Source organism: Taudactylus pleione, unplaced genomic scaffold (genome assembly GCF_031769625.1).
Source record: "Taudactylus pleione unplaced genomic scaffold, aTauple2 ptg000129l, whole genome shotgun sequence".
NCBI classification, from domain to species: domain Eukaryota; kingdom Metazoa; phylum Chordata; class Amphibia; order Anura; family Myobatrachidae; genus Taudactylus; species Taudactylus pleione.
Genome location: NW_028284531.1, coordinates 14,325,001 through 14,590,000, shown reverse-complemented (window position 1 = coordinate 14,590,000; position 265,000 = coordinate 14,325,001). Strand labels below are relative to the sequence as shown.

Here is a 265,000-nt window from a genome sequence, read left to right as displayed (position 1 = left end):
ATGTACTAACCATTGGGTTATCGTACATCTCTGAATTAGGCCCACAGCCAGCAATGATTCAGCCCCATTATTATCAGTTACATCCATATTTGCTTTTTGCAGCACGCATCTAGTTCAGGCTGCAGAGGAGGGGTCCAAAGAGCCCTCTCTGGCAATACTGTTAGTAACCTATAGACTACAGCACAGCTGCTAACTCTTTTAGAAGATGGCGCAACAGTAGTTATCGTTGTAAAGCTCTGAAATGTTAATGCTTTTTGGAGCTTAATAAATTGGTAAATACTGCAGTTCTAATTTAAATGTGTGAGATATCTCCTGCGTTCAGCTTTTAGTAAATTGCTACAATATTGCTACTAAAAAAAGTTACCTAAACAGTTGTTTCCACAATTGTAGATTGATAAATACTCCCCCAAGTATCCTTTTTCTAAATTATAGCCCCTGCCTAACTTGTTTCATTTGTTGTGAACATTTCTTTAGCAGCAGTGTAAAAAGTTATATAATTATTCCATGTGTATACATGTAACCACTGCAAGGAAGTCTGCCATTATCAATGGATTTGATATCCACTCAGGCACAGCAGTAGCTAGCACCTACTACTAGTCCCATGGTGCTAAGGTGACTGCAATAACTCCAGTATACACCAGGTCTTATTATCATACCGCCCATATCACCACACACTTTGATATGCACCTTAAACTTACTGATGACCCAGAAATAATGGTCCCGTATAATTGAAACATAAAAACCAGGAAACACATTTTTGCTCTGTCCACAATAGCTATATACTTCCTTTAAGGTATCACTTACTCAGTGGGGCACTTAGATTGGGTTTCTGAGTACCCAGGACCCCCACTTCTTGCCAGAGACATCAAGGATCAGGCGTGAAAGATGATGCTTTGCCTTGTTCTGAGATCTGAACTTGGTGGGAAGATCAGAGGCAAAACCGAACCGCTCATCTTTAATATTAATTAGGTCATCATGTGCACACCCATGCCCCCTCCTGAGATTCAGTAATCGCTGATTAATACATTTACTAGGAAGAGGGCAGGATGTGGGAGATATGCCTACTCTTCCGGGGGTGCGGGGGGTTACCCGAATAATCGGGAGCCTCCCGCAACTTTTGGGAGAGTGGGCATGCATGTATGTGTTACACTGTTTCTATGTCTATTGCTTGTACTCACTGCAGACACTTTATGGCGCCTTAAAAATAAAATATAACAATATACAGCAGAGCTCATAGGCCCTCATTCAGAGCCACTCGCAAACAGCAGTACGCTCGTTGCGTTCCGATGTTGAATAACCGCGCATGCGTCGGTGTAACAGTGCGCATGTGCGTACGGCAGATTGCGAGCTTTTATGGTCTCGTTCGTCAAATAGCGTACAGGAAGTGACCTGTCAAATGTGATTGACAGAACAGGGCGTTTTTGGGTGTTGACGGGGGTGGAGATGGAAAAACGCAGGCGTGGCGAGGCGTTTTTGGGGCGTACATACATTAGCAAATGCGAGCGTAAAATGTGTTCGGACCGACTCATACGTCACTGGATGATCCTCTTTCCCTTCAAAATGCTCGCACAGCTTAGGGTCTGGATTACTCGACCACATTGGCGATGGCCTTCTCCTCCGTCCCGGGACTCCACGATGTTGTTGCGATTAATAGCGGGAGGGCTGAAAAGCAATTAGTGTTTTATTGAAAACCGGCTTGGTATGTGTTTTGAAATCAGTTTTTTGGGATAGCACAAAACCGTACGCAGGTGGAAATCAGAGCTGCTAATGTCAGGATGACACAATCAATTTGCGTACATTTGTGGGGGTTTATTTTGCCCTCAATTTGGTGGTTAGGGCCTATTGTAACAATAATGTCAACATGTTTTAATTTTCGCACCATTTTATTTTTGCCTCTTGAATTTGCCTTGTTATATGATTTTTTAAACGTTCCTTAAAGAGCCCATTTTTTTTTTTTTTTTTTTTTCCCAGTTTTTGCCCTTTGGTCCAGGATTAAATTTAACCCATTTGTACAATAATTTCACAATCCAATGTCAGATTTTTTTTTTCAATTTATTGCTCCAACAAAATTAAAACAAATCAAAAATTTGGGAACATCTTTTTTTGCCAAAGATATGTCCCAAAATCAAACAAATTGGCCCAACATAACTGTTGACATAAACATACAAAAAAAATTTAAAAACATTTCACAAGAAAGGAGAGGGAAGTTTTGACCAGAAAGGAATATGAGCCAAGCACAGAAGGATTGTGGGAAAAGTCACCATTGCTGTCATCGTTTTTTCACCTGTTTGGATGGGGGAGGGAGGGCGCCAGACCGGGTCCGGGATGTCATCGGGCTGGCCTGTCCAGAGGCAGATGTTGTGGCCTCTGGACTAGGCACAGGGCTAGGCACATTTGGAGGATTGGCTGATGTTGTGCCAGAGGTGGAGGATCCTGATGTTCCGGCAGGAAGGGAGTGCGGCTCCACCATGTGCTGGCGAATGAGCTGCTCCAGGGCATTGGTGATGCGGATGTTGGCCCTGGTATTTTCCGCCAGGGCCTGACCAATGGTCACGTTGGCCGCAGCATTTTGCTCCAGGGCCTCAGCCACCCGTACCAGACTGGCGTCCATCCTCTGCAGAATCTCCGTATGGAAATCCGATTTGAAATTGAGTTCTGTGAGGAGGGACACTGCCTGCGAGGGGGATTGCCCTGGACTGGCTTCTGCAGGGTCCTCAGCCGGATGTACTGGTTCCTCCCCTGCCGAGCCAGCAGAAATTCGGCGGCCAAGGCTCCCCTCTGGAGCAGACTCATCCGCCTGTGTCTCTGTTAGGAAAAAAGAGAAAAGCCTCACATTAGAATCTACATATTGGCACAATAACATTTCATAGTTGATGACATCCAAAGATTTACCTGGGACAACATGAGGAGCCGCAAAGTCTGGCATGTCCGTATCCATGTTGGACACGCCAAACACCTCCACAGGCTGCACACACCCCTGTGCCAGCTCTTCTAAATCGGTCAACTCCAATGACACAGGGGTGGGACCCCCACCTGTCCCCCTTGCATGCCTAGCCCTGTCCACGAGTTTTTGCTTTAGGCGATATTTGAAGTCGCCCCATCTGTGGGAAAAAATGGAAGCCATTATCCTTTTGTTTAAAATGGTGTTTGTTTTTAGGGGGGGCAAGTGTTTACTTACCGCCGTTTGACATCCCGGGCTAGACGGACATAATCACCCACCCTATTGACAGCAACGGCTACCTCTTCCCACATTCTCCCCTTCTGGCTTAGACTCATATTCCTGTCTGCCTGTTGCAGGATGTCCACACACTTCTGTATCAAAACCTCCATCTCCTTTCTTGTGAAATGTGGCTGCCTTTTTTTTTTGGCAGCTTTGGCCGGAATACTGGGCCCGGCAGCCTCTTCCATGTCATCCTCCTCACCTATTTGTGTAAATATTCAGATTTCACAAAATCACCACTTGCCCAATCTTATGTTTCAAATTAATCATTGATACAAAATGCATGAAAGACTTACCGCCTGACTCTTGGGCATTGTTTCCCTGGTCTGTCGCCATGTCTGAGGTCCAATCAAGAAATACCCCAGAATTTTAATGTGTTTTCGTGACGTATTTATACATGCGTCCTTATTTTGCGGCCGCATCATTGATTGTGCGTTCCTATGATCCCTCCTTAATTTGTGCGGGAAACGAAACACTATTTATGGCTTGGTGTGTCTCGAGTCGAGGTGGCGTTTTTGGATTGTTGGAGGTTACCTTGGCTGGAGTTTATTGTTTGCGTATAAAGGAGTTGGCGGTTGGAGATTATTTTGTTTGGTAGATTGGCGTTTTTATTTTCCGTTCTCTTTTTTTTTTTTTTTTACCTCGTTTCTTGATTTGGTAAGTTTTGTGAAGTCTAACTTTTGATCAATTGTTGTTTCATTGTGTTTCTTCATTTTTGTAAATTTTGGATCCATAATTTCATATATTTTAGCTTTTGATTAATTTCGGACCCAAAGACCTTTTGATTTGGACTCATATATTTGCTCTTGGTAAGTCCATTTTTTATCTTGTATTTGTGAACTAATTAGCGCATTTTTCACAGTTTGTATAGTGACTTGTATTTGCGAACTAATTAGCGCATTTTTACTACTTACTATTGTGACTTGTATTTGCAAACTAATTTGCGCATTTTTACTACTTACTATTGTGACTTGTATTTGCGAATTAATTTGCGCATTTTTAATACTTACTATTGTGACTTGTATTTGCAAACTAATTTGCGCATTTTTAAATGCTTATTAATCATTTTAATTTTTTTGAGGTTGCCCTTTCGCTTTTTGGGCAAACATTTCAACCCATTTTGATGTACTGTGTGCAATGTCGTTTTGCTCTTTTGCCAAATGTGTGTTTCGCATATTTTAAGTTTGGTCTAGCACAAAATTTAAAAAAAAAAATGCACAGAGTGAAATTTTTCAAATATTTTTTGTGATTAATTTCAGTTTGGACGTATCATGACAATACCCCGGCATGTAAGCAGCAATGGATGGTATCATCAAGCTAAGTTGTTTTGAATTTTCTTTTGGGGTGGGTCCAAAGCCTTACATTACAATCTTGCCATTTCAGGTTGATCTAGGGCGGATTGTTCTGGCCATGCTCCCGGAAGCCGACCAACCTCAATCTCGTCCCAGGCGTAGGCATCGTAGGTGTGCAAGGCCCCAGATATTTCGAACACGTGTCACCCTTTTTGGAATGCCCGATGATGAGGTTTTAAGACGCTACCGTCTTCCTCCCAAAATCATCATAGACACTCTCTCATTAATAGAGAGTGATCTTGAGCGGCAAATTGACAGTCCTACAGCAATACCACCACTTACGCAATTTATGGCGGTGTTACATTTCTGTGCCTCAGGATCATTTCAAACAACGGTGGGAATAGTGGCAGGCATCTCACAATCCTCCTTTTCCCGGATCCTGAGGGCAGTGATGGAGGCACTTTTCAAGCACCTCCATCATTTTATTCAAATGCCTTTGGATATGGGTGCCCTTAGTGTGGCCAAGGCCAATTTTTGCCAAATAGCTGGCTTCCCACACATCATAGGGGTTGTGGATGGTAGTCACATACCACTTCAGCCTCCAGCACGGCTGGAGGCCATATTTCGAAACAGGAAACACTATCACTCCCTGAATGTAATGGTGGTATGTGATGCCTCCCTCCAGATCCTGTCCCTGAATGCAAAATTACCAGGAAGTGCACATGACTCCTTCGTCATCCGGCAATCAGGGATATGGCACAAATTAAACAACCTACAAGCTGGTGATGCGTGGCTTCTGGGTAAGTGTAGACCTTTAGTACATAACAATGTTAAGCTTGATACACAGTGATCCTGATGTTGTCTATTCTTTTTCACAGGAGACAGTGGATACCCTTGCATGCCCTGGCTGCTCACTCCTTACTTGGCTCCCACACCAGGTCCACAAAGTGAGTTTAATACCGCACTTACAGCCACCAGGCAAGTGGTGGAGCGCTGTATCGGCCTTTTAAAAGGCCGATTCAGATGCCTCCACCGCTCTGGTGGCGAGCTCATGTATTTGTATATGGTTTCGAAAATTGTGGTCCTGTGTGGGATCTTTCACAACATCGCCATAAGGAGTGGTGTTCCAATGCAGCCAGAGGATGCCTTACCTGAGGATGGCCCCCCCAAGGTTGGTCGGAGGTCAGTATGTGGGGGGGCCATACGCGATGATGTGGTGGCCCGATATTTTAGGTAATTATTGATCAAACAACAGTGTGTATACCCAATGTGTTACGGTTTTTTAACGTTCATCTTTTTTTATATTAATTCTTGCACCATCTTCTGTTTGTTTGCATAATCTTTGGCACTCCCACGATGACTACTTCCTGCTACCCTTCAAAAACCTTTCTGTGGAAACTTCGGGAATATATTCTGACACCAATATTGCAACGCCATATTTGTGAAATCATGTGGGCATGGACCTTCGTCAACCAGTTCTTGATTTGTTGTGTGTTTGTTTAGTGTTTTTGGTATGTGGAGTTTTTCTGATTATCACTGTGTGTTTTGTTTGTGAGTGACCACTTTGTATTTTGATTTCTGTTGTGAATAAATATTTGGAGAGTGTAATTTGTTTCCTTTTTGGGCACGTTAGAAGCAAGTGTAAACAAAATCCCAAACGTTAATTTTACCTAAGGGGTAACCCAGTAATGAAGCAAGTGGAGCTAAAATGTAATATGTTTTCGGGGTACTAACCAACACAACAAGGAATCGTGTACAATCAGTTGCCTTCGTAAGATTGTCCTAAGCAGTTTGGCCACCAAATAGGAACCTGAAAAACGGTGTAAACTATCATGTTGACCACCACAAAAAAGGAAAATGACATTGGTACTGGGAGGTTTTTCTTGTGCCTGTTTGCATTCAAAATACAACACACAATCTGTAGTGAGTTTCTGGGGCAAACCTTGCTTGAAGAGTCTACTTATGTCAGTGTAAAGAATCTTGGATTTACTCCAAACGCATGAGACAGAGCTTGATTTTAAACAGATTTATTAAGAAACAATTTAAAAAAAAAAAAAAATTAATTCCGAAGGAGGACCAACAGATGGTCAAGGCACTGCATTAGCCCGGTGACCTGCTCCCGCATACGGCCCACACAATTCTCAATCTGTTCCCGACGACTCTGTTCCTCTGTGGGTGACAAAAGTTAGGGGATTAATAAATCGATAATGAAGCAACATTGTAAAAAAACAAAAAACAAGCAAACACAAACTTACGAGCTTGTGGGCCAAAAATAAATTACACGGATAAAACCCAGAACCCCAAAATGTCGTATGCCAAAAATACAAGGGCCCTAAAAAAAGGCACACAGGTGTGATATGTGTATGGTGACATCAGCAGGAACAGGTAAAGACAACCCCCAAAAATACCCTAAGGCGAAAAAAAGAAAAAAAAAATGGGGACGACACATGATTACATACAAACAGTTTGTGGTGTCCAAAATAAACTTTAAAAACATACCGTTCTCCAAAACGAGAGAGCCAGAAGCCACTCCCTGGACCACCTCGGAGGTGGCTACATTCCCCAACCCGAGGGGCAAGGTGTTTTCGCCATCCTGGGAGGGGGTATTTGGAGGAGGGACGGATGGAGGAGAGGGGGAATTGGGCTGGAGGGGAAGTAGGCCAGAAATTTCGGCCACAGGGTCTGGGGAGGAGGGGGGAATAGAGGAATTGGGGGTTGGAGAGAGGGGCCGGGACCGGCGTCTTGTGTGGCGATGCCGCCGTAGTGTTTGCTGTGCCCCTAAAAAATGACCAAAAAATTGTTGTTAGTTTCAACAGGAAACAAACAAACAAAAAAATAGGACAGACATGAAAACATGCACATGCAGATATGACTACAATGACTCAATAGGACAGACATGAAAACATGCACATGCAGATATGACTACAATGGCTCAATAGGACAGACATGAAAACATGCACATGCAGATATGACTACAATGACTCAATAGGACAGACATGAAAACATGCACACGCAGTTAGGGCCCACAAGATAAACTTGAAAACCACAGTCCAGAACACTTACTTTCCGCAATCTGCATGCGAAAGCATGCCAGCAAGCGGGGCGTCCGCCGGTGCAGGTCCGACCACCTGCGCTCCAGCTGGCCAATATGTCGGCGTGAGCCGAAGGAGCGCAGGCGTCGACGTACCTCCGCATATGCGGAACGCTTGCGCCTGTTGGAGATGGGTGGAGGCTGACTGGTGATCCGCCTGTCCATCACCTCCGTCAGCACCAGCAGTTCGCGCCTGGTGAATGCGGTGGATCTCATGATGGCAATGGTGTTTTTTTTACAAAATATTTTTAATAAAGCACCACAAAAAAATTTGATTGGCTAATGTATTTGGGAAATTAACAGGACAAATTCTATTGGTTAGTGTATGAGTCATGTGTTCGACAGGGCCACAAATCTCTTGAGAGTTATGATTGGCTTGATGCAGTGACATGCGTAAGCAAATTTAAATAAAGAAATGAACCACAGAAAAATTGTGGGGAGACAAACAAATAGAACAATTGTTTAATTGGGGCTAACATGTCTTTGGAACAATAAAAGCGAAGGTTTCAGCCGTACGTATTCTGCGAGCAAATACAAACACGGACAAGATTAAAGTTTATTGCATTATGTTGAAAAAAAACAACAATTAAGCTAATTGATACATTGATTGGCATGATACGATTGAGGGAGGTAGGCCGAAAAAATGAGCAGGTAATCGGAATCTGACAGTCCCACTTCCGGTTTGTACTTGTGCGTGCGTTCCCTTCAAGCCATTTCGGGGATGTACGCTCGCTATTTGGCACGCTCGTTATTCAGAGGAGGAGTCGCCTGAGTTTGGGGCGGATTTTTAGCTGCGTAGGAAAAAACGAGCGAGTGCTTGAATTTAAATATTTTTTTACGTACGGCGAACGTGCGTACGCCCACTTGCGAGTGGGTCTGAATGAGGGCCATAGTTTTTAGTGACACTAAGCTATGTAGAGGTATTAACATAGAGGAGGATAGCAACTTGCAACAGGAAGACTTAGAAAAAATGGCAAACTGGGCAGTGAATTTGAATTAATTGAATGTAAATATTTGTAGGGTTATGCTCTAATGTGGCGGTAAGAACTATGCAACAGTACTTCACAGTAAATGGAATACAATTGGGGAAGTCTTAAATGGAAAAGGGATTAGGAATGCTCGTTGACAGAAAGCACGGTGCCAGACAAAATTCTGGAATGAATAAAATTGTCTATAAATGCAAACATAGTATAACCCATGCATAGGTCACAGGTAACACCACAGCTTCAATGTGGGGTACAGTTTTGTTCACATCACTGTTGAAAGACTTACAGTAGTAGAGCTTGGAAGGAACCAGAAATAGGTAACCTTATTTATAAAGGGAATGGAAGGGCTAAGTTATAAAGAGGTTAGAAATGCCAAGTTTGATAACTATGAGAAAAAAGGCACTTGTGACCTAAATACATTTAGAGGCCTATTCATCATGATAATAAAATCAAGAGTGATATCTTAGTTTTGAACTCGCCACGAGTTCATTGTTAAATTTAATCCATCTATCATTCCTCTATGACAAAAGTATCACTTCCGAAAAGATGTTATTTCTGTGAAGACATCTTTTCGGAAATGTGATACTTTTCCTCTGTCAGTGTCCCCTCTCTGCCTGCATCCTCTCCACACACCGTGCCCCCATAGCTCCTCTCTACGGTGTCCCATCACCCCTGTTGTAATGTGTCCCCGGTGTCATTAACCCCCTCCTCCATGGCTGCTGGTGTCAGTGCCCCCCACTGCCCCCGGTGTTGGTGCAGCCCCCCTTCCCCTGTGGCCCCCAGTATCAGCGTCAGCGTCAGCTCCTCTCCCCCGCTGCCGCTGGTGTCAGTGCTGACCGATGATGAATAGGCCTATTATGTTAATACAAAAAAGAATGTCTAATGAACTTTCTGTGAAGAGCATCAGTGTCAGGGTGTTTTTTCTCTGTGGTTTCTCATATGTGGCTACTTTTTGTTATAGAGATACTGCAGTCTGCCATATGTCCAGTAGGTGGAGACAGACTGTTTGCATTTCAGTATATTTCAGAACAAGGTAATGTCTGGTTCCTTGCACTATTTACTGGTGTATTCCACCCAACTGGAAGCTCAAGGCTCTACTCCAGCTTATACTACTTGGCAGATTCCTTTATATCTCAAGTCATCACTCCTTCTTACCCCATATACTGTTTAGTATCTTGTATCTGTTTCTAGCACTCCGTTCCCCAGATTCAGCCTGTTGTTCCCTGCAGTCCTGCTGCCTGTCAGAAGGGGTATTTTGTGAATTTAGTGGGACTGTATGCAAGATTAGTGCTCGCCGTCCTCATATGTGACAAGATGGGGGCACCATTATGACAAGGGGAGAGTGCAGAAGGTATATCTCTGCAGTCAGGACAAACGCCTGACTGTAGAGTACAGATGGTAGATTGTCCTGTTCTACCTGTTCTTGCAGCTTTGACTACCTGTTATTGGCTGTGTCTTTAGCTCGGTTGCTGCTTTGCTGGATCCTGGAATGTGGTGGCCATATGCAGCTTGTTTACTCACTGAGGATAGTAAGGTCAGATCTGCTGTAATTCTGGGTGAGGGGCCGATGTTACCTGATGTTCCCGATGTATACGTAGGACTGCAAGGTATTACGGATGTGAGATAGCGGTAGTGGGCAGCAGTGGGCGTCTCTATGCTGGCTGTGCGACAGCTTTGCGATTGCATTCATTAGCATATTTTCTCAGCAGACCTGTGTGCATAATCACAGCTGTGCTTTCAATAGCAATATGTAATGAACTGGGCCCAGAGTTTAAGAACCACTGATCTAGTTTGTTGTATCTCCAATATTACACTTTCTGTTGTTCCATGGGGTTGCTTGCACTACAGATAAGAAACTACAGTATTACTATGAGCTGGGGTAGTGGAGTACCTGTGAGCATATATATATATGTTCTCTGGGAAAATGGCTTCCTATGATTATCTTTGTTCTATTATCTTTGCTAAAGTAAAGACCACCCCGGGATTTACATTATAACAAGCAAAACCAGCAGCGTAACTAGGGTATTTGGAGCCCAGGGCAGGTAAAAAAAATAGAGCCCCCCCCCCCCCCCAAAGTAGATCCGTGCCAAAAAAGTGGGCATGGTCACATGGCACAAGGGCAGACCCTCCAACATGACCCATTCCATTAGGTACAACATGCTCTGCTCCTGGACTTCCCTCTTAATTTATGATTGCAGCCACCTGTGCTGAAACACCTGTCTCATTAATTACCTAGTTCAACACAGGTGTCTGCAATCATTAATTAGGTGGGAAGTCCAGGAGCAGAGCATTTTGTACCTAATGGAACGGATCATGTTGGAGGGCAGGCAAGGGGTGTGGTCACTTGAAAATGACACACCACCCTTTCTCGTCACTCTGGGAACAGTCCTTTCCATTTGCCCCAAGTAGTAGTGCCCCTATTGCAATGCCCACTGTAGTAGTGCCCCTTATGCAATGTCCCCAGTACCAGTGCCCCCAGTAGTGCACCCTTATATAGTGTCCCTTATGTAGTGCCACCAGTAGTACCACTTATACAGTGCCCCCAGTAATGCCTCTTATACAGTGCCACTAGTAGTGGTCCACCTATGCAGTGCCCCCAGTAGTGGTCCACCCTATGCAGTGCTCCCAGTAGTGCCCCTTATACAGTGCCCCCAGTAGTGGTTCCCCCTATGCAGTGCCCCAGTAGTAGTCCCACCCATGCAGTGCCCCCAGTAGTGGTCCCCCCTATGCAGTGCCCCCAGTCCCCCCTATGCAGTGCCCCAAGTAGTGGTCCCCCCTATTCAGTGCCCCCAGTAGTGCCCCTTATATTTTGCCCTAGTATTAGTCCTCCCTATACAATGCCACTTATATAGTGCCCCCAGTAGTAGTCCCCCCTATGCAGTGTCCCCAGTAGTGGTCCCCCCTATGCAGTGCCTCCAGTAGTGCCTCTTATATAGTACCCAGTAGTAGTCCCCCCCATGAGTGCCCAGTAGTAGTCCCCCATATGCAGTAGTGCCACCCCAGCAGTGCCAGACAGTTCCAGACAAAGACAGAAACAAAAAAAAAAGTACCTGAGTCCCAGCTCCTGGGCCCGCCACCATCCACTCCTCCGTCCTCCCAGGCCAGCCCGCTCTTCACTATTGGAGAGACCTCTCCCATCACCCACTATGGGAGCCGGAAGATGGAGCTCATGAGTGAAGCGGGCAGGAAGGCTGAAGCTTCCGGTATGCACTCTAGACTGGAACGCAAATTCCGGAAGCACAGCCGCGAGCCTGGGCCGGCAGGCAGAGTGAGCCGGGCCCGGCCTGTAAGGTAATGTGTACTGGCCCTGCAGGGGGAGTATGGGACCGGCCCGGCGGGAACCTTGCCGCTGTACTGGCGGCCCAATCCGCCCCTGTTACTAGCCGACGCCGGTGTTTGTTACTGTGTAGTGTGGACCATACTCCATGCAGTCCGTACTACACTGACAAGTGTCCCGGACTGGAGCCATCGGTCAAATGGCTCCCAGGGCACAAGCCCTGCTTGACACCCCTCCCCCCCTATGTAGACTAATCTATCGCAATTGGTACAAGATCTTTCTGTTAAATTATCTGGCCAGGAGGAATCCACTGCTTTTACCATGTACCATGCATTGGTTCTAAGGAACTTGAAATTAATCTTCCAGACCAATGCTCTGGGCCCTATAGACTTCAAAACCCTGCTCTGTATTGTGTTGATACCTTTTTTGAGGCCTTAGGAGTACTTTAAGATAATCATGATAAAACATCTTTGCCAAACTGGTAGTTCCATGGAAGAATATAGTTCTGAATTCAGGTGCTAGGCAACTGATTGTGCGAAAAATAATTCAGCTTTATGAAGCCACTACCACTTTCAGTTTACTGAACAGATCAAGGACTACCTAGTGCAGTATGCATGTGGCTTCAAACAGTTAAGAGAGCTGCTGGAGTCAGCCAATCAGCTCAGAAAGCACTGGGCAGGCCCCCAGTGTGATGTGTAACTACGTCAAGACACACAGCCACATCCCCTTTTGTGCGCACACCTTTGACACACTCGCTAAGCCCCGTTCCCTCTAACTTGTTGGGAGGTATGCTTTCACCACTACTAGTTTTTCTAAGTTTAAAGCAGTTGAACCAGTGGATATTGGCATGTCCCCACTGTCAACTGAAGAAAAAGCTAGACAATTGTCTGCTGGCTTATGCCGCTATTGTGCATCTGTCTGGAGACATATTGCTTGCAACAGCTAGAGGGCTAGCAGAAAGATATGCATGATGATGAGCATTAGCTGGATCAGGGCCAGATTATAGCCACATGGACCTGGGGCTGAAAATGTTCAATGGCCTATTCTGAGAAGGGGAGGAGCTGTGACCAGTGCTGTGTGGGTGTAGCCAGAGTCACATGCGCCCTACAGTTCAGCCCCACTATCTCCCTAGATCAGTGTTTTTCAACCGATGTGCTGTGGCACACTAGTGAGTGGTTAAGTGTGCCACATGGTCAGATCCGCCGGTCAGATCTGCCGTACTGCGGACCGGACAGCGCTGAGCTCTTCTGGGAGTCTCAGGCGTGCCCAGGCTGACACCTATGCAGATGCGGCATGAAGGCCACCAGCACCCTGAGTCAGCAAGCCTGCCTGTCTGCCTGCCTCACCAGCCAGCCAGCCCCATGGTCACCAGCTTTACCAGCACCACTAGCCAGCCAGCCAGCCCTGCGGCCACCAGCACCACCAGCCAGCCGGCCTGCCTGCATGCTGCACTCTGCTGACAGCCCTACTGATGAGGGACAGGTAGGGGCAGAAAAATGTATATTTTATGTGGGAGCCAGTGTACTTTGTTTTTTGGGGGGGAGCAATGTGGGGTTTTTTTTTCTTTGGGGGCCAGCAATGTCTTTTTTTTGTTTCTGTGGGGGCCAGCTAATGTTATTTTTTTCTGTGGGGGCCAATGTATTACGTTTTATTTTTGTGAGGGCTAATGTATGTGTGGTTTATTCCTGTGGGGGCCAATCTATGTATGTTTTATTTATCTGGGGCCAATGTATGTGTGTTTTATTCCTGTGGAGGGAGGCCAATGTACAGTATGTGTTTTATTTCTCTAGGGCCAATGTATGTGTGTTTTATTATTCTGGGGCCAATGTATGTGTGTTTTATTCCTGTGGGGGCCAATGTATGTGTGTTTTATTCCTGTGGGGGCCAATGTATGTGTGTTTTATTCCTGTGGGGGCCAATGTATGTGTGTTTTATTTCTCTGGGGCCAATGTTTGTGTGTTTTATTTCTCTGGGGCCAATGTATGTGTGTATGTGTGTTTTATTCCTGTGGGTGGCAATGTATGTGTGTTTTATTTCTCTGGGGCCAATGTATGTGTGTATGTGTGTTTTATTCCTGTGGGTGGCAATGTATGTGTGTTTTATTCCTGTGGAGGCCAATGTATGTGTGTTTTATTCCTGTGGGGGCCAATGTATGTGTGTTTTATTCCTGTGGGGGCCAATGTATGTGTGTTTTATTCCTGTGGGGGCCAATGTATGTGTGTTTTATTCCTGTGGGGGCCAATGTATGTGTGTTTTATTCCTGTGGGGGCCAATGTATGTGTGTTTTATTCCTGTGGGGGCCAATGTATGTGTGTTTTATTCCTGTGGGGGCCAATGTATGTGTGTTTTATTTCTCTGGGGCCAATGTTTGTGTGTTTTATTTCTCTGGGGCCAATGTATGTGTGTATGTGTGTTTTATTCCTGTGGGTGGCAATGTATGTGTGTATGTGTGTTTTATTCCTGTGGGTGGCAATGTATGTGTGTTTTATTCCTGTGGAGGCCAATGTATGTGTGTTTTATTCCTGTGGGGGCCAATGTATGCCTGTTTTATTCCTGTGGGGGCCAATGTATGTGTGTTTTATTCCTGTGGGGGCCAATGTATGTGTGTTTTATTTCTCTGGGGCCAATGTTTGTGTGTTTTATTTCTCTGGGGCCAATGTATGTGTGTAAGTGTGTTTTATTCCTGTGGGTGGCAATGTATGTGTGTTTTATTTCTCTGGGGCCAATGTATGTGTGTATGTGTGTTTTATTCCTGTGGGTGGCAATGTATGCCTGTTTTATTCCTGTGGGGGCCAATGTATGTGTGTTTTATTCCTGTGGGGGCCAATGTATGTGTGTTTTATTTCTCTGGGGCCAATGTATGTGTGTTTTATTCCTGTGGGGGCCAATGTATGTGTGTTTTATTCCTGTGGGGGCCAATGTATGTGTGTTTTATTCCTGTGGAGGGAGGCCAATGTACAGTATGTGTTTTATTTCTCTAGGGCCAATGTATGTGTGTTTTATTATTCTGGGGCCAATGTATGTGTGTTTTATTCCTGTGGGGGCCAATGTATGTGTGTTTTATTTCTCTGGGGCCAATGTTTGTGTGTTTTATTTCTCTGGGGCCAATGTATGTGTGTATGTGTGTTTTATTCCTGTGGGTGGCAATGTATGTGTGTTTTATTTCTCTGGGGCCAATGTATGTGTGTATGTGTGTTTTATTCCTGTGGGTGGCAATGTATGTGTGTTTTATTCCTGTGGAGGCCAATGTATGTGTGTTTTATTCCTGTGGGGGCCAATGTATGCCTGTTTTATTCCTGTGGGGGCCAATGTATGTGTGTTTTATTTCTCTGGGACCAATGTATGTGTGTTTTATTCCTGTGGGGGCAATGTATGTGTGTTTTATTCCTGTGGGGGCCAATGTATGTGTGTTTTATTTCTCTGAGGCCAATGTATGTGTGTTTTATTCCTGTGGGGGCCAATGTATGTGTGTTTTATTCCTGTGGGGGCCAATGTATCTGTGTTTTATTCCTGTGGGGGCCAATTTATGTGTGTTTTATTCCTGTGGGGGCCAATGTATGTGTGTTTTATTTCTCTGGGGCCAATGTATTTGTGTATGTATGTTTTATTCCTGTGGGTGGCAATGTAGGGTGTTTTGTTCCTGTGGAGGCCAATGTATGTGTGTTTTATTTCTCTGGGGCCAATGTATGTGTGTTTTATTCCTGTGGGGGCCAATGTATGTGTGTTTTATTCCTGTGGGGGCCAATGTATGTGTGTTTTATTCCTGTGGGGACCAATGTATGTGTGTTTTATTTCTCTGTAGCCAATGTATGTGTGTTTTATTCCTGTGGGGGCCAATGTATGTGTGTTTTATTTCTCTGGGGCCAATGTATGTGTGTTTTATTCCTGTGGGTGGCAATGTATGTGTGTTTTATTCCTGTGGAGGCCAATGTATGTGTGTTTTATTCCTGTGGGGGCCAATGTATGCGTGTTTTATTCCTGTGGGGGCCAATGTATGTGTGTTTTATTTCTCTGGGACCAATGTATGTGTGTTTTATTCCTGTGGGGGCCAATGTATGTATGTTTTATTCCTGTGGGGGCCAAAGTGTGTGTTTTTTATGTGGGAGCCAATATGTATGTTTTTTCATAGGTCAAGCATGCCATATCACCGGATGGTGTGCCTTGGCAATTTTAAGATCTGGCGTAGTGTGCCTCAAGTTAAAAAAGGTTGAAAATCACTTCCCTAAATACATAAAAATAGAAAAACTGCATAATTTTGTGATGGAAAATAGAAAACTATACTTTATGGCAGACTCTATGGTGTGAGAGCTAGGCAGCTGGTCATCATCATGATGATGATGGGCCCTTTTTTATGTGGAGGTCTGGAGGTGGAGCTCCATATGCCCCATTGCTAATATGGCCCTGAGCTGGATGCTTCTCAGTGGTCGGCATAATTGCCTAATCCTTGCCCTTTGTACTTCATTCATAAGTGTTAGTGGCTAAGGTAATAGACCTCTGTTTATTGTTGTTTACACGCAACTGGGGAATTTGACTAATACATTTTAGTCCTGTTTACTATTAGTTAAATGCACAAGCTGGATTTTAGAAAAAATAATTGGCTCTGGTGTTGATCCATATTTAGAATATACAAATCTTTGAAACAAAAGCTATAACAGTTAAATTGTTCATATGAAGAAAGTTGAGAAGAACTTTGCTTGAACCAAGGTAACCCCCAAACTTTTCAAACATGTCAATAAAATAATGTTAAAAAAACTACAGAAAAACTCGGGATGTTTCTATAACCATGGTGTCAAAGATTTGCCTAACTGTCATCCAGAAGATAGAGTATCGATGGTCACTAACAGTGGATGTCAGCAAGCTGTATCTGTAGGACCTACAGCAGAGTCATGGTTATACAAAGGTAGTAACACAAAGTATGGGTTTGTACCAGAGGAACATACATCATTTGAGAGGCACTATTAATATTACAGCTAATGTGGCCGAGGAACATCATGTACCAGAAAATACAAACAAGTGCATCAAGCCTGAATCCTGTGGAAACAGCCATAATACTACCTGGGTCTGATGTCATCCAATTCCCAAGTCTGGTCCACCGGCACAATAGTGACACTCACAGATGAAGAACTGCGATAACACCTAATATGTTTTGAGTTAAACATTCTCAAAGTCTTTGTAATGCAGTCATGTTATAGACATAGTTGAGTCTCAGGTTAGTTTGTCTTCTTGGGAGGTTTATTTAAAAGGTGTTGTCACATTAAATGTTAGACATCATCTCAGTATATGAAGTTGTTACTTTCGTTGTATAGGGAGAGCTCTAATTTTTGTATTACTTAGCATTTTACTTGTTATGCCTTAAGTAAAATGTTTTCTTTACAACCTATGACCACACTCTGGTGTCTATCCTTCCTCTAGTTGACTTTTTCCCGCAAACTGCATAGTGTATTTCAAAAGCTTAAGGAAGGACAGCAAGTAGTCTATAAGCAATACAAGACAGATCAGTGATGTAAAAAGTGAAGTGGGGCTTTGTGTTAGGTTATATATATTAAGCTATGTTTGTAATCAGGGGTGCCGAAAGGGGGGAGAGCGGGTACTAATTAACCAGGTCTGGGCTTCCTGGAGGGGCCTGACAGGGGCCCGGGTCTGACGCTGCCCCCTCCTCCCTGTCAGCTGAGCAGCCCAGCGCATACTGCTGTGTGCTAGGCTGCAAAGGGAGACAGCTTGCTGCTGCAGCACCAGTCTCCTCTGCCTGTGGCAGGGCCGGCTCTAGGGGTGTTCGACCAGTGCGGTCGCACAAGGGCACCACCCCTAGAGGGCGGCACCCTTCCCCAGCATCCCGATATCAGCGGGACAGTACTGTCCTGCTGCTCCATCCGCGGGCCGAAGTGGCCCGCGGGTGGTCTAATTGGGAGGTTGGGGACCCCCACCGCCGCAGCTGTGCGGCAGTGCTGGACCCCCGGAGTGTGAATGGATGCCGCGCGCCATTCACTGACAGAAGAGGGCTGGGGGAAGCCCAGCCAGTGACGGATAGCTGGGCTTTACCCCCAGCCTGACGTTATTTGGAGGCACGCCTATCTGTTAATTGTCTGAGAATATATATATAGTATCTTTTTCCTTGAATAACTGTGGTGCACTGGTTTTACAGACATACAAGCTGTACTAGTTGTAGAATACGTACACCAAGAGAGTATCTCAGATGAGAAGCTGACCAGGAACCAGGTACTTCCAAGTTGTATGCCCTGCAGTCACTCAGGGCCGGATTATAGGCGGGGCGGACCGAGCGGTCGTCCAGATGCCCCCACACTTTGGGGTCCCCACAATGCTGCAAATACTGGCCGGAACCTGGCCACTCTAGAATCTCCCTGACTGGCTCCCGCGTCCCGCAGCATCTTGAACACAGCACAGCAGTGCAGCAGCACCCTAAGTGATGGACATGATGACCGTGGCTGACTGTGGAAGCCCCCACCCCTTTGATGAAATATTGCTGCGATTCATGGGCGAGTAGGGGGCAGGGCCTAATGCCTCGAAGTGCCTGTCCCCTTTAGAAAAGCTGGTACTATAACAGGTAAGTGTGCTACTAAGAGAGCGTGCACACACTCCTTTCCTCTCTCTCAATCTCTCTGTCTTCCTCACTCCCTCTCTCCCTCCACTTCTCTCTCTGTCTCCTACTCCTGTCCCCCTCCCTCTCTCTTCCTTTATCTCACTCTCTGTCTCTCTCTCCAACTCTCTCACTTTCTCCCCCCTCTCCCTGTACCTTTCTCCCTCTCTCTCGCTCTCTCTCTCCCTCTCTTCTCCTCCCTGTCTCTCTCTCCCTCCCCCTTCTCCCTCTCTCTCCCTCTCTTAGGGGTCTATTCATGATGTTAATTATCGGGGTCTGAACAGACTCCGATAATTAACATTCTAACTCTACGTGAGCGCCAGAGCAATTCATCATTGCTCCAGCATGGAGACAGCTGATCTGAAAATTGGAGCAGTGAGACAAGTGCGCATGCGTGACCTACGGGTCATGCATGCGCACAAGAGCCCCGACGTCCGACGGAAGGAGCCGGACAGAGGCCTCTTCGCAATCTGGGACTCCTCTCATAGGGAAGGAGTGGGTTGCGAGCCCCAAGCGGGAGCAATAGCCATCTGAAGACAGTGAATGCTCCCGCGCTCAAGCTCCAAAAATATCGGAGCTAGTGTATGGGGACAGCGGGCCATTCCGCTAGAGGAAGGTAAGCAGGAGATATCTGTGATATCCTGCATTCACTCTTCCTTTTTTTTTACATTTCTTTTATTCATGAGAGCAATACTATATTACACATATATCATAAAACAAAATAAATAATAAATAGAACAAAGACCCATTAAGGGTATCAATATATAAATAATACAATATAAGTACATAAAAATATTTCCATCAAAAGGCAAAAACAAAAAATTGCACATAATATCCAAAACAGTCTAAACATGACAAGCCACTACACTCTCACAACCCCGGGGTACTGCATACGTTTTTCCCAACTGATAGCAGATGCTGATCTTACCTTTTACACTTGTTGGTGGGTGCTCATTATCCTTCTTGTCTGTCATTCACTGCCACAGGCACACGGCAGGAGCCTAGTGCATGTGACACAAATCTTTTTTTCTTCTTATGTACTTCATACTAGGAAGGATACCAGTTCTTAATCACTATAAGGATTATGGGGGAGATGTATCAAGCTGTCTAGCAAGTGAAGAAGTTGCCCAAAGAAACCAATCTACATCTACCTATCATTTTATGGAATGTACTTGATAAATGCTACCTCTAAGACAGGGCCGGATTGGCCATCTGGCAGTTCTGGCATTTGCCAGAAGGGCCGATGGTCTCTGGGCCGGTTCGAGGAGTGTTGAAGTACCCCCGCCCTCTACCCAATGCAGCTGGATACAGGCCATTAGCTCCGGGGGAGGGGAGGGGTGGTGGCAGTGGGTGGGGAAGAGAGGGTGGCATGCTGTGAGGCCAGGCCCCCGTGACTCGTGGCATGCCCCCCTTGAAACAAAACCACACCCCCTTCACGAGCACGCTCGCACAGGGTGGACAGCCAGGGCTGATGTACAGCCCCAGTCCATCCCTGCTCTAAGCTGATTGGTTTCTATGGGTAACGTCTCCACCTGTCCACTTCTTCACTCTTTAGAAAGCTTTATACATCTCCTCCAAACCGTTAAGTGTTAGGGAGTATAGCAGTGCTTACTTACCATGAGGAAAATATTTGTGCTATATTACAGTTTATCAAGCCATTGCTGGACCATGGTTTCTAGTGGCGTGCAAGCCGTAAAATCGCATGGGGCGCCTAACTCCAACCCCTGCTGGCTGCTGTTGCCTCTAGTCATGCAGTGTGTTGTAATGTGATGACGTCACGTCGCACGCGCGCTCTCCCTGAGAGCAAAGGACCACCGCACTGCACAGCAGAACTATTCACCTGGCTCGTACCTGCCTGAGAAGAAATGCAGAGGAGAAGACTGGGAGCTCATGAAGCAGCACTGTAGGAGGAGAAGCCGAGCAGCAAGAAAGCAAGCAGGAGGAGGTAAGTGTGCGCTGCGCTGGGTTGGTGGTTGGGGAGACAGAGGATGATGCTAAGAGACATGGGGAGCATGGCTGGTTGGCACAAAAGGGGGAGGCTGGCTGATTGACAAACGGGAGGCTGGCTGAGTTGCACAAAAGGGGGAGGCTGGCTCATTGGCACAAAAGGAGGAGGCTGGCTCATTGGCACAAAAGGGGAAGGCTGGCTGATTGCCACACAGGGGGACCCTGGCTGATTGACACACAGGGGGTGGCTGGCTTATTGACACACAGGGGGACCCTGGATGGTTGACACACAGGGGGTGGCTGGCTGATTGTCATACAGGGGAGGCTGATTGACACAGAGGGGGAGGCTGAGGGACACATCGGAGGGATTGAAGCTGAGAGACACAGGGTGCAGATGGCTTGACTGACGGGGCAGGGGGCAGGAAGGTGGAGAGACAGGGCAGGAGGCTGTAAAGAAAGAAGTCTGAAGAGACAAGGGCAGGAGGATAGAGGGGAAACAGGGGTTAGTAGGTGACAGGACACGAGTCTGGTTGAACCTCTGTTTTATGATGATGACATTGGTTATATTCCTACACAAGCAGGCATTTTATGGACCATGTGATCTCCTACAGGAATAGTGAATACCAACTGAATACACCGTATGAAAGTCGCAGCCAGATGAGGTCTATTATTTAATAATAACTGGGGGCTGGCTGGAGGTACACTGTGGGCTGGCTCTGGGGACAGATTTTCTGCAAGCCCACGGCCCTTGCTCTGGAGCCACACCCCCTATTTTGTTACGTGCGCCTTAGACACTCGCAAGAATATTATTGGTCTGGTAAATCCCGTGGGGGTGGTGGGGGTACATTTTGACTGTTTGCACTGGGAGCAAGATTGTCTACAAACAGCCCTGCCCTCAGTATATACCATTAAATGGACACACCCTCACATTTGATGTTGAGAATGTTGCCTTTTTGATACATTATTAGGCTTACCATACTATTGCTTTAAATCGGGACACTCATGAATTACACAGGATCATGAGTTTATGAGTGTCCCAGTTTAAAGGGATAGTATGGTAAGCCAGTACATTATGATATATGTTGTATGTCCTATTGTCATTAATGTAGCGATGCTCTATTTTACAAATAAAAATTAAAAGTAAGGTTTTAATATTAGCTATAAAGAGTGCCCCACTACAGAGCTTCTTCTTGTCCCCTGAATTTATAGTATAATGTACAAAGTAAGGTGGCAATGGTAGAAAGTGCTTGTTAATGCTATGGGGATATACATTCCACCATGTTTGCCTTGGCTGCAAGAACATTTGGCCAGAATCGGTATGTAATGCCAGCTGTCGGGATGCCTCCTGTCAAAATAACGACAGCGGCATCCCGATGGATGGTATCCCGACAGGGGTTGGGTAAGTATACTTACCTTTTCCCCTTCTCCCCCTAACCCTCCCTTCTAGTGGCCTAACCCTCCCCGCACCCTAACCCTCCCTGTTAGTGCCTAAACCTAAGTCTCCCCCCTTCGTACCTAAGCCTAACCCTCCCCCCTAGGGGTGCCTAATCCCAAACCTTCCCCCCAAAAAAACCTAACCATAACCCAGCTACCCTAGATTAACCTAGCACTCTCCAAATGGCGCCTTTCCCCCTGTCTAACACTAAGGGCGCCCCAGACTTACCTGATTCGGGCTGCTGTCCTTCTGGATTCCGGCGTCGGGCTTAAGATAGGCATCGGGATTAAGATAGGTGTCAGTATTTCGGCGCCTATCTTAAGTCCCATTTCGGACTTTCAGCGTTGGGATTAGACTGGCGACATGCCGTCCGCCAGTCTGATAAATACATCCCATTTGGCCCACCAATGTAGAAATGATCCCTGGTAAGCTGGCTGTTATAAATGGTCATGATTATACTTCACAGTATCAGCATCTTGTTGTTGAATTTTGGTTTGCAGCCGCCTCTAAACATTTATATTAATGTCTCTTCTGAGTGAAGTGGGGATGTTACTAGGGTCGAGTTTCCATAACCCCCACGCTCATCAAACTAATTGGAAAGCTAATTAATCCTGTTGCTCTGCATAGGACATCTATATGGAAAAGTCATTAAAGATATCCAGCTATATTATCCAATTGTGCTTTGTTTGTTTAAAAATTCTATTTGATTTGTTAGTCCAATCTTCCAGAACCTGCATAACAAGGATATTGACAGAACAGCACAATATTGCCAAGTCACAATAATAGAACACAGTGAGAAATAACTACCACAAGCCCTGAGTGGGAGAGATAAAGCTCAGGCTCCTGATATAAAATACTGAGCAGAAAGCCAGGCTAGTGTCACTAATCTGACTAGTGGGGTACCTCAGTGAGAGAGATGGAGCCCGTGCTCTCTGGGGAGGAGGAGTCCAGTGATTGCAGCGAGGAGCAGTACACGGGAGGCGGCTGTATTAGATGAGGAGAAGTGGTGAGCGGAGGAAGCGGAGTAGGGGGTGCGGAGCATGGTCCTGCTCCGCTTGCAGTAGAATAGATACAGTATTATATGAGGTGAGCGCTGAGGGGAGAGAGAGCCCTGCACTATTGCATTCAGACTGCTGGCTGAGGCAAGTTGACCAGCAGGGGGAGTGCTTAACCTGACAGCATGTCAGTAGTGCCCGTAGCAGAATCGCTGCTGATTAAAAACAGCTGAAGCACGGTGGGAGTGCAGCACAGGAGCTGAAGGTTGGATCATGGCCGAGGCAGAGCCCAAAAGCAGCGCTGCCCAGGGCTGCAGCCACCCCCCAGTTAAATTTGCCCCCTCAGTGAGCCAGTTGCAGTCCTCGACTGCACTGGCTACACTCTGTGACTGGTAGTGACTTCCCATTGGAAGTGCTACATGTAAGTCACACACAAGAATGACACCTAGGCAGCGAGCTTGTGGGGTGGGTTTGATTGTTGAGTTCTCAACAGTGATAGAGAGATCTGGTTGCTAACTACTATTGGCTGGTGGAAATAGTATTAATTCTGTTTTGGAAATGTTAAGTTAGAGGTGGTGAGGTGACATCTAAGATGAAATGGCAGAGAGACATTCAGTAATGCGGACCAATACAAATGGTGACATATGTAGATCTGAGCATCATCAGCATACAGATGGTACTGAGATTCGAAGAGGCTGATATGTTTTCCAAGAGATGTGGTATAAATTGAGAAAAGCAGAGGACCTAAACTTGCGGTACTCCAACTGATAGAGGTAGCGAAGAGGAGGCGGATACAGAGAAGTGAACAGTGAAAGAGCGATTAGATAAGTATGATGAGAACCAGAATAGGGATGTGTCCTGAAGACCTAGGGATTGTAGTGTTTGTATGAGAAGAGAGTGGTCAACAGTGTCAGTTGCAGCACAAAGATCTGTAATAATAAAAATTGACTTATGGCCTTTAGACTTAGCAGTTATCAGATCATTCACTACCTTCTCAGGGGAGTGCTAGGAACGAAAGCATGACTGAAGAGGATCTAACAAGTTGTGTGAGTGAGGAAAGCGTGAGGCGGGTGTAGGTGAGACTTTCAAGTAGCTTGGGTGGACATGGGAGCTGAAAGATGGGACGGTAATTTGAGAAAGAGTTAGGGTCAGAATTTTCTTTTTTCAGAATAGGAGTAATCACTGCATACCTGAACAGTGATGGAAATATACCAGTAGAGAGAGAGATTAAAGAGAGATTACAAATTTTAGTTAAGGTTGGGATGTGCACAGGAGACAGAGCTCTAATGATTTGTGAGGGTATAGGATCAAGAGAAGAGGTAGTAGAGAAGGAAAATGAAAAGAGTGTAGAGACGTCATCTTCATTTGTGAGATCAAATAAAGAGAAGGTACCAGAGGGTTGAGGGAAGGAACAGAGCAGGTCGCTGGCTGAGGAAGAGCATACCATTTCATTTTGGATCTTATCAATCTTGTTGTGATAGTAGCTGGCGCGTTAGGTGTGGGAGGGGTAAAAAGTGATTTAAATGTATTAAAAAGTTGCTTGGGATTAGAAGCTTGAGCAGAGATAAGAGTTTGGAAATATGTTTGTTTGGCAGTGTCTAGAGCCTTACGATAAGAGTGGTAGATAGTCTTGTATGTGAGGAAGTAACTTGGAGTATGAAATTTTACGCCGCTGACGTTCTGCTTTATGTGATAGTTTTTGTAGGTGTCTTTTTAATTTAGTAGGCCACAGTTGACATCTAGGTCTCAAAAATGTGTGAAATTTAGCTGGAGCTAAACATCAAAGGCTATTCTAGAGTTTGGTTAAGGTGTGATACAGCAATCTCAGGAGAAATAAATATAGAAGAAATCAGTGCGAGTAGTTGTTGCAGAGAGGTGGAAAGTTTTTTGAAGATTAATAGGGGCATATTCAATTGAGCATGAAGTTTAGCGAGGAAAAACCCTTGCACCTCTCGCGCCCAATTTTGGATTACCATGGGTATCCACACTCCCGATACCTGCGGTATCCAATTAAAAAGCTCAAAATCCTGCGCCACATAAAAAAAAGGAAAGAAAAAAAATTACACTTACCCGCCCGGGGGTCTCCGGTGGTCTCTGAGGTTGCCTGTGGCTTCCCCTCCATCTTCTCCCTGGGGAGGGGGCTGCTGGGAGTCCCGGGGGCTGCTAGGAGGCTCCGGGGAGGCACAAGGGCTGCTGGGAGATGTAGTTCTCCCAGCACCCATTACATGGGGGCATACTCACACTGGACACACACACCAGGGGTCACACACTCATGCACACACACACTCATTAAACACACACAAGCACACACACACTGACATATTCGCCACTGCTGCAGGAGACTGGGTTCCGACACTGGATGCAGAAGACAGCACTTCGGAAGGTGAGTATTACTGAGTAACTAAGCTAATTGGAAACTTCCAATAGCTTAATTAGTCATTAGGAGGAGTGCCGCCGGGGTCCCAGAGAATTTCCCGACCTTTTTTCCTAAAATTGTGGATTTGAGGAAAAATTGGTCGCGCTCAACATAGCAAAAACCCGCACCTAATTAAATAGCAAAAATCCTGCACCTGCAGGAAAAACCTCGCACATGCAGGATTTTTGCTATTCTCGCCCCCAATAGAATATGCCCCATAGTGTTAATTTTTCTGCAGGTTTTAAGAGGCTTGGTAGACTTCAGTGACACTGAGCTTGAAGTAATGGGAGAGAGCATGCAGGTGATAAGGTTGTGATCTGAGAGAGAGGGAAAGGAGTGTTAGTGAATTCAGAGACTGAGAATAGTCTGGCGAAAACAAGATCAAGGCAGTGGCCATCCTAATGAGTAGAGGCGTCTGTCCACTGGGAAAGGCTGAGAGAGGAGATTAGAGAGTGAAGTTTGGAGGAACAAGGAGATCGTGGACTATCAATATGGATATTGAAATCATCCATGATGATGATTGGGATGTCAAAGGATAAGAAGTGAGCCAGCAGAAAAGTGTTCAAGAAAATGTTAATATAGCCCAGGCGGTGGATAGCAGCAACACGCAAAGAGAAAGGGATGAAAATTCTTAGAATGTACTTCAAAAGATGTAAATGTGAGTGAGGGAACCTGTGGTAGAACTGTTTATTTGAAAAGTTGGGACAGTAATATTCCAACCCAATCTCCTTTACTGTTACCAGGATTGGAGGTATATGTGCAATGAAGCCCACCATGTGAAAGTGCTGCAGGGGAGACAGTGTCTAATTGTGTAAGCCATATTTCTGTTATTGCCAGAAGGTTGAGGTTGTTTGAGATAAAGTGCTCATGGATGAATATTTGTTACAAACAGAGTGTGGATTCCATAAGGCACATTTTATTGATTTGGAGGATGATGGGAGATCTGTGATGTTTATGAGGCTAGCTGTTTATGAGATTTTTGCTATAAATCGGCTATATGTAAGTGGACCAGTTGAGGGGGAGGGGGGGGGGCATGGATTTGGTGATATGTCATAAAATAATAGAAGCAGAAGGAGAGATAAATATAGTTCAATGAGATCATATTTTCCTGTGATATTATATGATTATTGTCAGGAATCGCATTACTGCACTACTGATCTCACCTTCACGCTGGTGTAGTGGCCTGTGCAGGTTATCTATTCAGGTTAGCTCTGGTTCCTACTCTGCACTGCTGTCCGCCGTTTACCCCATATTCCCGTGGCTGCTATAACCCCACTAGCATGCTCGCCATCTCCGGGCCTGAGCGGTCAGCTGACCGCTGATCCTTCTGTTCCTGGGTCAGCGGTGATCATGTGATTCCAAGCTCCACTCAGTGTGGAGTATCCTTTGGGCACACCTGATCCTCTCAGCCAATCAGAGCAGACCAGGGGGGATGAAAGGATCTTACTGACTAGCAGTCAGTGCCTTGGACTGCATGTTGCACTTCTGTGCGTTAATACACTCCAGACTTCTCCTCGTTGCTGTTGCATAAGTATTCACATTATTGGTTCCTATCTGATACCAGTAGCATTGGTTCTTATCTGATACAAGCACCATCGATCCCTATCCGATATTAGCATAATCGGTTCCGATACGATATTCAGGTACCCACTCGAATCCATCTTCATCGGTACCTATCTGATTACTAGTTTTTCGCCTCCACATTCATCAGCTATATCCAGAACCATCGGCTCCAACATCAGCAACTGTAACCAGAATCATTAGATCTTTATCAGTGGCTGTTGCTATAATTCCCTATTATTTTTGTCCGTAGTTCTGGGGCTTAGGCCTCAGTATCTTCGGAGAGTTCTAAATAGAGTCTTTACCAGGGGGTCACGACCTGCACATCAGACACAGCGAAATCCCTATCTCCTTGCAGAGTTCCCTGGAGAAGACTGCTTATGTGTTTAGACTCCGCGCCCCTGTCTAGGGTATTAGTCACCTCCCTAAACCTATCTAGTTCTCAGTTCCCCGAGTCCAGTCTACTTGTGCTACTTCCAGAGTTCAGTCTACCGGTGCTGCCTCCTGAGTCCTGTCAGTCTGTGTTGTCTCCTGGATACAGAATTCCTTTGTTCCTCCTCCTAATATCTGGTAATTGCAGGGCTCCAGTGCCCAAGTTTGTTCCGTTTTGCTCGGCTGCTGTCTCATCATCTGCTTCTGTGTCTGCACATGCGCAGAAACTATATCAAGCCCGCTAATCTCCAGATCCCAAGTTCCACCACTGAGCCACCAGCATCACGGTCAGGAACACAAACACCATAGTCCTGACCATAATTGGAGAATCCCTGACAGCTGAAACCCCTGTATCCCCTTCAGCCTCCTGCCACTTGTCTCTCCAGCCTCCTTTCTTTACAGCCTCCTGCCCCATCTCTCCACCTTCCTGCCCTGTCACACATGCCTCCTGCCTTTCTAGCCTCCTGCACCATGTGTCTCTCAGCCTCAATCCTTCCCGTGTCCCTCAGCCTCCTCCCCTGTGTCAATCAGCCTCCCCCTGTATGTCGATCATCCAGCATCTTTCTGTGTGTCAATCAGACAGGGTCTCCCTGTTTGGCACAAAAGGGGAGGTTGGCTGATTAACAATCAGCCAGCCTCCTAGCACCCCTTTCCCCTCACAGCACATCACCCCATTTCCCTAAAAATAATAGCACAGCTCCCCTTTCCTATCATAGCACTGGTTACCTCTCCCTACCTCAAAGCACTTACCTAACTATGGGCTGGTACAGAGAGCCTGGCTTGCAGAGGGGTGCCCTCACCCGTTGCAGTGATCTCCTTGGAGTCATCAGGTCTGGACTCTGGGTCTCCTCAGCAATTGGTGGCCTCAGTGATGTCATGATGTCACATCGCCAAGACCAGCAGCCCTGGCACGGACTAGCTCCTAAGCAACGGACTTTGCTTAGGAGGCGAGGTTCCGGCAGCTGTGTCACAGTGACACAGTCTGCCACCCGTGGCCAAACTAATCTGCAGCGGAACTCAGGAGGTTATTGTGGTCCTCCCGGTCCTTGCCAGCAGTGGGCGGGGCTTACCTCTAGAAACGGCCCTGAGGTTACCTCCTAAAATTCCTACCAGTGGATATTGGGGTAATAAATATATTTATTGGAAAATACTGCAGGTCCAGAACAAAATTAAAACCATTATGGCTGATTATTTCTCTCTCCTCTGGTTCGGGAAGCTCATAAGTTTGTTATCACATTATCAATTATGCTACCCATAGAAACAAGGATTATAAACTTTGACAGAGGAAGTTCAGCGTTTGTAAACCGTCCACAAATGCAGCCCTACTCAGTCTCTTTATGAACAACTTACAGCTTGGAGTGACCTGAATGCTCTCCTCTCTGAAAAAAACTGAGAACCTTTACTGGCTTAACCAGTCTTATTATGAGAAAAGCAATAAAGCGGACACTATGATAGCCAATAGACTAAAAGCCTATATGGCTGCTTCCGCTATCCCGGCTCTTCAGGATAGGAATGGTGCCCTTTAACCCAGTTAAAATATATTGCAAAAATGTATATAATATTCCTGGCCAACCCTTAGTGGAATCTTCTCGTCTCTCTAAGGGTTATATTTAATAAAGGTCGATTTTAATTGATTTTGATCAATTTAAAATCGATCAACATCAATGTTGTGTTTTTGGGGCTAAACTACACATTTACTAATACTTGAAAAAAAAAATTGTCTGTTAGTAACAAGGAGTCCGCCCCCCTCTTGGTGCCCATGAACATGCGTTGGAAATGGATTTGGGCCGCTCATTGCGTCACGATTCCTGGGAAGTGATATGAACCTTCATATCCAAATACAAGTTCAATTAGTGTGGCAAAAAATTTGTACAAGGTCTTTATCAGGTGGTACTTGGTTCCGGATCACAGAGGAGTAGCATGTAGCCATGGTGCCTGGATCACATGCATTCTATGCCCTCAGTTCTGAAGTGTGCCAGGGAGCGGGGATGGCCAGCATGTGGGGGGAAGTTCAAAGGAAATAAAATTAAGCATAAGGGCAGTAACAGATTATGATCCCTTTAGGACCCTAGGCATTATACTTGTTTATGCTGCTCAAAGGACAAAGCAGAAAGGAGAAGTGACGAAGCCAGAGGGAGGTGGGACAGAACAAGAGGGACGAAGCCAGGGGGATGTGGGATAGAGCAGAGCCATGAAATCCGGACTTCAATGGGGATGTCTCTGCTATGTACTGCCAGGGATTGGGAAACGATCCCCTGTGGTCAGAAGAAAAAAACATGCACCCCAGTGCAGGCGTCCGGAGCACAAGCTCCAATGGCTATGCCCTTGCTGTGTCCCTGTCACACCATATGTATCCTACTATCTCTGACCTGTGTTGGGGACACTGTGGCCAAACTGTTACCTTTATCCACATTTGTTGGACCTGCCCAAAAGTTGTTCCATTCTGGAATATGGTCCGTTCCCTCATATCTTCTGTAGCAGCCCTTACCTCTCCTGTATCTCCAGCCAATTTACTTCTATGTGCCCCAGTCAGTCAGATATCTAAACACATTAATAAACTAATTCTTCATATATCATTTGCTGCTAAATATTCACTGTCCCGTAATTGGAAGAAGCCCGATACTCCTGCTCACCAAGAACTCCTAAACCGAGTTTGGTTTATGTCCAAAATGGAGTAGCTAACTAGTCTTCACAACAATACAGTGGACAAGTTTCATTACATCTGGTCATGTTACTCTTGTCACGATGTGACTCTCCCTGGTCTCGCGTGAAGGCAAGACACTAGGCTATATATCTGTACTTCTCTGTGTACATGGCTTGCTTACCTTCTTGATCCTGCTTCTCCTATCCCCACCTCACTTCACTTCCTTCTCCTCTCCCTCTGCCCTGGCACTATAATGATTCACCCACAAACCTTCACTTATTAACCCTCGCTGCCAAGAATGACCAATAGGCCCTCGGTCCAACCCATTCTTTTGAGCTTTTTGCATTGATTGCCACTGTTATCTCACTCATTCTGTTCCATTTCCATTTCTATTTATCGACTGTTGATAATCAATTTGCAACTTTACTAGCAGAATTAAATTGCTTGAAATAAACAAAAAAAAGAAAAGCTCTTCCAAACCGGAGACTTTACCTCCACCTATTCCCCTCATTCACCCTCTTTCCCCTTACTTTACCCGGTATTTGCTTTTTTTTCCATATTCGTATATTTTGTATGACTCAAATGGACTTGCTACCTCTAATTTTAATCTACAGGCACTACTAATCTACAGGCCCATTTAATAATGAGTGATATGCTTGTTATCACTCGTTACTACACTTAAATGGTGCTCCAACCAATCAGATCCTGTCATTTTAAATGCTGTGTTTGAAAAATGTCAGTTAGGAGCTGATTGGTTGGAGCACCATTTAAGATTAGTAATGAGTGATAACAAGCATATCATTATCATTATTAAACGGGGCCCAATATTTTGGGATAATTGCTACTTTGTTAACTGTTATTGATACTCACCGATCATTTGCCCACAGTACCAATGTCCATGTTTGCTCTTTATATGCTCTTTCATATGTTATAAACTTATTTTTTTTTTTTTAAAGATTTGTTCTACCTTTTGTTATTGTACACCTTATCTTCTAAATAAAAACCAAAGATTACAGAAAAAAAATGTATTGTATTTTTTTATTGCTATCTGTAAGCTGTAGTAGCCCTATGCTGGTGTTTTGTAGAACTACCAACCACTTTCTATAATGATTAGGCATATATTGAATAGTAAATGTGACTTCTTTATTAGGTACATCTGTACATTTGCTAGTTAACGCAAAAATCTTATCAGTCAACATTGTGGCAGCAAATTAATGCATAAAAACATGCAGACATATGTGGTACCCCCAGGCCTGGGAGTACCCCTTTATTAGTATTCTTTCTGTTAATATACCCCTGCATTGCTGGGAGATAGTCATATTTTTACTTTATTGTATAGGTGTTAAACTAGATAATGTCATGTATGCTATACTATGCCTTGGTTGTTATATATTGGATTTACTTCATGTAAAAGACTGTACCCCATTATCATGGAGTGTAATGGTATTCCCCACTTGGTCTGAACTGCTTCTAAAAGGGGGGTGCGAGGCAAGGACTCTTCCACTGGACATTATGGGGGAGCCCTGTCTGAACTGGAGTTAATGGCCAACTGTCTTTGTGGAACAGCAGTACAGAATGTGACCCAGAAGCCTGGACCTGCGTTGGGACCTTTACCTGACAGGAAGACACTGAAGGAAGCAGTAACATCGCTGACAGGCTTCTCATATGATCAGATCTGGTACTACAGGAGAGGTCTGTAAATGAGAGCAACAGCACCAATCATCACTACATCACTCTGCAGCAGTCAGCTTTAATAGAACATTTAGTTTTCACTACAAGAGACAGAAATTTATTTCAGCATTATATTTATCAACGCCACAGTACCATTAGCCCTCATTAAGGAACGTAAAGGATAGGGGCAGTCCCCTGATCATAATAGAGGATTGGAGACAGCTTTTGCCCTCACTCTCACTGACCCACTACTTTCATCAGTTAATAACTGTCTCTCCCAGCAGCTCGTCCCATATAGTAACTGCCAACAGGCCGCCCGATTGGCAACACCTACTGTTGGCATAGAAAGAGCAGCACATTTGGACTCCAAGTCAGCGTTAATGGTATCGCAGTTGGAGCGAAAATATTGTAATTATAACGCAAAGTTAGTGAGACTGCATGCTACATTAGTATTGCCTCAGGTACAAAAGAGAGAGACTAAATACTAGGGGTAATTAGCAACTTTGTTATCAGCACAGAGCAGGAGTAATCCGTGCTAACTGAATAGGACACATTTGTGAGGAGAAATAGGAGAGCACATTGGGGAAAACAGCAGGATTTGAGAAACTTATTTCAATACTGTTATTTACCAAGCTAAATACTGTGCACCACCTTTAAAGAATTCACTGTCCAGCAACTGATAAACTGTTGTGAATTGAATAGGTATACTGTACTTCATTGCAAACTTTATGTAGGATATATGATAAGATTAACAGCATCTTTTGTAAATAGTGGTGATCTTTACCGCATGTTTTATTAATCCGTTTAGTTTCACAGCCCGGAAGCGAGATTATTCCAGTACAATAAAACATCCTCTTATTGTCTGTATAGTACATGTATGTAACTGTGTCAACTTCGATCCACTGAGGCTATGTATATTCAGAAAAGTATCAGTATTTCTGTTTCAAATATGCACTGTCATTGAAGTTGTGAATAAATCACTACATGTTTAATTACCAATTGGTTTGATACATTGTAAGAAGAACGAGAGACTGCATACTTCATTGTAAGGTAACTCCTGGAAATATTGTCCTTGAGTGTGGCTGAGAGAATTGTTAAACTATCAGAACCTTCATAATACTCCACAGTTTAGGGGTATCACACATGGTCAAGAGGTTGAGCTGTTATTCAAACAGGATGTAGTTAATAGACCGGCAGTCTATATCCCAACTGCTAAATCCCGACGGGGGACTTAAGATAGGCTTAGAAATACTGACGCCTAACTTAATCCCGACGCCGGAAGACAGACAGATGCCAGACCGAAAAAGGTGTCTTAGCACTTGGCCGCAGGGGGGGTTAGGGTTAGGGACTCCCAGGGGAACTTAGGGTTAAGCACGCTCCGGGGAGGGTTAGGCTAGGGGAAGGGTGGTTAGGGTTAGGCACCACTGGGGGGAGGTTAGGGTTAGGCACCCCACCAGGAGGGTTAAGTTTAGGGTGCGGGAAGGGGGGGTTAGGTTTAGGCATCCCCAGGGGGGACTTAGGGTTAGGCACCGCCTCGGGAGTTTTAGGGTTAGGCACCAGTAAAGGAGGGTTAGGGGGGAGAGAGGAGGGTTAGGGTACTTAACAGTGCTAGTCAGCATCTTGTCCTGTCGGGCTCCTCCTGTCGAGTATTTCATACCCATACCCAAAAACACTACTGTAGAAGGGGAAAAAATGTAGTGTAAGTGACTGACTGTAGAATGATTGTTGGTGCCAGATGGTGTGGGTTCAGTAAATCAGAAGCAGCTGATTTCCTAGGGGTATATATATCAAAGTTTGATTTTGTGTTTTGGGTGATTTTGCATTCGATTTACATTTAATATTGAGCATCAGAGATTTACTAAAGTCAGCACTGAATGTGAAATCAAATACAAAACCGAATCCCTTTCAAAATTGGATATCATCTAAACATTGGTACTTTTACATAGACCAATATTGAAATCAAACACCAAATCAAACACAAAATCCCCAAAATAAAAGACCGGCTTTAAGCTGGTGATTTTAGCATGAGCAGGTGCTAGTTACACAGTAACATGCACAGATCAGTTCGATCCATGCATGCTACTGTGTGAAAAAAAATTAAGTGTAAAATAAGAAAACGACGTGGGGTCCAACCCCAAAATGTACAACCAGCACCGGGCTTTTCTGACCCGATCCTGGTTGTGAAAATATGGAGGGGGGGAGTCATAGGGTCGTGGATCATGCTAGCACTCCAGGTGGTGCTGCATGTTGACCTCCCACCACACCACTTCAGCTACTAAGATACAGGAGCCGCCTGCCTCGCAGTATTCCCTCTGCAGTTCACCTACTTTCTTCCATGCTCAGACCGCTACCACTCTGCGGCAGTGACAGTGTGAAGTCAGGAGTCTTCTATCATCGGCGCTGATACTGGTAAGCACAATCGTTCAATTCTCCTCCACACTCTGGCGGGCGGCTAGGCACAGGAGCCATCTGTCACATATGCCTTATTGCATTTCAGCATCTTCTGCACTTCATTTAGACTATCAATATATGTCTACAGAGACTGTTTTTCTTAAATACACCAGCCAAAAACTTGTGTGTCCATCTACATCTCTGTAGGATTTATTTAGAAATAGGCTCCAGGACTGTCGAATCACTTAATCAGCTCTTCTATATATACATTGACTGAGTGGTTATTAAATCTGTTGTCAGGCTATTCCCTATTTGTAGGGATCCATACCCTAAGGAAAGCCAGTGTGCACTATGGGCCTGATTCAGACCCGCTCGCAAGCGGGTCGATGTTGGCCCAGTGCGCATGCGCACGACGGAGCCGGCTAGCGACGGGCAAGCCGTCGCTTGGGGTCTCGCACCAAAGGGGGCGAGCTGTTGATGGTGAGTGACAGCACGCCCCCTTTGGTGGGCGTGCCGGGGGCGTGGCAGCCCAGACGGAGACGTTCCCATGAGAACGCCTACCGTCTGGGGCCGGCCCCACTGACATCACAAGTGATGTCAGTGGGAGTGCTTCCGGCTCTAATAGAGCCGAAAGCACTCCAGGGCTTGCGGCAACGAGACCCTACCGCAAGGGTCTCGTCGCAAGCCCGATGGTCTTGACTCGCTATGAGGTAGAACATGTTATGTCAAATCAAACCTATTCCCAATTAATTGCATTCTATTTGCAGTACAAAGACTGGAAACCTTTGTGGATTCTTTGAATTCTTTACCTGGTTCTATTAGATTTACTTTTTCAAGCAGGCCACTCAGCATCTCATTTTTGGATGTTCTAGTTTCAATTGAGGTTGGTGCATTTACAACAGAAATTTTCAAAAAGTCCACGGATAAGAAGACACTCCTCTTGGCCAGCAGCTTCCATCCCCAACCTCTAAAGAAGGGTTTGCCGTATTCGCAATTGGTGCGAGTAGTGAGAACCACTAGTAACCCTGAGAAAGTTCCTGAGGCCTTACAGATGATGGGTCGAAATTTTATTAACAGGGGCTATGAAACGAAAGAGATACAGGAAGCTATCCACAAGTGTTTATAGTTGAAAGGAGAGGATCTTTTGAAATCTGACAGAAAAGTGGATAAAATCGATAGGATAATTTCCAGTACGTATTCAAACGAGGAAAGTCATCCTAAAGTACTGACATATTTTACGAACTTTTCTGTTACAAATGCAGTGCAAATCTGAAAGAACGCATAACCTTTTCAGATGTGAGTCCAAGGGTCTGTGCAAATACCGGTTGGCTTAAATCTAAGGCAGGTGCCTTCTAATGCGGCGGATGTATTAATTGCCGTTATTTACAAATGGGAGAAACATTATAATTTGTGACCATGCACCCTACAATTGAATATAATGTGTGTGTTTTTTTATGGACTGACATATATATATATATATATATATATATATATATATATACACTGTACACACAAAAAAAATCCTAAGTGCAATCAAATTAAGACAGTTTGCTTGAATGCGAAAGTCCGTACTCTATATGTTTAAATAAGATGTTCTCCTTTTGAACTGTGTGACATTAGACCATGAGGGATTCTGTGGATATACCTTCCACCAGAAAATCATTCAACAGAAGGCCAAAAAGGCCAATTAGGAAAGATACCAAGGGCCAAATGTAATAGGGTGAGAGTTTAGCAGCAAACTCTCACACATTTTAAACTTGGCTAATGTAATGTAATATGAGTCTGAGAACATACAAACTCACATGTTTTTAGACTAAAAAAACTCACAATTTAAACTCTTATCCAGATGTTTTCCCATTTTGAAAAGAAACTCAACCAACTCGACATTTTCTAAACTCTCACCCTATTACATTTGGCCCCAAATGGTTATTTTTTATAAAAACATAGATTCAACATTTAAAAGTTCCGGTTCACATAAACATAGTAAAAACATAACATACTGTGGATCCAATAAATCAGTGAGCCAAGGCCAGTTTAGAGGAGATGTTTTTTTGAGACCCACCCTCACTTTTAAACAGGTGTGAGCTCAATAGGGCGGGAATCTTCACACAACTGGTCAATGGAACCGTAACTGGTAAATCCTACGCGTTTCGTCTTTCGACTTCATTAAGGGTAGGTATCAAAAAATTTATTGATAATCCATAAGGGTATGATTTACAGGTAATAATCGAGAGTTGGTGGGTAACGCTGTACTTCAGCTGATTAATCATGACCCAATCAGACCCAAATATGATCCAAGTCTGATAATAAAATACCTACTCCTAATGGGTTCATAGTAAGGAACATAGTTAAGCTCAAATAGATTTACAACATTTAGTGAGTAACTGTCCAAAGCTCCTCAAAAATATAAAAAATCCACAAAGGACCTGAGTATTCCCTTCTGTGAGAGCAAACAGATGTGAACCAGTCTCAAGCTTCCAGGATATATATATATGCAGAGTATAAGCACTGACTGACCTGGGGTATACTTACCTACCCTGGCAGAAGTGTCGGGAGGCTCCCGAATTGTCAGGGAGCCTCCCACACCCGGAAGAGTATATACATCTCCCACATCCCGCCCACTTCCTAGTGACGTGGGTAGGACGGGGAGATAAATGCTGTGACTCACAGCTCTGTATGGAGTGGGTGGAGGTAAATGATGCCAAAACGCATTAGGCGGGACCTAATGATGTAGTAAGCCGGCCCCGTCCCCCTAAGCGGTCATCAGTGTCTACTCCCTTGGCATCTCCCGGTGAGTAGATAAATAAATTAGGTAAGTATGACCTGGGGTGTCTCTAAAGTGACCGGTATTCAACACAAGCAGAAAGTACTATATTCACTCACATGGACACAGAACCACTGAAAGCACAGAAAAAAGTTTGCAAAATACGGCTCAACAAACCGACTGAAGTGGGCGGCCGGGAAATTGGATGACGCATTATTATTATTATTATTATTATTATTATTATTACCAGTTATTTATGCAGCGCACACATATTCCGCAGCGCTGTACAGATAATATTTGGCCATTCACATCCGTCCCTTCCCAGTGGAGCTTACAGTCTATATTCCCTATCACGTGCTCACACACATACACACTATGGTTAATTTTGTTGAAAGTCAATTAACCTACCAGTATATTTTTGGAGTGTGGGAGGAAACCGTAGCACCCAGAGGAAACCCACGCAAGCACAGGGAGAATATACAAACTCCACACAGTTGGGGCTGTATCACATTGAATCACAACATTCTAGCCCCAACCCCACTGTAAAATACAGTGAATCGTGGCTTTGAATAACATGGGATGGGACCAAATAAAGTGTAGTTCCATCCCCAATGTCAAAGGGGACTGGGGTGCAAAATGATGAAAATTTGGTGCAAACCCCCCCCCCATCCCATTGGAGCGAAGGGCTGAAATTAAGTTGGCAAGCATGTGATTAATACATGTCAAATACTGAAAACATAAACTAACCATGGATCAGATGCTTGATTTGGTGACATTAAATTACACATAATGCTCTTGATTGAATATGTTTCTGAATAACTCCGGAATATTAATTGTCATCAGCTGCATTTAGAGGGGGCGGGTGGCTACAGTTTACCCTGGGGGAAGGTGGTGAGCGCCTGAGCCAGAAAGGGAGGTGGCACAGTGCACAATCTTCACGAGGCCTAGTTTTTTAAGCATGACATTGCCACACCTTCTTGGTCATGCTCCCTCTCTAGCACCAGGACCCATGAGATGTCTCAAATAGCCCTGATTACTGCACTTTAGTAACATGACATTTTGGGTCGCTTGACTTTAAATAAGTAGGAGTATTCAGTATGAATGCAGACTGTATTGTGTAGTTATAATTTGTAATAATATCTAACATGAACATTTTAAAATATATAATTGTTGTATTATATATAGCATATATCATATATAGCTTTGACTTTAGTATAATTATAAGTACAGTAAGTCAGTATTTAGTTTTCTTGTAATATGTCTAATTTAATACTTTTCCTCCTTGTACTTCAATGAACCCATGTGAGTTTGATCGTTGCTAATTAGAATTATTTACTGTCAATAGCTATCTATTACAGTGTATTTCTAATTTCATGGTATACAATGCATCTGGCAATTAAACTAAAACCAGGAACGATCATTACACAGAAAAATTAGATTATCAATGTGAATTTCAGGTCATCTTCCAGGAGGTGGCAGAAAATCACACATCTCTTGTCCTAACACGTCACTGTTGCCATAGGAATCCAAGCAACACTTTGCAAACATAGAAGCAAGTTTCCTGCTTACTGAAATCATTTAACTCCTACGTAGCTTTCATATGTATGTCTAACATTGTTCATCCTCTCTCCTAGCAACCTGTCTAATCAAAGTCCTTGCATACGACTCCCTTTGGAAAATGGCTCAAGCAAGTATTTGCCAACATGAGATCTACTTATACTTGAATTGTATACACAAATAAGCAGGGGCGTAACTAGAACTTTTTGGGCCCCATAGCAAAATTTTTAAGGGCCCCCCTAACTTAGGTCTTACACAATAACCACAGTAGTTCCCCTAAAACATTAAATGCCCACTGTAATGGTGCCCCTTATGCAATGCCCACTGTAATGGTGCCCCTTACGCAGTGCCCCCAGTAGTGAGCCCCCTGTAGTTGCCCCCAGTAATGAGCCCCCTGTAATGCCCCCAGTAGTGAGCCCCCTGTAATGCCCCCAGTAGAGAGCCCCTTGTAATTGCCCCCAGTAGTGAGCCCCTTGTAGCTGCCCCCAGTAGTGAGCCCTGTGTAGCTGCCCCCAGTAGTGAGCCCTGTGTAGCTGCCCCCAGTAGTGAGCCCCCTGTAGCTGCCCCCAGTAGTGACCTCCTGTAGCTGCCCCCAGTAGTGACCCGCTGTAGCTGCCCCCAGTAGTGACCCCCTGTAGCTGCCCCCAGTAGTGAGACCCCAGTAACTGCCCCAGTAGTGAGCCCCCTGTAGTGACCCCCTGTAGCTGCCCCCAGTAATGAGCCCCCAGGAGTGACCCCCTGTAGCTTCCCCCAGTAGTGAGCCCCCTGTAATGCCCCCAGTAGTGAGCCCCCTGTAGTGAGCCCCCAGTAGCGACCCCCTGTAGCTGCCCCCAGTAGTGACCCCCTGTAGCTGCCCCCAGTAGTGAGACCCCAGTAGCTGCCCCAGTAGTGAAGCCCTGTAGCTGCCCCCAGTAGTGAACCCCTGTAGCTTCCCCCAATAGTGAGCCCCCTGTAATGCCCCCAGTAGCTGCCCCCTGTAGTGAGATCCCAGTAACTTCCCCCCACGCGCGCGGGCGCGTGCGCACACACAAAACAAACAAAAAAAAACTTACCTTATCCCCGCTCCTGTGAAGCCGCCGACCCCGTCGCCCGCTCCTCGGCACTATGAGAGTGACGTCATGACGTCACTCCCATAGTGCACTGCGGGACCCGGAAGACGGAGCTCTTTCCTGAGCTCCGTCCCCGGCGTCTGCTCCTCGGCACTATGAGAGTGACGTCATGACGTCACTCCCATAGTGCATTGCGGGACCCGGAAGACGGAGTGAGCTCCGTCTTCCGGCTGCCGCCGGGGGTTTGAGTAGGAGTCGGGCGTCCGCTGGTAACACAATCTCAGCGGGCGCCCGGCATATGGAAAGTGCAGGGGGTGCGATCGCTGGGCCGGCGGGCCCCTTAAGCCGCCGGGCCCCTTAAGCCGCCGGGCCCCATAGCAACCGCACCCCCTGCACCCTCCATAGTTACGCCACTGCAAATAAGCAATCAGTGATTAAGAAAAAGGAATATAAAGGTGCACACTTAAGGTGAATATCCACTAGATGAGAGTGGAACAACTGTACGATTACAACATTGTAATCGTGCAATCGTTCTTCATCTTGTGGATAATGGGCCCACACTGAACGATATGTCGTACAGTGCAGGCACCTTCCCTCATCTCCGAACATGCCCAACCTATCGTTATCGGCAGATTAGCCTGCATGTTCAGGTGATGATAGATGTCAAAAACGACCAGCGGGAGCACAAATCGCTGGTCGTTTTCTACATTTTAATGCATGATTAATGAGCGATTGAACGATAACAATGTCATAATTGTTCAGGCGCCTTTACAATATCAATGATAAAAGGAAGTAGCTAAAGATGCAATGATGCTTCTCAAACATATTTTGTTTATCTATGGGCCTGATTCAGAGGTAGACCGGACGCGGTGGAGCAGTGGTGGCGGTCGCAGAGAGGATTTATTCGCAAAGTGAGTGACAGGTAGTCAGCGTTTGGGGGGGTAATGGGGGGAAGGTTAGAAAAGTCATGCTTGTCGGGACCATTTTCTGGGCGTGCCGTAGTGAGTCCCTGCAAATTCTATATGCGACCAATGTTTCCAATGTTCCCGCTTTTGTGTGTGAGAGGCGGATGCGAGACGCTGGAGCTGGGCACAAGACATCAGTTAAGTCGTTAGCATATTTTTGCAAGTCTGCTGCTTATGGAATCGCAGTCGTGATGGGATTTGTGTCCATCTCTGAAATAGGCCCTATGTGTTAAGAAGTAATGCTTTCTACCAGAGAGCTTCCAATGATTTTTTGTATTTGTTTAACCATATAAGCTGCTTTACACAACATTGAAGAGGAATTCCTTATTGTGACATAAAACATTCATGTTTCAGGAGAATATTATTGAACTATGGGCCTGATTCAGAGCCGGACGCTATTTGCGCTCGCTCGTTCAGAAAAAGGGGCTGGATATTTAAATAGAGCGCTCGCTCTTTGCGGTCTGTTGACGCCTCTATGTCTGAACGAGCAAACGAAACATGCGCTCGCTATTTTTTAAAAAACGCCCCCTGGGCGCTCGCATCCTACGTCATCTCTGCTATTTATTAGATTAATCAAGTACATCGAAAGGCGTATGAACTGCTCGCAGTGCTTGTGGTAGCATTTTCCTACCGCAATCACGCGAGCAGTTCAGGCTAAAAGACAACCAAGTGACGTGGTCGATGACGCTGCTTTGTTAATTATGCACACCCTTAAAACGCCCGTTTTGACCGTTTGGCACGCCTGCGTTCGGATCACCACTCCCCGTTTTCAAGCACCTTCCCCTGTTACCACCCACAAACGCCTCATTCTGTCACTCAAAGTAGCAGGCATTCGCTATTTTGCGAGCACACAATTTCCGACCGCAATGACTGGTTCGCGCATGCGTATTACAAACCATATGCATGCGCAGTTGTGCAAACATCGCTCGGAGCGAACGAGCGGCCGCTTACGAGCGGCTCTGAATCAGGCCCTATTTTCCATGGTGATACTGTAGTAACATCTTCAAAAAAGCTTTTATGAAAATATACATTTATTTTATAACTATAATTCTGCATAGTCTGTATTTTGCTATTTAAATATTAAGGGTTTTATTCATCATTAGTGGCCAGTGGACACAGTAACTATCATTAGGTGTTATTGCATTTCACAATGATACATAATAAAGTACCGCTGCTATTTATTATAGGCTGCAGTGGGAATCCTGGCCAAATCCTCAGCGAGAATTTTTACCCTTTCCCCAACAGGGTAACGCTGCTGATGACAGTGAGAATAGTCATTGTGTGTATTATTTGACCTGGCAGGGAATCCGGGGGAAGCATCTCTAGCTCTGAAGGATCTCACTGAACAACACTGATAGAAGTTAGCATAGCTGTTTACCGCTATTGAATTGCTCACAATCTATGGGGTGGTGGTATACTCCTGTATATAGGGTCATGTCACAGAAATCTCAGACTTGTCTGACATTAACCCCTTGTTAAATAGGAAACAACAGAAATGGAGCATTTTGCCTGTGTTTATGCCGGTATTTTGCTCTTCGCCCCTTATACTGTATAAATATATCCCTAAGTCTAAAAAGAATTCCAAAACATGTTCCAGTGACACAAAATGTTTGTTGAATTTTCATCCTTGCCCTGTTACATTCTGTTACTGAGACTGGAAGCAAAAAGAGTAATTGTTTAAGATTACAGGTCCATGGAAATGTTTTCTCTATTCAGTCATGTTTGGGCAGATGTATTAGTGTTTATTGTTCTTAGATACAACAGATGAGCTAAGGTCTGTGTGCAAAAAACTACACAGCAGATCTGTTACTGTATATCAGGGAGCAGATGTGTTCCTGTATATCAGGGAGCAGATCTGTTACTGTATATCAGGGAGCAGATCTGTTACTGTATATCAGGGAGCAGATCTGTTACTGTATATCAGGGAGCAGATCTGTTCCTGTATATCAGGGAGCAGATCTGTTACTGTATATCAGGGAGCAGATCTGTTACTGTATCTCTGGGTGATGAACATAAATAAATCTGCAATTGTCTATTGAAATGGAGTAAAGCTGGGTACACACTTTTTTGATCTTTTTTGAACAATTTGACGTTTTCCATCCATTGTACTATGGGCCTGATTCAGCAAGGAACGCAGTTGCTTATACGCACGCAATTGGCGAATTGTTGCATTCTGCGCATGCTTATGCATTGCAGTGCGTGTGTGTGAACTAGCTATTGCGAATAGGACTGCGATTGCAGAACTACACAGACTCATGGCAGAGTGATTGACAGGAAGTGCCGTTTGTTGGTGGTAATGAGGGGATGGTCGGGCGAACGTAGGCATGCCAGTGCGTTGGGACGGCATTGCAGGGACGTGCTTAAATTAGTCCCTGCGAAGCCAAACGTAGCCTGAGGCCTCATAGCGTGCGCTGAACTAAGCAACTCCTGAGTGAGGTCTGACCTGCCTTAACTGTGTGTATGGCTCCGATGTTACTCGATGTTACAGATTGTTTTGCTATGTTGCACAAGTATGCAGATGTGAGTAAGGGGAAGGGGGCGTCCTAATGGTAGGCTGAGATCGCAATGCGAAGGCAAACATTTACATAGCACCGCTGATATTAGCAACTGCGTTGCGTGCATATAAGCAGAATAGCGATCCATAGTGAATCAGGCCCTATGAGCGCTCTTGCAGTGTCGTCCGTCGCATCCTCAGATCGCCTGTACACATGCTGTAGGGACCCGATGGCGATTGACAGCTCAACAGTTGAGCCGTCAAGCCCGGCACATCAGACAGACGATTGGTAAGTGTCAGATAGGTCGACGGGACCTAGGACCTCATTCAGAGTCGGTCGCAAGCGCCAATGCGCTCTTAACCAACTCGATGGTTAGTACTGTGCACGCGCAGCTGCCGCACTGCGTGTGCGCAAGCCCCGGAGCGAGAGATAAACTCTCTCGCTCTGGAGCTCATTACCAGAGGGGTGGCTGTCGATGTTGATTGACAGCTCGCCCCGTTTGGTAGGCAGGCCAGGGGGGGGGGGTGGCAGCAGAAACGGAGGCGTTCCCATGCCAACGCCTACCGTTTTGTGGGCGGCCACACTGGCATCATCAATGATATCAGTGGGGAGCTTCCTGCTCAAACAGAGCAGGAAGCTCCCTGGGGCATACGAGTGCCGAGACCCAACCTTAGGGTCTCCTCGTAAGCCCCGATGGTCGCAATGGTGATCACCATCGCGACCATCAACCTGGTCGGTCGTTAAGCTGTGGGTGGTAACAGCTTAACTAATGACCAGGAGGCCGCACTTCAAAAATGAAGCAGCCGCCCTCATTCAGAGAGAGCGATCGCTTCTTGTGACCGCCTCTGAATGAGGGCCCTAGTGTGTACCGGGCTTAATACAGTTCTTTCGGGAAGTTGAGTAAGAAAGCTCTCTCTGGAAGTGGAGTAAGATATTCTCTGGAAGTGGAATAAGACAATACTCTCTGCAAGTGTAGTAAGACAATACTCTCTGCAAGTGTAGTAAGACAGTTCTCTCTGCAAGTGGAGTAAGATAGCTCTCTCTGTGAGTAGAGTAAGATAATTCTCCATGGAAGTGTAGAAAGACAATTAGTGGAGTAAGACAGCTGTCTCTGCAAGTAGATTCAAACAATCTCTCTAGAAGTACAGTAAAACAATTCTCTCTGGAAGTGTAGTAAAACAATTCTCTCTGGAAGTGGAATAAACATTTAATTCACCATTCTAATCAGATTTGTACTTGTTAGAAAATAAAAGTTGCTTGTTTTTGATGTGTCTCTACATACCAAAGTGCCAAAAGTCATGGGAAAGGTGCCTAGTATCTTGTAGGACCTCCTCTGACCTGGCGATGTGCAGCAACTCGACAAGGCATCGATTACACAAGTGGATGGAAGAGATGTTGACCTATACCAACCGGATAGCTTCCCACAGCTCCTTGATATTTGTAGGTGCAGAATCTTGGGTGCGAATGGACCTATCCACCACTTTCCATAAATGTTTGATTGGGTTCATGTCTGGCGAATGTGGTGGCCTCACCATTTGTCAGAACTCTCCAGATTGCTTCTCGAACCAATTCTAGACAACTTGACACCAATGACATTATCCTACTGGAATATTCGTTGTGGGGCACATGAAGTCTATGAGGGGCTGCAAATAGACATTAAGCAATGCAATGTAGTGGTTACCAGTCAATAACGCGTTAAGGCTGACCCAACCCATGCCACGTGAACACCAATCTGTGAACACCCAACCCCACACAATAATGGAACCACCACCAGCCTGCAAGGTGCATTTGTTGACATCAACTGGATCATGCCACATGTTGCTAGTACTCCAGGGTCCCATTAACGACGTCACGAGCCCAGGGGAGGTGCTGTGTCAGGTGTCGTAGTGCCCCCAGTAGTGTCAGGTGCCAGAAGTGTTAACAGGGGCAATGGTGGATCTTTTGCTCCCATATCCCATGGAAGCTAAAGAACACTGCACTGACCTGCTGGATATGCGTCTGGTACCTCCTGCATATAATGTGAATTTGATGTGTTTGTTACCACGGACAATTTTGGCCAGACTTCGCTGGTCCTGATCATTAAGCACCCGTGGTCAGTCACTGCGCTGTCCAGTGGGTGGTAATGCCTTCCATGAGGTATTCCCGGCACACCCGTGACACCATAGATCAAGGTGTGTTGAATGACCGCACAACTTTGGTAATTAAATGTACAATCTGTCAGGTACCCACTATCATGCCCCATTTGAAATCTGATAATTCACATTACCTTGCCATAAGCAGCCTAGCTGGTGTTCACTCTGACTCACGAGATGTCAGATTACAACTGATGCAGGTCTGGGCATTTCCAAGACATCACAGTATGGTGATACCACCTACATACTGCTATTCTATGACTTGGCACTTAAATGCATATAAGTACAGCTAGAAAAAACAATAGGAAAAAGGGGACTGCTTGAGTTACCAATAATAGCATTATCTGCTCATTTATTTAGATATTATGGAACAACAGTACAAAATAACCTCCAATGTATATGAAATTATCATTATTATATTTTTTTGTTAGAAATACAGGTAGTTAAAATAATTTGAATTGGAGCCAACAAGCATGTTTGAGACAATTTCCCAAATGAAATACACTTTTCTGGATAACAGCACATTTGTTATTTAGAGGTTTCTAGTGGTGTAGCATAAACCGTGTCTTATACATACTTGCCTACACTTTTCATCTTCTATCCGGGAGAAACGAAGAGAGGAGATGCATCTTGCTACTTTGGGGGGAAGGGCTGAGCTCTCACCACATTAGGCCCCGCCCTGAGTCATTTACCCCACCCCCTCCAAACTGACTGCAATTCCTGCTTTTATCTAACCCATTCTGCCCGCTTTACTAGGAAGTAGGGATGTGCAGGCTCGGATAGGTTCGAGTTTGCACGTTGAGTTCGGATTTTTCCCTCCAAAAAAACGGAACTCAGAAAGAGGCTAAACGTCATCTTACATGGACGAACATCATCATTCCTGGACAAAAGTCCAGGAATGATGATGTTCGTCCATGTAAGATGACGTTTAGCCTCTTTCTGAGTTCCGTTTTTTTGGAGGGAAAAATCCGAACTCAACGTGCAAACTCGAACCTACCCGAGCCTGCACATCCCTACTAGGAAGTGATGCGAGAGCGGGAGATCCAGCGACTCTTCCGTGGGTATGGTTGTATGATAATTTGTATAACAACAAAAAAGGTTTAGTTTTTCTGGGAGTTTGTGCTGAGATTGAGACATGTACTGGATAAGAAACCAAATGTCACGCCTGAAGGTTGGTTTGGGTTGGAACAGGTATGGAAGGCTGAAGAGGAGGTGTGAAAGAACTTAGGGCTGGATTCAGACCTGCTCGCTAGTTACCTTCGCTCGCTACATGCGTATGCAAATTCGGCAAGGCAGGCGATCGCACGGCAAGGCATTAGCACGCCCACTATGTATTAGCGGCAATTGCTTTGTGTATGCAGACACCCACCAGTCTGTCTTAAGATGCCCACTAGTGCACGTCATCTCCAGGAAGTGTATGCAACCATCAGTAATATCGAGTGCCAACGGATGCGATCGCAGCACTTGTGGTTGACCATACCCTGCCGCAAGCACTGCGAGTGCTTCAGTGTGAAGTACAACAAAGTGATATGTCCCATGATGCTGCCTCTTAATTATGCACGCATCTGAAATGGCGTTAAGACGCTCAGGCACGCCTGCATTCGCACCTCCACTCCCCCATTTCTAGTGGCCAGCCCCTGTCACCACCTACAAAAGGCTTCTCCTGTCACTCATTCAGCCAGGCTGTCTATGCGCAGCGAGCGAACGCTTCCCAATCGCTCGCACTGGTTTGCGTACGCGCACTGCGATGTGTACACATGCGCAGAATGCAAACAATCGGCCGGCTGCATGCGAACGCATCCTAGCAAGCGGGTCTAAATCAGGCCCTTAGGTTGCTTGAGCCAGGACTTCCTCATGTATTGATGTGAGGATGTAGAAATACGGCAGTGGGTGATGGGCCCTCAGGCAAGGACAGGAATAGAATGTCTTTATTGAACAGCAGGTTGGAATGGAACTGCATATATCATACTGAATGAATGAGCAGGATCGGCAAAGTTGATGAATTGAAGAACTTGATGGATTTGAATCCGATGTGGAAGAATTGATGAACTTGATCAGTTTGAGGCCGATGTTGAAGAATTGAAGAACTTAATTGATGCGAGTCCGATATTAATGAATTGATTAACTTGATCGGTTGGGACCGATGTTGACGAATTGAAGAACTTAATTGATAAGAGTTCAATGTTGATGAATTGATGAACTTGCTCGGTTGTAACCGATGTTGATGAATTGAAGAACTTTGATTTGAGTCCAATGTTGATGAATTGATGAACTCGATCGGTTGGGACCGATGTTGAAGAACTGAAGGACTTAATAGATGAGTCCAATGTTGATGAATTGATGAACTTTATCGGTTGGGACAGATGTTGATGAATTGAAGAACTTAATCGATATGCGTCCCATGTTGAAAGTATTGGATGAGACCGATGGTTGGAGGTATCGTCTGGAACCGATGGTGGCTTTAAGAACAAGTCTCTATTGTAAAATTAGACTGGTGTGCAAGATGGTATAGGAGACTTGTTTACCAGATATAGGAAATGGATATAATGGACTGGGACCTTACAGATACAGAGTACCGGGGAGCTCAGCACAAAGCTGTAACTTCAGCAAGAAGCGACGTTGGCAACAGAGGCCAGTCAGGAAATGGAATTTATAGGGGAGGATCCCCAGGGATTGGATGCTGCAAACAGCTGGTCTGGGAGAAGCGCTCGGAGTGGAGTCCAACATGGTAGTGCCCATACTGGTGTTTAGGAGGGAACTCTGGCATGCAGCCTGTGTGCCATCATGCTGGGAAGACATACTGTGAGCAAGGGGCTGTGGAGAGCCATCTCCATGCTCAGTGACAGGACACAGGCCGACCTCAGCACCAGCCATGAGCGATGTGCAGCATGAGCGGACCTCTGTACTATCCGGGAGTGATGCACAGTGCGAGTGGACCACAGCGCTAGCCTGGACAGGCACTGGGGAGGTAAGAAAGTGGTTTTTAAGAGCCGGAACATGACACCAAGAAAGACCGTAACAGAGACTGCACGAGTGTAGCCACATCTGGCTGCCTACAGGTTGGTAGAGGATGTTCCTCAGTTGTTCCTAGGAGGTCCGCACACTCTGACTGGTGAATATCCAGATTTATTGACCAGTTAGAATGGGAACTCACTACTGGATATGATGATAGCCCAGCACAGCCAAACTTTCTGTCCACCATGCAGAGAGATGGTGTAGGATCACATGAGTATAGAGTAATTAATTTGGGTCCTCTAAATGTCTTCGGTATGTATCTTTTTTCCACCACATATTTGAGGGTATAGGTCGGAGACACCTGCAATATAAAGCTGTCATAGATATGGAGCATGTATAGTTAAGACACCATTATTTGTTGTCTGTAATATAAAGCAACCAAAAAGTAGTGGGGTGGGGTGGGGTGTCTGAATTAAAAGGTCACCAGAGATCTGGAGTTTGTGTAATAAAGTAGGGATCAGGTAGGTCTGCATTATAAAGGCACCAGAAATGTGGGATTTTTGTTGTGGAAATATAATTGATCTGGTGTCTCTAGAGAAAACTCAAAACAGGTCAGGGATAGCCTATATTACAAAAACATCAGCAAACATTTTAAACAAAAGCTATAACAAATAAATATGAAAAAAGTATGAATGAGTTGGGGGCTGCAACTGAAAGCTTGGAGGGCAGCCTATTCTCATCACTGGTATAGAGGTCACTAGAATGCTGTCTGTATTGTTTAGGTCAGTGATTCCCAACCTCGGTCCTCAAGGCACACTAACAGTCCTGGTTTTAGTGATATCCATGCTTAAGCATAGATGGTCAAATCAAAATAACTGAAGTACTAATTAAGTCACCTGTGCTCAATTATGGCTATCCTTAAAACCTGGACTGTTAGTGTGCCTTGAGGACCATGGTTGGGAACCCCTGGTTTAGGTCCTTTAGTAGAACAGTTTCTGTATTCTGTCTTATGTATATTACACTTGATTATAGCTCTTTGACTTAACAAATGTTTATATGTTTAATTTGTTATATAAAACCACACCCATTTTTTAAGAGATGAGTGAGAAGGGCACTTAGCTAAATTGTGAATGTGATCACAATGCCAAAGTCTAAATAAATACACAAAGTTAAAATATAAATAAACAACATAAATAGAGTAATATAAATAATAAAAGTCCCGGTGTCATTACCAGGTGGCAGCAGTCCTTATGAGGCCTGTTAAAAACAGGTAATGCTGGATCTGCATAAATTAAAAGGAGCAGGGGGCGGGGCTACAATGACGCAATTCGCTTCTTCGCACCCCCCTGGACCACCCACTTTTGCTAGATAACTGAACTGGGTGCGATGGGGTGGGGGGAGCGGGGGGCAGCAGCCAGCCTGGGAGAGATGCCTTCCCCTTGTGTGGGTCCGGGAGCCGAATCGGGAGAGTAGGCAACCCTGACGTTGGGTCTGTGCTATTGGACATGATGATTACTCCTTATTCAGATCTCCTTACTATTCCTAGTACTCCAGGAGGCACTATACAACTTTGGAGGATGAGTCCTAACCTATAAACTGTACAGAGATCTCCCAAATAATTAGTATTAAATATTATTTTAAGTATGTGTATTTTAATATTTCATATTAAAGTTTTTCATATCTTTAATATCATCTCCCATCACACTCCCGCCCGCCCACTTCACTCCACAAATGTATGCCACCTCTCCTCCCAACTGACTACTTCTGACCCCTACCACCTCAAAGATTTTTCATCTGCTACTTTCTCCCTCTGGAACTTTCTCCCTCTCCCCATAAGACTCTCCCCATCTCTATAAAATTTCAAACGACTTTTAAGACCCACTTCTTTTAAGTCGTCCATCTCTCATCCTAACCCACTGCTCCATGCTCCATGCGTCTCCCCCCTATGTGTCTGTCTCCCACTCTTCTTTACATTGTAAGCTCTCATGAGCAGGGCCCTCTTCTCTTCCCTCACTTATTCCATCATCTGCTTCCCACTGCCAACAATGGGACCAAACCTTTGGGATCGGCAGACCCACTGCCCATTTGGGTATTATGGGCCTGATTTAGAGATTGACGCAAAGGTGATAACGCCAGCAATTGAGCAATTGTTTGCCATCGTGCTTGCGTGTAAGCTGCACTGTGCATGCCCTGCAATCACGGACGCACATAGGATCCACCACAGAGTGACAGGTTGTCACCATTTGGGGGTGGTGACGGGGGTGGTAAGTGAAAAGCAGGCGTATCTGTCCATTTAAACACCGTTACATGGGCGTGCATGAATTAGCCACTGCGAGTACATATGCTGCTCTGCGTGTCAAAAGAGCCCCCAAGGCTGCAGCAGGTCAGAGCTGCCATAAGGCCAAGATGGCCACCGATGTCTGGCATCTTTATGTTCAGGTTATGTTTGCAGACATTACCATATTTTCGCAGCTGTGATTGCATTAGCGTCCGTCTCTGAATCGGGCCCTATGACCGCTGACGCAGCAAAGTTTATAGCCCTGTCCGTGTTCTGCAATGTTCTGTACTGTAAGTCACTTTTTTTTTTGTTCTGTTCATACGGTTTTTGTACTCTGGGCCTGATTCAGAGCCGGACGCTATTTGCGCTCACTCGTTCAGAAAAAAGGGGCGGCTATTTAAATTGAGCGCTCGCTCTTTGCGGTCTGTTGACGCCTCTATGTCTGAGCGAGCGAACGAAACATGCGCTCGCTGTTTTGTAAAGACGCCCCCTGGCCGCTCGCATCCTATGTCATCTCCGCTATTTATTAGATTAATCGAGTACATCGAAAGGCGTCTGAACTGCTCACAGTGCTTGTGGTTGGATTTTCCTACCGCAATCATGCGAACAGTTCAGGCTAAGAAACAACCAAGTGACGTGGTCGATGACGCTGCTTTGTTAATTATGCATACCCTTAAAACGCCCGTTTTGACCGTTTGGCACTCCTGCATTCGTATCACCACTCCCCGTTTTCAAGCACCTTCCCCTGTTACCACCCACAAACGCCTCATCCTGTCATTCAAATTAGCAGGCACTCTGTATTTTGCGAGCGCTCGATTTCCGACCGCAATGACTGGTTGGTGCATGCGCATTACGACCCATACGCATGCGCAGATGTGCGAACATCGCTCGGAGCGAACGAGCGGCTGCTTACGAACGGCTCTGAATCAGGCCCTCTGTAAGGTGCTGCGGACCCCTTGTGGCACCATATATATATAAAGAATAATAATATTACACAAGGTAGTTCTTTGTCTTTTCCCATATTTATTATTACATATAAGCCTCAGCTAGTTTTTATTTGGCTTTTAGGGCACAATATATATTTTTTTACTTCTTATATACTACACATATATTAAGCAAACCAAACCTCCACAGTTTTCATCATGTACATTTTTCCCCCGAGGTGCAATGCCTGGGACATTGGCTTATGTTGCCCCAGGACATAAGTCCTTCCCTGTGTAGTTACCAGTGGAGAATATGGACCTGACTCTGAGTCAGATTCTTATGTCCACAGCCGTCATCATTAGTGTATCAGGACTTACGTCAGCCCCATGCTGGGTGTAAAAGATTTAGCTGAAAAAGACGTCCCTTCTCTGCCCGTACACGTTCACGCCAGGAAGTCCTCTTACACGCCCACCACACAGAAAAGTTCCATGCACTCTAATTGTTGCCACTCAGAAACACCCATTGCATGAATAGTATGGTCCCCACTGACAGAATGCTCAATCCGTACACACCTGTAATCTCTGCCAAGCCTCTGATTGGCAAGTAGAAGAGTTTGGGGGGTGGTGCAGGGATGGCGTGCGTTCCTGGAAATGGAGGCGTGTCGCCCCATTTTCTGGAAGTGCTGAGGTCAGGGTCTGTGTTCATGGATGCAGACTTCCTGGCCTCGCAAGCTGCCAGGACCCGGTCAGGCTGCGGTAAGCTTCAGCTACCGCCGCCTGGCCAAAGGGACATCAATCACAATTGATGGTGATCTCAGGCTGCGACCTTGGTTGCAGCGCTGGGATCATGCAGATGCAGCAAGGAGGTGTCTGATTACTAAAGACACCTCCTGCTGCATTTGCATCTGAGATGGACAGAATTGTGCAGACGCTCTGCAATTACGTCCATCTCTAAATCAGGCCCTCTGTCCGTGTCTATGCACAAAGGCGGATTTAAAAAAAAAAACAACATTTAAGAATGAAAACATTATTTAATCAAAGAATAATTATTGAAAAATTATTTTCAGATATGATTGTGGTTCTAGCGCTGCCATGTTACATATTAAATAGACTCCCCCAAATTAGTGCAGTCTTACCGCGAGGGGTGTGTTAGGATCTGAGTTTGTTGTGGACCCGGGTTATTACCAGGAGCAGACACCTGAACAGACTTAGACTGAAAAGTGGGTTTTTTAATGAGTGAACTTGAAGACATGTACACTGATAATATAAAGTCCAGAATATAGATGGGGAGGTGATGACTTGAAACTGAAGCGAAGCAAGAGTGGGTAATGTCCAGGTAGTGACAGAAATAATAAAAAGTATTTGTAATCCAAGTGGTCACTGCGAGGCTGCAGACAGGATATCAGGTTCCAAATTGATACTGGTGTGATAAAATCCAGAGAGGTTATGGAGTAGTTGAATAACTGATGAGTAGCACTGAGATGGCTCAGTGTAGATACAGGATAGCTGCAGAGAGCTAGGCGCTGTTTGGGCCTGTGAAGTTTCTGTTTATTATCATTCTCACTTGTACCTTCCTCTTATATCATCCCCAGCATCTCCTGGCCTCCCCTATCTCTTCCCTGGCCCTTCCCCATGAGGCCATTCCCCTTTTTTGGGTGCATTATGTCCCTTTGAAAAATGAGGGGTGCGCCAATGCTCTTTCTGGCACAGGGCACCAAAAAATCTAGTTACGGCTCTGGGACCAGGGTTAACTGCACACTCAGGTCTTTAGGCAGGGAGAGGGTTAATGGAAGGTGCAGGGTGGTTCCAGCAGGAGACTGGAAGCAGGCAGAGCAATGCAGGCTGCTTGGAAGCTGGGATCCAGCAAGAGCACGGTGAGCACGGACCAGACAGGTCTCAGGAGTACAGGAACTCTCTCACAGCATACACTGTGAAACACGTTGCACTGGCAACTATGGGGAGCTCTGAACTCCCTTAAGTACTCAGAGCAGGATCGTTAATGGTCAGAGAGAGCATGTGACACACCAGGATTGGATCAACTAAGTCACATGACCAGGACCAAGATGGCGGCGACCATACCAGAATGGAAACACCACAGGCTTACTCCAGCCAGAATGACACAGTGCCTGCGGAACACCTCGCACAGCCAGGGCCGGATTAACAGGGGGGGCGACCATCCCTGGGCCCCCACACGTTAAGGGCCCCCACACCCATCGGGGTTAAAGTGGACCGGAGGAGACGGAACCAGTTCCGCCTCCTCCGGCCAACCTAACCCCGGCGCCGCAGGGAGGCTCCATTTACCAGGCCGGGCGCCCAGCTCCCTCCCCGCAGCTGGAGTCGGAGGCTGTGAGCTCCAGCTTCTGGCTCACGCAGTGCACCATAGTGCAGAGGAGCAGCCGAGCGTACTGTAGCGGACGCGGGGCTTAGCTTAAGGTAAGTATGAGCTTTAATTTATTTTTTTTAGTGCAAGAGGCCTACTGGGGCCATTACTTTCGGGGGGCATTACTCGGGGGGGAGCATTACTACTGGGGCATTACGCGGGGGGGGAACAGTATTACTGGGGCATTATGCGTGGAGGCATTACTACTGGGGGCATTACTCAGGGGGGAAAACTACTTCTGGGGCATTACTCGGGGAAGGGGGAGGCATTACTACTGGGGGCATTACTGGGGGGGAATTACAACTGGGGGCATTACTCAGGGGGGAGGCATTACTCGGAGGGGGAGGCATTACTACTGGGGGCATTAATCAGGGGGCATCACTATTGGGGGCTCTACTAGAGAGGGAGCATTAGTATTGGGGGCACTAATAGAGGGGCATTTCTACAGAGGGCTATACTAAAGGGGGAATGACTACTGGGGACATTACTATTGGGGGCACAACTACATGGGTATTACTACTGGGGGATTTATACAGGGGGCATTACTACTAGGGCATTACTATTGGGCACACACCCAATTACTACTGGGGGCATTACTATTTGGGACACAACTACAGGGGTATTACTACTGGAGGCATTTATACAGAGGGCATTACTACAGTGGGCACTACTAATGGGAGTATTGCATAGGGGGCAGTACTACTGGGTGCACTGCATACGGGGCACTGACACTACTGGGGGCTCTGCATAAGGTCCCCATTGCGCATACCCCCAGTTTGTCACATTTAATAGGGGCTCCCGCATGTTTGTTGCCCAGGGGCCCCCACAGACCTTAATACGGCCCTGCGCACAGCCAACGCCTGCCGCCAGACACCAGCTCCTCCGCCGGAAGGACCACGCCACAGCGCCCTCACAGGTAATACCCTTCATCCCCTATGCCGGGAAACCCTGGTCGTGACAGGGTGTTTACTGCAGGCGTTAGTGAAAAAAAGAACTAATGATTTATTAAAGAAAAAAATTGTTTCCTTGCCATCCTTAAGTTCCATTATGTGGCATTGAATGCAGTTATTACTCCATTCATCCATGCTACTTCTGTGATCTCCAGTAACCAGCCATGGTTCTACCTATCACCTACAGCAGGTATCTCCGATACCTGCTGTGATCCCTCCATTACCGCGGACAGCCGCCTCCCCCATAGGTTTCTAAGGGGGATGCAAGGCTGCCAAATTTACCAATATCCGGCATATGATGCATTCCAGATATTGGCCCCCGCAGCTAAAGCTATCTGAAAATGGCTTTCGCCTCTGTAGCCTATGGGCTACACTGCGCACTATTAGCTGGCGGAGGGATCCGCCAGAACCCTCCCTGGCTATGGCGGATGTGCATGTGCAGTCCCTTTCTGAGCCCATGTCCCTGCAGTTACTGGCATGCCTTGATCGCATTGCAAAAGCGATCATTGATAAATGGGCCCCCAAGTCTCCTACTAAAGTTTTTATGATTATTGTTTGTTTCCTTTGTAATGATCTGATTCAGTCTGGCAAGTCTGCACTGAATACAGACCTCTACATTGATTAACTTAGGGCCTAAATCAGACGTGCTCGCAAGCGGGTCGATGTTAGGCCAGTGCGCATGTGCACGACAGAGGCGGCTCCGTCGTGCGCATGCGCGAGACCCGGATAGCGACGGGCAAGCCGTCGCTATGGGTCTCGCTACAAAGGGAGCGAGCTGTCGATGGTGAGTGACAGCACGCCCCCTTTGGTGGGCGTGCTGGGGGCGTGGCTGGCCAGACGGAGGCGTTCCCATGGGAACACCTACCGTCTGGGGCTGGCCCCACTGACATCACAAGTGATGTCAGTGGGAGTGCTTTCGGCTCTGATAGAGCCGAAAGCACTCCAGGGCTTGCGGCAACAAGACCCTACCACAAGGGTCTTGTCGCAAGCCCGATGGTCGCGATGGTCTTGACCATTGCGACCATCTTTTTGGCCGCTCGCTATAGCTGTGGGTGGTTACCCACAGCTATGCGAGCGGCCAGGAGGCCGCTCTAAAATTCAGAGGGACGGCCCTGATTCAGAGCGAGCGCTCTGTGATTCCTGTTCTTTATGAGGCCTTACATATCTGTACACCCAACTATGAAATTTGACCCTGTCCCTTTATTGCAAAAGCCACCCAAAACTAATTGTATACACATAATGAACACTATAGTGTAGTTTTGGTACACACACACACATTTTTATATATATATATATATATATATACACAGAAAACCCAGCACTCACCATGTTTAAACACTCACAATGATGTATAAATAAGTAAATAAATAATGGGGATTTAGTTCATGGATTGATCAATGCATTTAAGCCCGCAGCCCACATCACGGGACCCCACTTTCTGCAGGTCCTACACTATCCGTCACACTGATGGAAACCTGTTAGCTGCTATCACATAGTTTAGACTGAAATTTTTTTACCTGGTTTAAAGCTCACCTGCCAGCTAATGGCTTTTAAAAGGTAAGGCAGTCACCTGACATAGCTTCTATCACACTACCAAAAAGACAGCTGACACAGGTTAATATAAACGAGTTTGCACATAGGGTGCATGGGAAAGCTATGATCACAAAAGGTTAATAAAAATTAACCGCATAAACAAAGTCAGAAATCCACTGCACTCACCACTCCTAGATTTGGGGTGCAGACCTGCACTCGCCATTCCCAGGACTGGGGTGCAAGTGGCCTGTGACCACATTGCTTAAATAAATAAAAACAGAAAACCCAGCACTCACCATGTTTAAACACTCACAATGATGTATAAATAAGTAAATAAATAATGGGGATTTAGTTCATGGATTGATCAATATATATATATAATCAGATGTCCTGACTCGCTGACTGACTGACTCATCAGCGCCGAGCCCAAACCCGTGGACCTAGAAACATGAAAATCGGTGAATATGGGCCTCATTTATCAACGAGTTTTATCACTTAGAACCAGTGATAAAAAAAATTGCGTATGATGATGGTGCTCCAGCCAATCAGATCCCAACTGTCATCTGTTTGAAAAATGACAGTTGGGAGCTGAATGGCTTGAGCACCATTTATCAAACTCAACGAGTTTGATCACTAGTTGTGAATCATAAAACTCGTTGATAAATGAGGCACTGTACTCTTTCCATGGCATAGACACCTACTAAGAAGGGATTTTTTTTAATTCGACTCTAAGGGGGGTGAAAAGGGCTAAAATGTGTCCTACCTCTGTGCAATGTCTTGACTGTCTCATTGTGGCTGTAGGACAGTAACACCAACTGTCATCCCAAGTGCAGCCACACATCACTGGCAGTTGGTGTGGCTGCCCTATTTGAATAGTGAGGGAGGGGAATGTGTTACTGGAGAGGTGGGAGAGGAAAATGTGAGGGAGAGGAATGTCAAATGTGTTACTACTGGGTGAAGGAAAGGAATGTGTTACAACACGGGCAAGGACTGAGGAATGTGTTACTGTAGGGGTGAATGGGGTGTGTTACTCCAGAGGTGAGGGAGGGGAATAAGTTACTACAGGTGTGAGGGCAATGTGTTACTACAGGTGTGAGGGCGGGATTGTATTTCTACACAGGAGAGGGAGGGGAATGTCGAATGTGCTAAAACACAGGAGTGGGAGGGAAAGGTGTTATTACCGAGGTGAGGGAGTGGCATGTGTTAGTACACTGGTGAAGGAATGTAATGTCTTACTATAGCAGTGATGCATTACTATAGGTGAAGGATTAATGTGTTATTGGAGTGGTGAGATGGAAATGTAAACAGTAAATATCTAAGGTCTACCCGGATGAAACCACGTACAACAGCTAAATATATGGGATGCAGTCAATATCCTGACCGCAGAGATTCCGGCGCTCAGAATGTCGTCGCCGGAATCCCAACACTTGTCAGAATCCCGGCACTGGCATCCCGAAGGTAAGTAGCGGGGTTGGGGGGAGGGTTAGAGTTAGGCACGAGGGGGAGGGTTAGGCACTAAGGGGAGAGGGTTAGGTTTAGGGTGCGGGGAGGGGAAGGTTGGGTTTAGGTACTAGGGGGGAGGTTAGGGTCAGGCAGCGAGAAGGGAGTGTTAAGGTAGGGAGATGGGGAGGGTTGGAATGCCAGCATCGGGATTCTGACCACCGGCATTCCGTTCCCATCCCAGATATATAGTTTCTCTAGAAACCTAAAAACAGGGTCAAACCTATTGCAGGCGAAGGGTGCAAGTTGCCGTTTCAAGTATTAAAAAGCTGGCAACAGACCGGCAACTCGCACTTTTCACGGGATGCTCCGAGCACCCCATACGCAGAATTTTGCTCCAAGCTCTATGGGGCTGCGAGCAATTTTAAGCGAATCCGGGCTGCCGTAAAGTGCGGCCACTGCTATGATGGCTCACACCCGCAAGATCTTCGCAGCTAATAGGATTGACCCCAAAAAAGCTATTAGCCACTAATAATAACCAATGACCACTATCCAAAAATTGTTCAACATAACTAATGTTTTATCTAATTGTTTTATATACATCTTGATTATCTTCCCTAATTTCCATAAAAGTGAATCAAGTAGACATAGCTCTTGCAACAACTTCCACTGCTGCATAAATGGAGCTGGTCTAGGTTTCCAGTCTGTGCACTATATCTGATACATCCATGATATAGCAATGTGAGTTGGGTCACCAGCAGACCCTCCAGCAGCAGCGTGCAGCAGACAGACAACGTGTGATATTTTGGAAGGAGACTGTGAGGCTGCTCTCTCTCTCTTATAGGGTGAGTGGGGAAGAGGCGGGCTGCTGACACACCCTGTGCTCTCTCTCAGGCATAGAGGAGTCTCCTTCACCTCTTCCGAAGTTGTCTCAGCAGCAGCGTGTTCGCGTCCTCATTGCCCCCACTCTCACTTTCCCTCCCCTCCCTTCCACCGGCGGCCACCGAACCGCTTCACATCGGATCCTTAAGCCATCTGAAGCACCATGTCCACTTCGGATGATGTGGACGGACTGCAGCGCCCTCACTATGGCTGTAAGTTACTATGATTGTAAATTATGGTCTGCATGTTCAGGCAGATTGCATGTAACCCGTGCAGTGCTGGCAGCTCTCTGCATGCACCCTATAGGTGACATTGAGAACATATGTGCAGGGTGTGATCCTGGATGTGGGGAGTAGAAACTGTTACAGCAGACGCTTCCTGCCACGGAGGAGATATGTCAGTGTGCGTGGTGCTGGGAGGGAGCCTGTTCACTGCTGTGCATTCTGACTGTAGACTTGTCTACTGCTGCTAACTTCCACACAACTATATGTATACATTACTATGTATCTCTTGGGACTGGGAGTCTTATACATCTGCAGATCATGCTGAATGACTTTACTGGGGGTAAATTAAGGCAGCATCCATCCAACCTAAGGATTCAAGCACTTGTGGAACTATAAGTCCCATCATGCTCTGCTAGCTAGGGGCAGCCAGGTCATCCTGAGATTTGCAGTTCCACAAAAGGTGAAGAAACACAGGTTGGCAACTCAGATGTCTTGCGCCCATGATACAAATAATTTCTAATTCACTGCTTTATTAAAAATAAAAAAGTCATCCTTGTCCCCTGTGCTGTGCATGGTGGCATACTATGTGTAAGCTCCCTTGCTTGTGTCCTAGTACTGACATTTAGGGGTCTATTTACTAAGCAGTGTTAGGAGAAGTGATAAGGTGCCAACCAATCAGCTCCCAACTGTCATTTTTCAAACACAGCCTGTGAGATGGCAGTTAGGAGCTGATTGGCTGGCACCTTATCACTTTTCAGTCTACAATTTTCACTTCTCCTAACACTGCTTAGTAAATAGACCCCTTATTCTTAAATCCAGCAGATGAAAGTTTCTCTGGACTCGTTTTGTGAATATTGGGCAGAGTTTATGAAGTGTGTGTATGTATATATAGAGAATGTTTCAAGTCAAACATTACCAGCTCTGTTATAAGTAAAGAAAAATATCAACATTTGTGACAACTATATCCAGTTTGCACAAAAAATATAACCATTATAAACAGTGTTTGAGTGTAACAAACTGTGTAAAGGAAATTTCATATTCCTAGCCCCACAGTCACACTTCTCAGTCATTAAATGAGTTCAACGCCTATAGTTTGGGATGATTTTGAGATGAATATGTGGATAAAGAAAAAAAATTTGTGTCCTGCTTCAAGAATTCCTCTGGAATCCACTCAGCCTTGGGGCCCAGCTGTCATTCCATCTGTAATATGAACTGGCCGTCCAAGTCGGTGATAAACAGCCCTTGTTTGTACCTGTGGTTGGTAAAATCTATCATGTTGGGCAATAGTGAGCTGCTGAAGTTTTTAAGATTGCAAGTGTGATGATGAAACCTAAAAGTATGGGCACACCCAGACTGAGCAGACAGGCTTGGTGAATATGGCTGTTGCTCTGAGTCTATACTGTCCTGCTGCTGACAGTTGCAAAATGCAGTAGTTTTCCAGTAGTCACCAGTGTTTGGAAAGTGTGAGATATGGACGGCTTTGTAGACTGGCCATCTTTCTCAGTGTGATCAGTCTATTGAAGTATCAGGGAAATAAATTGGTCACAAAATAGGCCACATGCCATCAGTCCTTCTGTAAAACATAGGTATTATGGGCATTCTCTCAGTTAATATGTGATTCACCTATCTTTTAATGTACTGTACCTCTTATCAGCCCCTTTTCCTTTTCATGCCATTTTTCTATCTCTGTAGCACACAAAGGCAGCGTTTCAATTGTTTTATCGCGCCTGATCCCCCTATATAAATAGTGACAGGAGATCGCGGTGCGATATTCAATTGTTTTTGGGCGCCCATGTCTTCTTGCACCCAAATAGACCGGGTTTAACTGTGTAAATCTGCTAAACCTGTCCTAGTTTGCACTCCTAAACCATGGACTTATTGCACTATTCTGCTTGCCACCCCAGGAGGGTGCGAGCAGAAACGTGTGCTCCCTCAGCTATTCACGCCTTAACGGATCAACAATTAATCACAGCTGCGGGCAAAAACAATTGAATTGTTGAAAGTCTAAAAATATGGATATAATGTAGTTGAGGATAGGACCCATCATTTCAAAATTTTTAGATGCCAGAGTAGATAATATTTGGTAGCAATATTTGATGGAGGTAGCCATTTTGTGCCCTGAACCCAATAATCCCAATGCGGACCAGTGTTCTAATCAGATACTATGTGGAGGTAGTTTCCACAGAACCCTAGCAGGCAGTGTTGTTTGTGTGCTGGTCCTCAGGATATCCAGTGATTAAAAATGCAGCAAGTTTGTTCTTATGATGAACATGTTGTTCTGTATATACTATCTATTCAGCTATTATAGTTTTTTCGTTTTGTTTCAATACTGAATATACAAAGTACTTTATATCCTGTAGCAATGTTTTTCGTCCTGCGTCATGATGGATTGTTTTGGCTATATAAATAAATCTAATTCTTAAGTTACTAATACCACTTTCAGATATAAATTCCATAGTCAACCCTGCTCGGACACGGGACATCCAGCACTGGTTGAAGCTGAGCTACCCCTATCACACTTAAAGGAACGACCCATGTTATTCCCAGGTCAACACCCTTCACACCTGACTCGTGTCTTGCAATGACCCAGGTCTTCCGGCATTCAGTGGGCGCTTGGAGATTCTCATCTCCAAGCACCACTGACCCACGCCAATCAAGACCTGGGTTGCACTTTTCACACTTGAGCCAGGTCGTTGACCGAAGTTGCAAGTCCCGGGACTGTCAACGTGGGTCGCACATTTCAGACCTGGCTTAATGTGTGTTCACACACAAAAACCCGGGCTTTAGGCTTCAATCTGAAAGGGGTATTAGAGGCTTTATGCTGTAAGTATACAGCTTTTTAGGGCATACAGTACTGTACTTTGATACCATCTGGAAAATAGGTGGGTATAGTGATATGATGAGCCACTAACCATCCCAGCTATGTTTGTATCCTGAAATCTAATTTTGTAGCACTACCTGACTTCAGATAAAAAAAATCTTTTTTAAAAAGCCCTACAGAATATATACAGAAAGTAAACCTATACATTATACAACATTGCAAGAGAACACTGTATCCAGCATACTATAGATGTCTTAATTTTTAGGGACGATCACTGACTGTTCCGTAACATTGTTTGCTGGCAGGAGCAAAATTTTCAAAAGTTTAGTTCTAATATCCAAATGTTCATCTCACAGTGAACAATTTTTAAAATGAAGATCACTACTTCTTATATGAAGCAAACAGGAAACCGCCCTCAAAGTGGAACTAAACACAATTAAAGGAAAAAAAAAAAATCTTATTTTGAAATGTCATGTAAGAGGCATCTATTGGTTCATTGTTGTTTTATAGACACTGGTCTAGGTTTGCCAAGTCAGACTTTTGAGTAGACACATAGGAATTGCACATGCTGTCTTGTGATCAGTTACCATTTTGCTTTGCAAAATGCATTTGAATCATTTTCAGTGATACTATTTAAATGAAAAATAGGTAAGAAATGATACAGTACACGGCAGTATGTATATGCTGTTGGTTGATTATGTCAAATCTAGTGGATTCTTTGGCCTTAATAACCAAAGAAGTAGTGTGCCAGATTGTAGAGTACACTCCCGCCTTCCACTGCAGGCTCCAGCTAATATACTCATGCTGGGTACACAATAGACTATGGGCCGTATTCAATTAGGTGCGGTAAGCCGTGATCGGCGAAAAAGTATCGTCTTTTCGCCAGGCGGAAACTATTCGCCGTATTCAATTGCAAATACTTTTCACGTACGCGGAAAGTCAATGCAATGTAATAGGCGAAAAAGTTTTGCCCATGAATACCTGGCGGAAAAAAGTGCAGAATTGCGGTTTTGGGGTGCAAAGGTGCGGAAACCACTCTGCACCCTTTGGACAGCCCCCCAAAGGATAACTGCGTAAAAAAAATAAAAAGAGGTACTCCCCAAAAAAGCGCTTTGAAAATGGGGGCAATAAGGTACAAAGTGGGGGTACAAACGCAAAAACTAGTGAACCAGAGTTTTGGGGGGGGGGTCTGACAGCACTTAAGTACCCCAAATAGCTTCAGTAGGGCTAATCGGGGACATCTAGATTGATCCCCAATGTTAGTGCATCTATTGGGGGGTGTCAGGCTGATTTCCCCAAGTCTGCCAACACTTTTTGTCTGTTAGTTTCGCAGAGATGCGTTTTCGCATCCTTTGGAATTGAATACGGCGAATACCGGGAGCGTGCGTGATACTTTTGTGCATGCAAAACTGGCGATGTCGGCGAAAAGTCCGGCATGCGAAATAGTATCGCGGGTGCGAAAAGAACTGAATATGGCCCTATATGTCTGATCATGCGGATCGGAGCAACATATTGGGTACATCGTCTAGTGTGTACCCATAATATGCGCGGTTCCGCAGGTCGCTAGCGACAGCCTCCATTAGCCCTGCTGCAGGGCCAACATGGGGAGTCAATAAGGATGCCATGCTGCGAAATTCAACATGACACATCCCTCCCCCCTGACTGACCCAGCATCGGCAAGTGTGTATGCACTTGCCGCATGTCAGGTTCTGTCGCCAGCGATGTCGTGCTGGGTGTACATCGTCTAATGTTATTTCCAGCTTTAGACCCATTAAAGATTCGGAAAATATAAGACCCGTCACTTATTTGAGATCAGGGATTTGGAACTGTGGGGTCTATGTACTAAGCCTCGAAGACAGAGAAAAAGTACTAACCAATCAGCTCCTGTCACTTTACAGGCTGTGTTTGAAAAATGACAGGAGCTGATTGGTTGGTACTTTATCTCCATCCACTTTCTCTCAAAGGCTTAAGCTGGCCACACACTAGACCAGGGGTCTTCAAACTTGGCCCTCCAGCTGCTGTGGAACTACACATCCCAGCATGCACTGCCATAGTTTTAGCATGCTGTTATATCAAGAAGGTGGTAGTGCATGCTGGGATGTGTAGTTCCACAGCAGCTGGAGGGCCAAGTTTGAAGACCTATGCACTAGACCAACTTACATCCAACTAGTTGATTGGTTGGAATGAAAATCTGGTAAATTATGAAAGCAAATGACAATCAATGCCGGAAAATGGACAAAAACTGTTTGAACAAATTGTTTAGATCAAACATTTAACAAACTTGTCTGAACGACCATTTTCATCTGTTTTCTGGCATTTAGGAGCAAGTTGCTGATCATCATTTACTCCGATGTTACCAGATTTTCATTCCAACCAATCAACTAGTTGGATGAAAGTTGGTCTAGTGTGTGGCCAGCTTTAGTACATAGACCCTTATGTCTGCTAAATTGGGACAGTTGGGAGGGCTGAGTAAAGTAGATAAAAGTGGGAGAGGTGTAAGGGGCGTGTCTGGGAGGTTGATGAGCATGTAAGTTGCATGTGGGAATGTCTAATGTGGGAACTGAGGTCTGATAGTCCTATAAGAAGCATATTGGGAGATCTGAGGGGCATGTTAAGAAATTTCAGAGTACATGTGGGATCTGAGTGCTTGCTTGTGTTTGAGTGAACGTGGTGGCATTTTGTGTCAAGTGTGGGTCTCAGGACATGTGGGGCTATTTTGGAGCAAGTGAGGAAGTCTGAGATGAATTTTGGAGTAAGGTAGGGAGATGTCATTATAGTTTCCACGCTCCCCTGTGGAGATGTCGTTATAGTTTCCACGCTCCCCTTCTTTCTTTTTTTTTTTTTTCTCATTTGTTTGATTCATTCTTGAAATTCTAAAGGTAATTGGGGGAGATTTGCTAAAGATGCACTAAGCCTTGGAGAGTCATAAAGTACCAGACAATTTAGCTCTTATCAATGTGCATGCTTTGTTTGAAATATGACAAGAGCTGGTTGGTTGGTACTTTTCAACGCTTAGTGCACCTCCCTCATATGTGTGCAGACGTTGAAGTATACATCAGGTTATCCATGACTGGACTGAATTGATCAGTGGTTACAGCTTATTTAGTTTTCAGCAAGTAATTTCACATGGTATATCACATTAAATTATTTCTGCAATTGAATGTTGTGGAATTTAACTCAGATTGTGGAATGTGTAAAGGTTTGGCTGAAGGAGCCGTTACGGAGTATTATCAATGGAATAGCTCAGCAGAAGATCTGGGAGGTACCTTAGGAATCATTCTTGGATTCCGCTTTGTTTTAATGTGTTCATTGATGGTATTACTTGTGGTCTATAGCTGTAGGAATGCCTTTTTACTGATGATACAAAAAATATGTAACAGGTTTAATGACCTAGATACACAATGAATAAAGGAATGGACTAAAGTGTGGAATCTAAAAGTAGTATACAGAAAGATCAGTGTGATCTTTCAGAGCAGAAGTAATGAACCTTAGAATAAAGCTGGCCATACACTAGACCAACTCTCATCAAACTAGGTTGGTTAGAATGACAATCTGGTAATGTATGGGAACGAAGGACAATCAGCAATTTACTCTCAAATGCCGTAAAGTGGCTGTTCAGACAAGCTGATTAAGGGGCCTATGTATCAAAGCTTGATGAGAGAGAACTTATTAAACAATCAGCTCCTACCTGTCATTTTTCAAACACAGCCGATAAAATGTAAGTTAGAAGCTGATTGGTTGGTGATTTATATATCACAATTTTATCTCTCATCAAGCTTTGATACATAGGCCCCTAAATCTGTTTGCGTTAAATAACTTGAGTTGGATATGTTAACACTGAAATGCATTCCCCGTATGTATATAGCTCCGGAAAGAAAAACTGTCCTGAGCTTGTACCTGATAGGCAACATCATTCCTGAGAGGGATCCGATAGGATCCCTCCCATTGTTCCCCCGTGGCTTGCATGTGTACAGTAGGACTCCTGGTTCATAAACCCGAAAGTCCTTACAACGCAAAGAACTCCTCTTATTGGAAGAGCTCTCCTTTGCATTTTTAATTGCAATTGTACACACATACAGTGGTAATAAACTCTGCTATGCATGCAATAAATGGTGGGTTGTATCGCATGCAATATGTGGGATGCCCCTTGTCTGAACAACAGTTTTTTGCGTTTTCGGGGCTTTGGGAGTAAATGACTGGTTGTCATTTGCTTCCATTCGTTACCAGATTTTCATTCCAACCAACTAGATTTATGGTTGAATGAAAGTAGGTCTAGTGTATGGTCAGCTTTATAGATTCAGATTATATGGAGATAAGCAATGTAAAAAGCAGCAGAATGGTTGTATAATAATTGGTACTTCAGCCATGGCCAAAAGTTTTGAGAATGACACAAGTATTGGTTTACACAAAGTCTGCTGCTTCAGTGTTTTTAGAACTTTTTGTCAGATGTTTCTATGGTATACTGAAGTAAAATTACAAGCATTTCATAAGTGTCAAAGGCTTTTATTGACAATTACATTAAGTTTATGCAAAGAATCAATATTTGCAGTGTTGACCCCTCTTTTTTAAGACCTCAGCATTTCTCCCTGGCATGCTGTCAATCAACTTCTGAGCCACATACTGACTGATGGCCGCCCATGCTTGCCTAATTAATGCTAGGAGTTTGTCATGCCAACAGTAAAGCATCCTGAGACCATTCATGTGTGGGGTTGCTTCTCAGCCGAGGGAGTGGGATCACGCACAATTTTGCCTAAGAACACAGCCATGAATAAAGTATTGCACCAAAACATCCTCCAAAAGCAACTTCTCCCAACCATCCAAGAATAGTCTGGTGATGAATAATGCCTTTTCCAGCATGATGGAGCACCTTGCCATAAGGCAAAAGTGACAACTAAAGGCGCACATCCACTAGCAGATAAGGCAATGACAGTACGATTGCGACATCGTAATCGTACCATCGTTCCCCATTCCCTACAGTGCCTACACTGAACGATTAGTCGTTCAGTGTAGGCACCCTCCATCATGGCTGAACATGGCCTATCTGTCGTTATCAACAGATTGCCCGGCATGTTCAGCCGATGATTGATGTCGGAAACGACCAGCGGGAACACGCATCGCTTGTCGTTTCCGACATTATAGTGCACGATTAATGAGCGATTGCACGATTTACGATGTCCTAATCGTGCAATCTCTCGTTAATGTTTGCTAGTGGATACGCAGCTTTAGTGGCTTGGGGAACAAAACATCAAAATGTTGAGTCCATGGCAGGAAACTGCCCAGACCTTAATCCCATTGAGAACTTGTGGTCAATCCTCAAGAGGCGGGTGGACAAACGAAAACCCACAAATTCTGACAAACTCCAAGCATTGATTAGGCAAGAATGGGCGGCCATCAGTCAGTATGTGGCCCAGAAGTTAATTGACAGCATGCCAGGGAGAATTGCAGAGGTCTTGAAAAAGAAGGGTCAGCACTGCAAATATTGATTCTTGCATAAACTTAATGTAATTGTCAATAAAAGCCTTCGACACTTATGAAATGCTTGTAATTTACTTCAGTATACCATAGTAACATCTGATAAAAAGGTCTAAAAACACAAGCAGCAGACTGTGACACAAGTATTGGTTTTCATTCTCAAAACTTTTGGCCATGGCTGTAGCAGTAGAAAGAGTGAAGCTATGTTGTCATAATTATTTATACAGTAGTACAAGTATTTCAGACCTTACATTCTCTGGGTTGCTAACTGTTGTGGCCAGTATTGTAGGTTTCCGTTTCTCTGTTTCTCTGTTTCTCTGTTTCTCTGTTTCTCTGTTTCTCTGTTTCTCTGTTTCTCTGTTCTCTGTTTCTCTGTTTCTCTGTTTCTCTGTTTCTCTGTTTCTCTGTTTCTCTGTTTCTCTGTTTCTCTGTCTCTCTGTCTCTCTGTCTCTCTGTCTCTCTGTCTCTCTGTCTCTCTGTGTCTCTCTCTCTCTCTCTCTCTCTCTCTGTGTCTCTCTCTCTCTCTCTCTGTGTCTCTCTCTCTCTCTCTCTCTCTCTCTCTGTGTCTCTCTCTCTCTCTCTCTCTCTCTCTCTGTGTCTCTCTCTCTCTCTCTGTGTGTCTCTCTCTCTCTCTCTCTCTCTCTCTCTGTGTGTCTCTCTCTCTCTCTCTCTCTGTGTGTCTCTCTCTCTCTCTCTGTGTCTCTGTGTGTCTCTCTCTCTCTCTCTCTCTCTCTGTGTCTCTCTCTCTCTCTCTCTCTCTCTGTGTCTCTCTCTCTCTCTCTCTCTGTGTCACTCTCTCTCTCTCTCTCTCTCTCTCTCTGTCACTCTCTCTCTCTCTCTCTCTCTCTGTGTCACTCTCTCTCTCTCTCTGTGTGTCTCTCTCTCTCTCTCTCTCTCTCTCTCTCTCTGTGTGTCTCTCTCTCTCTCTCTCTCTCTCTCTCTGTGTGTCTCTCTCTCTCTCTCTGTGTCTCTGTGTGTCTCTCTCTCTCTCTCCCTCTCCCTCCCTTTGTCTGTGCCTTTCTCTTCCCCCATCTGTCTGCCTCCCTTTGTCACTGTCTCTCCCCTATCTCTATGTGCCTCTCCCTCTCCATTCCTATCCCTTTTCATAGGTAGCTTTGTGATGTTGCTTAATACAATTTTTTTTCCCAGTGACAGCTATGGAAAAAAGTCTTCTAGCGCTGTCCAGGTACTTTGTATGGTTAACTAATTAAGGGCAGGTGTGCGAGAGCCCCTAGGAATGTAAGTTTCCTAACAGCATCTCCCTGGTACCAGTGGGAGCTGCATGCGAGGGGCTTCGGCTCTTGCTGTGTATGGGTTAGATATTTAGCAGTATTATATAATTATCCAAATTCAATATGTAGAAATATTAATAAAGTTTAAGAAGGCAGTATTTTTTCTAAAACATAGGAACACACCCTGACTTCAAGTGGGGAAGGCAGGCTGTAAGATTATAAGGAAAAATGTTTTTACAGATTGGGTGTTGGCTATATGGAATAGTCTCCCAGCAGTTGTGGCGGGTACTCATTTAGTAAAAGAATTCAAGAATACATGGGACAAACATATGGATATTGTTAAGACTTAGAAAATATTATACTGAAAGGAAAACAAAACCTCCTTCTTCCTCCAAAAATAAAATAAAAAATAAAAAAATGGGCCGGCTAGACTATGTATACCAGACTTAGGTTTCTATGAAAGAAATTGTAACATCTATAAGCAGTTGATTCCTTAGGGATAAGCTACCCATAAAACTTTTAGACTGTGTAACTCGCCTCATAGGGATCCATTAATCACAGGCTACGCAATTAGTTATCAGCAATTAATTGCACAATTGCGTGACGGAAAAGTCGCTTGTGCTGCTATAGCCTCTAAGTGGGTGGACTTTCTATACCAGGTTTCAAGAAATGTTTGGTCTGTGTCTTTTTTTTTTTTTAATGCTATTGGATAATAAAGTTTGCTTTAACATACAATACTTCCTGCTAAACTCTGTTGCTACAAGTAACTAAATAATAGGATTATTGTACAATATGTTAGCAAAATATACTTAATTATATAAGATGGCAACACAGTAAATCATGTACTCACAAGCAGAATAATGAAAACAATAATTTAACATACTCTGTAATTTAGATTGAATCTCCCTAGTAATATAAATGAATCACTGTCTGATTTATCATTGGCCCTTTGTGTCGTGTTGCTAACGGAAGTTTTCTCTTCATTAAGGCAAATAATTTACTTTAATTTCATATAGGTCATTGTTGAAGTGTACCTTTGCCTACACACTCTGGAAGCAGACCTTTTTATATTGTATTATTTCGCGTATTCAGTCATTTCACTAGAACTAGTGACCTCACTAAGGCATAGGGCACAGGCTATATCATCTATATGTGACCAGTACATTAAATGGTGTATTGTATAAATACCATTTTATATATAGCTATTAGCTTCGGACTATGAAGCAAATTAACAAATATTTCTATATATGAATGAGCAAACCAATAGGCCTTGGAGAGATGCTGCAAACATTTCTGAGAGAAACACAATTGTTGCTTGAAGCAATTATATATAAAAATAAATAAGACTTGGGGGGCCTATTTATCAAGCAGGGTTTTCATCATATTATGCAGGAACTGCAGTTTCTGCATCTTTATGTATCGCCGCTATGTAAGAACAGCCAAATGCAGGAGATTAGCAGAAATCTGCAAAAGGCTAACTACCGCTGCAGACCGCAATCTCCAATATTATCAATGGAGATTGCAGGCTGACTCCTATGTTTGGCCCCGTTGGTTTATACCATCCTCAGATGGTGTAAATCGCATTATGCCTATGGAGACATGTTCACTGGAGAGGCATGTGTAGTGTCAGTTTCACAGGAAGAGTCTTTCAAAACTGTGAGATTCCACTGATACCCTTAGGATGTAACTCACAGAAGCAGCGGTAACATTTAGTACAGTGCAGGGATAAACATTTAATAAAAATTACCATCCCCGCTGTGATGTACATTGAAAAAAATTTGCATCATTCTTTGTACATAGGCCCCTTAATTTTCAATTAGTCCAGAAATATTATTATAACTTGCAAAATCTGTTTTAGTGAAAAAAAACTTAATTTGCAGCCACAATAAAAATTTTTCTTTCACACATCCTGATGCTTTATAAGGAAATGACTGACTTGTATATCCATATTATGCTTGACTTTTCAAGAAAACCACCTTAGGGGTGTGAAAGCTCTGCATTGCACAGGGCTCTGTACGAATTGCAAGCAGCATGTGGTCTGAATGTTGGAAGGAGTTATGGTTACTGGAGGTTTGTGCTCTTATAATGTCTTTTGGCACAGTAAATTCAGGTTCTCGGGCTTGGGTAACCAAATGTAATACCATTCAGCCCAGCAGTTATAGTTTGACATATCTGTAATTACGTATAATATAGGTAGGCTTCGGCATGCATTCCACATAGTTCATTTGATTGAACTGGGTGCACTTTTATGTGTTTTCCTGAGTATCCCCAAATTTTGATTAACTTCCAGCTGTCGGTTGATGCATTTATACTCACTCACGCCAGGCATATCGGGGCTAGATGAGAAAGCACACCTATGCATGTACTCATTTAAACAGCTAACCATATACTTATCACTGTTCAATCTATTTAAAATCTTATTGGTATACTCTACTACTAGAGAATGATCATTGATGAAGTTTATGCTGCTCACGCCACTTCTGGTATCATTTTTAGTGATTGATTTTGGAACTAAATTAGTCTTTTCACAACTTATGATGGGGCTTATTATGACCAATATTGTATCCTTTATTACCTGTCACAATAATATCTGCCCGCCATCTACCGGCACAATACACTTCTAAAATATCTGTCCCAATTTCCCACGTACTGAATGCTAATATGTGATCCTTCACCTATGAAGGACGTGAATACATTCAGTTTAAAGCTGGGTACACAGTAGACTATATGTTGTCTGATCCGGCGGCTCGGACGACATATCGTCCACATCTGGCAGTGTGTACCCGCTATGTCGCTGACCATGCTTGCTCCATCCAGATCCGACGGGAAATATTGTTAGCGGGGGCCATGCTGCCGAATGCAGCATGGCCCCCGCTGTTGCGCCAGTGCTCCCGTCATTGGCAAGTGTGTACACACTTGCCGATTCCTGGACCCGCTGCATGTCTGGGTGCGCATGAGAGAGATGTTTCATAACTATCATGACTTGAAAAGTGTGTATGGTTAATGCACTGTAATGGAAGACCTGGGATGGCTGGTCTCTCAGTAAATATGTTAATGAAAGTGAGCTCTTAGTAAACTAGCACGTGTCTGTATATTTGACATAACTTAAAGTTCACTTCTCTCCTAGTTAAAACAATAAGACCCTCATCCACTCACTGATCATCTCTAGGCTGGACTACCGTAACCTTATCTCATTTAGCCTCCCTGTCTCTCACCTCTCTGTCCTCAATGATGCTCCCAACTCCTCTTATCTCCAATTGTACTATATTTGCCTCCCTTCTCCTACAAGCGCTACGTTGGCTCACCTTCCCCTTCAGTACCAAAGTCAAACTCTTCACATGCTTGGAAAGCCCTCATCCAATCCTCTCCTATTTACATCTGACCTGATCTCCCTTCTTTCGCCTGCCCGCCTGCCCACTTTGCTTCACAAATGAACGCTGCCTCTTCTCCCAACTGATTACTTCCTCCCACTCCCGCCTGCCAAAACTTTGTGTCTGCTGCTCCCTACCACTGGAACTCTCTCCCTAACAGACTTTTCACTTCTCTACAAAATTTCAAATGGGCCCTCAAGACCCACTTCTTTATCATAGCTTTCCAACTCTCATCCTAACCCACTGCACCAAGCTCCTTCCTCCATTGTTTGTCCCTTTTTAGATTATAAGATCCCTCTTGTGTTTTTTCCTTCCTTCACTTATACCATCTCCTCACTCAACAACACCACCAAACCTTTGGGTATGGCCGCCCAGCTGAGTATTTTGGTCTGATGACTGCTGATGCAACAATGTTTTGTAATGTAAATCATGTTGTGGGGGTTTTTTTTGTGTGTGTGTGTTCATACTGTTCCTCTTTATGCATGCTGTAAGGCACTGTGGACACCTTGTGGTGTCCTATAAGGGATGATGATACTACTACTACCTGTACTAATATTAATAGTCTTGTATATAAAATTAATTGGCTTGTTTTGATTATTTGTTTCTCTGTCCGGTTATGCATTCGGACACTCCTGCACCGATTGGGATGAAACCAATGTGAGGTGTTCCAGTTGGATCCTGACCAGGTTTTAGAGAGGTTAGGATCCCGGTCAGACCTCCCATTGATGTACGCCGGGCAGAACTTTGACCTGAGGAGCCTGTTTTGAGCCTTCCAATGGATGGATTTGGATGAAAACTTTACAGAATGGTAACATTGGATCCCAGAAGACATACTAGGGGGTTGCGGTCCCGGTCGGACCTTCCGTTGGTGTACGCTGACCCGGGGAGCCTATTCTGACCTTTCACTGGATGGATTGTTCTGGGATGCCTAACTTGAAGATTTGAACCCGGGCAATGCCGGGTACTTCAGCTAGTAATAATAATTAATAACTTTATTTTTATTACAATTATAGTTTCTGATAGTTTGATACACAGACAGTTACTTATTATCCACTTTCCAGGGGTGTGCTTATAATGAGGCAGCAGTCTCAGGTGGCAGAATGAAAGGAGTTTAATTGGAAATTTTTTATTTTTTTTTGTACAAAAACTTTTAATGCTATTTAGGCTATACTTTTTTCAATTCTGAAAATACTTAAACAGTGTGATTTTAATCTGTTAAAATGTGCATAGGGGCCGATTCTGTTCTCTTTGATGAAGGCACTCTGCGGTGATGTATTGTCACTCGTTTTTCCTCGCACCCCATAGAGATGTGCAGGAAAATTAGCAAATGTTCATTACTGTAAGGTGCATAACCAGACATTGTGGCAGTACATTGTGGAGGATTAAATACGCCCCATTGCACCCAAATACAATGATATTATGCAAATTTGTATTAGAGAAGAGTGGAGTACTATTTTTTTTTTTTTGCTGTCTGAAACAAGATCTACCCCACTAACCTTGCTTGAGATCTTGGATCCTCTGACCCACAACCCTTCATTCGAGGAATTAAATTTAGTTAAATACATTTATTTATTTTGTTAATGCTCCCCGAAAATTTTTAACACAGGAACTTGCCGATGTTGTCATCATCCGGTTTTAGTTCTCCTTTTATTAAGATATGGTAGTGTGTTAAAAAAAAAAGTCATTTTAATTTCTTGCTTAAAAAGTTATACAGTACAAAGGGGGGGGGGGGGGCTTTCTTTTTTCTCTACCACTACTACTACACTAGAATACACTGTGGGACCCACTTCTCCCTATCATTAACATTTGCAGCAAGTGGCTAAGTTGAAAAATAAACCAATAAAATAATTTCAGTATTTTCTTGACCTATTATGAGAGCATTTTGAAATTTAATTTTTTTTTTTTTTTTTTTAATTTTTGAAGAAGAAGAAGAATCGGGCAGATGACAGGGACGTGACTGCTGCTAAACGTTTAGGGGTATTCAGTAATTAAAGGAACATAGCTAGGAAAAGAATCACACATTTCTAGAATATATGGAACCCCCATCCCATCTAATATCCTACGTTTTCACCTGGCTTTGTAGTACAGTATATGCCATTGATGATCTCGGGTTTTGTAAGTTACCTCATACAATACCTTTTACAATTAGTGGGTTTAAAATCAAATTTTTGTTTTGGTTAAACTTACTGATGTATTTTTTCTTTTTAAATCTTTATATTTTCTCTGAGTTATGTAGCTGCAGTAGTGTTTTTCTTTTTTAATAAGAAATGAAAGGTTCCCTGAAAGGTAAGTTATGAAAGTTTACTCTCTAATTCAGCTGAGGAGCCACTTTTTTGTCAGTTATTTTTCTATTGGCGGTGCGGTACCCAGGGCAGAGTTCTATTTATCTTATGGAGGTAGGGAACCCAGGACAGATTTATATTGCTTTTAGAGGTGGGTTTCCAGGGTACGGATACCCTGCCTCCAGGTCAGCTGAAATGACTTTTCCAAAATTTCTATGTATAACAGTAAAATTCTGTTCTAAAATTGTTGAACCTTAAAAATAGTTCTGTTACTAGTGACTTCAATCAGCAAAATTTTATGTTTCTTGAGCAATGGGGCTTGGTTCTATTCCATAGGAAGACTCAGCTGCTCGGTTCAGGTTGTACTACCAGGCACCACCTATTTACTAACTTCAGTAGGACTCACTGGTCAGATTCTAGTAATAGACTGTCAAAATGATAACAGTGGAGATATATATATATATATATGGACAAGGACATGTGCATAACCTCGCTACTTGCAGGGACAGTAACATAATGGATATCATGCTTTCAGCACCGCATCTGTGAAAAATTATTTCACTGGTAACAGAAACTTCTGTTGTAAACGAACTTGTTTCATGGATGACTAGGCAGCTATGTAAGGTCATGTTTACTTACGTAAGCTTGTTAAAGAAAAGTTTCACATACGTGAAAAATATGCAGAATGCATACATGTACTTGACATTTTTCTATATCTGTATTAGTGTTATAGCATTTGGCTTCAATGATTTGGCTATATGGCGTTTTATTTAAAAATGACAATTATTTTAGTCTAAATCACTGCATGAAATTCAGTTTTAATCATTATAAGCTTTTATCATCAAAGTGGCTTTTTGGCATCAGAATCAGTTTGTGGACATTATGAGGATTTTCATAAAATCTGGTGATAAAAAGTGCTGTTGTGCATAGCAATTAGATATCTACTTTTATTTTGGAAACTGCACTAGAAGAATCTGGACAGGAAACTTTCTAACTGTCTCGAGTTTAGCAGAACATTCCAATTTGTCGGCTCTGTCCTCCCATCCTGATCAGTGTCTCGTGGGCTGGAAGTTTCCGGGATATGACCTAGTCACCAGTGTGTACATATGTACTGTATGTATATACTAAACTAAATAAGTGACCACTCATTCAGTGCCTAATTTAAAGGCGGACAATACTGTAAGTTCATCTTTGAGTATAAAATGCAGCTCTGAAGGGAATCTGAGGTATACAATTGATTTAACGTAAGGATGTGCAAGGCCTCCCAACTGCTTAATACCGGCGAGGGTTAAATGACAGGCGTCTAAATCTAGACGCCTGTCATTTTACCGACGCCGGGAGACTGGCGTCCGGCATCCCGATCGAAGGGACGCCGAGCGCGGATAGCTGTAGGGGGGGGGGTTAGGTTTAAGGTTCCCGGGGGGGACTTGGTGTTAGGCAACCCCCCCTGGAGGTTAGGTTTAGGCTAGGGGAAGGGGGAGTTAGGGTTAGGCACCCCCCCCGGGGGACTTAGGGCCTGATTCAGACCCGCTCGCAAGCGGGTCGATGGTGCCCTAGTGCGCATGACTGAGGGAGCTCCGTCGTGCGCATGCGCGAGACCCTAATAGCGACAGCCAAGCCGTCGCTATGGGTCTCGCACCAAAGGGGGTGTGCTGTCGATGGTGAGTGACAGCACGCCTCCTTTGGTGGGCGTGCCAGGGGCGTGACTGCCCAGACGGAGGCGTTCCCATAGGAACGCCTACCGTCTGGGTCCGGCCCCACTGACATCACGTGATGTCAGTGGGAGTGCTTTTGGCTCCGATAGAGCCAAAAGCACTCCTGGGCTTGCGGCAGCGAGACCCTACCGCAGGGTCTCGTTGCAAGCCCGATGGTCGCGATGGTCTTGACCATCGCGACCATCTTTTTGGCCGCTCGTATAAGCTGTGGGTGGTCACCCACAGCTATGCGAGTGGCCAGGAGGCCGCTCCAATAATAGGTAGGAGGGCCCTGATTCAGAGCGAGCGCTCTTGTCAGAGCGTCCGGCTCTGAATCAGGCCCTCAGGTTTAGGCGGCAGGGAAGGGGGGAGTTGGGTTTAGGCACTGGGGGGAGGGAAGATTAGGGTTAGGATTCCCTAAGGGAGGGAATTGGGTTAGCCAATACTTACCTTAGGGACGATCGGGATTTTCACCCATGTCGGGAAGCTGTTGTCGGGATTCTAACAGCAGGACATGCGTCTGGCGGTAAATCATACCGATTCCCCGTGTGCTGTGGAGATAGGCATAACAAATGAAAAGTAATAAACAAAGACTTTAGTTTACTGGGTTAGACTGCAAGCCACACCAACTATTGATGCCTTGGTTATGCATATTCATGGCTACCACAATCGCCAGCATGCTCTGACAGCGAGGGCCTATTGGGATCTGTAGGCCCACATATTAAAATAACCACAAATGCTGTACAAAAATACTTTAAAATAAAACTCTCTTTACCTTTCAGGATCTTCTTTTCTTCTAGAAGAAATCCATGAGTAAAATAACCCAAAACAACAAAACCTTGTAAGATGAAGCTCCAGGTAGAGCCGCAGCATCTGGGAATAGTCAGCCAGGGCAGCATCCCTCTGATTAGCTGGTACTTGAGAAAACTGCTGTGATTGGCTGTCCCCACATAGTCTTTGATCAAACTTGATTATATCACTTAAGTTTAATGATACAATGTAGTTAATGCTAAGTGTACAAAAGTACTATATGTGATTAGCCACTAAAGTAGCCGAATGCTTAAATAAGTTTGAGGATATATAAGCACCCTGGTTTATTGTGGAATGAATTGTTAGGTGGGTTAGGGGGATAAAAGGGGATTGGTTTGCTTTAGATTTACAGTGTTGAATGATGAGGTTATGGTGCGTACTCACAGTACGATGAAAATGCACAATATGAACGATAACTATATCGTTCAGATCGTTCATTTTTTGTTGCCCAGCGATGCGCGGTTACGTATGGTCGATAACTATATCGACCATCACCCGTGCATGCAGGCTAACCTGGTCGATCTTGAACAGGTTACATAGGGACCCGCAAACGTTGATCGCAGGTCGTTGGTGGTGTGCTAGATGAAAGATAACTATCATCCAGCGCATCGGGAAGGTGCAGGACAATGTCAGCGATATCGTTATTGCTGACCGTACCGTGTGTACGCACCATTAGTTAGCCTATTAGGTGTTGGTGCGAGGGGTTTGTAGGCCGTCTATAAACAGGATGAAGAGCTTCCATCTTCCTCTTTTCCAGTTGTGATCTCCACCCACCTGACTAACTTAATTTATGTTTTTCTATTAATTTTGTTGGAATGCAATTTTCTTGAGGTCCTTCCTTCCCACAGGTGAGGCGCAGCTTGGCAGAAAGCAGTGCTCCTCAGCGGACTTTTCTAGTGCACGGACGGTTGGAAGGCACTCCTGTTTGAGAGAGGTCCATTTTTCCTGGTGAGACTTTGTTTCCCTCAAAGGGAATATAACTCCATAATGACCAGGCTGAGGCCTTGTGACCTCTGTGGTAGACCATTATGCAGTTAGTGTGACTCGCCCAGTCTGGTGCTGCTTGCTGGCATTAGCGATGGGCCTTCTAAGGCTTATCTGAATGAATGTAGCCACATTCTTGGTGTTTTAGCAGCATGTATCTTCTTTTATGTTTAAGTTCATGTAGCAAAGTTGTGGCATACTCTGAATGAGGCCCTCAATTGTTTAGGTGTTACCAAAGCCTTGATATTCTATTTGACTGTCTTAGGCAGGGTACACATTATGCAATATGTCGTTTAATTAGCTAAAGAACATCATATTGTATTGTGCATCGGCGGGTGTGTACAGACATATTGCGTTTGACCTGCAGTAAATTTGATGCCGATATATCTTGCAGATGTATCCGCACGTCTGGCTGTTTGTAGGGGCGACCCGCCGACTGCCCGTACACTTGCTGCAGTGACTGACATCTCAACTGGGTGGGGCAAGATTGGTAAGTGTCTTACCAATTGGCCGCTCGGTCTGCACATACCTGGGTCAGCGGATATGTTGCCCAGGTGTGTACCCAGCTTTTGTTCAATTACTGGTTTCTCCAGACTTGAATATCATGTAGCGTTTTTTCAGACAGTAATTTTTCCGCCAGCAGAAAAATACTCCAAAATATTATGGCACTTATTTCTCTTGTGAGTGGAAAGCTGCTGTTTGCTAATGTCACACATGGCTACAAATGCTAGTTATGCAGTTTGTTTTTCTGTGTACACTACATCATCCAAACCCACCAGTGGTATGGGGCTGCCTAAAACTCAGAGGACCTGATTCAGAGGTGCATAAAGCTGTGGCGGCATCTTTATGCTAATGCTGCAACCGATTCTATTCCTAATGAGACCCTCACAGGCAGCAGTGCTTATACGTCTCATTGAGTACTTAGATGCCCCATCGGTTGCAACATGAAAGCCTACAGCAACCCTATGGGAGCTGCAATTTCTCCAGCTGAACATGGCGTCCTGTGCCAGCGCTACTACACAGTCGCTGTCAACGGCACGTCCGCAACTACACTGCATCTGGCCACCCTCATGTTACCTCCCAGTAACTACCATTGAAATCCTTGGCTCTTGCATCCAATTCTGCGTGTAAATCAGCGTTGTGTGTAGTTAGCATGCACCTCTGAATCAGGAGTGACATAATGTCACTCATCCTGTGCTTTAAGCTTCAACTGCACCCCCACAGGAGAGCCGGACGCTGACATATAAGGGAAGCGGCATTTCTTACACTTGAAACTGCTAGCTGCTGCTCCTCCATGTCTCTGGTGGGTAAGAAGGGGTTAAGGCACACTGCTTGGTGAATTAGGTGTGTGTGTGTGGTGCTTTCCTAGGTTACCCCCACTGATAGCGCTGGTTCTGCATGTATAGTTGCGTAGCCCATTTAGAAAATAACGCTTACATGTACTGTGCTGAAACCCAGAAACCCCTAATGTGTACACACAGACACCATATGGCAGAATGGCAGACACAGAATATGATCAACATAAACTAGGTATAGGGAGATTAAAACATAGTTCAGTGCACACAAATGTAATTGGCTATATGACAAATTGCTTGGCTCAAACAATACACCAGTGTAACCGGATTATGTGAATAACAGTGTATGCGGTATAATCAAGCACAATATCTGTCTCTCTAATATATACTCCATGGTTGTAAGATCACTATCCATCCCTTCGTTATACATGAGATAACTGTTTTGGCTGCATTGTTGCCCTTTTTTTTACATTTTTTTAATTGTTGCACTCTATGGGGGAGATGTACTAAGCCCTAGAGAGAGATAAAGTACCAACCAATCGGCTCCTGTCACTTTACAGTCTGTTTGAAAATGAGTCAGGAGCTGATTGGCTGGTACTTCATCTCTCTCCCAGGCTTAGTACATCTCCCCCTGGGTCTTTAATGTTTAATATTCAATTGCTAGAACTTAGAAGTATTCCTGTGAATCCATTTGAAACCGTTTCCCTTACACTTAAGATTTGTGTAGGGAGTCTATGAAGATCACAGCAGTCCTCTCTGTATTCTGCTAGTATGTTCTCCTTAAGAGTCTTTTCTACTTTTAATTGTTCTTATTTATATAAGCCATAAATCAGCAGGCAGTAGAAGCCAGGGCTCGACGAAACCCGGGGGCCAGGTCGCCATGGCGACCAAATTTGGCTGCCTGGCGACCAGATTTTCAGCAATCCCCGGGCCCTGTAGTGCAGACCGCGAGCGTGGTCCACACTACAGAGTAACAAACGCACAGCCGCCGGCTGTATGTTTGTTATAGCAGCCGATGAGTCAGACAGACTCTTAATTGGCTGCTGCGTCGTTCACGGAGTGAGCCGGTTGGAGCTCACTCATGAGCTCCACCTTTCGGCTCACCCCGCAGCAGGTGATGACGTCTCTCCCATAGTGCAGAGCGGACCTGGAGGAGTGGACTGTGGCGGTCGTCGGCAGGAGCGTGGATCAGGTAAGTTGTGTTTTTTTTTTTTTTAAGGGGCACTGCATGGGGGGGGGGGTGGAGGTAGGGTGGCCACTACTGGGGGCACTGCATAGGGGGAGGGATGGCCATTAGTAGGGACACTGTGGGGGCTCTGCATAGCTTGGGTGGCTGCAACTGTGGGGGCACTGCATAGGTGGGGGTGGCCGCTACTGGGGACACTGTATGGGGGGCCAATACTGTGGCACTGTACAGGGTGGGGCCGCTGCTAGGGAACATGCATAGTGGTGACTACTACTGGTGTCACTGCATAGGGTGGACTACTACTGGGGGCACTGTATAGGGGGAACTACTACTGGGGGGACAGCTACTGGGGGCACTACATAGGAGGACCACTACTGGGGGCACTGTATATGGGGACCACTACTGGGGGCACTGTATATGGGGACCACTACTGGGGGCACTGTATAAGGGGGGGATGTTACTGGGGCACTGTATAAGGGGGGGATGTTACTAGGGCACTGTATGGGGGGGAGCTACTAAGGGCAATGCTTAGTGGGGACTACTACTGGGGGCACTGCATAGGGGGACATGGGGACTGCTACTGGGGGCACTGCATAGGGGGAGGGATGGCCATTACTAGGGACACTGTGGGGGTTCTGCATAGTTTGGGTGGCTGCAACTGTGGGGGCACTGCATAGGTGGGGGTGGCCGCTACTGGGGACACTGTATGGGGGGGGGGCACTGTACAGGGTGGGGCCGCTGTTAGGGAAAATGCATAGTGGGGACTACTACTGGGGTCACTGCATAGGGTGGGCTACTACTGGGGGCACTGTATAAGGGGAACTACTCGGGGGACAGCTACTGGGGGCACTACATAGGAGGGGGTGACCGCTACTGGGGGCACTGTATGGGGGGGTGCTACTAAGGGCAATGCTTAGTGGGGGACTGCTACTGGGAGGACTACTACTGGGGGCACTGCAGAGGGGGGACTACTACTGGAGGCACTGCATAGGGGGGACTACTACTGGGGGCATTGCATAGGGGGACCTCTCCTGGGGGCACTGCATAGGGGTGCCCAAAGCATATTCTTGCATCTGGGCCCACCACTCTCTGGTTCGGCGACTGCCGTCGGTGGCTTTGCTTGCCTGTTTTTTATATTTTGCGGAGGGGTGGTCTTTCTGGGGGTTGGTTGCCTGGAGAGGGGGGTTAGCTGCTCACTAATGTGGGTGTGGGAGGGTGGTTTTCCTAGGGTACCCCGTTAGTGGTGTTGCCATCGGGGTTGGTTGTCAGGGGCGTAGGTGCTCAGTAATGCTGCCCCGGGGGAAAGGGGGGGGGGGTGTCTGGCTCCTACACTTTCATCCTGGGTCCTAGGTTATCGAAAAATTTGTCAAGCCCTGGTATATGTGTAATGTAGCGGTGAGGGTAGATGAGCGCGCACTTTACAGTCCAACTCTTTCAAAATTCCCAAAACATAATAATCCGGAATTGTCACTCCACACTCATTGCAATGTTGATATGAGAAGGCAGACTGACCTATTCATAGCATTTGCCATGTGTACCGGTTGCACGATCATTAGACTTTAATTGTCCAGACGCTTCATTCCATTCCGATGGGTCAGCGATAATGTGCCATCTATATTTGATTCATTTATAGTTCCAACTCCAACAAATATCCATTTATTTACCAATTTCATGTTTTGGCAAGCTGGAGTGATCATCACGGAATTCCTCAGTCCTCAAATGCTTATAGTGAAACACTGCTTTGTTATATACTTATTACACTGGGTAAGAAAAACCAGAATACCCCCAAAACGTGTGTTTATTATATACACAGATATATAGGGTAATGCAGAGGTTCCCAAACTTCGTCATTACAGTCCAGATTTTAAGGATATCCATGCTTGAGTCCAAGATGGTTAATCAAATTGACTGAGGTATCATGTCACCTGTGGTCAAGCATGGATATACTTAAAACGTGGAGTTTGGGAACTTCTGGGGTAATGTATACATGCTTTTTTTAGCCCACAACTCTAACATTTTTAACAATCAAGATAATACAACTTAAATATCAAACACACAGGGGGCGATCCAGTTGTTTTACTAGGCATGCTAATGAAGCCCAATGTAGCAATTCAATTGTTAGGGCGCACATTAATTATCAAACTTGTTGCGCCCAAATAGACCGGTTTTAAGCGCATTGCATGACTAAACCCATTTAAAGTCCTGGTTAGGGTGCCCATCCCACGGACTTATCGCTCATTTCTAATCGCCACTTCAGAGGGATGCGAGCAGAAACGTGCAAATGGAGTAACGTTTCAATTGCTCCTTTGGGCGCCCATAAGTCAGTGCCGACGACGAAAACGATTGAATCGCCGCCATAATGTTCTTCTGAGCTGAGCATGCCTGAAAATGGTGCAAAGGCTAAAAATGCCAAAATGCTTGATCCACTTTTGACTAAGAAAAATGCCAGTCTGAAGGTGCCCACGCACATAGCGATCTGCACACGATCCCACGATGTGTGCGATTTCCCATGAACTCTCCCCCGGCAGTCCTACACACGATTTGGAGTAATAAAAAATGTCCAATCTGACTTAAGATCTATCGTGCATCCAGTGCATTGTGTCCCAGAATGGCAAATCTGCCCTACAGCACAGCAGATCTGAAGATGCGATGTACGACAAGCGGTGGACGCGCATTGGCATCTTGATCGAGAGTGGATACTCAACGATTTGCCCATATTTTGCATGATTTGTCGTCACGATTTGTCGATATCAGCCAAATCGTGTAAAATAACGCTATGTGCTACGTGTGGGGGCAGCTTGCATGATCCTGACCGAACTTACTCAGGAGGCCTGACAGACGCGGGCCCCATCCCTAGGTCTCTGCTAAATGTCGCTGTGGTTCTCAGCAGCACACTGTTTTACCCGTGTTTGACATTTAGCAGCTGAGGGATGTGAATTCTCTGGAAGTACAAATAAAAAATAGCTTCAGCTCCACACTCCCGGCTAGCTTGTCAGACTACTTATATTAAGGAGAACTGTGAATGGAGTACATTGCTCCAGGCTGGGGAGTTCACCATTCAATGCAATGGGTCCTGGCAACTATTTCCAGGCCTCTCCCAGCACCATTATGCATGACATCATTTTCCCTAGTCACCCACTTGTCAATGCAGAATGGCAATACCTAGTTGTAACTCCTTGTTCCATATTTATTTCAGGTTTTAGGGGCAGCTCAAATGAACATCTTATGCTGGCCATACACGGCAAGATAAAATGTCTGTCAGACCGACAGACATTTTATCTGGCCGGCTGCCAGCCGCAGATGTCCGCGGCATACACTGTGAGAGAAATCTCAGTGTATAGCCCGACATCCGCGCTCCGCCCACGGGGGAGGAGACATTTCCCTGTTCCTTCCGTAGGAAGGAACACAGGAAATGTCTGTCTGTCGGATGCGCTGGGCATACACTGCCCGATGCGGCCGACAGTTACCGGGTAAATATCGCATCGGACGGGCATGCTGGACAATCCAGCATGCCCGACCAAGCAATATTTAACCCTCGGTCGCCCCCCCCCACGCTACAATTATCGCGGCGATCCGCCGATATCGGGCGGATCGTCCCGATAATTGCAGCGTGTATGGCCAGCATTAGTAAGAATAAGAGTAGTATGTTTCATTTCTGAGCTCACAGGATTTCTTGTCAGTAGTAAGGCAGTAACCTCAGATTTTTCTACTAGGCTAGGACAAAGGTTTAGAACAGGCATGTCAAACTCAAAATACCAACTGGACCGAATATTCAAGGTCTACGAGTGTGGGGGCCGCAACAAAAAGTGTCTTTTATATGCAATTTTGAAAGGTTTATTACTAAAAAAACGAAAAAACAAAGACAATGCAGTGCCCCTTATGCAATGCCCCCCTGTATTATATCCCCTTTTGCAATGCCCACAGAATTTGTGCCCCTTATGCAGAGCCCCCCAGTAGTGCCCCTTATGCAGAGCCCCCCAGTAGTGCCCCTTATGCAGAGCCCCCCAGTAGTGCCCCTTATGCAGAGCCCCCCAGTAGTGCCCCTTATGCAAAGCGCCCCAGTAATGCCTTTAGTAGTGCCCCAGTAATGCCCCTTCTGTTGTGCCCTCCAGTAATGCCCCTGATTCTGTGCCCCCTCCCAGGATAAAACAGATCCCACTCACCTGTCGTACTTACCTTTTTTCACGACGGCCGCTGGGCACCGCTCCAGTCTACGCCGTCATCACCTCCGCCGTCCCGCGCAGACGCTGCCGCTGACCGGATCTAATTAGATCCAGAGCAGCAGGCGAAGGCTCCGCTCGTCGCGGATGACATCATCTGCGCACTGCGTCACTGGGAACGCTGGCCTCTGAAGCGATCAGAGGCTTCTGATCGCTTCAGAGACCCAGCGTTGCCAGCCTGGCAAGTAAACACTGCCCGATCGGATATGTGGGCCGCATATTATATATATGTGAGCCACACTCTGGGGCCGCAGAAAATGTCTATGTGGGCCGCATGTTTGACATGCGTGGTTTAGAACATAATATACTTTTCTGTAATTAGCTTCAATAGCAAATAAATTGTGTAGTCCTCCCATGGCAGGTTGTGTTTTTGCTAAAGGTATTGGATTTAAATTTAAAGTTATGTTGTGTTAACGTAATACACTTGCTTCCCTTAAGAGTTTATGTATCAAGCAGTGAAAAGAGTAGGGATGGCCATTGACCATCGATAGTTAGCAATTATCGATGGTTAACTGTCGATGGTTTTGCCATCAATCACTGAGAACCATTGGCTCTCTGAGATCGTTGGACAAGTGTGTGTGTATGTTTGGTTTTTTTTTTGTTTTTTTTTTTCCGGCCGGAGCTTAGTCCCGCCCCAGCACCCGCCAAGCCCTACCCCCATTTTTGATTGGTCTGCAGCCCTCTGTGCCCCCAGCAGTGGTGGCCATCAAGGGGTGCAAATAATAAGTGGTTCACCATAGATGGTTTTTGTGACATCAATTGTAAACGCCAATGGACACATCGACTGTATCCATCGATGGACACCCCACCGATGGCCATCCCTAGAAAAGAGAGAACCTGTGGATAAGTTCCCCATATCAACCAATTGGCTTGTACCTATCCTTTTTTAGAATGTCCAGTACTTCATAAATGTTACAACAGCTGATTGACTGCTATGGTTCACTTCTCCACTTTTTTCACTGCTTGATGCATTAAACCCTTTAGTTGAGGAGGATGATTTGTCTGCAGGGAGGTGTCTCTAATTCTGAACTTGTTGTCTGTGTTATATTTTTATGCCTCAGGTAGTAGCATCTCCAAAGATTTATGGTACCAAAGTCTCTGCCAATCTTTATGCCTAAGGCCGGCCATACACGGGGCAATTTGAAAACTTACAACACCTCTGTTTGTTTTCAAATTCAGCCCGATGCATCGCATGCTGCTGTGAATGGTAAACGATGCATCTTAAAAGATGCTTCGGTTACCTATTCAACAGCATGACAGATCGCAGATCTTATGGTTTTTCCATAAGATCTACGATGCCGATGTACGACGGCGGGGACGCGCATCGCCGTCTTACAGCATGTCAAACCACACACGATGTACACGATTGATCGTTGCAATCGATCGAAATCGTGCACATCGTATAAAAAAAATCTTACCAGGTATGGGCTGCATAACCACGGAGATATGTTACATAGAAATAAATAACAGCAATAATTAATCTGGAGTCACATTTTGAGCACTTACTCTGTTGCAAGATAAAGTAATATCTATGTTAATAGGTCTCACAAAGTACTGTTGCATATTACCATAAGCCTGAGGCGACTCCAGATCCATATAGTAGGGCTTTACCATTACCATTCATTAATGCATATCCGTTATTTATCACCAAGCCAAATAAAATCTTTTATGTATGCACGGAACACAGTGGCATTTAAATGGTGTATGGCAGGACTTCCCATATATAGATGTGCCCGCATACACTCTTGCTGCAGTTGTGCCAAACAGCCCCTCTTGGCGCGCCAGATCCCATGCGACTCTGCTATATCCGTGCTGATTCATTTTATATGCGACACTTGTGTGCGGGGATTAACATGTAAATTAATCCCCAACTCACTGATTCCGACCATTTTTGGGCCAGGATTGGGGAATCGAGATTTTTCAACATGTTGAATATTCCCGTTAACAGAATTGCCGCGATAGCGGGTAGATATGTGCCCCTTTACATTATTCTGCTGATTTCAAAAGGTGTTTAAGATACAGGTGTTTCATTATATCATCATCCAATGATCCTTTGCTGCTTTATTGATCAAGATCTTTTGTTGCAAGAATGTCTCTTCATTTCAGCACAGAGGCTGGCACAATCATAAATGTTTTACGTGCAGGTTAATAACATACTGCAGTATTACAGGCTTGTTCGTGCATGGTGTTATCGCATGTAGAGCTGGGAGAGTTGGCATGTAAATGTACAGTAGAAATAATACATTTAGAGTTAATTTATACTTCTATAAAGGCTACCCCATCAGTACAAAAAAAAATCTTGTAATGTTAAAGCACATACCACAGTGTTACCCTTAACTCTGCCCTGAAAGCACACGAACCGTTCAGGTTTTAAGGATATCCATGCCTGAGCACAGGTGACTTAATTAGTACATCAGTCATTTTGAGTTACCTGTGCTCATGCATGGATATTCTTACAATGTGGACTGTAAGGATGCCTTGAGGACTGAGGGCCTGATTCAGAGGCGCTCGCTCTGAATCAGGGCGGGCGCTGTTTTTTTTAGGAGCGGCCTCCCACAGCTATAGCGAGCGGCAATGATGGTGGTCGCAATGGTCAAGACCATCGCAACCATCGGGCTTGCGACGAGACCCTTGTGGTAGGGTCTCGTGGCCACAAGCCCCAGAGAGCTTCTGGCTCAAATAGAGCCGGAAGCTTTCTCATTGAGATCACTGGTGATGTCAGTGAGGCCGCCCACAAACGGCAGGCGTTCACTTGGGAACGCCTCCGTTTTGGAAGCCACGCCTGCAAAACAGGGCGAGCTGTCAATAAACATTGACAGCCGCCCCTTTTGTAGTGAGTCCCGGAGCGAGCGCTTTTTGCGCTCGTTCCGGGGCTTGCGCACATCGCGCGTGCGCACTGGGCCACCATCGACCTGCTTGCGAGAGGGTCTGAATCGGGCCCTGAGTTTGGGAACCACTGACATAGCACACTAAATGGACACTTTATCAGGTACACTTGATTGGCTGATTGTTAATGCAAATATCTAATCATGTAGCAGAAACTCCATTCATAAAAACATAGACATGGTCAAGAAGTTCAGTTGATGTCTAGATCAGAGGTTCCCAAACACTGTTCTCAAGGCACCCCAACAGTTCAGGTTTTGGAGACATCAGGTGGTTAAATCAAATTGACTGAGGTACTAATTAAGCCACCTGTGGTCAAGCATGGATATCCTTAAAACCTGGACTGATAGGGTGCCTTGAGTACTGAGTTTAGGAACCTCTGGTCTAGACCAAACATCAGAATGGGGAAGAAAGGGGAACTACTTGACTTTGACCATGGAATGAATATTTGTGCCAAATGGGATGATCTCAGTTTATCAGAAACTACTGGTTTCCTTGGATTTTCATACACAAAAGGCTGTAGAGTTTACAGAGAATGGTGTTCAAAACAGAAAACATCCATTCAGTTCTGTGGGTAAAAATACCTAGTTAATGAGAGAGGTCAGATGAGAATGGCCAGACTGGTTTAAGCTGACAGGAAGGAGCCAGTAACTCAAATAATTATATGTTACAAGAGTGCTATACAGATCCTTGAAGTGTCTGGGCTACAGCAGCATAAGTCCACAGCAGAACCCGTACCTGTCATCTAAGGACAGGAAATGGAGATTACAGTGAACACAGGCTCACCGAAACTGGAGCTTTGAAGACTGGAAAAACGTTGCCTGGTCTGAGCAATGCATATAGGGTCAGAATTGGGTGTAAACAAAATTAATCCATAGGTCCAATCGGGTCTTGTGTCAATGGTTCAGGCTGGTGGTGGTGTAATGGTGTGGGTCTACCAAACTTGTAATGGCTACTTCCAGCAGGATAATGCACCATGTTGTAAAGTACACGTTAAATAAAGCTGGTTCCAGAAACATGACAATGAGTCCAGTGTACTCCAATGGCCCCCACAGTCACCAGATTTCAGTCCAATAGAGCACCTTTTAGAGGTGGTGGAACGGGAGATTTGCAGCATGAATGTGTAGCCAGCAAACCTGCAGCAACTGTGTGATGCTATCATGTCAGCATGGGTCAGAATCTCTGATTGTGTACAACACTTCGTTAAATCTATACTATGACGTGTTCAGTATGGTAAAGCATGTCCTGTCTGGTACTAGAAAGCTGTACCAATTAAAGTGGCTGGTAAGAGTGTAGCAGCTTTTCCTCCCACTTTTTTTTTTTTTTTCCCCCTCATTTCACCCCAAGCTTATTTATTTTTTTTGTTTTTCTGTTATCTTTTTTTTCTTTTTTTTTTTTCTTTTCTTGCGCTCTCTCTTTTGATAATGAAGCTGAAGCCTTTAAATACATTTTTAATGTATTGGTAAATCAGATTGTGCCTGCTTTCTATTAATTTGTTCTTGGAATTGTCTCGGGTTCTATTCTGACTCTGTTCTTCTTTTAAAGTATCTGTGAATGTCTTTGTGGATATTGCTAATAAACACTAATCCCTTTTGTCTATTGTAGTCCATTGTCAAAGAATTGAGTTTGCCAATATCATTAGGCAACGCCTAGATCCTATTTTCATTAGTGACACACGGAAACATACTTTGAATGTAACATTATACTAACTGATTCATGTTAAGGCACGAACTAAACCCGCAATATTCAATTATGGGCTGTAAACAATCTGCTGCTTTTAAAAATCCTTTTACTATCCATAAATAAAAAGGGTGTGGGGGTGTCACACAGGCATTTACTGCCCCACTACCTGTCCAGGTTTGTGTCACATGCTTCCAAACTAAGTGCAGTCATTCTGAAGGGGGAAATCTATTAGGCCCCACCAGACAATGAGCAGAGCATTCTATGGCTGCTTATTGGCTACAATGGTTGGTTCAATCATACCTTTGGTTTATGGTAATTACTCTCTGAAAAGTGTATAGAAATATAAAAGTATTGTGATTACAGAACAGTTCCAAATAATTGTGCTATAATATTGGTTATGGGGTTCTCAGGAGAGACTAGAGAAAGACAATTATGAATGAAGTTGTTGCAGGATAGTTAGTAAATGATGCTTGCTCATTTCTATAGAGCTACAGATGTGCCCACATACATCTAGCCTCCTTGCGTGCTAAACAGCCCTTCTAGTCTCGCCTTGCCGTGGCGTGACTCAGTACCGCCAAGTGTCTTTTTTTGTGCGACTTTATATATGTATCTGCATGTGAAATGCTACGTTAGTGTTACAGCCGCTGACACTGTAATGTAGCGTTTCACATAGTTACACCCACAATCGCTCACAGAACATAATCTTGACGGATATCATTTTAATCAACAGAAGCTGCTTGTGCTAAATATTCGTGTCACTATGCGAGTATCTGTAACTCTGTATTGTAGCATTTCACATGCAGTTACACCCGCAGTTACACACAGAATATAGGCATGATGCATATCATTATAATCCGCAGAAGCTGCTTGTGCTAAATATGTGAATAAGACTCATTTGAAGGTAAAAAGCTGCACGAAAAGATGCTCTGCACTACCGAGTCACTCAGAGCTCTCGCGTTTTGTGGCGCAACTTGTAACTAGAGATGAGCGGTTCGGATTCTGTGGAATCCGAACCGCTCCGAAAAGAGGGGATCCGAGTCCACCCGAACCCCGTTCGGGTGTTCCATGTCTGACTCGGATCCCCGTTCGGGGCCGAACGGCGGCCGCCTGATGTCGGATTCTCTAGCGAGAATCCGACATCAGGGCTCCTCGAGTGTAGGGCAGACCGATGTAGAGCGGCCTGCTCTACACAGAACAAACACAGCTGCCAGCGTCAGCTGTGTGTTTGTTACCGCAGCCAATGAGAGTCACACAGAACTTCATTGGCTGCTGCACGGAGGGAGCCGGCTGGAGCTCACTCAGGAGCTCCATCTTCCGGCTCCCTCCTCGTCGCGTGGCAGCAGAGAGAACGGCGGCTGGAGCGGGGATACAGGTAAGTGTTTTTTTTTTGTTTTTTTTGTGTGTGTGTGTGTATGGGGACCTGCTACTGGGGGGGGCTACTACTGGGGGCCTGCTTATGGGGGCATACTACTGGGGGGCACTACTGTGTGTCGTAACATAAATAAGAGACACTACTTTATGGTGTAATGTGAATCAGGGGCACACTGTGTGTGGTGTAATGTGAATAAGATTGTGCACTGTGACTCCTTGGGCCGTTGCCCACTTTGTAAACAAGTACTGTGACTCTGCTGGCCGTACCCCACTGGGTGGGTGCACTACTTTTCATTTCTGCCACTGCTGTGTGGCAATGTGTCATAGATGTGCTTTAAATTGTGGTGTCTGCGCCGCTGCTTTGTCGCTTGGTAACCAGTCAGCTCACTGCAACCTTTGGCCAATAATGTTGAAAACAATATTATAAGCTGTGAGGTGTTCTAAATTGACTGGAAATTAATTGTTATTGAGGTTAATAATACTCTAGGAAGAAAAAAAAAAAAAAGACCAATTTATGTGATTTTAGCTTTTTTTTTGTCAGTTTTTGTAAAAAAAATCCAAATCCAAAGCCAGTCACCGCAGTTTGGCAAATCCAAAGCCGGACGACGAATTAGAACCAAATCCAAATCCGGCAAAAATGGTCCGGCGCACATCCCTACGCATGGACGATAGATGTATGTGGCACATCTGTATGTGCAAATGTCATTCAGCTTTTCTCAGCCTGTGTTGTGAGCTCTCCGGCAGATCTTTTATTGGGCGGGATGCATCAAAGCAGATTTTCTGGTCAAACCTCTGAAAATTAAGTTTTCTGAGGTTTGGCTGCTTACCGCTTATGCACCAAGGTCTGGGATGGGATACATTCTGGAGCTTGGATGTGGTGGGCAAAGACCTCTTTAGGTGGCATTACCCAATAGAAGCGACCTTTTTCAGAAACAAAACTTTCTTACAGCATAAATGTAGTATTATAGGCAGGGGAGCTGAGGGGGAGTGGGAACTACTTGTCTGGGCTGGTAGGGGGGCCAGACGGGGTTCCGGATCTGAACAGATATTACTCACCCTTGGCATTGCCTCTGGTTGTATTATTCATAGCAGGGTCATAACTAGGACTGTACGAGAAAGGCAGCACTCAGGGAGTAAATCTTAATGGTAGTATAGGGGATTAATACTTTAGGTTAATTTAATTACAGTATAGGGCTTGAGGCTAAAACTTCCATCTTGCCTAGGTATTAATATGTCTAGTAACAGGTCAGAGTCACATTTGGAGTTCCTTAAACTTGGGTGAACTGCTATGGACTGCTGACTTTGCACTTAATTAGGTTTTTATATTCTCTTGTTTTATTGATCACATTCAGATTTAATTTTGAAAAGTTTTGTGCTGTTTGGAATGGTGGATTAATACCAAAGAAGAGTCACGAAGTACTTGTTGGTGTTTAGAAGAAAAAATACAAGCACTTTTTAGGCCCATTTTGGGTAGGTTGAAGTTGCCATTTGACTAATGGAAATTCAAAGTCTTTGGATAAAAGCAAGATATAATTTGTGTGGGTACTGCATTAGTAATTACTGATATAGATGTAGGAAAGTTGTGACCAGTTACTCAAAAATGTCAACATAATCTCAGCCGTGAAATCTTTGTAGAAGAGACCTTTAATACACAAACCCATTTGTGTTCACAGCAAAAACTCACAGTACGCCCATTGGTTGCTGCCGATATTAATTGCTTTTGCTTTTCCTCTTTATAGTTTCCTCATTAGTGTATACCCGGCAGCTACAGAAAGAAGCAAGGCCCTGATGATCAATGTTCTGATAATTCACCCGTTGATAATTAAAAGATCGATATTAATGTCTCCTGATTTCTCCTCAGGAGGGTACAGGAATAATTCGTTAGTCTGATGAAGCAGCGCACTGAATTGAATAGCTCCGGGAGCTCCCTCAGTGCACTGAATTGAATTCCCCCCCCCCCCCCCCCCCATAGCCATTTAAGGGGTTAACATAGTGGAGAGGTTGTCATATCTTATTGCACTAATATTCACTTTTACTTGCTACTAAATTTGCTACAGATCTCTAATCCGTAGGTTAATGCTGATCACTTTTCCCTCTTTGTCCTGAAAATCCAGTGGGCTCAATCTTATTAGGTGTGAGTTGGGTCATTCGAGTCGTTCTCACAGCGAACTCTCATTATGAATTACATTTGCAATCCAATTCCAAACTCACATTCATGGGGTTTTTTTTTTTTTTTTTTTTTGTGCATACCCCTCTGAGCAGGTGAAAAGGTCAATTTAAGGTAAAAATGTCAGGACACTGAGCAGAACCTCTGGTACAATGATCATGCATTTGGAGGAGGTTAGCATAATTTGGCTAATAAAGACTTGTCAGTTTTTAGGAGAATTTCTCTAAAAAGCTCAATAATGGGTTCAATAATCGGGGACAGGTATGTGGAGGTGTATTGATGGGTGAGGGGTTTTAGAACTCTGAGATGAGAACTAAAAAGTGTTTCCGACTTTTTACAAAGTTATATTAAAAAACTGAAAAATGACTATACAGACATTTTTCTGTATCCCAAAATGCCGGAAAGACCTTTATTTGCTTAATAACACTTGGAGGTATTCATTTCCAATCATTAATAAAAAGTGAAAAAAAAATCAGCCATTTGACACATTCTGTACTTTCCTTATGGCCACTGACAGCCTTCTTTATGATCCTAAAATCTCAGATGCCAATTGTTTGGGGTCCAGGATGGGTACCCCACTTTTTAATGCACTTCTCCCAGGTGGCATTTTGTAGAAAAGTATCGCAGCCTCTCCGCAAATACTGCAAATTGCCATTTCTAATATGAATCTCGCATTGTTCATGTGTATGGGAGTTTCATGAAACAAACTCTCTCCTTATTGAATTGACCCCAGTTAAAGGTGCGTATCCATTAGGCGATGGGGTAACGGCAGTACGATTACGACATCGTGATCGTTCAGACGTTTCTCATCCTGTAGGTGCCCATGCTGAATCTCCACAGGGCTGCTGTGCATGCGCATGTGACATTAGACTGCCGCTGGCAGCACCAGCTGGGCTGCCGGCAATATAGGAGAGGACACCGACAGAGGGAGATCCCACTGGACCTCGCCAGGCAGGTAAGAAATGGTAAATACCGAAGGTATAATACTAAGTATCAGTGCGAGATGCATTGATACTAAATTAAATCTAGAACTGGCATAAATGTTAATAATAGAGCCCTAGGTATGATCTGTTGCTTTGGATTTTCTAGTAACCTTATAGCAGAGAAAAGTACCCCCAAAAATTTGCTCTCTCTAGCAGATTCAGCAGATATGGGTAACTGCATTGGAAGCGGTGTAACTCTCATTCGGATTTTGAAGGTGAAGGGTAAACTAATAAGTCCTTTTAACATTTACATAGAATGAATAGGTCACCTTGTTATTGTAAATAACAGTTCCTTTGTATTGATCTAATATCTTGGCTTCATTACTGTTGGAGGACTGAACATGCAGTGTTCTCACCGATAACCTGTATTTACACTAACACAGTCTACATTCCTATGAAATCCTTTTATTGGTATGGTCCATTCACACTGTAATGAAACGTTTTAAAATGTTCCTTCCATCTTGATGTAAGATGCTTGTGTGCAGAGGTTTCCCAGTATATTGAAAGGCTGGGGACTCTAGCAATTAAAGGATGATGCCTCCTTTTCAAGTAATGTATTTGACAGCTAATACGACTATTTGTACCAGAAATGTGTCCTGTGATTTTTGCTGTATTATTGTAACCTCAGGCTTCCCTTGTTGGAGACTTGGTGTGTTTAATATAGTTTTTAATCAGAGGACACCAAGGGCCTTATTTATCAACGAGTTTTACCATTCACAACGAGTGATAAAACTTGTTGCATATGATAAATGGTGTTCCAGCCAATCAGCTTCCCACCGTCCTTTTTCAAATAGATGACAGTGGGGAGCTGATTGGCTGGACACCATTATCATACACAACGAGTTTTATCACGCGTTGTGAATGATAAAACTCATTGATAAATAAGGCCCCATGGGGGAGATGTACTAACTATCGCTTCCGCAATGCAGTACATTCCCCCCCCCCTGACTTTGCGTACATTCCGTGGTTCATTACCGCAGTATGTACTAAGGATTTCGCAAAGGACAGCTCTCCCGATCAGAGCTATCCTTTGCGATGCTGCCGGGCAGAGGAACTTCTGGGTTGAGCAGAAGGACGTGGGCCGCGGGGACTCATGGGAGGATCCAATCGGATTTCCCCTACTATGTACGCGAGTGACTAGCAGAGAATTTAGGCAATAGCTCCACTGGGGCTGGGGCTGATATGGATGAATAAAAGCTCTTTATAAAGTGGGTTATATCATGGCGCACAATAAAAAAAGGTTAATTGATATCTATAATGTATTATAATAGATGTGTTCAAAAGATAATCACATTTGCTGTTTCAGCGGCTAAGAGGGACGTTTACAGTTGAATTTGTATGTGTCTAATACGCAGATGTAAAATGCATTTCACAACAAGATTATGTATGTTTATTTTATTTTGAGTTGCATGCATCTTAATATGCATCTTAAGATAAACGCGTAAATGCATCTGCATAAAGATATGGCCACCATTTATTAACAAAGCATAACCCCTTTATCGCTCGCTGGGGGAGATGTACTAATGGGGAAAATGCTGTAAAACCCCTGAAAATGCATTTTTCAGGGGTTTTACCGCATTCCCCCTATGTACTAAGCAGCAGAATGCTTTGCGTCGCTAGGTGGCGTTACCCAATAGGAGCCTATGGGCTTCTTAACGCTACGCTCCTGGCTACCTCCCTTGAGCCCCCGCAGCCCACGTCCTTCTGCGCATGCGCAAAAGGACTTCTGGGTGTTCAACCTGGAAGTCCCTCTGCCCGGCAGCATCGCAAAGGACTGCTCTTATCGGGAGAGCTGTCCTTTTCGAAATCCTTAGTACATACCATGGTAATGAACCGGGGGATGTACCGCATTGTGGAAGGCGATGCTTAGTACATCTCCCCCTATGTCCTCCTTTCTGGATTTAACAAACGGCAGTAGTCTAAGATTAACGCTGTTTGTCACAGCATAGTTCTAGCCGTCTTTAGATGACAAGAACAATGCGGTCCCCATTAATGGCAATGGGGACCCGGCGCTGCCTTTCCGGCTTCAGTGAAGCCTTTCAGGCACTGCCAGAGGGGTAAGAATGGGTAAATAACAGTGTTTTTTTTCGTTTGTATCACAGTAATACTAAACGAAAAATGCAGCTGGTGTTTGCCTTCGTTGATAAATGGGGCCCTATGTTTGAAAAGCGTCAAGATAAGCTATATATAAACTCCGTTCTACAACCATGGGTATGCAGGAACTTGTAGCCAGCATGCCCAGGCAGTATATGCTGCCTTGACCTGCTGGGACCAGTAGTGCCACATATAAAAATGCAATTTTCTGACTTAGAACTACAGATGTGTCCTCATACACTATTGTCCCAGTTGCGCTAAACAGCCTTACTCCGCACACCCGCTCTGCTAGTGCTGAGCATTTTTCTCGCTCGAATGTGCATCTTAGGTGCACAAGTTAAACAATCGGATGGGACAAATACCGCTTAATGCGACTGCACTGATTAATTTGATGAAGCACTTCTACATCTTTGTGCGAATCAGTCTGAATCTGTATACGAAGTGCTACAATGCAGCAGCCATGGTTTTTTCTTTTTTTCACACCAAGTTCCATTGTGCTCCATGTGCGACTTTGTACAGAAACAAATTCCTGTGCAATTAAAGTTGCAACCTGGTGTCTCTGGTACAGACTGGGCGGTGTTTTTCTGTGTCTGCTGTGCAAATAAGATCTAAAGAGAGTCTCTACACTACGATACTCAGTGCGGCTCACTCACGTCTGGTGTCTTGTGGCGCATAGAGTACTGAACTTGGTGTATGAGGACACATGCATATCCCAGCACCCACTGCACAGCATTGTTTCTCTTATGGGGTTTGTTGTTTCTCTCATGTGGTTGCTGATTTCGCTAGGGATTTGATCTCTGAGCTGACCAAGGTTTGTCTCGCTGTAGAGGTGGAACACCATTCTGCGGTTACAGTGCAACCAGCCAGGCTGTCACTGGTAGAAGCATTTGTGGGGGACCACACCTGTTGAGCCATCTCCAATCCAGCACAGCATGCTATGAGTACTGGTGCTTAGTGCACTTAATATGGATGGATGGATTTGTTTTACTTTTTTACACTGCAAATGTCTGTACTACCATCAGCATGGATCTTTTCTCCAGTTGTAGAATACACCAACAACAGATTCATCTCCTAAATATATAGCCATTTTCTATTTTGCTTGCACTACCATTCCATTCCACTTTCTAACTACAAATGCAGTGAGGCACAAGTTAGTTACACACAAAATCTTACTACAAATGTACATTCATATTTTACATAAAGAAAATGGGCTTGCATCGAACTCTAAGCCTAAGGGCCCTATTTATCAATATTAAATTTACTAAAAAAAAATGTAGAGGGTGTTTTCACCCCCTTTTCACATTTATTTTAGGAGTGCATGCGTAGTAACACTGATAGGTATTGGTTACCTCTGTGAAATCTGGTACTGTAGGCATGTTAATTATATGCACTGTATGGACCAATTTCTGGCATTTTAACTTCTTAAACTGTGATGCAAGTAACCAGTGGTTCCTTGTCATTGATGAGCTTGATGTATTGAAATGTATAGGTGTCCTAGGGACTGCTACAGTAGTTACATGATTTGTCTTTCAGTATAAGTAAGATCATTCTGCGTGACTCAGTGGTTAGCACTGCTGTTCACTGCTGGGGCCTTGAGTTTAACTAAACAGGGTTCTGTCCATATGTTTCCTGCCAATGTACTAAACTTGTGTTGTAGAACTGAGATGTAGTCCCCTATCCCGGCGATCAGAATACAGACGCCGGAATCGCATCTCCAGAATCCTGACTGCCAGTATCCTGATAAGATTTTGGTTTAGGGGAGAGTTAGGGTTAGGCTGCAGAGGGCGCGGTAAGGTTAGGCTGTGGGAGGGAATGGTTAGGGTTAGGCTGCGTGAAATGCGGGTTAGGGGAAGGGTTAGGGCACTAACCTACTTGTATCGGGATACTGTCTGTTGGTATTCTGACTGCTGGTGTCCCGACCACCGGGATCCTGTACCTAACCCGTAGAACTTTTATACTATTTGAATATGCTGAGAATTTATCCTGCAACAAAGTACAAAGTGCTAATCACCTAGGTGTAATTTTTGCAATTTTCTTTCTACAGCTGTGCTGGACGATGAAAGGCTTACAGCAGAGGAGATGGATGAAAGGAGGCGGCAAAATGTGGCTTATGAATACTTGTGTCATTTGGAGGAAGCAAAGAGGTAAAGTGCTAATATTCAAATACCAGCATACCTGGCAGTTTTCATGTGTCCTTCTATCCGTGTCAGGTGATAGTACAGATAAGTACTCTATGCAGACATGATTTATTTTTGTGTCAACTTTTCTTCAAATAAGAGACATCCAATTAAAAAGGGTGCAGAAATAAACCCCTTACATCATATTTATTGGTTAATTTTTATTAATCTACCGAAGAATGTTTTTTAGTTAACGGCCTAAAGCCAGTAAAATGGATCTAGTCCATATAGAAAATGATTTCACCTGTTAATGTTCTCAAAAACACACGAGAGTAACCAGGTCCAAATATTGAAAACCTGAACTGTTATTGAGAATGAGCAGTATTGACGTCGGCTATATGTCTGAAAAGGAGATCCTCATGGATTAATCAGAGCACTCAGTTTGTACTTGGATCACTATGTAATCTTCTGTATTGCGTCCATGGTGAGAGAGACTATATATAAGAGCCAATTGAGGAAAGTCAGGTCATAGCCCTCTAAATTTTCTCACATCTTGTACTGGGAGTTAACATTAAACTGTGTCACACCTATGTATTCCCCTGTGCTTAACTATTTGAAGCAATTCATGTTTTTCTTTTTTTTCATGTAAGTTTAGATAGGCCTCATCGTTCTAAATCCCTCCCACCTCCCCCCCCCCCCCCCCCCCAACTACATGCCCACCTCTAGCTCTCTTTTCAACCTGTCTGTCTCCACTAGCACATTTCCAGTCTCCATTAAGCAAGAGCTTATCTCACCAATCGTAAAGAAACCAAGTCTCTACTCTGACACTCTCCAACTACATCCGTATTTCTCTCCTCGCTTATGCCCACAAACTACTTGAGTGACTTGTGTACAACCTCCTTTCTCACTTTAGGGCAAGTATACAAACCTGAGAGAGGAATAAAAACTTTTCCATGACAACCAATCAGCTGCTAGCTATCATTTCTCTACAACAATCTATAAAATTACAGTTAGAGGCTGATTGGTTACTTTGGACAACTTCTCCACTTTATCTCTCCCCAAGGCTTAATACATCTCCCCTTTTCTCTTCTCTCACTCTGTTCTTTACCCTGTGATCCGTGCCACTGATCCTGCAGTCACAGAACTATAGCCTAAGGATCACTTCTCAATACTCCTCCTCCTCTTGGTTTCAACACTGTTGATCACTCTTACAGTGTCTTGCACACCCTTCACTCTATTGCCCTTCATGACACAATTGGTTCACTAGCTACCTATATGTGCCAGAGGCGGTGTATCTACCTCTGGCACATCTTTCCCTCATCTTCAACTATCACTTGGGTTAATTTTTGTTGGGAACCAATTAACCTACCAGTATATTTTTGAAGTGTGGGAGGAAACTGGAGTGCCCAGAGGAAAACCACAGAAGCACAAAAAGAAAACACAAGCAATTAGGGCTGCGGTGGGAATCAAACCCAAGACCTTAGTGCTGTGAGGCAGTAACGCTAATCATGATTCCGATCATGCATCCTTCTCCTATCTGGCAGTTCCCTTACCCATCTATTCCTGCTTCAATACATTTTAAATGCTGCAGCAAAACTGTTCTTCCTCAGCTATTTGAGCCAGTGTAGGGTTTGCAGACTGCTCTATCTTTCTTCCAGAATGTAATATAAATTTCTTACTCCAAATACTCTCCCTTATCCCTCAGGTAAATCGCTCTAAGATTTACCTCTGACCAGCACCTTGCCTGGTCTCTGGTAACTACCTTTCACTCTCATTTATAAGACTTCTTGTGTTCCGCTACACACTATGGAGTTCCCTGCCAACATCTGGTCAGGCTTTCCCACAGCCTTCATGTCTTTTAAAAACTTTTCTAAAACCTTTAAATTTATTAGATCTTACCCTACTCATTCTATACACCCTCATAACTGGTTCAGTCTTCCACTATGAGCTACCACTGCTCCTCTTGTTTTAGCTGTGCTCTCTCCCATGTCTGTCTTTACTTTGTCTACCTTGTACAACCCTTTATGTAGATCCTTATTTCTTCACTGTCCCGCACTGAGACGCACTGTGGTGTTTTACAAATCGACAATTATATCATTTTTAGCTACCTAGGCAATACAGGTAATCTGCAGTGCTGCTATAATACACCATCGCAGCACATTCTGCTTCATGATGTATATATGACTTATTGGACCAAGATGGCCTCGTCTGATTTGTATAGACCTATTTGAGGCTAATGGGCCTGATTCAGAGATTTATACAATGCCGGTATTTACGCAGATCAAGCGATTGTTAGCCATTGCACATGCATGAAAGCCGTACTGCGTATGTGCAGTGATTGGTTTGCTCGCACAGGGGCATTATTTGTAAATTGAGTGACAGTCAGCATTTGTGAGAGAGGGTGATGGTAGGGCAAATGCAGTTGTGTCTGATCTAGTAAACTCAGTTTCATGGGCGTGTATAAATTAGCCATTGCGGTCTCCTTTGCAGCATGAGAGCTCTCAGCATGTCAGGAGAGACAAAGTGTTTGAGACAGGTCAGACTTCACTCAGAAGCTGCATGGCTGCCCGTTCTGTGTCGATGTTCTCCATGTTTACACTGTTGTCTGTTGTCGGACGGATATGAGAAAGCAGCAGTGGACGTGCCTATGCTCGGGGATGCTTTGGAGACATTAGCATATTTTGCAACAGTTGTATATAATCTGCATGTATTGTGTTCGTAAACATTTATGTACTCTTATAATACAGTACTCATTGTTTGCATAACTCGCTCGCAGTATGGAATGCAAAATAGCATTGCATTGTGCCTGCCATTTCTGCATATTAATGATACCTAGTGAGGTTATACAATGTTACTATTCTAAATGTTCTAAATCCACTTACACATTACACGATGTGTTTACCCGGCTGACCCACGATGCGACGAATGACATGTTGTGCAGTCGTTTGATACCGCACGATCTGGTGAAACTGTGTACAATATGTCGTTCACTAGCTGCGTCAACAACCATGGGGTCGTTCATCAAATTGACAGATTGAGCAGCATGTGTGCTTGATCTGTCAATGCGATGAACGACCCAGCGGGGGCGAGCTTGGATGTTCATAATGGGTACACACTTGCCAATGTGGACAATATGTCTGCCCGGTCTTCCAGCTCTTATCTGAAGAGCTTTCCTTTGCTTAAATATACATGCATACTGCGTTACTAAACCTCAATATGCATGTGATCTTTGGCGAAATGCGATGCTTGATGCATCCCACCCATTGAGTGGAACAGAGCTTGTACACACTATAAAGCCATATGAAAGATCCCTAATCCTGGTTAAAAATAATTGAGATTACATGTGTCCCTTCGCAAACAGCACACCATTAACTTGTCATGCACTGGATGACTTTATTTTTTTGTACCAATAATTGCATTGGAAAGGCTGAATGGGGAGAGAAGGGATGATATAATGTAGTCCAAATACAGCAAGGGTGTATTCACGTACCTGTGGCTCATGCAGACCTGTTGAAACGCACATATAAGTCTGTTTATAGGGCAGGTTCAAATTAGAGATGAGCGGTTCGGTTTTGACTCAGATCTGAAAACCTCATCTTATTGGCTATCTGGCTTTGCCGTGTCTTGGATAGGCAATACGTCACATCCGAACTTGCGATAAGTTGAAGAAAAGAACAAAGAGTCAAAACCGAACCGCTCATCTCAAGTTCAAATACATGATGATAAACCAGGCACAAATTCTGCTGATGCGGAACCAGACGCCTCTTGATATGTGAACAGCTCTGCATAGGGGCAACATTTATTTTTGTCTCCTGCATCATATAAATGTGACGGGTAAGTGTGGTATTTTGGGGTCAGCATTCTCCTGAGACCCCCTCACAGCACCTATACGCCACACATGCTGACACTTTCGGTTGGCAATCCACTTGGCCAGAGCAGTGTAAATTAAATACCCCAAAATGAAGAGTGGCTGCAGTTATATATCTACTCTCTAATTATAGAGCTAATCCCCTTGGTGCAGGCCTGTCTTTGATGACATATAAAGGGTGATGTTCCATGTGATGATGGGACAGTCATGTGAACAGTTACTGAGATGCTGTGTCTGTAAAAACATGATTCATCACAGTGTTACTGTTAATGTTAGAGATTAATTCATATTGCAGGGAGCTGCTTTGTACATATCATGAATGTTCCGTTAGAGAAAGGGGAAAGTATTGCATACCCCTCCCTGCCAGCAAAACCTCACATGACCAGTGTTTAATAGGATTTGGGATCACGTTTCTACCCTCTGGGCAAATGAGTCTTATTTATTGTGTAGGGTAGAGAGCAGATGATGATTCGTGCCTAATGTTTTTTTTATACAGCAGAATGTACTAGTCAACATTAATAAATACTTCATCCAAAATATTGGGCATGCGATTCTTCTCCTTTCAAGAGAAAATTGGAGTTTTTACCCAATTGGATGAACTGTAAACTGTGAGAGTCCCTCAAATTGTACAGTTGGGAGATCTCTCTCTATAACGTGATATATGCTGTATTTGGTTAAAGTAATGAAAACGTATCCTAAATAGGCCATAGGTATAGTTCCCATTTACATATAAACCATCTCTATCTAAGGGCTTATAACTCAGATGTCAGCTGTAGCCTGCCCTGGCATATCTGCACCATTCTCTTATAGAATGTCACACACTCTGGTGCAGAAGATGAAGAAAGCAGGAGTTTTATTTTCTGTCAGATAGAATCCTGCTAAGAGGAAGTCTTTAGCATTGTGATGCTGGGGCAAAGACATTGTCAGGATGTGACTCACCTCCCCCAGCTGCTGCTGCTGCTCTCCTGCTGTTTCTGTTATTTGTTGCTTAGAAACAAACCTGGAGGACAGTGTGCTTGTATGAAACACTTAATATTAAAATTGAAGTACATCAACCATGAACCATGCAGGAAGCCCCGTGGACCACTGGAGTACAGCCCAGGGGTTTCCTATAGAAGTATAGTTGCTCTGTAGTTTATGAAAATTGTGGCCTAAACTGTGAAATAGGTGTAATAACGTGCAGAAACCAGATGCTGCCATTTTTCTAACACAGCTTAGAAAATGACAGCCAGTATCTGGGCGGATACTGTGGGTTACAGATCTGTTGATCACTGCTGTATACGAACCATTATTCGTTAACATCCCCTATAGTACTATCTTTCTATATCGGGCTCCATAGGGTTCCACAGGATACCTTGGGTGTAGGCGATGACTTCAGACATCGGGCACCACAGCCTCCCAGGACGCACTGGGGTCCCCCTCCTATACCCCACCCCCGAGCCAAGGCAAGTCTTTTTCGTAGGTGCCCGGCTCGGAGTCAGAGCACCTGTAACAGAGGGGGGGCTGTTAGGCCCCTGAAGTTTCTTTAAGGCAGCTGTGGCTGCACAAAATGAGCTGCACAGCATAGAGAGTCAGTACTGCTACTGACGTCTATGCTGTCGCTCCTCCACCCTGCCGGACCAGAGCGCCGGTACCGATCCGGGGATGCTGGTGTGTGTCCAGGGTCACAGCTAGCGGTGACCCTAGATGCCTGGACTGTAGCCAGATCCAAGGGGGCAGGTAAGCGGCGGGGCCCCGCGGTGGGTACCCGTCGAGCAACACAGTCCTAAGTTCACAGGCAGGGGGCTCTCTGGGGACTAGCTGCAGCGTGGAGCCAGGTACTAACCTGCGCTTCCACTATACCCTGGGGACAGTGGGCCACGGCTGAGCGGCAAAGTCCAGCGTCCTAGGGGTCAATTGCATACCATTGGAGCACTCCTTCCCTGTATACAGCCGGCGCCTCCCCCGCTGCACACTGCCTCTTTATTGCGGTCTGGCTGCCTGTGTAAGCGCTACTTCCCCAGGCCTGCCTCCTCTATGCTTTTCGGCGGCCATCTTCATATGACTTGGCAAACGCTGCTGGAAGCTGATGACTGTGACATCGTGGTCCGGGTCCCCCCCGCATACCTCTCCTTCGATTAAGGTCAGCGTATTTCCTACCAGGCTCTGGTCTGTGTAGTTGAGCTCAGCGCTGATAGTGCAGGGTTTACTTCTGCATTGTATGTGACTACTGCTAGCGCTGCTGCCTGTACTTTCACTTCTGACTATCAGCCATTTTACTATTCCTCTGCTAAAGCCCTTGTGATGCGATGTTGCAGGGTGTTTATTGCCTCACTGTACAAGTATTTGTCTGTGAGGTGTGTCACATACATTCCGCATTTCATAGAGTGAACGTGATTTTCCTCTTCAGCTAAAGTTTACCTCATGTAATGTACCATTAGCGGAGGGTGATGGAAACGCTGAGGGGCTATTTAGGGAGTGTTATCTGATATCACGCCCGATTTCTGTCACTGCGCCTGTGCAGGGTCCGCCCTGGGCTTGTTTTGCTAAGGCACTTGCGGGCCCTTGTGGGCCAGCTAGCGACGCCCCCTGCGTTCCCCCAGATAGGGTTATCACAGCAGTCAGTGGTGTTGTCACTCATGCAGTGGTTCCTCAGACAGTTGATGGTACCCCAGTGTCTCCCGCTTTCGCCCCCCCCCCCAGGTCTCACAAGAGCCTGCGTGGGATAATTCCTTGACCACTATGGTGCAACACCTATCGGACGTTTTACAGGGGGAGTCACCATTGCGACCGCATAAGCAGCCTTTATCGTCTCCGACGGCTCAGTATCATGAGGATGAGGTGTCGTCTGATGACGGTGAGATTTTTGACCTTTCTGATCAGGAGCCCCTCTGTACTAAAGAGACTGAGTCTAAATCTAAGGTCTATGTACCTGGCCTTATACGTGCGGCCTTGGTTATTGAGGATGACGATCCCCCTGTGGCCAAATCCAAATACGCCTTCTTTAAGGATATTAAGGGTGATGCCACTGTATTTCCTCTCTGGTCAGCTAGTGAATCTTTTAGAGGGTCGTGGAAGAATCCATGTAAACTGTACCAGCCTAAAAAACGTTTTGGCTTTTGCATACCCCTTTGCGGATAATTATTTCTCTAAGTGGGAATCTCCTCCGCAAGTGGATTCTCATGTAACACGCCTAGTGAGGAGTTCTACATTGCCCATGTCCTCCTTAAAGGATGCTACGGATCGCAAGGTTGAAATATGCCTTAAGTCCATTTATTCCCTTGCTGGAGGGGTGTCCAGACCGGTTATAGCCGTGTGTTGGGTGGCCAGAGCCATGGAGCGCTGGGCTGATAGTTTTTAGGCTGAGTTAGTGGGCAATCTCAGAGACTCAGCCACTTATATTAATGAGGCAGCCTTGGATATAGGTCTCCTCACCTCTAGAATCTCCTCAGCAGCTGTGGCGCTTGTCGCACCCTATGGTTGCGCTCTTGGAAAGCGGATGCAGATTCCAAGAAGGGCTTAGAATGCTTGCCTTTTAATGGACAGGTCCTGTTTTGGCCTGTTCTGGTCAAAATAGTGGCCACTCTGGCAGCAGCTAAGTCTGCGTGTCTGCCATCGGCTACAGTCCCGTCAGGGTCTGGTACTTCGTCCATTCGGCCATACAGGGCCCAGGGTAGGTCCAAAGTACAGTCTTTTCCTAGACAGGCTGGGCCCAAAAAGTCTGCCAAGCCCTAGAAACAGGCTTGGAGTACAAGACGCCCCCAAATCGGATGATAAGCCTTCGGCCTGATGGACCGGGCCTCCCTTTGGGGGATCCCAGAGTGGTAGGCCGCCTGCTTCGGTTCGCCCACTGTTTGTGTCTGACTACCAAGGACACTTGGGTACACGAGGTGGTCTCATCTGGAGTATGCCCTCTCCTTCCGGAGCAGGCCCCCCCAGCAGGTTTTTCACCACAGGCCTTCCTTCGGATCAGAACAAAGCCCTGGAACTACAGAAAGTGTTGCACTCTATGCTCCAGGCTGGAGTTATAGTGCCTGTTCCGTTCTCCCAGAGGGGCATGGGTTTCTATTCCAATCTCTTTCTGGTGCAGAAACCCAATGGGTCTTACCGACCAATCCTAAACCTCAAATCCCTCAACAAGTCCTTGAGGGTGCCTCTGTTCAGGATGGAGACCCTGCGTTCCATTATCCTGGCGATGGAGCCTGGGGATTTCATGGTGTCGTTGGACATTCAGGACGCTTACCTGCATGTCCCCATTATCTTAACACATCAGCAATTCCTCAGGTTTGCAGTGCTCGACAAACAGTTTCAGTTCCAGGCACTGCCCTTTGGTCTGGCAACAGCGCCTCGTGTCTTTACCAAAGTCATGGCGGTAATGGCAGCCCACCTGCGGTTGCAGGGGGTCCGCATGTTGCCTTATCTGGACAACCTTCTGTTAGCAGGGTCTCCAGAGATCCTCCAGCTTCATCTGCAACTGACAATCTCAGTGTTGCAGAATCACTTCTGGTTAATAAACTGGAAGAAATCCACCCTGGTCCCTCACAGAGGATGCTCCATCTCGGGGCCCTGTTGGACTCAACAACAGAGGATCTTTGTGACGGAGGAAAAGATCTCTGCATTAGACAAGGGTACGTAGTTGCCTTCAGAGCGCTGAGTGTCTATTCACTCAGCGATGAGGTTACTGGGCTCCATGGTGTCAGTCTTCGACATGATGGAATATGCCCAGTTTCACTCCAGACCTCTGCAGCAGTTGATCCTCTCCAGATGGAATGGATTGCCTCAGCAGACCATGGTGCTTTCTCCGGAGGTTCGTCTGTCTCTGGCCTGGTTGCAAAAGTCTCACCTGAACAGGGGACGTCCCTTTTGGGTAGCAAACTGGGTCCTTTTGACAACGGACGCCAGTCTCTGAGGCTGGGGACCTGTCACGGGTCCACACTTGTTCCAGGGCAGGTGGACCCCGGCAGAAGCTGCGCTTCCAATAAACATCTTGGAACTTTGCGTGGTATTCAAGGCTCTCCAGCAAGCAAAACATGTTCTCCTCGGAAAACCCGTGCAGGTACAATCGGACAACGCCTCCACGGTGGCCTACATAAACCGCCAAGGAGTAAACCCAAAGTCTGGCAGAGGTGTCCCGCATCCTGACTTGGGTAGAAGGCCATCTCCCTGCCATCTCGGCAGTGTTCATCCCGGGAGTCCAACTGGGAAGCGGACTTTCTCAGCCGTCAGGACGTACATCCGGGGGAATGGTCTCTTCACCAGGAGGTGTTTCAACTCCTGGTGGACAAGTGGGGCCTTCAGGAGATAGACCTCATGGCCTCCCGACACAACAACAAACTGCCTGTGTACGGGTCAAGAGCAAGAGACGCGTAGGCTCTTCTGGTAGATGCTCTGTTGGTCCGGTGGACCTTTTCAGCTTGCATACCTCTTCCCTCCGTTCTCCCGTCTTCATCGAGTATTCCACAGATTCAACCAAGAAGGCGGCACGCTCCTGTTGGTAGCTCAAGCGTGGCCCAGACGTCACTGGTACTCAGACCTTCGGAGTCTGTCCGTAGACACTCCGATGCTGTTGCCTCTACATCCGGACCTGTTGCCTCAGGGTCCTTGCCATTACCCGGACTTGAGTCATCTGTCTTTGACGGCGTGGCTGTTGAGACAGCCCTCTTAAGGTCCAGGGGTTTTTCCAGCTCTGTAGTTAACACCATGCTCAGAGCTCGGAAGCCTACCTCTGTAAAAATTTACCATCGAGTATGGCATACTTTCTTTGAGTGGTGTCGCCCTAGAGGCTATGATCCTCAGGTGTTCAGGATATCCAGAGTGTTGACTTTCCTACAGGCGGGCTTAGATCACGGTCTTCGCCTTGCTTCTCTAGAGGTGCAGGTTTCTACCCTGTCCGTCTGGTTTCAGCGTAGGATTGCTACTCTTCCTGACGTCCTCACCTTTATGCAGAGTGTACTTCGTATTCAGCCTCCCTTTGTTCCACCAGTGGCTCCTTTGGATCTGGCTGTGGTCCTGAGGGCTCTACAAGGACCGCCGTTTGAGCCACTGGGCTCAGTGGATTTAAAATGGCTTAGAGCTAAGACTGTGGACCTTATTCAGAGGCGGTCGTTAGTTGCAAGCGGTCGCACTGAATCATGGCGGCCGCTTGCATCCTGAACGACTGCCTCCTTGTCGATCGCTAAGCTGTGGGTTAACCATCGGGGCTTATGACCAGACCCTAAGGTTGGGTCTGGGCACTCGTAAGTCCCAGGGAGCTTCCTGCTCTGATCGAGCAGGAAGCTCCCCACTGACATTAGCAATAATGTCAGAGGGGCAGCCCCCAAACGGCAAGTGTTCCGGCGGGAACGCCTCCGTTTGGGCAGGCACGCCCCCTGCCCGTCTCTCAAACGGGGCGAGCTGTCACTCACCATGGACAGCTCGCCCCGTCTGCTGCGAGACCCCTAGCAACAGAGCGTCCGTCGCTAGCCGGGTCTCGCACACGAGCACGACGGAGCCGGCTCCGTCGTGCGCATGCCCAGTGGGGCAACATCGAGTCGATTGTCAGCGCACAGCGCTTGCGACCGACTCTGAATGACCCCCTGTATTCCTTCTGGCAATTGCTTCTATTCTGGGTCTCAGAATTGGAGGCTCTCTCATGTAGACTTCCCTTTCTCATTTTTCATAGGGACAGGGCAGTGCTTCGCACTCGCCCTAGTGTCCTCCCAAAGGTGGTATCTAGTGTCCACATCAACGAGGAAATCATAGTGCCGGCCTTTAATTCTCCAGACCTCTCTGTTGGTGAGGCCATCTTGGATGTTGTGCGGGCACTAAGAATTTATGTTGACCGCACCAATTCTTTTAGGAAGTCGGACTCATTGTTTGTCCTCTATGGCTTCACTAAGAATTGTTGGCCTGCTACTAAGCAAACTTTGGCAGGATGGATTCGCATGGCGATTTCTGAGGCTTACATTCATGAAGGCCTTCCTGTTCCATCCTCTGTTAGGGCTCATTCCACTAGGTCTGTGGGTCCTTCGTGGGCAGATCGACGTGGTGCCTCAGTTGTTCAGCTGTGTAAGGCTGCCACATGGTCTTCTGTCCATACTTTTGTGAAGTATTATGCATTTGACACCTTTGCCTTTCAGGATGCTTACTTTGGGCGGCGGATTCTCCTTTCAGCACAGGAACGTCCCCACCCTTGAAGGATACTGCTTTGGGACATCCCCAAGGTATCCTGTGGATACCCAATGGACCCTGATGTAGAAAATATGAGAGATGGTAAGAACTTACCCTTGTTATCTCTATTTGTATGAAGTCCATAGGGTTCCACAGGACTCCCGCCCTGTCGCACCTGTACTGCAGATGGGCTTTCATCTGGTCAACGCTTTTTCCGTCTCCTTCTGGTGAGAATGTGATTCTTGTGTGTTCTAGATCTTTTTTCTCTCTTTCCTCTCCTCCTCTGGCCTGGGGCTTGTTACGTAACTGATTTGCCTTGGCTCGGGGGCGGGGTATAGGAGGGGGACCCCAGTGCATCCTGGGAGGCTGAAAACTTAACTCTGTGGTGTCAGATGTCTGACGTCATCGCCTATACCTAAGGTATCCTGTGGAACCCTATGAACTTTGTAGAAATAGAGATAACAAGGGTAAGTTCTTACCATCTCATATTTTTCTAAAGGTTGCAGTACTGCAGAGTGCAGTTGTGGTTCCAAATCATTTTCAAAATCTGATAAGAGTTGTGGGAGCATTACCTTTATGTGCTTATGAATAAAGTTGTAAGATGTCTATCAACCTGTGTGTGCAGTCACCTACTTACCGCTGTAAAGGTGCCCACACACATAGCGACATTTTAAACGATTTGGCCGATTTCGACGAATCGTGACGACGAATCGGGTAAAAAAAGTTCAAATCGTGAGTTTATACTCACGAGCATGATGCCGATGCGAGTCCCCGCTCGTCGTACATTACATCTTCTGATCTGCCGTGGTGTAGGGCAGATTAGCCAATCTGGGTTACAATGCATTGGCTGCAAGATAGATCTTTAGTCAGATTGGACATTTTTAACTCCAAATCGTGATCCCGACGGCAAGGGAGCTCCCGTGAAAGTTCATGAGGAAATTGGCCATAAAATCGTATCGTGAGGACATCGGTATGTGTGTGGGCACCTTAACAGTGATGCCGGACTGGTTGCTTCTATACTGCTTAATAGATATAATTTGTGCTTCTCCCTGGGCAGAGTTATTGTGTTTATATCAAGAAATGCAGATTATATCAATGTGCAAATGCTCCCGAGATCTCCCTCAGCATGTGCAGAAGAAAACACAAGCAGAAGACAGGGATCCTACAGAAAAGCACTGAAGAGGCATTCTGTGGTTTCTTTATTGCTGCAATTCTGTGTTGGGAAAACCGTACTATAGATTATAAAGTCTTATTGAAACATGACCGTTACAAAGAGGGAAGTGAGTAAAATGGATGGGAGCGGCTAAGAAAATGGTTTCAGTACAACACGTATGCAAATAGCTGACAAAGGCCATTTTGACATTACCTTAATTTGGCTAGTTCTAAACGGTGAAAGCAGAATTGTGTATTTGGTTTGGTAATTAAATGTGTTATAGTTTCTAAAAAAAAGGATCACTAACTGCAGCTACATAATTATTTTTTTAGTATACTGTATCATACTTACCCCGACATTTGGCCAGTCTCTTTCAAGAGAGTGCTGCCAGGTCGGCGCAACAGGGCGGGTGGGGGTGGTTTAGGCAGTCAGGACTGCCAAAGCGTTCGCCTCATCGCGGCCCTGCCCTCTGCTTTATAATGCTGATGTTACCGCCGAAGGGGCCACGATGACACAATTCATCGCGAATCGCATAATCAAACCCCCCGCGGACCGCCCGCTATCGTGCCGATAGCGCAGGGGGGGGAACGACCACCATTCAGGGGATTTGTTTACTCATGTGGAGTGCCGGGAGCGGCACACGATTTTCGGGAGGCTCTTGGCAGTCCCGGGAGAGAAGGCTAGTTTGTACTGTATCTGTCTGGGTGGTCCTGCGTGACCTCAGTATGATGTGATATTATATGTATTAACTTTTTAAAGAAGTCATATATTCTTATTACCCAAATAAAAAATGTATCCTTTTCAAACCAGCAGCTGTGTATGAGCACCCCTATTACTTTATTATATTTTATTTGGGGCTTCATATCTCATAAATAAATCACAGACTTAAAATATCTTATATCGCCCACTATATGTTTTCATAGTTGTTTGTTTTATGGACTCTGCCCATCACTGATTAACACCAACATATTTAGAAATAAAAAGAAAAATGAGAAAATGAGAGCCGTTAGATATAATGTAAAAATAGCAATATGGTCCCTCTGCAATTGTAGATACAAAATTGCACTACCTAGGGCTGCTTACATTCCTATAAGGGCATTGATGTCCTACATGCTGATGGTTTTAAGGAGAACAAACATCAAGGTACTATGGGGGGGAATTCAATTAGACCCCATCATTTTTCTGGCAAATAAAACGAGCGAATACACATAGGATCCGTGATAAGTTCACAGATCCTGTACGGGATGCATGACGCATCGCATTTTGCATGCAATGCATTTTGCCGCTTATCGCATGCATGCTGGCATAAATGATGCTGGTATGCATGAATAAAAGCACAGATGATAGCTCTCCAGGTAAGTGCTGTCTTTTTAGATAGAAGGACTTCTGGGTTTATCACCCAGAAGTCCTTTTGCGCATGCATTAGCACTTTGCGAATAGAAGCTCATAGGCTTCTATTGGGCAACTCAATCTGAAGATGGCGCTGCTCAGAGAGATTTTTATATGCGAAACGCTACTTTACAGTCTCAGCCGCTGTAACATTGTAACGTAGAGTTTCGTATGCGAATACACCCGCAGACGCACACAGGCATGCTGCATATCGTTTTAATCAGCAGAAGCTGCTTGTGCTATCTATTCGCATCACTGTGCGAACAAGATGCATTTGAAGGTAAAAGTTCACAAAAAAGACGCTCAGCGCTACCAAGTCATGCCACAGCTTGGCGCGACTAGAAGGGCTGCTTAGTGTGTGTGTGTGTGTGTGTGTGTATGTATATGTATAATATATATATATATATATATATGTGTGTGTGTGTGTGTATCTATCCCAAAGGATGCACTCACCAGTTAGATGTAGCCAAAAGTAGTTTATTCCAATCTTGTATCGGTGGCCGAAATGGCAACGTTTCGATCATATCCAGACGTTTCTCAAGCCAACAGCCTATTTCAACAATAGCAGCAAACAAAGGTATGCACAATGTACAGCCACAGCTCCAAGAACTGTCTTACCTTACCATTAGGGCACCATAAATACCCGCAGTAATCGCATCCACCTGTGTTCCTACTGGCGTCCTTCTCCACGTGCGGACCGCAAGACCTGGAACTGATGTCACTTCCTATGGGCCATACTGTATCCCCACCTGCTTAAACTTGGGTTCCACATGCTGGAACGCACAGTACAAACCACCTTCGTTCCACTGTAAGAGCGCTAGCCAGGTACATCACAGGGCATCCTTGCCCGCGTACAGACCGCCGAACCCTGAAGCGACATCACCACCTCAGGGCCATGCTGTATCCCCGGCAGCATTAGCTTGCGTTTCACAAGCTGGAACGCACAATATAAACAATGTTAATTATCTAGCCGGGTACATCACAAGGACAACCCGCATGTTATACATTAACTCAACAAGGAACCACCATAGAACTACATATATTATAGTACACCCCACTAAATAATTGAGCCATACCCATTGGCTATGCAACTATATTTATAACCGCTGGTATATTAGAGGGTGCTCCAATGGTGTACAAGTGACCAACTATAATATAGTTGGTAGTCTAATGTGGGATTGTATATAGTTGGTCACTTGTACACCATTGGAGCACTCTCTGATATACCAGATGGCTACATCTAACTGGTGAGTGCATCCTTTGGGATTGATATTCTTGCCTACTGTCTGGAACTGGATTGGTGTAGCTGGAGTGCACCCCCACGCTGGAGGCTATTACAGATGTGAGTGCTGGACTTAAAGAGATTTGTTTACTGGGAAGGGAATTTGCTTTCACGGTTTTACATGCACCCATCGCTACTTAAAATCAGCATAATCCGCTCTATTGTGGACACTGTTACATTACTGGCAAGTTTGCTTTTAGATGCTATGATTCTTTGGAGAGATTTTTCTAGCATTAATTGACCATTTTTTGATGGACTGAGCATACTCTGTTAAGTGTATACTATTCCAATTAGTTTAATTGGTTTTGGTTAAGGACAAGGTGAATAACACCGGTTGTAGAATAACTCATTTCTGTGAGTATTGGATGACCTATAACCCTTAATATGTCACAATTTAGACCTTTGGCATTGGATGAGGATTTATTATCAGAGGTTGAAAATACGGTGTGTTCATTAACTGACTGATGCTGAAAAAACATTGTTTGATAAAGCTGAATTTAATAGTTTACAAACTGAGAAACCGAATGATTTGTTTCATAAACTCCTAAGGTTAAAACGTGAGAAGTAGACCTTGTTCTTCATGGACAGTTCTTGTCTGAATATTTTAGATCAAAGAAAATACTTAGGGGTTTTAGAGTGAACAATGTCCCTGCTATTGGACAAAATAATCCAATTAGATCTTATGCTACTTGTAATTGAAGAGGTGGGGATGGAATTAAAACAAGTTAAGGAGGACATTGTAAATTTTGAACATTTGAATTTACAATTTATTTCTAGTGATAGGACTGAGAATTGGTGTACTAAGTTGCAGACCCAAATTGAAATATATAAAAATTACCTAATTTCCTTTAAAATGAAGAAGTTAAATACGGTCAATAATGACTATAAAGATCATCAAGTTTATAGGTAGCTCACTGGGGATGTAACCGAAAAAAGATTTCCTAGGTCATACAGATCAACACGTATGAGGGCGTTCAAAACTGGTGACACTAATTCATCTGCAACAGCTTCTGATAGCGAGCACTCTGAGGTTTTTCCACCTAGTGGTTTTTTAGGCAATATGGAAGCAGAGGGCATAAGCCAGCCACACCAAGGCGCAGAAAAAATACAAGGCGGGGTGGCTTCAAGGCAAAGAAATCGCAGGAGGCGGATATAGGTTTGATCTTTAACCTCTCGGACCATTCATTACCTCCAGCTGAAACCTCATTGTTGTCATGGGACTCAGTTTTGTACCTACATTAAAACATGATCCATTTGAGTTTCATGTAGATCAATTCAAATTTGGAAGGAAATTATGCGTTAGAGAGTTTTTTTCTGAGTCTGATAACAGTGAGTGTAATAAACAACTAGGCCTGAAAAAACAGGGACATTTTAGCCTCAATCTAGTAATCCTAAAATCAAGAAATTTTTGCGTATGTCTGAGTTGGAAGTTCACTCTGAGCCTAATCACCATCAATATGATAATTTGAATAGTGAACAGAGGAAGGCTCTAAAATCATTGAGAGATAATTCTGTTCTGGTGATCCTGGTGATCAGAATCTAGCTGATTAGAAGGAAGTCAATTGGCGGACTCAAGTATTTATTTGCAATGTCCTACTAATCCTATGTTTAAAATTAAGACACTGGTGGATGCATGCATTAGGAGAGGTGTCCAGAGTGGTTGGCTAGATGAGGATATAGGCAATTTTTTGTCAGTTGATTACTCAATCTGCCCATTCTGTACATCCTCCCTAAGGTACACAAAACCCTTATTGACCCTCCGGGTCGGCCGATAATTTCGACAAGGGGCTCATTACTCCAGCCATTAGCCCAATTTATTGACAGTTTTTTACAATCTATAGTGAAGAACTTACCAAGCTATTTAAAGGATACCAGTGATTTTTTTGAACAAAATTCGTGATGATCAGGTGTGTAGCGAGGAGACTCTATTGGCAACAATGGATGTCAACTCATTATACATGGTTATTCCTCACGAGGCAGGTATTGCGGCCACCCGTTAGGTACTGAGTACATTAGATTATGTGGGACCACCTATTGAGTTTCTCCTTGAGAATGTACTATGGGTTCTAACCTTGCGCCAGCATACGCTAATATTTACATGCATATTTATGAGAGTACACACATTATTCCTTTTTTTTGGTGATAAAATGAGACATAGCTATCGTTTTACTGATGACATTTTCCTCATTTGGAATAATACTGAAAGGGATTTTTGGAATATGGTTGATCACTTGAATGAGTTGCCCAGTCCGATTTAGGTTTACCGCCAAGATTAGTAAGACTTCAATGGAAATTTTGGATGTCTTTATATATAAAAAAGACCAAATGCTCCAAACAACTTTATTCCGCAAGGAAACTGACCAGAATACATTACTATACGCAACCAGCCAACATCCACCAAGGTTAAAAGAAAGCCTCCCGATCTCCCAATTTTTACGGGTATTACGGATCAATACAGATCCTGAATTGGCTGAAAACCAAATCCATGAGATGAAAGAACGCTTTAAACAACTGGGATATGAGAAGAAAACAATTGAAAGATGCCTGACTTAAAGCAAGACAGAGGATGTTTAATCACTCTCCCAAGAAAGATGTATGACAATAAGTCTCATGACATTGTTAAAGCTTATAAACATTATTGGCCTATTATAGCAACAGATCCAGTACTAAACAACAAGCGATTATGGCTTATAGACGTGGGCCAAATCTAAAACGGCTCCTAATGAGACCATTGATTAATCTATCCATAACATCAAGTGAGACGTGGCTCCCACGAACTAAAATGGGATGTTTCAAATGTACAAATTGTATGACCTGTAGGTCTATGGTGTCGTGAACTACTTTTCCTCACCCACATAGTGGGGTTGCTATACCAATTCGACACCGATTACAATGTACATTGGACTTTGTTATATACTTATTAACATAACAACCAATACAGACAAAATTCAGGCGCATATATTAAAATATTAAATTAATAAAAACTTATTAATAATACACACTTAATATCCAGTCAAAACCTTTTGCTGCTCCTACAGAGTATATCTGTAATACTCTAAAGGTACATACATAGACTTGTTATTCAACAATAAGGAGCGCATAAAGATAGAAATGTATCACCTAGTTTTTAATATATAAAACATGTCAATAAACATTAATAAAACTTGATTAATTAAACAATTTGCACAGTAAAAAGATTGTTCTACTTCCAATAATAGTCACAAGGAAAAAACCTGTATGGATTAAGAAGTAGCTTTGTCTTATTTAACCTGATGTCCTTAGAGAACGCAAGTTTATGCAGCCGGGGATACAGCATGGCCCGTAGGATGTGACATCACTTCCGGGTCTTGCGGTCTGCACGTGGGGAAGGACACCAGTAGGAACACGGGTGGATGTGATTACTGCGGGTATTTATGGTGCCCTAATGGTATTGTTGAAATATGCTGTTGGCTTGAGAAAGGTCTGGATATGACCAAAACGTCGCCATTTCGGCCTCTGATATAAGATTGGAATAGGGATACAGGACAGCACAGGCACTTCAACTGCAAGGTAAGTAATAAACGTTTCAGAGCTATACTCTTTTGTCAAGACGCATTATACAAAAGCATATTAATAATATAACTTTTTTTTTTTTTTTTTAAACCCATGTCATGCTGCATTATACTTGCATGACTAGTGACACAGAATATTAGCACACTTTGGGTTGTGGAGATAAAGCAGTTCTCAGTTGGTTTGCACCACAAATGGGAAGTGACCATTCCACGATCATGTAATTCCTAAAGGTGCGACTCTAGAGAGTGGACACTTTTTCAGTAGCTGTTTAGATTTGAAGATATTGGTATTTGTTTGCATTGTGTTGTTGGAAACAGCCTGGCAGATTGGGGTGGGCTGCCGTTTGACAGGGCTATCTCTAGTAACTACCGTATATACTCGAGTAGAAGTCGACCCGAATATAAGCCGAGGTACCTAATTTTACCCAAAAAACTGGGAAAACTTATTGACTCGAGTGTAAGCCTAGGGTGGGAAATGCAGCAGCTGATAGTGCCCCCAGTAGTAATCCCCCCTGGTAGTGCCCCCAGTAGTAATCCCCCCTGGTAGTGCCCCCAGTAGTAATCCCCCCTGGTAGTGCCCCCAGTAGTAATCCCCCCCTGGTAGTGCCCCCAGTAGTAATCCCCCCTGGTAGTGCCCCCAGTAGTAATCCCCCCTGGTAGTGCCCCCAGTAGTAATCCCCCCTGGTAGTGCCCCCAGTAGTAATCCCCCCTGGTAGTGCCCCCAGTAGTAATCCCCCCCTGGTAGTGCCCCCAGTAGTAATCCCCCCCTGGTAGTGCCCCCAGTAGTAATCCCCCCCTGGTAGTGCCCCCAGTAGTAATCCCCCCCGGTAGTGCCCCCAGTAGTAATCCCCCCCCTGGTAGTGCCCCCAGTAGTAAACCCCCCCTGGTAGTGCCCCCAGTAGTAAACCCCCCCTGGTAGTGCCCCCAGTAGTAAACCCCCCCTGGTAGTGCCCCCAGTAGTAATCCCCCCCCTGGTAGTGCCCCCAGTAGTAATCCCCCCCCTGGTAGTGCCCCCAGTAGTAATTCCCCTCCCTCGTAGTGCCCCCAGTAGTAATTCCCCTCCCTCGTAGTGCCCCCAGTAGTAATTCCCCTCCCTCTGGTAGTGCCCCCAGTAGTAATTCCCCTCCCTCTGGTAGTGCCCCCAGTAGTCCTAATAAAAAAAGACAAAAACACTTACCTGAAACCCTGCTCCTGGTCCCGCCGCTGTTATCAGCTCCTCCGGCCGCTTTGCATTATGGGAGAGACGTCGTCATGACGTCTCTCCCATTACCCACTACAGGAGCCGGAAGATGGCTCCCGCAGTGGGAGCAGCAGCAGCCGATGAGAGTCTGACAGACTCTCGTCGGCTGCTGATTACAACAAACACACAGCTGCCGGTTCCGGCGGCTGTGTGTTCGGCAGTGTGTAGTGCTGACCGAACTCCGTCCAGTCAGTGCTACACACGCGGTGCAGCTGTGTCACAGAGACACAGTCTGCACCGCGGCCCGCATGGTAGGCTACTCAGTTGCGTACCATGCGGGCATGACTCGAGTATAAGCCGAGGGGGTGCTTTTTCTGCACAAAATGTGCTGGAAAACTCTGCTTATACTCGACTATATACGGTAATCCTCCAAGTACAAACAGTATTAAGAAATCAAACCATTGCAAAGAGTTGGGACTTGCTGGGTAATTTGATTATTATAATATTTGCCTTTCGGAAGTTTCTAGTTGGACAACTTGCATTTCTGAAACTCGTAAATGGATATTACGCTACAAAATAAAAAATATTGAATTGAGGTGCTTCAATCAGACTTGTTGCCACTGGTCTTGAAAATCAAGCACCTAGCCATGCAGTCTCCAATTGCAAACATTTGTGATACAAAATGGGTCAAGCGTGGTACTGTGATAGGATGCCACCATTGCAATAAGGTGGTACATGAAATTTCATCCCTGCTGGATATTCCACTGTCAACTGTAAGTGATATTGTTATAAAGTGGAAGCTTTTAAGAACAGCAGTGCAGCCACAAGGCAGAAGACCACATAAAAGAGAGAGAGAGGTATGTGGATGGTTGGTTTATGGATGACTCAAAATCATTGACGATTTATGACTGCTGTTGAATGTTTTTGACATTGATGGGGGGAGAATCAGAGGGTTTCCCTCAATCGATGTAAAAGCATAACCGAATGATGTTGGTAAAAACGAAACGTGCCGGAACACAGCATTACTCCACCCCCTGGCACCCACAAAGCCACTCCCCCATGTTCGTTCTGATTGGCCTATGGGCCAGTCAATCAAAAGACGGGGATGACCATTGATTGGTGAAACCATCGATGCTCATCCAGTGAAACCATTGATGGTTACTTGCTATTTTACGCCACTGATGGCCATCCCTAGGTTGGTTAGCTATAGCATGTTTGTCCATGTGGGAACTTTATAGCGGGAAATGAAAAGCACTCCTACTCTGACACTGGGAGATTCAGACTGGTGTTACAAAGCACCCCTTTCAAGCACAGCATACCTGACTACAAGTACAAAGCACCCCTGTCACACAGCATACTTGCCTACAATTTTGTGTATATGCCCTAAGGCACAAAAATGTGCATAGCGTAATAATGTCACAGAGTACTTAATCTTTCACTATGTAGCTACTGTATATGTGGCACATTGATGACCCAGAATAATTGTAAAGGTTGCACTTGTGCATATCCTATGCTTGGTACATAAGGTACATTTCCAAACAGACACATTTTCCCTTACCACCAACTCAGCATAGCTGTCTATTGTATTGACATGCCCTTCTTGAACTCCCCATTACAGCCCAGTTACACATAACATATGCTCCAGAATGGAGATGTGGATGACTGGCATCAGGTCCCTTTTGAGGGGCAAAGATCAAGAAAAAGATATGCAACCAGGAACTGAAGGAGCCTTTCAATGGGGCCGCTCAGTAGTTTATGGAGTAGGGGAAATGTTTTGGAGCTCTCTTTGGTCTATGGGTAGTGGATTACTCTGATTAATTCTTCCAATAGTATTCTCAAATTCCCAGAAATATGTGGATGACAAAAGTGCAATAATAGTGTAACATACTAGTATCTTTGTGCACAAGAAAGTACATGTAAACCTACCCTTTTTAAAAAGAATCGTTGGCGTTGGACAAACTCTCACCGTTGTCCTACGGTGGATGCCTAAGCAACGCAGATGTTTCCTGGGCTGCTGTCGGTAACACACAGATATTTGTTTGGAATCCGTATGATTTACTGCCGGCCGCATGGAAGCACGGCAGGGGTGAAGATCCGGACTGCTAATTTAGGTAAGTACTGCTAACCTAATTCCCTACCCTAACCCTCCTTTAGGAGAGTCTAACCCTAACCTCCCCCCCAAGTGTCTAAACCTAACCCCCCCTTCCCCGCAGCCTAAACCCAAGTTTCTCGGGGGGGGGGTGCCTAACCTTAACCTCCACCCGGGGGTGCCTAACCCTCCCGAGGGGCTGGCTAAACCTAAGAGCCCCCCGGGAGCCCCTAACCTAACCCTCATCCCACACTGTTGTCCGCACCCGGGTTACCTTCGGTCGGGATGCCGGGCGTCGGGCTCCCGGCATAGGTATAATGACATTGATCTGGATTTTGACGCCTGTCATTAGACCTTTGCCGGGATTAGACAGTTGGGATGCTGACGGTCGGCATTTAGACCGTCGGCATCCCTACTGCATACCATTTCTTTTTGCAGTTCTGGCTGCGATATCGGGCTTGGTTATTGGGCATTATGTGGGTGGTAATGGGACTGGTTATTGGGCATTTTTGGGCATTCTTTTTTTTTCCCCCTACCTCAGGCAGGTGGAAAAAAATGCCCAATAAGTGCTGGCTTCTTGTCAGCAGCCCAGCACATGTTGCTTTTGTGGTCGGGTGCAGTGTGAGCAGGGAGACTGCAGCCTCTGAGCAGCATCAGCATTCTCCTCTCCTCTGCAGGGTTTGGGCGGGGGAGGGGGTGCGATCACACTGATCGCAGCCCCCCTGGATTTGTCCCTGACTGAGGGACTCCCAGTGCCCTTCCCCCCGCTCCCCCCCACCTCCCACCTGCTCAACTCATTGCCAGTTTTTCTTTTAATTGGGTGTGTGGCCACACCTCCCGTATTTAGGCCATGCCCCACATAAATTCCAGGGCTTATTGAATTAGCCGGGGGATTAATTAGCCGGCGGTAAAGGTAAAGTAGCACACCTAATTGAATCCCCCATCCTAGTGTGTTCAGACCCGTTTATTATTTTCATCAACAATCTTCCCCTTTTATGTGTGTTTTCACAATGTCCAACATTAACATGGCCTGCTACATTGGACAGGTACATTGGACTGACAATGTACCGGAGATAGAGGCAAAATTGAATGTTGTAAATGATGCTAGACATTCTCCCCATGGGCTTTGCAAACTAATCTGTTCAAACCTACATGTCATATCAGACTACTGTAGTTTTTTTTTTTTTTTTTAAATGTATAGCCAGGACCTGGAAAGCAATACTTCCCATTTTAATAGATGTTGTAGCCTGCATCACCAATGCTGAAAATGTAAATGTGATTTAAGTATCATATACAAATAAAACCAACATGATTGAGTAACCGAGGATGGTGCTAGCTGTGCTGATCCAGATTTACTTAGTACAGAGCAGGGAGATGTTACAATTATTTTCCAATTTGAATGTTAAAATCTCATAAATGACAGCAAAAAGCTGCACAAACATGACCCCTTTTAGATAAACTTGCAGTGTTTAAAGCTCGCCACAAATGATCACTCTCTCCGGGGACACATGCTGAATTGCTTGTGACGAGGCAGGCACTCAGTAAACTCAGCTTAGACAAATCTAAATTGGCCCTCCGTAAATGTAAACGCGAATATTTTCAATGGGGCCACAAACCTGGTAAATTATTAGCCAATGCGCTCAGCCAACAGAGGAGGTCAACTTTTATTTCTAAGCTTAAAGACTGTACTGGCTCACTTCACCATATTTCAACTGATATATAGCCAATATTTTTCGTACCTATTATTCCCATTTGTATAATTTAAATTCTGTCCTGTCCGCTCCCGAAACACAGACACGGACTAAACTAATAGACGACTATTTACAATCTGTAGAATTTCCCAGTCTACTGGAGGATATAGAGGCCTTCCTTGGGAACCGTTCACCCTACTAGAGCTTGAGGCCGCTATTCAAGTCTCCCCATCGGGTAGGAGTCCTGGGCCTGACGGCTTCACTATTGCGTATTACAAAGCATTTCAATACAAAATGGCCCAGCTCTTATTACAGTCCTTGAATCAAATATATGACCCACACCCCTGGTCCCGATAATCTCTTGAAGCGCATGTTGCGGTCATCCCTAAAGAAGGCAAAGATCCTACACAATGTTCTAGCTACCGCCCGATATCCTTGTTGAATGTTAATGTAAAATTGATGGCAAAGATGATTGCTTCTCGTCTCCAACCTCTTCTGCCTGATATTTTCCACCAGGACCAAGTGGGATTTGTCCTGGGCCGTGAGGCTAGAGACAATACCAGCAAGGTTATCAATCATTCATCATGCTAACAACTTCTCTACCCCCATGATTCTTGCCTCATGTTTTATATGTGATACTAGCGCCATTCCACCTATTCAGTCTTTAGATAAGGGTATACTGTCTTTCTCTTTTATTTGGGTACAATATTTTATGCTTAATAGTTTATATAAACGGGCTAACCGATTCGACCTCTTTACTATTCCGCTCTTCTGGCCCTTTTTTACCTTAATGTTTTCCCACATCCCTTCTTTCCCTTCCCCTTCTTCATATTTTTATTTTCGAAAAATGTATTCACTATGTATTTGAATTTATATTTTCTGTATAATTATCTGATTACCTTTTGTGATTATTAATAAACATTGAATATACAAAAAAAAAATCTCAAATGTTCTCTAATTTTGTATCTGTGGAGGAAATGTGACCTTACAGTTTACAAATATATGAATGTTTATCATATGATAAAGCATACAGTATATTTAATATATGTAAAGTACAAGCCGTGGCTTTCAGCTGTGGTCACTGACAGGTGTGTCAAGTGTTTTGCGTTACCCTAATGCTTAGAGATCGCTGGAAATACAAATGCCATGAAGTACTACTTAGTACATTGCAAACCTTTTTGTTTTTGGGCGTCAAGGGCTGTAAAAAAAAAAAAATTATATCTGGGCAGTCACAATGACCTGTCATTGTAGGTGCCAGCCTCTTGGTGATTATGACTGTATGCTAAAGAGCATTTGGATACATCATTATATGCCTCTGAGATTGTATTTCCATGTTCTAGCTCCTTAGTCATACCCCAATATGTAATACATTTTCTTGATTTCTGTATGGCATTGCAATCCCATCCTGCTGTGTGATCTCAGATTGCAGTGTGCAAAGGTGCAATAATTAGCTGATAGCACTGCTCTCCAACACGTATGGCTCTCCTCCTTCTATTTCCCCATGTGTACTGTCAGAATGACTCTAGGCTGTAAGCTGTTACGAGCAGGGCCCTCTTTGTTTCATGCCTATGCCACCTCCGTCAGCCTTGTCTGTAATTATTCTCTTTTATGTTCAATTGTATGATGTAGCTCTGTAAGGAGCTGCAGAGTATGGTGGCGCCTTACAAATACATGATGATGATCACAACAGCAAATGAGGACAAGTGGGGAGGCATGTGCATGCTTAAAGCTACACACACATTGGTGTTTGAGATGCGTATTTTAACGTTAATAAAAACGTGCATCCTAAACAAGTATGTTTGATACATATATATTTTTACTAGCGTTTTGTTTAATTTCAAATGCATTCAATTCTGAAACCACTAATGCAATGCAAGTAGGCATGCATATTTATGTTGACGCAGGGACATAAGCATTATGATTGTTACATGTACCGACGTGTCCACATACATCTTACTTCCTTGCGCACTAAACAGCCTATGCCGTGGCGTGACTCTGTAGTGCAGAGCGTCTTTTTTTTTTTTTATGCAACTTTTTGCTTTCAAATGTGTCTTAATCGCAAAGCGAACAGGACGCACAAGCAGCTTCTGCTGTATAAAATGTGTGCGACCTCGGCTGTATCTGCATGCAAAATGCTACATTAGTGTCACAGCTGCCGACACTAACGTAGCAGCAGTTATGTACCCTTAGGGCTATATTTACTAAAGTGCTGGTTTTTAGAAGTGAAAATGTTGCACATAGCAACCAATCAGATTCTGCATATATCTAGCACATTCTAGAAGATAATAGCTAGACTCTGGTTGCTATGGTTCCTCCACTTCTAAAAACCTGCACTTTAGTTAATCTACCCCTTAAGCTGCATACACACACAACGATTGAGTTAATGAACGATTTTAATAAACGATTTTCTACCTTGAAATAAAATCGTTTACTAAAGTTGTTCATTTACTATGTTCATTTGAAAGGATTAACTACAAACGATTTTTGCATATTAACTTAATGAAAATCGTTGAGTTGACAAGTCTGACTGAACTACAAACGTGAACGCGCATGAACGAAAATCGTTCATCGTTTGACTCAGAAAGTGAACGATTTTTTCAAACGAATATCGTTTAACGATAATCGTTCAAAAAATCGTTGTGTGTATGCACCTAAAGACTGGTATTTCTGCCTTACAGTGATAATTACCAAGCCTAGCACATTACTGCTGTCCCATCTATGGATGCAGCTGCTGTACGAAAATATGAGACTACAACAGGAAGCATCTGTAGTAGAAAGACGCCCACAGCAGAAATCTGTGATCCGCTGCTGCACCCAAAGACACAACATTGGATCATCTGCGTGAACATATGTCATCTGAGTAACTCTCAGATTATTCTGGATGTTGAGTTTTTTTTGTGCTGTCGGGGCCAGTGAAGCTGCATCCAAGGATGCTGCCACTAGCCTCGGCATGCTCAGAAAATGGGGCAGACGTCCCTGTTTTCTGGGACACTGGCCATTGCTGCCCTTTCCTCACCCCCAATTGGATGCAACATGTCAATCATTTTGCGGCTTAGGGGGCACTGCGATCGTCGTTGCTGACAGAGATCTGCACATGTGCAGTACAGATCCTGTGCATGCGCCGATAGAAAAACATCATAGATGTCCATAAACCATCAAGTTTGCGTATATATCTCTGAATTAGGTCCCTAGTTCCTAAAGATGAGCAAGTCTGTTTAAATCTACTTGCAGAGTATAATTTCCATACAGAAACATGCCATAATTACCTTGTCTCTTCCCAAAACCCTCAATTAAACCGTTTTGGAGGTATAGCTTAGTGACAGGGCATCCATAATAGTGTGATCCCAAAATGACAGATCTACTTAATATATGGCTGCACACACATTTTGGAATTACGGTACCATTTACATCACTGATTTTTCCTGAGCACCTCTATGGGGCGTAAGGAAAAAGATGCAATGTACTGCACATGGACGTAATGTGCTGTTCTGGAACGGCACACGGACGCAATGTGCTGTTCTTGAAGGAATGCGGTCAATCGACCGACAGCCGGGGTGCCGACTGATGGAATCCCGACATGGCTGGAGATGCTGACGCCGGAATCCCGACAGCCGGTATCCCAATCGTGAGTACAGCGGATGGGGGGGGGGGGTGGGTGGGTTAGGTTTAGGCGTCCCGGGGGGGACTTAGGCTTAGGTTGCGGGAGGGAGGTTGTTAGGGTTAGGCACCAACGGGGAGAGGGTTAGGCTTAGGCACTAGGGGGGAGGGTTAGGGTTAGGCACTAAGGGCGGAGGGTTAGGTATAAGCACTTATCGGGAGGGTTAGTGTTAGGGTGCAGGAAAGGAGGGTTAGGGGGTAAATAGGACAGGGGAACACGACTTACCATTCCCCTGTCGAGATTGTAGTCATAGGGATGCCGCTGTCAGTGTATTGACAGCTGGCATTCTACATGTTGGTCTATCATACCCAACCTGTTCTGGAACAGCACACCAATGCTAACTGAATCGACTCCTATATGTAGCATATATTTTCTTTCTTCTAGGCATAATTAAGCAAAGGAAATTTCCTTTTTAACGTGGTGATTCATATTATGATTGTGTATCCTTATTTTTAAAATATTGTAGTTAAATCTCTGGATGATCTCCAATCTAAATATTTCCTTTAGATAAAACATTTATTTGGTCACATTTACTTTAGATAATCTAACTATTTGCTGATTAGATTGAATTGCTCTAGTTAATTGCTGCATTGATATGGGAATCATAAAAGTTTAATTTAATTTATGTTCCTTATTTCTGATCTTCAAATATCGCTAAAAGCATAGACTTGGAACATAAAAGTTAATTGTTGCTAAGAAACCACATAAACATCTGTGATACTTATCTGTACAACCAAATCATGGAAAAACTGAAAAAGGGAAAGTTGTCGGGTTGCCTTTAAGTGTGTCTAAACTATGATTTTTTTTTTTGTGATCTTGGCTCACCCATTCATTTATTGTCCTGTTCAGCAGAATAAGTTCACACTTTGTAAATAAAGGATAATATTAAACTACATTGTATTCATTTAGAAGTATGTTGCTTTAAAGTTGCATTACCACATTAGTTGCTGAACGGTTACAATCAACACTTTAATATAGCTTCAGATGGGGACTGTCAGCAGGTGGACCAGTAAGAACCTTCTTTGCTATAGCGGCTCTGTAAGAAGCCACCTTCTTTGCTATAGCGGCTCTGTAAGAAGCCACCTTCTCTGCGATAGCGGCTTTTGGTTGGTCCTTTCGCTCACAACCCTTTCCTCCTCCTTGACTGCAGAGTCACACAGCCCCGGTTTTCCACAAGGGTTAGGAGTTGAACTGCTAAGACCCAGGGAAAATGGCTGCCTGGATAAGGTCACTAAGGAGGTGAGGGAGAAAGTGGACTGCTCATGTTAATGCCGCTTTAATGATGCTGCTTTTATAACATGCTGACCCCAGCTCCACATTTGTACTCCTGTGGTCAATGTTGATATATGCACTGAATTATTTGCTGCTTCTTTCTGTTTTCCTATAAATCTAGGAGGTAACTTCTCTCCTGGACATTTCAGTAGTGTACTACTTGGAGAAAAGAGATTATGCTTACATTATTTATACCTGGTGCTACAAGAGTTTTTGTTAATCCCCACTCCTGTTCCGCAAGTGCCTAAATATACAGGTTGCAAATTTCCACCTATAAAACTAATTATACTATAAGTTCATCAGGTCATAGAGCCTCTTCCCTTTGCCTTTAGTTTATTTCCCAGTAGTGTAGCTTGTTAACTGTGCTGTATTTCTTCTCCAGTTTATATTGTGTATTTGGAAGTTTATTATACCCCTTTCAGACAGAAAACCAAATTACCGGATCACATTTCTACCAGGTAATTTGCTGATTAACATGGGTCTTTTTTCTGACTGAAAGGGTCAACCTGGGTCGAAATTCTTGGGACTTCGACCTAGGTTTTTACCAGGGTCGGAGACCCGGGGTGACCCTTTCAGACAGAAAAAAATACCTGTGTTAATCAGCAAATTACCGGGTAAAAAAAAGATTAACCCGGTAATTTGCTCTTCTGTCTGAAGGAGGGTTCAGGCTGGGACCGGCAAAAAACGACCCAGCACGTAAAAGCCGGGATTTTGGCTTTTTTCTGTCTGAAAGTGGTATTATGGTCTCTAGTCTGTTGCACAATTGTGGTCACCTATTCGTATTTGCTAAGCTGTGCTGACAATGCATATTGGACAACATAATAGAGTAATCATCATTTAAGGGTTTTAAAAAAAATAAAATAAATAAATATATATATATATATATATATATATATATATATATATATATATATCTACTATGCACTGGCTGGATACTGCACTCCACATTGAGGAAGGTGGGGGCGAGTGAAAAAGCGGGTGCAGTTTTAATTAGAGAACCCCATTTAGTACAGTGGTAAAGAGATTTAAAACAATTCATGTTTTTGAAGTAGAAATGTTAAGTTTACATTTTTATTGGCCATTGTAAAAGGTTTTTTGTCGAACTCTATTTATAAACAGTCTAATATTTATACTGGCACATCTTTTATTCATTCATCAGCAAGAACTAGCTAATGAGGTTCCATCCCTCAATCGCTCTGATAGGGGATAGGAATTGATTATCAATATATCAAAAAGATCATTATTTTGGCTCTGACCTTAGTCGAGTTTATAATCTAAGCAGCCAGTGTTATATACTGTATAACATACTTGCCAACTCTCCCTAATTGTCAGGGAGACTCCGTGAAATAGTAGCAATTTCCCTGACTCGCTGAAGAGTCTAGAATCTCCCTGATTGCACCTTACCCCCATTATAAAGTTGTTATAGTAAATCTATACAATCAAATGGGATCATTATTATCATTTCCCTGCATTGGTTATAAGGCACAATGATCCCTATGGCTACATGCATCTGAAAAAGTATCAGTGTGCTTCATCAACAAGTAGATCTTACTAACTGCTTTGGGGCTCATTTACATTTGGATGTAAATCAATTTTATGGTACGCCCCTCAGATGTAGCAGTACACGCTCACTTTACTCCCGCACTCATAGGTGGTGTTTTTACAATCTCCCTGAAATGGTTTGGCAAAAGTAGACAAGTATGCTGTATAAGCCGGATTGACATTTGCCCCGTTTGAACTATTGAAGTATTCTGCTGCATTCTGTCAATGACGAAGGTCTTCCGTGTGCATGCTTGAATTAGCGATTCTCTTGTTCTAGGTGATGCAGGTGCCAGCATGTACATTATTGTTCAGATAAGAGTTCTCCCATAAACTATTATATCCTATAAATAAATTATCTATATACTGTATAAGAAACAGGCTTTTTGGGGAGTTAAGGAGTTAAACAGCTGGTGCTGTACTGATTAGAATTAATTATACTGACAATCTGCAGCCTCTATAGGGTAATTACTAACCCCCAGATAAAAACAGGTAAATATAAAAATAGAAGTAGTGTTTGTCAGAACAAATTTTTTAATTAAAAAAGAAATAAAATAATTTTAGTACACATACCGGCCGGCAAAATTAAATATGTAATATTAAATAATGAATCATTATTCCACTAATAAAATCATCCAATATTCAGCACAGGAATGTGATCATACTCGCAGTGCTCCGAATAATATGCAAGTTCAAAAAAATTTAACATGGACACAATGTTGATGGGATATTTGGAGCACATATGGAACGCACAATGCTCCAGTGCGCATGCCCATGCTGGCCAGACGAAAGTGAGGCTTGGAATGCAACTCTAGTGAGCATGCGCATCTGCCGCACAAGGAGTGTATAAGGGCGGTTCAGAAAGAGGGCTGGTACCTTCTGATGAAGCTGCTGATGTCAAAGTAGGTGGGGAAACGCTTTACTCCAACAATATAGTTACCAGCCTGAGACTTGTTTTACACCGTGGTGATCTGTGCGATACACCCTCTGGATAAAGCTGCATTATAGGAACTTTGGGCCTGATTCAGCAAGGATCTCAGTTGCTAATACGCACGTAATATGCTGATTGTTGCGTTCTAGTGATTGTGATCGGGACTGCGATCACAGAGGTTACGCAGGAAGCACCGTTTGTGGGTGATGATGGGAGGGTGGTCGGGGAACCGCGGGTGTGCCAGTGCGTTCACACGCCATTGCAGGGGCGTGCATAAATTATCCACTGCAATGCCATATGCAGTGGGAGGTCTCATAGCATGCGTGGATGTTCGCAATTTCTGAGTAAGGTCAGAGCTTGTGCAAGTGTGCGCGAGGCTGCGATGGTACTCTATTGTACCGATGGTTTTGCTATTCTGCTGAACATTACGGATGTGTGTAAGGTAAAGTGAGCGTCCTTATGTTGTGCTGAGTTTGCATTGCGATTGCAATGGACTAGCTTGCTATCGCAGTTGAGCTGCGTGCATACGCAATATTGCGATCTGTAGTGAATCAGGTCCTTTATTCTCTGTCGAGAGCATTTATAAAATCCCATTTTTAATGTTACATTATATTTTGCCAGTTGGCATGTGTACTAAATTATGATTTTTTTTTTTTTGTGCTTTGCAACTCTATGTAATGTCTATGCTGCAGAGTATTTGTGCATATACTGCAAAAGGCAGTATGTAGTGTATTCTATAGAGAGTGATGGTAACAGTTAATTCTGCTCTGTGGTGTGGTTGGATTATAATAAGGGGAATGCCGGGATAGAACTAAAATGATAGGGGGATTCTGTGCAGAACACTTCAGGACAAGTCGCCAGGCTGAGTGAGGATAATATTTTGCCTGATGAGATGGAACAAATGTTCCAAACCTATTCTCATCACGATCTGTGAAAACGGACCTGTATTTGCCTGCGCCTAGCATTTTGCAAAGAGAAGGCTGTCCATATCATTTTTTTATTTTTTTTATTTTTTTTTAAAGGATGTATTTATCAAAGAAACACTACTTTATATAGTGATGTATTTGTCAGTCGTAAACCTAGTTTTAGGAACTGATAGTTCCAAGTACACTAGACCACCTGTTAAGTATTATGTCCCATATAAAGTTCCTTACTTTTGCCTTAAGGCCCCCATACATCAGAGATTGATTGCAGCAATCGTGCAATTTGCAATCGATTGTGTATAAAAAATCTTTCGCTTTTTCAATCGATTGCAGAATTGCCACAATCGATTCAAAAAGGGAAAGATTTTTATACACAGTCGATTGCAAATTGCACGATTGCTGCAATCAATCTCTGATGTATGGGGGCCTTTAGTTTCCTAAATATCGGACCATCAGTTGCACAGTGAAGATCTAAAAAACGGGTGATGGCACAAGTTGGCGTTTAATTCCCAGCCATTTACTCTTGTTTCGTAACACATGGGTAGCTGTTGGGACCTAATAATCTACTCCAGTGATAGTCACCGTATACATATTTTATAGGCTATTGAATTACAGCAAGTCATCCTTATCATGCATTCTTTAAAGAATTGCAATTTATTTAACTAATAATTTTTTTTTTTTTTTAATGGAATATAGGATTTAGAAAATGTTACTTTAAATGCAAAGCAATATCCAATTAAAATGTTGCTGTGGCACAAACTGTCACTTTAAGGGGGAGTTGGCCTTTATTCATGGCTTCTTCAATGTTATGAGCTTTTAGAATGCAATCATTAAAAGTACTAATTATACTTTGCATGTTTTCATTGACAATTATGTTTTGCTTCATTGTGTAAATCAGAGGTGAACAGAATCAAGAGGCTCTGTTGCAGGGTATGTGTTGTATAATAGGGATCTTATACTGAATCAGAAAGGGTTTATGCTGTCCTGAAAATGAACTCTAACACAGGTCTTATTTTTCTTTCTGAAAATAAAAGCCTTGCCATGTTTTCCAGTGAATGCTCTGTGCACAGAAGGTCAGTTTCACACAGCTTGGTCCCTTTAGATACAGAACACTGCCTAATTATTTGCATTAGCCAGACACGGCTCAGTAATGATTCATATGTGCCAGTTCCTATGATCGTGCCGTCGGCTTCACTGACACTTTACCCTTTCCAATATAGCACTGATTGAGCAGGAAGGAAAAATACAAAGCTCTGGACTTCTTTTTTTTTTAAAATTTTTATTTATTTGATTTATTTTTTTTTGGTGCTACTGGAATACAAACTAGTTTGTGATTTAACCTGACATAACCAAATTCAGTGATATGTACTAATTGAAAAAGATACAACAGGAAATAGTTAAATGCAAAAGAAATAACTTTTATATATTGGGGTTTTTTTTATTTCACTTCATCTTATTGTAAATATAGAATTTAATGAGACCTTATATTTTGTCATGTTACATTAATATGACCCTGTCCCTGGGGAGAATCAGCTATAACCTGTTTGTGCCCCTCACTCTCTGGGGGGGGGGGGATTCAGTTCAGCGGCACGGCCATGTGTAATGGCATTTCTTGGGTACAAATTTTGCACGTTTTGCCTTGCACCCAATAGAGGCACGCAGAAAACTTGTGAAGCCTACCGTATGACTGATGTGTGCACTGCTGAGCATTGCGGTGGTATTCATCGGCACATGGTATTGTATTGACCCCTCTGTTATAAATTTAATGGCACGAGCTGATCACTAATTAAATATTCAGGAATATTTAGAGCTCTCTGGCACATGTCTAACATCATTGAGACAGGTACAAAATGGGATTATTAAAGAAATTATACATTTGAAATACTCAGTTAATACATTTTTTAGCTACTTTTAATTTCCGGTGGGATGGTCCAAAGGGCAAGTACAGCATGACAACAGTACCTACAAGTGTACAGGTTCTGGGGGATTGTCCCGACAGTTAGTACTGGGAGGTATGTTCTTCTCGCCACTCTACTGTACAGCCGATGTGTGCAGCTGATCAAGTGGTGTCTTGGGTGATGGGAGGTGGTTTGTGACCTTTTACGGCTTCAGGGGCATTAGGCATGCAACCATTGTAACATGGTCACTGTCCACACAAGATGGCCATGCCCCTGTCCCTATTCCAAAGATTAGAATATTGGGAGATGTGCAGTACAATTTTTGTCATTAATTTGTAAATTAGTGAATCATTATCCGATGTGACACAAAATGAGGGAGGGGATAACATCATAGATATTTGTACAGGACTGACTGTATGAAATGTACATGAGAAACCTATGTACTTTGAATGTGTTGTGAAATGAAGTCTTGTGTAAGAGGTTTGGATTACTGGCTGATACCTGGCACAGAATATGCTCTTTCTTGTGCTGTATAATTTATGTAGTGTGCTGTAGGGAGAGCAGTGTGTAGCTGAAAAAAGGCGGAGCAGCAATTAGAGAGGGCACCTGTACTGCGCCCTCTGAGGGTTTCTCTACCACTCGCTTCTGTCTAGACTGGGAGCACAGAGGTTGGATCTGTGGGATTGAAGGGAACACAAGGGAGAATGTATTTTTTTGTGACTATGTATGTATGTATGTATGTATATTATATATATATATATATATATATATATATATATATATATATATTATAATATTTTTCTACTTCAGGGTCCATAGGGTATCCACAGGATACCTTGGGGTATAGGTGTGACGTCAGTCGCAGGGCACCAAAGAGTTAAGCTTTCAGCCTCCCAGGATGCACTAGGTCCCCTTCCTATACCCCGCCCCCGGGCCAAGGCACCTCAGTTTAGTTTGGTGCCCGGCCGGCGTCGGGTGCACCTGTCGGAGTGGGGGCTAGAAGAGCCCCTGAAGCTTTCTTCAGTGCAGCTGTGGCTGCACATCTGGATGTACAGCATGGACAGTCAGTCCTGACGTCCATGCTGTCTTCCCTACACCCCCGCCGGTACCAGAACGCCGGTACCGATCCGGGGATGCTGGTGAGCATCTGGGGTCACAGCTAGCGGTGACCCCAGATGTTCCGGACCATGGCCGGATCCAAGGGGGACAAAGGTAAGCAGCAGGGTCCCGCGGTGGGTCCCCTCTGGTCACATGGTCCTAAGTCCCCAGGCAGGGGGCTCCCTGGGGACTGGCTGCAGCGTGGAGCCAGGTACTGAACCTGCGCTTTCCACTACCCCCTGGGACAGCGGACCGCAGCAGAGCGGTAGCGCTGCGGCGTCCCAGGGGTTAAATGCATGCCAGGGGAGCGCGCCTTCCCTGTCTCACAGCCGGCGCCTCCCCCGCTGCACACAGCCCTCTCTGCACTGTGCTGACTGGTCCTGTGTCAGCGCTCCTCCCCCAGGCCAGCTTCTCTGCAACGCATGGTGAACGCTGCTGGAAGCCTGGAAGGAAGCATCGTGGTCTGGGTCCCCCCGCATACCTCTCCTCCGCTGTGGCTCAGGTCTGTGTATGCAGCGCTGTGTCCTACCAGGCCCTGTGTCTGTGTAGTTGAGTGATCAGCGCTGTTAGTGCAGGAATTGTTATTTCTCTGCATTGTATGTGACTGTGCTAGCGCTGCTGCCTGTAACTTTATCTTCTCAAAACTGTCAGCTTTATTACTGTCCCTGTTCTTTCTGCTAAAGCCCTTGCAGTGCGGTGCTGCAGGGTGATCTCTCGCCTATTTAATACTTAATTGGTGAGAGAGGTCACATACGTGGTGCCATCATGTCTGAAAGTGATTTTCCCCTCCGGCTACAGTGTACCACGTGCAAAGTACCGTTAGCGGAGGGGGAGGGTAGCGCGGAGGGCCTTTGCCGGCAGTGTTTGTCCATAGCGCGGCCTATTACGGTTACAGCACCGGTACAGGAGCCGCCCTGGGCTTGTTTCGCTCAGGCGTTAACAGCTTTAGTGGGCCAGTTAGCTCCGCAGCCCGCGTTTACTCCGATGGGTTTGTCCCAGCAGTCTGTGGTGTCGTCACCCATGCAGGGGTTCCCACGACAATTGGTGGTACCCCACAGTCTCCCTATTTCCCCGCTCCCGGGTTCTCAGGAGCCAGCGTGGGTTAACTCCCTGACGAGTTCTGTACAGCACTTGTAGGATGTGTTGCTAGGGTAGTCTGTGATGCGGCCTCATAAAAGGCCGGTGGCGTCTCTGTCCGCTCCTTATGAGGATGACGAAGGGACGTCTGATGATGGGGAGATTCTGGATCCTTACGATCAGGAACCTCTCCATACTAAGGACACTGATGCTAAGTCCAAAGTATATATTCCTGGAATATTCCTGGACTTATTCGGGCGGTCCGCACAGCCTTGGTGATTGAGGACGAAGTTCCCCCAGCGGCTAAATCTAAGTATGCCTTTTTCAAAGATGTGAAGGGCGATGCCACAGTCTTTCCTCTTTCGGGTCAGTTGGTGGACCATTTAGAGGAGGCGTGGAAACAACCTGGCAAAAGATACCAGCCGCAGAGACGCCTGGCGGTGGCTTATCCGTTCGCGGATAATTATTTTGCTAAGTGGGAATCCCCTCCACAGGTGGATTCTCACGTGACCCGTCTTGTCCGTAGTGCCACATTGCCGATGCCATCCATGTCCTCCCTTAAGGATGCTACGGACCGCAAGGTAGAAATCTGCCTGAAGTCCGCTTATTCCCTTGCAGGGGGGGCAGCACGGCCGGCTATGGCCATTTGCTGGGTTGCCAGAGCGATGGAGCGCTGGGCGGATTCATTAGAGGCTTCTTTTGAATCCGACTGTCCGGCCGAACAGGCGGAGTTGATTGGCAATCTCCGTGATTCGGCCACCTACATCAACGAGGCGGCTCTAGACATTAGTACTCTGGTGTCTAGAATTTCTTCAGCAGCGGTAGCTGCTCGTCGCACCTTGTGGCTGCGATCCTGGAAGGCGGACGCAGATTCCAAGAAAGGTCTGGAAGCGTTGCCGTTTACCGGAGAAGTTCTCTTCGGTCCGGATCTGGATAAGATTGTGGCCACGCTGGCGGCAGCCAAATCTGCTTGTCTCCCGTCGGCCGCTGCTCCTTCTGGTTCTGGACCATCGTCCTTTCGGTCATCTAGGGCCCAGGGCAGGCCCAAACCACAGTCGTTTCCTCGACAGGCTGGCCCTAAGAAATCGGTAAAGCCCCGGAAACAGGCATGGAGTACCAGACGTCCGGCCCCCAAGCCAGATGACAAGCCTGCGGCCTGACGGTCCGGGCCTCCCTTTGGGGGATCCCAGGGTGGGAGGCCGCCTGCTGCAGTTCTCCCGGTGTTGGTCGTTCACTACGACAGACACTTGGGTTCTGGAGGTGGTCTCCCACGGGTACGCCCTCTCCTTCCGGCACAGACCCCCGGCTCGATTCTTCACCACGGGTCTACCATCAGACCGGAACAAGGCTACGGAGCTGCGGAAGGTATTGCACACTATGCTCCAGGCTGGAGTTATAGTGCCTGTTCCATTCTCCCAGAGGGGCCAGGGTTTCTATTCAAATCTATTTTTGGTGCAGAAACCCAATGGGTCATATCGTCCGATTCTCAACCTCAAAGCACTCAACAAGTCTTTGCGGGTCCCGAAGTTTCGGATGGAGACCCTACGGTCTGGAACCTGGGGACTACATGGTGTCATTGGACATACAGGACGCTTACCTGCATGTCCCTATTCTTTTGCGCCATCAAGAGTTCCTTCGGTTTGCAATCTGCAGCGACCACTTCCAGTTTCGGGCGTTACCTTTTGGCCTGGCGACAGTACCACGTGTTTTCACCAAGGTGATGGCGGTCATGGCTGCTTCTCTGCGGCTGCAAGGAGTCCGCATGTTGCCGTACTTGGACGACCTGTTATTGGTGGCAGGATCTCCAGAGCTCCTGTTACACCACTTGGACCTGACCATTGCACTGCTGGCACGGCTGGCTAATCAACTGGCAGAAGTCCACTCTAATCCCGTCTCGGAGGATTCTGCATCTTGGAGCCTTATTGGACTCGGGACAGCAAAGGATCTTCGTGACGGAGGACAAGATCTCTGCTTTACAGTCAAGGGTGCGCAGTTGTCTGCACAGCCGCCGGGTGTCCTTACACTCGGCGATGAGGTTACTGGGCTCCATGGTGTCGGTGTTCGACATGGTGGAATACGCCCAGTTTCACTCCAGACCTCTGCAGCACCTGATCCTGTCCAAGTGGAACGGGCTGCCTCAGTCTCTGAAGTTCCAGACGATTGTGCTCACCCCGGAGGTTCGCCTGTCCTTTACGTGGTGGTTAAAGACGACCCACCTCAACAAGGGACGTCCGTTCTGGGTTCCAAATTGGGTCCTGTTGACAACGGACGCCAGTCTTCGGGGCTGGGGAGCAGTTTCGGGTCCACACTTGTTCCAGGGCAGGTGGACGCCGACAGAAGCGGAGCTTCCAATAAATATCTTGGAACTCCGTGCGGTCTTCAATGCTCTCCTGCAGGCACAGCGGTTTCTCCAGGGTCACCCGGTGCAGGTCCAGTCGGACAACGCTACCACCGTGGCCTACATAAACAGGCAAGGAGGAACTCGCAGTCGGGCGGCTCTCGTAGAGGTCTCTCGGATCCTGGTTTGGGCGGAGCGCAATCTTCCGGCCATATCAGCGGTCTTCATCCCGGGAGTGCTAAATTGGGAGGCGGACTTTCTAAGTCGCCAGGAAGTTCATCCAGCGGAATGGTCCCTGCACCCGGACGTTTTTCAACTACTGGTGGACAGGTGGGGTCTTCCAGAAATCGACCTCATGGCGTCCCGGCACAACAACAAGTTGCCGGTGTACGGGTCTCGCACAAGAGACGAAGGGGCGTCTCTGGTGGATGCTCTGTCCGTCCGGTGGACGTTCCTGTTCGCATACCTGTTCCCTCCGGTCTCCCTTCTTCCACGGGTAATCCGGAAATTCAAACAGGAAGGAGGGACGCTCCTGTTGATAGCTCCCGCGTGGCCCAGACGGCACTGGTTCTCAGACCTTCAGGGTCTGTCCGTGGACAGTCCTCTGCGGTTGCCGCTACGACCGGACCTTCTGTCTCAGGGTCCTTGTCTTCACCCGGACCTGACTCGGCTGTCTTTGGCGGCGTGGCTGTTGAGACGGCCATACTGAGGTCCCGGGGGTTTTCCAGCTCTGTGGTGCGTACCATGTTACGAGCTCGGAAACCGTCTTCCGCGAGGATATACCATCGCGTGTGGCATACGTTCTTCCAGTGGTGTCGACCGAGAGGTTATGCACCGCAGGAGTTTCGTCTGTCTCGGATTCTCGCCTTCCTGCAAGCGGGACTAGATCATGGGCTTCGCCTTGCTTCTTTGAAGGTACAGGTTTCGGCCCTATCTGTCTGGTTTCACCGTAGGATTGCTACAATCCCGGATGTGCGCACCTTTATGCAAGGTGTTCTCCGTATTCAGCCGCCCTTTGTTCCACCTGTGGCGCCTTGGGATTTGGCTGTGGTCCTGAGGGCTCTCCAAGGACCGCCGTTTGAACCACTGGGCTCAGTGGATATTAAATGGCTAACAGCTAAGACTGTTTTCCTTCTGGCCATTGCTTCGGCCAGACGTGTTTCTGAGTTAGGGGCTCTTTCTTGTAGACCCCCTTTCTTGGTTTTTCATGGGAACAGGGCAGTGCTCCGCACTCGGCCCGAGTTTCTTCCCAAAGTTGTTTCCCAGTTTCATGTTAACGAGGATATAGTTGTTCCGGCCTTTAACTCACCGGGTCTTTCCGTGGGTGAGGCCTCTTTGGATGTTGTGCGGGTCTTAAGGACTTATGTTGACCGCACTTCTTCGTTTAGGAAGTCGGACGCTTTGTTTGTCCTCTATGGCTTCCGTAAAAAGGGTTGGCCTGCTTCAAAGCAAACTTTGGCAGCCTGGATCCGTATGGCTATTTCTGAAGCTTATCTTCATGAAGGCCTACCGGTCCCTCCTTCTCTGAAGGCTCATTCCACTAGGTCTGTGGGTCCTTCGTGGGCAGCTCGACGTGGTGCCTCGGCAGTTCAGATCTGCAAGGCTGCTACGTGGTCTTCTGTCCATACCTTCGTGAGGTATTACAGGTTTGACACCTTCGCCTCTCAGGATGCTTCCTTCGGGCAGCGGATTCTCCTTTCTGCACAGGAGCGTCCCCACCCTTAAAGGATACTGCTTTGGGACATCCCCAAGGTATCCTGTGGATACCCTATGGACCCTGAAGTAGAAAATATGAGATATGGTAAGAACTTACCCTTGTTATCTCTATTTCTACGAAGTCCATAGGGTTCCACAGGACTCCCGCCCTGTCGCACCTGTGCTGCCGATGGGCTTTGCTCTGGTCACCGGTTTTCCGTCTCCCTCTGGTGAGAATGTGATTCTTGTATGTGTCCAGATCTTTGTTCTCTCTCTTCCTTCTCCTCCTCCGGCCTATGGCTTGGTAACTAACTGAGGTGCCTTGGCCCGTGGGCAGGGTATAGGAGGGGGACCTAGTGCATCCTGGGAGGCTGAAAGCTTAACTCTTTGGTGCCCTGCGACTGACGTCACACCTATACCACAAGGTATCCTGTGGAACCCTATGGACTTCGTAGAAATAGAGATAACAAGGGTAAGTTCTTACCATATCGCATATTATATATATATATATATACACACACACACACACACACACACACACACACACACACACACACACACACACACACACACACACAGTCCTCATCGAGTGATGATTCTTGATGTTGTGACGCTCAATGCGAATCTTAAAAATGTCTAATATCCCTTTATCCATATTGACTACTTCAGTCTACCCTCTTTTTCTCAGAAATGGAACCTGAAAGATTTTCTATATCATTTGATCATAATGACTAGTACAGTGCCTCTTCCCATGAGTTAGGTTGGGGGTCAATGGAACAGTGGGCAAAGACCATTTGAGAAGTCATCCTGTAACTATGGTTACCAAACATCAGTACCTTTTACTTAGTCCGTAAATATTTGTGGCCATAATGAACATTGATCCTGTTGCTCGCTTGATTTTTGAGCAGCAGATTCTGTTGTCTGTGGTTCTTAATACAGCTATAACACTGAAAATACAAACCATTTTAATTAGTATAAACTCACAGTAAAATATACAGGCAGAAGTCATTATGTATAGAGAACATATATATCTGCATATATGAAATTGGACAGTACTACTAAATGATTGATTTTGGTAAATGTTATACTACTTTTGTTTACTGTTGCTTCCAAATAATGCATTTATCTGAGAGGATTATCTTTCACATCATTAATATATTATGTACACACTCATCATGTGCTAGTGTGGCAAGGAGTTAAGTACTTCAGCAAATTCATGTACACTAGGAAGTGGGTTGATTGCTTAAGGTTGTCATTGTTTTCTGTGTGTCCTTGATACAAGCATTATATATTTATATATTTATTGAGGTGTTGCAAAAATTAGAGTTGCAACAGGACCAATATTTTACAGGACTGCCAATTAAAAATTGGTCTCTATCAATGATATTAATAGGATTAGAACACAAGTATACATATGAAAGGCAACCTTTTTTTTTTTTCTTTAGAAAAAGAAAGTGGCAATCATCGCTGTAAAGAGACTCACACATGTCCTAATCTTAATTTTCATGTAGGGTGAGATGGACAGAGCCTTTGCATGAGATAAAGTGGAGAAAGATAAAGTACCAATCAGCTCCTGTCACTTTTAAAACAGCCTGTTATGACCGGAACTGATTTCCTGGTAATTTGTCTCTTTCCAAGGCTTAGTACATCTCCCTGTAGCATGTTAAGTTACAAACCTGCCTTTATAACTGTGGTATATCAATCACTTTGCTCCTGTATACCTGAACAGGGAGGGGTTCGTGGTCCAGGACAGTGGTTTCAAGTCGGTGTCCGCACTACACAGTAACAAATGCACCAGCGCCCGGTAGTGCACTCGTACTCGTGGCTGCTGCACCCACGGCCGGAGCCGGGCTGGAGCTCACTCATGAGCTCCGCCTTCCGGCTCCCGCAGTGGGTGATGGGAGAGACTTAATTCAGGTAAGTGTTTTTTTTTTTTTTTGCTCTGTTCTGTATATGTAAGGGGCACTGCATAGGGGAACCACTACTGGAGGAGTACTGCATAGTGGGAACACTACTGGGGGCACTGCATAGGCGGAACCACTACTGGGGGTACTGCATAGGGGAGACCACTACTTGGGGGCACTGCATAGGGGAGACCACTACTTGGGGGCACTGCATAGGGGGGGGCACTGTAAGTGGTGCTGCTAAAGGGCACTGTATAAGGGGCACTACTGTGGACATTGCATGAGGGGGGCACTGCATATGGGGTACTACTGCAGTGGGCATTGCAAGAGGGGCACTACTACTGGGGGCATTAAGGTGCTCCCGTCCGTAGTGGGTGATGGGAGAGATGTCATTCAGGTCAGTGTTTTTTTTTTTTTTTGTTCTGTATATGTAAGGGGCACTGCATAGGGGGGAACACTACTGGGGGCACTGCATAGGGGGAACCACTACTGGGTGCACTGTATAGGGGGAACCACTACTGGGTGCACTGTATAGGGGGGGGCACTGCATAGGGGGAACCACTACTGGGTGCACTGTATAGGGGGGAACACTACTGGGGGCACTGCATAGGGGGAACCACTACTGGGTGCACTGTATAGGGGGGGGCACTGCATAGGGGGAACCACTACTGGGTGCACTGTATAGGGGGGACCACTACTGGGGGCACTGCATAGGGGGAACCACTACTGGGTGCTCTGTATAGGGGGGGGCACTGCATAGGGGGAACCACTACTGGGTGCACTGTATAGGGAGGGGCACTGCATAGGGGGAACCACTACTGGGGGCACTGCATAGGGGGAACCACTACTGGGGGCACTGCATAGGGGGAACCACTACTGGGGGCACTGCATAGGGGGAACCACTACTGGGGGCACTGTATAGGGGGGGGCACTGCATAGGGGGAACCACTACTGGGTGCACTGTAAAGGGGGGACCACTACTGGGGGCACTGCATAGGGGGAACCATTACTGGGGACACTGCATAGGGGGAACCACTACTGGGTGCACTGCATAGGGGGAACCACTACTGGGTGCACTGCATAGGGGGAACCACTACTGGGTGCACTGCATAGGGGGAACCACTACTGGGTGCACTGCATAGGGGGAACCACTACTGGGTGCACTGCATAGGGGGAACCACTACTGGGTGCACTGCATAGGGGGAACCACTACTGGGTGCACTGCATAGGGGGAACCACTACTGGGTGCACTGCATAGGGGGAACCACTACTGGGTGCACTGCATAGGGGGAACCACTACTGGGTGCACTGCATAGGGGGGACCACTACTGGGGGCACTGTATAGGGGGGACCACTACTTGGGGGGGTACTGCATAGGGGGGACCACTACTTGGGGGGTACTGCATAGGGGGGACCACTACTTTGGGGCACTGCATAGGGGGAGCACTGTAAGTGGTGCTGCATAAGGGGCACTACTGTGGGCGCTGCATAAGGGGTGCACTGCATGAGGGGGCACTGCATATGGGGTACTACTACAGTGGGCATTAAGGTGCATATGGAATGGAAAGGAATGTTCCCAGAGTGACAAACGGTGGTGTCATGTTAACACGCCCCCATTTTGTAGTGGCCACGCCCATTGTGGCATGTAGCCAGTTTTTCGCCACGTGCCTTTGGCGCGCACACATACTAGGGTGGGCTCAGTTTTTTAGGGTGGGCTCCATATACCCTAGTTACGCCACTGCTGGGCCTCCCTGTTTTTGTGAGTCCGCTTTGCATTTGATCACATTTTGCCCATGACCTGATCCTTACTTAATCTGATTATGATCCTGTGCTACTTGCCTCTGGTCTTGTACTAGTATTTGGATTTTGTATCTGAGATTCTAGCCCTGACCTCAGCCATTGTCTAATTATTCTCCTGTCCGTCTGCAGCTACATTGGAAGTATAGTCTGGGGGACATAACCTGCGGGGTCCCCACAACAAAGTCACTCACTCATGCTGGGTTCCATGACCTTTCATTTAGACCCTGTACTTCAGGTCATCCAGAGCCAATTGCTAGTGGCATAGTGTAATGTTTACTGACAGTTTACACAGCAATGTTCTTGGGCCCATGTAGCTGTTAAGTTGACATGGGCACCAAATCTGTCTAGAACTTCTCTTATGGTGCGCATACACGGTCAGATTTCTTATCAGATATGAACAATAACGATTGTAAAAATCGTTCATATCTTTGACATGTAGGGCATGCATCTACGAACGATCTGCGTTCCCGCATGTCAGATAACGATCTCTGACATCGACTGTGTTTGCAGTCAGATTTTGACTATATCATTCATTTTAATACTGTCAGAAATCGGTCATCGTTGATGGATTTGTGCAGATCGTTGTAAAAATCATTCAATCATTCAATTGTTCATCAAATCTGACAGTGTGTATGTACCATTAGCTGTACACTTACAAGCTTTATTAAAATGTTGCAGATTTGTATTGGCTATTCTAGTTTATGGTGTATTACACTTTGTCCAGAACATATTAACTAGTATCTTGTCATCCGTGTCTGAGACACATTTTCAGGATGCCAATTTAAGCAGTTGGAAGTGCACATGAGCAGCATATAACATTGGAAGGCCCCCATGGTAACTGCATACCTCATGACTTGCATCACACTTTAGAATAACCTAAAGTCTATGAATGGCAGAACAGTCCATAGGCAACATCCAAGACAGCAAGTAGGGAAAATGTGCTGGCCACAATGGTCACTCTTCAATCTCTTGATGTCCTCAAATTGCCATTGGGCCACTAACTATCCAGCACTGTTCTTAAGGTGGATACAAACTGCACAGATATCTGCAGATAGTCGTTCATACACACTGAGCGATCATCATCTGCTTCTGACTGCTGGTTCCGCTTGCTGGGGGTTGTGTGGTATGTCTGTGAATGACGTCATTCACAGGCATATCGCTGGTACACTCTGGCCGACAGGCACCAGATATGTAGGTTGATCAATTGATCGGCCAATATATCAGTCAGTGTGTACCCAGCTTAAGCCAGTTAATACCAGATACAATTAGAATACAAAATAAATGCTGTGTGAATTGCCATCTATATAATTCTTGTCTGCATTCTGTTTTTGTTTTTTTTGTACTTTGAGATAAGTGATGGAGAAGTTCAGGGTGCATGGCTTATTTACAGTAGTATGGAAATTAGGACATGGTCACCGTTCCATCTCCTTCAATATCTGTGTGCAGCTCCTGCTTTACATAGACTTCACTGCTAATGTGATTATCCGTCCCTGTTCACCTGTCACAAAATAGGATGGACAGGAGACGGCTTAAAATGATGCCTGTGTGCACCTGGCCTTACAGATGACTAAGCAACCTCAGGTATAGAAATAATACCAGTGACCTCTATTTATCCTTCAGTGTTATATAATCAACATGGATTACAGAACATAGCTAATTAATGAATGCCTCGTAGTATTGACTTTTTTACTACTATTGAGTAAACCAATATGTGAAATGCATCCAGTTTGGGCGTGGCTGGCGTATGGGTGCCAGTAACTGGTTCTTGTTTACTTGCTGGCACTTTCCCTTAATCTATTTATTTCCATAATTAACAATGGAGCCAAAATCATTAACCCCATAAAAAGTTTGAAATTGTAAACTAGATTTGAAATAAATTCTTTAGAAATTGTCTAACTTAATTTGCTTTTGGACAAGTTGAAGAGTGTTCCTTCACATTTTTGGGAAGATGCCTAAATGGACATTACAAGAAAATGTCTCTTTATTGGAAAATAAATGATGGCGCTTCATACTATCCATTTGTTCTATTGCATATATCTGTCCAAATCTCTATATCTATTTCCTGTAGTGATCCCTTGGGAATTTACAAATGATGACCCATGTTTCCTCCTAGTAACCTCCTGATCTCTCCTCCTCTCCAAAAACTTCCTGTTGCATGTACAATCGCTGTCTCGGAAGTAGTTCAGGAAATAAAAGTTCACCCTGATGTGTCTGACATGCAGTCTGAGAATTCCCCCTTCATGACTTCTAAGGTCCCAGCAAACTATATATCAAATAGTTTGGCCTGTTTTTTTTTTTTTTTTTTATTACATTTCAAACAGTTGGACATCTTAATTGTATTTGAGGAAGCAGTCATAGGCGTAAATGTTGTCCTCACTTCTGGCATTCTTCATTAAGGTGAGCGATTTAGAGCAGACTTTTTGCACAGTGGAGGCAGCCATATTGTGGCATTACCCACTAGCTTGAGGCAGACCTGTGGGATTGGGTAATTAGCAGATTGGTCTCCACTCTCTGGGTGCTGTGCTTTGCAGCTGTGGGTGTGGCAACCTAGGAATGCTGCAACAGGAGCTGTGATGTTGCCGGAGGCTCAGAAGGATTACTACATGTAACAGATTACGTATAGTCTCCTCCAGCAGCTAATTTTAGGTCAATATGACAGAGCATGCTGCAAGTTTTAATACCATGCTAGAATTGTGCTGTAGTGAGAATATTACATTAAGTAATGGGATCTGTCTCCTGTGTGAGAGGTGTTCTTAAGACATTTGTTACAGGCATAGTTAAGGACATTCAAGGTTTGGTATAGTTTTATTTGTGGTTTTAGAAGGTTGTGTAACTGGATTGTTTTGTTTGGAACTGGTTTGACCTGTTATGTCTTCAATTTACATAGTTGCCCTTTTTTTCCCTTGTGGGACGGTTCTCTGTCTTCTAATGTCTTCAGGACAAAATAAAGCTCAGTACAATTAGTTTATTGATTTTATTTATTTTTGTATTTTACTTCTGAAATACTAATTTATTTTTAATCTATGAGGTGTGATCACAATTTGGAGCCGGGTTCTGCCTATTCAAAAATAGGCAGAATTGTTCAGAAGTTCACGAGAATAATGAGCATGTCATCCAGTCCCTGACTTCCTCATTAATAGACTTGGATAGATATGTTTGACCTATAAACAAGTGGAATCTTACACAAGTTGCATATGTTGAAATTATATGAACAAAGGAAATATATTTAACACTGCTCATTTATACATCCAGGCAAAGAGAACGGTTCTGTTTTTAACTTTGCAAAATTGTTTCTGTAGCAGAGAAGATATATCTAGCATTTAACACTTGAAACATTTATTGGGTGAAAATGGGTGTTGTTACAGACGATAGGGCATTGCCCTGTGCATCAAGAGATAGTACAGCTGACAATAAGATATGTTCAGTTTCGATTTATGACAAACCTTCATTTGTCATTGTTATATGGTTCTTTGTTACTTAAGCTGGGTACACACCTATACAATCACACATTCGATGTGACTGTTCGATCGACAATGCTCCCATTTGGAAGTGCCGATCACAGTCCTGATACGCGTGTACACACATATACAATCCAATGTGCGACCTTCGATCCCGCACTGCCGAAATATCGCAAGCAAATGATTGTACCAGCGTACACATTTTCCAGATTCCAGGCTGCGCTCACAGTGGGTGTACCTAAAATTAAGCCCAGCAAGTTGTGGAACTAGCCAAGCCAAGCCTTGCTGTATAGGTGGTAGGGTAAAGGTTTTAAGGTAAAGGAAGGACTTATGCTTGTGTCCACTATCAAGTAGGTGGTGGGGTAAAGGGAAAAAAATGGAGAATATGTATATGAAGAGGAGCGTGGCACACAGAATGCTTCCTGAACTTCCAGAGTTTAATTATGCACGCCCAGAGAGGCAGCCCCAGGTTTGGTGTACAATCGCATGACATACACAGCACTTTGGTATGACCATGCCCTGTTGAATCGGATGAAAATTAAACTGCACAGAAGATGCGATCTTCCGATTCCACCAGTTTTCATCCGACAAATCAGGATCGAACGTGCATACACACTCTTTCGATATCGAACGAACAGATTGAAATCGAGAGAATGGGCCGGCGCTTGTATAGGTGTGTACCCAGCTTTAGTGGAACGGATGGCCATAGTCCGGATTTTCAGTTCCTTTGCAAATGCATGAACCAGCACGCTGGATTATCGGTAACTAAATGTTTTCCTACTGGGCCAATATTTAATGAAGGAGCGGATTATTTTTCCTTTTATAGCTAGATTGTGGCTATAGGGGACTTTCCATCACATTGGTAAGCATCTGCATAAAATCCGCTTTATTGCTACACGTTTATGAAGCCCCTAAAATTACTCTAATAAAATAAATTAGTCAGCGTTAGTTGTTATTCACATAGTATTTTTTACAGCCTTTTTGAACTAGTCTATTAAAATTTACCAATGCAACCTTTAAGTGGAATCCTGATGTCATCTCACTCTTGCCTGCTCGGCACAGCACGGCAGCCCATACTGTACGTGCAAATAAATCTGTTATTAGCTAGTGGGGGCATGGATGGGGAGCAGGAACACCAAAACTGATTTGGGGATTATTGTAAATTGAAACCGAGGGAGAACACTCCCATTATTGTGCCTTTCTTCATGGCAATGTAACTCTGGTTGCAGTAAGCCCATAAATCAAGATGAAGACCTAGAGCCCCATTGCCTCATGAGCCAGGGTGACGTGCACACCCTGCAACTGTGGTAAATAAACCACTGGAATGCAAGAATGGTCACATGTTCCTATATTTATACACAACATGGTCTTAGGCTGGCCGCACGGGACTGTCTCTACGATCACCAAATTGGCCTGATATAGCTGCATGTGTAGAGTCAAACCACTACAAGTACTCTGAAAAGTGGATCCGTAGACATGTAACTTTTCTCCTAACCATCAGTTGTCAGGGGTGTTGTAAAAAAAACAAATATAAATTAAACTACTAAAACATATACACCCAACAAACAAATATACCTTAGGTACTGTAGATGACTAATGTAAATATGTTACATGTTTTAATGGTTAAAACATTGCATAATAAATGGAAATTATGTTTGTTACTTATTGTATTGGGAAATGTACCAGTAATGACCTCAAAATAATAATTTTAGAAATGATGATAAAAGTTGTGTTTTGTTAAACTTGCGCACACACTTGATCCAGCTACTTTGTGAGACTGAAGCAGCGCTGGAAAAATACAATACAAAGTTTGGGTTATTTCACAAAAAAATAAGAGGAAAACAACTATAGTATACACTGTGGGTAGGATATACTAACACTAAAATGTGGTCAATCCTCAGAAAATTGCAGTTTTCTGAGGTTGGACCGCATTTACAAATGTATCAAGCTCCGTAATGCACAACTTTCCAGAGCTTGCAACCAATAGGCAATCTATAGATGGTGTTTGCCTAATAAAAGCCTATGGACATCTTTACGGAAAATTCCCTCCCATTATTCTGACGTATGCGCAAAAGGACTCCCAGCTCTTATTGGAAGAACTGTACTCTGCGGTTTTAAACGCAAATCTACATGCATATGGCGTTAATAAACACCGCTGTGCATGCGTTAAGTGGTGGTATGTATCGCATACAAAATGAGATGCATGATACATACCGGTATGAGTCCAAAATTTTACACTCAATATGATATATGCACACTGATTCTTGAGTAATATTGCATTGGTAGCTTTCAAACCTCAGAAAGGATTACAGAAAATTGTGATTATAAATGAATGTCCAAGGTGAGTTAAGCTGCGCATCCACTAGCAGATAGTGGAACGACAGTACAATTACAACATTGTAATCTTACAGTTGTTCTTCATCCCCTGTAGTGCCTACACTGAACGATATGTCGTTCAGTGCAGATATCCTCCCTCATCCCCGAACATGCCAAATCTGTCATTATCGGCAGATTGACAGGCATGTTCTGGCGATGATTGATGTAGAAAACGACCAGCGGGAGCGTGCATCCGCTGGTCCTTTTCAACATTTTAGTGCCCGATTGGGAACGATTAATGAGCGATTGTACAATAACAATGTCGTTCTAGTTCAATCGCTCATTTTAATCGCCTAGTGAATACGCGGCTTAACACCTTTTATAAAGGATGAATACCATCATGAAAGATTTATTTTTGTTCTATTCACCATATGCGACAGTAGACACTATGGGGTCAATCCAATTAGCTGCAGAGGGTGTGAGTTGCCGTTGCCACGGCGTTAAAATGCAAGCAACTGCACCTCACCTCGCACCTGACTCTGATCCCAAATTCGCACAATTTTGCTCGGAGACCTATGGGGCTGCGAGCACTTTTGCGTTTGTGTTCGGGCTGCCCACGTGATCATCGTGAACGAGCCCACGGACAATTTTGGAGGAGCCCTATGTTTTGTTTTTTGTTTTTTTTGTAACCCTTTGAGTAACCAGAAGGATTGAAAGCCACCAGTGCTATCTGCAATAACTGGCTGGTAACCGTGGAATATTACCCAAGGCTTGATTACATTCAAGTATCAGTGAGCATAAATTACTTTGAGTGTATGTTTTTGGACTCACACAGTGTACACTATTTTAGTTTTCCAATTTATTTTTTTTTGTAAAATAACTTGGGCATGTTGAGACTTAAGGTGCCTATCCATTAACAGACATAGAAACGACAGCACGATTACGACATTGTAATCGTGCTGTCGTTTCTATGTCTGTGATGTGCCTACTGAATGTTCAGTCGTTCAGTGTAGGGACATCCATCATCCCCGTACATGCTGAACCTGATGTGATCGTAAGGTTGACTAGCATGTACGGGAGATGATACATGTCGGAAACGACCAGCGCACCCGCATCGCTGGTCGTTTCCGATCTAAATGTGCCCGATACATGCGCAATTTGACGTTATCGTGCAATCGCCTGCAAATATCGCTAAATGGATACCCCCTTTAACATTAGCTTCACTTCTAAGAATGCAAAATAGACATTATCTTCTGGTCATACTTGTCTACTCTCCTGGTAAAGATTGCGTAATTTCTTGACTTCCGGGAGAGTAGGCCAGTCTCCCTGATCCCGCTTCTCTTTCTGAGGTGGGAATTACATTTTTTTTTTTTTCTCAGCCACTGCTCCCGTCCGAAGTGACGGGGGCTACGGTATTTAGTTGTTTGTGTTGCTTGGCGTCTGTGCAACTTCCTGAGTAGTGTGCACTTTGCATTTGGGCGCGACATCCATGATAAGCAATGGACACTCACGACCAGTGGCACAAACAAATCAATATCTACCGTAAATTTAGACTGGAGCTACGGCTATGAAAAAAAAATTAGATTCCCCCGTAAGAAAGTAGACAGGGCCTTGATGACACAATTTGCATTGTAGCGCTGCCAAGGGTGACGACCATGATGATACAAATTATGTCTTCACAATCCACCGCACTTTTTCCTTAGACTTTTCGTTTAAGATGGCCTGGAGGAGGTTCAAAGAGCCGCCAAGTATGCTTATGGTGTGAATTACTGATGCTACTAAGTTTAATATTATTTGTGTTTCTTTTGATTCACGGAGGCTTATTTTTTTAAATCTCTAGAGCTTATAATAGAATAGTTCTAGAAAACAAATGTGCTGTAACCCACAGCTAATTAGTCTGATATTGTTATGAGTATACCAAGCTTCTGAAAGCTGCTTTATGAATGGTTGCTATAGGTTGTTTTGGGACCTGTAGCCAATTAGTCTGCACCTACTGCTCTTATGTGTTATGCATGGTGTCAATGGAAAATAGCATGGTGGAAAGAGTGAAATGTGACTTCAAAGCATATCGTAGGACGAATCCCTTCATTGTTCATTCTTACTTTTCTCATGAAATGCTCCCTTGTTCATTATTATGTGGCAACTTAATCAGAGTGAGGGGGAATCAGAAATGTATTTATTACCTTTTGTATGTTTTGAATGCTTTTAATACATTGGTCAAAATGCACTTGTCCATGTGAAACGTGTCTGAAACATGCAAAAGGCACCGTATTGAACGGAATCGGTATGATTTACCGCCGGACCCCTATCTGGCGGTTCAAATCCCGACAGCGGCATACCGATAAGGATGAAAATCCCGTTCATCCCTAGGTAAGTATTCACTAACCTAATTCTACCCCCTAACCCTAACCCTCCCTTAGGGGAGCCTAACCCTAACCTTCCCCAAAGCCCCAGTGCCTAAACCTAATCGCCCCTCTTAAGAGCCTACAACTAACCCCCCCTTCCCCGCCAACAAAAACCTAAGTCCCCCGGGGGGGTGTCTAGCCTTAAGTCTCCCCCCGGGGGTGCCTAACCCTCCCTCCCCCTAGCCTAACCCTAACCTCCCGGGGGGGTGCCTAACCCTAAGTCCCCCCACGGGAGCCCTAAACCTAACTCATGTGACACTATATAGTCTAGAATATTACCCTGTTTATTTTAATAAATTGGTATTCAGTATTTTTTTGGAAATGGTCATAAGTTGAACTCTGGAGGTGATTCAGTTGTTTTTGGGCGGCCATAATTAATGGACGCCTGAGGGAGCAATTAAAATGTTTTTAGTGCCCATTAATTATTGAGCTTGTTGCGCTTAAAAGCACCGTGTAAGGCTGGATACACTCTGGGCGATATATTGGACAATGTCGTTTTGAGGCAAAATGGAATGTCCTCTTTCACATTACGTAGTGTGTACGCTCAATCGCGTGTTCCCGTGAGTCGTTCATCGCATCTTCACATCTTATCTGCTGCATGTCAGATGGGAAGATGTCATGAACGATGTGGTGAACATCATGCAGTGTGTACGGTGAGCGGGTAGACCATTAGATACAGTTTATTGGTTGAACCTTTCCTCTGAAGACATCACCTGAACTGCCAGTGATCTACACAATGATTGCATAGTGTGTACAGGAAAAAAATATTAATTGGATACAATGCTCCGACATGTTATATTGTGCTGTCGTTCGGAAGATTGCATAATGTGTACACTGTAAATAGTTGTTCTGGAATGAAGGGAAATTGGAGTGATCATCGCGTCTTTTGTATGTTGATCTGATGTGTACCTAGCCTAAAGTACTGGTTAGGGCACCCAACCTACAGTACGGTTTGTATGACCAAGACAGACTTTACACACATTTCTGCTCTCCACCTCAGGAAGCTGCGAGCAAAAAATTGTTTTTGCCCAATTAGAGCAGCAATTGAATTGCTCCCTTGGGTGCCCACTACTGAGAGGCATGCAAAAAACCCAAATTGCATCTCTCCAAGATGTCTTTGTATTTCTGACCATCCGTTACTGGACAATCAGAAGCAGCATTAAGACAATCTTTCCATTTGAATTATTTGGCGGTCTACCATTTGTGACATTACAGGCAGCTCTGTGCTCTCGGACCCCTTCAGACCAAGAATTTGATTTTGGCAGAGGCCCAGTCTGCACAAATGGCCTGGTCTGCACAGCAACATGTGTTGAAAATAAGTTGGTTTTTTTTTACATGCCTTTTTTTCAGTAGTAGACAGGAAAATACCCTTGGGTGAATGAGTCTGAACAAAAAATATCATCTTAATGAAGACATAAACATGTTGCTTATTATGTACAGAAATGGTGAACTTGTCTGCGTATCTACTTATCTAGAACTGAAGGGGTATGACGTTTCCAATTAGTACAATGCTAAAGTTTTTCAATATATTTTTCAAGAAGACTAATGTAGTAAAAAAAAATAAAAGTGCATATTTTGTGGTGTTATATAGTGCCTAGAAAGTCAGTGCCAGCTTCTCATTACTTGTGTCCAATCACTGGGTCTTGGAGAAATTGTGAGGTGAGAATGGCTTGGTGTGCAAAATGGTTGCTTCTGTTGTATTTAGTGTAGGTGATATGTGACTACCTGTACATCTGTTATATATAAGTATTACTCTGATTTTACATCTTTTTCCTAAAAGTGAAATTGATGGAAATACTTTTTATTGAACAATAGTAATTGTTATCTGGACCAGACAAATATAATTAATTTTATCTGATTAATTCATGTTTAACTGAAATAGGATTAGTCAAAAAACTCACCAATTTGGGTGAAGGCCTAGGGGTAAATTTACTAAAGTGAGAGTTTTTAGAAGTGAGTTTTAAGTGATGTTGCCCATAGCAACCAATCAGATTCTACTTAACATTTAACTAGCACCTTCTAGAAGATAATAGCTGGAATCTGGTTGCTATGGGCAACATCACTTTTAAAACTCACTTCTAAAAACTCTCACTTTAGTATATTTACCCCCTAGTATGTTATGTTGTCTATTTTTTAGTGTTGACATTTTCTCCAATCATAATGGTTGCTGAATGGCGCACTGTTCTGAACAGCCATCTGCTGTACATGAGAATCTCTGTTGACGAATGTGTTATTTTTCACATAGGTTCCCTGCTTAAGGCCAGAAATGTCGAATTAGTAAGGCAAATAACTAATTTGGGTCCTTTTAAAAAGTTATATTAAAGTGCTGGTCATGATCTTTCTCTTACTTTTTGAAGTGTAATGTTTGATTATATAACAGAATCACTGGTAACACATACAAATGTTTTTGAGACAAAATTGTGATTGTAGAGGGAAATATTTTTCCTCATAAAGCAGTGTTGCTACCAGTAATCCCATTTGCCGAACACTGCAGAATATATAAATTTATGGGGTCAATCCAAATAGCCGTGAAGGGTGCGAGTTGCTGTTGCCACGTCGTTAAAATGCAGAGAGCAGCGCCTCATCTCGCACCCCTTGCGGCTCTCTCTCCTCCTGAATTTGCAGCACTTTTCAGTGGGTTTGGGCAGCCGTAAAGTGCGACTTGCCATGATGACTCGCACCCGCAAGTACATCGCAGCTAATTGGATTGACCCCTATATGTGTAAATGGGATGTAGTTAAAATAACGACGGCCAAGATGCCGTCTGTTTAAATCCCAGCATCAGAATCCCGACCCAGGTCTAAACACAGGCGGCTAAATCCCGACGCCAGCCTACATACAAACGCCGGAATCCTGTCAGACAGCATCCCGATCGAAGGTAAGCCAGGGCATCTTAGCGGTTAGCTGTGGGGGGGGGATTTAAGTTTAGGCACAATGGGTTAGGGTTAGGCTTTGGGGATGGGGGGTTTAGGCACCACTGGGAGGGGGGGGGAATAGGGCTAGGCACTGAGGGGGGATGGTTAGGTTTATGCACCAATGGGGGAGGGTTAGGTCTAAGCACTAACTGGGTGGGTTAGGATTAGTGTGCCGGGTGGAGAGGGTTAGGTTTAGGAACCTAGAGGGGAGGGATACCAAGCATCAGGATAACGCTGTCTGCATTTTGACAGAAGGCATCCTGACTGTCGGTATTCATACCCAACCATGTAAATGTTATTACTGCCTACTTTGTTTATGCATCTTGTGTATTAGGCTTAGTGGTCCTTTTATTGTTGGAATAAAGAACCTTGTATTGTAGAGCTATACTTTTCACTGTCCTGCAAATAGAGGTCTGTATTACTATCAATGCAATACACTACAAATTGTCATCAGCAAGACAGAGCGAAATTACAGCGTAAAACATACCAGCACAATACACAACAGAAACAAAAGAGCATGTGGAATAACCCGGCCTATACACAAACTAAATTACTGAGTTATTCCACTTCAACAAACATACCGCAGATGGGAAAAACTGTCATGCAAACACCCTGTTTGTGCCATCAAGGTTCTAAACCTCTTTTTTGACAGTAAGTTACGAAATAGTTAGGATGGCTTGAATCTAATGAAATATTCCTAACTCTCTTTAAAACCCCTATACCATAGAGCTCTTGATTACTATGCAGCAGCACCCCAATAATTTTACCTGCAGTTCTAACTAGGCGCTCAGGCACACCTCGTTTAATTGCAATGCAGTTGCCAAACCAAACGATGATCTAAAAGTCAAAACAATTTCAGTTGTGCACCCATAGACGTTCAGGAGAATGCCTTTACTCACACTGGCTGTCCTCAGACATCTCAAAAAAAGAGGCGCTGCTGTGCCTTTTTTATTAGCTATGTTGCGTTTGCAGACCATGTTAAATTGGATAGTATCGTTGGTGTGTATAGCTTTTATAGCATGAACCAGTATTTTTTAAATTGATTTGAGCAAGGAATATCACTAAAGGTGGAGCTACTGTGAGAACCTTGTTTTGTCATCATTACTGTAATTTATGCTTGATTATAAGACAATAGCCTGTATTCAAAATCATAAAACATATGTTCTGTTTTAAGTTGTGCTTAGTGGTTTTGTGTGGACGGCCCTGTGTGCAGTGCCGGCTCCCTCACAGTTGTCAGGAGCCGAGTGCTGCACTTATTATACAGTGCAGCACCCGGCTCCTGTCACTGAGGGGGTGTCTGCACCTTGGTAGCGGGTGACACCCAGGTGCGGCCCACACACCCCTTGTGACACCACTGCATAGACATGCTGCATATCATTTTAATCGACAGAAGCTGCTTGTGCTAACTATTCGCATCGCTATGCAAATAAGACACATTTGAAGGTATAAAGTTGAAAAATTGTTCTGCGCTATGGAGTCACGCCACAGCATGGCGGCGCAACTAGAAGGGTTGTTTAGCGCGCAAGGAGGCTAGATGTGTGTGGACACATTTGTAGCTGTAATATGCAAAGTCTGTCATAGAAATTGCACAGGTTACCACACTATTGTACCTGCCCTTGTACTGTGTTCCATTTTATTTTATTATGTCTTCTAGTGAAGCTTTAAAAACTACTGCTCTATAAAGCTGTTACATTAATAGTATTGTACATCTCCCTCAGCACATACAATAAGTTGGATGTTACGTGTTACAGGTGGATGGAGGCCTGCCTGCTGGAAGATCTGCCCCCTACTACAGAGCTAGAGGAGGGTCTCCGGAACGGAGTCTATCTGGCAAAACTTGGAAACTTCTTCAGCCCAAAAGTTGTGTCCCTGAAGAAGATCTATGATCGTGAACAGACCAGATACAATGTAAGCAGGGATATTCTATGCTTTAACAGGTAGATTGTTTTCAATGAGAGCAGCATGTAGTGAATGAACTACAGTAACTACAATAAATGAGTGGGGTTAATGATTATATAAGCAGTTTCTACCTTGTTGATAACTTTATATTTTACAGTATATAATTTTTTCTTTTTTAACACAAAGCCAAATGTTTGTTGCTTTTTAGTAGTGGGTGACACGGGCGCCATTTAATTACCATCCTGTATGAGCATGGTGAATACCATCTCTGAATGTAAGAGCCAATTATAACACATCTCTGGATTGTTTCCACGTAGGAGGGCTTTTCCACCTGCTACCATCTTGTATTTTTGCTTCTAGTTTGTCGTTATGGATGGTATAAAGATAATAATTTAATATTTTACATATACCATAGAAATGGCTGAAATAGTATATTCACATTAACATATTTGATTGGCGCACATTTTAAACTTGGATTATTGACACAAAATGTGTCCAAATCTACATTAGCCTCTAGGTATTGTAAAATGCCCTCAATAAAGACAGTACAACAGATAAATTTGGGAGTACAATCAATGTCTGCTAATGACGTATGCATAAATTGGCACAATTATATCAGACAGTGTTGGTATGGATGTGCTCACACTACACTTGATAAACAACTGTAGCTCCCAAAAAGGCTACTGAATGCTGGTTTTATGTACATTTTCTTATATTTCAGGCCACCGGTCTTCACTTCAGACACACAGACAATGTGATTCAGTGGCTCAATGCAATGTCTGAGATTGGCCTCCCAAAGGTACGTGTCTCAGTCATTTTCTTTAAGGAGGCTTTCCATTGTTTCTGAATTAACTAGCTCATCATTTAAACTCTAACTTCATGCAGATCTTTTACCCTGAGACTACAGACATCTACGATCGGAAGAACATGCCTCGTTGTATATACTGCATCCATGCCTTAAGGTAAAATGTTTTGAAATTTTTTTATTTCTTTTTTTTATTATCTGCAAATGTTGTTTTACATGCAATGAAATGTTGTGATTGGAGCATTGCGTTTTGTTTTTTACCGGAAGATTTAAGTGTTGATTTGAAGTTTGGCGTTATATAACTGATAACATCAATTTCATAGTAGCAGAACAGATTGCAGAGTTCTCGAATACCACCACATAAGTATGGTGGCTTATGTCTGGAGGGTGACTGCAAGGTGTAGAAAGAAAGTGCAGGAGAAAAAACATGCTTTGTGTTGTATAGTGACTATATACTGCAAATAATAATAATATGGGTGTCAGGAATGTGACACGGAAGAGGAATCATGATGTCTTCTACTACCAGTACTGTCTGCTTCATACTGCTGCCTAATGAATGTATGCAGGTTTCTGCAAAGACCTACAGAGAAGTGAATCTCAGCTGCTGGCAAGTTCTCAGCGAGTGTGCGCATCTGCACAGCAGATCATCATGTTTGAACTTGCCTGCCTTTCTGAGATGATCACAAGGAGTGGCAGCTCCTTTGCAACCTAGGTCATATCTCCATCTTATAAGACCTCTCAAATCATCCCAGTGTAAAGTCTTCCTAGAGATAATTGGCAGCTTCATTTCAGTTGATTCTGATTAAAGTGATATGCACTGTAACTACTAGTTTAGTAACAATTTTAGTTTAGTAACACTGTAACTACTAGTTTAGTAACAATTTTAGTTTAGTAACACTGTAACTACTAGTTTAGTAACTATTGCTGTAGAACACTGAACTCTATGCAGCCTGCTTGAACTGGAAGTGTCAAGTGATAAAGGTTTGCATGGTGCTGGAAGTCAGCATAGTTCGACAGTTACAATCTAAGTAGAATAAATAAATAACTGTTTAAAGGTACGATTGGTCTTGTTACACAAGTAGCTTATTTTTGTATCTGAGCGAAAGAAATTAATCACACAGGTGTCTTGTGTACTATTAATGACATATTCCGAGAAGAGTAGTCTAAACTATAGTCTATAGCATGCCCACTTTATTGACTTTTGTGTTTTATCATCAGCTGGGTAATGCACTTAAATCTGTATGTCACACTTGTAAAGTATTTGCTTCAAGGAGATCATGCAAAAAGAAAATATTTCAAAAATGAATAAACAAAACAGGGAGGATCTCTCAGATGCAGAAATGCACATATTGTCTAGATAGTGATCAGACTGGAGGTAATTGCTCCTTCTATACAGTATTTAGGAGTCAATTGCTCCTTCTCTTTAGTGCTTACCCAGGAGTCAATTGCTCCTTCTCCACAGTGTTTATACAAGAGTCAATTGCTCCTCTCAGTGCTTACCCAGGAGACTATTACTCCTCTTCCACAGTGCTTACCCAGGAGACTATTACTCCTCTTCCACAGTGCTTACCCAGGAGACTATTACTCCTTCTCAGTGCTTACCCAGGAGACTATTACTCCTCTTCCACAGTGCTTACCCAGGAGACTATTACTCCTTCTCCTCAGTGCTTACCCAGGAGACAATTACTCCTTCTCCTCAGTGCTTACCCAGGAGACTATTACTCCTCTTCCACAGTGCTTACCCAGGAGACTATTACTCCTTCTCCTCAGTGCTTACCCAGGAGACTATTACTCCTTCTCCTCAGTGCTTACCCAGGAGACAATGACTCCTCTTCCACAGTGCTTACCCAGGAAACAATTACTCCTTTTCCACAGTATTTATATAGGAGTAAATTGCTCCTTCTCAGTGCTTACCCAGGAGTCAATTACACCTTCTCCACAGTGATAATGCCGGAGACAATTGCTCTTTCACCACAGTGATTACATGGGAGACAATCTCTCCTACACAGTGATCTTCCAAAATTGAATCACTCTCCCTTTATTGATCAAGCATGAGGAAAATGTTCTCTGCTCATTGATCACGCATGAGACAACCTCTTCTTCTCCACAGTGATTACACGAGACAACCTCTCTCTTTCCACAGTGATCACTCAGAATGCAATTGCTCTCTTTAGTCATCACACAAGAGACCATCGATGTCTCCAGTGATCATACAGAAGACCGGAGTGAACACACAGGAAAGAATCGCTCCATCTCCACAGCGCTCACTCATGAAGGAGAATATTGCTCCTTCACTACAGCGATCATGCAGGAGACAATAGTTCCTTCCCTACAGTGATCACACAGGAGACTATCACTTCTGTGCTAATGCAGGAGAAAATAGTCTATACTTTATAGTAGATGAGGGATGGGGTAAACAAGCAAAACCCAAATCTAGAGCCACACTGGAACTACCATTCTGCAGGGATAACACATGCACTGTCACCTGATAACCGACATGATGCCCTTATAATGTATTTAGGTGCTGGCTTATTTGTCTTACAATTATTCATCTCTGTACTGATGTTTTCACAGCCTGTTTCAGCTTTACAAATAAAAGAGAGCGTTTAATGGCCCTTCCATGTAGCCTCATTTTGTCTTTAAAAAGCCCAATTGTTCTCCATTTTCTTCACTGCTCATTAACTCAGAGGCTGACAGCTCATTACTAGGCAGTGCATTGTTTATTAATTATCATTTTTATACTGCATGTTTTCTCTTTCTCTTGGCACAGTCATCTAAAATTCTGTCATGTTGTCTAAAAAGATCCCACTGCAACAAGTGTATTCACATTTTGCAACTCACTTGAAATGCAGATGTGATGTGCGGCGCTCAACTGTTTTGATACAGAATTGAATTTATTTTCTCTTTAGCTTTATTTTATTTCCCTGCATTGAATTCTTTAGCTGGACTTGGATCAGAAGGATACGGTAAATACACTAAATCTATTTTCTGGATACAGCAGAACTTGAGATCACATGAAACCACTCTCGACCTATAACGAACGTAAAATGCAAATGTCTGTTCTCTACTTTTATTACACATGCTGATTGTTTAATGTACTGTTCTGTTTTTCAGTTTGTACCTGTTTAAGCTCGGCCTTGCCCCACAGATCCAGGACTTGTATGGGAAAGTAGAATTTACAGGTCAGGATTCATTCATTTATGGTTATATAAAAATTATGTGTTTGATTTATTATGTATAGGTTGCCTGTCCTTGCAGGTGAGGGCATGTCATATATAAACAATTTTGGTTGTGTAATTTTCATGATCTGTGTAACTTTTATCTCATTACCATGTGACTTGGTAAATTTGCCTGTACATGCTACTAACCAACACACAGAATCCATAACAGTATGTATGACATTGAAATTGCCAAATTTTGTTTAGTTAGTGAATTGATTTTTGTAGACTTCTAAAGATTTTAAGGTTTGTGCTGGGTGTATTTCATGTAGTTAATCGTTTTATGCCAGTACATTCATTAGGTTGTACATCAACATGACCACAGGATTAAAATTATTCTTTTGTAGAGTAAATTATTTTTAACTTGTTCATCATACAATAAATACACATACTGAATATCGTACTAAATATTTCCAATATTAGAAGAGGACATGTGCTAGATCCATACTAGTTAATTGTTTTTGTAGGTCATCTAGAACAATTTTATTTTGAAATCCCATGAGTAAAGTGTCCCCAAACTGCATGCAGTTTGCTTGAATTGATTTCATTTAATGTCATTCTGGAATATGTAAATTAACTTCCATGGCAATGATTATACTCCTACATTATGACTTGCAATTTGCAGCAAGTCATTAGTACATAATATTATTAGTTTAGCACATTGCAAGAGTACATGTAAGATATAAGAGAAGGGACAGACAGTATTTTTTGACTACGTACACTGAAGATCTGATATTTGCAAACAAAGTAACATAGTTCCCAGCTGTGATCCCTATTCTTATTGTTATGTATAGATCAGTAGGCGTAAGCTCCAACAGGTGATCCCAAAATAGTCTTAAACTGGGTACACACTATATGATGATTGTACCCAACAACGCAATGCATGCGAAGTACACTTGGATACATTGCGCTGTGCAAATTGCGTGATCCGGTGTACAACTGCGTGATATATTGTTTCATGCAGAATGGTGTCGTTCATTGCAACGTCCCATTTGCTGTGCAGCACAGTAGACAGGACGACGGATCAGGCATACCCACTGCACAATCTGTATGATATATATATATATATAGTTCCGATTCGTAACGAAACGTTATATCATACGACGAATCGCATAGTGTGTACCCAGCTTTACTTCTGTGTTTATAAAATAATTTAACCTTTGTATTATGGCATGTTTGGTGCCTTTGTTGTGTTTCTATCTGTGTATATAACCTGTGTTTTAGGATAATTTCCTACAGATGTGTCCACATACATGTATACTCTGTGCGCTACAAGTTGCATTACACAACGTGTGAGCGCTGTGTGACTCTGTAGTGCAGAGCGTCTTTTGGTGCGACTTTTTACCTTCAAATATGTCTACTCGCAGAGCGATGCGAATAGAACGCACAAGCTACTATTAAAAATGATATGATATATGGCATGCCTATATTCTGTGTGCTACTGCGGGTTTATCTGCATTCGAAATGCTACGTTACAGTGCACAGAATATAGACATGCCACATATCATTTTAATCAGCAGAAGCTGCTTGTGTGTTCTATTCGCATTGCTAAGATGCAATTGAAGGTAAAAAGTTGCACCAAAAGACGTTCTGTGCTATCTAGCCATGGCACGACTAGAATGGCTGCTTAACGAGCAAGGGGGATAAATGTATGTGGACACATCTGTATTTGAGAGTCACCAAGTTGCTTTTGAGGAGTCGAAACATAAGAAAAACAATTTTTTCGCCATAACAAAGCTTACATGTTTCTGGCGGTCCATGTAGAAAGTTGGGAAGTGTGCAGTATGCCTGAGGTTTGTCTCATGTCATGTAGACTAATATGATACTATATCTAATCAGTTGTTTTCTTGTGGGTTTATTTTATTTATTTTTTTGCTGAGTTCTACTGGTATTATTTAGTATTATACTACTAATGTTTTTTTATTATTATTATTTTAACCTATAGTTATGTGGAATAAGTAAGTTTAACAGCAGTTGCTTCTTGTTAGTAAATTTTCTTTCTGTTTCTATAGCGGAAGAGATTGATATAATGAAAAGTGAGCTTGAGAAGTATGGAATTCAGATGCCAGCATTCGGCAAAATTGGTGGAATCTTGGCCAGTGAGCTGTCTGTGGATGAAGCCGCATGTGAGTACTGGCTGTGTTATTTGTTACGGTAGTAACATTTCTATATTATTGCTGACAATATTTCTTATGATAATAAGTTATATCCAAATAAGAAAAACAAAGTAATGAAGCACAAACACATCATACTGTACTTCTGCCTACACAGGTGGGAGAAATGACTGACTGTTCATTAGGTGAGAGTATCTTACAAATGGCAAAGGTCCCAGCATATCTGCATATTGCACTTGGTCTGTGATTTGGGGAGATGGGTTTTTACAACAATGTTAGTTGTACTGATCAGGTGGTGTTCTAGTTGGCAGTACCTGTATGTTTTTTTTTTTTTTCTTATTTACTCCTTCCCTGCGAAGAGTTTACTAATGCAGATTACATCCAGTGGTCCATTAATCATAGTGCATAGTGCAAGCCACCAGCAGCTGCAATAACATTGAATATCTAATCTGCTGCTGTGCTTGGGAGATTGTTAGAAGCTCTGATGTTTGCTACCAAACTCCTTTCATGTAACTCTGTTTATAGACTACTTGCTTTCATGTAACTAGAAACTATTTCCTGGAGGTAATCATCAATGTTAAATATACAAATGACTCTACAAGCACATTAGGCAGTTGGCCAAATGTCCCCATTAAATGTATTTAGCAATTAAACATTGATTACTTGCCTATATAATGTCTGAAACTTTCCAACACAGCGGGCCATCTACAGCCTTGTAATGTTCAGAATTTACTTAGAGATTGTAGTAAAATGTGAGATGGCGTAAATAATGCATACAAAAAATCTTCCCATTGCTTGTGTATGAACATTTTTTTTTTTTTACTTTTTGGATAAGTTAGAATTGGGTATATTTTAACACTTCCTACTGACCTTGCTCTAAGTCCTCAATCATAGGTGATAGTCTTCCACTCATTAAGCAGAAACACTTAGGACATTAATGATTTAACATAAAATAAAAACACACTTGTAAGAGAGATTTAACAGTAAACCCACATCCTCCAACTAGCACAGAGGTGCAGATCTGAAGCCCAGACCACCGTTATTTAAGAAATTCTTAACCTGCAGTGGAGCATCTCTGGCAAATGCAGGATTTCTAGGGGGTGTTTCCAATGGTTGATTTTAGATAGTGTGTGGGCAACCTATCAAGGGGCCATAATTAGCACATAATAAGCTATATTCTGTCTCAAACAATGTGCAGCATATCTAATTCTTCAAATATGTACATGACCAGCAATCACAGAAATACATTAGTAGGGGCAGCCGCCTGAGCTGGATGGGGTATTATTCTGCATGTGGGCACCATTCCATATAGTACAGAAGTATTGGGGAGCGACAGAAGAACCTAGCACCGTCCCTGGACATATATGTATTGGTCTCCTTATACACTGGATAATGTATGTAATACGGTATTAATAATTAACTGTAGATTGTCTACAGTGTAGGCTGTAGGAGAGAGTCTAAAAAAATAACTTTCTGTATCAAACATGTTTATCTCCTATGAATAAGTGGTCAGGAAAAGGTTAAACATCCATAATAAATACATAATATAAACAGTAGATGATAGAACTGAGCTTTCCAAATACACATTCTCCAACATAACACACCTGTCTCTTCTTGCTGGCAGCTGCTCTCTGGTCCAGCAGAGTGCTTTGAGCACTCAGAGCCCACATATACAGCAGACTTGGTAGGTGAAGCTGCTGCCACTGGGCATGCTTAACAACTCCATTCTGTCGTTATACTGCAAGTTATGATCGCAGCTCTAGTAAAAGCATAAAATTATTTGCTGCTGCTATTGTGGTCATGATTTGAGCCACTGGCGAGGGGGGTTTCCATGCAACTAGAACTCCCTGCATGTTATGATCCTGCCACTCTTGTGTTGAGAGACACTGATTTTTATCTGAGATGTCTCCAGTTCTGAGAGGAGGCTTAAACTCTTATTATATATTTATGTTATTAGTAGCTCCAATATAAGTCATCTTGTATTTTAAGTTTAGTATCTCTGTAAGGAAAATACACCATGAAAGGTTCTCTTGAAAAATATACTCTAGGAGAGTATATTTTTCAGGAGAACCTTTCATGGTGTATTTAGATGTGAGATTTTAACTCTTATTTCCAGACTGCTCAGTGCAGATAGAACCCTGTATATATAATTATTGTATACAAAAAGAGAGAACATTACAGGACATCTCTAGCAAGTTGGCTCTGAATTATCTTGCAGATAGATATTGGGAAGTCTCTTACTAGAATTTCCTGTATTTCATTCACTTTCAAGCTTGTTGCCTGACTAATATTTTTATTTCTTGGCTGGAATTAATGTTATGAATACATATTGTTGATGGAAAGCAGGACCATTGCTGGCTAAATTACAGGCAGTTGTAATCTTGTTGGTGTTTTGCAGTACATGCAGCTGTAATTGCCATCAATGAAGCCGTTGACCGGGGCGTCCCTGCAGAAACCTTTACTGCGCTTAAGAATCCGAATGCTATGCTAGTAAACCTTAATGAGCCCCTGGCTCCTGTTTATCAGAACACACTGTATCAAGCAAAGCAACATAAAATGGAGAATGCTAAGAAACGGGTGAGTGGGTATATTTAACAAAATGTTGACAAATGCAAAAGAGCAACTGAAGTGAACCTACAAACTTGTACCAACCTGATGCTTACAAAGGACCACATTTAAATTCTATTTCCTTGTTGTAAAGTCCAGAATTTACCTCTTGCTTCTGAATTCTCCTCTGTTTCTGCAAATTATTTGTTGCAGTAATGCGGGCCATACACGGGGCGATTTGAAAACGTACGACACCTCGGTACATTTTAAAATTCAGCCCGATGCATCGCATGCTGCTGTGAATAGTAAACGATGCATCTTACAAGATGCTTCGTTTTGGTTATTTAACAGCATAATGGATTGCAGATCTTATGGTTTTTCCATAAGTTCTACGATGCCGATGTACGACGGCGGGGACGCGCATCGCCATCGTGCAGCATGCCAAACCACACACGATATGCACGATTGATCGTTGCGATCGATCAAAATCGTGCACATCGTATAAAAAAATCTTACCCTGTATGGCCAGCTTAACTTTTATTCTAGTTGGTTCTCACTTACTTGCATCAATTTATACATAAATAAAATTGATATTTCTTTTGCTGGCCACACCCAGGCTAATTCTGCCACTCAGGGCCTGATTCTGAGTTTGGGAGTAAAGCAAAAAGACAAAGTAACTTTGTACCTGGACAAACCATGTTGCAATGCAAGAGGTGCTAATACATTTATTATTTTGCATGCAGGGTAAATACTGGCTGCTTTTGCATGTAGCCCACAAATGCTGGACTGCTTTATTTTTACACTGCATGTTAGGTTTGAGTTTCGCCAAACCCTTGTCAAACCTAAAGGGACACCCTACACGATATCTTTAATGATTTGGCAGATTCCGACACAGAACGACCAATCGTTAAATATGTGTAGTGTTTATGCATTACATTGTGTAGTGTGCGCTCCTGTGGGGTCATCAGCTTAATCTCTTGATCTTATGTGCAGTATGTAAGATCAGGCGATGCGGCTGATGATCTTATGCAGGGTGGCCGGTATATCGGGCGGTCGGGCACCAGATTGCCCAGTCTGTCCGGACCGCCCGATATGTTGGCCCGTCTGCACTGGGATCGTCGTCGACATCGCTGGGTACACGCAACATTTAGTGTGTACCCAACTTAAATCTCTCTGCACATTTAAAATCTGCCAGTGCAACATGGTTTTGCCAAGATGTACAGTTACTTGCTCTTTTTTGCTTACGGCCACTTCAGAATTAGGCCCTCTGTCGAGAGCACAGTGATAGGACTAGTGTGCAGTCTGTCCATACATGTAGGCAGCATATTGGGGGGAGATGTACCAAGCCTTGGAGAGGGATAAAGTGTAGAGAGATAAAGGGGTCTATTTACTAAGCATTGGATATAGATAAAGTGAACGGAGATAAAGTACCAGCCAACCAGCTCCGAACTGTTTTCAAACACAGCCTGTGACATGCCAGTTAAAAGCTGATTGGCTGGTACCTTAGGGATGTAGTTAGGAAGCTGACTGTCGAAATGCTGACAGCCGGCTTCCTGACTGTCAAATCCCTGCAGGGTCTAATGATAGGCGTCTAAATCCCGACGCCTATCATTATCCTCAGAGCCATAACTAGACTTTTTGGAGCCGTGTGCCAGCAAGAGCATTGGCGCACCCCTCATTTTTCAAAGGGACATAATGCACCCAATTAAGGGTCATGGCTTCATGGGGAAGGGCCAGGGAAGAGATAGGAGAGGCCAGGATATGCTGGGGATGAAATAAGAGGAAGCAACAAGCAAGAATGATAATAAACAGAAATTTGACAGGCCGAAACAGTGCCTCCTGACCTGTGGTGCCCTGTGCGACGGCATCGGTCGCACTGCCCTAGCTTATGGCCCTGATTATCCTTACGCCGGGAGCCTGATGCCTGGCATACCGAACGAAGGTAAACCTGGCGGCGGGTGTGGACAGCCGCAGGGGGGAGGGTTAGGTTAGGGGCTCCTGGGGGGGACTTAGGGTTAGGCACCCAAAACCCTCCCTGGGAGGGTTAGGTGTAGGCTTTATCACTCTCCGAGGCTTGATAAATTTCCCCCTTGATGATTTACAGATGTTTACCAAATGTCCTGCTTTCAGGGCGCCTGTTTGTGTGGTTGAAAGATGATGACAAACCTAGGCTGAAAGATGACGACAAACCTAGGCCATCTTCCACCCACAGGTCCAATATTAATGCTATTGATTTTAGTCAGACTATGTTGGTTTTGATGCCACATGCACTGTGATATTGGGCTGGTTGCTGACAGTGCGCTGTGTGTGTGGCCAGCTATACGCAAAACACTTTTTGTTTGTGTGCTCAGATAAACGTTGAGAATGCAGGGGAGGAGCGGGATGTGTATGAAGAGCTGCTAACCCAAGCGGAAATACAAGGCAACATCAACAAAGTGAATCGTAAGTATGGAATTTGGTTATGGACCGTACTTAATTTAAGAGCATCTCTTAGTCAAGGCCAGATTTGCAATGTAACCGATATACAAGTCTGCACATGCTGGAGGGTGCCATCTTCATTATGTCTCCACTCATATATTGCTGATCCCCTGGAATGCCACCATTTTATTTTTAATCCCCAATAATGTCTCATGTTGGCTACATGTCGCAGTGGAATTCTTTAACATGATCTATGGGGAACTGGGATATGTGATCATTTTACTACTGGACAATAAGGGATATAGGTGGAGATCTAGTAAACCATGGGCAAGTGGAGGTGTTGTCCATAGAAACCATCAGATCCTAGCTATTCTTTATGTAGCACCTTCTATAAACCATCAGATCCTAGCTAATATTTTTGTAGCACATTCTATAAACCATCAGATCCTAGCTATTCCTTTATGTAGCACCTTCTATAAACCATCAGATCCTAGCTATTATTTATGTAGCACCTTCTATAAACCATCAGATCCTAGCTATTCTTTATGTAGCACCTTCTATAAACCATCAGATCCTAGCTATTATTTATGTAGCACCTTCTATAAACCATCAGATCCTAGCTATTCCTTTATGTAGCACCTTCTATAAACCATCAGATCCTAGCTATTATTTATGTAGCACCTTCTATAAACCATCGGATCCTAGCTATTATTTATGTAGCACCTTCTATAAACCATCAGATCCTAGCTATTATGTAGCACATTCTATAAACCATCAGATCCTAGATATTATTTAGGTAGCACCTTATATAAACCATCAGATCCTAGCTATTATTTATGTAGCACCTTCTATAAAATGGTCGCAGCCAATAAATAATAATCTAGCTCTGGACAACACCCCACTAATCTAGCTCTGGACAACACCCCACTTGTTCTCTTTAGAAGGTTTAATAAATCTCTCCCATAATATTTCTCAGAGCTAATGATTACATACACACAAACCAATACTATCCATCTGTCAGAAGGATTTTCTGTCCCACTTGATCAAGTTTATGTCTGTGCAGTTCAGCCATAATCAGCCCAGCTGGTAGATTTAGCACATGGCTCTGGAATGAGCATATTACATTCACACAATACAAAAAGTATTGTAAAAGTTCCAATGACTTCCCTTTGGAAGACAATGGGATTGGTTGCAAACGAAGTGCAAACGTGCAGTAACCTACAGCAACCAATCAGCAATTAGTGTAAATCAGTCTAGTACAATTTATATAAAAAAATGCAGATGTCTTTCAATATAGTATTAGGCGTAATTACACCAGCAGACAACACTCCTCACAGCTTGTGACTATAGAATGGAATAATTACTCGCTTCTTTCTGTCCTGTACAAAAAATAAAACGGCAGCTTTCTATTTTTACTATAGTAAAACATACAATATGTCTTCCAAAAATATCTGCAGTAGAAGATTTTAATACTTTGTTCTCTGCAAGGATCTATAGTCATCTACAACACCCTTCCATGCAGTTTTCTTCAATAGCCATCCATACAGAGAGCCTGGTGTGACATAGTCTCTTTGGAAGATATTCTCCGACTTCTCCCTGAATGTTTTGCTAGGGGCAATATAAACATTGTATTTGGTTTGTTCCTCCTCTACATTTCAATATTCTTTATTTTATACATTTTTTTTTTTTTTATCTGCTTAGTACAAGCGGGTATAGAAAGGGTTGACCAGGCCCTGGACAGTGGAAGCCCCCCAGTGTTGTTTGAAGCTCTGAGCAACCAAGCACTTGGATTGAGAGCATTACAAAGAGATAATTCTGAATGGTATTACAATCAGCTACAGAGTGATAAGCAGCAGAAAGCAGAGGTGAGTGGTTTATTGAATTACACAGTGAGGGGTGTGGTGGATGTGTCTACCTAGGTGACAGCTAGTTTATCTTTGTACATTTGCTAACCATTCGGGAGGTCTGTTGGAGAAATCTACTTTGTCCACTATTTACTGCTACAATTTTGGCCCAGATAAAGAGCAGAAAATGGGAATAAGTGTTATTAGTGACTTCCGATTGAAGCCCTGAACAGCCGTTGGGAGTGGGTGAAGGTGCCTTATTACTAGGGAGATTAAATAAGATGTTCATACTTGTGTTTACTAGTCCCTAAAGTCTATCTTTCCTACTTATTATTGTCTGTATGTGAAACATGATTTCAAGTGATTTTATTAGGTAAACTGCAGATTGTCCAACCATGTATTTACTATGTTGAAACCGGATTAGGTTCACTTAAGCAATACGTTTGTTGTGTTTGTACATAAATATAGTGTTTGTCTGTAATATATATTTGAACACAAACAACAAGGGAACACTGAGAGGTATATTTACTAAAGTGCAGGTTTTTAGAAGTGGAGATGTTGCCCATAGCAACCAATGAGATTCTAGCTATGATCTTCTAGAAGGTGCAAGATAAATAAGTAGAATCTGGTTGCTATGGGCAACACCTCCACTTCTAAAAACCTGCACTAATAGTGTAGTATAATTGACACGTTGGATGAGTGATAGTTTGTATACAAATGTAATGGGCTTATCCCTGTTGGTGATGGAGAGATTTCCCAACGCACAAGTTCTCAGTCACAGTTCAGACATCTTATGCCACAAAGATAGATAAAAAGGCCAGAAGACCTCTTATGAATATTATATAGTGACAAATGTATTACATTATAAATTAGTAGATAAGGAGATGCGCTCATGTGGTTATCTGAAATGTAATATATCAGCCATGATCTGATTCACACACTCCCGTGTCCATAACCTGGAAATGACGCCACAAGGACTTGATGATGAGCATACTCCTCTCCTATGGGTAGTAACAACAAGCAAGAGGTCACTCCTAATGTTTTGTCATGGGTGTCAAATAAATTTAGCAGTTCCAGTTGGTCTCTCTAAAAGAGGCAAAGCTGGGGATTTTGGTTATAATATACTTTGACCTGTTCCTGTCTAAATCTTTCCTAAATTATATAAGATCTCGCACTACTGCTGTCCCTCTGCACAATGTACCTGTACAGACATGGCTGCTTACTGTTCGTATGTACATACCTGAATAATGGGTACCATATACCCTGGATAAGCAGATATGATATAAATACAGTTGAACGTTCATAATAAACATTCATAATAAACAGTAAAGCTGGCTATACACCATACCAACTTTACTCCAACCATCCAACTAGTTGGTTGGTTGGAATTAAAATCCAGTAATGTATGGGTGCAAATGACAATCAGCCATTTGCTCCCAAACACCGGAAAACTGATGAAAGCTGCTGTTCAGACAAATTTTTGAAATAAATCAGATGTAACCAGCTTGCCTAAATGACCTTTTTGGTGTTTTCTGGTGTTTGGGAATCATTTGCTCCCATGCATTACCGGATTTTCAAACAACCAACTAGTTGGATGGTTATAGGAAAGTTGATGCGTTTTTTTTACGGGATCCCGGCATGCTGACTACATCCCACAGTAATAAAGTAGATGTCTACAAACTCACAGTCCCTAATATAAATGTCCAAAATAATTCTGGTCCAATAATTTCAGTACAAATAAGGCATCAGAGACATTAGTCATAGTGTGTTGGCTTTCAGTCTTCCTGATGTGACTTCACTGCATATATGACTGAATGATGTTGCTATAATGCAGTGGTCGCCAACCCGTAGCTTGCGAGCAACCGGTAGCTTGCGAGCAACCGGTAGCTTGCTGTCTCAATTTTGGTAGTTCACCTAACTGCCTTACTGCCAAGTCAATTAGGAGGAAGTGACCTCTGACGTGTGCCCCCCTGTGGCATCGACGCCATGGGTGGAGCCACAGGGAAGCACGTCAGATTGCTGCAGCCTCTACAGCAATCACCTTACGTGCTTTTCCGTGGTTCCTCCCACGGCATCTACGCTACAGCGGATCGAGTGACTCCCGCTCCTCTACTAAATTTTATTTCCGAACTACAACAATATCACTGTAATAATGAAATGCATTGTTGTTTTCTATGAAACATATTTTTTTTCATTAAAATTGTACTTCAATTGTTCGGTTATTAGCCAGATTTATTTATTTTTTTCTACAATTTTAGTAGCTCTTCAGGAGGTTTCATTTTTCTAAAGTAGCTCACACGACAATTAATGTTGGCGACCACTGCTATAATGTGTGCAGTGCTTTGTGCTCTATCCTCTGAGCCTGTGAATCACAATTATGACCCAAAGTCATTCTCTGTCAGGTGTATCCATGTGCGGAGAAAAACACTATTTAAGTTTAGTTGTGAACACTGTTTTTGCAGCCGCCATTTGATTAAGAAGACGTTTGATGGCTCAGTCACTAGTACGTAATGCTGTTTTATCAGCAGTGTGGATAATAATGGATTGCAGTGTTCGCTTTTGCATGTGTTGATCTGCAGCTATTCAGCGTGTGTGCCCTGAATACATCAATCCGAGCATGCCATTTCTCTCATATTCTGTAAAGGTGTGGGTCTGTCTTCATGCCTGCAAACACATGTATGGCTCTTGTATGCGCAGAGAGATTTATAAATAGACACGCTGTACAAAAGGCACTCTGTATTTCGGGCTGGAATCTGGGTGTGTGTTTTTGAAGCGAGTGAATGAAACTTTTTTTTTTGTAATCTGTTAACTCCTTAACCAAAAGTTATTTCCACAAATCTGCTTGTAGGTAATTCTATTCTTGTATGATGTCATTGTCTGTATTATTTTTAGCTTATTTTGGTTTTTGATATATCAAGGATTTAAATAATTTTCAATGTTAAATGGTGAGTATGTGCCCATCAGTGTTTGCTTTTACATAGCACTATGTAATAATATATATTCACATTTGGTCATTAATTTTTCTGTTGTAAAAGTAAGTCATACATTGTACTTGTTGCTGGAATAAGACTAGGGTTACTAAATATACGCCTTCCTTGTTTTTATTGCATGGATAAAGATACATTATTTTGGTCCAACTTCTCTCATGAATGTTTATCAAGCAAATATCAGGATGGAGTAAAATAGACGATCTAGCTGAGAACTTTGATGTTCCAATAATCTGTGAGTGATGTGAGGCCGTAAGAAAGTAATTACGTAAATCTACTCAATTGGTTCCCTGTAGAAGCTAGAGAATTCATCTGCCGTGCAATGCAATATTTGTGCAGGTTAATAATGTTTCGGGCATATTTTGATTCTTTAATGCAATACATGGCTTGGATTTATTTTTGTCTGATGGAAAGTTAGTTCAGCAACCATAGCGGCATTACATATCACATAGGGTGATGCCTACCATGGCATCAGTAGTTCTCACAGGTCTGCTGAATGTATGTGAAGATGGAATATCAGTTGGTGAATACATTGGTGACAACTCTTCTACAGATACTGGTGCTGAGAACGAGGTAGTGTCCACAGCAACCAATCACTTTCTTACTGATTTCTATCTAATTCTGTGCAGAAAATAGAAGCAAAGGTCTGGTTGGTTGATGAGGGCAGCACCTCTTCCTGTACACAACTACTTGTAGAACACTTCTTTACATTTTTTAAGTGATCTAAGCACATCTATATATTAAATATATACATATAAGTAAATTTATATCTGTAGTTTTTAACTGCTATATCATTCCTTAATTCACCCTTTTCAATAACTTCTTCATGTAATAATGAACTTGTTTGTTTCAGAACCAATTTTGTGATAGACTGATACTGATGTGTCCTCACACTATATTACTGCAGTCGCGCCAAACAACCCTTCTCGGCCTGCCAGATGCCGTCTGACTCGGCGTGTGTGGAGTGTCTCTTTCTTAGACTTAAACGGATTCGACAAATGTCTTCCTGAGACTGCACTGATAAATGTGATATGGTGGCTCCCTCGCTACGCATGACGTATTGAGGCTAGGTGTTTGAGTACACATCTGTATACTTACCTTATAGCTGCCCATAGGTGCTATGCGTTTTGAAATTTCTAGTAGCTGTACTACTTATATTGGACTGAATCTACTAAAATGTATTGGTGGTGTAGCTGTATGGTTACTGTTGTTGCTACTATTAAGGTGCTTTATATTGTTGTCATCTCTTGGCCATTGAATGAGTGTTCTGAATTCTCCACAGGCGGGCATGAGGGGACCCTTGCAGAAGGAGGAGTTACAGGCTGGAGTCGATTCTGCCAATGTCTTAGCTCAGCAGTTGCAAAGACGTAAGTAGCCTTGGAACAGAGTTTTTTATTTCATTATGCGGTGGCTCTAGGTAAAGGCAGTAATGAGTCAGTCTCATGGATGAACCTGTTTCTATAGATCGCTCTCATGGCACAGGCCCCGGTGTGCTGCTCTCTGCTCCACATTAGCAGTAGGAGGAAACAATGAATTCCTGTTCTATCAGTGGAACTATCTACATTACCTCTTATCTAGAAGGGGCCAGCTATTACTGTGTTAACCGCTGCTGTGAGTGAAAACAATGCAGGTTGTTCACTGCTCACATAGTGGGATGTAATAACATCTGTTAAAACACCACAATAGATGAACATCAAACGCTTGTGCGAGCAAGGGGTATTGGAGAGATCAATTTTATAACTGTGAATCCAAACCCAGAACCAGTAGTCTGTATTTACAATGCAAACAAAAAACAGTCAAGTAATCCTTAATTATGACTCTAATCTCTCCAGTTACAGAATAGAACTCAAACCATGCAAATGCAATAATGTCTCTGAGCACATAGAAAATGATTTCTCTTTTTTGTTCTTTTAGCCAGTAGTTTTGTTTTTATGTAATGTGTGGGGTTACATCCACCTTATGTGCATCACCATATGCCAAACTACATAAGGTGGTTAGACTTCCATTCCAGATTTACAGGCATTTTGATTTTAATGTTGCATGTGCTCTGCCCAAGCCATGGCTGTCTTACCAGCTGAAAGTGTACGGCAGTGACTTCAGGAACAAAATTACCCTTTGGGTCTACTGTTTTTAAGAATAAATGAAATCCTCATATTGTCAATTCATAGAGCACTACCATATTTGCTAGTGACCCATCTAATATATATATATATATATATATATATATATATATATTAAAACTAACAATGACTTTCTACCTCTTCCCACTACTACTATGTCCTGTGCAGGCCTGGTTGCAGTGGTCAGGATAAATAATGCCATCAGGAAGGGGGTTGCTGAGGAGACTGTACAGGAGTTGATGAACCCAGATGCACAGCTGCCAGAGGTGCACCCATTTGCAGAAGATCTTTACCAGAGAGAGCTGAGCACATTACAGCAGCAAAGCCCAGAGGTCAGTGCAGCATTGCCATACAGCACTTCCATAAAGAACTACAAATGACATTACGCATTACATAATTTTTTGTTTTTGCTGTGTTGTCAGGCTAACTTACTGAATAAGTTGTACAGAAGAGGCAGTTTACTGCAGAGTTTCTCATAAATCACTGACTGTGCATGTTTTCCAGATTTCTTCTCACAGAAGTGAAATAATTGGTGTCACCTGTGTAATTTCTCCCAGGTGTTAGCCAGTGATTAATAGCCATTTGTTTCATTAGGAGATATGGAATATAAGGTTTCTAGGATCAGTGTACTTCAGAAACAATGATGCTGTATGCTGCGCAAATAAAAACAAACCACACAAAAATGAAGAAAATAAATGTATGAAGTGACAGAATAAGCTCATTCATTGACAAAGTTTCTCCAAAATGAGCGAAAAATTGTATTTTAAGTAAAACCTAACGATGCCATGTGGGGTGGTAAAACCAGGCTTGTTTATAAAAAAAAAAGTGGACTCTCTTACTGCAGAGGAAGTATGTGATTGTGTCAGTGCCAGAAACAATGAAATAATAAACAGGCACACACACATCTAAGCTGGCCAAATCTGTGATCATTTCCTCCCAGACACATAATACGTTTCAGCTTTTATGAAAAGTCTAACTTTAGTCCTTTGGGATGGACTTATGATTTGCTAAACGTGGCATTGAACAAACAAAACCAAAGTCTGTGCTTGAATGTGAAATAAAAGGGGAGAAGGCGGGACTTCCTGTACCTAACAACCAACTGAGAGTCTGGACACGCTCCTCACCAAAGTGCTGCCTGGCTGACCCTGTCTCCATAGGATGCTCACTGTAATAGTTTGTAAATGTTTTATTATAGTATAGTTTAATGGGCTGTCAAACATACCACATTATATAGAGGGAGAAACAGCCAGACAATAGCTTGGATAATAGGCAGAATAAAGTCCTGCACCCTCCACTGATATTTTGCCTTCCTGCCTGTGCTTGGTAAGATGGATAGAGGGAAGGATAGAGACACCGATAATGATTAACTATTAAGGCTATGGGGAAGGAGGAAATTTATAATGAGACTTACTCTTTCAGGTCACATGTGCAATCATAGGTCCACCAATATGCTCTCATTTCCTTATATAGACATTTTATGGGTTTTATGAAAGAATTACCACCATAATGATGTTTTCCGAATTTCTTGAGGGCCAAACATATGGGGGCTCTCAGCTGGGGACATCACTGTACAACCCACCCGGTAGGCTTGGAGCTGGGAGATAAGAACAAGGGTGATTAGACTGGATAATAAATAATATGCATATAAAATGTCTACTGCAATGCTGAAGAAACACGTTAAAGACACATATATTTTAGCAGTTTAGCTTTCTCACTTTCATAAACTTTATGTAATCTTTCTAATTCATTTTTAATATCTTCATTCTTGGTAACATATAGCCCACTTAGCGAATAGTTGTTTTGACATCTTTTTCTCTTACAGGGGAACCTCAATCACTCTGAGCTCTCAGTAGCTGTAGAAATGTTGTCATCCGTGGCTCTAATTAACAGGGCTATAGATACAGGCGATGTAAATACCATCTGTAGACAGCTGACCAACCCAGTCACAGGCTTGATGGATGTGGAGCATGAGAACATTCAGAGGTCTGTATGAGACTGGGGTGACTTTAGATGTCACTATTTATTTCTTGGGAGAGTCACTGAAATGCAATTATTCCATTTGTAGATTGGAGTTTGTTCTGTCCTTGCCAGACGTCGCTCTGGAAGCGTGTGCAGTTTGACAGACAACTTCTTCTACTTTTATAATGAGCCAAATTTCAACAATGTTGTATTTATCATAGGATTAAAGAATGCACAGATGTGTCGTCCTACACTACTGCTGCAGTAGCATCAAACAGCCCCTCCTGGCACGCCAGGTCCCATGCTGCCGAGCATCTTTTTTTTGCTGGAAAATTCATCTTCGTCGCAATGTGGTGGGACTAGGATGCACTATAAGACTGTAGTGATTAATTTGATATGCGACACTTGTATATATCACTCGTGCCAGGCGTATCACGGCACATGGGGTATTGATGCTAGGTGTATGACAGCACATCTTTATGTGAGTGAAACATTGATGCTACCAGAGGGGAGAATTTACAAAATGCTGTTCCTTCATCACACTTAGTGAAACGGGAAATTTCCTTCTTACTCCCAGAATGTCCTTGTGTTGCTTTTAGTGAAAGCCTTGATTGGACGAACTCCCAAAATTGTGTGAAATAGGAGTCTGACCACTAGATGGAGCTCACACAAGAAATAAATAATACTGAAGGCATGACCTCTGTACTAGAGTAGTAAGTTCTGGTCAAATATTGCATGTGGGAGGGCGTGGTTACACCTCTCCTGCATTCCGGGGCCCCTACATAGGCCCAGGCAATTTGTACCCACTCCCCCTAAGCCTCTTGAGTGCCCCCACCTCTCCCATATTGATGCCATGCCCCTTTCCTGGCTGGCTTTCTTTTGAATGCAGAAATTCAACAGACACACATGGCCTGATTCAGAGTGTAATTCTGTCGTCTTAAGGTGCGTACACACTAGGCGATCAGGAAAGACAGTACGATTACGACATCGTAATCGTGCCGTCGTTCCTGATCCCCTGTAGTGTCTGCACTGAATGATCAGTCGTTCAGTGCAGGCACTGTCCATCATTCCCGAACATGCCAATCTGTCGTTATCGTCGGATTGTGCTGCATGTTCAGAAGATGGACAATGTCTGAAACGACCAGCGGGAGTGCGCATCGCTGGTCGTTTCCGACATAGAAGTGCACGATTTGTGCACGATTACTGAGCGACTGCACGATTACGATGTCGTAATCGTGCAGTCGCTCAGTAATATCGCCCAGTGTATACCCACCATTACAGGTCTCGTAATTCTGTTAGCAGACTGCGCATGCATCGGGGTGCTGCAAATGTAATGTAGGGTAACTACAGGCGATTCATGTACGTACAGATCTCGTTTAATCAGTACATGTGCGGCTCCAAAATAAGTACCGTTATGGGAATGACCTGGAAGTGAATCCTATTTGTTTGTGCTGTTGTCTGGTGTCATTGACCACCTAAGCGCGCTGACAAATTGGAAACCAATCCTGGCGTTCCATTGTAGTGCCATGATCAGTCTGTGTAGGTTCAGCAGTAGAAAAGATATAGCAATAGATTTTTGTGCAGGCTCCTTTCTATATAAAATAATAAACATAAATGTAAGTTGTAAATAAAAATATAATTTATTCACGGTTTTAATGGCAGACATTTTAAGGAAGCCCATCCAAATTATATGATATGCTAGGCTAGAGATGCAGATATCATTTATTTTGTGTACAGAGGTGTACTGATTCATTTTGTTCCCACAGATACGTTGATGAATTGATAAAAATGAAACAACAGGCCCGCGAAGAAGGGAATAAGTTTATCACATGGAATGACATCCAGGGATGCGTGAATCATGTCAATAACACAGTACATGAGGAACATGCCAGTATGTACTTATTTGAATTAATGTTGCCAGCTTCCTGGCTGTCCTGGTGCAGTAGAATAGCTGCTTGGATATTTCACGATTCTGGCTAGTTATTCAGATGAATCCAGCAGCATTACAGTTCTTCCTAGCTAAGAAACTGGAAAAGGTCAGATATTACATTGTCAGCGGATGGAGCAAGTGGGAAGGGTTTATGCTTTGGGATATTAAGAATTTTCTTTTGTGTTGGTAGTCCTTTGTAGTAGTCTGAATTATCTTGTACATTTACCCTGTGATGCCAGGGTCTATCTGCACAGTACTAGATATTCTTTAAGTAACTTTGCCTTCAATCAGTCCATATTTAACTGTTTTAAGTTTTTATTAATAAAATGACTTGCACAGTGAGAAAATTGCCACCCCTGGATCTACGTGGCCTTTATACAGATTCAGTCCTATGTCTGTGTGACGTGGTGCTCTAGTCCATGAAAAAAAATCCTATTCACTTAGTGCAGATGTTCTAAGTGCTGAACTCTTCATGCAGATAAATCCACCTGTTATCAGCATAAATAAGATGCTTGGCTACTGAAACAAAACCTATCTTTAAGAAAACTGGTATATTATCCCAAACTGATACAGCTTGTCAGTGTCACACAATTTGTTACTGATCTGCTACAGTACTATGCGGGGTTCATGTAGAGTTGGACTTAAACTGTGTCCTTAAAAATAAGAAATTTGCATTATTTTCAGAGATGCGGGTATCTTAAATTACCTGAGATTGTGCATATTATGCAGATAACAGAACATATGCTCTTAGCACACCTTATGCTAGCAGCCTATCACTTCAGTGCATTGCAGTGGAGTTTCGCTATGGCCTGACCATGAGTTGCTATAAAACCTGGTGTAGTTAGTAGAAGGATGGCAGCTGGACTGGGTGTCTTACTTAGAAGTAACAATTAAGACATTGAACATATAGACACCATAATGCTGACCGGTACAATATGTAGATAACCAAAAGGTCAAAATGGGCTGGGTTTGGGGTACGGGATCCCAACTGTCAGACTAAAGACAGCGGCAACCCGACCGTCAAAATCCCAAGGACTTTGGTAAGTATTTTAACACAAATCTCAACCCTTACCCTAAGGCACCACTCCTGCAGCCTAACTCTAACTGCCCCATACTGCAACCTATCCCTAATACTTACCCTGGGAAATTGTTGTTATTGTGATCATCTGTATTCTCATGATTGGCATCCTGACTATATGCCATGGACTATATGTCATCAAGCAATATGTAGACAGTCAAAATGTTGACATTGACATAATTTAGTCAATATATAGACAGGTTGAAATGTCGACAAGTCATAAGGTTAACACCAACATATCGACAGGGTTAAAATGTTTACAGTCATAATGTAGTCAATAAAAATGTAGATACAATTAAAATGGTGGAGGTTGGGGGCTGGTTATGGATTTGAGGGGCCCCCATAGATTTTTCTTCTCAAATGTAACCATTTATGGTCATATAGACATATATGAGACGTTGAGGCCCAGTACAGGATCTCTTCCCTCCAAAGTGCATTGATTTGCAGAGCAAGAAGACTGGTATATTCAGCAGCATAAAGCAGAAGTTTGCGTTGGCTAATGGGAGAACTAGGTGCAGCTTGTGCATCCTTTTCCAAATATAGAGCAAACACACCTAGTCTAGCAGAGAAGTGTTTCTGCTTTCAGAACAAAATTACAATAGATTATAAAATATTAGATTGCATTTTGAAAAATTATGCATACTGTAGCACTTTGCACCCAGTAAAACTACTTCAATGTTACACCATGCTCATCTTAGGCAAATTTTGGCACCAGGCCTCAATTACATATTTGTAGCAATAAGGTCTAAAACAGCCTGATTGGTTGCCATAGTCACATGTACATGGGCATCTTTGAACAGTAATTTATGAGCCTTCAAATTAGGATGGTAAATCTCTGATCATTTTAAAATGTAAAATTGGTACCGACAGCCACTGGCAAATGTTTATTTACATATACTGTATGTATAACTAACTCTGGGATCAAACTCTTCTCTCGTGCCTGTTCTAGGGATATTGGCGATTGGGCACATTAATGAAGCTTTGGATGAAGGTGATGCCAGTAAGACCTTGCAGGCCTTACAGCTGCCAGCAGCAAAGTTGGAAGGAGTAGAACCCAGTGTGGCTCAGCATTACCAGGATACTCTGGTCCGGGCAAAAAGAGAAAAGGCTCAGGTGAGCGTGTGCTCTAGAACATTATATGGGAAGCAGAGTATTTACTATGGAGTCTGATAAATGGTATTTGTCTTTACTTAAAAATGTTTTATACACCTATTGCATTGAAAGGTGTGTTATTTGGTCTAGTACAGGCACTTCTCAGCTTATTCATTTTAAGTAAACACACCCACCCATTGTCCCATTATAGGGATCTCGCTAAGCCGGCTTCAGAATGGATGGCCCATGCACAATTAGACAACAAGTACATCCCCAGGGTCGTAGCTAGGGTGGTGCAGTCTGTGCCACTGCACAGAGCGCAACAGCGCTGAGGGCGGAACATAGGCTGCCCACCACTGACCTCATTCTATCCTCTGGAATCTGGCGCCGGGTGGCCGCGGCGCCTAGCACTGAGGAGTCGGACAGCTGTAGCCTCCCCGCCTCCTTATGACAGACACAGCGTACCTCAGTCCCGGCAACCTATTGGGACGGCAGAGACGACATGACGTCTCCCCGCCGAAGGCTCCCACAGATCAGTGAGGAGCTGCTCATGTCTGTTGTCGGGTAGGGCTGGATGGCAGAGAGTGGCGCGGTGCTGTGGCGCTGTGTGTTTAGAGTCCGAGTGTAGACACTGGATGACAGGACTGATGACCTGCCAGGTGAGGTCCGGTCCAGTGTTTTAGACACAGACTGGGGCGGCGGTATCCAAGAGCAGTGGCCAGCAGCCTGCCCCGGCCATTACCACTCCTAGGCTGGGCTGTGCTGCTGATTAAAGATTATATGGTGATAGAAATTCAGAGATGTTAGTTGCATGCATTTGCAAATCCATGGGAAGCTGCTAGGCCACGTCATGGCTTCTCTGTTACTAGCAGTCCCTGCTCCACGGACTTGAACCCCTTAGTGTTAGGGACTGCTAGTAACAGAGAAGCCTTGACATTGCCTAGCAGCTTCCCATGGATTTGCAAATGCATTCAACTAATATCTCTGAATTTCTATCACCATATAGTCTTCATGTATTGTTGCAGGTGCAATTCAGTGTGCTGAGGAACAATAGGGTGTTAAACCCCCCCCCCCCCCCACACACACACACACACACCTTTTTTTCTACTTGGTATGACCCCTCCCTGTCATGCAGGTGAAGAGTAGTGCCAGATTGATTTGAGCAGCTGCTATTTTCTGTTTGTTTAAAGAATATATATATAATGTCAATGTATGCTGGCACTCCACAACGTAAAGGAGGTACTTGCCCTGGTGCCCTCCGGAGGTATTGGTACCTAAAGTATAGATGAAGTAAACAGCTGCACTCACGGGACTCCCAATAATGACTTCTGGACACAACAGTGTAGTTCAACGTTTCAGTCTTGGTAGACCTTTATCAAGAACGTTCTTGATAAAAGTCTACCAAGAGACTGAAACGTTGAACTACACTGTTGTGTCAAGAAGTAGTTATTGGGAGTCCCGTGAGTGCCGCTGTTTACTTCACACACACACATATATATATATATATATATATATATATATATATATATATATTTGAGTGGGGGGGCACCAATGAACTTTATCGCACTGGGCATCAAAATGTCTAGTTACGGCTCTGCATATCCCTATATCAGTACAACACCTTCTGCTCCCGTTACTGATGGTGAGGGTCTCCGCTGTAACACTTATGATGTTGAGACAATAGTGTCAGTGTGATGTTAGGAGCAGTAGGCAGGACTTAGGTAGGACTATGCTTGCAGCCTTCTCATACACAGTAAGCCTTTACTTTCCCAAATAAATTATATCTATACCCAAGAACTAAACTTTCACATAAAGGGCCTGATTCAGAGGTGGATTTCAGTGTCGATGCCGCACACAGTTTTAAGATGTAAGTCTGCAAATTCGTCCGAATTGCACTGCACATACATCCCATGCAAAACGATTTTGGACACACAGGCTGCAGATTTCTGTGGGCGTTCCAGGGAAGTAACCTGAAAGTGGCTAGCCAGATGCGGGCGTAATGCTGACAGCCACTGCATCTAGCGCTGACTCAGCGCGCCATGTTCAGATGGAGAAATTACACCTGCCATAGGGTTGGTGCAAGCTCTGATGGTGCGTCTAAAGATTCACCTTTTACGGATTAGCTCCGCTGCAGGTGGGCGTCTCAGTATGTTCAGAATCAGTTGCGGTCTTATCATAAAGACGTGACTGTGGCAAAAGACACAACCTCGTCTGCATCCATCTCAGAATCAGCCCCAAAATGAGGGCAAAAACGCACAAGACAACTTATCCGCAGTGGCTTATTGTAGTATGCAGTGTGTCCTGTATAATGTATGTACTGTTTTTTTGTAGCTTTTGCATTACTGTATTAAACCCTTTAGGTAATACACAAAGGGCGGGATGCATGATGCATCGCACTCGCGATGCATTCTGCCAGTCATCACATGCATGCCTGGCGTTGGTAATGCCGGTATGCATGAAGATCCCCGCAAAGGACCGCTCTGATATAAGCGGCCCTTTGCGATGGAGGGACTTCCGGGTCTATGACCCAGAAGCCCCTCCGGCGTCCTTCTGCGCATGCGATTGGATCCCTCTATACGCACTCTGTGGAAAGAAGCCCATAGGCTTCTATGGGTAATGCCGTCAGGAAGATGGCTTTACCCACCGCAATGAAGTCCCGGAGTGCATATGAGCAATGTGGTCAGACCCGCATTTTCGGGGTTTGACCGCATTTCTCCCCTTCCTGCATCTCTCCCTGTACATAAGTTACTGAAAATTAAAAATGATGTATATGGATATTTTTTAGTGTACAATGCAGTGAAAAGTGCACATAAAATCAGTGTCTCAATTTTCTATACATTTAAAGTTATTGAATAAAGGTCCCTATTTATCAACGATATTAAAAGCCAGTGAAACTTTTAGTTTAGTATCACTGTGATACTCAAGGTTCCACAAAGTCCAGCGAAGTCCTCGGCGATGTCCTCCGCTGGGCTGCTGGCTGCCTACACTGCCAGCGACGGGGCTCTGGTGTTATGCGCATGCGAGACGGTCCCTTTGCGCATGTCTATGACACAGGGACCCAGCAGTGCCTGGAAGGCTTCGCTGAAGCCGAAAAGGCACTGCCGGGTCTCCATTGCCGGCAATGGGGCTCGCATCACTCTCGCCATCTAAAAGATGGTGAGAGCGATGCTTGACAAATAGCGGTAATCTGGGATTACCCCAGTTTGTTAAATCCAAAAACCTGGCATAACCCTTTTAGCGAGCGCTAAAGGGGTTATGTATTGTTGATAAATGGGGGCCAAAGTTTGTTTTTAGTCTCATCAATTCAGCTGTGGTGAATATTTGATATTTTGTATATTGTTTATATCAGGTCCTTCTTAACTCCTGAAATATTGTATATTGCTTGTGACTTTAGGTTGAAAGCACTGGCTATATTTTAGGTAAAGCAGATTTTCTCGATTTTACGTTTTATATACTGTGGTATTTATGAACCTTATGCAGCATTTCTTCTTATTAATATATAATACAGTGAAATTGGTTGAAGTAAAAGAAAATACAGCCCTGGCTGCGTAAATAAGAGTTAAAACTTCCAGCCACATCATGCATTGGCTCCATGGCAGGGTGTATGTGAATTTGTACAGGAACTGATTCCCAGTCCAAGCATTTCCTCCTGCTGCTGAGCTGGGCTGAAATAACTATTTCTATTCACTGAGATCAGGGGCTGCCAGACTGGGCTGCAAATCACACTGGGGCAATATTGCCTTATTTAGTCATGAGCTTTGCAACTCACTGTGCACTCACCACAGAGTCATCTAGGATATGGTTAGATGACAACCAAATTTAGTAAAACATTAATAAAACAGCAATGACTGTGTGAAACCCAACATGTCTCAGTTGGTTGGCAACTATATACTCATATGTTACATTACTCAGAGCAAATTTTTACTGTGTTTGATCACTTTGTATAATCCGCGGAAAGATGCTTTAAATCAATTTTCTACTTCAGGGTCCATAGGGTATCCACAGGATACCTTGGGTATAGGTGTGACGTCAGTCGCAGGGCACCAAAGAGTTAAGCTTTCAGCCTCCCAGGATGCACTAGGTCCCCCTCCTATACCCCGCCCCCAGGCCAAGGCACCTCAGTTTAGTTTGGTGCCCGGCCGGAGTCGGGTGCACCTGTTGGAGTGGGGGCTAGAAGAGCCCCTGAAGCTTATTCTTCATGCAGCTGTGGCTGCACAACTGGATGAACAGCATGGACAGTCAGTCCTGACGTCCATGCTGTCTTCCCTACACCCCGCCGGTACCAGAACGCCGGTACTGATCCGGGGATGCTGGTGGGCGTCTGGGGTCACAGCTAGCGGTGACCCCAGATGCTCCGGACCATGGCCGGATTCAAGGGGGACAGAGGTAAGCAGCGGGGTCCCGCGGTGGGTCCCCGCTGATCACATGGTCCTAAGTCCCCAGGCAGGGGGCTCCCTGGGGACTGGCTGCAGCGTGGAGCCAGGCGACCAACCTGCGCTTCCACTACCCCCTGGGACAGCGGACCGCAGCAGAGCGGTAGCGCTGCGGCGTCCCAGGGGTTAAATGCATGCCAGGGGAGCGCGCCTTCCCTGTCTCACAGCCGGCGCCTCCCCCGCTGCACACAGCCCTCTCTGCACTGTGCTGACTGGTCCTGTGTCAGCGCTCCTCCCCCAGGCCAGCTTCTCTCTGCTCCTCGGCGGCCATCTTCTCTGCAACGCATGGTGAACGCTGCTGGAAGTCTGGAAGGAAGCATCGTGGTCTGGGTCCCCCCGCATACCTCTCCTCCGCTGTGGCTCAGGTCTGTGTATGCAGCGCTGTGTCCTACCAGGCCCTGTGTCTGTGTAGTTGAGTGATCAGCGCTGTTAGTGCAGGAATTGTTATTTCTCTGCATTGTATGTGACTGTGCTAGCGCTGCCTGTAACTATTCTTCACTAAACTGTCAGCTTTATTACTGTCCCTGTTCTTTCTGCTAAAGCCCTTGCGGTGCGGTGCTGCAGGGTGGTCTCTCGCCTATTTAATACTTAATTGGTGAGAGAGGTCACATACGTGGTGCCATCATGTCTGAAAGTGATTTTCCCCTCCGGCTACAGTGTACCACGTGCAAAGTACCGTTAGCGGAGGGGGAGGGTAGCGCGGAGGGCCTTTGCCGGCAGTGTTGTCCATGGCGCGGCCTATTACGGTTACAGCACCGGTACAGGAGCCGCCCTGGGCTTGTTTCGCTCAGGCGTTAACAGCTTTAGTGGGCCAGTTAGCTCCGCAGCCCGCGTTTACTCCGATGGGTTTGTCCCAGCAGTCTGTGGTGTCGTCACCCATGCAGGGGTTCCCACGACAATTGGTGGTACCCCACAGTCTCCCTATTTCCCCGCACCCGGGTTCTCAGGAGCCAGCGTGGGTTAACTCCCTGACGAGTTCTTTACAGCACTTGTCGGATGTATTGCAAGGGGAGTCTGTGATGCGGCCTCATAAAAGGCCGGTGGCGTCTCTGTCCGCTCCTTATGAGGATGACGAAGGGACGTCTGATGATGGGGAGATTCTGGATCCTTACGATCAGGAACCTTTCCATACTAAGGACGCTGATGCTAAGTCCAAAGTATATATTCCTGGACTTATTCGGGCGGTCCGCACAGCCTTGGTGATTGAGGACGAAGTTCCCCCAGCGGCTAAATCTAAGTATGCCTTTTTCAAAGATGTGAAGGGCGATGCCACAGTCTTTCCTCTTTCGGGTCAGTTGGTGGACCATTTAGAGGAGGCGTGGAAACAACCTGGCAAAAGATACCAGCCGCAGAGACGCCTGGCGGTGGCTTATCCGTTCGCGGATAATTATTTTGCTAAGTGTGAATCCCCTCCACAGGTGGATTCTCACGTGACCCGTCTTGTCCGTAGTGCCACATTGCCGATGCCATCCATGTCCTCCCTTAAGGATGCTACGGACTGCAAGGTAGAAATCTGCCTGAAGTCCGCTTATTCCCTTGCAGGGGGGGCAGCACGGCCGGCTATGGCCATTTGCTGGGTTGCCAGAGCGATGGAGCGCTGGGCGGATTCATTAGAGGCTTCTTTTGAATCCGACTGTCCGGCCGAACAAGCGGAGTTGATTGGCAATCTCCGTGATTCGGCCACCTACATCAACGAGGCGGCTCTAGACATTAGTACTCTGGTGTCTAGAATTTCTTCAGCAGCGGTAGCTGCTCGTCGCACCTTGTGGCTGCGATCCTGGAAGGCGGACGCAGATCCAAGAAAGGTCTGGAAGCGTTGCCGTTTACCGGAGAAGTTCTCTTCGGTCCGGATCTGGATAAGATTGTGGCCACGCTGGCGGCAGCCAAATCTGCTTGTCTCCCGTCGGCCGCTGCTCCTTCTGGTTCTGGACCATCGTCCTTTCGGTCATCTAGGGCCCAGGGCAGGCCCAAACCACAGTCGTTTCCTCGACAGGCTGGCCCTAAGAAATCGGGCAAGTCCCGGAAACAGGCATGGAGTACCAGACGTCCGGCCCCCAAGCCAGATGACAAGCCTGCGGCCTGACGGTCCGGGTCTCCCCTTGGGGGATCCCAGGGTGGGAGGCCGCCTGCTGCAGTTCTCCCGGTGTTGGTCGTTCACTACGACAGACACTTGGGTTCTGGAGGTGGTCTCTCACGGGTACGCCCTCTCCTTCCGGCACAGACCCCCGGCTCGATTCTTCACCACGGGTCTACCATCAGACCGGAACAAGGCTACGGAGCTGCGGAAGGTATTGCACACTATGCTCCAGGCTGGAGTTATAGTGCCTGTTCCATTCTCCCAGAGGGGCCAGGGTTTCTATTCAAATCTATTTTTGGTACAGAAACCCAATGGGTCATATCGTCCGATTCTCAACCTCAAAGCACTCAACAAGTCTTTGCGGGTCCCGAAGTTTCGGATGGAGACCCTACGGTCCATCATTCTGGCGCTGGAACCTGGGGACTACATGGTGTCATTGGACATACAGGACGCTTACCTGCATGTCCCTATTCTTTTGCGCCATCAAGAGTTCTTTCTGTTTGCAACCGCAGCGACCATTTCCAGTTTCGGGCGTTACCTTTTGGCCTGGCGACAGCACCACGTGTTTCACCAAGGTGATGACGGTCATGGCGGCTTCTCTGCGGCTGCAAGGAGTCCGCATGTTGCCGTACTTGGACGACCTGTTATTGGTGACAGGATCTCCAGAGCTCCTGTTACACCACTTGGACCTGACCATTGCACTGCTGCAACGGCACGGCTGGCTAATCAACTGGCAGAAGTCCACTCTAATCCCGTCTCGGAGGATTCTGCATCTTGGAGCCTTATTGAACTCGGGACAGCAAAGGATCTTCGTGACGGAGGACAAGATCTCTGCTTTACAGTCAAGGGTGCGCAGTTGTCTGCACAGCCGCCGGGTGTCCTTACACTCGGCGATGAGGTTACTGGGCTCCATGGTGTCGGTGTTCGACATGGTGGAATACGCCCTGTTTCACTCCAGACCTCTGCAGCACCTGATCCTGTCCAAGTGGAACGGGCTGCCTCAGTCTCTGAAGTTCCAGACGATTGTGCTCACCCCGGAGGTTCGCCTGTCCCTTGCGTGGTGGTTAAAGACGACCCACCTCAACAAGGGACGTCCGTTCTGGGTTCCAAATTGGGTCCTGTTGACAACGGACGCCAGTCTTCGGGGCTGGGGAGCAGTTTCGGGTCCACACTTGTTCCAGGGCAGGTGGACGCCGACAGAAGCGGAGCTTCCAATAAATATCTTGGAACTCCGTGCGGTCTTCAATGCTCTCCTGCAGGCACAGCGGTTTCTCCAGGGTCACCCGGTGCAGGTCCAGTCGGACAATGCTACCACCGTGGCCTACATAAACAGGCAAGGAGGAACTCGCAGTCGGGAGGCTCTCGTAGAGGTCTCTCGGATCCTGGTTTGGGCGGAGCGCAATCTTCCGGCCATATCAGCGGTCTTCATCCCGGGAGTGCTAAATTGGCAGGCGGACTTTCTAAGTCGCCAGGACGTTCATCCAGGGGAATGGTCCCTGCACCCGGACGTTTTTCAACTACTGGTGGACAGGTGGGGTCTTCCAGAAATCGACCTCATGGCGTCCCGGCACAACAACAAGTTGCCGGTGTACGGGTCTCGCACAAGAGACGAAGGGGCGTCTCTGGTGGATGCTCTGTCCGTCCGGTGGACGTTCAGGTTCACATACCTGTTCCCTCCGGTCTCCCTTCTTCCACGGGTAGTCCGGAAATTCAAACAGGAAGGAGGGATGCTCCTGTTGATAGCTCCCGCGTGGCCCAGACGGCACTGGTTCTCAGACCTTCAGGGTCTGTCCGTGGACAGTCCTCTGCGGTTGCCGCTACGACCGGACATTCTGTCTCAGGGTCCTTGTCTTCACCCGGACCTGACTCGGCTGTCTTTGGCGGCGTGGCTATTGAGACGGCCATGCTGAGGTCCCGGGGGTTTTCCAGCTCTGTGGTGCGTACCATGTTACGAGCTCGGAAACCGTCTTCCGCGAGGATATACCATCGCGTGTGGCATATGTTCTTCCAGTGGTGTCGACCGAGAGGTTATGCACCGCGGGAGTTTCGTCTGTCTCGGATTCTCGCCTTCCTGCAAGCGGGACTAGATCATGGGCTTCGCCTTGTTTCTTTGAAGGTACAGGTTTCGGCCCTATCTGTCTGGTTTCACCGTAGGATTGCTACAATCCCGGATGTGCGCACCTTTATGCAAGGTGTTCTCCGTATTCAGCCGCCCTTTGTTCCACCTGTGGCGCCTTGGGATTTGGCTGTGGTCCTGAGGGCTCTCCAAGGACCGCCGTTTGAACCACTGGGCTCAGTGGATATTAAATGGCTAACAGCTAAGACTGTTTTCCTTCTGGCCGTTGCTTCAGCCAGACGTGTTTCTGAGTTAGGGGCTCTTTCTTGTAGACCCCCTTTCTTGGTTTTTCATGGGAACAGGGCAGTGCTCCGCACTCGGCCCAAGTTTCTTCCCAAAGTTGTTTCCCAGTTTCATGTTAACGAGGAAATAGTTGTTCCGGCCTTTAACTCACCGGGTCTTTCCGTGGGTGAGGCCTCTTTGGATGTTGTGCGGGCCTTAAGGACTTATGTGGACCACACTTCTTTGTTTAGGAAGTCGGACGCTTTGTTGTCCTCTATGGCTTCTGTAAAAAGGGTTGGCCTGTTTCAAAGCAAACTTTGGCAGCCTGGATCCGTATGGCTATTTCTGAAGCTTATCTTCATGAAGGCCTACCGGTCCCTCCTTCTCTGAAGGCTCATTCCACTAGGTCTGTGGGTCCTTCGTGGGCAGCTTGACGTGGTGCCTCGGCAGTTCAGATCTGCAAGGCTGCTACGTGGTCTTCTGTCCATACCTTCGTGAGGTATTACAGGTTTGACACCTTCGCCTCTCAGGATGCTTCCTTCGGGCGGCGGATTCTCCTTTCTGCACAGGAGCGTCCCCACCCTTAAAGGTTACTGCTTTGGGACATCCCCGAGGTATCCTGTGGATACCCTATGGACCCTGAAGTAGAAAATATGAGATATGGTAAGAACTTACCCTTGTTATCTCTATTTCTACGAAGTCCATAGGGTTCCACAGGACTCCCGCCCTGTCGCACCTGTGCTGCAGATGGGCTTTGCTCTGGTCACCGGTTTTCCGTCTCCCTCTGGTGAGAATGTGATTCTTGTATGTGTCCAGATCTTTGTTCTCTCTCTTCCTTCTCCTCCTCCGGCCTATGGCTTGGTAACTAACTGAGGTGCCTTGGCCTGGGGGCGGGGTATAGGAGGGGGACCTAGTGCATCCTGGGAGGCTGAAAGCTTAACTCTTTGGTGCCCTGCGACTGACGTCACACCTATACCCAAGGTATCCTGTGGAACCCTATGGACTTCGTAGAAATAGAGATAACAAGGGTAAGTTCTTACCATATCTCATATTATCAGGATAGTTCTTTTTTGTTGTGTTTATGCAAAATGCAGGAAAAGCATCCCAAGTTATAATTTTCCAGTGGGAGAAACTCAAACTAAGCCTACCCTCAAATCATGCCAAATAGCCCTGTGTAGCGCACCACAGATTTTGAGACTTAGCTGCGCAAAAAACACTAATCCTAAGTAGATAGAACACTTGAGGCAACCCAAGATGCAAAATGGAGGGAAATGTACACAATCTAGGGTGTAAAAAAAAAAAGCACATGACATCCAATACGAGTGACCTGCACCATGCATCTGCCAGATGGTACACTTTTTGCTGATGTGAAATCCTTCTTTCACTTTTGGTCAGAGCATGTCCATGGCTGCAGCACTTCCTAAGCCCATCAATGCAACCTGGGTAACGAGAAATAAAAAGTCTGATATAGCGACGACTTCTGTAGGCCTCATACTCCTTTATTGTTGCTGTCACAACAATGTAGTGCTTTGTGTCAGTCCCACAGGAAAAGTAAGCGGGACAGAACAGTCTGTGTGTATCCCGGTAACATTGTGACTTGACCTTTAGGGGGTATTCAATTACTGATGATGTATATAGCAGCTCAAGATTACAAATTTTCCTGTGCACCTCTATGGGGTATAAGGCAAAATCCTCAATGTTGGTAGTTGTGACAGGAGGGAGAAATGTTTGTAATGCCGGCACCTTGTGCTCATTGTCGCAAATTGAATGACCCTTATGCGAGAAGTAACAATGCCGGTAACTGAGACAGTTCTTGTGAGCGAGTGAGGATCTGTGTGTTAAGGGACTTTTTTTTTTTTTTTTAGAAACTTAACAGAGGGCACCTTTTATACAGTCATGTGCATAAATATTGGGACATTGACAGAATTTTCATATTTTGGCCTCTATTCACCACCACAGTGGCTTTGAAATGAAACAAACAAGATGTGCTTTAACTGCAGACTTTCAGATTTAATTTGAGGGTAATTACATCCAAATCAGGTGAACGGTGTAGGAATTACAATGGTTTCTATATGTGCCTCCCACTTTTTAAGGGGCCAAAAGTAATGGGACTATCAACTCAAAAGCGATTTCATGGACAGGTGTGGGCTATTCCCTCGTTATTTCTTTATCAATTAAGCAGGTAAAAGGTCTGGAGTTGATTCTAGGTGTGACATTTGCATTTGGAATCAGTTGCTGTCGACTCTCAATATGAGATCCAAAGAGCTGTCACTATCAGTGAAGCAAGCCATCATTAGGCTGAAAAATCAAAACAAACCCATCAGAGAGATAGCAAAAACATTAGGTGTGGCCAAATCAACTGTTTGGAACACTCTTAAAAAGAAAGAATGCATCGGAGAGCTCCCAACACCAAAAGACCCGGAAGACCACGGAAAACAACTGTGGTGGATGACAGAAGAATTATTTCCCTGGTGAAGAAAAACCCCTTCACAACAGTTGGCCAAATAAAGAACACTCACCAGGAGGTAGGTGTATATGTGTCAAAGTCAACAATCAAGAGAAGACTTCACAAGAGTGAATATAGAGGGTTCACCACAAGATGTAAACCAGTGGTGAGCCACAAAAACAGGAAGACCAGATTCAAGTTTGCCAAACAACATCTAAAAAAAGCCATTACAGTTCTGGAACAACATCCTATGGACAGATGAGACAAAGATCAACTTGTACCAGAGTGATGGGAAGAGAAGAGTATGGAGAAGGAAAGGAACTGCTCATGATTCAAAACATACCACCTCATCAGTGAAGCATGGTGGTGGTAGTGTAATGGCGTGGGCATGTATGGCTGCCAATGGAACTTTTTCCCTTGTATTTATTGATGATGTGACTGCTGACAAAAGCAGCAGAATTAATTCTGAAGTGTTTCGGGCAATATTATATGCTCATATTCAGTCAAATGCTTCAGAACTCATTGGACGGCGCTTCACAGTGCATATGGACAATGACCCGAAGCATACTGCAAAAGCAACCAAAGAGTTTTTTAAGGCTAAAAAGTGGAATGTTATGCAATGGCCAAGTCAATCCCCTGACCTGAATCCCATTGAGCATGCATTTCACTTGATGAAGACAAAACTGAAGGGAAAATGCCCCAAGAACAAGCAGGAACTGAAGCCATTTGCAGTAGAGGCCTGGCAGAGCATCACCAGGGATGAAACCCAGCGTCTGGTGATGTCTATGTGTTCCAGACTTCAAGCTGTAATTTCCTGCAAAGGATTTGCAACAAAGTATTAAAAAGTGAAAGTTAGATTTAGGATTGTTTAGTTTGTCCCATTACTTTTGGCCCCTTAAAAAGTGGGAGGCACATATAGAAACCGTTGTAATTCCTACACCGTTCACCTGATTTGGATGTAATTGCCCTCAAATTAAATCTGAAAGTCTGCAGTTAAAGCACATCTTGTTTGTTTCATTTCAAAGCCATTGTGGTGGTAAATAGAGGCCAAAATATGAAAATTCTGTCAATGTTCCAATATTTATGCACCTGACTGTATATACAGATGTGTCCACATACATCTAGTCTCCTTGCACGTTGAACAGTCCTTCGAGTCGCACCATACCGTGGCGTGACTCTGTAGCGCTGAGCGTCTCTTCGTGCAACTTTTTACCTTCAAATGCGTCTTATTTGTACACAGCTGTGCAAATAGAACACACAGCTTCTGCTGATTAAAATATGTGGCATGCCTATATTCTGTGTGCGACTGCAGGTCTATCTGCATGCTTTTACTTCAAAACCATTTTAATAACACATTTGCAATGCACAAACAGAACTACTATATATAGCCTCTCTGCCTCCCACTTAAACTACCTTACTGCTATCCCCGTTGTCAATTTTACAGCATGTGTCTGTCCGTTCTTTGTGCACTTCCTCTGTGATGATATTCTCCATTGCTCTGTCATTCTGTCTCTCTGATGTGAAAGCCACAGCTGCCTAGCCGGAAACGCATCTCTATTTAGTAACTCACTGCTGTACTGCATCTGTACCAGACCGCAGTGAGGCAGAGGAGACTGGACTTGCCACAAAGCAGCGCCCAAAAACTAGGTTAAATGTAATTAATTTAGTGTTTGCCTTTGAAAGAATATGTTGAGTTAAGCATGAATCTACTAAACCTAAAAACAAGTTGATTTAATAATTAAAGGCATCATGAGAAAGTAAGACCAGCTGTCACAAGTGCTTGGATGCTATGTATGTAGAGAACTAAGGGGGAGATTTATCAAATCTTGGCGAGAGAGAAAGTGGACAAGTTGCCTATACCAACCAATCAGCTTCTAACTGTAATTTTTCTAATACAGCCTGTAAAATGACAGTTAGATGCTGATTGGTTGCTATGAGCAACTTCTCCACATCATCTGTCTCCAAGATTTCATAAATAGATATTGGATTGTGAGGTACCCAGGTGTTCCAGCCAGGGCTAACTATGTAAAACAGGTTACCTTACACAGACAAGACAACAGTGAAGATACAATAGTATCTTTATCATTTTAATGTAGTAATACTATAAAATGCAATAGAACACACCAATATCACAACAATAAATGGTATCTTAAACAATTGCTAGGTCCACCACAATCTCTAGATTAGATCTTACCCACACTGTGGGGTATGGAGTTCTGTTTCCTGGTAAGAGACGAAACACTCCAGTATCAGTAAGATGAGTAGCACAGTACTGCTGACGGAATCGGTATGACTTACGCAAGTCCGGCGGTTCAAATCCTGACAGCGGCTGCCAGACATGGGTGAAAATCCCGATCGTACCCTGGTGAGTATTTACTAACCTAATACAACCCCCCCCCCTGGCTGTCCACAGCGGTGCCCGGCATCACTTCGATCGGGATGCCGGGCGCCGGTCTCCCGGCGTCGGTAAAATGACAGGCATCTAGATTTAGACGCCTGTCTTTTAACCCTCGCCGGAATAAAGCAGTCGGGAAGCCGGCTGTCGGGATTACGTCCGCCAGCTTCCCGACTGCATACCCTCCTGACGAACATAATTTACCCATCTACCAAAGTCTGTGTTCCCATGCTATCCTATTCCTAGGGTCGCAGGGCAGCACTCTATTACCATATAGCCTGCGATAGGGAAAGTCCCCAAGAACACTGTATGGGACAACCAGAGACCTTTTCTTTGTGTGCTAGGTACCCCATATTGTGTAGGTGCCAATGAGTCTACCTGCTCTCTAAGTAGAATAGCATCAACTTACCAATGTTAGTGAAGGGGATTATGGACCTCATTTACTAACTAGGTTTATCACCAAAACGAGTGATAAATGTCACTGTGTATGATAAATGGTGCTCCAGCCAATCAGCTCTCAACTGTCAACCGTTAAAAAAAAAATAAATGACAGTTGGGAGCTGATTGGCTGGAGTGACATTTATCACTTGTTTTGGTGATAAAACTCGTTAGTAAATGGGGGCCTGTGTATGGTAGTGATGCTTCTCTCCTCCTGTTACCCTTTCCATTTTTTTTTATCTGAAATGCTGATTGGAGCTTCCTGGAGGGATATACTAAGGGCAGAAATGCAGTAAAACCCCATGAAAATTGCATTTTCAGGGGTTTTACTGCAATTCTCCGATGTAGTAAGCACCGGAATGCGATGCCTATGGGCTTCTTTTCGGGACACCCCCTAAGAGGGATCCAACTGGATCCCTCTTCCCACCTCTGCGGCACTTGCGCAGAAGGGTGCCAGAGGGACTTCCGGGTTTAACACCCAGAAGTCCCTCTATCCGAGGATATTGCAAATGACCGTAACCTAAGCTTACCACTGTCTGCTAAATAAAGAACAGATGTCATAACCCATTTAGCGAGTGATAAAAGTGCTATTACTTGTTCTTAAATGGAGCCCTTTGTGAGAGACGAGTACTCTTGTCCATCACGAAGATGTAACTGAGTGTGAGTACTAGTCCTGTTGCAAAGAAGGTGCACACAGTAAGTTATATATGTTTGGGCTTTCTATTGAACTAAGGGAACTAAAGGTGCGTACACACTGGGCGATCAGGAAAGACGTAATCTTCGTAATCGTACCGTCGTTCCTGATCCCCTGTAGTGTCTGCACTGAACGATCAGCAATACTTTTTACTTGACTAAGGTAAATATCGCCATAAGAGATTATAGTAAACCAGTGCCACTTAGTAGCCTTATCATAAAAAAAATATATACACAGGCTGAAAATGCACTGTGGGAATAGGACAGTGTCACTGAAAACTCCAGTTCTACCCCCTCTTTCCTTCATTAGATTGGTACATTCCTGTTTGTTTACTCCTATGCCTAAACATCCCAGGAGAGGTTGATGGCCCCTTCATTAACCCCTGAGCTACCATAACGGCCTGTGCAGCATAACAGGCATTGGTTGTTTGATTTATGATTTGTGCAAACTCCTAACTGGCTTCTGGCTTTTAAGTGTTGTCAGGCTTTCTGGTTGTGTATTGCCACTTAGCTTACATACATTACATACACTAAGGGTGAGTAGTGCTTCGTAGTGTTCAACACACACACAAAGCCTGTGTGGTCTATTGGAACAAGAAAAGACTTTGACTTAAATAACCTGTAGCTTTCTTTTAAATGAGCTACACACAGTTTGGTTTTCACTATCACAGGTGAGCCCTTCATCTCTAACGGGAAAATATTCTGCCCATCACAACTTAAGGCCCCCATACATCAGCAATCTGAAAACCACAATTGAACAATTTGAAGATTTATTGCCCGATTTTACGATTTCCCATTCTAGCAATCTGCGCCCATACATTACAGATCTTTTTCAGTGATTTGCAGATCGATTGCAGCAAACACAGATCTGGCAATCTTGAAAAGCCCATCATTTTACTAGTATTGGTCTGCAAATCTGCTGATCAGGCCCATACACTAGCGATCTACAGTCCCAATCCATCTGTGAAATCCAACATGTTGGACAATCTGATTTAACAATTCCAATCACTTTTTGGTTGCAATCTGTGATCTGTGAAACCCATACATTGCAGATTTTTATACACAATCGATTGCAAATTGCAGATTTGCCACAATCGATTGCTGATGTATGGGGGCTTTTACACAGGAGACTAACATTATCGCTGTTTTTATGGTCTAATACATTTCCTTTACACATCACCCTGCTTTCACTTATATGGTTACCTGAAAAAAAAAATGTGGGCCCTTCACCTGTATTTGTGCAGGTGTGCCAACTTCACGGTCCTAGGAACGGCTTCTGGAATTTGAATTTGCACCTAGTTTTGTGGCTTTGTAAATGTACATCGGAGGAGTAAAACATCACTGTAAACTAGACCCCAACCCCCCCCCTCCTTTAGAGTTAGAGAAAACAAAGTCCCTTGTGGGGCACTGTGTGCCCCCTTTTGTAAAGCAGGGAGCTCTCTTGTGCACTCCATTATCTCATTTTAATATTGTTGCCATGCAAAAAGAAATCTTAATTTTTTTCTCTTATTGGTGCAAAATATGGTGCTCACATGTCTTAAACCGTACTAAGGTTGACCATTGACCAACAATGCTTAACTGCCAATGTCGATGGTTATACCATTGATGGCAGGGCCCAGATGGTCCACTAGTCAGGGTTTTATTCTTTGTGCATGTGCAGCTGCTGACTCTTATAGCTACACGTACGCGGTTACAAACTATTGAAGTTTTAACCAACTGTTTCCTGCCAAATATTGGAAACCATCCATGATGGATGCTTCAATGGACATCCCTAAACTGTACTCGGCAAGTTCCCTATTCCAGCTAATTCCCCCACTGGTCTGGCAAGCCTTTGCAACTCCTCAGATGCTACTTTTGTTAAACTGTTATCCAGTTACAACCTATAGAAATTATCTTTAAATGTATAGTTATATGGTTTTTATTGGCTGTTTTGAAAACACTTTTTTATAGGGAATAAGCTGTCCACGCACACTTACAGATCTGTTTGTTGACTCCCCATTTCCGTCATCTAGCATTTGTGGTGGGCCACAGTGCCCTCTGCTGTACAACAGTGAGTCAGTGTGATTAAATGTCGTAGGAATTGTGATCTGATTCACTTTGGCAAATGAATGTCTGCACAACATAGATTTGATCATCAAAATAAATTCTTTATTGCTCGTCTCTCCAGGAAACAAAAGATGATTCTGCAGTCCTGTGGCTGGATGAAATCCAAGATGGAATATTCCGTTCGAATAAAGAAACAGAGGATGCCCAAAGATGTATGTAGCCATGTAACTGTAGCCTGTTTTATTTACACACATTTTTGATTAGAAAAGCCACATTGCTAAGTGGTCACATATATATTAACCTTAAATATTTGTTAGAGAAGCGGTTCGACACTTTAGTTTTCTCATAATCAAATAACTCAGTTACTTGAATTATATGACATTTAGTGGACACTCTTCCTCCCCAATTCTCACTCTTATAAACATTACATTAGGAACCATAAATAATATACATTTAATTTCCAGAAACAAGTTGCAAAGCTCTGTGCAGTAAGTCTTATATAAGGCTAAAGGCTAATTCAATAGACTCTTGTTTGCGATTGAAGGTATATTTTTATCATTTTGCAAACTCAAGAACAAATGTCCCATTGTAAAAGGGTTACAAAGTACGATATACAAGTTTATTAACTATGAAAAGGTATCTCTAACATTGATTTATATAGAAGTAAAACACACAAAAATTGTCCTATTATATACAGGAGTTTGGATATCTGATATTGGCTGGGGCCTCATTATCTATAGCCGTAAAAAGAGTTTGTTTTGTGCCGAGTCAGTTTAGGCCTAGAGTGGCTCCATATAGTGATTATGTATTTCAAAGGACTTACTGAAGGGAGTCTGCGGTATATAGAGAAAGATAATCCATCTCCAAGTGTATTTCTGATCTGCAACTTTTACATATATATTGTTATTGTTCGAAATAAAGTAATTTCTAGTTTAGGTTTTCGAGGTCCTTTAACTGTTGTATTTATGTTTGATAGTCTCTGTTGTGTCAGGCTTCTGATTGTCTCTTGGTTTACAGTCTCCCGTGGTATCCTGGCTATTAATGAGGCAGTAGACAAAGGTGACAGTGTCCAGACTCTCCAAGCGCTTCGATCCCCAGATGTTGGACTCTATGGGGTGACTGCCGAATGTGCTCAGACCTATCAGAACGAACTGGCGGAGCTGAAGAGTAATAAAGCAGGTCAAGGTAAAAATACACTTCCAAAATATTCCAATTTATTCAGTTTCTGTCACCTCTCTACACTGTTACCTGCAGAAATAACCCACTGTGTATTTCCATAGAACATAATTCTTTACAAAGTGTACCAAACCTCAAATGTAGTACTACTAGCGAAGATCTGTAAGCACATTATTCATATTCTATTGTTTTATTATGCTGTGTTTTATTAGTGATCATTTATCTTTTGGGGTCAGTGTCAGCCGTTATTGCATTGATCCATTTTGGCTGTGTAATGAAAGTCATCCCTCATTTAATGTCTGTCTTGTAGGCGACAATGGAAGTGAATGGGTGCAACACTGGGTGAAGGGCGGCTATCATTATTACTTTCATCTGCCCAGCAATGAAGGTAGATGGGAAGAGCCCCAAGGATTTATGCAGAATAACACTCAGCTCTCAAAAGAGGATATTCAGGTAAATGGAGGCAGCAGTCTGTATGACCTTATGAATGAGTGACACCAGGTCATGGTGCTATGATTTGGCGTATGTGATTAATGTATATAATGCTGTAATCTTTGCTCGGTATCCTCTCATAGACTACCATTTCTGGGGTTTCTGCGGCATATAACCGTGAACAGCTGTGGCTGGCCAATGAGAGCCTAATTACCAAGCTGCAGGCGCGGTGTCGGGGCTACCTAATGCGCAAGAAATTTGCCTCCAGGATGAGCTTCTTAAACGACCAGACTCCGGCTATTACCTGCATTCAGGTGGGTTCTCTTATTGCATAAAAGCATTGTGTTACATTAATAAGGACATCTTTTGCCTTCTTGTGCACGCTGTTGTTTAGAACGCTATATTGTTCATTTAGCCTTCAGGCTTTCTCCTTGGCAATGTTTGGCACATTCTTCTGCTTTACTCCCACAACAATTTGAGGAATTCGGGAACAGGTGTATTGTCTAAATGTAAAATATTTAGTAGTCTAAAGTTCTCCTCCAAGGCTGTACCAGTGAGGATTTTGTGTTGGATAAATCCCGTTCGTATTGAGAGGTCACTGGTCTCAGCATTTCAGAGTAATGGAAATAACTGAAAAAATTTAAAATACAAAATAACAAGCAGCTGATCAGGACTGGGAGATAAAAATGGGTAATGGGTTTCTGTAAGTCAGATTGCAGGCAGATAATCTGCACATATGTCCTTTCCGCAAGTATAACAACCCAAATCTTGCAGCATTATATGATGCCCCTCTGGATCAATGGATAATGGCATCTGTAGCACAGCAACAACTAATGTACAGTATAGAACTTTACATGTACGGCTCTGTTCTAGAACAGGTTAATACTTCTATATTGTGTTTGTTGTTAGGCCCACTATAGAGGTCAGAAGCAGAGGAAAGCCTTCCTGGACCGCAAGCAGTACCTGAATGATCACTCTGATGAAGTAGTGAAGGTCATTTTTTAATTATCATATATCTTTTGTTTTGGTTCATGCATTTGTATATCTGTACATATGAAAAAAGGAACTAGCGTATTGTGGTTTATTGTGGCATTTCATATACACGTTATGAATCTAATAAGTGTGCTGCTATTGCAATCTTATTCCAGATCCAGTCCTACACTCGAATGTATCAGGCTAGGAAACGCTACAAAGAACGATTAAAATACTTCAAAGATCATGTAAGAGCCTTGAACCTGTTACAGTGTATCTGGAGTGTGTTTCACTGAGAATACAGAGCTAACAAGCTGTTTGTCTTGTCTGCAGATTAATGATATTGTAAAGATCCAAGCCTTTATCCGTGCCAACAAAGCACGAGATGACTACAAAACCCTGAGTGAGTATAGCAAAGGTGTAGAAAGCTGCTGTTGTCCTGCAGATGTGAATGACTGATCGAAGTTATAGATTGCTTGTTACTTAACCTTCTAAAAACCACTGTTATGCCAGGTATACACTAGACGATGTGTGTACCCGGCCGACACCCTATGCGATGAACGACCGCACGATATGCCGTTCACCATCCGCCTGCACAAGCATGGGGTCGTTAATCAAATTGACAGATTGAGCAGCATGTAAGCTTGATCTGTCAATGCGATGAACGACCCAACTGGAGCTCGCATGGTCGTTCATAGTGGGTACACACTTGCCAATGTGGATAATAAGTCGACCTGACACGCCGGATCAGACGACTTATCATCTAGTGTGTACCCAGATTTACACTTCCTGGTGGTTGGGTTGTGACAAGGTCTCAACATCTAAAGAGTGAAGAGGAGAGGTACTCTTGTCTTGGGGAATACCAGAACCATTTCGGAAGATATTGGCTTCCACATCTTTCTACACATTAATAAATAGAAAATGAGAAATTGTCTCTTAGCCCAATAATGTATGTATTCTTTAATGTATCATCAATAAAGACCACTGCAGATTCTTCCTACTGGGGAACTCTGAGTACAGCTGTAATGAGGGTACACTGAAGTATCAGTTCTTGGCACACCGTCTGACATGTTGCTAGGTGTATGGATAGAAGTGCAGATGACAGTCCTGTGCCAGGACCTGTGTGAGAGATACTAAATAGGGATAGTGAATGTACAGCAGTGCTCCTCTCATTTTTACTTTTTGCATTTGTCTTTTTGCTCTTCCTGCTCATCAATGTTTTCTTCTACCAGTCAATGCTGAAAACCCACCTATGGCAGTGGTCCGCAAATTTGTTCACCTCTTGGACCAGAGTGACCAGGACTTCCAGGAAGAATTGGATGTCATGAAGCTGAGAGAGGAGGTGGTGACACTCTTGAGATCTAACCAGCAGCTGGAGAATGACCTCAACCTTATGGATATCAAGATTGGGCTGCTTGTGAAAAATAAAATTACACTGCAGGTATGTTAACAAAATGAATATACATTATTACCGATGTGCCGGTAATAGCTGCTCAACACAGAACCGGATGAATATCCATTGCAGGGTAGATATTTTCTCTCCCCCTATGTTCAATTCTGTCCTCTCACCTGTATATCTACAAACTACACACACACTCTCACACTCTCTCTCTCTCACGATGTTGATCCTATGCTGTGTTTTCGGACGCAGCACACGGATCTGCAATACAGTCTGGGGGGGTCGTCTTTCTCCTCAGATGCCCCCTGTGGCATTAGCATATTTTAGCATCGCTGTTTCGTCTTCTGCTGCAGCAGCGATGCTAATAGCGTACAACTATTCAATCAGGCCCAATGCATGGAATGATTATAACTTAGTTATAGGTAAACTCTTCTTATTTTGTTGTGATGTCTTGGGTCTAACCTTTCTGATGCCAGAGGCAGGATCGGAAGTGCCTCCCTTCTCATTCTTTTACAGAAAGTAGCATGAACATTTGTGCCTGATTAGCTTCTATTGTAACAGAAGATTCTTGTTTGTTTAACCCTCATTACATCTACCAACACAATGCATGAAAAAATTAAACCTGCAGCCTGACGTCTTTATTCCATTGCAGGATGTTGTCTCCCACAGTAAGAAGTTAACAAAGAAGAACAAGGAGCAGCTCTCTGACATGATGATGCTAAACAAGCAGAAGGGAGGATTGAAGGCTCTGAGCAAGGAGAAGAGGGAGAAGTTGGAGGCGTATCAGCATCTCTTCTATTTGTTGCAGGTAGTTGAGTGATGAACGGCCTAGGGGTGAAGGCTGGTGTTAATGTTTTTCAGCAATTGCGTGGAAAAGGTTTTTTTGCCATCCAAGGTAAATACTCCAAACCACTACCTGGTCTGCACATGACCTCATATAATATAATATTATTGGACTGTGTGTTCAAACAGGCAGAAATATAGCTGTTTCCCAAGTACTGGATTTGTGCGCTATGATAACTTTCACCCAAGGCAGCTTCAATTTCTGTTCCCCTTTTTCCAAGGCTGGCGGAAGCTCTGTGGTAGCCCTAGATGGTGACTCTCCATCCCCTTTGTGGCGGCGCTCTTCCCTATAGCATCCAAGAGCTATAGTAGAATCTTCAGCAGCTGACTAGACCATTTATATGCAGGACCATTGTCATTGCATCGCAAGACACCTTCAAACAATTATTAGTTTTTTATTATTATTAATCTTTATTGCTAAGGCACCGCAAGAGTTCTGTAGCGCTGTACAACATATTGAATTATATGGATATACAGTGATCGGTATAAATAGATATAGACAAACAAATAATTAGAACTAGCATTACGTAAATAAAAAAATACATGAGGACCTTCACAAGAGCTTACATAAGTTTTTAGGGCACGTTTTAAGGCTGGGAGGCTAGGTGAAAGTCTGATTAATCTAGAGAGGGCATTCCAGAAGCCCTGATGGCGCAAGCAGGAAGAATCCATCAGGGAGGAGCAGAGGAAGCAGTTATGGCCTGGTAGCAGCTGGTGTTTAGAGTTTTTAAGCCAAATTATTATTATTAATTCTAGCTATTCTTATTAGTAGGCTTACCCAGTAACTGAATTGAACCCTTTGCCCATAGAGAACTGGCTGTACATAATGTTAGAAGTAATGCATAGTTGTAAAGATTATTTTTCTTTTTCAGACTAATCCAACCTACCTGGCAAAACTTATCTTCCAAATGCCTCAAAACAAATCCACCAAATTCATGGACTCTGTCATCTTTACTCTCTATAATTATGCATCCAATCAAAGGGAAGAATACCTGCTACTACGACTCTTCAAAACGGCGCTCCAAGAGGAGATAAAGTACGTGGTTATGTGGACACAACTAAACAGTCTTAAATGAAGCACTCTTGTTTGGATTATCTGAATCTGAACTACACCAACATAGTCTTAGCTATAAATGTACAGATCTGTCCTCTTCCATCTTTGCCGGCAAACATTTGTGCATGCATTGCGCCATGCAACGCATGCATGCACCAAAGTATGCCTGGCCGCAGCAGCAATCAAACCATGTAATCTTACAGATCGCGAGTGAAAATGCAGCTAGTGTACCCGGACGTACGACTCGCGCCATACGTGTCACAATTTGCCGTATCAGGACACATCTGTATATAACTACATGCCTGTAGTTAATAGCATCGATTGCATAATGTTCAGATGTACCGTATTAGAAAGTTATATTCAATGTAAAAGCAAACTTCCCTTAAAAGTAATCGCATTAGATTTGTGTGTGTGTGTTAGAATTAGGGATGTGCAGGCTCGGATAGGTTCGAGTTTGCACGTGGAGTTCGGATTTTTCCCTCCAAAAAAACGGAACTCAGAAAGAGGCAAAACGTCATCTTACATGGACGAACATCATCATTCCTGGACAGTCCAGGAATGATGATGTTCGTCCATGTAAGATGACGTTTTGCCTCTTTCTGAGTTCCATTTTTTTGGAGGGAAAAATCCGAACTCCACGTGCAAACTCGAACCTATCCGAGCCTGCACATCCCTAGCTAGAATGTGGTTGGGAAATGTCTACTTTTAAACACTGAATTCAGTATCTCTTTTCTAACCTAGGTCTAAGGTGGATATGATTCAGGAAATAGTCACTGGAAACCCTACTGTAATAAAGATGGTGGTGAGCTTTAACCGTGGGGCTCGTGGCCAAAATGCATTAAGGCAGATATTGTCCCCTGTAGTGAAAGAGATCATGGAAGACAAGTCCCTCAACATCAAAACTGACCCTGTAGATATCTACAAGTCTTGGGTCAACCAGATGGAGTCTCAGACTGGAGAGGCAAGGTGAGAGGCTGCATAGCTCATGGTGATATGTATCCATATAGGTCACTTTTTATATTTTTCACGTGATCTCCGACCAACCAAAATAATAATAATAAACTACAGTATTTTTTAATTGATATTTTTTGTTTCTGCAGTTTTGTAACTTTTCTTTTTCCACTTTCTGTTCTTTGGAGAATCATGGCTAGGGATTTGTCCACTGATTCATTAAAAAAAAAAAACACTGTAATGAGTGACTGAGGTGGCTGGGGGTGATGGCGACTGTGGCACTGGGAGTCTGAGAGCCTTCCCTCTTCTTCCATTGTGTGAGTCTCTACTGCATACAATCCTGGTAATCCCGGGATTGACATTTTTTTTTCAAATCCGGGATTACAAAACGGGTGGGATTGGCTTCCCTCGTTGGCACATATCTCCATGAAGAAAATTAAAATAAAATATTTCCTTTATTGATCCATCATAGTCAAAAAGAAATGCCCCATAAATTAAACCCTATAAAAAAATGTCACGTCCACATACCAATGCTTCCAGCAACTACATAATCATAGCCACTTTCCCCGTAGACACCCTTACTCTAGTAGCTGATCAAGGTCACTTTCCTATGCTGGCTGCTTATGAGTCCTGGCACCCCCAAATTCAATTTTTTGTAATCTTTTTTTTTTTTTTTTTTTTTTCTTTAAATGCACATTTATAATATTTTGGTATACAGTTAAACAGCACTGACACTGCTAAATCAGCACCATCCGTTTGTTTTTTTTTTTGTTTTTTTTTTTTAAATCTGAACGATTTTCACAACAATCTGTGACTCTTTAGATGAGATTTAGCTGAATTAGTTGTCATAAGATATTCCTGGGGCCTCATACAACTCTTGTCATGTCACATGTGTAAATTCTCAAAAAATGGTCATTTAAAAAAAATGTCCTGTCTTTACAGCAAACTACCGTATGATGTCACACCGGAGCAAGCTATGACACACGAGGAGGTGAGGAACAGGCTGGACGCATCCATCAAAAACATGAGGACCGTAACCGACAAGTTCCTCTCTGCCATCATCAGTTCAACTGATAAGATCCCGTGAGTATACCTGCTGGCCAGAGGTGCAATGTAATACATACTGTAATATAGGAGAGTTCAGGACCCTGGTTTACACTCTGTTAATGCCAGCAAAAGTTGCCTTTGCAACTACAAAGACCAGTCAAATCCATTACATTTTTAATGGTCCTTTTTATCACTCTCCTTCGAGCAGGCACTCAGAGATCTATGCCCTTGTGATACAGTGTGTCATAGCTCTCCCAAGGGATAATATTTCTTCTATATGTCTAGTTATTTGATACGGTCATTTAAAAATGAGAGAAGAGAGCAAAAATCTCATTTATTACTTATGGGACTGTTACCCAGACAAAACTAGTAAAATGTTCCCCACTTTAGACACAATAAGTTGTTAAACTGCATTCATAGTACAGCTCGTCTTCATATATGAGGGACTTGCCATAAAGTGACTTCATTCTGGGGATAGAATACACACCCTCATTAAAACCTTGTTAGAAGCCCCTGTTCAAAAGAGCCAGTGATGCTTGCATTTGTGCTACAAATCGCACACCTCTTTGTTCCAGGAATGCTTATATATGATATGTTGTAGCAGGGTCATATGCACTGGTTTGTATTTTCTTGAATGCAAGAACAGATCTGTTTACTTAGGTAAAATCAGCACAGGTCTGAACTCTGGATCTTTAAGGAAAGCCACTAACCTCTCCACAGTAAAGCAGACATTAACCTAGTCCCCCTTATGTGAAACCATACCTACAAGTGAATATAAATCAAAACACTCCCCGCTCCTTCTTGGCCGTCTGCCTCCAACCTCTCAAGCTGAGCCTGGTCTATTTACAATCCTAGGCGCCTTTCCTGTACACCCGGTACATGATATACAGCTGTACAACTTGTAATGTTCTTTAATAATAGTGGCTCCAGAAAAAATATTGTTCACGTGTTCTCTGACCAACCAAAATAATAATAAACTACAGTATAGTTGATAATGTTTCTTCTAGATTCTTATAAAATATTAAGTCAGAGGTGTTTCATGGCCATATAAAGACACAGAGCTCAATGGTGACTTAAGATTTCCTTTAGCCTATAATGGGGAATAAGGTAAGACTTGTAATAAATATTGGTATCTCAATGTATCAGATTAATAAATACTGAAGTTATGGCATCCCAATTTATAATTTACAGTTGGCCAGTAATGGCGTTAAGTCATCTATTATTATAGGTGTATAACCGATAATTGATAAACTGTAATAACATTACCAATTCATTATATTATCATTACCCTCCCGTTCTCCCATAGAGATCACTCTTCATTTCTATCATTTCTGTCTGCCAGGTACGCCATGCGTTACATTGCAAAGGTCCTGAAAGGTACACTTCATGAGAAGTTTCCTGATGCAGGAGAAGACGATTTGCTCAAGGTTAGTTTCTTGTAAAATAAATGTTTATGGACATTCCCTGCTAGTAATAGGTGACATATTAATTATTGTATGACAACAGCAGGCTTTTATGTTTATAGAGTAGGATGCAAGTGGTTTACGCATTGCAAATTTGCGTTTTATGTAAAACTTATGTAAAACTGCCATGTGGATCAGGGGCAGTCACATGTGGTAAGGGCGTTCAAATGCAAGTTAAACATGCATCCTTTCCCAAGTCTAAATTCTGTGCATATACAAGACATGCACGGGCGCATCTATAAACTAGATTTAAGGTTGCACAGATCTAATCTCAAATCAAAAAAAAAATATATATATATATATATATATATATATGCGCTACTAATAAAATGGTTATATATGTAAAAGTATCCATACTGTGACAGAACTTGGATTGCTTCACATCCTGTTTACATCTGCTGTTCTGCTGTATGGGGAAGGCATTGTCCTATGCGATCAGTTATGCTGAAACAGGCTTTCAGCAGTGTCCTACAATGGGTTTACTGACAGGAAGTCTGCTGTGTGCAGGAAATTGCCTCCCCTCATGAACACAGCTTTACCTAGGCTAACCATACTATCCCTTTAAACTGGGACACTCATGAATAACACAGGTTCTGTGGCTAATTAAAAACAGCTTAAATGCAGGCTTGAAGTCAGCCAGGGAGCTTTTTCATAAATAGTTTGTTTTCAGTTTAGACATCAGATTATTTATTTTATGCAGAATATAAGATCTTTTTTCCCATCTCTGTATCATTTCTAGTATTGTAGTGCTCTTTACTGGTGACTGGAGGCTTATCAGCTCCTATTGTCAGTGCATTGCTTTCTCGCTGTGCTTTGTATTTGATATGCTCTCGTCTCCCTTCTGTCTATGCTGCTTGCTAAAACTAATCTGTATCTGAAAACTCCTTTCTCTGTTCTTCTAGCTCTCTGCTTCTCTGCACTGAGGCATGGATAACACACTAGTTCTACAAGGTGAATTGCTTGTGTTGTTAGTAATGTGGCTGTTCTGTTACAAACCTTTACTTAGAGGCATATGCATTATTAGGCTGGTGTTTTCACCATAGATAGTGCTTCTCCCTATGTATCAAGAGGATGCGTAGGCAATAAAATGCTCTGTGCTTCGCTCGAGATGAGCTTCCCCGTGTCAAGCATGGGAAAGCTATAGTACAATAACGCCACAGCATGTTCTGTTATCACCATTCCAGATGGCAATAACAGAGGAAAATTTATATAAATCTATAAATGAATATATGTATATGTGTTTTACATTTATTTTTTGCACTAAGTAGAACTGAAAGCCCAAGTCTCTGCATGCATGAAATTGCTGACCCGGGTCACACATAGGCATATCACCTCAGCCTGGCCCGGGTGATGCAGTAACTGAAACCTTAATACTCCAGGCCTGTATGGCGCAGCTGCTCTATTGATCTATATTCATAAATTGCAGAGGTAGGTTATTTAATTTTTTTAAAAAATCACCCTCATCACCACATAATAAATAGACCCAATAGTTCTATGTATTATCGCTATGAGGGCGCGCACTTACAGTCGTGAGGAACTAGAGCCATTTTAAACAGATTGTAGCATCTGTCAGCAGTTTTAGGCATCACTGATTTCTGCAGTGTCCACTTCAGTGCTCACTAGAAAATGTGTATTATAAGAAATATGCAGCTCGTCCTCAGTTATTACAGTGATTAGACTTTACCTGAACCTGCTGTTGTGTGTATTATTATTATTACCACCAGTTATTTATATAGCACACATATTATGCAACGTTTACAGAGAATATTTGGCCATTCTCATCACTGAATTACTTGATGACATCTAGGGTCTTAGGCTGAGTTGAGCGTCCATCCAATTGCTTAGCATAAAATACATAAATTTGTGCTATGCGTGCCCATAAGAGTGGGATTTATTACTTGTGCCTCCTTACTTTTGGGGAGGGAAAATGGGGGATGTAGACCAAGTACATTAAGGGCCTTTATGTAGAATTGCTGAGGCAGAACTGAGTAGAGACGCAGATACACCTGTATCCGTTTCATTTGCTGGTTCCTATGGGGCTGGTGCTAGAAATACACACACTGATGGGGACGATGGTCGCCAGGACTAGCTAGCCACTGCTTTTTGCAGGCTCATCTCTAAAGCTGATGGGTACTATCTTCATTGTTTCTGCACATTATTTTATTGTCAAGAATAACAAGCAGCCTGCGGCTCCCACTCTGGTGTCTTGTAAGTCCTTAGCAGGCTTAGCTTCAGAGGATCTCATTCAAGTTTGTTTTTGCGCATCTTGTTATACTGCACCTGGCCCATCAGCCCCTGCGTCCTCTCCTCAGGACCCTCCCCTGGGTTTCTTTTTCGCAAGTGTTGGTAAAAATTGCGGACCACCTAACGGCCCCTGTGGTAGCTGCCCCTATGGGATGGCCACAACAGGTACTACCTGCAAATCCTTTGCCTCCCCCATGGGTAGATGTACTTTCTACCTCAGTGCAGAGTCTGGCGGATACAGCCTTTCAACAAATGCCCCAAATGGAGAGACCCTTACCTAATTAACCCACTAAGTGTGCTGTGTTATTTTCCCAGTCCACCCAACTATCAGATTCTGATTTATCATCTGGGGAGGCAGAAGATTCAGACCTCTCTCACTCTGGACCTCATTCAGAGTCGGTCGTAAGCAGCCATTCAGTCGTACGCATCCGATGTTTCCAAACCACGCATGCGTACGGTTAGTTGTGCGCTTGTGCGTACGAGACCTTGCGATCCAAAATGCTGTCGATTGTACGGCTTACGAGCAGGAAGTGGCTTCCAGGAGTTGATTGACATGAAAGGCCGTTTGTGGGTGTTGACGGGACTGGTGGACTAAAAACGCAGGCGTTGATCACCGTTTCCAGGGCGTTTCAGGAGCGTACATAAATTTACTGCTACGACCGACATAGAAGGCCGGAAGTAGTAAAACGTCACTCTGCGAGCAGGTTAGAGGCCTGGTTGATCGTACAGCTTGAGGTTGGGTATGTGCTCTCTCAAGCACCAGAGTACAATCGATACTATCGAATGTGCCTGATATGTTTGATGTTTCTATTTTGTGCCACACAATGCAAGCAGCTAATAATCGATTGTTGAAGCTAATAACACTGCTAATTGGCTTGTAATTGATTCAGTTGCGTTTGCATTAGAGAATAATAAGAATAAATATATTTCATGGGGAAGGCTTATTCTATGCGTTTTTTTTGTAAATTTTTGATGTAATTTGCACACAGCACAAGCGGCCGCAAACCAGCAGAAGAAAATTAACATACAGCGACTGACAACGATTGACTCGATCGCTAGCTGCTATCACTCGTTCGCTAGAGGAGGTGCTTTGTTCATGTATGGGCGTCACTTTGGTTGCGATCGCCCGGCCGTGCGATTGTTTTTTTTTCTGATTCTCGATCGTTAGGCGTAAGACCGAGCGGCCGCTTACAACTGCCTCTGAATGAGGGCCTCTGATCCCTTCTAAATTGAATATTCCTGCACTTGTGAGAGCTGTAAAAATCTATTATTCAGATAGAAGAGGCAAAACCCACTTGTGAGGCAAAAGCCATTTTTAAATGACACAAGGTAGTTTTGCCAGAATTTCCTCACTCTGATCAGCTATCTAATCCTATGAGTGAGGCATGGAATATGCCAAGTCAAAGGTTTCGGCTGCCTGAATGCTTAATTTCCTTTTACTCCTTTCCAGCTTCTGATTGCACTAAATGGGAAGTTCTCCCTGCAGTGGATTCCCACGTGACACGCCTAGTTAAAAACGCTACCTTACCTATCCATACCTTACCTATCCATACTGCAACCTCCTTAAAGGAGACCAAGGATAGAAAAATTGAAGCTTGCCTGAAATCTGTACACTCTCTTACAGGACCTATTACTCATCCTGCCAGGGCTACGGCCTGGGTGGCAAAAAACATTGAGAGTTGGGCAGAGGCCCTAGAAGATACATTTCCCTCGATGCTTCGAGGGAACAGCTGTCCTACATATCTCACATTAGAGATGCAGCCTCCTATTTAGGTGAAGCAGCTTTGGATACTGGTCTCCTAGCTTCCAAGGCATCTGCTACTTCCGTGGTAGCCCGCCGTATTGTTTGGCTTCGCTCCTGGAAGGCAGATTGGAGTCTCTGCCTTATTCTGGGGAGATCCTGTTTGGCCCAGAATTGGACAAGATTGTGACTACCTTAGCAAGATGGCATTCTTGCCTTCTGCATCTACTGCGAAGCCTCGAATGTCACCTTTTCGTCCGCCAAAAAAAGCGAAATGTCATTCCTTTTCAAGGCAGTCGGCATCCACTAAGGCCTCAAAGACTAGGACCAAACAGGCCATGGGGTACAAGACGTCCACCTACCAAATCTGAGGACAAGCCTTCAGCCTGGCGGGTCGGGCCTCTCCTTGGGGGCTCCCAGGGTGGGAGGCCGACTTCTTCAGTTTGCCCAGTTCTGGCGTCAGACTACCTCAGACGCCAAGTGTATGCTCTCTCCTTTCTGATGCGGCCTCCCAGCAGTTGTTTTGCACAGGACCTCCATTGGATCCAAGCAAAGCCCTGCTGCTCCAGAGGGCCATTCAGCCCTTACTGCTTTACTGCTCTTGGGGATAAAATAATCCCGGTCCCCTCCTCACAGGAAGGAAAAGGGCTATTATTCTACCCTTTTCCTGGTTCAGAAGCCCAACGGGTCTCAGCGGCCTGTCCTAAACCTCATGTCTCTGAAAAAGTTTATCAAGGTGCCCTGGTTTTGCATGGAAACCCTATGCTCTCTTTTCCTAGCTATGGATCCTGGGGACTTTATGGTGTCTCTGGACATTCAAGACTCTTACCTTCATGTACCTATAGCGCCTTTTCATCAGTGGTATCTCAGGTTTGCTATACTACAGCAACATTACCAAATTCAAGCTCTGGCTTTTGGGCTTTCTACAGCTCCTTGGATCTTTACCAAGATCATGGCAGTTATGGCAGCCTATCTTCATTGTCAAGGGATCAGATTGTTTCCATACCTGGACGATCTCTTGCTCTTAGCAAGCTCCTAAAAACTCTTCACCGCCATCTCAAATAGCCATTGCCTTTCTACAAACACATGGTTGGCTGATCAACTAGAAAAAGTCTTCCCTGGCCCCTTCTCAAAGAATGGTACATCTGGGAGCCTTCCTGGACTCAGACTTACTGGCTCAGAGAATCTTCCTGCCAGCAGATTACTCCACAGTCGCCGACTGTCAATTCACTCTGCAATGCAGACCTTGGGATCCATGGTGTCCATCTTTGACATGGTGGAGTTTGCTCAATTTCACTACAGGCCCCTACAATACCTGATCCTCTCCAGGTGGAACTGGCTCTCCTTAGATCCCAGATGATGGGCCGTCCCACCTAACCAAGGGTCGCCCCTTTTGGATCCCGGACTGGGCACTCACAACGGACGCAAGCCTCCGCAGGTGGGGCGCAATCACTGGCAAGCACTCCTTCCAAGGACGGTGGACTTGGTCTTACCAAACAACGTCCTTGAACTCCGAGCCATATACAAAGCCCTCACTCTGGCTCAGGATATTCTTCAGGGCAAGCTTGTACAAGTATAGTTTGACAACGCCACGGCAGTGGCCTACCTAAATCACCAAAGGGGCACTCGTAGTTGGTCAGCAATGGCAGAAGTGTCCCACATTCTCACATGGGCCGAACGCCATCTCCTAGTGTACATCCTGGGGATTCTCAATTGGGAGGTGGATTTTCTCAGCCGTCATGACGTGCATGCAGGGGAGTGGGGTCTCAATCCAGAAGTCTTTTAGCTCTTGGTGGACAAATGGGGTCTACCAAACGTGGACCTCATGGCCTCACGATAACAACCACAAGCTTCCAGTGTACGGGGCCAGGATAAGGGACCCCGACGCAGCCTTCATGGATGCATTATGTGTGAAGTGGACCTTCCATTTGGCATACCTCTTTCCTCCGTTCTCCCTTCTGCCTCGAGTTTTTCGGAAGTTCAAGCAGGAAGTTGGTAGCTCCGGCTTGGCCCAGACGCCATTGGTACTCCAATCATCAAAGTCTCTCCATAGATGTTCCTCTACAACTTCCTCCATGACCAGACCTGTTGTCTCTGGGTCCCCGTCTTCATCCAGACCTGGCCCATCTGTCTTTAAAGGCTTGGCTCTTGAGACATCCCTCTTAAGGTCTAAAGGGTTTTCCAGCTCTGTGGTGCTTAAAGCACGTAAACAGGCCTCTGCCCGGATTTATCACTGGATGTGGCATACATATTTCCAGTGGTGTGCTACCAGAAACTATGACCCTCAGGTGTTTAGGGTTTCTAGAATCCTTGCCTTTCTTCAAGCTGGATTGGATCTCAGTCTCTGCTCTGTCCATCTGGTTCCAGCGCAGAATTGCTCCACTGCTGGATGTTCACACCTTTCTGCAGGATGTTCTCCGTATACATCCTCCTTTGTCTCTCCTGTGGCTCTGTGAGATTTGTCAGTGATTCTCCACTCTCTTCAGGAACCTCTATTTGAACCCCTGGACCCTGTAGATGTCAAATGGCTCGCTTTGAAGACTCTTTTTCTTCTGACTATAGCATCTGCCTGTAGGATATCTGATTTAGGGGAGCTCTTCTGTCGCTCCCCATTTCTGATCTTTCATCAGGACAGGGCTATTCTTCGAACACACCCTGGCTTCCTTCCCAAGGTGGTCTCTCGTTTCCACCTTTTAATGAGGAAATTGTAGTTCCGACCTTCAAATCACCAGACCTCTCAGCAGGTGAAGCCTCCTTGGATGTGGTCCATGCTCTGAACATCTACGTGGACCGTACTGGTTCCATCAGGAAAATGGATTCCCTCTTTGTCCTATATGGATTTCACAAGAAGGGATGGACATCTAACAAACTGGCTCTGGCCAGATGGCTTTGCAAGACTCTCACAGGCTTATACACAGACTGGCCTTTCTGTGCTGGCTACAATATCTGCTCATTCTACTCGCTCTGTGGGCCCCTCGTGGGCAGCACGCCGTGATGCGTCTGCCGAACAACTATGCAAGGTGGTCACGTGTCTTCTGTCCACAACTTTCTTAGGTTCTATGCCTTTGATATATTTGCCTCTTAGGATGTTTCCTTTGGGTGCCGGGTTCTCCTCTCAGCTCAGGAGCGTCCTCGCCCTTGAACAACTGGTTTGGGATATTCCCTGTGGTGCCCTATGGACCCTGAAGAAGAAAAGGAAAGTTATGGTAAAATTTACCCTTGTTAACGCTCTCTTCGAAGTCCATAGGGTCAACAGGGCGCTCAACCTGACACACCAAGCTTCTATGGGTTTCTTTTCTTGGTCACTTGTTTCCTTCTCTATGTGAGAGTGTGATTCTTCAGTGTACCAGTCTTCCTTCTCTCCTATCCTGCTCCTGCCTTGGGCTTATTAACAAAACCGAGTTGACCTCAAAACGGAGTTCCCCCTATACCCCGCTGTGGGCGGGGTATAGGGGGAAGGAACAGAGCATCCTGGGACAGGAAAAAGCTTTGCTGTTGGTGGCCAGTCCTCCAAGTACCACCTACACCCCATTGTCTCCCTACGGACTTCGAAGAAAGAGTTAACAAGGCTAAGTTTTTTACCATATCTCTTTTTATGTGCATTTGAAATTCGCTTTTTTTTATTTATTATATGCATATTCGGCTTCCTAATATTTGTTGGTTTGACATTCGATATAATACAGAAGTCATGGTAATAATTCCTGTGTAAATAGTGACTTCTGACAATGCTTCAGTGTTAATAAGACCTTCGTATTACAAGGAAATAAGCTTATAACCTATACTGTAAATTGTAATTGATATTGGTCGTAACCTAAAATGTATGTGATCTGAATAAAAACACTGTTCCTATGGCCTAGTGCGTTTATTTGGTCGTAGACCTCTTTAGTGACCTCTAATATGCTTACAATTATGCAATATTTAATTTGTATATACTTTGTTTATATAACAGTGATCTATTTCTCTGTGTTTCACAAATGTGTAATTCTTTCCATGTCCTATACAAATGTAGAGACAATACATCTGCTAGAGATGGCTCTAGTAATATTCATTGCGCACCACATGGCCTTTCCTTGTTTTTCAGTCCATTATAAAGAGTAGAAATAAAGTAACCAAAAACGCAGTACAAAATGATGTTTTCATGGAAATCAACATGTGTAAGAGGTTCACCAGTTATGGCATTATAATAGCGGATAGGCCAAGCTTATGAATTACATATATGGTGTTTATATATTGTTTCTCTGCATGTGCAATTAGAGCAGGGGGGGACAAGAAACTGCCCTCCAGCTGTTGAACTACACTTCCCAGCATGCCTTGCAACAGTTTTAGCATGGCCAAATAGCAAAACTATGGCAAAGCATGCTGGGATATGTAGTTCTATAACAGCTGGGGGACCCCTTATTGCCCACCCCTAAATTAGGGTATTCGGACACTGTTGACATTCTGAATGTCGACATACAACATGCCAGCATTCACAATGTTGACGCTGACATAATGTCGACAGCCAATTTTAGGAATCACAATACATCATATAATTCCTATAAAATGTATGGTAGTATGTAAGGAATTTTGTATCCTTAAATTAAGTTGTATTGTATGCGCACAATGTATACATTATGATAGTGTCGACATGTTAAATGTTGACAGTGTTGTCGACATTCTGAATGTCAATGATATATTATTACACCAAAAATTCCAATTACCAAGTTAATTTTCTAGTTTAGTAGGTTAAGTATACCTGTGGTTTATCGTTTTTCCCCTTGGTTGTGCCTGATGTGCAGTATCTGCCCCCTAACAGTCACTAACTTGTTTGCAGACTTATATTCCCCTGATTCAAACAGACAAAAGGTTTGTTACTGCCGCTCGTGTAGTACATGCGTCAGACGAGTGTAGTTTCCATGTACTTGGTCTCTGATTGTTCTATAGAGAAGGGAGGAATAGAAGCCCAATGCATGCTACTGTTACTTATCATTTGTGCCTGTCTGATGAGGCAACATAGGGACTGTTGGAGCCCTTTTCCTGCAGTGGATACCGTGTGCGTGCAGACAGGAAGGCAAGTGGTTGGTTTCCAATGTGTTCATGTGATGCTGAGACACTGACATCCGCAGGTGTAAATCCTCAAGGATATGGAGTCTTTGAAAGCAATGGGTTAGATTCTCAACCTATTTACATGTTGTTTTTTAGTAGTTAAAAAAAAAAATCCCTAGTAAAAGCATATAAATTAACATCAGTTTGTATAAGACCTTACAGACTGGGACTCCACAGAGATCGGGCAAATTGCAGAACCAAGGTGCCTAATATACCGTAGCTAACCGAGTACACTACATTTAAAGAAGTGATGAGAGTGATAACTGAGGGACGTGTCTCTAACCCAGTGTTGCCTTTACTTGTTTATAGATTGTAGGAAACCTTCTCTATTACCGCTACATGAACCCAGCGATTGTGGCCCCCGATGCCTTCGATATTATAGATCTATCTGCTGGAGGCCAGCTGACCACAGATCAACGCCGGAACCTTGGATCAATTGCTAAGATGCTCCAACACGCTGCATCCAACAAAATGTTCCTCGGGGACAATGCCCACCTAAGCATCATCAATGAGTATCTCTCTCAGTCCTACCAGAAATTCAGGTAGCTTAAGCCTTGATAAATCTCATATTACTTTCACAGAATAAGCCATTAATAACCATATATAGGATACATGACCAATGTTTTTTTTTTTTCTTCAAAAAAGTCTTTAAAAGAAGTGTAAAAATATCCATTTAATTTAAGAAATAGTTCACAGATGTGTCCTTATACACTTAGCCTCAATACGCCATGCAGCGCGAGACGTCTGTCACGAGTGAGCTGCGCTGAGCGGTGTAGCGTCTTTTTCGGCCGAAAATGCATCTTAGTCACAAACAGATGTGTTATACTGCTTCACAAGACTGCACTGATTGTTTGATATGTGACACTTGTTTATCTGTGTGTGACAGAGTCTGAGGGGTTTATATACTTATGCCTGATATTTTTAAAGGACAGATACTGTTTGCATGGCTTAGTATGGTTTAGGTAGTTATAGGCGGTATAAGTATGTTCATTTACCAAATTTAAAAATACACAAGTAAACAATGTAGTTGTGTATTTTGTCTAGATGATAAACCTCGGGAGACTTTCATTTGTATTTAGATTGCCATTACATAAATCCTTGTATTAGTGTAGTAATTGCTGCCCATTTATCAGTTCTGATCACTCTGCTGTCTGATGTGCACCTTAAATGTTTACACTCATAAGTCATATTTTAATTAGTTCTGTCTGTATGTGACTTGCAATTACTGCCTTCTCTACACTATAATGTATTAAGCGCATGTCTCATAATATATATATATATATATATATATATATATAATTAATTTGTCTAATGGTTGCCACGTTCTCATAAACCTGACTTATAATTGTTGCAGACGTTTCTTCCAATCTGCCTGCGAAGTTCCAGAGCCAGAGGATAGATTTAATGTGGATGAATATTCCGATCTGGTGACTCTCACCAAGCCAGTCATATATATTTCTATTGGAGAAATTGTGAACACACACACGGTAAGTGCCAAACCAGCATTTGATGTCTAGTTAGAGTTGGGTAGACCAGGATTGTAAAGAGCTGAATGATTGATTAGATGGGTCAAACAATAGAACAGTGGACAATAATACAGTTTTCTTTGCAGCTGCTTCTAGACCACCAGGATGCAATAGCACCAGAGCATAATGACCCAATCCACGAACTACTGGATGATCTCGGAGAGGTTCCTACCATTGAGTCTCTTATTGGTGAGATGGTATTGTTGGCTGCCACTGTTTTATGTACGTTTGTCCTGTTGTATGGTAAAAAGGTATTGAAATACAAATTTAAGCAATGATTGGTTTTTGGAGAGGAGAAACATGCAAGAGATTAGATTTAGGAGGAGGATTTAATATGTTACACATTGTACTGTGGCCATTATGGCTGTAATTGATTTATATACTAGAATATTAGATGTGATGTGCCTTCTCCTTCCCTGTCACTTACCCCTGCCTCGCACGACAAGCCCCTTCACTCTGTCCCCACACAGTGTGGGAGCCATTGTCAGGGACAATCCACGATTATTATATAGATTGTTTTTGTCTGCGATAGGTGAGGGACCTGGAGCTTCACCGGATTCCACTAAGGAGATGCTGGCAAAGACAGAGGTGTCCCTGACTCTGACTAATAAGTTTGATGTCCTTGGAGACGAGAATGCAGAGAAGAATGCAAAGACCATCCTACTAAAGTAAGACCTCAGAGTTCTGGAGTCTTTGTCTTAGGAAAAGATGTTCTCCTAATTGGGAAAATAATTGGTTTATTTACCATAAAATAACTGAAACATAGGTGCTGCTATAGGATTTGCACTTAATTGATAAATATATGGGAAACTTATTAAATGGTTGGGTCGGATGGGGTCCCTACTTGAGTAACATAGAATTACAAAGTAAAACCTATGTTCCATGTATTATAGATATTGAAATAATTTAAATGATTTTTTTCTTTCCAGCACAAAACGGCTGATAGTGGACGTCATCCGCTTCCAACCTGGAGAGACTTTGACCGAAATCTTGGAGACGCCGGCGACCAACGAACAGGTACATCATCTTTTCATTTCTGTTCTTGCAGTACCATAGGGCTAACACACCATCTATTTCATTGGTGTCTATTTGTTCATGCTGTGTTTGTAGCTGTAAGTAGACTACCATTTCATGTTCCTGGTGTGTCTTTAGTAAATGTATGTCATATACTTTATAATACTAAAGTGGAGTGTTGTTTATATAGCATCAGACATGCAGCATATGTAGGCAAACCATCATTCCCTCTCACTGGTGGGTGCAGCATATATGTAGGCAATCCGTTATTCCTTCTTACTTTCTGGTGTGTGCAGTGTACATACAGTAAGACTACATTCCATTCTTAGCAGGTAGATTTCATTGCTAAAAATATACACCTTCTAATTAATGAGTCCATCTCCGCCACAGCCAATACTAGCAAAAAGCCGACGTTCAGCGATACAATCTCCACAATCAGTAGAATGGGTCGTACTGAGGAGCTTAATGACTTTCAACCTGGTCCTGTCCAAGGATTTGGCCTTTCTATCAAGTCAGATCATTATATTTCTGGCCTGTCAACTATAAACGCTGTTATTGTGAAGTGGAAACATTTAGGAACAACAGCGGCTCAGCCGCCACGCAATAGGCCACATAAGCGCACCAAATGCAGTATTCACAAGTTGCCTCTAGAAGCAACAGCAGCACAAATGTTGTCTGGAATGCAGTAAAGCACACTGCCATTGGATTCTAGAGCAGTGGAATTGTATTCTATGGCGTGATGAATTATACCACCTGGAAGTCTGCGAATCTGGGCTTGGCAGATACCAGTATAACACATCCAGCCCAAATGCGTACTGCCAACTATAAAGTTTGTAAGATTAATAGTCGTGGACTGTTTTTTATGGTTTGGTCTGGACCCCTTCGTTGTTTCAGCTCTGTGGCAACTGTTTGAGGAAGGCCCTTTTTTCAACATGACAATACCTCAGGCTATCCGTGCCTGATTCAGCACGGATAGCAATTGCGATTACAGCTGTGTAATCGCACGCAATGCAGCTGCGAAAATATGATAATGTCTGCCACCGCTCAGCCAGCATAGAGACACCCACTACTGCTTTCTCACTTTCATAATACCTCGCAGTCCAGCGTATACATCGGTAACATCAGAGAACATCGGCCCCTCATGCACAATTACAGCAGGTCTGACTCGTTGCAGAAATTCCAAGTCTCGTCGCACGCAGTGAGTAGTCAGGCTGCTTAGGCAATCGCAGTTGCTAATATATAAATGCCCATGCAATGGCGTTCAAATGGACAGGCACGCCTGCGTTTCTGAAACCACTCCCCTGTCACCACCCCCAAACGCTCATGGCCTGTCACTCACTGTGCGATTGCTTCCTGTCTGCATGCACAATCACCGTGTGATCGCACCACACACGCAGTCCATACGCATGCGCAGTACACAACAATCGGCCGATCTGCTTATGCGGTTGCAATTGCAAACCGCGCTGAATCAGGCACTCTGTGCACAATTTGAGGTTCATCAACCATTGCTTGCCAACGTTGGTGTTGAAGAGTTTGACAGGCGACAAAGCAGTTGGAATAATTTGGAATTCCGACTGTGAGTCACCCAACATCCGTGCCCAACCTCAATAATGCTATTGGATGCAAATCCCTGCAGCTGTGTTATAGAAGCTAGTGGAATGCTTCCCAGAGCAGTGCTGGTATAGTAACAAGGGGGAACCAACTTGATATTAGTTAGTAATGCCCATGGTTTCAGAATGAGATATTCAACAAGCAGATCAAAGTGTCCACATACTTCTGCATATATTGTTTGTTTAATGTCATTTTAGCTAGAAATGTTACTTGAATGCGTGCAGCCAAGTGGTTTATAGTCCGCTTGTGACCTGTTGCAAGAACATTTCTAAAGTGCATTAAAAACCTTATTTTTACATAGAAGCCTTGATGCCTAGCCAGTAACTGTAATCTACCTAGCTGACATTTATAATCGGCCCTGCATGTCATTATCCAGGAATCGGATCATCAGAGAGCCATGCAGAGACGGGCAATTAGAGATGCTAAGACACCGGACAAAATGAAAAAGGCCACATCATTACGGCAGGATAACAATCTAACTCTTCAAGAGAAGAAAGAGAAGATTCATGTCGGGCTGAAGAAACTGGCGGAGCTTGGAATGGTGAATCCAGAGAGCCGGTACCAGGACCTCATCAATGATATTGCCAAGGTAAACCTAGCTTGGCTACCTCTTTACATTAAGATTTACCAGTCCTCTGTAATAGAAAGTGTTTATTTTCATTAGTTTACAATAACCATGTTGCCTTGAATTAAATATTGTAAAACCTTCTTGGATCATGATGATCATGTTGGTTGTTTCCTTTACGAGTACTTTGTATTCATTAATTACCCTCTTCTCTTTGTTGGCTGGCTCTGTATATTAGGTAGGAAATACATGAAACGGGCACCACATAAAGGTGGTCACTGCCGCTGCAGTTTTGGATTGAAATTAAAAATACCAATTACAAAAATATATAGTAAATGATTGACAGTTTTACTTAAATTCTTTTTTATTTTGTCCATCTCTGCTAGGCGAGAGTGGTCCATGAACAGGTTATGCTCAGAAGCTGACCTCCCCATGCACACCCTTAGTGAGAGTCTCTGGGAGCTTACAATTCCCCCAGGCCAGGTCTTAGTGTTGTATAAGTGGTGCCATTCTGCTGCCTTCAGTTTCAACTGCAGACTGGAATTTCCAGTCATCTCATAAGCTTGCCTGGGGCAACCAATAGGTACTCACAAATTAAACATTATTATTATGTTAACTCCCCTGATTAGAGATCCTAAGCTTGCTGAACCATTATTCATGTATGAAAAGTTTGCCGTATAGATAAATTGGGGCTGTGGAAATATCTGATATTTCATGTGTATGGTTGGGCTGTTTTGCTGCATATTTGGTGTGGTGTGTCTTCGCTAGGGTCCATAGATTTTGATCCCGGGTCTAGTCCTTGGTGAAGCCAATTTTAAACACTTATCACAGACTCAATTGTACTGTGTTTGTAATGCTGACAGTAAAATGTTTGGTCATATTAAAAAAAAAAAAAAACAAACTGCTGTGGCTGAGAGCTTCTCCCATTTAGGTCTTGTTAGACTTACATAGTGACACCTGCTTAATATGGAGAGCAGCATTTGCAATGTCGACCCCCTTCCCTTTCCAATGGGTGATCCTGTGCAATCCCAAACAGCCCGTAGTTTTGCCATTGGACAGGTGTTCTGGACACCATTGTAGGGACATTTATGTTGTTATCTCAGTGTTTATAATTTGATTGTTCTCTTTAATGTGTATAAGTTTATTAGGTGATGTGAAACGTATGGAAGCTCATGGATCATTTTTCTCCTCTTAAGGACATCCGCAATCAAAGGCGATATCGGCAGAGAAGAAAGGCCGAGCTGGTGAAACTGCAACAGACTCATGCCGCTCTGAACTCCAAGGCTGTGTTCTATGAAGAACAGGTGGACTACTACAAAAGCTACATCAAGACTTGCCTAGACAATCTGGCAAGCAAGGGCAAGTGAGTATGGGGGACATGCATGCCTATCTGAATCATTATACATTGTATCATATAGTGACCTTGATGATCTTTCTCTTATTTAATATAAAAAATTTCTTTCTGTGACATAGGGTTCATTTATGTATCAATCAGTGAAAAGTGTGGAGAAGTGTGCCAGTGGAGAAGTTGCCCATAGCAACCAATCAGCTCCTACCTATTATTTTATAGACTGTACTTGATAAATGCTACTTCAAAGCTGATTGGTTGCTATGGGCAACTTCTCCACTAGTCAACCTCTCACTGCTCGATACACAACCCCCTAAATTCTGTAACACATTGTTTATCTTTCATATTGAATTAGACTTTTGGGTGCTGGATAAGTATAAACAACCAATGCCCCGAGACTCCAATAATTATTTAATGAAGTACATGGTGACATTGATGGTACAATGGGGAAGGGCATACAAATCAGAACATCCATTTTGTATTCTAACCTATAACGCAGAGCTAAAAAGGATCTATTGATGTATTGATTGTATTTAATATTACATTACATTCCAATCTAACATCTTAATAAATAGCATTTTGTGTAATAATTTTTAACAGAGAGGTATGGCCCCCAAATCATCAAACAATCTATACACTCTTTTATATCTGTTTAAAAAATGTTTAAGTTAATAATCTTTTAAACTTTTATAGCTTGTACCGTGATTTTTTATATCTATCCAAGTCAAACAATATAATTAATTAAATAAGTAATAATAAACCATTGCATTCCTGGAACATCCCACAAGTCGTTTTAGAGATGTCTTGACCCAGGGCCATAACTAAGGGTACCTGGAATGGCTCAGGTCAGGCAGCGTGTGGAGCTACCCAGAGCGTACTTAGATACTCCAGGCAGTGGTCTACTTCTTAGAGCTGGCGACCCCGCTCCCTAACATGATGTCATAACGCCACGGGTTTAGGGGGCGGTGCGGGGGCAGCATAGAGCCCTTTTCCGACCCTGCACTGACCGAGTCATCTAGCCATCACAATTTGGCCCTTGTCAAAGTCACTCAGACCGTTATGCTTGCCCAGTTTTCCTGCTTCCAACACATCAACTTCCAGAGCTGACTGTTCACTTGCTACCTAATATATCCTATATATAAGATCAGAGGAGAACGTTATGGAAGGAGAACAAAAGCCCAGGTGTATGTGGCAAAAGTCATATGAATATATGGCAAATACCAAAGAGGTATTTGCCTGAAATTCATATTTCTACCATCAGGTGGCACTAAATTAAAGATTACCATACTTATATTTGCAAACCTCCCCCTGAAATAGTTTGTATGCAGTGATCTCAGCTGGTAAAAATGGCTATAACATTTTGATATACGTGGAATGATGACATACAGTTTCTGTATATCCTTACAATGCCACCACCCCAGATAAATTAAACCCTACGTAGATACATTTTCAGCAGAAATGCATAACTATATAGTCAGGTATATATAAAAAAAAAAAATATATATATATATATATGTACGTACATACATACATACATACATACACATACCAACGCTTCGGAGCGCTAAGCCCCTTTGTCAAGGTGTGAACAAGGGGGCTTAACGCTTCGATACGTTGGTTTTTTGATTGTGACACCACTGAATATATTTGCTTCATAACCAGTCTCTGAGTGCCGCAGCCTTTTTTGCTTATATGTATGTATATGTATATATATATATATATATATATGTATGTATATATGTATATATCTATACTCCAACCGATGGCACTCCGGATAACAAACAATACGGACACTTAGCTGGTTACAGCGACGTTTCAGCGCCTTTAATCAGCGCTTTTATCAAGCATATACAGTAATACAAATGTGAATAACAGACTTAAATAGCTCACCACCCAGCAGGCCAAACCTCCGATGTAGCACACGTGCGCTGCCAGACAGCAGTCGCACAGGACATGACGTCATGGTCAGCCGCTGGTGTAACCATAGTGATGTGAATGCACACTAATACTCACTGTGACTGCTCATCAAATGATCATAAGATAAAAGCAAACTCTGTGTCAAAACCGCTAAGCGGCCTGAAACAGAATATGCACCATTAAGTGAAAATGAATGAAAACACCAATACTCTAAAACTTACTCTCGGCAGACTGCCGTAATTATGCTAAAAGCACCATGACCACTACCTACACCTATACATACATGACCGACAACATCAACACGACGTACCTTAACATATGACATTGGACACATAAAACGATATCAATTTACAATGTACAACAAAATATTAATGCACACAATAAACAGACGAACAGCAGCAGATATGTACCCACCTTGTATCAACCCACAAAAAACTTATTATGACTATAATCAGGCCCAAAAATTAACAAAGACTACACTAAGATGTAAAATAGTGTCCGAACATATCAAACAGCCCCCTTGGAAGCAATAATCTATTAACCGCTACGGCAAGCACCACTAACTGTTAAATGATAGACTCTCTAGATGTTTATACAAAGCATTGAAGACCTAAAGTCTCATTCAAACCACGAGGAGCCAATGTCTCTAACCTCATGATCCAATTGGCTTCACACTGTAACAGTTTCTTGCCACGATCACCACCTCTCTGTAGAGGAGGCACATGGTCAATAATGCGATAGCGTAACGTCGCAATGCTATGTTTGGCCTCAGAAAAATGTCTGGCTACAGGCTGTTCACTGGTGCCGCTAACAATAGCAGCCCTAATAGCTGACCTGTGTTGCGCCATACGGACTCGGAGTGTACACTCTGTCTTCCCTATGTACATTTTGGAACAAGGGCAGATAATCGCATAAACAATGTATGAACTAGTGCATGTAAGGTGATAGCGTATATTATATTTCACACCTGTGAATGGATGGAAAAACGAAGGCCCTGTCTGTAAATAGCTGCAAGTGGTGCAGTTGGAACATTTATAGCAACCCAATTTAGGATTACCCAAAAAGCTGCGTTTCTTGGATTTACCCAATTGGGTGATGTCATTACGCACTAAAAGGTCTTTGAGGTTTCTACCTCTGCGATAACAAGACATAAGAGATGAATTGATGAGGGGTTGAAGGTGCTTATCTGTGCTGATGATTGGCCACAGACGTTTAGCTTGTCGATTGATGGAGGAACTCATGTGGTTAAAGTTGTTAACCCATATATGCCTGTTAGACTGAGCATTCTTAACGGTACTAGGAACACCAAGCAGTTTATCTGCTGGAATTGCCAACGCTTTAAGTTTGGCTTGGCTCAAAGTTGCCAAACTGTACCCTCTTTGTAAAAAATTAGTCAGCATCCTATCTAGTTGTTTGATCCCTTCCTCTCGATCTTTCGCTATACGCAAAGCACGTAAAAACTGTGAGAATGGTAAAGAGTTTTTTAATGGTGCTGGATGTGCACTACTGGCCAGTAACACGTTGTTCCTGTCAGTGGCCTTGGTAAATAAAGAGGGAACTAATCTACCTCCACACTTGGTAACCGTAACATCTAAGAAATTCACCGAAGTGAGACTGGTGTGGTACGTAAATCTCACAGGTCTATGCAAATTATTATATTGCTCAATCAAATTGACAAATGCCTGTGTGGTATCTCCCCACACAATCAACAAATCGTCGATATATCGGTAAAAAGCCAATATGTTTTTAGAAATATTGGGATCAGAAAAAAATACTTCATGTTCAATGGCGAACATATACGAATTAGCATATGAAGGGGCCACATTAGACCCCATAGCGCAACCAGACAGCTGCAAGTAATAAGCGCCATTAAACATAAAGTAATTTCTAGTGAGTGTTAATTCTAACAACTGTAAAAATAATTCCTCATTGATGCCCTTGAATAAGGGATTATCATGTATTAAATTCCTGGTGGCATGTAAACCTTCCCCATGGGGGATACACGTGTATAGGCTACATACGTCCACCGAACATAAGACACAATCTAAAGGTAAATCAGGGAGATCCGCAAAAGATTTTAACAAAGTGTTAGTATCCTTTAAGTATGATGATCTAGCTTGAACACATGGTTGCAGCAACGCGTCCAAATAAGTGGATGTCGGTTGATACAATGAGCCACGAGCAGCGATGATGGGCCGACCCGGCGGCCTAATGGGATCTTTGTGTAACTTGGGAATCAAATAAAGCAATGGTCTGATGGGAAACTTTACTTCCAAAATTTTTTTGATAGCAGCAGGAATAGTTCCCATGCGACAAGCTTCATCCAGTATAGCATCCAATTCCTTTTTAAAAATGCACGTTGGATCCTGTGCGAGCTTTTTATATGTAGTGACGTCACTAAGTTGTCGGGATGCCTCCTCAATATAATCGGTGAGGTTTAACACTACAATCCCTCCTCCCTTATCTGCTTGGCGGAATACGATGTCATCATATGCAGCTAGATGTTTAAGGGCTGTGTACCAAAACATTCTAGCTAGTTATATAATGAATATAGTTTTAAAGTGCAGACTGTCAGCTTTGATTTGAGGTTATTCACATCCATATTGGAGGAAGGGTTTAGGAATTACAGCTGTTTAATATGTAACCCCCTCTTTTTCAATGTAGAGAAAGTAATTAAACAGTTTCTTGGACAGGTGTGGGCTATTCCTGTGTTATTTCTATATTACTTAAGCAGGCAAAAGGTCTGCATTTGATGCCAAGTGTGGCATTTGCATGTGGAAGCTGTTGCTGTGAAGGGATGTAGTCGTTATCCCAGCGGTTGGGATGCCGGTGCCGGATTCCCGACGCTGGCATCCCTACAGTAAGTATTGGGGTTAGGTGGAGGGTTAAGCACTAGGAGGGGAAGGAGAGTTTACTTACCTTCTTCTGTCGGTATTGTGACCCTGTCTGGATGCCAGCGTCTGGATTCTGACTTCCAGGATCCCAAGCGCCGGCATCCCGTACCTTATGCGCTGTGAACGCACAACATGGGGCCAAGGGAGCTCTTAATGCAAGTGACACAGGCCATCCTTCGGCTGCAAAAAAAATAAAAATCCATCAGAGAGAGAGTGGGAACCTTAGGAGAGGCCACATCAACAGTATGGTACATTCTGGGAATAAAAGATCACACTGGTGAGCTCGGCAACACAAAACGGCCTGGACGACCCTGGAAGACAGCAGTGGTGGATGACCGCAGGACTCTTTCCATGAAAAATAAATAAACTTTCACAGCCTACCAAGTGCAGAACACGCTCCAGGAGATACAGTAGGCATATCATTATCCAAATCTATCATAAAGAGAAGACTTCATTAGAGCGAATACCACAAGGTGAAAACCATTCATAAGCCTCAAGAATAGAAAGGCCAGATTAAACTTTGAACAAAACAAAGTACTGATGCTAAATCACAGTGAATAAACAACAAAAGTAAATATATTCTAATAATAAAATAGAGAAATATAAAAAACACAGCCAAAATTATGAAAATTGTATCCGTGCGCACATATAAGTATATATTATACATCCACGCACACAGACAAGTGTTACATTTCAGATCATAGAGCAATATCCGTTTGTCACCTGTAAAAACTTATTGAGGCTTAACTACACTTGTTAATTAACTGTCCTGGTAGCTGCCTGGTTGGCAGTAGCCCTTGCTCTTAATGGTCTTTATGTAGAAATCCGTGCAGTCACACAGAGACAATACCAGTAGCAGCAATAGCAAAGTGGTTTTGGGTAAATGTTCCTCTTCATCCGGGATGATCTCTCATTGAATGAGGCTTTCTTTACATTCTTATCAAACGGAGTCATCATGCCATGAATTCAAATATTTATGTTCAAGACAGCTGGGAATTAACTGCATAATCATTGCTATCCAATGTGTGTATATAGTCTCTATCATATTACTTTCTATGCAGAAGAGAACTTTGCTGAATGTCCATGGTGATTTTTAAACTAATTATTGACTGCATATTGGTAGTCCTTTTAACCCATTTGCTGCCTATGGGGTAGTGAGAACAGCATAAGTATAGTATTAAACTACTGTATAGATAAGAGAAAATAATAACTTAAGGGTGAAGTTAGGCTTTCTGTTAGCCAGGGCAAAGACACAGCTTGGCACCCCTGTTTCTCCCTCCCCATTAGATGTTAGTCATAGTCACTCTCTACCTACATGACCACCATATAATGCAGAAAACCTCACAGTGACCAGCATACAATACATAAAGCATTGCATTGAGCATCACAGTGACTGCTATATATTACCATGTCATATACTGCAGAGAACATCAGTGACCCCCATAAAATACATACATCATTGCAAAGAGCTTTGCAGTGACTGCAATAAAAAGCAGAGAACATTGCAAATGACTGGAATATAATGCAGAGAACATCAGTGACTTCCTTAAAGCAGAGAAAATCTCAGTGACCACAATCTAATACATAGAGCATTGCAAAGACTGAAAAGCAATGTAGACAACATCACAGTTACTGGCATACAAAACATAGAGCATTGCAGTGACTGCAATATATACTGCAGAGACGATCACACAAGACCATCATATAATACAGGGAACATCACAGTGACCACAATATAATACCGAGAGCATCGCAGTGACCGCAGTGTAATGCAGAGAACATCACAGTTACCACCATAAAAAAAACAAAGTATTAGTGACCACCATATAATACAGAGGAGTATGACCATCATACACTACAGATAGTATTTTTGATTGCCTTACAATATCATTCCCTCATCAACAATTAATACTTCCTCAAAAAGTATTAACTACTTTGGCATCATCACAACAACTCCACTCAATGTATTTCCATTTATGTACATTAATCCACTAATAACCTCCCCCATTCACCCTAGTTAACCCCATTAATGCAGTAAGCCTCTTAATATTAGATTTCCATATTCTATACCTCACTGCCTATACCCTAACTTACCTGTGGAGATCTCTTCTATTGCTCTCCTGTTGCATCTATACAGCATTCAGGAAGCATCATCAAGCAGCTGCCCGTCAGGCAGGTCCTGCCAAGGCTGCTGCCATTGTGTAGGATTTGGGGCCAGGCAGAGCAGGGCTCCCTCCCTGCATCATCAGGGGGCACATGTCCCACCAGCGCCCCACCTCCTGTGCTCCTGACTTAAATAATTATCAAATGTATTTCTCCAGTCATCTATTGGAGAACTTGGGAGTCAGTGCATTGTGGTATCAATTCAAAAGGAACTATAGATTTCACCATTCCTTATGCTTAGCACTATTTAGTAGCCACAGTCTTCTCTTTACTGACTGCTATAGCTTATACAATGCAGGTCCATTTATATGCAGCCTCTTACCATCATTTTGTTTGTCAGAGTATCCAAAAAACCAGGACAGGTGAAAGGGAAAAAAAGCAAGAAGATATCTCTGAAATACTCAGCAGCCCGGCTCCATGAGAAAGGTGTGCTACTGGAGATAGAAGATCTGCAAGGGAACCAGTAAGTCTCACTACCTGGCAATCAGTGGTTGGGGGACCGTAACACCCTGTAATATAGACATTAGCATTTCTAGAGATGGGGGGCCTCTATACACACGGATGTTTTATGCGGTAGGTTGTCTATTTTTCAAAATGGAATGTCTTGTTTGGCTACCCTATTATTCCTACACATTTTATGCATCTTATTCAAATATGTAAAAACAAAATTAAAAATGTATTTTCAAGTGCATATTATATTATAAAAACCTACTGTTCGTGTACAATCCAGCTCTTTCTATTTTGGAAAAGTGGTTTGATTTTGAAGCAAAGGACCAAAAAGTACTTTTTGCAATTTTGGATTGATTAATATAGCTGAATGGGGGAAAAAAAAACTAACTAATGCTATTTTTAAGAAACCGAAAGTCGTCTGGGAAAAAAACAAGGTATAATGTGGGTGGGTGGGTACTCCATAAATAGTTTCTGGTATTGATGCAATGTGACCAGCCCAAATAGTGCCAAAATAGGCACTGCAGCAAAGAGGTTAATTGTCCAGTTTGGAGATCTTTAGAATAATTTTAAGTTTCCATAAAAAAAAAAGTGACCAAATTGTACGGAAACCTTTCTAATATTAAATGATTTGTTTGGCTTAACAGACACCTAACACCTGTTTTCTAAACTGTCACAAATGTCAAAACTGTTAGAGATATAAATATATCTCTTTGTGAATGTTTTATTTGTAGTAGCCCTTTCAGTGCCATTCCGGCGGCTCCCGCGCCTAATAGAATCTGTTCCTTTCTGTGAATAAGGACACACAGGAAAAATAAAATCAAGTTTCCATTGCTTTACATGGTAATTGTGCTCTTGGACCCAACTTAAACCCAGAACCTGAAAGTTGATTGCCTCAATTTTATACATGGAATTTGAAAGTATCCCATGTGTGTCCAGAAATCTTCTCTGTGCCTAATGATTAGTATTTCAGCAAGTAGCTTCATACATTCACTGTAGTCATTTCATAACCACTGCTTTTCCTGTGATTTTGTTTCTTCCGCTTATTTAGGTGACTAGCAATTTCTGCTAGTGTCATCACCCAGCGCTTTGGGACACCTGCTGTCTGTCAGCCGTCCATGCTACTAGAAGATTTCCCAATTTATACTCCTTCCCTTGAGCAACACACTTCCCCGGTCGCCCACAGCCCCTTTCCTCTTGCTATTGCATAACTATAAAGCATCTACATTTGTCACTTATTTTAAGCTAATTGCTTCACTATTAGCTGTGATGCTGCTTAGCCTATACAGTTCATTATCGGATAGGACACAGAAAATGTTCTTAAAGGTGCAATTAAATATCATTCTTTGCATATGCATACCACGTACACCGAGACACTCACTTGCACTTGTAAAATGTCTAAATTCCACCTGTCATATTAAGATTTAAGTGTTAGTAATATCATCAGACATATTGGTCTGCAGGGAAGGGAGTTTCCAACCTTCTAAGTTCATTGCAGTTTTAAAGGTCTGGGAGCTTGTACAGTAATTCTTCATTAACCCCTTATCTATGTCCTATTAAGATATCTGCCAACTACTCCCTCATTTTTGACCTTTTATCTTTGCAGATTTAAGAACGTGATCTTTGAAATTGCCCCCACGGAAGAGGTTGGGGATTTTGAAGTGAAGGCCAAGTTTATGGGCGTTCAGATGGAAACTTATATGCTGCATTATCAGGTAAGCTGTGAGTTTTATGCGGCAGTGTTTTATGATAACTTCAATTGCTTATGATAGAAAGATGGGAAGAAAAAAAAAAATATATGTATGTATATGTGTGTATATGTGTATATAATATGATATGATGATACCCCTAGAATGCGCTTGATATAAAATCAGAACAATAATATAGTAGAATTATATGAAAGCAGCACCTCCTAATTGGCACCCTGTTAGTCTGATGCCTAAATAATAATAATAATAAAACAATATAAAAAGAGGGCGCTAAAAATAGTCTAAAATATCACATAAACCCAATAAGGTAATGTGTAAGTGCTAAGCACTAGTTTTAAACAATGACCTTAATAAACAAAGTATAGTACATCAGATTCAAATGGCTAAACAACAATGATTCTGTGTTATTTCTCAAAATAATATAACATTGGACATGATTTGATAGACAATGATACTGAATACTTGTAATAAACAAAAAGTTACTTCGGAAAGGTGGTACATATGATTCAGATGACTGAACAATAGTGGTTTCGTATTCTTCTTTCTGGGACCTTCACAGAATTTTTTTCACCAAGTGAGATGAAGAAATAATGGAGGAATCCGTCAAGGGAACAACTTATTATTTTTTATGTTTTTTTTTCCCTCTTGGTTTCACTGGAATACACCCTCACACCAAGAAATCACCCAGACAAAGAAGGCCCATAGGCCAACATTAGTACAAGATTTTTATTCACCATAAAAATGGTTAAAAATATGAACAATCGGCTTACATTAAAATAATTCTCTTTAAGGTGAAAGCTCGCCACTAAGGACCATAAGCAATTTCACTTTAAATATATATACGGGTCACATTTCAATATATATTGTCCAAAGAGATTCGGCACTCTGGGTTTGGAAAAAATTGGGGGGTGCCTTCCTAAGAATAATTAGAACACAGGACTTCTCCTATGGTGGTGTTTGGTAGCATCACACCGATAAAGGAAAGGAGGCGGCACTCACAACGATGAAGGTCAGAAGGTGTTTAAATAAGCAAAAACATGGGTACAGATAGAGGTCGACGTTTCAAGGCTCTAAAGCCTTTTCATATATAACATAATTTATTTTTATATATATATATTTATTTATATGTATTTATTAAAAGCTGCGGCACTCTTGGCATAATAAATAACGTTCCTCCTCCGGATTACGAAATCAACGTTTCACTGTTTAATAACTGTTGTCAGGATATCCTGTAGCAAGAGTGCCGCACAATTGGAGAGATATATATATATTTATCCTTCGTCCACTAGGGGATACTGGAGCTTCTGACAGTGGGTTATAGACTGTGGGTTGAGTAGAACCTAGCACTGTGTGACTGGCTCCTCCCCCTCTGTCCCATTAGCCCCAGTTTTAGAAATGTGCCCGAGAAGAGCCGGTGCACATGGGGCTGTCTCCAGCCCTTTTTCATCAGTATTTTATTTTTTCTTGATGACAGGCAGACTGTTGCTGTGACAGACTGCCTGCAACAAGGGAGCTGCGGGAGGGTACCGCCACGGCTACTGCAGCCTGTGCCCGGTCACCCTATGGAGGGGGCTCCCCTCTCCACAATAATACTGCTATGGTTTTTTTTTTAAAATATGAGCCACTGACTCAGCGGGGCCCGCCACAGCTGAAACCGGCTCGTGTCCAGGTCCCCCCCAGCCCCCCTCCCTGCCCATCATTCTGGCTGCAGCAGCCCGGTAAGTATACACACCTCTCCTGATTAGCAGGGGAGCTGTTTGTTCTCAGCTGGGTAAGTGACAAGCAGTGCTCCTGCACTGTTATAGGTGATGCACACTAGCGCTCTGAGTTTAGAGAACACTGGCAGTGATTCCCCTGCTCCACGTACGCTCTGCTCAAGGCTACAGCTGCTAGCAAGCGCGGCTGTCTGTATTTTAACTGTGCCGCATCGGTGCTCTGAGTGAGTAAGGCACCGTTGCTGGCTTCACGGGGCCTATAGAATGCTTTGACACTGCGACGAGTGCCACTTCGGCGCTGCTGTTTGTCTATGGGAGCAGTAGCATGTAAGGACTCCTTGGGGAGGGGGTGGGGGGGTGATTAATAACGGTGACCATAGTCTGTCACTGAGAGCTATGCGCCGCCTCCTCCTCAGCCCCTGCTTGAGTTGGGCACACTCTGCTCACAAGGAGCGGCGCCAACTTGGGATAAGCAGCTGTCCCAGAGTTCCTCTCCCCAGAGTACTCTACAACAAGATCTCAGCAGCAAGCACTCCACAGAAACTGACAGAGCCACATCCAAAAGCCTATATCAGGGTCTGTGAGTTCTTACATTGGGGGTAGCTTTAGTGTTAGATTCTGCTCCTCCCTATCTACTGTTCAGTCTGCCTCAGTGTTTTGTTTGCTTCAGATCTTTATCTGCACCAGCTGTGTGTGTGTGTGTGTTTCTGTGAGCTTGTTATCATGTCTTCTAAAGCAGCAGACAAGACTGCTTCAAAGAAACTGACTAGGTGCAAAAAGAAGTTTACCCATCCTCGCTTTCAGAGTTGTACGAGGTTTGCGAAACGGAGAGTGCTAACGCAGCTCAGTTTGTCACGCCCTCCTTAATAAATAGCTTGGCAGGTGTCATGGCAGATCTTACTTCAGAGTTAGCCACTTCCCGACGTGAACGGGAGGCTGCCAGGGCTATACCTAGCACTTCTCACCCTTATATTATAGCTGCAGAACCATCTTGGGCTTAGGATTTAGCCCGTTCATTGAATAGCCTAGCCCAGATGATGGGTACTGCATTTAAATCTCCTGAGGCCGTGGTAAGTCTGCCATCAAGCGGGCCAGTCACATGGGGATTCTGAAGCAGATCACTCATCTCAGGAGGAGGAAAGGGAAATGCTGGAAGATTCTGATGTAGAGGTTTCCTCGCAGTAACCTAAACCTACACAGGGTATTGAAGCACTTATCCCAGCGGTGAGGGAAGTACTTCACATTTCTGACCCAGAGGCTCCGGAATCGTTAATGACTCCTTGTTTGGTAAGAAACATAAGTCTACTGTTACCTTTTCTTTTTTTCTATAGTTAGACTAACCGATGGCTGCAGCCTGGAAGCATTCGGACCGTAAGTTCCAGATCCCAGGGCGTTTTCTCTCCCTTTATCCTTTTCCAACAGAAAACAGAAGTCGTTGGGAGAAAAGTGGATCTCTCTTAAGAGAACCTGTGGATTCTTTGGTTTCTCGCCTATCAAAGAAAGACACACTTCCAGTTCTAGGAGCTAATACGCTAAAGTTCAGAAAGGAAACTGGAAACTATGTTGAAATCCATTTTTACAGCTGCAGGCGCACTTCTTAGACCGGCCTTGGTCGGCTCCTGGGTGAACAAGGCATTGGAGAAGTGGGCTGCACAAATGGTGGAAGGTCTAAAGGCAAACACTAAGGGGCAGATCTCATAACCTTGGCGGAGTATATTCCGGAAGTCATAATGCCTTCGCAGAGGCTTCAGTTCCTGGGAAGGATTCTGGACACAACCCTGCTTCTGGTTTTCCTGCCATTAGATAAGGCCATAGCTATCAAAGAGTTGGTTCGTTTGGGGCTCAGGCTGAAGAGAGTGTCAGCGCATCTTTGCATTCGTCCACTAGGGAAGATGGTGGCCTTCTTCAAGGCCATCCAATTCGGCAGATTTCGAATGTTCCAATTGGATCTTCTGTGTCAATGGCCGGGTTCCCATTTACAGATGCAGACCCGCATATCCTTGATCTAGTGGCTCCGGACAGATCATCTGGTGGCGGGTCGACGCTTCGGAATTTGGAACTGGACCCTGGGTAGCACGGATGCCAGCCTTCTTGGATGGTGAGCCGTGGTCTTGGACAACCACTTCCAGGAGTGTTGATCGCATCAGGAATCCCTCCTACCGATTAAACGTTCTCGAACTGTGGGCAGTCTACAGGGCACTGATAAAGGCTGCTTCTCTACTGCAGGGACTTCTGGTTCGCATAGCATCCGCCAACGCTGTGGCGTACATAATTTGGCAAGGGGAACCCGCAGTCGTCTAGCAATGAGAGAGGCCAGCTGCATTCTTCTGTGGGCAGAAAGACAGACACATCGAGGCCATTTCCGCAGTCTTCATTCTGGGAGTTAAAAACTGGGAAGCGGACAACCTCAGTCCTCAGGATCTCCACCCCAAGGAATGGTCCCTCCATCCTGAAGTCTGTCTTCAACTAGTTCATCGTTTGGGGAGACCACAGATAGTCCTCATGGCCTTCCAGACAAATTGACAGCTACCCCTTTATTGCTCCAGGACCAGGGATCCAGCAGCAGTGAGAGCGGATGCCTTGTTGACCCCTTGGCCATACAGCTTCATGTACCTGTTCCTGCCTCTTCCACTCCTTCCTCATGTTCTCAAGCGGATCAAGTCGTTCAAGATCATCCTAGTGGCTCCGGATTGGCCTCATGGAGCTTGGTACTGCGATTCTTGGCCTCTTATGGCAGACGACCCTTGGCTTCTTCCGCTTCGGCCAGACCTTCAGCAGGGTCCATTCGTGTGCCCCGACTGCTTTGTTGGCTTCGTTTGACGGCGTGGCTGTTTAGACTGCCATCCTAAGAAGAGCTGGTATTCCATGGGCGGTCATTCCTACTATGGTCCGAGCTATGAAACAAGTAACATCAGCTCATTATCATTGCATTTGGAAGTCATATATCTCCTGATGTGAAGGACGTGGATCTTCCACTTCGTCTTTTCATTTGCCGCATAGTCTTCTCTTTCTTCAAAAAGTGCTTAGGTTACAGCCCCCCTTTGTGCCACCCACAGCTCCATGGGACCTGAACCTAGACTTATCCTTCCTTCAGTCAGCAACATTTGAGCCTTTGGAGGAGGTGGATTTGAAATATCTCACTTGGAAGGTTGTCCTACCCGGCGGCGGTGTGCTTGTTACTGTGTAGTCCGCACTACGCTTATGGATCGGCAGGCGGGGGGGGGGGGGGGGGCTGTTTCTGGGTACTCAGAAACCCCCCCTGCGTGCGTGTATGCCTTAAACAGGCTGCAATATCGGTCATGCCTGCCTCCTAATATCTCTGTCTCTTCTTCTCAGATCCATTTTTTAACTAAAAGCCTGTGTAATCTACTCTCTGTAGAAGAGTAATCATTCGGTGATTGGTCCTTTCCTGTGTTGTTCATTCTCTGCCTAACTTTCTTATCCATGACACTTGACAGCTGCTTTCTCCTATGCCAAACTATGTAGCAGACAGGAACTGACAGCCTCTGGTTCCAGTATTTTACAGATGTGTCCACATACATATATCCTTCGTGCACTACAAGTCACGCTACACATAACGCGGGAGCTCCGTGTGACTCTGTAGCGCAGAGCGTCTTTTCGTGCAACTTTTTACCTTCAAATGTGTCTTATTTGCACAGCGATGCGAATACATAGCACAAGCCGCTTCTGCTGATTAAAATTATATGTTCTGTGTGTGACTGCGGGTGTATCTGCATACTAAATGCTTTGTTAGTGTTACAGCTGCTGACACTGTAACGTAGTGTTTCGTATGCAGATACACCCTCAGCCACTCACAGAATATAGGCATGCTGCATATCATTTTAATAAACAATAGCTGCTTGTGCTAACTATTGGCATCGCTGTGCAAATAAGACTTATTTGAAGGTAGAGTAGTACGAAAAGACGCTCTGCGCTAAGTCACGACACGACTAGAAGGGCTGTTCAGCGCGCAAGGAGGCTAGATGTATGAGGACACATCTATACCAGTGACACTATTCTGTTCCTGGTCACAATGAATAAAACATAACATTCAATCTGTAAGGATCTAGGGAAACCTGCTGAGCTCATTGTGAGGTCAGTGGAGCATCATTCTAAATGGGCCTAGGGGCGCTGTCTAGGACTTTCCTGTTCCATAACTGTGTGAGATTACTTGTAAAGGTAAACTAAATTACAAATGGTAAAAAATAAATTACCATGCTACGTGACACTGGTGCATTTTGTATGGGTGTCGCATACTTAAACAAAAATGCATAAATTAATATTAAAAAAGCGCCTATAAATTATCCAGGTGCTCAGGAGAACAGGCCAAGTCAATGTGTGAGTAACTTTCCGGGGTTGCTCCAGTTAAGTGAAACATCATGGAAATTATGTACACTTTCATAATTTTCCCCTCTATATAATGTACATAAAATGTAACTATATTTATTCAAGTATGTTGCCAAAAGAAAGCACCATCTGTCCCTAGGGAAATCAAATTCACTGGGGATGAACACGTTTTTCCTGCTGCAGTGGCGTCTCTCCTAAACATGAAGTGAAGTTTTGGGGATGATGGCAAAGTATAAAATACAATGGTTTTCAAAGGGTTGGATCATTTTGTGGCCAAACACGACATCGCTAAACCCTGCATCATGGTTACACACGCAGATCACAAAGTGCTGACTCTTATCCAGTTCATTTTCTTTTAATTACTTTAGAGAGGGTCCTCCCTGAGTGGCCCTTACCCAAGTTTCCTAATGTCACTAAGCTTACATCTAACAGTGGACGCATGGCTGTATCTTCCACTGCCCAGCCGCGGTATTTATAAAAATACACAACCATATTTTTTATAAAGTACATAGCGTGCCGTTTCCTTTCCTATCAGTTAGAAATTGGATTATCATTCCACAAAGACCCATTCACCCTCCTTATGTTTCTCTCATTTCTCTCTCTCATCATAGGACCTTCTCCAGCTGCAATATGAGGGGGTCGCTGTCATGAAGATGTTTGACCGAGCAAAGGTCAACGTAAACCTCCTAATCTTCCTTCTAAACAAGAAATTTTATGGGAAGTAAAATCAGAAGAGCCGTCACGTCTGAGGAGAGAGCTGACAGATTACGGCACTTATTGTCTTACTGTCGCCAAAAAACCATGATGGCTAAAAGCTATATAAAAATGCTTTTGTACACATATAAGGCATGTGTCCAAACTCTGCAAGTACTGTACCTTGCTGGGTGATTCCACCAATGGCACTGCAGTGCTTCTTCATACTGTTACATAGGAAATTATCATTATAAAAAAAAAAAAAAAGTATCTGCTGGAATTAATTAGCATAGGATGTGACTGATATTGCAGAGCTGCACTAACTGCATATATAAATATATGTATTAAAAACTTAGATTAAACTGATCTTTATAGAGTATATTCCAGGATCAGTATACTAGTTGATAAGTTTAAGACATGCAAGTATATGTTTCTATTTAATAGTGCAGGCACTTTGTTTTTGCTTTAATAGCTGGAATTTTCTATCCACAAATTAGTCAAAATTAAGTCATCCAAGTATTTTATTTATGGAACCGAATTAGCTTTTTTATATGTACTTGGCTAATTTTCATGGTTCTTTGTAGTATATTGTCAGAATTCAGTCAGCAGCTTAGGCGCCTTGTGCCACAAAAACCTATGTTATGACAATTGCAAAGCACTGCAGAGAATATACCAGCACTATATAAATAAATGGTGATTAATATATATATAAATAGTGATCAAGTATCCCTTTAGAAAGATATTGGAATATTTTCTGTGAAATACAATTCAAGGTAGTGCATGGACGTGATGGAACCGTTATGCCGTCTAATGGAAAATCCCTGTATATGTCAGCTCTCAGGGTTTGCTAAAGGCTGCCCGTTCTTTCAAAACAAGTGTCTGGTCCATGAATATGTTGCCAAACTGGAATTAAACTCCAGGCTAATTTTTTTTTCTTTTTCTGAAAGTTGACTTGGTGTATTGCAGCTTTATTTTCTTGTATTGTTTTGGGCTTACATGTTTAAAAAAATGTTTTTACTATTTTGCAACAGTTTCAAATATTAGACCCAGAACCGCACGTGGTGCAAAATTTAGGTTGCCAATATTGTGTTTCTCAGGAAAGGTAAATGGAGTTTAAACTAATGTGTATGTAGAACCCAATCTATTAGATTGGTTATTTTAATATAGAGAAAAAAAAATATTGCCAGAGCCAACTTATAAAAGGTTTATATGACAAATTTATATACGAAGTCGGTGACAATCATTAATGGAAATAGTCCTATTTAAACACTAGCTCACTAAGTTGTGAAAAATACAATAATTTTCGAGAAAATCAAATTCATGGCATCCTCAGTAGGTTGGTACATTTTTTTTTTTGGATATTATTTTAGATACATAAACTTTTTTTTTAACAAAATAAAATTACTTTTAATATTGACAGAGATATGTATATTGATTTTTAAATAGTTTTGACAAAGTGATTCCATGTTTACGTAGAGTGACGTGGGGTGATAGAAATCACTTATTTGGCATTTATTTAACATGTTTTTAGAAATGTAAGGTAAAAGGGATGAAATCATCTCCGAGAATCTATCCAGTAACTATTGCTGTAAAGCCGGTACTGATGTGCATGCATATACTGAACATTTTTGCCAAGCTCTCATTCTTCCAAGCTTAATGTTTGTTTATAACTGCTCTTATTACTGACCTAGCTTTTTAAAAGGTTATAGGAAAATAAATAGATATCTTCCCCTGGTTTATAGAACTATGGAAATTGCAAGATATGCAAGGTAGCTAGTTAACGAATGTAGATCTTATGGCTAATTTAGAATTTCATAGGGGATGCTGTGTTACTCAGTTGTTAACTCTGCATTTTTTTATTTATTGGGGACACTCATAAATAGAATCCTCAACACCAAGCCTGTTCTACTCTACTTTTATATAAATGTCTACAGATTTGTTCCCTTTTCCGTAAATTTGACTGCCTCCATGTATTTGTATTTTGATTAGCTGAATAAAAGATTTTGTTGTACGCTGTGTTTATTGGTATTGATATCATTTTGACAATATTGTTTTGTGTACAGACATTCACTACAAAACTCACAAATACCATAAAACCTTTTTTTTTATGCTTTGACATAAAATCAAGAACAAAAAAACTATTATAAAGGGAGGGCCTGATGCAGAATTGAATGCAACTCAGCCGCAGATACTCCTGCACACAAAATAAAATTTTATATATGGAGAGTTGTGCTCTTCGGTAGAACTGTACGTAGCCTGCAGATGCGTAGACTGAACTTTGCCTATGTGAGAATGCCTCGTTATGCCTACTCAGTCACAAGATGCACTCTGCAAACAAGGGTACCTTCAACTCTGCATTGTAAGACACATTTGTGAGGCATTCTTTTCAGGTCTGCTTCTTGCTCAGTTCTGTCAGAGCATGTATATATCGTTTCAGGGTGGAAACTAGTAAAGGGCATTGAAATCTCCAAAAGTAATCTCATCTAAATATTTTCGAACACTCAGGAATGGATGCAAATCAGTGGGCTGTCCCATTAATTTCAGTGTTCATGCATTTTAATGGGCTTTGCAGTGTGAACACTACATGCAGAAAGCTCATTGATTTGCATATAGAAGTTTTGGAAAATCAATTTATCTTTAAGGATTCATTTATAGTTATTGCTGTTTCATTTCCCTTCTTGACATTATCATTACACAAGGAATCCTGCAAGAAACCTTGGTTCAGAACAACATTAGTTGTCACATTTAAGTATACACAGCCAGTCAAATGCTTTGAAACTGAAAAAAGGGTATTTTCTCATTCATCCAATGGGGGGACACTGGGACTGTGGGTGTAGGGTGAGATGCAGGAGCTTGGGCACCAGGAAGTTAACTTCTTTTGCAGCAGCACAGGCTCCTCCTTGCCTACACCCCACCTGAAGCCAGTATTTCATGGTGCCTTCAGGAAGAGGGCACGGTCTCTTAGAGCAAGCAGCCTTTGTTCACCTCATTATTATTATTTTTTTTTTAACCTATTCGTGTTGTTGGCGGTTAACGTTCACACGCTACCGCTGACAGCTCCATCAGGGAGGGGGCAGGCGCCCTGACGCCAGCCACCCCCTCCAGCACTATCCCGGGCTGTCAGCGGTTAGCGTTCACACGCTGCCACTGACAGCTCCATCACCCCCTCCGGCGGCCGACACGCTGACAATGGAGTCAGTGACACCAGCCACCCCCTCCAGCACTATCCCGGGCTGTCAGCGGTTAGCGTTCACACGCTGCCACTGACAGCTCCATCACCCCCTCCGGCGGCCGACACGCTGACAATTGAGTCAGTGACACCAGCCACCTCCTCCAGCACAAAGGAGCAGCCGTGGCCAGACTCTGGGGCAGATAAGCAGCTCCTTGCTTTGTAGGGAGCCGGGTTAGCGGCTCTTGCCACCGGCGGTACTGGTCAGCAGGTGCATAGTTTCTGTGCTACCGCTAGACCACCAGAGACATCACTGCAATGGGGGCCATATTATGTGCCAGATCCCTGGGGTTGGCCAGCACGGGGTGGAGCCTTTCCCTATTCTCTCCCCCATCCTTTGGTGCGTTCTTGCTTCTGGGCTTACTGCCAAAGGCTCTTCTCTCCTCCCACTCCACGCTGAGCAGCCATCTTGTAGCACAGAGCTCCCTGCCTGCACAGAGAGATTTCCTCCTGCCCCCCTATGTTTCACGCTTTTGTGGTGCCAGGTTTTGTACTTCTCCCCTTCCTCACCTATTGGTGTTGGTAGTTGGGACTATTGTGCCTATCTTACTATCACTGTGCACTTGAACAGTATGTTTCTGTGTCTGTTAGATAACTAATAGCAGCACTGTTAATGTTAGGTTACATTTACCACTAATAGCTTAGGTCAAACTTTTATTGTTAATTTAGAGTACACATTGCTGTCTGTCTGGATAGTCAGTATAGCCATATGTTGTTTTTCTCACTGTGCCTACTTATTTGTCGATTTGTAGTCCCTATACTGTATTTGGGGCCTACAGTAGTTTTTTCCACTAGACCACTTATTCTTTTATTTGTGGTCTGTCAGTTCAGTGCTCTTGCCCCCCACACACATACCTAATTTAGTAGTATACTGTGTTTTCATTTACAAAGACTATGGGGTCTATTTACTAAGCTGTGTTAGGAGATAAAGTGAACGGTGATAAGGTACCAGCCAATCAGCTCCTAACTGCCATTTTTCAAACACTGCCTATGACATGGCAGTTAGGAGCTGATTGGCTGGTACCTTATCACTGTTCATTTTATCTCCTAACACAGCTTAGTAAATAGACCCCTATGTCTTCAAAGAAAACCTCCACAAAGGCTTCCTGGGAGAGGACTGCTCATGTGCTGCGTGCCTACACCTGCAAATCCTGCAAAGAAAATTATTCATGCTTGACTCAGGATCACACTGGTGTTTGTCTGCTGTTCTGCAAGGGCACTGGACGGGCCTGTCTCGGAGGTGGTGAACCCGCAAGAGCCTGCGTGGGCAGCCTCTTTGTCACTTACCATGAGGGAGTTAGCGACTCAGCTCACAGCTTCCCGAATGGCTCTGCCTTCAACTGTATCTTCCGGTGGACCCCTGCTACCATCGTCTCACCCAGTTCATGGTGACCGGCAGCCAACTCTCCCGGAACCAGCGTGCGTTCAGGGTCTGTCCCAATCAGTCCAGGGTTTGGTGCAGGTCTCCAGCTCCCTGCAACACATGTTGGAGCCTCCGGCTAAACATAGGGCACCCCAAAGAGTTCTATGCCTCTCCCTTCAAGTTATGATTCCCAGTCTGAAGAGGGTGAGTTATTGTAGACATCAGACGTGGATTCCGTTTCAGCTCATGACGAGCACATTGCTCAAGTTGACATTGATGCTTTGGTCAGAGCAGTTAATTCTGCCTTACTCATTTAAGGATTGAAGAGCGGAAGAAGTGGGAATCGCCTCCCCCGGTGGATGCCCAAATTACTAAGTTGGTGAAGTCAACTGCACTTCCCAGCCCCAATGTGGCCTCTCTCAAGGACCACACAGACAGGAAATTAGAAAATTTCCTTTAATCCATTTTCATGAATTCCGGGGCAGCTTTACGCCCATCTCTTGCCTCAGTGTGGGTTGCCAAAGCCCTCGGTAGCTGGGCAGATTCCCTGGAGGAAGGTCTCTGAGATTGATCTCATCCATCAGAACTTCTCTCTTAGTGGCTAACATCAGGGAGGCTGGATCTTATTTGGGTGAGGCCGCCATTGATTCAGGAATCTTATATTCAAAGGTGTCTGCTTCCTCCATGGTAGCTAGAAGCGCACTATAGCTTCATACTTGGAGAGCAGACAGCGAGTCCATAAAGGCTTTAGAGGCTCTCCCGTTCTCTGGTGAGGTTCTCTTTGCCCCTGAACTGGATAAAATTGTGGCCTCAGTAGCAGCGTCCTTGACTGCTTGTCTTACTTCCACAGCTCCGAGGTTCAAAGGATTCTCCTTTCGATCCCTTTTTCCCACAGGGAAAGGCAATAGGTCAACCTTCTTCCAGAGCTCGGGGATCCTCCAACATAAATCCCAAATCCAGAGGCAGTCAGGCCCCTAAATCAGCCGATAAGCCTGCGGCATGACAGGGCTAGTCCCCACCTGGAAATTTCCAATGTGGGCAGCCATCTCCTACAGTTCGCAGATGCCTGGCTGGAAACAACCTCAGACACCTGGGTAAGGAATATCGTGTCTCAGGATTATTCTTTGACTTTTCAGGAACACCCTCCAGTTCAATTCTTTTCAACCAGGTTCCCCGTGGTTTTCAGCAAGGCGACCGCCCTTCGGGCTTCCATCAAGACTCTTAGCCGCCAATGTGATCGTTCCAGTCCCGCTTCACCAGGGGGGACGGGTTTCTATTCAAATCTGTTCCTTGTCACGAAACCAGACAGCTCCTTCAGGCCTATCCTCAACTTGAAAACACTCAACCTGTTTCTCAGGGTTCCTAGGTTCAGAATGGAGCCACTTCGCTCTATCATGCAGGCCATGGAGCCAGGCGATTACATGGCCTCCTTGGGCATTCAGGACGCATACTTGCATGTACCCGTCCAGTAGTGTTTTCTCCGGTTCGCCGTTCTGAGTGACAACTTAAAATTTTGGACTTTGCCTTTTGGCCTATCAACCGCGCCTCAAGTGTTCACGAATGTCATGGCGGTGATGGTGGCCACCATTTGCCACCGAGGAGTCTGCATCCTACCATACCTAGACGACCTTCTCCTGCTAGCCAGGTCTCTGGACATTCTTCAGGAACACCTCCAACTCCCGATTTACTGCAGTCATAGGGCTGGCTGATCATTTGGCGGAAGTCCAGCCTGACTCCGTCTCAGGAAATGATCCATCTGGGTGGTCTCCTGGACTCCAGAGTTCAGAGAGTTTTCCTACCCAGGGACAAACTGATGTCCCATCAGTCCCAAATCGGGCTTTTTCTTCAACAGCGAAGAGTCTCGATACATTTCTGCATGCGGGTTCTAGGCAAACTGGTCTCCACCTTCGATATGGTGGTGTATGCACAGTTCCATTCTCATTCACTTCAATGGGAAATCCTGCAGTGGTGGAACCGATCCTACTAGCATCTCAAATCCCAGACCCTAGTTCTGTCCAGAGAGGTTAGTCATTCTCTCCTGTGTTGGCTCCAGTCGTCACATCTTGACCATTCCTCATCCAGGATTGGGTCCTTCTAACCACAGACTCCAGCCTTTGCGGATGGAGAGTTGTCACCGGCAGGCATTCTTTTCAGGGCAGGTGGACAGTTCAGGAGACCAACCTACCAATCAATATTTTGTCAAGCAAAACCCTTTCTTCAATACAGACCTGTGAAGGTGCAGTCAAACAATGCGACTGCGGTCGCCTACATAAACCATCAAAGTGGTACCAATAGTCGAGGAGCAATGAATGAAGACTGTCTCATCCTTCGTTGGGCAGAATGCTACCTTCCAGCTCTCTCAGCGGTCTACATTCTGGGAGTCCAAAATTATTCGGACCATGCTCTGCACCTGGACACCTTCTTCGGCGAGGATCTACGATCGTGTATGGCGGGCAAACTTTGAGTGGTGTTCTGCCCGCGCTCGGGATCCTCTGGTGTTTCGTCTTTCTAGACTATTGTCTTTCTTGCAGATGGGTTTGGATCTGGGCCTTCACCTTGCTTCCTTGAAGGTTCAGGTGTCGGCTCCCTCTTTATTATTTCAGCCTCGACCCTGTGTGTATGCCGATTTCTCTTCTCCGTTCCTGTTCCTTGGGCTTGTGTAGGGGAGGAAGTTAACTCCTTGGTGCCCAGGCTCCTGCATCTCATCCTACACCCACAGTCCCAATCTCCCCCATAGACCCAAAAAAAGGATTTTACAGGTAAGACAAAAATCTCCTTTTCTCAAACCCTGTCCAGACTTACAACAAATGTTAAACTTCAGGAATAGGATTTGATGTAAATAATGCAATTTTCTCTGTAAAGTACTGCACAATATGTAGGATAGATACTGTATATGTATGTGTGTGTGTGTATATATATATATATATGTCCAGGCAAATGCTAATAGGAAGCAAACTGAGGTCATTCGCCATGCAAAGGACAAAATAGAAACTTTGTATATAGTTGGCTTACTAACTAACTGTCATGCATAACAAGGAAAGCTTCCAGATCACATGATTTTACAGCTGCACATACAGCTATGTAATATGTATGAGAAGGGTAACAGGTTCAGCAGTGCATGGTATACAATTTACCACAGAATTGATGCAAATAAACATGTTATAATACATTACAATGATAAAAAAAAAATAAAGATTATGGAGTTATGACTATATGAAATGAAATAATAAATGTACTTCAAAACTGTTACGAATTGTGACTTCAGGTTTATAAGAATCTAGCTGTTGGCCGCAGGTTCGCCCACGATGCAATTGGTAGAAAATATTGGCAGAAGCAATGTCACAGTGTGTCCTGTGCACAGACTGCTATGTAGTCTATCATATTCAAGTGAGTGCGGGCCAAAAGCACCTCTCCCCCCACCCCCCCTGCACAAGGTGCCACACCTATCCCTTGCATTGATGACATTGATGGATCGAGATGAAATAAAGTGCAGGTTATTTCTAGGAGTTTCCACTACAAATTGAAAATCTGTTTAGTAGTTTTTGCGCCAACTTCGAACAAGTAGACGCAACGTACTTATAATAGTATAGATAATCGCAGCGTCTGTATTTTCTGGAAAAATAGGTTCAGGAACTGTGGGTGGCGCTATTGAAATACAGAGAGAGCTCAAAAAGACCTTAAAATAAAACTTTATCTTATGGAAAATACATTTTTACCCAAGATATTAAGTCATAGTTAAGGAACGCACGGCAAGACATAAGCACGCCCACTATGTCTTGGCGTGCAGTCGTCTTAAGATGTCCACTTGCGCACGTCATCTCCAGGAAGTGTATGCAACCATCGGGAGCGAACGCAGCACTTGAGGTAGCCTATACCCTACCTCAAGCACTGCGATCACTTCAGTGTGAAATACAACCAGGTGATGTGTACAGTGACGCTGCCTGTTAATTATGCTCGCCTCTGAAAACGGCGTTAAGACGCTCAGGCATGCTTGCGTTCGCACCTCCACTCCCCTGTTTCTAGTGGCCTGCCCCTGTTACCACCCACAAACTGCTTGACCTGTCACTCATTCAGCTGGGCTGTCTATGCTGGCTGAGTGTACACTTCCCGATCGCTCGGACTGGTATGCGCACTGTGATGCATGCGCAGAATGCGAAAATCGGCCAGCTACGAGTGAATGCTTCTTAACGTCCGGGTCTGAATCGGGCCCTGAGTTCCTGCTGGGATATAGCACTGGATAATCGGTGACTGAGCAGAAAGTTTTGAATTGGTTTCTTTTTTTTGTGGAACCTTTTAGTTCCCTCTTTTAACACCACTCCTAATTAAAATATCTTTGTTATTTAGCACTTTCTCCCCAATTATGTGTCTGCTATGATTTTATTGCCTGTGTGTGACACATGGCACATGAAGTGAGGCTTCTAAACATACTTTAGTATACTTATTAGATCAGGGTTATTCAATATGTGATGTGACTCTCCAGCTGCTGTGGGCCTACACATCCCAGCATGGCCTGCCGGTGTTTCTATTAGGGCATGCTGGGATGTGTAGTTCCACAGCAGCTGGAGGGCCATATGGTGAATACCCTCATATTCCATAAATGGGCCTGGTGATGCTTTCTGGGCCCCACACTCCCATGAGTGGAGGCTTTTTTGATTATGTACAGTCTAAGACTTGCGACCATTACTAATGCATTGCTTTAGAAGACATCTACCCTCTGCTGTTATGAGTTTGTAGGCAAGGAATACACACCTTAAACTCCGCCTTGTTCCATAGTCACTGACCAGTATGGTTACAATTAAGGACAAAAGAGTTAATACACAAATTGAACCAGCAAGTGAAACAAACACAAAGGATAGAGCGACTGTAAAGCTGCATACACACACGATTTTGTTACCAACGATTTATGAACTGTTATCTGTCAGATTTTTTAAAGTGTAATGAAGGATTTTTTGGAACTACAAATGATTTTTTCATATTCCCTTAATGAAAATCGTTCAGTTGGTCAGTCTGACGTGAACGCACATGAACGATAATCGTTCATCGTTTTAACTCAGTGAACTATTTTATCAACGATTGAACGATAAACTATATCGTTATCGATAATCGTTCAAAAAATCGTTGTGTGTGTATGCAACTTAAGTAACTGAAGGTCAGCAACCATGATCCAACCATACAATAGAAATCAATATGCAAAAACTTAAGTGAGTATGAACTTGTATATGTGCTGTCATTGTAAAATACATGATACACTGGGTGCAGATTATAAGAAGCATATAATTGATGACTGTAGGCGCTGCTAAGAATACACCAGGCCGGAATCTACACCTAAATACAGTGACATTAGGATTTCATTTTATGTGTTACATTTGCATATTTTTATAATATTGGTATCCATAATCTTCTAAATGGACTTTACCAGTACATTTGAACTGGTGTAAAATTTAAGTCATTTAGTTACATTTAAAAGATTATAAAGTGACCTGTTAAACTGGGAATGATTCCCTAAATGTGACAGCCCATTCCAGACCGTTGATTGCATTTGGGCACAAAACAAGACATTTGGACCAATCTCCATCTATCCATCGCTTCTTTGTTTGCTTGACACTGACTATTCCATATAATGAAACAATCAATGAAGAATGGTAGGCGCTCACAGGATGCTCTCGGACCCACTAAATCACTAGCAGCTTACTTTCTGAGGTGTTCCAGCCTCTTGATATTATGGTAGCAAATTTGGGGAAGGGCAAGCGCTCGATGATCTAGCATGAAATATGGACATGTACTATGTGATTATGTGTATTGGCTGTATCCCATGACATAAATGTGTACAGAAGTTGTGACTCTGAGCTTCTTGTCCTACTGGTCGGCAATAACTAGGCAGAACTTTCGGTATACAAATGTTATCTGGATATAGAATCCCTAGTATCATCAGTTTATAGATATTCACGTTATGATGGTGTGGTGTGTCAGCTTTGCAATAACTGTGGGCAGTGTGTTCAATGATGCTGAAGTTGTGGTAAATTTAAATTTTGCACACTTGTTCCTTTTAGTTCTTGTTTGTTGTATGCAAAAAAACCTCTTCACATTGGGTACCTCAAAACAATGAGTGCAGTATCAGGATTGTGCGGACACTGGTGGTGCAGATGAAGGTAAGTTGGATAGTACTTACCAAAACGCTTCTGCTGGTCCTCCTGGTTACCGGTTCCTCTCCCAATAGGTGCAAATCTGAGACTATGTGTAGGTATGCAATGCTAATAATAATGCTGTTATGCTCATAAGTATCTGTAAAATAATGCAATTTATTTTCCAAATGGTAATACGGCCATCCAAACATAGATGCTATAAACCTGTTAAAAGTCAATAATGAGTCAATAATAATTGGTGATGGTTCCAACGCATTTCGTCCTTAATTAGGACTTTTTCAAGGGCAAATGGTGTTGCCTGTGTCCCCCTCTGATTTATACCCACTCAGGTATACCGTATTTTCTTACTGACTTCCGGGTTCGTCAATGTCCCGGTCATGTGACTGGTCACGTGGGTTGCGTCATTCAGTGTCTCTCATACGCATGCGTTACTCCGCTGCTGCGGCCACTGTGTGTTTAGTTTCTCTCCAGCATTATTCCCTTTGGTGGCCGAGGTTCCCTTTGAATGCTATGGATGTTAATTTCATGATAACCGGGTTTCAGTCTCTATTGCTGGAGGCGGCCATTTTGTGGAGGTCTTCTGGTATTAAGTTCATGTTACCGATCTTCCCATTGGTTGTATACATCCTTCTGCGGGGGTTATCTTCTGCACATGTTAATGGTGTGCAGTGTATGTGCTGGATACAGCCAAAAAACCTCTACCCGTGTTTAGCATGTGAATTTCTCATGTCTTATACGCATGCAATAGCGATGTATTGATTTGTGTTGATTTGGGAAAGATTAATCATTAATCATCACATGATCTATTTGTCAATCCAAATGTCATAATAGTATGTAAATAGTACATGTAGTCGATGTAGCTGATGTCTGCTGCACTAAATACCAAACTACTTTATACATTCTATAAACAATAGCTGTTCTAGATATCAAACTATTGTATACATTCTGTAATTAATTAATTGAGGGGACTTGTTGAGATGTTGTTATCAATGTTGTATGGGTCCTCAGTAAAGTGGTAAATAGTGCGCCCACTTTGGACACCCACTGTCTAGTCCAATCTAATGGGCTATATTATCCTATTAAATAAGCTCCCATGAATACTCTCGTATATGTTCTGATGCCTTCATCTTATATTCTCTGACTCCTAATCATGTGATATAGTGAAGTAATGACCTATGGTTAATTTATGCACTCTTTGTCATTTTATTTTCATCCAGATAATATGATGTTGACAGTTTTACTTATGGGTCAATGTTGAGACCTTCTGGTTGTAGAGTCTGTAGTTCAAATATCCATCTACTTTCAGCATGGTCTATCTTTCCTATCCTGTTTTCACCCCTCCAGTTATAGTGCATCTTTTCAATCCCTATGAATTTCAAACCTTTGGGGTCACTTTGGTGTACTAACCTGAAATGTTCTGATACACTGATTCTGATATCCTCTCTTTATATTTCTAAGGTGTTCAGTTATTCTTGTTTTTAAGGATCTGGTTGTGCGTCCCACATACTGGAGTCCACAAGGGCACTCCAGCATGTAGATCACATGGTCACTATCGCACGTGATGGTGTCTCTTATTTTATGCTTTCTTGATGTTATTCTTGATATGATATGGTTAGTAGGTTTCGTACCTTTGAATCCTAAATTCCTACAATTGGCGCATCTCCCACAATGGAAAAATCCCTTAGCCACCGGATGGCCCTCTATTGTACTTTGTTTCTGTTCTTTGGTATCTTTTAAATTATTATGAATTAGTTTTTTCTTTAGATCCGGTGCTTTCCTAAATACTACATCTGGTTGGTTGGGTAATATTTGATTTAATTTATCATCCATCTGGAGAATGTGCCAGTGTTTTCGTAAAATAGTTTTAATTCTAGGGCCTGCTTTGCTGTATTCTGTAATGAAATATACTTTCTCGCTGTTTGCAGTACATGGTTTTATCGAGTTTTTTAGCCGTAAGTCTCTTGATGTCCCTTTCAATGTATGGTATGCTGTCTCTACCTCCTTCATATTGTACTTTTGTCCAAATTGCTGCTTAAGGTTTTCTCCTTGTATGACATAGTCTTCCAAGTTTGTGCAATTTCATCTTAATCTGGAGAATTGTCCCTTGGGTATGCCTTTAATCCAATTTGGGTGGTGATTACTACTAGCCAGGATGTAGCTATTTACATCAACTGTTTTATGATGTGTTTTGGTGAGGATCTTTGTATCTTCAATGCAGATGTCTAAGTCTAGGAACTGTACTTCTTTTTTGCTATAATTAGAGGTGAATTGTAGGTTTTTGTTGTTATTTAAATATTGTAAAAAGTGTTGTAGTGATGTCTCCTCCCCCTTCCAGATGAAAATGACATCATCTATATATCTCCGCCAGAGAACCAAATTCTCCCCGAGCTCGGGATTAGACCAGATCTTATCGTCTTCCCAGCGACTCATGAAGAGGTTCGCTTAGCTCGGGGCGAATTTGGTTCCCATGGCGGTCCCTCTCTGTTGCAGGAAAAATCCCCCTTCGAACCACATATAATTGTGTCAGGATGAACCTTATCCCATCTAGGATAAAGTTCACCTGATCTTCTTTGAGTTCTGGATCTTGTTGTAAGAAGTACTTGACACACTCCAACCCTTGACTATGATCAATCACTGTATATAATGTAGTAACATCGCTTGTTGCTAACCAATAGTCCTCCTCCCATTTGATATTTTTGAGGATGTTGAGTACTTGTGTTGTATCCTTCAATTAGGATCTTTGTTTTACAACATTTGTAGGAAATAATCTATGTATTCTGTCAGTGGTGAAGTAATTGAATTGATACCTGATGTTATGGGCCTTCCTGGTGGATTGGTGATGCTCTTGTGTACCTTGGGCAAGTGATAGAAGACTGGAATTACAGGAAAAGTGGGATCCAAAAAAATCTGTTCTTGTTTGTTTAATATGCCTTTTGTACTACCCTCATGAATCAGTGCTCTTAACTCTTTCTGGAAATCCTTTGTGGGGTCCCCTTTTAGGGTTTTATATGTGTCTCTGTCATTAAGTATTCTGTATGATTCTTTTATGTAGTCTCGTTTGTCCAGCACGACTATTCCTCCCCCCTTATCGGCCGGTTTAATGACCAAATCTCTGTCTTCTTCTAGTTCTTTTAAGGCTGACTGTTCTGATTTAGTGAGATTAGGTTGGGTCATACCTGTTTTAGTGTCCAACTTCTTTATGTTTCTTAAAACTGCTTGTTCAAACGTGTTGACAAAATTGCCTTTCATATAGCTGGGATTGAAATTTGATTTAGGTTTCAATCCCGTGTGCTTATGTATAGATGTATCTGCATTCTTGGTGATGCTGGTGTGTTTGTCCCAAAAATATTTTTTCAGACTTAATTTTCTTGTGAAACTTTTTAGATCTAAATATGTGTTGAATTTATTTAATCGATTAGTTGGGGCAAATTTTAACCCTTTGTTCAATAATGATATTTGGGGATGGGTCAGTATTTTGCTGCTGAGATTGAAAATGCCTATAGGTGCTTCTGAGGGGGGCTCACTTCTACTTCCACCTTGCTTTTTTTGCCCTCCCCTGCATCCATGTCTAGTGTGTTTCATTTTCTTTTTTGGGGTGTGTGTATTTTTTGTTTGGCTGTGCTTACTCCCAAGTCTAAAAAACAATCCCCCCATCTGGTCTCGTTATTTGTTGACTTTCTTTGAATTATGTGGAATCTCTACTGTCTCAATGGACGCAGTGTTTGGGATCCCCTTATCCTGTGTTATAGATTCAATGTATATGGAATTTGGTGGAACGAGTCTTTCCACCCTTGTTCGAATGATAGACGTGCTAAGTTCGTGAGTGCTTCTGTTTCTAGTTCTTCCTCCTCTAGTGAATAAACTGAAAAACTGTCGTCTGACGACGCTTCACTCCTAACTGACTCCTGGCTATGGCTATTCAGCATCATTGAACACACTGCCCACAGTTATTGCAAAGCTGACACATCATACCATCATAACGCAACTTGCTATAGACTAATGCTATTCCAGCATCAATGAACACACTACCCACAGTTGTTGCAAAGTGGACACACCACACCATCATAACGTGAATATCTATAAACTGACGATATTAGGGATTCTATATCCAGATAACATTTGTATACCGAAAGTTCTGACTACAGTTATTGCCGACCAGTAGGACAAGAAGCTCAGAGTCACAACTTTCTATACACATTTATGTCATGGGATACAGCCAATACACATAATCACATAGTACACGTACATATTGAATCCATATAATGGTTGTTGCAGAGACAACTGCACAGCAACCAGTTTGTCATAAGCCAGCAAGTATTAGGTGTACTATGACTTGTCAATAGGTTCTGAATGTCATCGTGGTCAGAAGCTTTAACCATGTGAACTTAAATGCATGTCTACATATTGATTGTTGACCTAATGGACATGTCAACATTATGAATGTCGACCTTCTGATTGTGGGGACATGAAAGCTGAACCAGTCCATGTAGAATTGTTTATAAAGTCACCAGTTGGAAACCACTACACACGGATGGCAAAATGATTAGCATTACTTCCCACATCCCTGAGGTCATGAGTTAAATTCCTGACTAAGGACCTGATTCAGACCTGCTTGCTAAACTGCAGCCGCTCGCACTTACCGACAGTCACCCGTCTGCACAAGCGTATAATTCGCAATGCGCGTGCGCAAGCCAGTCAGCGATGTGGAATCGTGCGCTCATAGTACACAGACTGGACGCTACTTTGAGTGACAGAATGTACCGTTTGTGGGTGGTAACGGGAAGGTGCTTGTGAATGGGGGAGTGGATGTTTGAACGCAGGCGTGTCTGGCCGTCAGAACGGAGTTTAATGGGTGTGCATAATTAGCAAAGTAGTGCTGCGTCACTTGGTTGTTTTGTAGCCTGAACTGCTCGCAGTGCTTGCAGGAGGGTAAAGTCAACAATAAGCGCTGCATTCGCTTCCGATGGTCCTCGATGTACCAGTGTTTTAATACACTTCCTGGAGATGACGTGTGCTAGTGGGCATCTAAATACACACTAATGGGCATCTACATTGAGAAAGTGATTGCTCGCCAAGTCATAGTTGGCGTGCTTATGCCTTGCCAAGCAAGCGGCTGCCTTGACGTCACTTTGCAAAATTTAAATACGCTGGGAGCGACCGGGCGCAATTAGCGAACAGGTCTGAATGAGCTCCTAAGGCACTATCTGTGTGGAGTGTGTATGTTCTCAACATGTTTGCCTGGGTTTCTTCACACACTCCAAAAACATACTTGTAGATGAATTGGCACCTCTCAAAAATAAATAATCCCAGTGTGTATGTGTGTCCATGTGATAGGGTGGACTCTTTTATTACAAGAAAGTTTATTTTTTATTTTTTTCATACCCCTAAAATACTAATTTATGGAGATTATGTATTGTACATGGACATTTCCTATCTGCTTTGGTTTTAGAATGGTCATGGTTAATATTATTAATTTATTATATATTCCCACAGTTGTTATTTTTGTAGTGTCTGCACATTGCATGGCGCAGTTGTTATTGTTTCTTCTTCATGGTCCATAGGGATCCAGAGAGATACCATGGGGAAAATGTGGTTGGAGAGATCCAGGCACCAAACAGTTAAAGCTTTCAGCTCCCAGGATGCCTTGGGTCCTCCTCCATATATACCACACCCTAGCCACAGGCCTTCAATTGGTTTGGTGCGGCATGATTAAGACGCACCTTTGTAAATGTTTTATTTTATTTTTATGTTTTTGGGTTGGCAGTACGAAGCGTCTTAATTAAGTAAATCCTGTATGGCCTTTTTGTCCCCTCAGGACGTAAAGAATGGTTTGTCTGTTGTAAAGAGCTACCTCACCAGTCCAGTTTACCTGTTCCTGGACAAGAGCCTTCTTGGGTAACCTCTTTGTCCCAGGTATTAAAGCAGTTTGTGGATCGTATGGCTGCTCCCACGATACCTCCTTGGATAGGGTGGCCACAGCATGCTATGTATGCACCTCCTATGCATCCTTCTTGTAAGAATGTTTATGGACATTCTAGTCAGAGTATGGCACCATCTAATGTTGAAAGCAGACCGGTAGTTACTAAGGCCGAAGCCCAAGTTATCTTTTTATCAGTCTACTCAACGTATGGATTCAAATGCATCATCAGAGGAATCAGATGATTTGCAGGGTTCCTCTCCTGGGTCTACCTCTGGAGATGTTTACTTGTTCAGCTATGGCTAGAGCCTGGGTAGCCAAAGCTGTTGAAGAATGGATGGGGGCTTTGGAAGAATCTCTACCAGATGCTACCAGAGAACAGATTATGTATATCTCCCATATACAGGAAGCGGCTTCCTATCTGGGAGGAGCTGCAGTAGACACTGGAATTTTAACTTCTAAGGCACAGTAACTTCAATAGTGGCACGCAGGGCCCTTTTGGTTAAGATCCTGGAAAGCTGATACAGGTTCAAAGAAGGCTCTGGAAGTCTTACCTTTATGTGGAAAGGTACTTTCTGGAGCAGAGTAAGATAAAATACTAGCTACTCTGTTGGCTTCAAAGTCAGCAGGCCTGCCAACTATGGCTACAATAAAGTCTAGGCATGTTTCTTTTCGGTCTTTCCGTCCTCAGGGACGAGCAGGGGAACAGTCTTCCTCTAAGCAGTCTAGTTTTCGCAAGACGACAAGGCAACAAACTAAGAGGTCTGGGCCAGCAACTCGTCCAGCTTCTAAACCGGCTGACAAACCCTCAGCCTGATAGGGCAGGCCTCCTCCCAGGGGATCCCAGGGTGGGAGGCCAACTTCTTCAGTTTAAGGATTATTGGCGTCAGACAACAGATGCCTGAGTCCAAGAAGTGGTCTCCCAGGGGTATGCTCTCACTTTCAGGAGGCATCCTCCCCAGAAGTCTTTTTGCACAGATCCTCCATCAGATGCTGTTAAGGCCTTGGCCCTTCAGGAAGCCATTCACTCCCTGTTGCAGGCGGGGGTAATAATCCTGGTTCCTGTGTTGCAACAAGAAAGGGGTTATTATTCCAATCTATTCTTGGTTCAGAAATAGAGTGGGCTTATCGCCCTATTCTAAATCTAAAAACAGTCAATAGGTTTATCCATGTACCCAAGTTTCGGATGGAAACTCTCTGGTCAATTATTTTGGCAATGTAGCTTAGGGATTATATGGTTTCCCTCGACATTCAGGAAGCATATCTGCATGTTCCAATTATGCCATCCCACCATCAATTTTAATGGTTTGCTGTCCTTCAGCAACATTACCAATTCAGACTCTACCCTTTGGCCTATCTACAGCTCCACGGGTATTTACCAAAAAAATGGCGGTCATGACGGCCTATCTCAGGTGTCAGGGAATCAGAATACTACCATATCTGGACGACCTTCTGATATTGGCGCAGACTCCAATCGTTTTACAAAACCATCTTCAACTGACCAAGGCCTGCCTACAATAGCACGGCTGGATCATCGATTGGGAAAAATCATCGCTTTCTCCAACACAGCAGATGGTACATCTAGTCTGGGAGTTCTTCTGGTTTCTCAGGCACAAAGGGTGTTTCTGCCAGAGGACAAGATTGGGTATCCATTCTGTTAGCGATGCAGCTCCTGAGTCAATGGTATCCACCTTCGACATGGTGGGGTATGGTCAGTTCCATTCCAGACCTCTGCAAAGATTAATTCTCTCCAGGTGGAATGGATAATATCATCTAGTAAGATCCCAGAGGATCCTTCTAACTCCAGAGGTTCGTCACTCCCTCCTGTGGTGGCTGAAAAGGATCATCTGAACAAAGGGTGCCCATTCTTAATTCCAAATTGGGTGCTTCTCACCAGACGCCAGTCTTTGCAGATGTGGGGCAGTAAGAGGTCATCACACCTTTCAGCGAAGATGGACACATCAGGAAAGTCATCTGTCAATAATCATTCTGGAACTGTGAGCAGTGTACAAAGCAGTTATCATGGCACAGGTCCTGCTCCAGGGCATGCCGGTCCAGATCCAGTCTGACAAAGTGACTACAGTGCCCTATCCCAACCATCATGGAGGCACAAGAAGTTATGCAGCCATGAAAGAAGCGACAAAAATTCTGATATGGGCAGAAAGTTATCTTCCGGCCATCTCGGCTTCTGCAATATTCATACCGGGAGTCCTCAATTGGGAAGCAGACTTCCTAAGTCGCCAGGACATACACACCAGAAAGTGGTCTCTCCATCCGGGAGTGTTTCAGCTCCTGGTAAACATTTGGGGTCTACCAGAAATAGATCTCATGGCCTCACGTCACAACTACAAGGTCCCCAGGTATGGGTCCAGATCCAGAGATCCATCAGTAGCCTTTGTGGACACACTGGGAGTAAGATCGGACTTCAAGCTGGCGTATCTATTTTCCTCCGATTTCCCTCCTCCCAAGAGTTCTCAGGAAATTCAAGCAGGAAGGCGGAACAGTAATAATGGTGGCTCCGGCTTGGCCCAGACGTCATTGGTTCACCGACATACAGAATCTATCCATAGACAGTCCGTATCCTCTTCCTCTATGGCAGGATCTGCTAACGCAGGGTCCCTGCCGGTATCCAGACTTACCTTGTCTGGCTTTGACAATGTGGCTCTTGAATCTTCCATCTTAAGAGCAAAGGGTTTTTCCAGTTTTGTAATTCAGACAATGCTTAGGGCATGGAAGCCTGCCTCTGCCCGCATCTGTTAGTTTGCATTTATTATTTATTTATTAGCGGTTTCTTATCTAGTGCAGCATATTCCATTGCGCTTTACAATTTGAGACAACATTAATAGAACAAGACTGGGTTGTAGGAGACAGACATAAAGGTAAGAGGGCCCTGCTCGCAAGCTTACAATTTAGGTCAATGGTGTTCCCACAGAAAATATGATCTTAATGTGTTTAGGATTTCCAGGGTACTGGCTTTTTCTCCAGGTAGGTTTAGACCGTGGTCTACGCCTGGCCACTTTGAGAGTTTCTGCACTAGCAGTTTGTTCCAGAGGAAGATTGCCTCATAACCAGATGTTAGAAATTTTTTCAAGGAGTTCTGAGAGTTCAGCTTCCTTTGGTTCCACCAGTAGCACCATGGGATTTGTTTTTGGTTCTGAAGGGGCTGCAAGCGCCCCCATTTGAACATCTCTACACACTGTGGTTGACAGCGAAGACACTTTTTTTCCTCGCTATCTCTTCTGCACGCAGAGTCTCTGATTTGGCAGTGCTCTCTTGTCGCTACCTATTTTTTAGTTTTCACCAGGATAGAGCTGTTCTTCGAACAAGGGAGGGTTACCTTCCTAAGGTAGTGTCCACAGCGGCCATTGCTAGAAACAGCTGAGCCACCGAATATGGGTACTGCAGTGCAGTTAATCGCTGGTGATATAATGGTAATAAGTAGTGGGCGGAGTGTTTAGGGGGCCCTCTATGTGTGGGGGCTCCGGGATGACCATCCCTGACCCTCACCTGTAATCTGGCCCTGTGGGGACTAAATCCAAATTTAATTTGAATAGATGGGAGAAGGGAGCAATAAAGAACCTTGTAAAAGATAGATCAATTGTGATAAAAGAAGCAGATAAAGGTCAGATTACACTAAAGAAGCCTTACAACAACTACATGATACAAAATTATACATTGAGTTAATCCAATAATCCTACCAGAAATTATTTGGAAGAACTCTTAAACATTTTGAATACAATATTAAAAAGGGGAGTCCTATCCAGGGACTAAAGGATATTTTTATTTAACCCATATCCCACAATTTGCATATTTTATTATTTACCAAAACTGCAGAAATCTCTCAAAGCACCTCCCGGACATCCTATTATTTCTGGGGTGAATTCACTTTCTTCAAATTTTTCTTTCCATGTGGACACTTTATTTAAGGGAGGTAGTTGAAATCCCAGCTGTCGGAATGCCAGCGCCGGAATCTCGACACCAGGGGTTAGAGAGAGGGTTAGGCACTAGGAGGGAGAAGGTTAGTCACTAGGGGGCGGTTAGGTTTCGGGTGCAGAGAGGAAGTGGTAGGGGTAGAATACTCACTGACACGTGTCAGTATCCTAACCCTGTCGGGATGCTGGTGTCAGGATTCTGACCGCCAGGATCCCGAGCATCGGCATTCCGTACCCATTCTTTAACAGTCACGGGTGATAGCTCTGGACTCTTACGTCAGGGATACAACCAACTTTTTAAATAGAATTGAAAAAATACACAGGGGCAGAACCACCAGCGGTGATGAAGGGGCCCGCAAATGTGGCACCCAGGCTAGAGGGAGCCCGGCCTGATGCGGTTAAGGTTACCAGTGATAACCCTAACCGGGATTCGTCCAGCAGTACTGTCCAGGATTTCAGTGGCAGAGTACGTGTCTGGTGATGTCACTGTCAATGTGTCCTGAGATGGCCACCTGTTCCTCTGGCTGATACCTGCCTCTTGTTTTGGCTCAGGCCTCAGTGACTGAGATGAGAGGAAGGTGGAAGGAAGTGTGGCCTGTAAGAAGGAAGAGTCACTTCCTTCAGGTATTAAGAAGGAATGGGGGAGGAGTTCGACTTTGATGTTTTTATGGAATTTTTCAGTTCAGTTTCTGTGTCACAGCGCAACGGACACTGGGACACACTTACTGGGTTTGGTGGAACTGGCCAGCGGCAGGGCAGCTGGGGGGGGAAGTCCCCATCGCCCGCTGCTGTGTAGTCCTCCTTCTAGTGGCATGGTGCAGACGGCCGTGGCTCCCCAGAGGGTGTGTGTGATATTTACCAGGGACCCCCGCAAGGAGGCTCCCTAGAGGGCGCTCACGGTATTAATCAGTGAGGTTTGGACATAGCTGCATCCATTCTATTTAATCTGAAGCAGCCAGTCATCTTGCAGCACCCCATTCTCTAACACCCCCAGCCATCTCTCAGCATCCCATTCTCTGCCATCCCCAGCTGCCTCTCTGCACCATATTCGCTGACAGCCCCAGCCATCTCTCTGCACCATATTCGCTGACAGCCCCAGCCATCTCTCTGCACCCTTATTCCCTGACAGCCCCAGCCATCTCTCAGCACCCCATTCTCTTACAGTCCCAGCCATCTTTTAGCACCTCCATTCTGACAGTCCCAGACATCTCGCAGCACCCTATTCTCCGACTGCCCCAGCCGTCTCTGAGCACCCCATTCTCTGAAAGCCCCAGCCGTATCTAAGCACCCTATTCACTGACAGCCCAAGCCACGTCTCAGCACCCCATTCTCTGGCAGGCCTAGCCATCTCTCAGTTCTCCATTTTTTTTAAACCCCAACCATCTCTCAGCACCCCATTCTCACACCCCCAGTCAATTCTTAGCACCCCATTATCTAAGCCCCAGCTGCCTCTCAGCACCCCATTCTCTGACAACCACAGCCATTACTCCGCATCCCATTCTCCGATAGCCCATCCGTCTCTCAGCATCCCATTCTGACACCCCCAGGCATCTCTCAGCACCCCAATCTATAACAGCCCCAACCATCTCTCAGCACCCCATTATCTGACCACCCCAGCCATCCTACAGCACCCCCATTCTAACACCCAGCCATCTTTCCAGCATGCACTAGACTTGCTCAGGTTGCCTTCCACATTCCAAATATATACTGGTTAACTAATGTTAATAGGTCTCTGAAAAAAATTTACCCCGTGTGTACAGTATGTGTGTCCATGTTATAGGGAATATAGGAGCTCATTCAGACCCGCTCGCTAAGATGCATACTCTCGCTGCTGCTGATGGTATGCAGTGTGTATGCATTGTGCGTATGCATCGCAGTGCGCATACCTTAGCGAAAGTTCACAATGCATTCGCTCGCTGTACATAGACAGCCCAGCAGAGTGAGTGACAGGGGAAGCCATTTGTAGGTGGTAACAGGAGCTGGCCATTAAAAACTGGGGAGTGGAGGTGAAAACGCAGGCGTGCCTGAGCATCTCAACGGCGTGTTAGAGGTATGTATAATTATAAGACAGCATCATAGTACACGTCATCTGGCTTGTTTTTACACTGCAGTGCTTGCGGAAGTTTATGGTCAACTTCAAGTGCTGCAATACCATCTGAGGTTACCCGATGTACCGATGGTTACATACACTTCTTGGACATGACATGCACAAGTGGGCATCTTAAAGCAGGCTGGTGGGTGTCTGCATACACTGTGATCCCTCTTAGAAATACTGGGCGTGCTAATGCATTGCTGTGCGACATCGTGCGAGCGATCGCATCTAGCAAGCAGCTCTGAATCAGGCCCATAGATTGAAAGCTCTATTAAGGCAGAGACTAATGTGAATGACTGAAATATTTTCTCTAAAGCGATGCTTAATATGCATATGCACATGCACACGTACTACTAACATTTTGTTTTTCTTTTGTGGGGGGGGGGGGTTCCCTTGCTAGTTCTGCCATTGTCAGAGTCCATATGTATTTCTGGTATACAAATATCCCCCGTGATATGGGTCTATCCATAATTCAAGCCTCCTCTCCAAAAGCAGCTCGCAGTCGCCCAAAACTCTCCTGCGGTTGCAGACCGCTCTTGTAGTCGTAGAAGATCATAACTCTCCAGTGGCCTCTGTTGAGCTCCATAACGAGTTCGTAAAATAAGTGAACAAGCTGAAGTGCTGCTTACTCTATATACGGTTCTATGCCCTGAAATTTCACAAAAAATTTAGTCAGAGATTACAGTTAACAACCAGACAGTCAGATTTTGTCAACTCTGCCTATGCACTGCACATCCGGAAACTTATGGCACACCCCTCATATCAAAAATGTATTATCTGTGATACAAGATTTAGAATTTGTTATTTTCTGTGACTTCCCTTGTTACTGTGCTGGCAGAACCAATTGACCACTTAAGAACAGTCCCCAGACATTTCCAGGAATACCATAACAGCAAAATGGAAGGACTAAGATTGAGAGAGAACATATTCCCAACACTAATCGGGGTGGTGACAGAGTCCAACACTTGTGTCAGCAAACACTTTATTGGATGTTTAAATTAAGTACCATCTTCCCAGATGATTTTAATGAGCAGTAGAATTTAACTCTATTATATAAGAATTTGAGTCAGAGATTACAGCGGAGATTTTAAAAACTGCCCGCTCCCATCATCTCTACCTTTCCCCACCTCTTTTAGTTAACTCATTATACACATATATACTGTACTATAACTTTTGTACACTCAATATAATACTCTATGCCCCCCCTTTAAATTATTTAAATGTGTGCATGTGTGTGTATATGTGTATATATATAATATATATATATATATATATATATATATATATATATACACACACACACACACGTTTATAATTATACCCTATATGTATAGGCCTTTTTTTTGTGGTCAGATACAGGCCATTCGCAATTGTCCACTTGTTTGTCCAATACATTTTTTAAGGTTGACACTAGCCCCCACATTGCTAATGCTGTGCAAAGCGAAGGCCGGGCCAGTGTTTGCTGAAATTCCTGTCCATCATTCTGGGATAAGTCCAGATTGGCTCCTGCGCCCATGACCTTCTCTTGTGAACGCTGCACCGATGCCGGTGATAGCGTTTCATGTGTTTCTGGTTCTAGCGTGGTCTCTTGTATCCAGTCAACTTCCCAGTATCCAGTCAGCTTTATTGTTCCTGCCGTTTGTCATATCTAGGCGGCACGGTCTGCATTTGTACTACCTGCCGCTCGTGTCATCTTGGCGGCATGGTCTGCATTCCTGCCCTCTGCCGTTTGTGTTACCCAGGCGGCATGGACCGCAACCCAGCGTCCAGCGAATTGTCAACTCTGCGGCACAGGTCGCACACCAGAGTATGCGATTGTGTGTACTGCTGCTAGTGTCATCCCGGCGGCACTAAGCGCACCTAGGAGTCCTGTGTACAAAATCTTGTAGTGTCATCCTAGCGGCACTAAGCGCATCTCAGCATCATCTTGCCAAGTCTATCAGCCCTCAAGGCTGCTACACAGCTCTAAGGCTACTACTCTGCCCAGAGACTGATATTTCGGCCCAAAGGGTGCATCAAGCCAAGGTTTTCCAACTCTCAAGGCTACTACTCAGCCCAGATGCTGCTCCCGGCCTAGAGGCCGCACCTCATCTTACTGGCCCCAGGGCACAGCCAGCCAGGGTTGCTACCGACCCAAAGGCCGTATCTCATCTTACTGGCCCACAGGCCACAGCCAGCCAAGTCACTTCCAGCACTCAAGGCTGCTACCGGCCCAAAGGCCGCATCTTGTCTCACTGGCCCACAGGTCACAGCCAGACAGGTCACTTCCAGCCCTCAAGGCTGCTGCACGGCCTGAAGGCCACATCACGTCCTACAGGCCAAAGGGCTTCCGTCACTCTAAATCTTATCAACTATTTAAGCTGCTACATGGCCGCATCTAGCCAAGGTATACCATCCCTCAAGGCTGTTGCTGGACTAATACCATATTGTCATACCTGAGCCTTAACAGGTTGGCCTCTTTGGAGGTTGTTGGGTTCAGTCCTACTTCCATGTTTTTTGATATTTTACATTATGCAACTCTCCTTTACAGAAAATAATTAGTACATTATTATTTAAATGTTATATTTGAGAGTCTGTTTACTCATGTAGTCCTGCTTTGTGTATATTATTATTATTGTTTACCTAGAAGTTCACTCCCAAAATAGTTCCACAATAAGTTAATACATAAACCATCATGATGCAACACAATCACCTAGGTGACCAACATCAACAGTTACTCCCATGTCACAAAACCTTTGAACTATGCTGCGTTGTCCTTAGGAGACCATAATGTCATCAGTCACCATTGCAACACTCCCAAACTAAAGCAACTTCCAGTATGGGAGTTATTACTGACTCATGGCTACCCACGTGACCGCTATGTCACTGATTACTATACCAATACTATAACAAAAATGGTTCACTGCAGTGGAGCATCATGAGTATATTCACATGAATATCATGCAGTCATGTATCCAGGAGTCTTCTAAATATTAAACACTAGCTAAGATACCTGGCGTTCCCCAGGTTGAAGACTGGACCCTGAAGTAAACATGCAGTCTTTATTTGTTTACATTGTCCTTGCCTATATCCCCATTCCATTGATCCTGAAAAAAACCCCACTGTTTGCTAACATGCATGCAAACAGTTGCGTAACTACTGTGGGTGCAAGGGGTGAGGCTGCTATGCTGCCCGAGTTGCCTCTGTGGCCTGCCACTCCCCCTGCACCTAGTCACACACACAAGATGGGCCAGTCCGGTCAGGGCTGATGAGGGGGACCCAGGTGTATGCGGTGTTGATTTGGTGCCAGCTCGACAGCTGGCGCACTGGCAGGTAGACATGGAGATGGCGCCGCTGGTCACGAGGCAATCAGGGCTGGTGGACCGGCAGCCAATCAGCAGTGGCAGCTCCTGATTGGCTGAGGTCCATGAGCTCCGATTGGATCGCGACTGGTGCCAGATTCAAATTGCGCTAGCTCTGTCTATCCATGTCTGCTGCTGCCTGCCGGTGCACCAGCTGTAATTATCTGGTGGCCTGGCCCCAAATCCACACCTGCTGGTTGCTGAAGGCACACAGGGGGAGGTGATAGGATGATGGAGGGAGACGGGGAGGTGAGTTGCTGGGTGGGCATAATGTGTAAGGGGCATTACTGTGTGGCATAATTTTATAAGGGGCATTACTGTGTGGAATAATGTATATGGGGCACTACTATTGTGTGGAATAATGTGTTATATGTGGCACTATATTTAAAGGGCATTACTGAGGGGTATAATGTGCAACACAATTCAAAGGAAGACAGAATACTCATTTGCATGGGCACTCTTACAAAAAAAAATTAGAGAAATATTAATAATAAAACTTAACATTTATTAGTACCATCTAAAAACCCGGACTAAGAATGGCCACTACATTAGACATACATATGTAAAACATGTACCATACAGATGTGAAAAAAATGTTAGGTTTCAGCCGATGCTCACACAGTGACATGCATGTGTGTAAAATAGGTGTAAACATATGTTACCAAAATGGAATGAACCACCGTAATCATGCAATCTCCTCACCTGCACATGTATGGAGAAAAAAGTTTTTCTTAAAACTACAATATGGCAAAATATTTCTTATATCTATATCATAAATCTATTTAGATTAATATGATGATACCACTTTCTATAAGGCATTGATCATATTGTACCATCCACATCATATTGTGCTGTTTATACATTTAGATATATTTTCGAATGGCATGAGTAGAAAAGTTGGATCAGTTATACTGTACCTTAAATCATCAAGCTAAACAGATATATATGGTGAGATACCACTTTCTATGAGGTATGGATCATATTATACCATCCACAGCATATAGCATTATTGAACAATTAAACATATATTAATTTCAGTGATTGGCATAAGTAACAATGTATCCATACAATACAACACAATGTATCAACATTTCTCACAGCCAGACCTCTATGTATGTGTGTACCACAGATGTATATATCTTAGATCAGGTAACAGTGAGGAAAAAATTTGTGCCAATAATACTCTTTTTACAGCAACCTAAAAATCCCGGGTTGATGTACGTGAACGCGCATCAACCCCAGGATTTTTGTCATTGTAAATGGATCTACCCGGGTACAGGGACCCAGGTATCCAATTTGGGTAGCTTGCAGGCTTGGCCACGGGTCGTTCCTGTGTCACCCTGCAGTGTAAACAACACGATCTGGGTCACGATGACCCGGATTGTGCTGCATGTTGCCCGATTGGCCGGCTTCAGTGGCTCTTGGAGATGACATCTCCAAGCGTCCACTGCAACCAGGGCCGTCCCGACCAGCGTTCTTCACCCGCCCTCCATGCCTCTGGACTGCTTTGGAAAGTGAGGGAAGAGGCAACATAGTAAAGAAAATTTCTGTAAATTCACACATACACACACAGAAAACCAGAATCCATACTAAATATATAGGGAAAGCCACATCAAGCCACAACAATACATATGGAAGAAAATCAGAATCCATATTAATATTGAAAAAATCAGATTCGCATAAATAACTTTGAAAAAATCAGATCCAAATAAAATACTTTGAGAAAGCCAGATCCACATATGCTATTAACAAGCCAGTTCCACATAAAATAGATATTATAGCGAGTGGCGATAGAAGTACCACTATAACAGTGCTGCTCATATGGGGAAGCCTTCACTGGCGAAAACTGGCAAATTTTACTGGTCAGGACTTTTGCCAGCAATAGCAGTGTTAGGGGAGAAGGTTGTACTTACTTGCCATGCTCAGGTTTCTCCACGTTGCTTCTGATCGTCGTTGCATTTGTAGAGCCGTATCTGAGCGTTCATTGGCTGAGAGAGGTCAGCCCTCCCCTCTCTCAGCCAATGAACGGCTCTCTCCATTGAAGTCAATGGAGAGCCGCAGGGTAACTAAAGTTTATTTTACAGTTCCCACCATTGACTTCAATGGAGGGGGCCGTTCATTGGCTGAAAGAGGCGAGGGTTGAGGGGGGGGGGGGGGACAGCAAAAGACAATATTTTATACTATTTCAAATGCACTACACTTACACTATCAACCCGCACCCACCGCTATCAGCTTAGGCTAGGGGTGCCCTGGAGAGGGGGACCCCTTTATTGGGGTGTCCCCAACTCCCCAGGGATCCCTGGCCTGACTAGTGGTCAGGGCTGATGCTGTGGCTGGGGGGCCCAGTGATAGGGCTCCCCTGGTTGTGGCATAAGCCCCCCACTGGAAGGGTCCAGTGCTGGAGATTACAAGGGGACCCTATGCAATTGTTTACCCTGTAATTCCAGAACCACGACAGGATCAGAGCCCAGTGCTGGTTGTGCTATGTACAGTGGACCCCTACGCAATTTTTCCCATGTACTTAGACAACCAGGACTGGCTATGAAAAGTCCGGGGGTGGTTCTGCTTTAGGGAGTACCCCACGTCATTTTTTTTTCTAAATGTTACTCTTTCTAAACTTTTTGCAGTAAGATACATGCATGCATCTCACTGATGTATGCATGTATCTGTGTTAATCTGACCTGCTCATGCTCAAATCGAAAGCATGGAGCAGGTCTATTCATTTGGGGATTTGAAGTTCGATTTTGTGTTCGATTTCAAATTGAATACAAGTAAATAAGGGATTTGTGTGTTGGTCTATGTAAAGGTACCGATGTTTTTTCGATTTGAGTAAAATTCTGTTTTAAGTTCGATTTGGCCTTTAGTAAATACCCTAATGCAAACCCTAATGCAAACCCTAATGCAAACCCTAATGCAAACCCTAATGCAAACCCTAATGCAAACCCTAATGCAAACCCTAATGCAAACCCTCTCAAAAATCTAAATCTAACTTTAGTAAATTTAACCCCTGGTATCTATCTTGACATTGTCTATCTAATTACTGTGTATCTATAGTCCAGAACCCAGGATACTTACCTAATTATGATGGGATTTTGACTGTCGGTATTCTGACCACTGGGATCCCGTACCCAACACCTCTTTCTATAGAAACAATTAACTAATGGCATCAGAAGAAGCTAAGCCTTACAGAGCTTGCTAAAAAGCTCCATATTGCAGTCTCCATAGAGAACCATGGAGATGGTGGTTCTTTATTAAAAACTGTGTGATCGTAAATGCCAGTGATATCAGTGATTTTTACCTGTGATCTATATTTTAGCTTTGATTCTTAAATATGCCATACTCCAGAATTTATGGCTTGATTAATATGAGCCTTGATCACTTAGTCCAACAAAATACTTTTAACCAATGCAATCTGGCTGAAGAATATGTGTGGCACTTAACATCATGTTTCAAATAGAGATGTGCGGGTTCGATTTCCTGGAAACTTACACACCCGAACTTAGGGGTAAAGTGTGAGTCCCGGCTCAGGTTTTCCCGCCAAGTTCGGACCCTAAAACAAGGCATAACGTCATATTCCTGGCGTCGGATTTCACATGTTTTGGATTGCATATAAAAGTTCGTTCCGCATAATCCGGCGTCATTTCACACAGGAGAGCGGAGGGAGAGGGTGTGGGACTGTGGGCTGGAGCAATGTCAGGCACTGTGTTAAAAACAAATGCTTTAGCAAGCCATCAGGGCACTATTAGCATTAGGTTAGGAGGAGTTAGGTTTAGGAGTTTAATAAGGAGATCTGGAGACAGGAGTAGGTGTCATTGTCACTTGTCAGTGTACAGCCGTGGCAAAACGTTTTGAGAATGACACGCGTATTGGTTTTCACAAAGTTTGCTGCTTCAGTGTTTTAGACCTTTTCGTCAGACGTTACTATGGTATACTGAAGTATAATTACAAGCATTTCATAAGTGTCAAAGGCTTTTATTGACAATTACATTGTTTATGGAAAGAATCAATATTTGCAGTGGTGACCCTTCTATTTCAAGACCTCTGCAAT

The 265,000-nt window shown here is 43.9% G+C and overlaps 1 protein-coding gene across 1 annotated transcript; it reads left to right on the top strand.

Annotated features, from left to right (window-relative positions):
- Positions 1-58,241: 58,241 nt before the first annotated feature.
- Positions 58,242-236,946, top strand: IQGAP1 (IQ motif containing GTPase activating protein 1). The gene is made up of 38 exons (XM_088472861.1): positions 58,242-58,467; positions 97,072-97,171; positions 153,454-153,610; positions 154,323-154,400; positions 154,487-154,563; positions 157,521-157,588; positions 159,637-159,750; positions 162,137-162,315; positions 164,637-164,727; positions 166,405-166,568; positions 170,817-170,901; positions 171,823-171,986; positions 173,477-173,637; positions 175,380-175,504; positions 177,571-177,734; positions 194,701-194,791; positions 195,597-195,764; positions 196,066-196,208; positions 196,331-196,501; positions 197,097-197,180; positions 197,336-197,407; positions 197,493-197,562; positions 198,392-198,600; positions 199,211-199,366; positions 200,274-200,437; positions 201,197-201,421; positions 202,349-202,489; positions 203,796-203,880; positions 213,296-213,528; positions 214,341-214,473; positions 214,599-214,701; positions 215,045-215,180; positions 215,442-215,529; positions 217,514-217,726; positions 218,899-219,065; positions 226,365-226,487; positions 228,078-228,186; positions 234,854-236,946. Exons 1-38 carry the CDS (start codon positions 58,419-58,421, stop codon positions 234,965-234,967), a joined length of 4,974 nt encoding a protein of 1,657 aa, XP_088328987.1. The 5' UTR covers positions 58,242-58,418; the 3' UTR covers positions 234,968-236,946.
- Positions 236,947-265,000: the final 28,054 nt, after the last annotated feature.

What these genes read in the sequence shown, in the direction of transcription:
- IQGAP1 (XM_088472861.1), top strand. Translation starts at nt 58,419, where the DNA reads ATGTCCACTTCGGATGATGTGGACGGACTGCAGCGCCCTCACTATGGC. An exon ending in TGGGAAAGTAGAATTTACAG is followed by an intron (nt 157,589 to 159,636) that starts GTCAGGATTCAT and finishes CTGTTTCTATAG; the next exon opens with CGGAAGAGATTGATATAATG. An exon ending in CGCCGGCGACCAACGAACAG is followed by an intron (nt 215,530 to 217,513) that starts GTACATCATCTT and finishes GTCATTATCCAG; the next exon opens with GAATCGGATCATCAGAGAGC.